General features: G+C 50.4%; 7 protein-coding genes across 7 annotated transcripts; 4 read left to right on the top strand and 3 right to left on the bottom strand.

Annotated features, from left to right (window-relative positions):
- Nucleotides 1–34,483: 34,483 nt before the first annotated feature.
- Nucleotides 34,484–62,921, top strand: UNC5B (unc-5 netrin receptor B; the record flags this gene model as incomplete). Its single annotated transcript, XM_079536541.1, has 17 exons — nucleotides 34,484–34,580; nucleotides 50,969–51,190; nucleotides 54,308–54,451; nucleotides 56,107–56,210; nucleotides 56,765–56,945; nucleotides 57,254–57,421; nucleotides 57,603–57,767; nucleotides 58,343–58,375; nucleotides 59,075–59,269; nucleotides 59,723–60,112; nucleotides 60,208–60,295; nucleotides 60,373–60,541; nucleotides 60,654–60,887; nucleotides 61,501–61,650; nucleotides 61,869–62,033; nucleotides 62,125–62,303; nucleotides 62,756–62,921. 17 exons carry the CDS (start codon nucleotides 34,484–34,486, stop codon nucleotides 62,919–62,921), a joined length of 2,850 nt encoding a protein of 949 aa, XP_079392667.1.
- A 4,406-nt stretch (nucleotides 62,922–67,327) lies between these two features.
- SLC29A3 (solute carrier family 29 member 3) lies at nucleotides 67,328–72,826 on the top strand (the record flags this gene model as incomplete). The annotated part of the gene is made up of 5 exons (XM_079536133.1): nucleotides 67,328–67,567; nucleotides 69,799–69,881; nucleotides 70,167–70,393; nucleotides 71,163–71,325; nucleotides 72,163–72,826. The coding sequence occupies 5 exons, from the start codon at nucleotides 67,328–67,330 to the stop codon at nucleotides 72,824–72,826; spliced, it is 1,377 nt and encodes a 458-aa protein (XP_079392259.1).
- A 5,700-nt stretch (nucleotides 72,827–78,526) lies between these two features.
- CDH23 (cadherin related 23) lies at nucleotides 78,527–206,299 on the top strand (the record flags this gene model as incomplete). Its single annotated transcript, XM_079535602.1, has 68 exons — nucleotides 78,527–78,656; nucleotides 83,992–84,063; nucleotides 85,884–85,961; nucleotides 111,879–112,021; nucleotides 113,946–113,993; nucleotides 114,189–114,281; nucleotides 135,671–135,865; nucleotides 138,212–138,340; nucleotides 143,298–143,376; nucleotides 149,754–149,866; nucleotides 151,936–152,124; nucleotides 158,070–158,219; nucleotides 158,572–158,730; nucleotides 166,339–166,403; nucleotides 166,520–166,757; nucleotides 166,851–166,956; nucleotides 167,061–167,188; nucleotides 168,195–168,267; nucleotides 168,442–168,558; nucleotides 169,581–169,693; nucleotides 170,604–170,711; nucleotides 171,582–171,771; nucleotides 172,479–172,624; nucleotides 172,850–173,069; nucleotides 173,226–173,378; nucleotides 173,874–173,987; nucleotides 174,458–174,606; nucleotides 175,764–175,824; nucleotides 175,904–176,052; nucleotides 177,356–177,491; nucleotides 177,582–177,970; nucleotides 178,058–178,159; nucleotides 179,373–179,522; nucleotides 179,784–179,912; nucleotides 179,992–180,120; nucleotides 180,728–180,955; nucleotides 189,918–190,139; nucleotides 190,234–190,353; nucleotides 192,181–192,361; nucleotides 193,403–193,536; nucleotides 193,671–193,880; nucleotides 194,203–194,310; nucleotides 194,826–194,928; nucleotides 195,740–195,865; nucleotides 195,952–196,155; nucleotides 196,362–196,820; nucleotides 197,630–197,746; nucleotides 198,055–198,279; nucleotides 198,662–198,831; nucleotides 198,980–199,117; nucleotides 199,287–199,406; nucleotides 199,751–199,928; nucleotides 200,297–200,508; nucleotides 201,159–201,353; nucleotides 201,698–201,808; nucleotides 202,014–202,143; nucleotides 202,360–202,623; nucleotides 202,722–202,883; nucleotides 203,140–203,396; nucleotides 203,696–203,793; nucleotides 203,867–203,987; nucleotides 204,174–204,253; nucleotides 204,350–204,390; nucleotides 204,657–204,717; nucleotides 204,919–205,048; nucleotides 205,130–205,252; nucleotides 205,413–205,526; nucleotides 205,979–206,299. The coding sequence occupies 68 exons, from the start codon at nucleotides 78,527–78,529 to the stop codon at nucleotides 206,297–206,299; spliced, it is 10,206 nt and encodes a 3,401-aa protein (XP_079391728.1).
- VSIR (V-set immunoregulatory receptor) lies at nucleotides 182,796–188,589 on the bottom strand (the record flags this gene model as incomplete). Its single annotated transcript, XM_079535339.1, has 7 exons — nucleotides 182,796–182,833; nucleotides 182,942–183,129; nucleotides 183,761–183,788; nucleotides 184,188–184,295; nucleotides 184,534–184,581; nucleotides 185,206–185,661; nucleotides 188,523–188,589. The coding sequence occupies 7 exons, from the start codon at nucleotides 188,587–188,589 to the stop codon at nucleotides 182,796–182,798; spliced, it is 933 nt and encodes a 310-aa protein (XP_079391465.1).
- A 1,939-nt stretch (nucleotides 206,300–208,238) lies between the features above and the next one.
- Nucleotides 208,239–214,365, bottom strand: LOC306946784 (prosaposin-like; the record flags this gene model as incomplete). Its single annotated transcript, XM_079535886.1, has 13 exons — nucleotides 208,239–208,274; nucleotides 208,355–208,450; nucleotides 208,533–208,613; nucleotides 208,691–209,053; nucleotides 209,128–209,205; nucleotides 209,279–209,395; nucleotides 209,613–209,669; nucleotides 210,154–210,297; nucleotides 210,424–210,612; nucleotides 210,817–210,942; nucleotides 211,029–211,106; nucleotides 211,223–211,347; nucleotides 214,305–214,365. The coding sequence occupies 13 exons, from the start codon at nucleotides 214,363–214,365 to the stop codon at nucleotides 208,239–208,241; spliced, it is 1,551 nt and encodes a 516-aa protein (XP_079392012.1).
- A 2,973-nt stretch (nucleotides 214,366–217,338) lies between these two features.
- Nucleotides 217,339–235,973, bottom strand: LOC306947211 (prosaposin; the record flags this gene model as incomplete). The annotated part of the gene is made up of 14 exons (XM_079536468.1): nucleotides 217,339–217,374; nucleotides 218,341–218,448; nucleotides 219,028–219,108; nucleotides 220,806–220,957; nucleotides 221,106–221,292; nucleotides 221,497–221,592; nucleotides 222,291–222,404; nucleotides 224,579–224,644; nucleotides 225,190–225,333; nucleotides 226,222–226,416; nucleotides 226,666–226,791; nucleotides 227,475–227,549; nucleotides 228,717–228,850; nucleotides 235,931–235,973. 14 exons carry the CDS (start codon nucleotides 235,971–235,973, stop codon nucleotides 217,339–217,341), a joined length of 1,557 nt encoding a protein of 518 aa, XP_079392594.1.
- Nucleotides 235,974–248,523: 12,550 nt separating this feature from the next.
- On the top strand, nucleotides 248,524–250,333 carry CHST3 (carbohydrate sulfotransferase 3; the record flags this gene model as incomplete). The annotated part of the gene is made up of 2 exons (XM_079535249.1): nucleotides 248,524–248,660; nucleotides 249,094–250,333. 2 exons carry the CDS (start codon nucleotides 248,524–248,526, stop codon nucleotides 250,331–250,333), a joined length of 1,377 nt encoding a protein of 458 aa, XP_079391375.1.
- Nucleotides 250,334–254,944: the final 4,611 nt, after the last annotated feature.

The raw sequence follows: 254,944 nt of genomic DNA, 5'->3' as shown, positions 1-254,944 counted from the left end.
CTGTGTGCCTGTAGCAGTCTCCCTGGATACTCTCACTCGCCTGGATTGCTTTATTTATTGCCATCATTAATTAATTTTATTTTGGGGCAGGAAGGACAAATCCTCCGAGACCGTCTGCGTGCTAGAGACCATTACTGCATTGGTGTCTGAAAGCTTCGGTGCACAAAAACCCTGGCTCTGTCAGCCCTGCACAATTAATTAACCTGCACCGCTTGGAACTGCAGGGCGGACTGTCTGTATCCCACTTAGGGCTGGCTCTTGTCCCTGTGCCCTGGGGTACAGGGACCAAAAAGCTGTACCAGATGCACTGTGTCTTCCCAAAATGGGCACCATGGGGATGGCGTGAAGACGTGTGCCACTCCTGTGCAAGTCCTTGAGGTAGACCTGAGCTGAGGCTGAACTGGGTCTCTGCTGCCTTTCTTTAGTGCAGTAATGCCGCATTACCACAGCTCTGCAACATCTCCAGGGATGGTGACTCCTCCATCCAACCTGAATGTTGCCCTTGGTGCTGTGAGGCCACTCAGTGGGTTTGCAGCCAATTCAGGTCAACTTCAGGTGTGTGCTTCCTCGCTCCCCACCCATTCCTCGAGGTGTGTGGTGCCCTAGAGCATCACTTATCTCTGTGATTGCTGCCTTTCTCCCTGGGATATGCAGCAAGAGAGGACAGAAGCCCCAACAAATGAGGCAGAGCAGTTTATCTGACCCCAGATGAAAGAACAAACAAAGTTTGGTCTTGTGGTCAGTGTGACACTTTGCCACAAAAGGAGAGCAGGGAGAAGTTAATTAAACTTTAAAGAAGCCATTTATTAGGGGAGGAAAGTAAGGCATGCTTTTTCTCTAATACTGGAGCAAAGCTCATTACAGAGGGAAACCGTTCTTCAGCAGTTAATAAACTTACCTTCCACCACCTAGCTTTGAGGAATGGTTAATGGAGTGTCCATAGCTCATTTTAATGTGCAGTTTTCAAGATACCCACGGCCCATTGGCTGCAAGAGTTTAGAAAACAGCTGTCTGAAAATGAGGGAGATCCCACCTGCACTCCCCACGGAGGATGCTGCCTGAAGAGGAGGCTCACATGCTTGCTGACACCCTGTGCATCCATCTGGCTGCATCCCCCCAGACTGGGAGAGCAGAGTGATGGCCCGATGCCTGAATGGCTCTGCAGCTTGTGTGCTGCCCCAGCCTCATGCTACCCATGTGCTCATCTGTCACTGAAATCCTTTTTCAACCAGTGGAAGCCCAGGGGACTCTGCGCTGGCACCTTGCTGCTTGCCACCTTGGGAAGGGACCTGGATGCTGGCCTGGGATAAAAAATGAAATAACAGCATTTGCTGGCAACGCTGAGTTAATACCAAAAAGATGAAAATACAGCCAGCCTCCAAGAATAGGAAGAGGACCTTATGATACTTAGTGAGCGGATAATAAAACGGCAGATGAAATTCAAGGCTGCTAAATGAAAAACAATGCACAGGGGAAAAATCAGTCTAACTTTGCACATAGAGCGATGGGCTCTGAACTAGATGTTACTGCTTGGAGAGAGAGAGCTGAGAGTCATGCTACAGACATCTATCACAGTGACAGTTCACACTCCACGGTCGTCAAAAGCCCCGCAAATAAGATGATGGGAGTTACAGGGAGCTAAGGGAGGGTGAAATGGGGAACGTTGCTCTGCTGCCTAATGAGTGGCTGGTGTACCCCTCCTTGAGCAATCTGTGAGCAGCTCTGGACCTCCCGTCCTCAGGAATGGAGGGGAGAAGCTGAGAAAATTATCCACTGCAGCCAGAGATTGATGGAGGCAGGGATGGATATGAAATCACATAGAGTACCATGGAGCTGAAGAACTGGCGCTGATTGCTTGGCTGAAGTACTGGGCATAAGGACCATCAGAGAAGCTACCAAGAGCCAAGAGAAGCGGAGACTTTCTCCAGTGCAGTCCAGCTCTGAGCTGGGAGGAGGCACGTCAGAGCCCAGCCACATCCAGCTGCCAGAAATACCTGTGCGATGGCCCCTTTATGGCTGGGCAGACAGGCAGAAATTCACTGCCACCACTTACCCAAGAATAATGAAACATTTCCTGAGACAGCAATAAATCTCCTGCCATGACAACACTTACAGTGCCTCTTCGATCCTGGAGAAAGGTTTTAAAACTCAGCAAAGTGGGAGTTTTTAGTGCCTCCGTGCTTGCTTCCAGCCATAATAGCAAGTTTGGGAGTGAGCAGTGCTGCATGACCCAAAGATGGGACTGAGGTTTGAAGGCAGGGCAGCTCCACGATTATGAGCACAAATCAAAGCCCTAGGCTTGAAAATCTCCTGTGTGGGGGGCTGCAATGGGCACAAGTCATCCCAGTGAAGCCTGAATAATGGGGATCCAAAAAGCCATCGCTTACTGATGCTGAACAGTATTGAGCTGGGAAGATGGCCAGAAGAGAAACCCAGTCAAAGCGAGAGAAATTCTACCACCTCCTTAGCCAGGGACAGCTATCCTGGAAAGAAGTGCTCTTTGCAGTCCTGGCCATAGAGGGAAAAGGAGGGGTTTGGCAGAGGAAGAAAGCTGATGCTGGAAAAAGGCATGGGGAAGCGATAGGTCTTTAAAACCCAACCAGCGAACCAGTCTGGTTGCAGTGGTCAACTTAAAAGACATCAGCAGAAACAAAGTGGGTTTCAATCCCTAGCTGCTTGGGGATGCCTGAATGGGAAGATGAAACTGGAGATGATGGTTTGCTTGTGCAAGGGTCACGGAAGTGCTGGAAGCATGGCAGAGGGCTGCTCAAACAGCTGGCTGATGAATAGCAGAGCATCACAACACATTGATGCCCAGCAAAGCCTAGACCATAACAGTTCCGTCCCTGTTTCTACCTTCCCTCCCTTCTTCCCTTTCTCTTTCCCTCCTTCCCCAGACACCCTAACAGCTATGGGCAGCAAAAGAAGGTGGGTGGGTGCAAGGGTGGAGAAGGAGACATCAGATGGCAGCAATCAACAGAAAAGATCAACTTAATGTGATCAGCCCTCATGTTGTTCTTATTATCAGCATCTTGGGAGTGTGCTTGATCTAATTAAATCCTTTAGTCTCTGAAGGACCCAGCTGAGGTCTGCATCCCATCAGCAGCTGCTGGCAGCATTGCTTTCAGGTCAGGGCAGGCAGAGAAACATGAAGTTCCCCACATCATTGCTCTTATCCAGGTATATTTCTATCAACTTTTTTTTTTTAACTTGCTTGGCTCCTCTTCGGTGGAGAGCAAAGAGTTGGTCAGTAACTCAGGAGTGAGGGCTCCGAGTGTTGTCATGCCATCATTTTGTTTGTTTTGCAACACTGTTCTGTCCAGGTTATAGAGGAGGGAATGGTTATTTCTAGAAGAGGTCTTAATCCCACTTTGGAAAGAGTGTCCTCTTTTGCAAGACACCGTCATCTTTCCAAACCCTCATGTGTTCTGAAGGCATCCGAACACAATGGATTCCTGCTGGCTAGAGATAAGCAGGGTCTCCCTGCTGCTGCACAGCCATGTATTCGCTGGCTTGCAGGGAAAGCATTTCCTTCAGTTTCTACCTTGGCTTGCTAGGTCTTTAAAGCAAAGCAGGAAGAAAGGAAGAGCTCAATTTATGCTTTTGGTATCACTCAGCAGTTTATATGCTTTTGGTAAAGCTGTGATTGTTATCAAGGCTATCGAAATCTCCAGAGTCTGAAAATCAAGGTGAAAGCTCACTTTCATGGATTATTTCCAGTCACTTTTCTTCTGCCTCTGCTAAAAATAACACAGGAATGGCTTTCTTAGAGCTTTCCTATTCCCTTCTGGCTAGAACAGAGAAGGTCAGGAGCCTGAAAGTGAAGAAATAGTGGGGGGAAGGAGTTATAGTGACTGGATGAAATTGCTTGCTGTTTTCCCTCTGATCTGAATGTGGTTAACTTTCCACTGCCTCCCTGCAGCTCATTCCTGTTCCTAAGGCTCTTTGTTTTCCAGGCTCAGTGCACAAAACATCTTGGGTGTTATTTCTAATGCCAACAGAAGGCACTGAGCTGTCCTGCAGCACAAACTTCAGCCAATGTGACAGCAAAAGTTGGATGTTTCAGTCCTTCTGGAGCAGAAAGCTCACATTTTTATCCATTTCCTTATGAAAGATCATTAGAAACACACCTAAAGCTAGAAGTGGTTTTGACAACACTTGACCCTCTATGCTCTAGTTCCCTGGTCCAAGACCTCAGGGCAACATGAAGTCACGGCCTTGGTGTTGGAATACATCAGATTCATGGTGAGACTTCCAAGTATTAGCCATTGCATAGATTCACTGGATCATAGTGTCATATAGGTTGGAAGAGATCTCTCAGATAGCCAAATCCAACCACCAGCCCATACCCACCTGCCTGCTGGGCTATGTCCCTGAGAGTCAGGTTGCTTCTAGCTCTTTTGGCAATGTAAAGCTCTTGATGTTCTCTGGCTTGCTAAGCTTACACAGGTTTTTTGTAAGAAAAATAGAAGCTTTTTTTTGGATGCTGTATTGCATTTCTTGTGTTACAATAGCTTTTCCTTGCTGTAGCCATGGGTTTTGTTAATTACTGGCTTGGTGTCTAAATTTGACTCTGAATTGTTGTATCTTCATTGTCTGAAGTGTTTCCACATGATCTAACATGAGATAACTGTTCCACATGAGATAACCAGCTGTTATCTCAAAGTGCATGTATAGTCAGGAGAGAACTCATTTAGGGCACAGGGAAATGGCAAAATAATAGTTTCTTCCCAGAGAAAAAAAAAAATAGGAAAAAAAAGGGAAAAAAAAGCGTTGTGCTAACCACAAGTGTGAAGGCATTGCAGATGAATAAACACAGATTTTACCCTACTACAGAACCAAGTCAACTTTAAGATTTTCAGTTACGATTTTTTCAAGCAAGGGGGTAATGCTGTTTGTCTCAGCAGTTCATTAGTGGTATTAATAATGATTGATCATCTTGTGTCCTTTCCTATCTATGAACTTGCATGACTTTCAACATCCTTCCTTAAAAAGTGACGTCTCACCCGGTATGACTCAGGGGAGAGGGTGTTTCTGCACCAGGGATGGCTGCTCTTGGCCTCCGGCACCCCAAGGGCTCAGCTCCATGTTGTGCAATCCCCACAGCTTGCAGTGTGAGCCCTAACTCCGCGCAGGGTTGCCAGCCCAAAGATGTTAGAAGTGCCTGTGGGCTTTCCGCCATCTGAACGACCACTTGGAAGCAGTGCCAGGTGCCAGGGATGGTGGCCAGACAGGGCAGCTCCAGGGCTGTATTAGCTGTATTAGCTGTCTCCTCCTGGGTCGCTTAAGGAATTAATAATGCAGTTATTGAAATGCATCGTAGATTCCTTTGCTATGATTTGAGCTGCACCCACGCAGTATTTTCAAAGAAGGGAGCCAGACAGGCACCTGCAGAAGACATGGGCAGTGGTGGAGTGAACGGGTGGACCATGTTCCTCTGTTCCCTGATATTTATAGAAGCTTAGTACAGAGAGAAGTTATGTCTGAGAGCCCTTGAGCAGCATTCAGAGCAGCATTGATCAGACCTTGTCTGGCCCTGATAGTGATGGGGCTCCTCCACTTTGGGTTGGGTTGCAATGAGATATAAGCTTAGGGTGTACAGAGAGGACATAAGGAAGGCACTGAAATAAGCAGTGCTGTCTTAAGATACTGTGATTTGGATCACGCTTAGAGCAAGAAAAATATTGTTGCAATGGGTTTTTGATGTCATCCTGGTGTGAAGGATGGTCCCATCATGGCAAGCCACCTGGGCAGCCTGGATCCTTCTCTTCTCTCTAACAGCATGCTGTAGATGTATTGTGAACCCAGGGCCCAGTTCACATTTATATGCTTAAATCTCAAGCGTGTAAAGCAATCCATAGATGTCAATGGGATCATCATAGGCTGGGAATTAACGATGGCCTTAAGTGGGTTTTCAGCCTGAGATCCATTCATCACTGCTAAGTGGTCACCAAGCAGTTCGTGTGCACTCCGTGAGCCCAGCCCTGCTCAAGTGGTCACTCCAACTGCTTATTATTCCTCCTCTCTCGCCTGTGACTGATCACCCAGATTATCCCCTGTTGTTTCTGGACTCTGATTAGATTCCTGCAATTTTTGAGGAAGTGGGATAATAAATAACAAGCCATGAGGAGTGAATATCAAGTGCCTCTGTTTGTGCAAAAGGACCCCTTTTTTTTTTTTTTTTTTTTTTTTTTTTTTTTTTTTTTTTGGCATGTGGAAATGAGGATTTGTCTACTGTCCCTCTCCCCAGCCCCACATTTTTATGAGTTTAGGTGCATTTTCCCCTGCAGCAGCCCAGCTCTTGCAGAATCAAGTGCAGCCTGCGTTAGCCGGGAGGGCTGGCAGCGTTTGACCCACTCCAAATCCTTTGAGAAAGCTTTAAGAGAAGGGAAAAACAAAGTACAAAAATGACAAACTGATCTTTTTTGTTCCAGAAACTTTCTGCCACCAATTAAACACAGAATTGAATATGGCCAGCCAGGTAGAAAAATGAAATAAGGAGCAGGTCTGCTTGATGTTGCTGCTTTCTTCTGCATTTTTCTTGCGGTGCAGGCGAGCTGCCAGCACTGATGTGTTGCTGGCTGTGTCAGCAAGGGTCAGGAATGCTTTTTTTCAGCTGGAGCTCTCTGCTTCCGTCAGCCACTCGGCCACAGTCACCTCCCTGTGTCACCTCTCTGCAATGTCCTTTGAAGGCCGAGCATCACCTTCTCAAAAGCAAGCACAAAGTGAGGTCTGCTCCGCAGCTCTGCTGGAACTGACAGGAACACAAATCCCCTTCACTTCCCACCACAAATCCTTTCTCTGCATGCACGGGAAAGGCATTTTCCCTTCAATTTTCCTTCTCTAAGCCAGGAGGAGCGTGGCCATGTGGCCATCTGCGGCCATCAGGATTGGGATTCCCATCCCATCCAGGTTTTGGTCTGGCTGTGGGCAGAGGTGCCACATGAAAGCAGTTTTGCAGGGCTAAAGGCTGTGCAATCATTGCAAGGGCAAAACTGGAGGTGGTAGCATTGCTTCCTGAAAGCCAAACCCCATCTCCTGTCTGTGCCCTACCAGCAGTGAGTTACAGTGCTGGTGTGATGCTTCTTGGTGCTCCTTCGCTCAAGACTCTGGGTCTGTGCTTGGTTCTGCCCCTTGAGCCCCATTTTGGTGTTCTACAAAGTTCTGCTCTGCACTGAAGAAGGACACCAGAACTCTGCACCTGGGGAGGGGCTCTTCCTGGGAGCATGGGTGTCTGTGTGCAAGGAGAGGAGACGGTCTGGTTCCAGCAAGGAAATCAATATTGAATGCGTGCTGCCTTCCTTTTTTTGGTCCATGGCCAAGAAACAAGAGACAGATCACTTTTTTTAAGGGCAAAGAAGGCAACGTAGAAGTAATATTGGCTACTGCCGGTGTTAGAGAGAGCTGTCCCTTGGAGATGCTGGCTCAGATGGTGCTTTCTCCCTATCCACAGATGAGAACAACTTCAGAACTTAAGCCCAACACATAATGTCAGAGAGGGAAATGTTTAATTGTCCTGGCTCTGCTGCAGGCTGATAAGCCCACATTGATTTTCTGTAGTGAAGTCTTCAGAGTGTACGTGTTGCTGTGTGTGCATGTGCATGCGCAAATATCTCCTGCTCCCTTGGTATTCCTGATCTCCCCATTGCATGGTGAGAGCTTGATGCTTTCTCCAGAAAGCGGCCTTTTGCTGTGCAATTATGGGTGGTTTTACTTGCTGCTTTGTTTCCTCTTCTTTTCCCCCCTTTCCACCCTTTCCACTTTCTGCACCAATCTGGGGAGGGCTCTCAGGGCAGGTGGCCCTTCAGCAGCACGTGTCCCTCAGCATGAGGTGCACTGTGGAGGTCACACACTCTCCAGTCCAGGCCATCGATCCCTATTTCTGCTCAGAAATACAAACAGATGAAACAATGCCAGAAAACCTCAGGTCCCAGTTGAGTTGTTGTCAATGGCTTGAGCAATTTTGCACTGGAAAAGTATAGAAAAAATGTTTGGTTAACTTTTTATCTATTTATTTTGAGGGTTTATTGGAAAGAAACTCAGCAATAAGAGGTGCTCCAGCAAGCTTTATAGCTCATCTCTGAAACCTATGAGCTCTGGAAATTTAGGATATCTAGCTGGAAGCTGGTTGCTTATCTCACATGAGCCTCCCAACCCAATGAGGTGTTCCCAGTGTTAATTATGAAGCACCAGTCCGTATGCAGTGATGGAGAAATGTCCAGAGGAGCTGAAGAGAGGATGAGCAGTGTTCAGGTGGAAAAAAATAAATAGGGAAACTCTGACCTCCCTGGAGATGTAATAGGCTTAGTGGGCCCGCCTGACACATGTCGGATAAAATAAAATAAACAAGTAACCCCCCCAACGCCGTTTGTAAGGAGATTAGTGCAAACACAGTGAAATTTCTCCAGGGACCATGTGTGGCTGAGGCTGGAGCCTGCAGCTCGCCGGTCCTTATCGGGCCTGTGCATTCCCATCGTCCCCCCAGGGCTGTGCTAGGGACACATCTGTGGGGCTACTCTGTGGTCACTGTGTGGCGGTCCACATCCCCTTGCCAGTAGCTCGCCCACTGGAAGTAATGTGACATGACGGTCTAATTTGCCATCTTCCCCTCTGGGAAGAGGACCTGTCCCTGGGCTGTGGATTATCCTCTGGCTTATTACAACATTGTTCTGAAACAAATCCCATGAGCTTCTGCCTCTGATTGCTTTTCCATATGTATAGGCGATCATCTGGTTGTGCCAAGTGGGTTACGTCCAATGCAGATCCTCAGCCAAGCTTGAAGTGATGGCATCAAGTGGGGAGCAAGGATGGAAGGAGCCCCCTCATACTTTAGTGATTTTGAAAGGCTGTGGATGTGTTTGGTTTGGTTTGTTTTAATGAGAGAAGTCTTAGGTTCAAATATCATATGGAGGAGATAAGTGGATGCACTCTCTTTTGCAACGCTGAAAACAGGGTGAGTCTACAATAAAGGCACTGAGGCACTGCACAGGCTGCCCAGAGAGGTGATGGTGCCCCCGCCCTGATGGCACCCAAGGTCAGGCTGGATGGGGCTGTGAGCTCCTGATGGGGCTGTAGGGGTACCTGTTCACTGCAGGGGAGTTGGACCATGTGGTCTTTAAGGGTCCTTTCCAACTCTAATGATTCTATGATTTTATGGTGATTCTATGATATCCAGTCTGTAACTGGGGACATTTGGTGACATCTCTGGAAGTGCTCCTCAAGGGGCTCATGGGACAGGTGGAGGGACATGGCTGTCAGTTGTCTTGGAGGTCTGTGGTAGTACTTGTGAGGTGCCTGATGAGCAGCCTGGGATATCTGGGGTATTTGTGGTGTGTTTGGAAAGAACACTTGTGGTACTGGGAAAGCTCAGGTGAATTTTGTGATATTTTAGTATTCAAGTCCAGAAGAGAATCTGGAGAAAAGCAGCTGGGCTGCTCGTCCCTGTTACAAAGGGACAAACTGCCATCAATAACTCTTTAACAAGAGCCTTGGGGCTGGGCTCCATTTCTGCAGAGTGGGTTTTTGTTTAATAAAAAATGCCATGCATACAAATGAAAAGATACACTGCGCTCACTTTTCCTACCTGACATTTATGATTGCTTCACCTGCCTTGAAATAGGAGCATTTACTTGGCCAAAAGGGATTACAAGGACCCACCTCAGTCTGATTTCCAAGTAACTACAGGGAGGACAGGACCACCTTGCTGGGATGAACACTTATTGCCACCAGAAACCTATGTTTCCAAAGGGAGTTAGATGAAGAATCATCATAGGATCATCAGAGTTGCAAGGGACCCTTAAAGGCCATCTGGTCCAACTCCCCTGCAATGAACAGGGACACCTACAGCTCCATCAGGAGCTTAGAGCCTTGTCCAGCCTGACCTTGTGTGTCTCCCAGGCTGGGGCACCACCACCTCTCTGGGCAGCCTGTGCCAGTGCCTCACTGCACTTATGGTTGGAGTTTGGAGAAAGTTCCTGTGTCCTGGTAGTCCTTGTCTCCTAGTATGTCCTCCTGTAGTTGGGATGCTTCAGTACATCTACGTCTGCTGGGATTTGGGTTAAGGTCTTGGAGGTGCAGTGGGGTATCCCTCTTTGCTTACTGCTGCCGGTGTTGTTACAGTAAACAGCTTGGTCTGATGATTTGCTCTCAGGGAGTTGCTTTTGTTAATTAATCCCCCCAAAAAGAGAGAGAACATGATATCAGCTGGGACCCGGCTATGTCTGACACCTTCATCCTCCTGCTGCTTGACCAACCTGTCTGGTAAGCATGTTTGATGCCTCTGTCTCAAGGTGTGATGGATAATTAGTGCTCCCCTGCTGCCAGGTGTTGGGTACTGAGCACATCCTTTGCTGCCCAGCACTGCTCCAGCAGCCAACCCTTCCTGGCAAATAGGTTCCCTCTCTGTGCGTGTGATGTGTTTCTCTCTTTGGCGCTGCTTGCTCAGCCCATTTCATTGGCATGTTTGCTCTGGTTCCCTGACCTGCGCTCACAGCTCAGCATCCTCCCACTCTCTCCTTTGCCCCTGCATCTCTGGGAGCCTGCAATATTTGAACAAGAACTCAATTAATTTTCATTGTCAGTGCCTGTAATTAAATGTGAGGAATGTGTTTTCCTGCACTTCTCCCCAGTTTCTCTTCCTCATCTTGTTCTCGTCTCCCTGCCCCTCTCCCTCCCTTCTATCGCATTGGGTCTCGCAGATTTTGGAAATTCAGAACCATCTGCTTCATGCCGATGGGAAGATACCGTATCACAGGCAAAGCAGGCAGGCCCTCAGAGCCGTGGTGTTAATTAATGGTAATCCCTTAATCACAGGGGTTATGCCAGAGACCTTATTGTCCAGTTTGTCTTCTCCTGAGCGACGTCAGACCCATAACTGCAAAATTGACTGCCCAGCACCCAGAAAGGCACTAGAGATGATTTTGCCTCTATTACGTGTATTTGAATAACTAGGTATTATTATGCATTTTTCCCCCTCTCTTTCTATTATGGCTTGCACAATCTGGAGAAATCACCCTTGCTGCAAACACAACAAAATATTCTGAAACTTGGCGGTAGAGTTTGCTGGGTGTGTTTTCTTCCCTCCTGCCCTTCCCCCTGGCATCCACATTTTTATTCAGAGAGGAGGCTGAGCGCTGAAAAGCCCCATTTCACTTGGACAACTTATCATGTTTGATCTGGAATTGTCCTGAACGCTTTCATCCAGTCGATCAAAACTGTTTGGCTCTCAGCTACTCAAAAAGAATTTTTTCTAATTTTTTTTTTTTTTTTTTTTTTTTTTTTTTTTTTTTTTTTACATTTTGTATATGTCTGTTCTTCAACAGCATCAAGTAGTAACTGGGGAAAACATCAAGATCACATAACTCCCACAGAAAATTGCATTTTGGTGAACGAAGCCATTTTTTTTTTCCCCGACTGGTAGTTTGAATTAAAAAAAGACTACTGAGTAGCCATGCCTCTGGTGTCTGTGTTTCCTTTCAGGGAAGCACCTGTGCTCATATAGTACAATTGGGCTGCAAGCATTAAGGTCACCACAACCCAACACCATCCTTTCCCTCCATTATCCCATCAGCACACACTGAGCTTTCAAAGGCAGCAACCCAACAGGAATGGCAATGTTTTGATGGCCTACATTTCATCTGAGTCACTTCTGCTGTGCCTTTCTTCCCATTAATGTGCTCCATTTGTGTTACGTTGCCTGGCTTTGCATTTCCCATTGTGGCTCAGCCTTGGGCTGAGGCCAGCACGAAGAACATCCGAGCTCCAGAAGGAGCCTGTTGGTGTCTTCTGCTGGCTGGTCTCCAGGGGAGGATGTTACTCCTGGATCACATTGACCCAGATATTCAGAAGGCCAGGAGATCTGCCCAGCATGGATCCTCACAGAGGAGATGTTGGCTGGAAGCATCTTGCTATGTGTGTAGCAACAGCTGTAACCCCTCATGTGGAAGAGAAAATAGTGGAGGAGCAGAGGTGCTCTGGTATGTGCTGATGCAGCATGTGTAGTAGCTGTGATGTGGATAAAACCTCAACTGTATTTAGCCTTAGTTTCGCATTACTTTGGATGGGTGAACTGGAAAGGGAAAGAAACGAGAGGGGAGTCACAGATGAATAAAAATTAGAGATGGAAAGGACCTGGGTCACCCACTCAATACTTTCCTGCCGCAGGATGATTGTTCCTGGATGGAAAGCTCTGCTCAGAGTTATGGCTGGGAATACATTAACCTTTAAAACAATAGCATTAGAATGTTACTTATTTTCTTTAACCTAGGTGCTACATTCCTGGTAAATGTGAAGCGTAGGTTGTGTCTGAGCAGTGCTCCCCCAGGAGGAGTTCTGGAGGCTTTTCGGGGGCAGGAGAGCTGAGCCTGCTGTGGCTCAGGTGAAAGCAGCATGAAGCCGGAGCAAAGCTGGCCAGCTGTGCTGCATCCTTCCCTACCAGTCCTGTTCTCTGTTCCACCCATAGCAGCCACAGCTTGAGCTGCAGGAATAGCTCATCATGGTACAAGGAGAGGAGAAGTGTTGCTGTGTAGACACACTTGTCTTTCTAACCTCCTGTGTACAGTGGCTAAGTGATGCTCTGAAGCTGAATTGCAGGGGTCCTGGGTGATTTTATTTCCTGCTTCTCTGGTTGTTTCCTGGAGGGGAATGATAGGATCATCTCTTCTTGTTTCAAAGCAGGACGTAAAACATCAAGGGGATGCATCTCCTTGAGTTTTGTCAGCGCCCAGGAAGGCACCTCAATAGCAGGGATTTGCCTATGGCTTTCAAAGTGGTGCTCTTAAATTTCTATCAGAGTTTCTGCCTGTGCTTCACGTGCAAGGAAATCGGAACACTGAATGAGAGGAGCTCCTTCTGGTGCCTTATCTAAAAACATTGCTGCCCTTCCTGACCCCAGCTGCAGACTTTAGGGGCTGAGATGGAAGTGACCCTACTATTGTCCGTTCTTATGTGTTACTTTGTTGCCACTATTTTTTTGCTTCCCATTTGGACTGTTGTCTGCTGCTTTTCCAAGCTGTTCAGCAAGAGGCAACACAAAGACACAGAGAGATGTATTGTTATTATTGGTGGTTGTTGTTCCCGAGCCTTTATTGATTTTTATGAAGGAAATAATAACAATGTGCAGGAGGTGTCCAGCTAACAAAAGAGGTCCTGCGGTACTCATCTTGAATTAAATATATAGAAGCAGAATCCAACTGGGATATTGACAGGCAAATACAAAGTGTTGCGATTCAGCGCAGTGCTGGAGTGAAAGTGGGACTTTGCCTTGCTGCAGCCTGCCTTGGAGAGGAGAGACAGCATTGTCCTTCCCCACAGCTTGGCAAGAAACGTGTCCAGAATGCCTTCACCCAAGGCCAGAAATAAGCACGTCATCAGCAGGAGGGAGCTGGCACCCAACACCAATTTTGCCATAATGTGTGGGGAACTGAGATGCCTCCATTGAAGAAGGAGTGTGATTTGAGCCCATCCCTTTGTAATGCAAAATGGTAACTCAGTCAATCTATCATATCTGGACTTGATGTGGGTGAGCAGATTATTTCTCCAGACCATTTCTGATGGTTGTTTTTTGCTTGACTGGGTTTTTGGTGTACATCAGCTCAGCACAAAGGAAGGAAAGAAAAGCCTGTTCTTTGTGGTTGGTTTTCTTACCAGCTTCGCTCACCAACTCAATGGGTTGATGTGCCCCAAGTAGGAAAGGATGTGAGGAATGCTCTGATATGGCAACCACCCTGAACTTCATCCCCTTAACTCATTTCTAACAGGGATCTGCAAAGGTTCATTCTCTCTTCTCTACCCTTAATTTTGCATTTTCTCCTGTGTGGATGTAGCCTCCAAGATAGAGCATTTGCTGTGGTTCCTCCTTGGGAGCGGGAGTGTCCTGAAATGACACAAAATGTCACTGTGTTCCTCATGGGTCTGTTGCCTGATTCTGTCTGTAGCAAGACTCACACAAGGTTCAGGTAATCCTGCAATGTCAGAATTTGTCTCTCCCTTGACTTTACAAGGAATTCCTGAGCATAATATTGAATCACAACCATATCGCTGCTCTTAAATCATTTCCTCTAGCAAAACATCACTCCACAGAGGAAGTCCTTTCAGTGGAGACAAAAATGAAAGCATTTATCGGTTTGAAAAGATCCCTCTGTGTGCCAGAATCAGTGAGAGAGAACGGAAGTGTTATGCCTCTGGCGATGCCGTCGCGAGGCTGTTTGTCATCCCAGCACAAGAAGAAGCTGAGCACACACAAATATTAAACTAATATTTTTGGTGCTTGGTGAGTTTTGATCATCAGTTCCTGGTGCCTGAGGCAGCAAACGGGAATGAGGTGCAGTATCCTTAAGCTTTGTATTCATGGCTGAATTGACACTCCTTTTATATTAGTATAAAAGGAGTACGTATAAGTATGTATGACTCTTATTATTGGTATTTATCTCTAGTGTGAGAGAGATGCTAATGATAGCTGGTAGCAGTACCCACCCAAGACTGCGTAGTGAGAAAATAGAAGATCACAATAAACCAGCTTTGGTCCACGAGATGCTGCCTACACTGAAGAGATGATGTGGCAATTTTTTCCTCAAATGTGAATGGAGAGACAGCTGAGGTCACATGGGAATCCTCATCTTCCAGACCTTCCCGTTTCAGTGCCAAAATCCTTCTTACAGAGGTATAGGACAGAAAAACCCACTGGAGAAACTGAAGCTGGTTAATCCTCAGAATGTCGAGGCTAGAGCTGAGACTTCTGCCCAACATGGGATGGAAGCCTGTCCTCCCTCTAGACCTGCTCTCAATTAGTGCCCTCAGACTTGGCTTGGAGGAGGCAGGGCATTTTTCTTGGAAGGAGGAAAAGGAAAATAACGGAGGCTGTCAACCCTGTGACCCTGCTGAACAGCCGAGACCACCCCTTGTGCTCCAAATAGCCACACTGTTGGCTGAGGTGTACTTTGTGGAGAGTGTACCAATTATGTGGGCTTTTTCAGCATCCGGGAGCAGTGTGAGCTGTTATTTTCTTGAGAGAGTGAGGAAGAGGCTGAGTGGTACAGGAGGTTACAGAGAGTATCTCAAGGAAACTGCAGTTAACCCAAAGTTAAATTTAACTCCTTGAGAATATTGGGAGCCAAAGTTGAGTGTTGCGTATGGACGGGAGGACATGAGAATGGGCACCCTCCCAGCTCGGTGCATGTGTCTCCATGGAGGAAGCTTCTGCAAAGTCAAGCAAGTTCTCAAAGTACTTCATATGTGGAGCCTGGGACAGAGATGAGCTGAATGATAAGGAGGAGAAAGGACGAGAAGTTCTGTCTCTCCCTCTCTTCTAGCCATCTTTGAGGGTGACTCATCCTCCCCAAATTCCTGGCAGTTTCTCTCAGTGACCAGCAGCTCTATCTTGCCTTGCTGACTCATAACTGCTGGAAGCTTCTCTGGGTTCAGAGTAGGAAAATGTATTGCCTTGGCTTTGATCTCACATGAAGTTGTTTTATGGGGGCAAGGAGCAGCCCAGTAGAGGGAGGGACAGTAGTAAGAAAAGTTGCAAGGAGGGTGAAATAAAGGTGAAGGAAAAGGAGGTAAAATCCAAGAAATAAAATGCATATTCGGATTTTGAGTGACAGGGGAAAGTATTTAGCTGATCTGAAGCCAAACAAATGAACAGCTTGATGAATGATGCAAACCTATGCACTGTGGTTGTTTTTTTTTTTATTGCAGCAGTGATATTAGTAATAAAATTAATACCAGTAGTTAGCTAGGGCTAATAACAGTACAGATTGGATTGGATTAGATTGATATTACTTCTAATAATCTGCTATTGTTGCTATTGCATGGTAAGAAGAGAGATACAGTGCCTTTTCATTAAAACAAGGTCCCAGCACTTTTGTTCAATCATAGACACAGCCGGAGATGACTAGTGTGTACCCCAGCAATTAAATCTGTCCTGAAGGCTCTTTCTAAATGAAAAAAAAGAGAATCCATTGCTTTCTTGAAGCTGTTTCTGGAGTAATTAAATGGGATAACTCAAAGGTCATAACACAAATGCTTTCTCTGTCATTGGGTGAGTTTGCTGTACTGACCTTGACTCTTGTTGACTTGTGCATGTGTTCCAAACTACTAGCTCAGAGAAACCAGCTACGTGCTCATAGCAGGTAGTGTCCAGGGGGCTGGGTAGGAGCAGTCCCTGCATTGCAACAGTGAGGAGAGGGGACCTGGGGAGGATCTAGTTGAGTTTTCAGGGAAGAGCTGCCCTTCAGGCTCAACTGGGGAGCATACAACGAGAGCTGCTGGTTTGGGGAGGCAGCTGTTGGAGCAGCAGGGCAGTTTCCTGCCCTGAGAGTATCCAGGGACTGTGGAGGGTCCTGCGGAAAGCTTCCCGTTGGAAGATCACTGCAAAAAAAAACACCAAACAACCCAAGCCATGCTGCCACCCTTCATGGTCCTAAATGCCAGCAGCTTCAGCTTTGAACTGTGCAAAAGCTACTGAATGGACTCTGTGGTAATTTTTGAAGTTCTGACATAGGGTTTCCTGCTGGGACATCCCCAGAGTCTTCTGGGCAGTCCTGTTGGGAGCCCCACACAGAAGTGCTGCCTTTCATGAACTGGGCCAGGCTAAGGGTCACCATGTCCCAGCCCAACGTGCCCAGCAGCTCACCTCAGCAACCTTCCCAGTCAGCTTATGGCCCCAACCAGTGAGCATTTGCAAAAACATCAGCTAAGAGAAAACAGCATCTTTAGAAGGAAAAGACTCACCGGATTTTATTGAATTTGTTCCAAGCAGTTCTACATTCAATCACCCAGAAACTGTCTCCCTGCAGGCAACAATATCTCTTACTAACGAGTATTTGCTGTTTGAAATAGCCTGTCTTGTACTTCACAAGTTCTGCTCTGCACCTGCCCTGCACCAGGGCTCCTTCCTGCCTCTCAGAAAGAAGGCTAGAGCTCTGTTTGCATGCGGATGTAGGACTGTTGCAGACAGCCTTGTCTTGCACAACGCCTGCTGGCAGACAGAGTAGGTGATAATGCTGCTGCTGAACCACAGGTACTCCCCTTTCCACCTGTGCCATGCAGCATCTCCAGAATGTGTGTCTTGCATTCATCTGCAAGAGTTCATTAGCAGGCTAATCTGGTGAGCAGAAAGAAAGGGGTGGGGGAAGGAAGTGCAGGGTGTTAATATCCCAAAGCATCACCTGCCTTTGCCCATCCTACCAAAGCTGGGTGCAGGCTGTTCAGAAAGCATCTCAATGGGCATCCAGCCCTGATCCCCCAGGAGGGATATAACCAACCCACAAATAAGGACAGGCATCCCCTCCCTCACACCCACGTCTACTGCTTGGGGGCTGCCAATTTGTAGCGCATCCAGTCTCAAAATAAAAAGGCAGATGGTTGACATCAGCATCCATTACTGTCCAAAAAGGCCACTGGGAGGAAGAAGGGATTGGAGAGGGAAGGAGAAGAAGAGAGAAAGGAAGAAGGAGAAGAACCCTGCTGTAGTCCCCAGAAGTGGTAAGTGCATACTGTGCCAGGCAGGCATCACCTGAGCAAGTTGCTGAAGCTTCCCTATGATGCTGGAACATAAAATTGTCCTTTTCTCCCCCACCTGGTTCCCTGCTGGTCTCCTTGGGTCTTTCCTCTCCCCAAAACTCCCCTCTAGCATGGACAGGGCTCTGTGCGCTCTTCAAAGTCTAACCGTACGTGTTTTCTATGCTTCTGGAGTCTAATTGAGATGAATTATCAGTCCAGAACCTTATCTCACATAAACAACTCCACAAAAGCTGCTGGATTTTAGAACACTGGGAAGTGGGAGCTGTTCCTTGTTGGGCTTCCTGGGGAAAGCATGGCCAGCATCTTCCTCCCAAACCCAGTGGAGCACCAGTTCTGCAGTGAGCTTTGTTGGTGCTGCTCTTACCATCCTGTGTATCAGATTTGCCCGTGCCTTCCTTTCTCTGCAGATCTTAATATCATGCTCCTCACCCAGCTGTGTCCCATCTGTAGAGCACTCCTTAGGATGGGTGGGAGGTGCTGTTCCCATATGGCCTCTTTGGTATGGGTCTGGTGCCACAAGTACATGCTGGATATGGCCACTGCTGGGACAGAGTCCCTCTAGCACCCAGATGCCCTAACAGAGAGTGCTGGGAAGGACTGAGGAGCTCTGCAGACGGAGTGACAGATGGAGAGAGGTGCAGCCTCAGAGCTCTGCATGCTGGCTCTTCTTAAAATGCCAGCAATGTCTTGTCGTTATCAGCTAATGCCCTCTAATGGGTCCATTAAACAGCTCTGGCTTCACTCATGATCAGACAGTACTACCTTTGCTTGCTGCTAAGGTTCTATCCTCTGCCCCTGAGTGTGCCTGCACCCAACCCTCTGCTAACTCGCTGGAGGAATAGGGAGTGGGGTGATCCAAAATCGACTGCTTTTCACCCAGTACGTGGCTGGCTTTTTTGGGAGTTTGGGGAAATTTTTAATAGCGCTGATTATTGATAATATGTCACTGGGAATTTCCTTAGCTCTTCATAGCACAGGTGCTAAAAATACAAGGTCCTGCTCTCCAGGGTGTTGGGGAATGTGGAGGGAAAGCAAAATCTGGGGGGTGATGAAGGCATGGAGAAATGCTGGGCATGGCCAACCAAGAACGGGGTTAGCATGGGGCCAGGTGAGGCCAGCCTTTAAGAAGTTAGGATGGGACTGGCTGAGGCTCCTGGAGGGCCCAAAGAAGAGAAGGGAGAAAAACTGGGGCTTGCTGCAAGCTCAGGGTCTGTGCTAAAGAGGGGATGGAACATCATGATTTTGAGATTTACCACTGGAACTTAGGGATAATTCATCCTCTTTCTCCCCGGAGATGGGCAGAGCAAAGCCCTGTGGGATCAGTGGGAGATGCTGATTTTGGGTGGTCACAGGAAAGCTAAAGGCAGGCGTAGATGAGAGATGGTGATACGCGTGCACCAGTCCATGGGATATTTGTAGTGAGAGACAATGACGGAAAGAGCCCTTGAGGCAATACAGCCCACTCTGCAAACTTAGCAACCGCTTTGCTTTGCCGTGTGATGCGTCAGCTTCATTCCTAATGACCTGCACCGTGGCAGGTGGGCCTTCGTCTTCTCCTTCTCGTGCTGGGCTGTGTGCTTCTGGAGGTTTGTTTCCTTTGTGCTGTGCTGCTGTAATGTCACGCCAAGCTGCTAAGCCCAGCTGCAGTTCTGACAGATGATGTACCAGTTCCCTCTGCTTTAAAGCTGACATTTTCATGAGCACTAAACGTGCACGCTTACACATTCTGAAAGGGAAAAGAAGCCTCTGCTCTCTTCTTTTTCATTTTTTGTTTTTTGTTTTTTTTTTCCTTAGCTTCATTTTGGAGTTGATGAAAGATGCTAGGTTAATAACCCTGGAAACTGGAGCCCTCTATCTGCTGAACGTGTGTGGTGAGGGATGCCCACCAGCAGCATCTCTCTTCATGGTGGGGATAGATGGGGAGCAATGATCTCGTAGAGCAATGTGCTTGGAGTCCAGTAATATGGATGGGGAAAAAAAGAGGAAGAAATCTGAAAGTGTCATCCCCTGCTGATGTTCTACGTGCTTTTAGGCTGTGGTGGAAGAAGCCAAGGTGAATTTTTCCTTCTATGTTAATGGAGTAGGATCAAGATATTTATCTTAGAGGAAATGCCAAGAAAAGGTCGGTTGTGTTTAGAAAAGGCAAAAAGGTACAAGAAATAGTGCTTCCTGCTGCCTTTGCTCCTGCCCTGAGGCGAGTGAGCAGATCTGGTGACCCTCATGCCCAGCATCCCCGTGCATCCTCTCCTCTGCTGGAACTGATGCAATCCCAGGCTCCACACAGGATCTTGTGCTGGAGGAGGCTGTGGGGTCTGTGGATATCAGGTCAGTCTAATATTAGACTGGGAGCATTATGGATCCTTTTTGTTGTATTTTAGTACTTGTAGGAAATACGTTTGTTTGGGAGATCTGAACAGAAGTGGCAACAGATGCACAGGGTAATAAAAACGTGAAAGCCACTGTTGTGCTTTCAGGAGGGGAACAGAGAGGAGAAAAACTGCAGGCAGCAGAGATAAACACAGGCGGAATTACAGAAAGGCAACATTTAATAGTTCACTAATCACGTTCTCATTTCCAAGGTACGATACCCATAGCACTGAGTTAAATATAGCATCTCTTTACTTGGTTCCTCTTTAAAAAACACAACAGCCACCTGCCACCAGCAACAAATTGGGCTGGCTGAGCACGTGGGTTGGGACCAGTCCTGCTGCTCTGGATCCACCCCTAAACCATCACCAGTGAACCTGCTGCTTTTTCTGCCCCGTTGGGGCTCAGTGTGTTCCAATGGTTTGCGTGAGATGCGATGAAGGAGAGGAACAATGCTTTAACGCGAATACATTGGGCAGCATTTGCAACATTTGCCCAGAGGACGTTTGTTCCCAGTACTGCTATTTTGGTGGTGGCTCTTCACGATGATTAATTTAAAGTGCCAGCGTCGGGAATCATGGGAACGTACAAGAAACTCAGTTTTTCTTTTAAAATAGAAGTAAGTTTTTCTTTTAAAATAGAAGTAAGTTTTCTTCCTGATGCTGCAAAGAAACCATGGAAAGGTCATCCTTAAAGGCAGGCAGACCCCCCTTTGCTTCTCATCCAATCTTCAACTTTCCATTTGCTTTCTTAATTTGGAGAAACCCTCTCGTTGGGAGTGCACCATATGGCTGCAGATCCCCGGAATGGAAAAGCCGATGTCATCCAACCTTTTGCAGCAGATGTCCCCATTCCGCACAGCCAGGGTGCTCCGTACCATCACGCACATCACACTGAGGGCTTACTTTCCCCTTGCTCCAGGAGCCATCCTTTGGGTCTCACCTCCCATGGGCTTATCATTGCCAAATCCCTTACAAATGTTCTGTGTCGCCTTGTTTTAACCAGTGGGTGAAATACTCTCCAGTTTATTGTTTTGACACGGGGGTGGCATGCCTCTTGTCAGTCATGCATCATCTTGGGTGCACCCATGTGTGGCAAGCTCTTGTGCAGACACCCAGCCTGCAGTGAGCGGAGGGCTCACCATTATTTACCAGGAAAGGATAAACTACGGCATTTATATAAAACATATTAATAATTTCGTCCTTTCCCTCCACATTTCCCAAATTGATTTTTGAACTGCTAGCAGTTGTATTGCAATAAATATAGTTGAAATCCATTGCACATAATGGTTTATAAATTGTGAGTCATAATTCAGCGGGAGCTCTGGGTTCGGGTTGCTGGCCGCCGCCGGTGCGCTCCCGCGAGCGCTTTCCTTCCTCCAGCCCCTGAGCCTGCACAACTCTCCAGTGGAGTAATAAATTGGGAATAATAGAAGCTCGGCTAACTACATTTCACTTGTCAGTTTGAAGATTCCATGCTGTGTGTTAAGTTCTTGCAAATAGTCTGTGTTAAAAAAAATAAACTAACCCGCAGCTCCCTGCTATAAGCTCCAATTTGCCACTCCCAACAACAGCATCTCACTATCACCACCTGAAAACAGCTCTGCGTGGCACTGGGAATGAGGTGCTGGTCCCACCTCCTCAAAGTTTGATGTTGGAGAAGATGACGTATTTAGGCAGAAGGAGCATCTGCCAGCAGGGCGGAAGATGCAGAAAGTCTCAGGACACATTTGCGCATCCAAGAAGGGTGAGTATCCTGCTGCCCAGGGGTAAGCATCCCTCCTCTATCCCTCCCTCCCCAAAATGCAGCAGTAAAGCCACAGAATAATCCCCCTTGGGCAAAGAGAGAGAGCCAGAGCTCAGGGCTGTGGCCAGGCAGGAAAATCCATATCTGCTACAGATTTATTATCTGTTGCGCAAGATGCAGCACAGATATTTTTAAAACGTGGGCCCATTAAACTCTCCAAGTGGCTGGCTCACCTGCTATTTTAACAATGCGTTGTGACACCAGCTCTTTTATGGGTATTCCTCCTGGACTTGTTAACTCTAAGCTGTCGCATCCCATTTTCAGGGAGGAAAATTCCGTAGAGGTGACCATGCTGGTCACACTGAAGTGGCTTAATGAGTTTTTATGGGTACACAAGTCCAGAAATTTGGAGGGGTAAAATGAATAGTTTGGGAATGGTGGAGGGCAATTGCTATTCATCTCCATGAATGAGTGGCTGGAGGAGTCCTCCAGGATGGAGCACGACACATTTCAGCAAATAGAACCCAAATGAGCCAGGTTTGGAGGTATGACAGCATTTAACCCTCTGCAGTGCTTGTATGGAGGTGGTGCAGAGGTTGGAGTGGATACAGGCTTTGGGACAAGAGCATGCTGCCTAAAAGAAGCATCTCGGAGCCCAGATGGAATCAACTGAGCACTGAGGGATGGGTAAAGCAGCTCCTATAGAATGGCCATGAGGGTGAGTGCACAGTGCAGGTGACTTGTCTACACATTCCTGGAGTTGCATTGAGAACGATGTAAAATGGAGGGCTTGGTGCAAGGGTGAATTCCTCTATTGGATCTGAAAGGCTCACATTGCCACTGATGATGGCAAGGATTCTGTCTTCCTATGTTATTTTTATGCTAAGGTCCTGCCCAGCAGAGCCATGCAAGCACCTTCTGGTTTTCACCTTTAGGAAGGAAAAAGGAAATCTTGGGCCAAATTCCAAGCAGAGCATCCTGCCCTCTCACTACCTCACTCCCTTTATGTTACAACAGCAGCAGAGATTTGCCTGGAAAAACTGCACAAGTAGCCAAGAAGAATAAACACAACTGCCTGGCAGAGATAATCAGTTGTTAAAACACTCCTACTGCTCTAAAAAGTAATTAAATGAAATTGGGTTTAAACCGGAATTAACCAGAGTCATTCCCCCCTCCCTCCCCCCCCCCATCCTGTCCATCTACCAATTGCTCCCAGTCCTTCTGGACAAATGTGATGGGAGAAAAACAGCAAACTCCTCCCATCCCCATCCCCTGGAGCCCCCTGAGCCCGCAGCCTTGCAACCCTCCCAGGCATTACAAGACTGGGAGCCTAGTTTTCCAGAAAGATGCAATGGGGGTCCTTCACCAGCATGTTGGAAGCCTTTGTGAAGGTTCTGTGCCTCCTGATCTGTCCTTGAAACACTTGTCCCTCTGAGTGGCTGGGAAGTCGTTCTGGGTATTCTGCCCACGGCCAGAGATTGCCAGGACACTAACAGCTCTTAAAAGCAGGTTGAATGGGACACTGACAGCGTTTTTATTAAGGATATTATCATGAGTGGTGATGACAGGGACTGCAGGAGCAGTGAGATTTCCAGAAGCACAGGGTCACATATGGGGAATATGAGCCCGAAGTCCCAGCAGGAAGGCCCAATCCAAATAGCAGCTTGCATTGCTGATTTTTGTTCCTGCTGACTATTCTGGGTACATGTACTGAAGTCAATATTTGCAGATACTTGCCCATTTCAGCGCTTCTGGTGAGTTCCACCTCATGCCATTGCTCTCAGGTCTGAACACCAAGGGCAGAACCAGCCATCCAAATTTTCCAAATGGCTCCATCTCTGTTGAGGCACCAGGGGATGAGTGTATTTGAAAATTTGGCTGTCCCTTCCCATGCTCCATCCTCCCAGCATCTCCTCTCCACTGGCCTTGGCATCTTTGCGTCTCCTCATGTGAAAGTGGCACCCACGTTTTCACCACCCATCCGTATGTACCACTGGGCCACATAGTGAGTGTTGACACCTCTCTGGCTTTGCCTTGGGATTGCATTCCTGTGGATGCCAGCCCTCTGCCCAGCTGCTGTGACACGCTCTGCTCAGACTGCTGCTGATAAATGGGCAAATTGCCGGATGGCTGGAAACGGCGAGCACTGCGTCCCCTGTAATTTGTACCGCCACACAGCTGTTTGTGGAAGTGAAATACAATCAGTGGATCAGACCAGAAGGCTCCAATTTAATCTTTGCAAACACTGAAGAGTCAGGATTTTCTCTTGTTACTTTTTTTTCAATGCCACCAAAGCCCAAGCCCATCAGGCTCAGACAAAATCTTTGAGCAATTTCCTACCTTTGCACTTTTTATTTGTTTCCTTCTTTATGATAGAGCTCTCTCCTCATCCAGAGGGTCAGTGAATGTCTCCTGTTATCTGCCTCTGACGGAAATGCTGTTCTGCTGGTTGATGAGCAGCATGACCAAAGGTGGCCCATCCATCACCTCATTCACCCAGCCATCCTGCATCCCTTTGCTGATTTCTGCCTTTTCTTCCTCTCATAACTACGTTATGGTTCTGATCTCCTTAATTCAAGACCAAGAAACCTCCGCTTGTCCCTCTTGCCCTCATCTGCCAAGCTGGGGGATTGACTGGGACTATGCTCTTTGCTCTGAGCACTTCTGAATCTATCTGGTTCAGTCTGAGTCCAAGGCAACCTGCAGTCAACTCTGCATTCCAAGGAGGTGCCACTCACCTGCAGGCTGTGCTCTCCAGTATGTGCAGATGCAGAAAAATCTACCACGGAACAGCTGTGACATCTGCCAGTCTTCACAATTCTGTGTTCTTCTTGTTTCTGAGTGTTTTCACCTGTCACAATGAGTTGGCAGTTCTTTTGTTTTCTTTATGACCACCAGTCATGTTGATCTCTCACCATATGTCTTTGGGCCTGAGCTCAGTACCCGAAGCTAGTCACAGCACTGGCTTCTTTTATAGTGATTTTACTGATTCAGAGACTCAAAGAGGCAAAAGTTTACTTTACAGCTGTCTGTAAAGCTTCCCCCATCATTCTTGGGAACTTGGGGTGCCTACATGGGCCCCAGGAATGCTTGGCTTTGCTGCTGTGTGAGGCACAGCACAAGGTCAGCCTGGCATTGCAGACGCTGCTAAGTTACAGAGATAATAATTCATGTCTCTACCAACAGGTCACGTATGAAATTAATGAATGGCTTCTAAAAACTTTGCAGGCTTCCTTTTATTAATATATTTGGGACTCCTCTTTTGCCCAGCAGGTGTCTGGGCACAATTAGGTCATGCTTATCCAACCCAGAAAACACAAAACTTTCCCCATCCCATCACCCCACAGCCATGGCATTATGCTTTTTTAGAGGGTGCGGGCAAGATTCTGGGGGGCCTGGGGAGGTTTTGGATGCTGCCAGGCTGGACTGGCTGAGAAGGGAAAAAGCAGCCTGTCCTCTTCTAACGCAAAAGCCCTCCTCTCCTCAAAAGAAATAAAAGCCAGAGTGAAATGAAAGTAAATGCCAGAGGTTTAAGTACCATGCTATCGAGTGTGCTTTAAAGGTTACCTTTCAGGGGGTTGAGGAGAGAGCAAGTGACAGAGAGGGAAGGAGCAGGAGCACTTCCCATTGCAAGGGCCACTCCAGTGCTTAATGGATTTTATACCCCTGTCTGCTTCCTCTGACATTATTAAAACTGTTTTTTTCTTAATTTCCCCCCACCCCTTCATCTGGGACAAGGGACAAACTGTCACCATGGCAATACCCAGTGTGAATGTGTATCACCAAATGGGAGCAAGGAGGAAGATTTGGGGTAGTTTTAAAGCAGAAGGGAAGGAGCTGCAGCTGGGGGCACAGGTGTGTGTGCCAGGGGCACAAACTCTTCCAGAGCAGGGCTAGGAATTTCCTCTCTGGGCACCACGGCCAGGTGTCAGATGGCCTGAAAGGATGGGTTGAATGAAGAGGGATGCACAGTACCAGAAAGACAAGCCCCTGTAGGCAGGCGCAGGGCTCTGTGCCATGTGCCATGTATGCATATATTTATGTTTGGGGTTAGCTTTGTTTGCCCTCCCAGCGTGGTACCCCAGAGATGCAAGGCCGTGCATGATGCCTGAAGCAATGGCTTAATGCTGAAGGTGCTTGATTAGGACTCTATTGGGTTGGCTGATAATGCCACAACAATGGGGGGGACAAAATGAAAGCAAGACAGAGATGGAGATTTAATTGGATAATTCTCACTGAAGCATCTCTGGCTTAACCAGCCAGAACCCCACCTGCATCTTTCCATTAGTTCTCATGTTAACAAGGTCTGCATCCTATCAGGCGGATGGCGGGGTGTGAGGGGCAATTAGAACTGGCATCACTACTTCCATTCATCCCCAGGAAGCAAATCACTGCTGTTTAGTGAGTACCTTGAATCGTAGGTACGGATGGCTGTAGAGCTATTGCAAGCAGCCTTATTTTGCCTTTTGCCCTGCATTCGACCTACAAGTAATAGCAAGGAGCAGGGTGTTGGGAGCAGAATGGAGCAAACGAGACAACCTAAAACATCCGGGCTGTTTTACTTTTACCCCATAAATCATCCAAAACAACCTGAATGGATGAATTCCTTTCTCCCAAGGCTGGGCTGAGCATAGGCATTGAGCTGAGTGGTAAAGACCTACAAGAGTCATGGACAAATGCTAAACGTAACACACAGTGATATATACGTGTATCACTAGCAATTTCTGGCATTCTTCCTATCCCAGACAACCTAACCTTCAGTTGGTTGAGCTCTATCCTGCACTGTGAGCAGTGACTGGTACAAAAGCAGCCAGGCTGTCCTTGGAAGCACCAAGACGTCCCCCAAGTTTCACTCCGAGTGTTTTATTTATGTCCAAGGCCCTGTGCTGATCTCTGGGAGGTTTTCAGAGCCCTGCCCTCTGCTCTGACCATCAGCAAACATGTTCTGAAAGATGTCACTCTGCGGGGAAGTGGGGCATAAATGTGTCTGTCTGAAAGGCCGTGGGATCAGGCTGGGGGAAGCAGATGTCGGGGAGGTGGAGGAAGGTCTCAGGTTCTGCCAGCTCCAGCATCAATAACACTCCTAGCAGGGAGCAGAGGCTTGCGGATGAGCTGAGCTGAGCCCACCCCTGCCGCAGAACCCCTACGCCTGGACGTTTTTCATGCTGGGAGAATCTGAATAAGTGTTGGGAGGTGAGGGCTGTCCTGCCCTGGAGCCGTGGGGTGCTCTTGAGGAGGAGGATGGTGCTGTCTCACCAGCTCCATGGCTCAGACTGGAAGGGACCTGTAAAATCCCCTGGGTCTCTCAGCCAGACGGAACTTCCAGCCAGATTTCCTAAGGAAACGAAGTCTGTGCGGTCATGCTGTCTGCATGTGAGTTCCTGTCTGGCTGCCAGCACCCATTCCATCCTGGCCAAACCTGTGGCCCAATTTTGGGCAGCCTGGAGAGAACTTGAAGTTTGGGAGGGGACAGGTCCCACAAGCCCCGTGCAGACTCTGGTGAGCAGAGGGACCAAATCTATGTCCCGGCAGAGGCACAGCATGGCAGCAGGAACACACTGGCATCAGACACCAGAGTCTCACCAACACTGCACTGTCTTCACAGGAACCCCATTTCCAAGCATCATCCCCAGCTTGAGGTGACTTTGGCAGTTTGCTGGCTGCAAACCAATGCACCGGAACACCTGCTGCGAGATCCCAGCCCTCTGACCTGTGCCCTTCCCAGGCCCATCCCCAGCCACTGTTGGCAGGTATATGGCAGGAGGAAGCTCTCTTTGCTTCTGAGCACACCGGAGTCGCTCAGCAGAGGATGTTTGCAGCGCTGGGCAGTGACACACATTGTTAGTGAGGCCAGGCTGAATCAAGAAAAACAAGTGGGATGACACTCAGCAATCAGTAATTCCTCCCCCTCGCTCATAACTCTGTCAGCCCCTTCAGCCGGACTGTCAAAATACGTTTGTCACAGAACAATTCCTACTCTATTTTTTTTTTTTCCTCCCCTTTTTCAGACTCTGGCTGAACTCATCCGTTTGGAACAAAACCCAATATTCATTTCCTCTCTGGGCAGTTTATTTTATTATTGGCTCACCTGCTCCCGAGCTTGAAAAGCTATAAGACTAGCTGGGTCTTCAAAATTAAATTCTGTTGGGGTTTTGGTGTTTTTTTTTTCCTACTCTCACTTATTCCATGGCTGGAGGTTACTGGCAGGGATCTGAAGATGTACTTGGCAAAAGCGCTTTCTGTCTGGGATGGGGATGAGCAAAACAGGAAACCTCTGCAAACCAACACCTTTTGAAGGGCTCAGGCTGTTCCAAAGCAGGATAGATGCTTCGATGCCACCCCTATCCCCATCCTTCCTGCCTCCAGCACCAGTTACACATGCAGAAACTGTCTGTTTTTTGTGGGAACCCTGTTGAGATGTTGCTGTCTGTCACTGCTGCTTGCATCCCAGCGAGCGCTACAGGCAGTACAGGAGCCAGGAGCTGACTTCATCACTTCTCAGCAGGAAATGGGCTGCCAGCAACTGGTATTCTCGCTGACCTCATGCCGTGGGACCTACATCCCATCTCACCTGGAAATGCCAGCTGTGAGACAAAGCTGCATTCACTGGAAGGTTTGCAGCCTGGATGTGTGCCGCACAGGGGAGTCTGTTCCTTTAGGCCGTGATGCCTTGGTCCTGTAGTGGGATCATGTGGGAGGACCCTGAGCATCCCCAGAGCAATGGATGGATCCAGACCTGCCCAGAAGCCATGTGCTGGAACAAGAAAAGTAATCACAGCTGAAAATGAAAGGAAGGGGAAGTGTGAAGCAAACCTGGTGGGTGCCAGACAGACATCCCTCAAGGTGCCTCCCACCCAGCCCTAGGATGGCAGCAATGGCATGGTGGGAGAAGCCAAGGGCATGGTTTAATTCTTTTAGGGGTAGGAGGAAGCAATTTCCTCACTGAGAGCACCTGGAGGTCGCAGCTGATGGATAGGACTCTTCCACCCGCCATGGGCTGAGCACGAAAAGCTCAGGAGGGATTTTTCCTGGGCTGCTCCATTAACACAAACAGACAGCAATGCTAGCTGCTGACACTGGGGTTAATTAAATCCATCTCTCCATCAATTCTTATTCAACTATTATCGATGGTCATTAGATCAGTGACAAAGTGACAAGCAAACCGTAATAGACTCATCTTAACTCTTGTGGTGCTGGAGGAAGGTAGGGGGACCAGGTAAATGTATGGGTTGCTCTCAGAGCATCGCAGCTCTACTGGAAGCAGTCCCTTTGCTGCCACAGGCCTCCCATAGCTCATGTGGGCACCCACGCTGGTTCAAAAGGTGTCCAGGCACAGTGCCTCCTCACAGGGCTCATAAGTTTGGGAGACTTTTGAGCCATCTTTGCCTTCCTATGGACTTATAACTTGATGGGAAAAGTGCTAATAAGAATTTGGGAAGTGTGTGCTGGCAATTCCTTGTGCCCTCCCACATCCTCCATTCCAGGAGACTCCCAGGAAAAGCTGCCTGGTTCTCTCTCCTCTCAGATAACAACAGAAATGCGTACTGAAGTCTGCTAAGGGGCTGCAACATATTTTCATGCCTCCACTGCCACAGCCCTCGAGACAAGGTCCAGCTGCTGCAAGGTGACCCTCAGCTTTCAGGTGGCTTTGCATCTGGCTCGGGAGCAATGCTTGTGCCCTTCTGCTCAGCAAAGCACTTTGGTCTGAAATCCCTTCCCTAGTATATGCTGCCATGGTTCTGCAGGGTTCCAAAATCTTCTTGTGCTCCGCAATTAGCTTGGCTTTGCACTGGCTGCTAACACCCTCAGAAGCTGGAAGGTGCATGAGAGCAGGCGAAGGCATCTTTGCAAATTAGAAAGCTGTTCGTTCCGTGGGAAATGTGAATGAGTGAAGCAAAGGGCCAGAAAAACAACAGGCAGGGCAAGGCAAAGTGCAGGCCTGTGGATGGCAAAGTGGTCCTGCCACTGTAGAAGTACCTGCTGTGTGCTCAGGTCCCGTCCTTGCTTGGCATTGCAAACCACACGCATCCCTCACTTCTTGCAAAATAATTGCCATTTTCATTTGTGGAGGGAAATAATTACTTCATTCATGACATGAAGTCAATTTTTGTCCTGAACCAGGGGGAGCCCTGGGCTGACAAAAGGAATTTCAGAGCGAGTGAAAACAAGACTGGCATTTGTAGACTGCAATTAAAGGCGAAAACGAGCCAGCGCTGGGGGGTTTCTCCCCTTTCTGTTATTGCACATCGAGTCAGATCGCGCGTAAAATGGGCTGGCTGCTCTGCTCAGAGCCAGCAAGAGGAAAGGTCGACCTTAACTTCGTTAGCTCTACTAATAGCTGACATGCTGCCGTCCAAAGGTGTGCCAAAGGAGTGGGGGCCCTTGGGATGCTCCACCACAGGTGAGGGCAAAATGCTGCTGGGAGCTGGGAGCTCATCATGAGGGCATGAAATCCCAAATGGAATCATAGAGAGGCACCTTTTGTAGGGCTCGTCTTGCCTAGGGCAGCCCCAGCCAAGCAGGGGGCAGCCAGCCCCGCAGGGATACCCTCAGAGCAAAGGGGAGGACAGGACCCAGCCAGGCCCATTGATGCTGAATTACGTGGAAAAAAGGAAACCAGAGGTGGGGTGTGTGTGGGGGGGTGCTCTGTAAACATATCTGTTTTTCACCATCTGCACCAAAATGATTGAAGCTGGTGTCAAGGGTGATATCCAATAGAAAATTGATGAAACATTGATGCTGGGGGATGAATATTTCAGGAGGAGCTGTATACCTCACGCTGCACTCTTCTTCAATCTTTAAGCAGCGCTGGATAACCTTGAGAGGGGAGTTCATAAGTTTGTTTGCGGCAAGGAGGGGGTTCAGATGCTGTCCCTGTGCACTGCCTGCAAGAGGTTCCACGTCCCCATTGACATGCAGCTGCAGGGAAAACCCTTGAGGCTTATACCTGCTAAGCCCTCCTGGTTGCAGGAATGAAACATGGTCAGAGTGGGGCCTGGGGACATGGGGAAGCCAGCAGCACCTGCAGAGTGGAAGCATCCCTCTGGCTCGCAGCTATCCAGAGGGGCAACAACAGTGCCATAGCAGAGATAGGAGCTGCCACTGCATTGTTGCTAGGGGGGAAGCCATTCCAGCAGCCAAGCCTGATCTTATCCAGCTGGCTTCAAAGCAAGGGCAAAGGGACCTGGATTTGGGTTTTTTCCTTGGGATGCATCTAATGCAAGGCATCTGCCCAGCAGCGGCTATGCATGGGGACCAGTGCTCCTCAGTGACATTTAAAGACGCCTTAGGCTCTCTGCATTTGCTGCTCGGAAGATTTGCTTGTTTATTTTGGAAATTAGCAGTGCTTGAGGTATTTTGTTTTTAATAAAACCTCCAAGGAAAAGTTGTTTTCCTTTTTTATTTTTTCCTGCATGGAAGCAGCAGCGTTGGGAGGACGCAGTTCAGTGGGCTCTGTTTGTTTTATTTCCAGTGTGGGGAAAGAGAGGAAAGCTTTGTGAGGTGAGAGAGGGATTTTTTCTGTTTGTATTGAGGAGCAGCTTTGATTTGCCATGAACAAACCCACGGCACTGTAGAGGAGGGGAGCGCCCTTCCTGAGCAAGACCTCCTGCCACCTCTGCTCCTCCTGGAGAACAGGTCCCTCTGTGCTTCCCTTGCCTCCCATACCATCCCACAGCTTTTGGGTGGCTGTTTTTTCTTTTTCTATTTTCTCACCTCCTCCATGAGGGAAGCTGCAAACCAGGACCCTGGGGCACTCACGTCGCGACAAGGAGTCTCTTTGCTATCTTTTTTTGAGCTACATTTTTCCTTTTGCAGTGCTCAAACACCATCTGCTGTTTCACACAGTGGCACTTTCACAGGAGGGGGGTCAGTTTTAAGTGTAAATTGCTCCTTAAAGAACATATTGACAGTACCGGGGGCTGAAATCCTGAGGCAGATGCAAAGAGGACCACAGCCTCAGCCCACCAAAGCCATCCCCATCCCGCAGATTTTCATTTCTCAGCCTCCCCACAGGAAGAGCATCTCCCCCTCAGCATCCTGCAGCCCCACAGCCAGCTGCAAGATCTGCAGTAGCACCTCGCTCTGCATCCCATTAAAGGGGCAGCCCTGTCCCCTGGGGGTCCTCACCTGGGAGCCACCAGCCTGCGCTCAGGCCCCCCCTAACATGGAGCATCTTCAGCCTTCAGCAAAGTACAAGGAAAGCAAATGACGATTTTCTATGTGTTCCTTGGCTTTTCTTTCTGTTTTTTTTTTTCTTTCCCTTTTTCTATTTTCTCTCTTATTCTTTTTTTTTTTTTTTTTTTTTTTTGCTGTTCTAGTTTCTCGCTGGCAACAACAGACGTTATGTTTTGACGAGTTAATAAACATCTCCCCCGGGAGTTGGGAGCTCCGGCATGCTCTGCTGCGCTGTGTTTTACCTCTGCCTCGCTCACTTTGCAGAGAAAGAGGCATTTTTTTTCCCTGCTCCAAAAACCAGGTGCCTCACATTTCAGCCTCCTCCACCTCTTGCAGGTCTGAACAGCCTCCCGGGAGCTGCTGATGCTCCTGTGTTACCTGCCAGGCTCTGACCTATTGCAAAAGCCCTTTCTGCTGTCCCCACATCCTTTCCCAACCCGAAATTAAATGGCAGTGGATCCCTTAGGACAGACAGACTTAACCCCTAGACCTGCTGTTCTCAGGGTGCCCATCATGATGCACCAACCCAGGGCTGGCTGCTGCCTGTTGGGAAGGATGAAATGACAGCTTGGACATGAAGACGGTGCACGGTCCAGGGAGCCAAGTTGTTGGTTTGAACGTGTAGAACATTATTGCTCGTGAATTATGGATAGTGATTGCACCTTCTGGATAATAAATTATTGAGCTGGCAAGCTGGATGGAGACCGTGCAGATAGGGACGATGCTGCCTGCACTGCTCCTGAGCGGGATCTCTGCCTGCAGCTGTGGGAGCAGCAGATCAGAATGTCACTGAGTGCCACCCAGAGAGCAGTCCCAGCTGATAGGGGAATTTCCCCAGCTGGAAGTGTTTCCAACCCAAGCCATGCTGCTGCTCTGTATCGGTGATGGGGCATGGCACCTATTTATCTGGGAAGCATGCAGATTGCAGATGGGCATCTCTGGCTGGGGATGGCATTGTGGCCAAGCCTGACACATGCCCCGGTGTAGGTACTCCCTGGTATGATCGCTACACAGTATTGAAAACCCCATGCTCTTCCAGTTTTCCTAAACATTATCTGGGTCCCATTTAGGTTGGAGGTCTCCATAGCATCCCCTGGCAACGAACGTCCATAATCAAATCGTGGGTGGTGTGAAAAAAGCACTGCCTTTTGTTCGTCCCTAAATCTGCTGCCCCATAACTAGATTTGGGCACTCCTTGCTTCTGCACTGGGAGAAATGGGGAATTATCACTGGCCCTGCACCTGCTCCATGGGGCACAGAGCCTCTCCCACCTCACCCCTTGCCCAGTTCAGACCTCCCCTTCTGCCCGTTTGTCACTGGGGTGGCTTTGGAGGAGGGCGGGCAAGAGGGTGACACCGGGCTGTGACCCCACGGGACCATTGGGGGTGCCCTGCGGATGCTGGGCAGGATTTCCATCCATTGCCATGGAGGCTCTGGAGTCAGGGGAAGGCGATGCATGGTCCTTAATCGAATCACACGCCAGCGGCACTCATAAAGCTCTGCAAAGCAGAAAGGGCTCGGGAGCCGCTCAACCACAAATGCCTCCTCCTCCTCCCAGCACCTCTGCACAGAGCCAGCCTCCCTCTGCGTCTCCTACCTGCAAACAGGCTTCAGGAGGGGGCTGCAGCCTGCAGTTATTGGGGTTACTTTGGGGGCCAAGAAACCCCCACCACCCCCATTTTTGGCCACCCCAGCCCACCTATGGTCCAAACTGCTGCTGAAATCTGGGTGGGAAGCGATGCCCAAGTCTGGATCGCAGCCAAAGGGAGCTCTGTCTCACCAGCTGTGCTCTGGGCCTTTCCTCTGCTTGCTGCCCACCTGGTTTCAATGTTGTTCAATGCTTTAACGCCCCTATCTTGGCCACACCAAGGCTGGGAGTGCTGGGACTTGGGCTAACCGCAGGCACCAGGTCACTGGGGGAAAAGTAGGGGCGACGGGCAAACACCCAGGAGGAAAAACAGCCCTTTGCCTTAATGATAGTTTGTCATGTCATATTTTGCTACGGTTGCGGAATAGCGGCCAACTAACCATTCATTTGCATTGCTTTAATCCATATTTTGAATACCAGGCAGTGTCTTAAACACCACCAAGTTTAACCCTCACGCTCTCACTGGGTTCTAAAACACACTCCACACAAAACGCTCACTCTGCTCCTGAGGGGCCCCTCCACGCAGGAACAGCAGTGTCTGATGTTGTGGTGACAGCAGTGGGCACTCTGATCTGTTTTGCTCCTCTTCCAGCACATTGCTCTTCCCCACACACACAAGCTGAAGGCAGCCGGGCTAATGAGCTGCTTGCGCTGTCCCAGCAGCAGGACCCCCCTCTCCATCCCTGCAACCACCACCCTACCTCAGGAACAGAGCAGCCGCCTGCCCTAAATCCACCACTCGGGGTGCCCACGCTGTGCCATCCCCAGCACGCTGCGGGGCTCCCCCTGCTGCCCGCAAACCCCCTCTGCAGACTGGAACGGGGATCGGGGGTTGGTTCCGAAAGGGCTGAGCGGAGGCGGCGCGGGGCTGAGGCCGGTCGCAGCTCATCGCAACTCTCCGTCCGTGGCCACGCCCCCTACCGCGTGGCTCCGCCCCCCGCCCCGCCCCGCCGCCGCGGGCAGCCCGGCAGTGTGGCGAGGCGGGCGGGCAGCAGCGCTGTGCTCCGCTGGGCTCCGCGCTCCGCCATGCCGCCGGCCCGCCGCCTCCTCCTGCTCTTCCTCCTCCTCCTCTTCCTCCTCCTCCTGCTGCCGCTGCACCGTCGCTGGGCGCTGGCCGCCGCAGGTACGGGGCTGGAGGGCTCGGGGTCAGCGGGGAGAAGTTGTTTTTTGGGGAGGGGGGAGGGACGGACCTTTGGCTGTGCTGGCAAAAGTTCGCTGCCGTTTGACTGGCTCAGCGCTGCGGCTTCGTGGCCGCGGGTTTCGGTTCGTGTTTCCTGTTGGAGCGCTTTGGGGTGGGGGGCATCGGACCCACATAGCTGCACCCCGAGAAGGGAGCGGGGCGGCCGCGGGTTCCTGCGCTCCTACCAGACGATTCTGTTTTATTCTGTTCTGTTATTCCGTCGTGTTATTCCATTTCATCCCGTTTTTTCCTCGCCATCCACAAAAACCAAACCGGTCCCGTCCCTGTCCATGACACGGTGGGCTGTCGCGTCCCCCCGGGTCAGACAGGCAGTCCTTCGGGCAGGGTTTGATGTTGCCTTCTTTCCAAGCCGGCTGTTGATGGCCGGGGAGCTCAGCGATCTTTTTTCCTTTTTTTTTTTTTTATTATTATTGTTTTCTATTTTTTCCGCTATGGCTTTTCAAAGTTTCCTGTGCACAACCCAATCTTGTGATTGAGATGCACTTGAAATAAATGCTGCCCTTCCGTCGGCAGTCCCTGCGCAGACAACAAACAGGCATTGCTCCTGCTGCCCTCTCTCGTTAGCACTCCTCTGATCCAGCTCAGCCTTCACTATATTTATATACACGAGTGTGTGTGTGTATATACATATATATATTTCTATATATACATTCCCCCCTCCCTATAACTCACCAACATCTTCTGAGGTTGGTGGCTCCAGGAGGCTGTCACTGTATAGGATCTATGAGGTTGCAGTCTCTATTCAATCTTGGGAGGAGAGGGGCTGAGAGCATGCTGCAAGCCTGGGTCTGTCCCATGTGCAGGGCTTGGAAGAAAGGAGGCTGGGAGGGAAGAACAGGTTGAGCCTGCCCGGGTGAGCAGTCTTAGGGGCATGCTGTGGGGATATAAGTGCACTGTTGGGTTTTGGATGGGATGGATATTGCAGATGGTGATGCTGGGATGGGTGCTGGTGGTCCTCTGGGTATGGCTTTTCTGTGCTGGTACCTGGAGAATGTACTGGGGGGATGCAGCTGGTGGTGTGTGTATCGTCCCTGCTGTCCCTAAGAACTGCGATTCCTGCATTGGCACCGTGGGCAGGTGATGGGGGGCTGCCCGAGGACCTCTGCTCAGGTCCGGGCCTGGAGTGCAGAAGGAGGTTTTGCAGTGTTGTCTCCTTGTCCCTTGGCTTTTCCATTACAGAGGCTCCTTCCCTTCACCCCATCCCTTTGGGTTTGCAGTTTGAGAGCCAAATTCCTGTCCTTGCTCAGTGCCTGCCGCCTCCATGGGGACACTCGAATTGCTCGTGAGGTCCTTTGGATCCCATCGGCCCTGGTCTCTGCTTTGCCTCCCTGTGGTTTGCTGTCATTTGCCTTGTGCAAGGCACTTTGCTTGTGAGCCAGCTGACAGCCCCTGCACTACAGGCACTGGGCAGGGTGCATCCTGAGGTGCCGTGTGGGATCCTCCCCCCAAACCAGAGCTTTTACCCATACAGCACCATGGGAGTGGGGAGCCAGTGGCATCAGGGTGACGCAGCTCCTCACATCAAGCTGGAAAAACAAAGTGTGAGCTGCAGCAGGGATGCATCAGTGCTGCGAAATGCACAGCGTGCAGGGAGAGCCCCCAGAAAGTTGCTCCGGTGTCGCACCCGGCGAGAGAAGCTGAAGGCAGCTCCCTCCCACGTCGAAATGTCTCCTGAAGGGCACTTAGCACGGCTCAAACGGGGCCGTTTGGAACGCGGCTGTATAGCTGCTGTGCAGCGGCATCGCACCGCCGAGGTGCTGCCGTGCCTTGCCGTGCCGGGTGGGAGCGAGCCGAGCAGCAGCCCCGCGCTGTGCCGGGCCCTGACTCACGGCGCAGGAATGCGTCGGGCTGGCGGCCCCGGAGCCGCTCCTCGGCTGCGCTCATCCCAACCCCGGGGCTGAGCTGGGGCCGCGGGGGAGTAAGGCCCCCCGGCTGTTGGTTTATGCTTCTTTTAATCTGGGGGCGCCTTTGGGAAGGGCAGCTCCCCGCCTCCCCCTCTTCCATCAGCTCGAGCTCTTCGGGTGCTGGAAACCCCCTTCCCAGAAAGCAGAGCCCTTCCCCGAGCCCAGAGGTGCGGGATTTGGGGCTGCCCCAAACGCTTCCTTGGGATTTGTGCGGATAAAGGGTTGCTGAGGAGGAGGAGCGCGAGCAAGGCTTGCCTCCGACGGATGGGGCTGGGATAATCCCCCCGGCATTTGGCAAGTGAATGTTTTGAGCCAGTTAGCTTCTGTTGCGCTTTGCCTGTTTTAAGCGAAAACTGTGATGTTATTTATTTCGTTATTTTCCTGCCCTGGAGATGGAGGACAGAGAGTTGAGACACTTATTAAAGAGTAATGTACCGAGTTATGCAAGAAGCAGAAGTGCAGCGAGGTAGTGAAGGGACCCAGAAGCTTTCCCCCATCCTCCTGGCGAAAGCAGAGCACTGGGGCAGCAGCTCTGGGAGGTGCTGTGGCTTCTGCTGTGGTGTAAGGAATGGGGACTGCCCCAGTTTTCAGGCTGAGAGGGGGAGGGAAGGGGGCTTGGCTGCCCTCCTGCCTGCAAGCATCCTCCTGATCCCTACCAAACTCTCCTCCATCCGGACACGAAGTCAGTTCATGGCATCTCCTGTGCTAGCAGGGTTCTGCTGGTATGGTCACCCTTCCTCACCCCATTCCCCTTCTTCCCAAGTCCAAAGCTGAGGGATTGTTTCCCTTTGAGAAAGCGTGGAAAATCCCATTTAGTGACATTGAACATGCACTAAACCTGTGCTGGGCTGCCTTTGTGGGGCAGCGACCACCGCGGGAGGAGAGGCAAAGTCCTTGAGGGTTTCCAGTGGGCTTTGGGTAGTGACCTTGGCCTTTATGGATGAAGAGAGCAAACACACCAGTGTTGGGAGCACCCAGGTGGGTGTCCTGGGCTGGGGTGTGCATGCTCCCAGTAGGTGCTGTGGGCGGTGATGAAAGGACTGCGTGGCGTGGGAGCTTTCCTGGGGCAGCAGGCAGGAGCCGGCAGCTCCTCGGGACAGGTTTAAAGAGGGGAAGGGCCACGCCTGGGCTGCGCTTGGGTGTTGTGTGGCCTCCAGCCGCGATGCTTTTCCAGGTTTGCTGACGTGAGCATATCCAGCCCACAGCCTCCGTCCCATCTGTAACAGCACAGCCCTTCTCTGGGGCCAAGCAGCCCGAGGGTGCTGTGTTCAAAGGGCACAGGGCTTCTCCTTTCCCCATGTGTAACTTGGGAGAAAAATGCATTCAAACATAGTGAAGGAGTAGCAATCCCCTGTGGAGACCTGCTCCTGGATGCTGCCACGTTGCTCCTGTGCTGGAGTATTGCTGGGGAACTTTCTTCTTTTTGAACAAAGCAAGCTGGAAAGCTGTTTGTTTTGCTGCATGCACGAAGGATTTCTGAGCACGGAGGGCTGTGCTCAGTGCTGTGAGATGGCCTCAGGACCCAGCACCAGGCTTAGGGTGTCTCAGCTGTGTCCTCCATCCCTCTCTGGGGACTGGATTGCCGTGTTGCAATGTGCACAGAGTCACTTCAGAAACAGCTTAGGGCAGCGGTCACAGTGGATGTATATACAGCAAGGTACAGAGATGCAGATTTCAGGCCCTAGCATTTATACAACAGCATAAAAAAAACCACGGCTGGCTCAGCCCAAAGCTGGAAAAGCGAGCTCCAAAGCTGGAAGCAGGGCTGGGCTGCTTCTCTCAGAGCGGTGACTAACAGGGGTTTTTCAAACAAACGCTGGGATAAACTGGTTATGCAAAGCGGGGGGAATCGGGCAGGTTTCTCGGAGTCTGCAGCAAAAGCAGTGAGAGCGGGGCGTGCTGGGGCCGGTCCTGCCTGCTGGGGAATCCCACGCGTGGCCACACAGATCCGGGGGCTGGTGGTCGGGCATTGGGAAATGCCAGTGACCCCACAAAATAGACAGAAGATGCATTATTTTTGCAAGCGGGCCACTTGCCCCTGACGCCCACCCTTGGAGCATCTTATGGGTGCTCTGCTTGTCCCTGCTGGCACAGGGCTTGGGAGTGAGATGGATTTTTGGGGAAGGGCTCAGGCTAGGGAGAGCCTACAGGAGAGAATGCAAAACATATGTCTCTGCCAGGGTCAGATTGCATGCCTAAAAGAGCATGGAACAAAAGGAGTCAGCATCGCACAGATCAGGTCCTATAGCCCAGTTTGGTGCAAGAGGACATGGGGAGGGACCCAGAGAACCCCCAGATGGGCTGCGAGACCAGGGCTCCTGGGAACCAGCAGTGCTGGAGCTGGGAGGGAGATCCTCCAGGTTGCACTGCTTTCGTAGCTCTGCACATTACTGGGGGTGGAGGAAGGAAGGGTCCAGCTGTCCCCTCCCCATATCAGTGGGAGGAAAAGGGATCACTACAGCAGCTCCCAACTGAAATCCTATGGAAAAAAAACTCACCTAAGCTCCTGCTGGATCCCTGCCTCACCAAGGGCTGCTTGCTGTGGGAGCAGGGCAGTGAAAGCACCAATCTTAGCAGGGAAATTGCAACCCCAAATCCTCCACTTTGCTGAAAATATCAAGGTTTTGACCAAAAAGCTTTAATTTCCATCATGCTTTGCTGCCAGAATTCAGCCTCCTCTAACGCCAGCTCTGGGAACTCACAGAAAGTGCCCTTAGGAAGGGTCTAAACCCATGGGGCAAGCAGTGAACCCTTTTGACTGGGGGGGGGAGGGGTGCTCTCCCTTTCCACATACTGAAGGCACGGAGACAACTCCTGGCACTCTCCAGAGCTGTGTGCAACCTGTCAGCTTGGGAACCATCTGCTCAGCCCCCGGGGACCACCGTGTGGGATGGGATGACAGCGGGGAGCCAGTGCTTCAACCCCAACAAATGGGTACAGCATCCTCATGGCCAAGCTCCTATGCCCAAGATAGCAAAAACCGAAACCCAAGTATTTATTTTTCTCTCTGTCTGGCTTGTTTTTGTTGGTGGGTTTTTTTTGTTGTTGTTGTTTTTTGTTTTTTTGGGGGGGGGAGAATTCTTTTTTTAGCCTGACTTCCTCAAGGAATCCAGATTTTTTGGTGCTGTTTGTGTCTGCAGCCCTCCCCCACTTCAGCTCCCAAGTAGACATCTCGCAATTAAGTGCTGCCTGATTAGGAAATTAGCACTGAAGTTTTTATCCAGGCGAGCTGGTCGGCCCGTGAAGGGAGAAGGATCTATTAATATCCTACTGAAAGATGAAATATAAACTGGCAGCATCACACTCGCCACCTACACTGGGGACCACAAACAGCGCGTGGGTGTGAGCATTTTGTTCTGGGAATCTATAGGAAAGCAGCTCACATTCTGCTGCCGTGGGACCACGTGGGGTTGGCTTGTTTATGAATACAGGTGCTGCAATAGCTGTGGCCATTATGCACTGTCATGCGGAGCAGAGAGCTGGTAGGTAGTTTGGGAAAGCTGTGAGCAAGGTGAGGAGCTGAAGGATGGCTTGGGGTCATGGCAGAGGATGTGCGTTGGCTGATAGCCTGTAATTATTGCAAAAGGAAATGGTCCTTTGCTAATGAACGCTAAGTGGCTCCGCAGCAGTGAGCCTCTGTGTGGCCAAGGAAGAGATGGGAGGAAAGGGAAAGATGAGCTTCCTATCGCGTGTGTGTGGGGTGGGAGATGCTCTGTGGTGAGGCCATACTGTGTGCTGGGGTGGGCTTGCTTAGTGCAAAGGAAAAATAGTGCAGAACCGTGAGGTTGGAAAAGCCCTCTCAGCTCACCCAGCCCACCCAAACTGCCCACATCCCTCAGTGCCACGTCTCCACTGCTCTGCATCACCTCCAGAGATGGTGACTCCCCCACCTCCGTGGACAGCCTGTGCCACTGCATCACTGCTCCTTCAGAGGGGAAATGTTTCCTAATATCTTATCTGAACCTCCGTGTAACAACAAATGGAATTGAGCAGGCATTTGTGGGAACTGTGTGGTCTTGAGGCTGTGGGATGAAGAGCATCTTCATCCTCTTCTCAGAAAGGTGATCAGAATGAGACCTGGGATTTGGGAAAGCAAAACATGCATTCCTCCAGCTTATTCTGGAGAAAACGCATGCAGAGAGATGGCATTGCTTCTAGCTCAAAATATATGTATAAATCTATTTTGGGGCTGCTGAGAATGCGGCTGCCCCTCGTGATGCTTCGCAGCTGAGATCACTCCTGGCTGCACTGACCCATGCTGGAGGTTTTGGTCGCAGCCTGGTGGTGAGCTCACACTCCTTGTTTGTGCAGGCAGGGAGGAAAAAGCTCAATAATCTAGGATGGAAAAGTTAAACAAAGCAATGGAGAAGCACTGGTGAAGAGAAAACTTTTGTGTTTTGTTTTGGTCTAAGTCTTCACCCATGGCTGCTGTGCTGCCCAGTTTGGGCAGGAGCTGCATTTCCATGCTCGTGAGGTAGAGTGAGAAACCCAGAGTGTTTCTGACAGAATATCAGTGAAAGCTGGGCAGGGTTGTTCTTCTCTTTAGAAGGAGGAATTAGGCCTTGTTTGTGGAATAATTCCTCCAGTGCTGATTTAGAAAGAAATGCAGTCAGTTTGCAGTGGCATTTGGGGAGAGGTGTGAGAGGTGGGGATGCAGAGCTTGGAAAGCCAGTTGTCATCTTTGGGGCACTGGGGTGTCCCCAAATGGGCCACCATCCTGTATGTGGCACTTCTGGAGCAACCATTGTCCCAAATGCTAGCACTGGGGTGCAGACCCTTATGTAGAGGGGGCTTATACCATCCATGTGCCCTCACCAGGAGGGAGATGCAGGGCACCGAGTGGCTCTGGATGCCGAGCATCCCCTGGAGCATTCTGGTGTTCATTAATCAAAGTGCCTCCGGCTCCCCTTTCAAGCTGTAATAACCAGAGCTGAGAGAGTCAATCCATATCTATTTAAAGCACTTCGATAAATAAAGATACTAAATAAAATCACGGCGGCCCTACACTCTCTCCCTGCTCCTAGGGATGTTTTTTTTCCCCTCCCGACGTTCTTCTGGATGCATCTTTAAGAGCAGGGATGGCCGCGGTCGGTCCCTTCCGTGTGCCCAGCACCAACCTATGGCGTGGGGTGTCTGCAGGGGGACAGCTGGGGTGTGCGGAGCCCCGATGGGGAGGGCACTGTGTAGGAGTGTGGGAGCACCCAGAGGAGGAGCAGGGAGGCGAGGAGCCGGCTCTGCCACCTGCATGACGCTCATGGGAGCCGCGGGCTGTTAGCTCTCTCGTTTTCCCTTCCCAAAGACGAGAGCAGAGGAGCGCTGGGGGAAGGATACAACCCGAAAGCCCCCGGCGGTTTGTTTTGAGGACAGCGTGTTTGCTTTCACAGCGTGCCGGAGGGGATTGCGCTGCTACTGTCAGCAAATAAATAAAATAAGAGCTTTGTTTGAAACGAAGCTCTTTCTTCTGCCGGCTAATTAGGCGAGCTGGTACCTGCAGTGGCACTACCCGGCACCAACCGCACTGTTTGGGGCGTCGGCGGTTTCTGAGCTCCGTCAGCCCCTCGCCGTTTGCTTTAAATCCCTCTCTCCTGGCAATATGCGCAACCCTCGGGGCTTGGGGGGAGGCGGCACGGCCCGCTTTGCGTGGATGCGGCTGGGCTTCCCGTGCGGCCGTGCCGTCGGGGCACGGAGCGCAAAGCGGGGGGTCCTTCTTTCCCCCTCTCCCCCCTCCCTCCCGTCCCAGAGCTGTCGCAGGAGCAGCCCCCATCCCGCATTCCTCGAGATAAGGATCCTGTCTGGCGCCGGGGTTTCAAATGCTCTCCTGATTATCAGCAGGCGCCGGGGGAGCCCCGGGCACAGATAAAGAGGGGCGGAAGAGAGAGGAGCTCCTGCAGCCCGGTCCTGCTTCTCCCCTGCCCCACCGCGCCGGGGGAAACCAAGAACGTTGAAAGGGTGTTGGTTTTTCTTCATTCTTCTTCTATTTATTTTTTTTCTTTCGTTTTTATTATGATTTTCTCCTCCTGACCGGCTTTACCAGAACGTCCAGCTCCGGCAGCTCCAGCCGCAGCTGTAATGAAAGGCAGCGGAGGGGCACGGCCCCCAGCCCCGGGGCCCTTGCTCTGCGTTCTGCATCCAAACCCTGGGGAGGGCAGGACCAGAAGGGTTTGAGCTCATCTCTTGGCAGTTGTTCCCCCCCACCTCCTTGCCTGTTTGTCTGGAAGAAGCACAGAGCATGGAGGTTGTCACCTCTGCTCCATGCACAGGAATCTGGAGCTTTGTGAGTCTTGGCATTGCATCTGACCCCTTGTGCTTTGCACATTTGCCACTGCCCTTGTCCATTGCAAATTTGGTATTGCATGTGACCCCTTGTGCACTATGCATCTTGGCATTGCGTGTCCCCTTATGTGTTGCATATCTTGGCATTGCGTGTCACCCCTTTCATCTTGGCACTGTACATCTCCCCATGCATTGCATACCATACCAGAGCGTTGCATGTCATCCTGTGCATTGCACCGACTGATGTGGCATGCTCCCCACCAGCCTTTGCATTGCGCATCTTTAGAACTGAGAGGCAGAGGAAGACACCCTGGTGTGCATGGTGCTGATGGCTGGAATGCTGCTGCAGCCAAGAGGCATTTCCCTGCAGCACTGGTGCTAGCTCTGGGGCAGCTGCTGGCCTCCTGCTCCTCTCCTAGGCACCAAGGGAACAGGGCTGGGTGGGACCTCATCACTGGGTGCCCTACAGCACATCGGTGTGATTGCTCCCAAGTTCCCTGCATCAATTAGTTGATGCTTTTCCTTGGGGTGAGCGCAAAAAAGAAATGACCGCCACCACAAAAATAAATAAGTAAGTAGAGGTGTTTCTTGTTTTTAGAGCAGAGAGAGAAAGCGAGGGGGGGAAGGTGGAGAGACAATCGTTTTTTATGGCTTCCTGGAACTGCCGGGATGTGGGCAGGACAGCAGCAGGAGCAGATAGCTGGGTGATGGGCTGCCAGCTCCCATCTCGCTCTTTCAGGCCGTAAATACAGAGGCACCACTTGGGAAGCAGAGAGCTCGTTAAGCTGTCGGCGCTTCCACAGCCGGGTCGTAAATGGGGCTCTGGACTGGGGTATGGGCACCACGCCTCATGGGGCTGTGGGGTCCCATTCGCCGGAGTCCCATTGACACAGAGAGCAGCACGGCAGCATGAGTTTGGTGCACCTCAGTGATGGCCTTCGTGTTGGTAACCCCCAAAGCGGTTGTGGAGGGAGGGAGAAAAAGGATGAGGAATGGAAGGTGCCAAGGCCCTGTGGGACCATCTGGCCCTTCCGTGGGATTGTGTCTGCGGGTTTTGTCCAGTCCTGCCCCAGAGTCCACAGTACCCTCCCTGCTTCCTTTGGAGAGATGATTCCATTGTGCATGGAGGCACTGACTTGAACCCTTCCTAAATGTAGGAGTTTTGGTACAATGGAGGTAGGGAAGAAACAGATTGAGTCATTGCATTGTTCTTTTTAATCAGCTTTGCCTTCCATTAACTTCCTCCCACCCCTAAAGCCGCACTGAAGCACTTGCTAAGAGAAGTGGGGAAGCTAGTGCCGGGCTCCAAGATGTGGGGCTGTTCAGGCTGCAGCTGGGGAATGAATGGGCTTTTCCCATTAATTGCCCCTGGGTGCCCTGCTGCAGGGCCTGGGTGAAAAGGGTTGGGAACAGAGGGTAGGAAACAGAAATAAGAGAATAGCTCCAGCTCTGTGTGTTCTGCAGTGCTCGGGGCATTCTGCAATGCTTGGGGTGCCCTGCAGTGCTTACAGCTCCACTATGGGGCATCTCTCAATACTCCACGTGTCCTACGGTGCTCAGGGCATCCCGTATTGGGACATCTTCCAATGCTCAGTGTGACCTACAATACTCAAAGCCTCACAGTGGGGCATCTTGTAACACTCAGGGCATCCTGCAATGCTCGATATCCTGCTGTGCTCAGGGCGTCCTGCACCTGGGCATCATGCAGTGCTTGGGACACCTTGCAGTGCAGTTGCCTCCAGGAGTGCCCTTTTGGGGTAGGGAGGCAGGGCTGGGCACGGTGCTGGTTGGAAGCATGTGTGCAGGTACCACGCTGGGCTTGGTGTGCAGGGCAGCCAGGCCAGATGTTTCCCAGATGTTATACTCACTTCCTGTCTGGCTCCTCCACGTTCAGCTTTTTATGTACTTGTTTGTTTTGGACTACAAACAAAATAAAAAGGGTTTTTATAACCCCGCTCCCAGGAGGCTGCGAGTTCAGGATGTAATCTGCAGGCTATTCACTATTGTCTGGCTGCGTCTCCCTGCCCCCTGTGCTGTCCCTGGGCACGCATTGCTTTGTTACGGTGACTTTTTCCCACACGACGTCTTCTCTCAAGGGATGTTTTCCTTCTTGCCCCCCTCTGGTGCTCAGGGTGGGAATATATCCCGGCTGCTTTGGGCTGAAGGTGGGAGGAGGAGGAAATCTCATGGTTTTTTGGCTCGATGTCACTGATCTCCATGGGCTGTGCTGCTGCTGAGGACAGGAAACTCGTTGCACTGATGGTACCTGTCCCAGTGGCTCTGGAGGGGCAGAACCTGTGCACGTGTGAGTATTCCTGGTCTCACTTCATTTTTTCTCTCTGCCTCTGTGGGGTGAAGCCCCTTTTCCTCTTTTCCTCTCTTAATTGCCCGTTAAATAATTTAAGTATTTAGGACGAAAGGGCTGCAATTACCCATTAATTTGCATTAGTAATTTATGTATCAGGCTGGATGGACAAGCTGCTGCCATAATGGGTCCCTTCAGCCAGCAGGAGCTTTCCTGGAACGGGAGCGGTGCTTCCCACCACCTGCACTGTTTATAGGGCACTCTGAGAGTGCCCCAAGAACCAAACCTCAAAGCCTGGCAGGCGTTAAATGGCACAGGAGGTTTGGAGCTCCTCAGGAGAGACGTGTTTGCTGTTTGTCTGCTGTGCAGGACTTTTTGTGCAATTAGCTGCTGAGGTCCAGTGCAATTCCTGAACTGTAGCATTGGGCAGCACTGCATGGTGCATGGGTGGGGTTAGGCAGGCCGAGGTTAGACCCGTGGGGCTTTCTGAGGGTGAGGGTTTCTGAGGCTAAGTCCCTCAGCCGAGGCAGCCTGGGGACGTTGGGTGGCCAGAGCTTATCCCCAAGGCTGCAGTAAAGCTGCTTGGAGTGGGGGGTCGTGGGCATCTACTTGTGCTTTGTGTCTGCAGCGTCCCCCTGCAGTGCATTACAGCAGCAGCACCTAACCTCCATCCCCTCAGTCATTCCATCCATTCCATCCCTGTGTCCCAGCTCTGACTCCATGCTCCCAATTAGCACCAAGCAGGGCCATTTGTGAGCACATTGCTGGGATCCCACCGCTGCTGGCACCCCATGCCCAGTGCCCAGGGCGATGATTTATTGGTGCTGACAGCAAGTTGGAGCCAGGTGCCATGAGGTGCCTGCAGTCACCTGCAGCAGTGCCATACTTAGAGCAATTAGCACAAATCATAGAATCATTAAGGCTGGAAAAGATCACTAAGGTCATCTAGTCCAGCCATCAGCACATCACCACCGTGATGGAAATGCTCCTGCATGGAGACTGAGAGCAGAAGGGGGTAAGGTCAGGGGGTACAGTGCTTCAAGTTTGGTTTTCCTCCTTTTTCCGTGCACAAAGCGTTTCTCTCAGGCCCCTTTGGGGTCACCTCTGTCGGGGGCTACGGGAGCTGGGAGCAGGTTGGGTCACAGTGGAGGGCAGGACAAAGGGAGGAAAGGGGAATGCAGCACTGTGGGAACAGGGAGAAGAAAAGGTGGAAGGGCAGCGAGGGCTGGCTTTGTGCAGAAAGCTTCCACTCGTGAGTCAGGGATGAGAAAACAGTCAAAAGGTGGAAATTGGCAGCGGTGAGAAAGGAAGAAAAGGGCTGCACTGGCTCTGGGTCCCGTGGCTCTGAACACCCCAGTGGTTTTGTCCCAAATGTCAATAGCTTTTTCCTTGCCAACATCAGGGATTATTTCATTTTTTTTTTCTTCAATCTTTTTCTATCCCCGTCTCTCCCTCCCCCTTTTTCCCTTCTGTTTGTCCTGTATTATCACAGCCAAATGAGAAGGGAGGGAAAGGGCAGAGAAAGAACAGCAGCGCAATATTCCCATCCTCCACGTATGCTTTTCTTGATCATAGCAACAAATCTGAAAGATTAAGGGCAACTTTAAAGACCATTTAATAAAGTGCTCTTCGCCAGCCACCGCTGCGATGCTGCTCCTCTGGGTGAATTTCTAGTTAATTTGGGACACTCAACTTAGCCTTTTTTTCCCTTTCTTTTTAGCATCAGGTGTTTTCCCACGAGTAGCCTGGCATAGAGGGAGCAGCCTTCCAGGACACTTCTGTGGCTTCCCAGGGTATTGGGGAAGGCTCATGCCGTCCCCCTTTCCCATCTGGATGTCAGAATTCTCCATACCTATGGGATGGACATTGGTCTTTCCCAGGAGGAACACCCCATCCGGAGTGTTGCCGTTGGCGTTGAGAAACCACTCTCCCAAAAAGGAGACTCACATGTGTGTAGTTCTAAGGAGGGATTTGGAAAATGATCAGACAAGGGGGAATGGTTTTAAACTAAGGGGAGGTTTATGTTAGATATTAGGAGGAATATTTTCACACAGAGGGTGGTGACACATTGGAACAGGTTGCCCAAGGAGGTTGTGGATGTCCCATCCATGGAGGCGTTCAAGGTCAGGCTGATGTGGCTCTGGACAGCCTGGTCTGGTGGATGGCGACCCTGCACATAGCACGGGGCTGAAACCACATGGTCATTGTGGTCCTTTTCAACCCAGGCCATTCTATGATTCTGTGATTTCTTCCTGTGCCGATTTAGCGCAACTTGAATGACGGTTTATGATTCTTTTGGGACAACAGTGGCAGTAAGTCCCTGTTTGCTCCCTGTTTTCTTTCCCCCTCTCTCTTTTCTTGCAGAAGTTATTGTTCTTTTCCCACCAGGAGCGCGGTGCGTGCCATCCGTGTGAACACACGGTGCATTGCCGTATTGTCTGCTGCTGGCGTTCTTCCTTTTAGGAGCCAAAGCAAATAAATGAAGTCCGCGTAGTTATTATATCCATTAAAAATAGCGCCGCGGCTCGGTAAACAGAACAAGCGATACAAGGGGAACGCAACAATGGAATTAAAATAGCACAAAGAGTGGTGCCTGGGCCCGTAATGAGAACCAGAGCTAGATGGAATCTTGCGATAGTTTTCAAACATCATCACTTCCCTGAAGGAAATGCATAAAGCAGCACAAAGGCACCGAGCACAATAGCATATAACGGGGATTTGCTCCATAATTCCTCCTCCTGTTCTCCTTTGCTTGGGTAGAGTGGGGCAGAGCGAGGCACGTGTCTGTCTAGTGAGAAATGAGCCGGTCTGGGCCGTGGGGGACCTCCTTGGCACGCTCCTCCTGCGATTATCACGATCAGAAAGATAAACAGAAAGAAGTGTGGCGGCTCTGCAAATGCTTGGGCTCAGTGTGCTGTGAACACGACTGTGCTGCCTGCTCCCAGCTTGGGGCACTGCTTTTGCCCTCTGGATGCCTGCAGACCCTCAATGGGGGCTGCAGCAGCACAGGATGATGCCCTGCACCAAGATGTGGCCGAGGGATTTTGCAACAAGAAAGAGTGGTTTAGGGTTGGAGAAATGTGGAGTTTTTTTGCATGCAAAACACCCCAGCTCCTCCATCCCACCCATTTCTCAGCACACACTTTGCTTTCAATGTTTTCCCTTCCACTCCCAGTGCCTGTGTAATAAAGGTGCACGGTGCGGGCGTCCGTCTGCAGGCTTTTAATTTTGCTGGGAGAGGAATCTGCTTATTTTCTCGAAGGGTATAATTAGGGTTGGCTGGGAGCACCCCCTCATTACCGCGCGCTCTCTAATTACAACATTTGCCTGCTGTGGGGAGCCGGATGGTCTAGGGAGCCAACAAGATGTCCCTGCCACCCTGTCCTCTGTCCTGGGGCTGTGGCCACAGTGAAGAGCTGGGAGCATGGAGGTGATGGAGTCACTTGGAGGTGTTCAGAGCCAGGGAGATGTGGCACTGGCTCAGTAGGCAGATGGGATTGGGCTGGGTGTGCTGAGAGGGTTTTTCTAACTTTGTGATTCTGTGATTCAATCCCAATGAGGAAAAGGTTAATGTGCTGTACTGATGAGTTAACGAGCTTGGAGCTTTGCATCAGCAGATTGCAAGCTCAGGAAGGCAGCGCGTCCCTCGTGGGACATGGTGGCAGCTTGCTGTGTCCCCTGGCTCTCTTGCCTGCACTCATGCTGGTTTGCATCAGCCCCAGTGGGGATTTGGTGCTCAGCGTGGGCTGAGGCATCTGCAGCCATGGTCCTTGGGTTTTGTCCTTGGGGCATCCTGGGGGATGGAGCAGCTGCTTATGTGCAGTGGGAGGGTGATGCCTGGGGGCCCCCCAATGTTCCTATCAACCAGGCACCTGATTCTCTGGCACTTAATTCCTGCACCACGTCCCTGCCTCCTATGGGCACCCCCCAGGGTGAGGGGCACTGGGCTTTGCTGCCACTAATGCTCCTGTAATCTGACAAATATTTGCAAGGATAACAGTTGCAGGAGGGAGGATTTTAGCACTGTTCTGTGGAGGTGTGCTGGAGTTGGGCAAGTGATTTCTGATCTCCCCATGCCCTGTGCTGTGCACTTGGGGTAATAGGGAGGGGGCTGAAGTAGAGTGCCGCAGCTCACTGAGCAGGATGCTGCTGCTGCCCCGGCCATCGATCTTCTCTCCAGCTGACAGCGCTGGCTGCAAACATCTGCAGGGGACTCCCTGGGGAGCAGATGCTGCAGATAATCCGGCTCAAACCCATGGAATTAAAATGTGCCATGAGGGGATCGGGGAGAGGAGGCTGGAGAGGAGTTGTTGCCCATTCCCCTCCTCCCTTTCCATCTCACTGCTCTTACTGCACTTGGCATCAAGGTTTGGGTCTTTTCTCTCCTGCCCCAAACTGCTCTTGGTTCTTCAGTGTGACTAGAGTAGTGCAGGTGCTCAAATCTGCCAGTGGGTACCAGTTTCTGGAATCCTTTCAAGCCAATATCCCTTTGGGAAATACCACATGACGCCCTCATTCTGCTTTCACCCACTAAGACTGGATCAGCAACAAGTGCCTGCGTCCGCATCCTCAGGTGGGAACCCCTGCAGACGTCTGCCAGAGGGATTGTGATTACAGCCAGTGGAGAGCACTCTAAAATATTTATTAGTTTGTCGCTGCTGGGAGTTTTATGGCTTGTCTGGTTGCAGTGTTGTAAATCCCTGCCATGCGAACTGCCTCTTTGCAGGTCTTTGGGGCCATTGGAGCATAAATGGTGTGCTTCTGAGAGGGAGAAAGCATCAGGACAAGTGGAGAAATCAGCCTCCCTTGTTTGTTCCTGGTGCGAAATAGGGAGCGACCCCATTACGGCCACAGAGAGCCCACTATCATCAGAGAACCATTGGAATGGGCTGTGCCACGTGGTGGTGGGGTCCTCATCCCAGGGGGTGTCTAAGGGATGTGTGAATATGATGCTGAGGGACGTGGTTTGGTGATGGCAGCATCACTGTGGTGGTCTGGGGAGGATGCGCTGTGTGCAACCCCAGCCACCCAGCCCTGCACACATGCTGCAGGATGGCAGAGAGGTTTCACACCAGCCCTTGAGTTAAGTGTTGTTGGCTGCCTCTTTTGCCAGCTTGCTGGATTATCTTCTACCAGTCCCCTTTGCCAGGAAATTTAGGTTTATGGCATCAAGGCAGTTAAAAAAAATGCAACAGTTCAGTGGATGCAAAACTGAGCTTTAAAAAAAAAGAGAGAGGTGATTTTTTTTTATTTTTTATTTTTTTGCTGCTCTAGTGTTGTGCTCACATTGCCCTGTGTCCCATGCAAGATGGGGCACTGAGAAAATCACAGCCCATAAATGGACTCGGGGAAGAAATGGCCAGAGAGGTGGGGGAGAGCCAGAGCGAGAGGAATTAGCCCGGAGTTTAATTCATTGTTTCCAAAAGAGCAGTTAATGGATTATGACAAATGTCCTACTGCTCTCCCCAGTGCTGTGTTAAATGGAAATGGAAAGTCAATTTTCCTAAATGGATTTTAAACGACTAACCTCGTGTGTTGGTTGGGTTGGTTTTTTTTTTGGTTTTTTTTTTTTTCACTCGCTGATTTTTGCTTGTGAGGCAGCTTGGCCATCCCGTTTCCTTGACGTGTTGGGTTTTTCTCCTCCTCCCTCTCTCACACCTCATCCGGCTTCCCAGGTCTTCTGCTCCTCCTCCTCTCTGGCGTTGCTCTGGGCTGGTGCTGGTTGTTAGCACATGGCGGTGCGTGGCATCAAGGATCAAAGCCATGGGATACGGACTAGCGGTGGGACCGGGTAGGTGGGAGCTGATGGCCACTCACTGTCATTGCAGGGCTGGAGTACAGCGAGGTGCTGCCCGACTCCTTCCCATCGGCACCGGCAGAGACACTGCCCCACTTCTTGCGGGAGCCGCAGGATGCCTACATCGTCAAGAACAAGCCCGTGGAGCTGGTCTGTAGGGCCAACCCTGCCACACAGATCTACTTCAAGTGCAACGGGGAGTGGGTAAACCAGAACGATCATGTCACCACTGAGAGCCTAGATGAGGTCACAGGTGAGCACATCCTTTGCCCATCCCCTTTATTTTTTCCAAGCGTTTCTCCACCACATTTATGCTATAGCATAGCAGGCCAACATGGAGATCTTCCCAGTCTCTGCTCCTTTCCAGGTTTCTTTCTCCCATTATGTGTCCACGCTGTAGGTTATTGTCTTCCAACTGGTCTCTTCCTAATTAATTTTGTCATTCCCAGGTGGCTGCAGCCTCCTGAAGCCACTTTGATGTGTTTTCCACCTCCTCACTCCGTGCATAACTTTTCTCCCACTCCATACCACAAGTGAAAGAGGAGCTGTCCCTCCAAGCTAACTGCCCATGAATGAGATGGGCCCCAGCACATACGTTAGCTGTACCCCATAGAGAAGCAATGTATTGACCAGTTGAGTCTTGGAACAGGTCTTCCAACCCCCAGCTACAGGAAGAGCTCTGAGGAGTTGGCCAGCTTGTTGGAGAGGTGATAAATAGCCAGGCCATGGGATGGGAGGGCTCATGTTTGTTGTGGCTGTGTGCTGTCAGTGGGGTCCCATTGACCAAGATGGGAGATGGCCTATGGAGAAAAGTTGATGGAAAACGAGCCCCCATGAAAATTCCATTCTAGAAAGTGTGGTGGAAGCCCAGCAGCATATTCGGAAATGGGAATAATCCCACAACTTGCTATTGCACCGTTTGATAATTCTGTGGGGCTTCCTTATCAGTTTATTAACCCCATCCCTTGCAAGATAAAACCAAACAAGAAGGGTTTCACAAACTGGCAGCAAACGTGACTAGAGGCAGGAGAGGAGGGATCAAAGAGCTTGGAGGGGTTTCTTTTAGTGAAATGGGGTTGTGAGGCCATTCCAAATAAAGCTGGGTCACGTGCACAATTACCCTTTGGCAGGTTGCAGCATCAATGCGTCTAATGCTTCTGGGAAGGAAATGCTTTCCTACAAAATGCCTCATCAACACGTAGGCAATCCTCATTGCCACTGGGTATGGTAAAGGCCGGCAGCTTAGTCAGACTCACAGAAGGATTAGATATGTAATGTTTAGATATTTAATGGGTAATGAAAACTGGTGGGGTGCGAAGAAAGCTGAGCTCTCCTGTGCCTCGGTAGACAAATCTGAAACAGAGGGAAGAAGAAGGTGTTCTAGATGTTTCAGTGAGTCCCTCAGCATCTTCCTCATCTTCCCTGGCTATTCACCATATCTCAGCCAGCTCCATCCCTCGTCACGGAGGCAGATCCCATTCCATCCCAGTGTGGGGCTTGCTCTCACCATGTTGAGTTTCATGAGCCTCTCTGTGCTTCCAGTTCCGGCTCGATAAAGCCGTGCTGCACTGCTCCACCTTTGGAAGGATGATCGAAAGCACACAGGAAGGCTGGTTTATTTAATTAGGAGCAGAGCTGTCAGTGGGGATATTGAGCAAGCATGGGCTGGCAAAAGCCTGGGGCTTGCTGCCTTCTCTCCATCCACCCTCCCATCATGGGGAGGTGCCTCTAAGGGCACTGCAAGCCCCACAGGACCACAAGGATGGTGAGGTTGAGGGTGTGAGGGCAAGCTGCTCCAGGGCAAACTGGTGCCCACCAGTGACTGAGGGGCTGCTTCCTTATAGCATCCAACTGGGTAAAGGCAAAGATGCAGTTGCTAAGGGGAAGAGCATGGGTGAACAAAGCTGGAGCATCCAGCCTTGAGATGGCAGAAGGCTTTCAATGCAGTGTGAGCTTGCCCATTTTTTATAGGGAAATTTTTCTAGGGGCTCATTTGCCATTGGCTTTTCTCCATGGTGTAGCTTTGGGCCAGCATGTGAGCAGTTTTGGGGAGGAAACCAAGCGCATCCTTCATGCAGACTTCAAAAATTATATTGCTGCTCTCACTGCAAACCTGGCAATGACTACAGCGTGGAGGTGATGTCGTGCATGTAAAAAATATTCAGGCTTGGAAATATCTGCTTTGGAGCTGGAACCAAAACAAGTTGTTGAAGATCTGCTTGTGCAGTGCCTGCTGCTGTTGAGGGATGCTGCTGCAAGGGGCACAGAGGGAGGTGGCCACAATGCAATGGATGAGTGCTGCCAGGTGTCCATAACACTCAGGTGCCCTCAGTTAAAAACCTAGAAAAGAGACTTCTAAAGAAAATGAACCTTTAAGATGATGTGTCTAGCTCTGTAGAGCTCTGACTGCATTGGATGCAAAGCATCTCATGTGGAAGAAAGCAAAAATAGGCCAAGTCGGAGAGGATCATTCAGCCAGATGAATAGGGACCGTCCATAAAAGCAGCCATGTCTTGCTGCATGCAAGTCAGTTAAATAGGCACTCTGTGGTTAGTAATCTTATCCTACACTCTTGGACGGAGAGCATCTTTGCTCTCCGTGCTTACAGAGAGGCAGCAGAGCTCCTCACCACATGTTCCACCCCACCTGTCTGGGGCTTGCAGACAAGATGAGAGGTTTCAGGGCATCCCTTTGGAGATCGGTTTCTTCTGAGAGCAGACCTCCAAAGGTCAGTTTTTCAGAAGCACTTGGCACAAGTGCCTTTTGTTCCTTGCTTTTTTTTTTTTTTTTCCCTTGCTGGCAAAACAAGCAATATTTCCTTGTTCGTCAGCAATGCCACAGGAAGACAGCAGGAGACAGTAATTGCTCCTCGCAGTGCTAGGAGCAGGCTCACAGAATTACAGCTGAGGAGTGTGCGGCTCTGTGTGGTGGTGGTGAACTCAGGCCCCTTTTATAAATAGCAGCTCTGAGTTTTATCCGGGGACATAGATGTGGTGGGGGAGCAGCAGAGCAGCCAGGAAGGGACAGAAGGTTTGAAACAAATGGAGCGTGGAGTGTTGTAGTGTGTACTTCTCCTCTTGTCCCATTCCTCTCTCCCATTGGCAGTGGCCCCATCACCATTGGCTGATAAGCATCAAACTCTTGTTGAAACCTCAGCATCCTCAGATGTGGGTTTTCCAGCTCCCTGCAGACCGTGTCCTGGCTGTTTGGTGTCACCTGTGTCATCATTGCATCCATTCTGCAGCCTTGAAGGACGTTGCACTGTGGAAGCCACCACAGCCCATGGGATCCCTACAGCCCCATCCTCCAGCCCAAACCCTGCATCCACATCCTTTCCTCCTGGCTGATGCCGTCTGTCTGTCCCTTACAGGGCTGCTGGTGCGGGAGGTGCAGATCGAGGTGTCCCGACAGCAGGTGGAGGAGCTCTTTGGCTTGGAGGATTATTGGTGCCAGTGCGTGGCCTGGAGCTCCGCGGGCACCACGAAGAGCCGCAGGGCGTACGTCCGCATTGCATGTGAGTGCTCAGTGCACATGGTGCATTGTTCCCTTTTGAGATCACTGGTGGCTTTTTGAGTTTAAGTAAATGCCTCCCACACCTTCTTTTCCTCTTTTGGCACTATAAGGAGTTTCCGAGTGGTTCAAACCATTGATTTACAAATTGCAAAGCCCCTGGGGTTGCGACCCTGCCATGTTACAGTTTGAATGGATTGAAGGTGGCCAACACAGGCCTGGCTGCAAGGCACTGCTCTCAGCTCATGGCACAGCTCCATGTGTGGGCACCATGCTTACCTGCTGTGGCACCAGCTGGGTTAATGCCTCAGCACTCAGCAGCCTGCTCAGCTCTTCCCAGTGCTTTATTATCCTTAATAACCCGATGGTTAGCACCTTGTGCTTTTTCCTGAATCAGCGGCTCCACGTCCCTGGAGTCCCTGCTGTCATATGTCACTTCTCTAAGCTGCTGTTTGTGGGTGTCAGCCTGATTAAGGATGAGTTAATCAGGCTGTTACCCGGCTGAATTTGCTCTCTTTGCAAATGAGATGGCAAAGCTATGGGAGAATGGCCAGGCTTCCCAAGTAGTAAACAGATTTTGCTATTAGAGGGCTAATAATCCCACGTCATCCAAAATGGAGGTGAATCAGCTGCATTGCTGACGTCCCCAAAGGATTTGGACTCAGCAAAGAAAATGTTGCCCACTGAAGGGCTGGCTGCCGAGGAGACCCTTTTGTCCCCAGGAGGGACAAGCTCTCAGCCAGAAGTTTGGTGTTCCTTGCAGAGAAGCAGTCATAGAATCATAGAACTTGGGTTGGAAGGAACCTTAACGCCCACCCAGCTTCAATCCTCCTGCTATGGGCTGGGTGCCACCCACCAGATCAGGCTGCCCAGGGCCCCATCCAACCTGGCCTTGAATGATGAAATGAAGAAGATGATTTTAAGACATCTACTCTCCCATCCCCAGCATCCTGTGACCTGAGATCTCTGGTCTTGACAGTTTGTGCCATCCCATAAATCAGCATCATTCTCTAATATTATCCATGCAGTTCCTGCTAATGAGCTGTTAGGACTTCATTCCCTCCCAGTTTCTCCACACCTGGTTGTTTGGATCAAAGCCTGCGCGACACTGCCCAGCATCTCCATGCCACGTACAGCTGGAAATATGAGTGCCCTTGCAGTGAGGATTGCATCATGGGCCTCATGCACAGCGTGGCCTGTATTTAGAGTATTCTGACAGCCAGTGTTGATAAGGCATGGGTTCACTGTGCTGTGCTTTGCCACAGCATGTGTTCCCTGCAAAGGCACGGGGTGGGCAGCTCCTGGATTCACAGTGCTCCAGCTTTTGAGGGCTGGGTGCTGGAGCAGAGGGTTGCAGCACCACCTAGTGATGCATGGGTGCTTCTGCTCCTTCTGTGGAGCAGCATCCTGCCACGTCCCTGTAGCCCTCAAATGTGGGAAATCACCCTCATTCTCCCAAGACACACAGAAATCATAAAATCATTAAAGTTGGGATAGATCACTAAGGCAGTCTCATCCAACCATATGCCTACTGTATTTTGCTCTGCATTTCCCTGTGTGTGTGTGTGTGTGTGCTGAGGTTATGCTCTCCCTCTCCAAGGTTTTATGGGGTGCCCGGTTTCTGCAGCAAGCTGCTAACCACTGTCTTTCCCCCTCCAGACCTGCGGAAGAATTTTGACCAGGAGCCACTGGGCAAGGAAGTGCCACTGGAACAGGAGGTGCTGCTGCAGTGCCGGCCACCTGAAGGGGTGCCACAGGCAGAGGTAAGTGGGTACAGGGTTCCCAGAACCCAGCCAGTCCTGAGGCAGCCCTAAAAATGCCATGAGATGGAGTACGTCATGACAGATGCGCACCAAGCCTTTAGACCCTGGGAGCATTGGTGATGGTCGCAACATCCCAACCTTGGTGATGTTTGTTCTTGCTGGTGCCCACACCCAATGATGGTATCAGCTCACACCCATCCCAAACGACCTCATTAAGCACGGCCCAGAAACTAATGGGCAGCCCTGCAATTTGGTGCTGCACACCGCTTTGCCACCCAGGGGTGAAGCAACCTGCCTGAGGTCAGCCAGTGCTGGGGTGTCCAGATGTCTTGCTTGGCTCTTGTGCCCCACTGGCATGGAGAGATTTCAGCAAGCATTCAGGTGGTTGTATCTTGGCTTAACTTTGTGTTCTTTAAAGACCGTCCTAGCGGGGAGCATGTGGAATGGGTGTTTCCACTAAAACCTGTGTTATATTCTACCTGCCTGAGTTCCCCTTTGGCTTAACCACCATCTTGCCCCACATCCTTACCCCCTCCCACCCTTTCTCTTGCCAGGTGGAGTGGCTAAGGAATGAGGATGTCATTGATCCCACCCAGGACACCAACTTTCTCATCACCATCGATCACAACCTCATCATCAAGCAGGCCAGGCTCTTGGACACTGCTAATTACACCTGCATGGCCAAGAACATCGTAGCCAAACGCCGGAGCACCACAGCTGCTGTCATTGTCTACGGTACTGGTTCTTGCTTTTGGGAAAGGGCCATGTCTGTGAGCAGAGGGGACTGTGGAACCTTCTTGGAAGTGGTAGGAGGGAACTGCACTGGGCATCGCATTAAGTTAGGCAATGACCAAGGCCTGCAGAACTGGTACGTCTACCAGGTCATTAGAAGATGTTATTAAGATGTTCCTATGTGTGGGTATCTGCAAGCATTCCCAGTTGCAAGTGGGCTCATCTGAGCTTTCACTGCCAAAATGGGCTCTTGTTACTGCATTGCTCTGGCTTTGCGCATCACATGTTCCCCTGGCTGTCTCCTCCTGCAGTGAATGGTGGCTGGTCCACCTGGTCCGAGTGGTCACCTTGCAACAACCGCTGTGGCCGGGGCTGGCAGAAGCGCACCCGGACGTGCACCAACCCCGCCCCACTCAATGGCGGCTCCTTCTGCGATGGGCAGCCCTTCCAGAAAATAACCTGCACCACGCTCTGCCCAGGTATGGGGGTCACAAACCTGCTGTCCTTCCCCAGCTGGATGCTCCATTCGCACTCCTCATGGAGATGCCATCAGGGTTGGGGTTTGCATCTCTGCGGAGGTCACCCTTTAATGGGTGCAGGCACCTTCCTGCTGTCAGGAGTCGTGTCTCCAGCAGTGTGTCTGTGTTTGGTGGCCTGCAGTGGATGGCGCGTGGACGGAGTGGAGCAAGTGGTCGGCATGCAGCACTGAGTGCACCCACTGGCGCAGCCGCGAGTGCTCTGCGCCAGCTCCACGCAACGGTGGCAAGGATTGCAGTGGCGGGCTGCTCGACTCCAAGAACTGCACCGACGGGCTCTGCCTGCACAGTGAGTGTGCTGCACTGAAAGAAATGTTGTCCTAGAGCTAGCTGTCAGCTGGTGCTAAGGTTTGGGGGATTTCTGGTGGCTGACACGGGATCTAGCTGTCCCACAAGGTGCTAGGTTGATGGTCCTATGCTGAAATAATGCTGGTTGTTAGCAGTGGAGGTGATCCACTTGGTTTCCTTAGCCCCAGTGTGAAAATGTCAGTGCTCAGCAAGAGCTCTGGAGCAGTAGCAGCTAGCATCCAGGTTTATAGGGAAAAAGCAGCACTAGTGATGTGTGCTGCACTGCAAGCTGGCTCACTGAAGGCTAATGCTGCCACCTACTGTTGTGTGACACCAATTTGCCCTTTCTCAGCTCCGAAAGCCTCCTGCTCCAGCATTAGATCAGGGGTTTGGGACATGTGTCCCAGGACAGTGGAAATTTGGCTGTGGGAATGATGAAGGCATGGTGGCAGCAGAGCCACCTGCAGAGCTCCCCCGTGTCTCCACATCCTGCCTGGCTGTGCCTGCCTTTTGTGTCATTCCACCCCCATCATGCCATCTTCACCTTTTGTTTTCTAACTTTGTTTTTCCTAACAGATAAAAGAGTTCTAAGCGAACCCAAAAGCCACCGTAAGTGCTCATTTCATGGCCATTTGATTTCTTCTGCACTGCATCGCTTTGGTTTTACCTGTGGCAGGGCTCTGCATTGTCTGCTAGGGAAGGACAGGATGGGAAGACTAAAACCTGCCTCAAAATGCTCCTATGTGCATTAAATCACGCGCTGTGCTTGAGAAGCATGATGACTTTGCTTTCTTGCTCTGCTCCTGTCCCCCTTTTGCTGCTGGCTGCATGCAGTTCTTGAGTAGAATATGATGCACCTGGTGTCACTCCACCAAAGATGCTCCAAGCATCGTCACCCTAACCAAGGACACCCTTCCTCGAGCTGGGAGTCCCAGAGTTATTTTTTTAATATCAGCTCATCCCAAGTTTGACACTGGTGGGTGAATCTTTCCTTCTGGCCCACAGCTTCCCTGTTCATCCCTCTCCTTTCTGGGCAGATTTCTTCCTCTGTCCCCTATCCAAGATATACCAAGTATTTAAAGATCCTGTGGTGGGGTAAGAGGTGGGTGGGGATGCTGAGGGCTGTCTGTATAGGTGTCATGACACTTGCTCTTTCCAGGTGAATTAGCTTGGGTACATATATATGGTGTGCACATAGGTATTATGTTCACTCTTCAGGGCTATCTGTTAGGATAGTAGGGTTGATGACTTTGAGCTTAAACTGAATAAACCTAATGTTTCAACCATGATTTCTCTCCTCCCTCCCAGTGCTGGAGGCCACGGGTGATGTAGCCCTGTATGCTGGACTGGTGGTGGCCATTTTCGTCTTCATTGTCATCCTCATGGCTGTGGGGGTGGTGGTGTACCGGAGGAGGTGCCGGGACTTTGACACTGACATCACAGACTCATCAGCTGCCCTGACTGGAGGCTTCCACCCAGTCAACTTCAAGACTGCCCGGCACGGTGAGAGATTATATCAGAACATCATAGAATGGTTTGGGTTGGAAGGTGCCTCAAAGCCCAACCAGCCCCACCCCTGCCATGGGCTGATTGCCCCCCACCAGATCAGGGCCCCATCCATGGCCTTGGACACCTCCAGGGATGGCGCACCCACGGCTACTCTGGGCAGCAGTGCCAGCTCCTTACCACCTTCTGAGTTAAAAAGTTTAATCCCCAAGCTGAAGCCAAGGTTGAATCTGGCTGCAGCTCATAAAAATGTGAAGAGCAGGATCCTGGGGAACTTCCAGCCTGGTTTTAGGGGAACTTGCTGATATACAAAAGCCAAGGGCTCTGTGTTGGTGCGTGCAGCTGTAGCCCTGCGCTGTGCTCACTGACCATGTGCTGGTTGAGGAGGGATTTTCATGAGCATCCCCCAGCTAAGAAGCAGTTCTCCATTTTCACTGTTTTTTCTCACAGACAACCCCCAGTTACTGCACCCCTCCATGCAGCCGGACCTGACGGCCAACGCAGGAGTGTACCGGGGCCCCATGTACTCCCTGCAGGACTCTTCTGACAAGATCCCCATGACCAACTCCCCCTTGCTCGACCCGCTCCCCAACCTCAAGATCAAGGTCTACAACTCCTCCACCACCTCCTCTTCGCCGGGGCTGCACAATGGGACAGATTTGCTGGGGGGAATCCCTGCTGCCGGCACCTTCCCAGGGGACAGTGGCAGCCAATTTGTGAACGTGCGGAGCAAAGCCCAGCAGGGCTCCCAGCACCTCCTTAGTCTGCCTCAGGAACATGGCACCAGTGCCAGTGGGACTTTCAGCTACCTGGGGGGAAGGCTAACCATCCCCGGCACTGGTAAGCCCCACGGTGGGGAAGAGCGTGCCTTGGGTGTAAGATAAGCAAGGGATTGTTCCCTCATTTGGGGCCTAATGCTGTGTGTGCTGCACTAGGGGTGAGCCTGCTGGTACCACATGGAGCCATCCCGCAGGGAAAGTTCTACGAGATGTACCTGATCATCAACAAGGCAGAGAGCAGCCTGTAAGTCACACTGCCCTCCCTCTGCCCTCGTCACTTGCTGTGGGTCTCCTTGTCCAACCGGTGTCCCCTGTCCCCAGCTTGCCCTCCGAGGGCACGCAGACGGTGCTGAGCCCGGTGGTGACCTGCGGACCCACCGGCCTGCTGCTGTGCCGCCCTGTTGTCCTCACCATTCCTCACTGTGCGGATGTCAGCTCTTCGGACTGGATCTTCCAGCTGAAAACACAGTCTCATCAGGGGAACTGGGAGGTAAGGTGTGAGCCCAGCCCTGCGGCCAGCCAAGACCCCGAGTGCTGTGGAACACAACATCCCCCAAGCAAAAGGCTGACCGTAAGCTTTTGTTTCCATCTCTTCCTTGTAGGAAGTGGTGACCCTGGATGAGGAGACCCTCAATACCCCCTGCTACTGCCAGCTGGAAGCCAAGTCCTGCCACATCCTGCTAGATCAGCTGGGCACCTACGTTTTTGTGGGCGAGTCCTACTCCAGGTCGGCAATCAAGAGGCTCCAGTTGGCCATCTTTGCCCCCGCCATCTGCACCTCCCTGGAGTACAGCCTTAAGGTCTACTGCCTGGAGGACACGCCAGATGCACTGAAGGTACTGCAGGGACCTCATCATAGAATCATAGAAAGGCTTGGGTTGAAAGGGACCTTAGAGATCATTGAGTTCCAACCCTTGCCATGGGTTGGCTGTCCCCGAGCAGCTCAGGCTGCCCAGGACCACATCCATGGTCTCCTGCACCTCCAGGAATGGGGCACCCACAGCTCTATACAAACCATATAAACAATTGCTTCCCTTGCTTATAAGCTCCTTTCAAGTACTGGAAGGGCTTCATTGAGGTCTCCCTGGAGCCTTCTTTCTCCAGATGAACAAGCCCAGCTCCCTCAACCTTTCTTCATAGGGCAGGTGCTCCAACCTTTGATCATCTATATAGCCCTTCTGTGGACCTGCTCCAACAGCTCCACATCCCTCCTGTACTGGAGGCCCCAAGCCAGTGGAGCTATACAGGCCACCACTGGTGCAGCGGTTGTTTAATTCCCTGTGCCTTGTTCTGCCACATCAGGATTGCTCTAGTGCCTCTAGGTGGAGGTGTAGGCAGCACTGTGCTTCTTGGATTTTGTGCAAGTTCACAGATCTAAGCTGAAGGTTTGACTGGGAGTGGGGTGAGTTGGGCTCCTGAGGCTGATGCCACTTGTCCTGCTATGCACAGGAGGTTCTGGAGCTGGAGCAGACGCTGGGTGGGTATCTGCTGGAGGAGCCCAAGCCCCTGCCCTTCAAGGACAGCTACCACAACCTGCGTCTCTCCATCCACGACATCCCCCACTCATTGTGGAGAAGCAAGCTGCTGGCCAAGTACCAGGTGAGGAGCCACCTGGAATCCCCAGGGTGGTGAGCACCAGCTGCTCTTGTATTATTTCTAGGGTTGACTCCTGAAAGGATGGAAGAAGAAAGGGGTCTGTTTTAATTTCTAATGGGGTGCTGTTTGGGGAGGGTCTCTCTTTCCCACTTCATCCCCATGAGATGGCTGGAGGAGATGGGATTTCCCCTTGGCTGAGCCCAGGCTTTGGTGCTCTTCAGGAAATCCCTTTCTACCACATCTGGAGTGGCAGCCAGCGAGCCCTGCACTGCACTTTCACGCTGGAGAGGTACAGCCAGGCCTCCACTGAGCTCACCTGCAAGATTTGCGTCCGGCAGGTGGAAGGGGAAGGACAGATCTTCCAACTCCATGTCACGCTGGGAGAGGTGAGCTGGAGGGGGACAGCCAAGGGATGCACAGGCAGAGACTGGGGTTCTTCCCAACCCTCTGCTCACAAATCTCACTCTCCCCTTGCAGCATGCCAGCTCCTTCGACACCCTCCACTCACACAACAACAGTGCCCCCACCACCCAGCTGGGACCCTACGCCTTCAAAATCCCCCTCTCCATCCGGCAGAAGATCTGCAACAGCCTGGATGCTCCCAATTCCAGGGGGAATGACTGGAGGCTTCTCGCCCAGAAACTTTCCATGGACCGGTGAGTCTCCTTGAGCTTGCTCTATGCTCTGTTCATGCTAGATTTCATCTAGCCGGATTATATGCATCCACAGAAGCCCACATAGAGATACAGAGATATCTGCTCATAGTTATTTCCATCCATATACACTTACTGTGGTCTGGATCTCTCCTCATTTTGGCCTGGCCTTCATCCATGCTTGTGGTGTTCCCAACTGGGCTCTCCTCCGAGGCCCAAAGGAAGGGAGGGGACATGGTCAATGATTTCAGCAAAGCAAAGCTTGCACTGCTTTTGCACGAACGCTGGCTCTGTATAAAAACACAGACAGTGGCTTAAAGGTTTTGGCATTTGCATCATGGCATTCCCATCATGGTTCACAATGCAAAGAGGTCGGCTGCTCTAGCAGCATCCACCCTTCCACCCCCAAAGGATATTGCACCAACCTGCATTTTCTTTCTGCTTCTCCTGTGCAGGTATCTGAACTACTTTGCCACCAAAGCCAGCCCCACTGGGGTGATCCTGGACTTATGGGAAGCCGAGCACCAAGACGATGGCGATCTCAACACCTTGGCCAGTGCCTTAGAAGAGATGGGCAAGAGCGAGATGCTGGTGGTCATGGCCACGGAGGGTGACTGCTGATGGTGCTCCCTTCAGGGGGATGGCGAAGGGAGACCTTCCCCAGCACCTGTCCCTGCATGGGGGCTGAATGAGGAAGGGCCGAGGACCCTGCTTCTCCCTTCCCACATCACTGTCAGCCTTACAGACCGATCCTCAGCGTTTACAAGCAATTCAAGTGTTACACGGCCTTCCTCCTCCTCTCGGGTGGCATTGGTGATGCTGGAGGAACTGGGGCTTCTTGAGCCGAGGCAGTGGGGGCTTTCCTTCTCCTTTGGGTTCCTTCCCATCTGGTTCTCCTCCTCCTTTGATAGCATTTCTGCATTGAAGAGATGAGTACAACCTAGGCAAGTGGCTTATTTCTGTCAAAGGCTTCATACAGCTTCAAAAGGCAAGTAGGAAAGGAAGAAAAAAGGAAAAAAAAAAAAAAAAAAAAAAAACCCGACAGTTTCTTAGGAAACGCAAATAATTTATTATCCAGATCTTTGGATGAGTCCTTTTTAAAAAAAAAAATGGGAAAAAAAAAAAAAGAAAGATTTATAAATCTCTGTGTGTGTGTGTGTGTGTGTGTGTGTGTGTGTGTGTAAGAGAGAGAGAGAGAGGGAAGAGCACTGTTGTGGTCAGAGTGGCAGAGAGAGATTTAAATGAACGCTCTTTTTTTAGGGAAAGCGTGTGGTCGAGCCGAGCAAACTTTGTTTACATGTCCTGGGACCCCAGGAAGTCCATAGGGTTAAGTGCCTCTATTCCCCTGTGCTTCAGGGTGAGCTGAGACCCTCCCCCAGGTTTTCACTGCATGTTCCCCTTCCTGGTGGCAGTCCCATGGAGTGGGGGCTGCAGGTGCACAGGAGGGCTGCTGTCCTGCTTCTCTCCCTGGCATTCTATAAGGAGCAGCACAGCACGGTGCCCCTGTCCCCTTGCTCCTCCTCCATCGCTGGGCTTTGTCTCCATCCGTTGTGGCATCAGCAGGGGGTGCCAGATCCATTCATGAATTCTTCCCCAGCGTAGTTTTGAGGGGGAGCTTTTAGGATGACTGCACCTTCATATAGAGAAATACAAACCAAAGACTTCAGCCCGGCGCTAGGCACAGGCCAAAGTTGTTTTCTTAACAGAAACCCAGATGGTGCAGTTCATTCCCCAAACCTGGGGTTTTGGGAGGCAGGTCGGGGGGCAGAACACATCCTCTGGGCTCCCTGGTTTTGGGTCAGTATTTTGGCAGGGATGCAGGGGGGAAGGTGTGGGTCTGCAGGCTGCTTTGGGGAGATCCGTATGGGGCTGTCCTGCTTCTGCATGAGGTCTGAGGACAATGCCTGGGGGTCACTGTGCCGTTGCACATATCAGGGTTGCTGCATGTTTGCACAAAGCCCGCTGGAATTATGGACATGCCCCATGCCACCCAGCATTTTGAAGTGTTGGCTTCATGTTGGGGTTAGAAAACAATGCCAATGGACTCCTTAGTTTGCTTTCTTTGAGTTTCTTTTGGTCCTGTGCTGAGTTCTACCTCACTACCTTGCTGGTAAGGAAGGATCTCTAGGCTGGGAGCCGGGCTAAGTGTTCCAGCACGTAAGCAGCCACTGGGTTTCCATCCTGTTGCACCTCCTTTATTTTCTCCCTTTTTTCCTGTAGTTGACTTTTTATAACAGTGGAGATGTTGCGTGATGAATGGAAAAGTAATCGTAGGGTAACGAGGTTCATCACAAAGGTATGGTGTCTCAATGAAGGCTAAACATAGAGATTACCTGCAGGTAGAAGTATTTACTCGTTGATTGTTGTATCTTAGAAAATTGTCTATTAAAAAAAAAAAAAGAGATTTTTTCAGGTTGGAAGCTTGGGGTGGGAAGACTTCTGGGTGAATCCCTTTGCCACCAAGGAAGGGTTTCCTCTCTCCTTCAGGTTGCATTTCAGCATCCAATCAGCGACACCCCATCCCTTAGCAAGGGAAAGAAGCAAATCTGGGGAAAAAATGAAGAATTGCTCTAAGGAAGCAGCTGCTGACATTAAATAGGGCATCAGCAACTCCTCTGAGGGAGGCGAGCTGCTCTTTTTGGGTGCAGGACGGGGCACATCTGAATCTCTCTCGCTCTCATTCTCACTGCCTGCTCCGTGGAGCATGCAGCCACCCATCCGTCCATCTGTCCTTACCCTGTCTGTCTGCATCCGTCTCTCCTCCCTTTGGGGCCATTCAATGCCAGCCTCGGGGCCATGGGCCATGTGGTGCTGGCAGCATCTGTCTCCATATTTATACGTCCAGGGGATGGGCCTGGGGGCATCCTCTCCATCTGCGTTCTGTTTATTCTGTAAACTAAAGAACTGTAAATAAAGTTTAGCGTTCCTATTGTAACAAATTAATTTTTATGCAATAAATTATATTTCCTAGTCTAATAATTAAAAGGAAGAAAAAAAAAGTAGACAATCTATTCTCTCCTCCTGTGTGCATCACTCGCCTGTTGGTTCCTACTGGGCTTGACAGCTGCTGCAGCTCTGTCCCTGTGGACCCGGCTCCCACACTGGGGAGGGGTTTGGGGACCCTTGCTCATCATGGCCAATCTTCATCCATCTCTTGTGCTTGGAGTTCAACTCTGGAGGTCATCCTAAACACCCCAGGTGGTTTTCCCCCCACCTTCTTTTAGTTGGATGCTGTAAGTATAGCACTCCTAAGGGACAAGAGCACTCTGTTTTGGCTGCAGTCCTTGGCCATGGTGGCCTGGGGTCTCTGTAGGGAATGGCTGCCCTTCTTGTTCTCCTACAGCATGGGATGTGCTCCTGCTGGAATATTTGGCCCTTTCTTTCCCTTAGCCCAAAACTGCAGTCAGTGGATTGAATTGACTGGAGCTGACCTGTGGGTCTGCAGCATGGGGCATCTCTCGGGTGTGGGTAATGCTGACTCGAGGGACCATTACAGCTTTGTTCAGCACAGCCTGGCTTTATTTACCCTGCTCAGCTGTCACAGTCTCTCGTGTTGTGATCAGAGGCTCTTCTCCAACAGTGGTTCTTTTGACATGATAGACTGCAGCAGGTCAGAAATATCAGACAAATCCCTTGGAGCTGATGGGTTACTGACTCAGAGAGGCTGCACTGGTTCCTCAGGTGCTTTTCCAGCCTGGTGCATCTATGAGAATCAAAATCCCAAGAAGCAACCTCTGCAGAGATCCCCCTGCGCTCCTCCAGAGCCTTTCCAGCTCAATGCACCGCCACCGGTGACACGGGTTGGGCATGAGCTTCTGCACGGCTGCTCGCAAAGAGAAATTGTGTGTGTGTGTGCGTGTGTCCGTCCGTCCCTCAGTGCCACATCTCCACGGCTCTGCAGCACCTCCAGTGGCGGTGACCCCACCATCACCCTGGGCAGCCTGTGTCACTGCATCACCGCTCTTCCAAAGAAGAAATGTGCCTTAATATCCAACACTTGGGAAGGGGTGATGTGCTCAACCTTCGGCGTCTTCCCCCACAACCAAGCTCTGGGGGGTGCCCTCGTTATCCCCATTAAAAGCCGGGGGGAAGGGCAGAAAAAAAGGCTGAAAATACGTTTTGAAAAAAAGTGGAAACACGTCGGGAACCAAAAGGGGGAAAAAGGAAACAGAGGGGAGGAAGTGATGCTAGCTTCGCCGCCGAGCAGGAGGCGGGCTGCCGCGTCCCGCCGCTTCCCTTCCGTCCGCCGCAGTACCGCCCGGGGGCCGTGCTGGGGCCACCCCTCGGGGCGGAGCGCGGCGGTGTTGGCGGCGTATCCCGGCCCGGCACGGCCCGGCACGGAAGGAGCGGACGGGGTGTGCGGCGCCCGAGTAAGTGGGGCTGCGGGATTGCGGGTGGTGGGATGTCACGCAGCGCTTTCCTCCATCTTGCTGGGAGGATTTCTGCAAAATCCCCCCTTTCCGGCAGTTTCTCCCCTCGCATCCTTAACGGGGCCTTCCTCGCAGCTTTTGTCGGGGGGGGGTCCGTCGGGCAGAGCCAGGCGAAGCTGTGTGGCTGTGCAGTTGCCCTGCAAAGCCCGCTGCTGTTGCACCAGTTTTACAAGTGGCTTAGCAAAGCCCTTACCGGCCTGAGTTAGTTTACAAGCCTGGGGGCACGAGGTCAGCTTCCAGGATGCTTTGAGAAGCCTGATTGATGGGTCACTGCACAGCCTGATGTGCTGAGGTCATGTGCTGTTATGATGTTCCTCCAAGCCTTGCAGGAGCTGGATTTCCTGCTTACAAGAGGGAAAAGTGAATGCGGGTACAGGTTAATTATTAGCTGCGATGAACACGGCCAGGAGCCCAGCTGCCTGCTGGATGGGCACATGGTGCTGCTGTGGCGGACTTGTCTCAATCTCACCTTCAGAGTTTTCAGCTCACAGCCCTCCCAAGCCCCGTACCGGTTCTGCTGGGCTCCCACGGGGCAGTTCCTGCTGCCTCCCACCTGCTAACCCCCTTCACGTGGCTGTTTTGCAGCGTGCCAGCGCCATGCACCCAGTGGGCAGCAGCTTTCCCCCGGATGAAGAGCCGCTGATCGAGGAGCCCTCAGTGAACAGAGCCAGCCGGCCTAAGCCAAGCGACCACCTCAATGGGGCTTATGTGATCTTCTTCCTCCTGGGCATCGGGTCGTTGCTGCCATGGAACTTTTTCATCACAGCCAAGCACTACTGGGCATATAAGCTGCAGAACTGCTCAGAGCAGGCAGAACCGGCCCCCTCTGACCTGCGGGTGAGTGCACATGGGTTGGCACCACCAAGGGAGCACACAGCCAAGCAGTGTGTCATTCCAGTGATGGTGGAGTCACCTTGGAGGTTCTTAAAAGGTCTGGCAGGTGTGACCAGAGTAGCTATTGAGGCCACAAACATCTGGCTCTTGGCATATAGGATGTGGAACTTGTCACACCGTGATTGATGTGCACTGGGGGCAGCAGGCTTGCTAGCAGGTGGGCACACAAGGCACTTCTTCTCTCCCCAGAAAGCCGTCTTCTCCCCCAAAAGCCTTCTCTTGCTCCTCCTCATCCTCGCATGTCAGTGTTCCCAGCAGGCGTGGCCTCCCTTCGTTTCCTTTCTTCCTCTCCAAAACAAAGCTTCTGGTTGGAAAAAGCGTGGTTGCGATGAGTCTGCATCGGCTCCTCCTGCTGCTCAGCTTGCTCAGGTGGTTTGGGCACATTTTTTCACAAGCACAGAGCCCAGTGCAACACCCACGTTTTCTCTGCTTTCTGACGCCAGTATGGTACCCACGGCTGTGCTGGTTGCTCTCAAGTCTGCTGTGTGGGCTTCTTTTGATGGGGAGAAAGCACAGTGCAACTGATGGTGCTTGGACCACAATGCTGGAGCACCAGAGTGCTGGTGTAGATGGGGATCCTCAGTGAATTAAGCTGATGGACACCATAACAATGCAGCCTGGCTGGTGCTGAGTGGCCCTTCCTCTGTACTGGAGAGGATGCTCAGGGCAGGGTACGAAGCATGCTGTCCTCCTGCATCCCACCTGCTCCTATTGCTTCTGCAGGAAGCTTGTCCCAGGGAATTTTTTAATAAGCTGCTTTGGATGAAATGGGTATCCTTGGAAGATGTTTCTAAGCATCATGAAAGCCCATTATGCTTGAGCAGTATTGCCCTGGAAGGTTGGCCCATCCAGAGAACATTATTTTCCTCCAGCACCGACATATCCATTCTAAAAACTCCTATTTTAAGGATTGCTGTATTCCTGCTCAGATCATTTCTCTGTTAAAAAAAGATGTTTTTCCTTTTTCTATGTAGAGCCTCTATCCTTGGTTTTGTAACCAGTGTAAGGGCATGGTTGGGTTTGTTCCCTTGCTTGGTGTTGTGCCAACATATCAATGCACACTGCTCTCCTGAGCATGAGGGTTGTTACTTCTGTCAGTACAGAGCAACCTGGGTCTTCTCTGGTGGTTGATCTGAATCAAAAAGAAAGCTATCAGCCCCTTTCAGCCCTTCTGGAAAGCACTCTGGCCATGGCAAAGACTCTCCCAAAGGCTTAAAACTTATAAATGGTTTGTGATTCAAACCCAACACATCCCAGTGTGCTGCACGCCCATCCTCTGGCTATGGCGATGCTTGCTGCTGGTCAGTGGTACAGTGTGATCCTGTTGCTTTGTAGCTTTATTTCAAACCACGTCCACAGAAGTGATGCAGGCCATAGCAGAGTCAGCAGAAATAGAGCCAACTCATAGTCTTCCTTCTCGTTTTCCTTTTAGCCAGAAACAATAGCAGTTGAAACACGTCTGCTTGTTCCTTCTCTTCTAGCAGCATTTGGCTATGGGTAAGGTGGAGTAAAACTTCCCTGGGTGACTGAGTGCAGCTCAGACTCCCAAGTTTCTTAAATACTTTCTCAAATTCCCTTCCTGCTGCTCATGCAAGCAAACGAGTGTTTCCCTGTGGTGCTTGAAGCGCAGCATCACTGCAAGTGCAGATGTACTTCTGCTTGGTGCAAAGCTTTCTAAAGCTTTGTTTCCTCACCACCGCCTCAAAAAGAAAATTAACTTGGAAGTGTATTAAATATCCCTGGGGGCTTTTTTTGGGTAGGTTGGTAAATAAGGCTTAGTTTTAGCCTGTTGTTTTGTCTATTCCCTAATTCATTGTATGTCTGCAGAGCTTTCAGCCTGCTGCTTCCCAAGCTGATGCAGTAAGTGCAGGCATTTACATCTCTGTGTCTACAGCCCCTCTAGGAGCGATTATTAGATTTCCCGTCGCTTGCAGTAAAGCTCTTGATGGTGAGGAATAAATTAACATGCTTGTAAACTGATTAAAAGAAGACGGTGCAAAGCTGCAGAGAAACCTGGAGCAGGGAGAGCAAAGGTGCCAAATGCCTCCTGCTTCCTGGCTGCATGCTGGGGTAGGGCAGTAGTACCTTTTGTGCTGTGTCATGCCAGATTTAGGAGCTAGAGCTCTCTGTGTTGCTCTACCTGACCTTTTTTTTCCCACCCTTTTTCCTGGCAGGATTACTTTGAGAGTTACATCTCCATCGCTTCAACCGTGCCCTCGGTGCTGTGCCTGGTTGGAAACTTCCTGCTGGTCAACAGGTGCGTGCGGGGTGGGCTGCCTTCCCCTCTGCCCCTCTCTCCTTTCTGCCCCATGGGTGAGCTGAGAGCCAGTGTAACAAGTAACCTCCTTGCTCAAGCAGTGATCTCCTCCACCTTTGGCTTTCTTTATTTTAGATTGGATTTTATTTGATCCTCGCAGCAGAGGAGATGCTGCTCCCTGTGTCACACCTATTAAGTTACAGTTTTAAAATGAGGGTAGAACATTGGTTCGGGACAGGGAGTTTAGAGGAAGGTCACGGAGTTGTTCCTCCCTGCTGTCCCCAGGGTACCTGCCAGCATCCGCATCCTGTCCTCCCTCTTCATCATGCTGTCCATCTTCCTGGTGATCACAGTGCTGGTGAAGGTGGATACGTCCTCCTGGACCACCTGTTTCTTCGCCCTCACTATTGGCTGCGTGGTGGTGATCAGCGGTGCCTCCACCATCTTCACCAGCAGCATCCTGGGCCTGAGCAGCCGCTTCCCCATGAGGAACTCACAGGCACTGCTGGCAGGTGCGTGGCCTGAGTGTGAAGGGTCCCCTCCTGCTGCATCCCCCACTCCTGGTGCAGTTGTGTAACGTGGATTGCTGTAGGTTGGGTTTATTCCCTTTGTGGCTGGCATTTTGTCACATGGTGTTTATTTTGGAATCTTCACTTTGCCCTACAAAGAAAAAAAAAAAACAAAAACTTGCAGACTGAGACAAAGGGAAGTTGCTGAACGAGAAGCATAGTGGGTCACATGAGTCAGAGCTCTCGTTTCTGCAAATGCCCTGCAATCTCCAGTGCTGATGTCTCAGCAGGGATGGACCTTCACCATCCCTACCCAAAGGAGAACATCCCTCACAGTGCCCACAGCCAAAGCCACAGCATGATCTGTGCTTTCCCCACATGAGGAGATGCTGTCCTTTCACTCCTCACTTTGCATCTGGAGGAATCTTAAATGTTGCCTTGTTTCCTCTCTCAGCATTTACATGCATTTCCATAAGTGATGAGGGGCACGCGGGGAGCTGTGAGTGATGAGCTCCCTGGAGGCTTGCTGGTGTTGATAACGTTATGAATGTGCTGTAGGAATGTGTTGAGAAACCATGAGGAAAGGAAAAAAAAAAAATAATAATCAAATGGAGATGGAAACGTTTTTCCTGGGGCTGAAACAAGGGTGTTTTAATGAGTATGGCCCTTTGGGTTGGGTCACATGCTGGCTGTGGTGTGACGTGATGGAGGGGGCTCAAGGGGCCTCTGGTATGGCCAATTTGGCCACTCCCCACAAACAGCCACCTTGCAGGACAGGCCATGGGAGGCACAATCAGTGCAGTCGCCTCCGTCATCGACCTGGCAGCAGCGGCCGACGTGACTGACAGTGCTCTGGCCTACTTCCTCACGGCGGACATCTTCCTCGTAGTCTGCATCATGGTGTACCTCCTGCTGCCCCGCCTGGAGTACTCCAGGTATGGCACAGGGGCTCTGGCACAGGGCAGCACTGCTGGCTTCCATTTGGCCAAAACCTCGGGATGAAACTTGTCATGAGCTGAGCCTCTGGAGAGCTTTCTCAGGGAAAAAGAAGAATAGAATCATAGAGTTATAGAATCATTCAAGTTGGAAAAAGATAAATATTAGTAATGTCTTTTTTAAGATCTTTATTGATGATTTTGAGATTGAACCTCAAGTGCTGTGTTTCAGTGTTCGGCATCTCATTACAAGAAAGACATGGCCCTAGAGTGTGTCCAGTCTGAACACAAGAGAAGGGCAGTGAAGCTATGAAGGGTCTGGAGCACGTCTTTTGGGGAGCAGCAGAAGGAGCTGGGATGGGACAGTCTGGAGAAGAGGAGGTGCATGGGAGATCTTATCACTCTCTATAAGTGCCTGAGTGAAGGCAGTGGTGAGTTGGGGGGTCAGCTTCTGCTTCCAGGTATAGCCACAGGACTGAAGAGAATGGCCTCAAGTTATGCCAGGGCAGGTTCAGTTTGGGCATTAGAACACACTTCTCCTCCAAAAGAGCAGTGATGCAGTGGCACAGGCTGCCCAAGGAGGTAGGGCTGTCACCATCCTTGGAGGTATTGCAGAGCTGTGGAGATGTGGAACTGAGAGACATGGGCAGTAGAAGTGGGCTGGGTGGGCTGAGAGGACTTTTCCAGCCTTATGTTTCTGTGATCCTATGACCACTAAGATCATCTAGCCCATCATCACCATGCCCACTGAGCTGTGTTTCTCAGGAGCTGCTGGTGAGGATACTGCTCCACCCCATATTTCCAACTTCTCTATGATCTCCCTTCTCCATTTTTCAGGTATTACATGGGGAGCCACTGGGAGCACCCATCGCTGGTCACCACGTCGCCCAGCAGCCCCATGGAGGATGAAGCAGAGCCAGGAGGCCCGGAACACAGCCTGCCCCACAGCACCACCATCCCTCCACTGCGCCCCATCCTGCACAAGACTGCCACCCTTGGCTTCTGCCTCTTCTATGTCTTTTTTGTCTCCATCATCATTTTCCCTTCGCTCTCCTCCAGCATCCAGTCCATCCACCAGACCTCAGGCAACCTGTGGGCCACCAAGTACTTTGTGCCTCTGACAAGCTTCCTGCTGTATAACTTTGCTGACTGGTGCGGGCGGCAGATCACCACCTGGATCCAGGTGCCTGGCCCCAACAGCAGGCTGCTGCCTGTCCTCGTTCTCCTCAGGACCATCTTCCTCCCACTCTTCATCCTCTCCAATTACCAGCCCCGGGCCCACATAAGGACGGTGCTCTTCAACCGCGACATCTACCCGGTGGCATTCACCACACTGCTGGGTCTCAGCAATGGCTACTTGGGGACACTGGCCCTTGTCTATGGCCCCAAGATCGTGTCCAAGGAGCTGGCCGAGGCAGCGGGGGTGGTGATGAGCTTTTATCTGGTCCTGGGGCTGGCCATGGGCTCTGCATGCTCAGTGCTGGTGGTGCACCTCATCTAGGGAAGAGCCAGAGGGATGCTCTTAGTTTGCCCAGCCGGGAGTTTGGGAGCAAAGCAAATGGACCAAAAGACTTGACTGCAGGGTAACAATGGGAATGTCTGAGCAGTCAAAGAAACCTTTCCCTCCTTGAAATGCCGCATCTCACTGCATGAAACCCCAACGGTGGCGTGGATCCAAAGGTACTGCAGCCCTTGGAGCCTTCAGTGAGCCTAGAGGGTAAATAACAGCAGGGCAGAGGGATTTCTCCAAGGAAGGGGAAACCTTGGTGTGTGCAAAGGAGATTCCACTTGCACTTCCTCATGCACTGATTTTTCCAGATGATTTTTCCAGCCTGTGGCTGTTTGCTTTTCTGTGCTGCCGGGTGCAGTTGTGAAGGCAGTAATTGTGTACACTACCCTACTGATCTACAGGTGAATCCTAAGGAAACTGAGACGTGAAGAGGTCTTCTGTGTTTTTAATGTGTCTTTAGCTTGAGCTGAGAGGTAAAATCTGTAAAATCAGGGAGAATTGCTGAAGGGGCTCTGATGTTACAATTACTGAGTTCACAACAGAAAATTGATTAATTACAGAAAATGGGTGGCATGACAGTCCCCAGGTGCTTTCAGGGGGGTGAGTTACTGTAACACCCAGTAATAGGGTGTATGATTAAGAGGAGAAGCTTTACAGTTCTCGACTTTGCACACATGGGCTCTGCAATCAACAGCACAAGCACTAGTGGTGGTATTAACCACCATTATGTCTTTAGCTTCAGGTGGCCTTGGTGGGCTTTTAAAGGCAGGTTAGAGGTCCTCTGCTCTGTGTTGTTTGGTTTTCCCCACATACCAGGTGTTATGAGGTCTGATTCATTCACTGGCTGCTTTCCACATCTGCTCATCCTCTCCGTGATGTTACGGAGTGAAATTACCGAATATCTCTCAAGACAGGACTTGATTGTCTGATACCATTGGTAATAAAGTTAATTCTGTGTAAATGCTGGTGCCTGAAGTGATTTCTCTTGGAGATGCACAGGCTGGGACACAACTCAGATTCCTTTCTGCCATGACTGACCACGTCCTGTGGTGCCACTCCCCATGTGCATGATGGGATGGAGCCAGGTTGCATGGAGCCAGAGTCCAAAAAGGCTCTGCCAGATGGACTCCAGCTCGTACCACCTCCTCAGCTGCTTCACGGAGATGTGCAGAGCTGTAAATGTTTTCACTGTGTTTTGCTATTGACATGTGTTGGAGAGGTGCAACTCTGTTGTAGTTCTGAAAGTGAATCTGGTTGTCAAACACTCTGACTTCCTAAACGTTCTTTGCAGCAGCCTGGAGCCAAATGATACCAGCTTGGCTTCTTCTCACCCTCGCTATTGTGGGTTCAGACACTCAGCTAAGGTTCAGGCTGGTGCTTGCTGAGGGCTTCGTGTGGTGCAGAGGAAACCTGACTATGATCTGGCTGCTGGGGAAAGGACTGCCATGATCTCCGCAGGGCTTGGCATGGAGCGAGCCGAGCAGAGTCTTGCAGAATTCATGAGCATGGACTCATGAGGTGAAACTCAATCAAAACTCTCCTGGATGCCTGCTTGCTGCCAAGGGGAAGAGCTGCTGATTGTGCAGTGCCCAGGGTTGGCATTGCTGCCAAAACAGCCCGCGGTGCCACTGTGCCCTGTGCTGCCTTCTGCACCCACCTGGGCGCCATAGCCAAACAGCTACGGGAGGGCAGAGGCTGTGAAATGGAAGAACAAAAATGGAAAGATGGTACAGAGGGGGGTTGGATGGAAGGGCAGGAAGTGGAGGAGATGCATCTGTTGCAGCTTGTGCTTAAAAGAGAATGGCTGAGCCTGTTCCTGACCCTTTTTGTGTGCTTTCTGTCCTTAGTGGTGCCAGCTATTTTGCTGCCAGTTCTGGAGTCTGTGTGTGCAGGCTCTGAGGGCTTTAAAGCCAACCAGCGTGCTCTGGGAGGAAAGGAAATATGTGTTATGGCATGATGCTTGCCTCACATGGGTTGCAAGTGACTTTCTGATGTCCAAAGCCTTACGTGGGCTGTCCCCTCTGCTGAGTGATGGAAACCATACCTCCTGCCACCTCTCCATCTGCAACGCATGGTCCAGAGCCCTTGGCACAACACTGTGAACGTTTGGCAGGTGGAAGCATCTTTGAAACCACTTCTCTGTCCTCCAGCATCGCCTTGGTGGTGATGCACGCTGACAGGACAGACGAGAAGCTGCCTCCTGCCCTGCTGTGCATGCTTTTTGGGGTAGGAACCATCCTTTTAGTGTTTGGTCAGGATGCTGGGTCAACAGCAGCTGTGGCAGCTTTGTATTTGTTGGCTTGATGCCTGGAGCTAGGACTGCAAGGATGGAGGTGTGTGGTACCCATCACTGTGGGGACAACAGCTCCATGCAGGGCATCCTCACAGCATCACAGAGCATCCTGATGTCTGCAGCCAGAACTGCCCCCAGCAGCCCTTAAAAAGAAAGATGTATCCCATCCCACTCCATCCCTTAACCGTTTTCCCCTCTGCAGATGCAGGCTGAGTGGAAGCTTTCTTTGGTTTGGCAAACCTCCACGACTTTGCAGCCTGAGCCAGAGCACAACTGGAAACCCCAAACCCCAGCTCGGGGGCCCCGTTCCCGGCAGCTGAGCCAAGCAGAGCTGGGACCCTGCAGCTCTTCCTCCCACTCTGCCCTGCACAACGGCTCTGCTTTGAAACAGCATCAGCCAGCTGCAGGCTTACCCGGCTGCCGTGCTCCTTCTGAGTGCTTTATGGGGTAATTTGTACTATATTTACACGGTGGCGATAAACAGTTTTTAAAATGGGAGCGAAGAAAACGCTGCTGAATGAATTGTTACAAAAAAGCCCCGTTTGCTATTCCAGCAGGGGGGAAGAAGAAGGGATAAAAATCATCGTCCTAGGGACATTCTGTTCGTCAGAGTTGGGTATTTTTTCCTTGATTTGTGTGCCTAGCGCGAGGAGAAGAAGCCACAGATGCATGCTGAATTCTGCAGGGAACATATGCATGCATTTAAATCATTTACAGCATTTACTGGTGCAATTGTAAAGCACATTATTTTCCTGCATTTGTAATTAGGCTCTAACCAGATGGTGAAGGACTGTAGCTTGTGATTAGAGCGGCTTGTGCTCTGCTGGGCTGCGCCGCGAGAACAACGCGCGCTCGGAAAGTTTCTCTCCTTGTTCATCACCCCGATGGCAACGTGTGGTCGGGCCCATTGGACCTGCATCTCCAGAAGTCGAGTCCTGCTCTCAGCTGGGATGTAAGGGAAGCGTCCTGGAGCCGGGGTGGTGAGGCGCTGGCACAAGGTGCCGCGCGGTGCTGCGCCTGCAGATGGCACCTCCTACTCTGCCTGTGGAGAGCGAGAACGAAAAAGGAAAGCGGTTGCTCTGCTCTTCTGCAGGGGGCTTCGTTTTGCTCCACCCGTAACTCCTGAGTAAACAGTGTGTTCCTATGTTCCTAACATTAGCCTGAATGAGGGCTTAGAAGTGAATTTGATGCCAGACAACCGCTCGCTGTCACCCACAAAAAAAAAAAAAAAAAAAAAAAAAAAAAAAAAAAAAAACACAACAACAAAAGAAAGCTACAACTTTGGGATGAGCTCCTGAGAGCAGACCCAGAGAAAAGGCACGAGGTGAAATTACTGCCCAGCATCTCAGACTGTGGGAGTTGCCTGCACTCAGCTGCAGGGACTCTGCTTAACCCCAAACAGCTGTACAACTCTCATGGGCTGGCTCTGATGTGCATTTCAACATGGAGTTGACCTGTGCCTGTGCCTGTGCCTGTGCCGCCGCCCTGCCCTCCCCTCCCCCCGCGGGCTCCTCATGGCTGTAGGGCACAGGGTGCAACCCCCTGCCCAGCCCAGATCAATCAGTGGAGGAGCCGAAGTAATTGCATAATTAGCAGAAGCTGTGCAAGAGGCAAGGGCTTAATTATCCCCTCCTGGGCCTGCAGAGGCATTTGCCAGCTGCTGCAGGAGAAAGAGGGATGTGAAGGTGAGTGTGTAAGGGTCTTTGAGGGGCTTTAGCAATACCAAGTGCTCTTGTCTGTGCTTTTAATTAAGAGCTACTTGTGTGAAGCAGTGAGGGCGTATCTCCTAATTTTGTCACTGAATAATAAGCCATTCTATGGAAAGATGAGGTGACCAATGCTGCCTTAATTCTCTCAGGGACCTGTCTTCCTTCCTGTCCCCATCCCAAATGCCTGTTGCTTGTAAGGCCACAGCGACCCATGAGATCAGTAGGGATTTCTGCAGAGGGTTGGGTGGAAGCATGTGTCGGTAGCACTGTCCTGGTAACGCCGGGTACCCAAGGGAGAGGTGTGCAAGAATAATAAGTGCATGCAGGCACTGGCGTGCTTCTGAGCGTGATACTGATGCCAGCATGCTGCCTGTATCTTGTTCCACTCATGTATGATTTACACTGGGCTTGTGGACCTGCTTGGCCCACCTGCACAAGCTAATTATGTGAAAAGAAACCAGAAATAGAGGCTGAGTTAAAACTTCGTGTGCCCAATGCATGCCTTGAGCTGAAATTTCTTTGCAACTGCCAGTGTGCTGCCAGATCCCTTTCCTGGGAGGGGGTTGAAGCTAGATCTTGTAATAATGGGGAGATGTGGGAGGGGCATCATGTGGGGGATGCTCTGAAGGGGTCGTGAGCTTGGACCTGCAATCTTGGAGAGGACTGAATGAACTCTGTGATGTGGTGAGTGTTGGGCCCCATAATGCGTGTTTGGGGAGGGAGGGGGGAAGAAGGGGGAGGAGGAAGATGGTGAGCCTGTACTCCATCACTTTGGGAGGTACTTGGTCCTAAATCCCATAGAGCACAGGAGGGATGCGCACTAGGCTCCAGGGGTTTGCTGAGCCTAGACCTCATACTGTGGGAGATGCTCTGGGAGAGATGCTGAGCCTGAATCCTCTTATCATAGTGGTATGGAGCCTGGATTCCATCCCCTAGAGTGTGCTGAGCTTGGTCCCCTTCCCCGGGGGATACAGAGGGGAGCCCACTTTGCTGGGCAGGCGGTGAAATACTCCTTACCTGGGCAAAAGGCACTGTGCCAGCCTCCTCCGCGCCGCTCGGGCTCCTTCCCACCCTTTTCTCCTCCTCCTCCTCCTCCTCCCTCCGCTGCCGCCTGGGCTCGCTCGTCGCGGCTGGGGGGAGCGGCCCCGCCGCAGGTGATGTCCCTGCGGGCAGCGCCCCGCCGCAGGTAACGGGGTGCGGGGGTTCCGCCGCGGTCCGTGGCGGGGGGGGGGAGGGAAGCAGGAGGGGGATGGGGATGGGGACGGGGATGGTACGGGGCTGCCGAACTTCTCCAACTGCGGCGGGTGCGGGAAGCGGGGTGAGAGCTGCAGCACCGGGGTGCGCGGGGCTGCTGGTGGTCGAGCAGCGCCCAACGCGATGGAAGGGATTGCTTTAATCCCTTCGTACCCATAGGGAACGGGAAAAAGGCTTTTCGAAGCGACCAACTCGCCTCGGGTGGATTCTTGTTTTCTCAAGAAACAGCACTTTAGATTGTTTTGTGGTTCTTTTGCTTGTGTTTTTGTTTTTGTTTTTTTTAACATCCCTCCGCTCCTTTGCTCGCTCGTCTCTTCCTTTAAATCATCTTCCCCTGAGCGCCTGAAGCGCTGCCCTGCACGCATCCCGCTTTATTTAAAGAAAACGCTCAAACTTCGTGAGGGAGGGCTGGTCCCCATGAAAGCAGCCGGATGCATGGCATCAGGCTGCCTTCCACGGAGCCCGGGTTGTGGCAGGGACAGCGTCTCCCCGCTGTTGTTTGATCTGGACAGCACCGGTCCTTCTGTTCCGATCCACGGAGAGAGGTTCAGGATGCCACGGGGAGGTAAATCGCAGTCTGTGCCCAGTTGCAATTGGGGGTTACAGGTGCGGGGCTTTGTTGTCGGCATTTAATTGGACAAATTCATATTAGCATAGTGAGGATCTGAGAATGAGAAGGGGGACTAATGAAGATGCTGTAGGAGAAGGCAACAATTATTTGTTTTTGCATTTTTGTTGCTGGCTGCCGGTTTTCTTTTTATGGAACGGGGAAGGTGAGGGAGTCACTGTCCCTGAAGGTGTTGCAAAGCCTTGGAGATGTGGCACTGAGGGGGGTGGGCTGCATGAGCTGACAGGGCTTTTCTAACCTTTATAATTTCTCCAGTGGCTTGACGGTGTCATTCTGGGGGTGCTCTGCTGGAATGGGAAGTTTTTATGCTGTGCTTGCAGTGGTTTATTGCCTGTGTTTGTGAAGCCACCAAAGCCCTCCTGGTGGCAGGTCCCCTGGGCACAGCAGATGTCCCAGCACGGTGCACTGGGAAGGGCCAGGAGCACTGTGGGGACATCTCTGCATGTATGCAGCTCCGGAGCATGAGAGCAGCACGGGATGGGGCTGGAGCATGTCATGCACCCGGTGGCATTCCCATGGGAAGCATGTGTTTGTTGAAATCCAGGCGGCTGTTCTGGGGGAGGGAGATGTAACGTTGCCATTCCTCCTTCCCCTGGGAGGGAAGGGAGGAAATCCCTTCACAGTCATGTTTTTCTCTTTCCACCCCTTCCCTCCCCAGTGTTGTGAAGCCAAACTGTTTCGTAGCACAAAGTCGAGATTGTCTCGGGAAAGAGCAGCAAGTTGTTTTAATGCTAAATTGTAACACTCCCTTTATGAGAAACTGTAAAAATTGATTGTCTCCACTTTTTTTAATTGTTCGTTGTTTTTTTTCTTTTCTTTTGTGATAATTGTGAGGAATGTTTGCAAGATAAGTGGGAGCTGGGAGCCCAACGGTATGTTGCAGCAGGGCTGGGAAGGGCACCCAGCTCTGCCTGGGGGATGCCTGTCTCCCCCACTCCAGGGCTCCACCTGGAAGCATCAGGGAGATGGCATGAGGAGGGGCTCCCACTGCTATGGGGCAGTGCCCAGTCTGGCAAGGTGGGCAGGGAAAGGCAAAACTTCCTCAGGAGGAAGCAGCCATGGCACTGGGGACTTCCAAAAAAGGGCTCCATTCATCAAGTTTCTTAAATGCGCTGCACAGATGGTCTGGAGCGCTAATGCTTTGTGAATGGGGTTGTTGCCTCTTGTTAGGGTAGAAGCGACCCAGCTGCTTGCAGTCCTGCTCTGCAGCAGTGTGCCTGGGTGTAGGCTGTGCTTTAATGCTTGTGATCTGTGAGCAGAAATGTTACAAAGTGCACCCCAGCGCTCCTCCCTTTTCCCCTTACAGCATCCCACAAAAAGAATTCCAGCGATGCTACAGGACAAGGGTTAGTTTGGGGCTTCTATGACCTACAAATAATAAAAAAAATATTTATAATTTGTGTCTTCCTGCTTGCATTGCTGCAGGGTCCTATTTTACCTTGTGGGTTGTGTGGCTGAGATGGGGAATCTCGGTGGTTTCCACAAGGCTAATTCAAGCCTTGCAGATCTCCATGGTCTGGCAACCCCAGCGCGTTGTAACATGGGGCTGGAATAGCATTTTTGCTTAAGTAGCTGCCACATAGCATGTGCAAACTGGGAGTATTTGTTATTCTGCACGTGTGTGGAACACTTAGATGGGAGTGTTATTTTCATTTGCACTTCACAGTTGTCCTCCCTTCTGAGCAGGGCATGAGCAGGACACATTTAGCCCCCATTGCCCAGCAGATTTGGGTCAGACCCTCAGAACCTTTCCTCTTGCTGCTTTGTCCTCTGCTCTTTGGGACTGAGTCTGGAGAGAAACTCCCATTGTGTGGAAACCATGTTGTATGTGCTCTGTGAGCTGGGCTCTGGTTATAGAATCATAAAGGTTGGAAAAGACCTCTAAGCTCAGTTAGTCCGACCATCAGCCTATCACCACCGAGCCACATCCCTGCTGGTGCAGCCCCTGTGCCTCATCCCAGTGTGCCACTGTTGCTCCAGTTTGCCAAGGCTTTATGATGGGAAACCGGTCACCATAGGCAGCGTAGCAACCACTGCTGGGGACTCAGTGCTGCCCTGTCTGTTTCTTTTGCCTGCCCGCAAGAGAAGCTGCCTTTAAGTATGGCAGGACAGGTGGCTATGCCTCAGTGGGGTGATGTGCCATGTTCCAAAGACCCAGAGGTGTTATTAACATTGCATGAACGAGGCAGTGAATGTGATACTCAGACTTGTAATGCTGTGCTACCAGATGATGCTCTGCAGTCGTGCAGCTGGAGTGTTCTGCTTGCACAAACCCGTGTGGCTATTGGGGCTGTGTTATGGCACTTGTGATTTCACTTGCAGCTGGTGTAAAACATGATCTCAAGTTCAGCACTTCCAACTATGACAAAGTTTTCTTCTGTGGAGCAAGGTACAGAAGCTTCTGCTCAAACACAGTGTTTTCTTTTTAATCTAGATCTTTCAGTTAAACAATATGTTTTGTAGCTAATGCTTGTTTCCTACTGGAAAAGCAAATAAAAATATTCCACTTCCTTGCTTGGAGAAAGGAATGAGCTGCTGCAGACACTGGGAGCTTCTCTGCAGACTCTGGTAGAGGAAAGTAGTGGCAGCTGTGCGTCCCTTCCCAACGGACAGCCCTGTTTATTTAACAAGGGAATTTTTCCCCTCACCACAGGGAAGAGAATAATAATAAAAAAAGGGGCAATGTTTTTTTTTTTTTTTTTTTTTTACTGGGATCAAATCTCATTTTCAAGAGTCCTGACAAAATGAGCCATAAAATTACAATATTTCCAAGCACTCCGTAATTCTGGTGAGGACGGCTCTTCATCATGGAATCTGAAAGCTCAGAAAATATAAAACTCATTAGATTAAAATAAACCACCTACTGCGCAGCAGAAAAGCTTATTTATCAATATCAATTTACTTCTGATTACCCTATTCTGCCATTTGTTATTTTTAGGAATTATGATTTGTGTATTGCTCAAGTCAACACATGGAATTACACTTATTGTGAAGACCTGGCTAAGAAGTCAGTTAAAAAAAAAAAATAATAAAAAATAAAAAACTTAGGGATCAACTTTTTTTTTTTTTTTTTTTTTTTTTTTTTTTTAAACAATGCTGCTTGTGGGGGAGCAGCACAGTGAAGAAGGTGGGACGTGTTGCAGGCAGTACTGGGGTTGAGGCTTGATATTGATGCAAGGGTTGGGTCTGGTCAGTGGTGATGCATAAAGGAAGGGCAGTGGGTGCTCACCCTGGGGCTCGCTTTCCTCCTGCAGTGGTTTTTAGGAGGGTTTCACCCATGTGTGTTCCCTCTTGCCATGTCTCCTTACCAGGACAGGGAAAAAGGGGCTCTGGGTTTGGAGCCCACTTACCTACACCAGCACCTTGAATGCAAGAGCAACTCTGGCAGCAGGACACAGTGGAGTCAATTAAGGATGCTCAGTGTGTTTTGTGTGCATGCACAGCGTTCTCCTATGCAAGCACCCTAACAGTACACTTCAAAACAACCAGTGCAGGTGCACAGCATGGAAGCCAGCATTCAAGCACCCTGAGAGCAATGTGCTGAGTCCAGTCAGTGTTTACAGAGGCTGCCAATATTGCTTGGTTTAAATCCTGCTGGATTTAAACTGCTGGGCTCTGCTGCAGCTCCTCCTGGGTTAACAGTTGGGACAATTCCAAAAGCTGTGCTATGTATATGAGGGACTCTGTGTGGTTCTCTCTGGGCTGCAAAAGTGGTGCCAGGCTGAAGCTGAACTTGCAAGTGCTCAAGTCCTCTGCAGACAGTGTTCTAGCAGGAGAACCTCCTCCAGCTTGCATCTGCATTCTATTAATACAGTTTTGTCTGCTGCTTCCCGTGCCGTGGGGAGCGCTTGCCATCAGGCTGGGAGCTCTCTGCTTTAACATCAGTGCTTTTGCAGCTGGGAGACCACAGTAAATTCCTGGAGATTACTTGCCCAGAGACATTATGTCGGGTGTTGCTCCGAATGCTTCCTACACAGAGCCTCTTCCAGGCAGAAGGTGTGATTTAATATGCTCCTAGTCACAAGTTTTGAAGTTCTCCCCCGAGATCCCTCAAGCCTGTTCCGAAATCTGCAGTATCGGAGTGAACTGCCTCTGAGAGCTGGTGAAGAGCTGCAGCATTAATGAAGACAGACAAAAATCAAAATGACATTTCAGGCAATTACTTACATAATGAAGTGACTGACTTGGAATGTACAATATTTAGATTTATCGTGGCACTCAAAAGGGATGCTGTCAGCTGCCTTTAGTTTTCCATCACACAAATTGTTTTTCCACCGCCCTGTTGCTTTTTAAATGTGGTCTGTGAAGCCAGGGAATAATGTTTTTGCTCACCTGAGCTTATAGCAGTGCTATTTTAGCAGAAAGTTAGTGTTTTTCTCAATAGTGTTTTTGTACTGCTGAATGCAGAGGGGCTCAAACACTCCATTTGGACAGTGATTGGGGTGGCAGCTCTGTCTGTGTAAGGACCCCAGGTCTCTTCTTGGGCTTGTGCTGAGGGTCCCAAATGTGCTGTCTTTCCTGACTGTGCATCCTTTCTCCTGGAACCTCTCTTGTGGGGAAATAGCTGAAGAAATGGGAATTTAAGGCCCTTTCTGCTGAGATGGTGACAGAGTTATGAACTGAACTGTCTTGTCTGACATTTCTATCAGTAAAAATGAAATACATGTAGCAATTACTCTGAAGCTTCTGAGGAGCACCCAGCCCTTCATGCCAGGCTGGGACTGAGCACCCTGCTGCTCTGAGGGTGGTGATGGGATGAAAAGAGGAGGAAATCCTAGAGCAAAGCAGGATGTGGGCAGGTCTGCCCCTGCAGTGCCTGTTTCTGGTTCTGCAGCTGTCCTACTGGTATGAGAGGTGCATGTGGCTCTGGGCACCTCCAGGGATGGGGCACCTACAGCTCTGGGCAGCAGTGCCAGTGCCTCACCACCTTCTGAGTGAAGATTTCTCCCTAACATCTAATATAAACCTCCTTTCTTTCAATTTTAAGCCAGTGTGGCCCTTTGCTGGCATTGTTGAGCCCATCCTGGAACTGTGTCCTATGTGAGCAGACAGCTGAGCTTGAAGGACCCCAATGTAGTACAGAAGTGTTGCTGATTCCTTAGCTCCCCTGATGTGCTGGGGGGGTTCTGGGTGGCGTGTTCTGCATGGAAGCTGAGCATTTACAAAATAGTGATCTGTGTGTGTTGTGCCAGCTGTGTCCCTGAGCCTGCTTTGGGGGCATGAGACAATATCTGTGATATGCTGGGCTTGACGTGAGCTGCTTTTTTGGCAGGAACAATGAAGTGTTGCATTGCTGCCAGCAACCTTCTGCTGTCCCTCCTGGTCTTGGAGCTGATCCCTCTGGGTAAGTGAAGCTTGTGGTTGCTGAGTGCTGTGGTTGGAATCCAACCCATGTGCTGGCTGCTAGCTGTTTGCCAAGTAGCTGTCTGTTCTGCCACCACGTGGGTTTGTAGGCATGGTGGAATCCCCCAAAAAGCTTGGGGTGCTCCTTTCACTTCCCCTGCCCCCACTTGGCAATGTGACAAATTATTCTCTAGAAGACCTCACCTTGCCTGGTCTTACATCAATGTCCCCTTCTGAAGAGGGCAGGTGGGATGAGAGGAGGAAGAGGGTGATGTGCAGGTGACCCCGATAGTGGTACCTGCTCCTGGTGCATTGGAGTGGGAAGATCTTGGCAATTTCCAGCTGTGTGTCCAAGAGGTCACAGCTAGTGACAGATCATCTTATGCAAGGATGCATAAGGAAGCAGACAAAAGGCAAGGACGTGAACCAGAAGCCTGCAAGCTGCTTAACAGCAGAGGTATTTCTGTAACACGTGGCAGGACTCTCCCTGTGCTTTCAGCAGCAAAATTATTACCTGAGCAGTGCTGTAGTGTATGCTGTGTGGGAAATAACTCCTCCATGAACTGCACAACCTCTCCTGTATTTCCATCTGGAGCAAATGCCAGCTTGCAGGAGGGGGAAGAGCTCAGGGCATGCGGACATGGGGTGTGATGGATGCTCCCGATCTCCTCGGGAGCTCTGGCAGGCTGTGCGAGTACAAAACACAGAGCAGAGCTCCGTGAAAATTGGGATTGTTGCAGGAATGGGCTAACCCCCAGCTGCCTTTGAGGGGGCTGCAGGGGTGTTTGCTCGTGTGGCGCTCACTGATAAACAATAGCGAGCATGTGTCCACTTGATAGCACAGTGCCCTTTGCAGTGAGTGCTTTTCTCCCCTCCTGGAGCCTCAAGATGGCTCAGCCAGATTGGCAGCCTGATTGCACGCCTGGTGTAGGACGTTCACAGCGACTGACAGGCGCAGTCAATCTCTGCGGCGCTGTATGGGATGCATGTAGCCTCGGTGGCTTACTGCCCTGTCACTGCTCTGCAAGGGGCAAAGAAAGGCAATTTGGAGGCAATTTGGAGAGCATTGGCTGCGCTCTTCTAAACTCATCTTCACTGCTGTCCCTTGGAACTGGCCGGTGCCACCTGGAGAAGCTCTTGCATTACAGGAGCATGGAGGAAGGTGACAGCTTTCCTGGAATTTGCAGTCCAAAGCCAGGTCCCATCTCCAGCTTTTCCCAGCTCTCGGCTATGGTCAGCCCTGTGTTATAAGGGCAGCCCAAGAGGAGCCCAAGCTGCGTCCCTCTCCCATGCCCACAGTGTTTTTCCCTTGAGAGGGATTTGGGGCACATGAGAGCAGATCACACTTGCTTTGAGACTGTTCCTGTGTTAATCTGGGCTTTGAAGGGACACTTTCCTGTTGTTTCTTTAACCTGCCAAAGCATCATCCATCTCCTCGCCTCCCTTCATCACCTCGAGGGTGTTGAGTTTTCTTGCTCTCCACTTGTTCTCAGCAATACATCACTTTCTTCACGCTCACCATCCCAACACCTTCTCATTAAACCTGCCCTGCTGCCCTCTGTCACCGTCCCCTTTTGCCTCTTCCCAAGAAAACTACTTAAAAAAAAAAAAAAAAAAAAAAAAAAAAAGCTCATGACTACTGTAGAAGCCATCTCTGCTCCTCTTCTATCTACCAGCTGTGGTCTAGGGGTGTCCCTCACCATCCCAAGCGCAGCCACATCTGATTCCCCACCAGCCTGTCCCTGAGCCCCAAGATTCTCCTGCCTGCAAAATAATTCTCCTGACAGCTGAAATAACTCCTTGCTCTTTTTCCTTTCCCAGGTCAGGGCAACCGGCTACCCTACTTCATAAACTACTTCTTTGACACCTACCTGCTGATCAATGAGGACACACCTGTGGGTAAGTGCTGTGTGTTGCTGGCTGGTTTTGCTAACCCAACGTTGGACAAGATTTTAAGTAGTAGTAATAATTAAAAAGTGATTAGATTTGATCATTACTGGTTGGTTGAGGGTTTGGATTTTTTTTTGCCCATGGGTTCATACTGCCAGCTTGGGGCTGAAGTTTTGCCTTGTTCTTTCTGGCTGCCTTTGGAGACTAGAATGCTTTTGGTTAGGTCTTCTCCATGCTTGGGAGCGTGTCCCAAATGCTCTGTGCATGGGAAGCTTAGGCCCATTTCTTGCTTCTGTGGTGGTTGTTTCTTGCTTCTGTGGTTGTTACTTAGCTAATTACTCAATGTGGTGCGGGATGGGGTCTTTTCCCATCCACGTGGGGAAGGATTGTGTTGTTCTGTGGGACCTACTGCTATAAGCAGATGGGCGAGTCTGGCAGCAGTGAGCTCTGGATGCATTCAATGCATATGGATGGAAATAGGATCTCCAGATGTAGGTCATGATTAAAAGCACTGAGAGGAGCCTCAGTGCCTTTGCCTCTTTGGGACAGTTCACAGTGGCACTGCAGCACCTGATGACCATCAGGGCAGGTTCAGTGTCCTTGGCTCTGGCTGTGGTCCATGTGGTCAGGTGACATGGTGATGTCCTGGACCCAGCACCATGGCTGGAACCATCCATGCTGCTGGACCTTGCCACAGAAGGACAAAGACTTCAGGAATGGAGGCTTGCGGGGAATAACTTTCTGGAAGAGGGCAGAAGGAAGGAGTTGTACAAGTTTTGAAGGCATGGATGGCCCAAAGTGAGGCAAGGCAGTGAGGGATTGAGTCTCCCCAAGCAGGGATGGATGAGTTTAAATAGGGAAGAGCATCTCTTACTGTGCCAGCGCTTCATTCTCTGTTCCTCATTTCCTCCTGCAAATACCTGAGCATGCAGCATCTCAAATGCACTGCTGGATGCCTGGGAATTTGGGCTAGGTTGTGGTGCACATCCACACGTGTATGTGTTGGTGCCCTTGAAAGAAAAAAAAAAACAAAAAACATCTTGGTCATCATTTGATTGGCACGTGTACCTTATTTTTTATTTCTTTATTTAGGTAGTGATTGGTCTGAAATAAATGCAGAAATCGACCTGATCGTTCTCAGCCTTTTTCCAGACTCTCAGTCCATTAAGCTTGTGCTCTTCAATCAGTGCTCGTGACGGGCCTTTAATGCTGGAGGAATTGATTGGAAGCCCTCATGAGCAACTACAGAAGGGTGGCCAGAAGTAGATGGAGGCCCCTTCTCATGTGCTCCTACCTCCATCTACCACCTTGAGCAGCATCCTCAACAACTGTTCTTGCTGTGCTCAGATCCTCACCAGAGTTCTCAGATTGGAGGGCTCTGCAAAATCATAGCATGGCTTGAGGGAGCTGCAGGAAAGAAAGCAGCTGTGTGGATGTAGGAGTGGGAGCTGGTTGGGAGCAGGTTAATGGGAACGCTTCCTGACCAAGCGTGTGGCTCTTGGAGTAGTTGAGCTTGAAATACCTTGCGGGAATTTGACGGAACTTCTATTCTGGTGAAAAATGACTGGAGATTTCTGAAAGTCTATTTTCCAGCGAGATATTGTGCGTATAAAGTTGTTCCTGGCATTACATTTGGGGCCTGATTTTTATTTTTTATTTTTCCTAAACTCTGTATTACACTGAACAGAAATGAAATTCACTCTTAAGGATATTGGTGCTCTGGGATTTTGGTTCCAGATGCACCAGAGGGAAACATCAACCTTGAAACTGTTGACAAAGTGCTTGTTTTGTTTTATTTTGCTGTTGGTAGATATTTTCAGAGTGAGGGTTCTTAACTGACAGGAAAAAAAGCATCACCTGGCAGTACCTTTCTTGTACCCAGCTGGGGGCACGTAGCGGAGCTGGCAAGAGCCCATGGCTTCTTGAGGTTTTTGAGAAGCACTCATCACCATGGCATTGAGTGAATGCTTGCTGCAGACGACACTGGAATAAAAAAGGTCACTGCCACATGCTGAGCCAGGTCTGAAGCTCCCACCTGGTCTTGGTACCCTCCTGCAGCATCCTCAGCATCCCAGTTCCTGTTCTCAGTGCTAGGGATGTGGATGCAGCATTCAGCTGTCCCTGTACAGAGCAAATCCTTCCCTTGCTAGGGCAGCCCTGCCTGTGTGCCTCCTTGCAGCCCTCTTCACATCTTTTGATGTGCCCAGGCACAGGACACCTCATACAAAGTGAGCATCCCCACTCACTGCATGTGACGCCTAGAGGAATCTTAAGCAACAATTAAGAGATCGTTCCCCCCTCTAATCACTTACAGGAGTAAATTAGTCTTGTCAGGAGCTATTAAGACAGAGAACTCGGAATTCATTAGGTGAGATTGGGACTATGGAGCTGCCGGCGCTGCCGCCAGTCCAGGCTGATTAATTCCTCTGAAAACATCATCAATGCCCATCTGTTTCATTTAGGTCCGGGGAGAGCAATTTTCAGGTGGAGTGACCCTCTAGTCAGCTATTTCACCCAGAAGTAATGAAACACACACACAGGCAGAGGGGGAGCGCCGGACGGGAGCATTGGGAATAGGAAACGTGAGCTGAAGGAGAGAGAGTGCCATTGAGTCGGGAGTGGAGAGCCAGGGGAAGCCTGGATAGGGGGAGGGATAATGATGGGCTGGGTGGCTGGGGCACGGATGGGGAGATGTGGTGCTGGGGATGTCACAGATGCATGGGCAACTGTGTGCAGGGGGAGAGCTTTGCTGCTTTTTAAACCCTCCCCCTACTGATTTGATCTGGTGCATTGGAAGAAATGGAGCAACAGGCATCAGAGTAGCCAAAGCGTAGTGTTTTGCTCCAAAAGTAGAAGTAATAGCTGGTTAACAGCCCTTGGAGGGAGAGCTTGTGGGAGAGGAGCTGTCTGTCTTTATTGCACTACTCACTGCCTTGAGCAAAATCATTCCAAGGGCCATTTCATTTAATGCCACACATTAGAGAGGGCCATAGGTAATGGAGAGCAGCATAGATATCGATGCTGGGCAAAATGCTGGAGGACTCTGGCTCATTGGCACATAGAAGGGGTGGCATTGCTGTAGACCTGGGTTCATCAGAAGGTGGGTCTGCAAGCAGAAGAAGGGCAAATCTGCTGTTGCTTCTGTAGCTTTGGGTATGTGTACTTGCTACTATCCCTGTAAGAAATGGAGGTCCATGGTGGGGTCTCCTCTTTGCAGACTGGAGGTGAGGATTGGAATGGAGAACATCAGGCTTGCTTCAAATGATACTTTTGCTTCTGAAGAGGCACAAAGTAATGCCAGCATTCTGTAGGATGAGTTCTGATGCTCCCTCAGATGGGGTTTTGGGTCAGGATGACAGGGCACCCCTGTCACTCCCAGAGCTGCTCTTAGTGCTCCCGCTGGGGCAGGAGGTGTGGACTTTCTGGATGCTGCAGGGCTTAGCTGCTTGGGTCCCGCTAAAGGAATGTCGTCATAGTGTCATACAGTGACTAGGGTCTAATTGGCCAGCAAATGGGTTCACTTTATGCAGGATGGGCTTCGGAAATGAAGATATCAGTCACGTCGGGTCCCTAAGCAGCCTTGTGTCCACCTCTCTCAATTCAGCTGCAGTTCTATGAAAGCTTTCATGCCTCACTGCCTCCCAAACTGCATGACAAAAGGGACCGCTCAAACCAGAGCAATCCTGCTTCCCGTTCATCAAAGGGATGACGTTTCAGCATCATTGGAATAACGTTGTCTTAAAGTGGAAGAGGAGGGTGAATTTGAAGGACTGACTTCTGCAAAGCTGCTGGGGTTGGGTGGTGCAGGATGAAAGGGGGGGAATCCACAGCAATTTTGTTACAAGGCTCAGCAATCCCCTTTCCTGTGTTATCAAGAAGGTTTTCAAGAACAGTGGAAATGTGGCACTGAGGAGTATGGCTCAGTAAGCAGGTGGGGATGGGCTGGGGTTGGACTTGGTGATCTGAGGTCTTTTCCATCATTAGTGGTTCTGTGATTCTATGTGGAACTTTGCTGAGCTGGTAAAAGTGCTGCAAATAGCTCATGCTTTGGGAACAGGGTGGGAGTGCTTGTAAAAATAAATAAAAATCTGGCTAGTTTGGGAACTTGCAGTCCTTTTGGGAGTGAGTTGTTCTACAAGAAGGGAATTCACTGCTAAGCAGGCAGGGTGCTTGTTGGTCTCTCCAGGTCTGGGACGGCATGTCCTGCTGATGGCTGCGGATGACCTGACCCCGTTGTTCACCCTTGTGAGGACCAAAGGATTCCTTGGACAGGGAGGCAGCACATCCTCACGCACTGTGTAGTTTCCAAGGCAATCACCTCCTCCATGCCAGACTTTCGGAATCGATCCTGAGCAGCCAGATGCTTTGGCACCCGGGTGAGTCCCTGGGGGTGCCGGGCTGCTCAAGCTGCTGCCGTAGATACGGGTTATCTGAGCACGGGCTGCTTGTGCTAAGCCCTGCCTGATCCCACAGCTGCAGGCATCTGCTGGGGACTGTGGCTGGGCTCTTGTGTGACCAGTGGTGGCACCTGCCTGGTGCAGAGCTGGAGGGAAACATGTCGAGAGCAGAGTGCCAGTGTTTGCTTCCCGACTGATTAAACCATTTCGCAGCTCTCTGGGCACAGTTGTGCAGAGGATAGCTGCAGAGCCCAGGGTTGACTCACCAAAAGGAGCAGGGTGAACAAACTGCGGTAGGTCTGCTCTCCAAAAACCCAGCTCTCAGGAAATGTTGGCATCATGAAAGATGCCTTTGCAAAATGCGATGGCATTATAGTAGTGTTGCTAGGAACCTCCTTCCTGGGACTGCGCACTTGGCTGGTGTGGTCTCGCTAAGGACACCATCTGCCTTCCCCATAGACATGATCCATCCACTCTGAGTGAAGGGTTGAACCTCCAGCCTGCTCGCTGGCTTTGTCCACACCTTATCAACCTCCTCTGCCACCTTGGCTGTGCTGAGTGGCTTTGCCATGCTGGGAAGCAGGAAAAGTATCCCTCTACTTTTTCTTTTTTTTTTTTTTTGGGCAGTAGTTTGTTGTTGACTTAGGCAGTGAAACGGCTCCACAAATCTGGAGTCAGAAACCTTTCAGATGGGAGCATGCAAGTGAGTTGCTGCCTTGGACCGATTCCCTGTCCCAGCTCCATCAACACACAGCATTTGGGGAGCAGCTGCAATCCACTTGTTCAAGGATTTGTCCCTTTCTTTTGGCTTTTTTTAAGTTTTTAGCTAGACCAGTGTTTAGGAATACCTGCAAGATTGTGTAGGTTTATAAGACATAGGAGCCCAGAACAGTACAAGAGGGCTCGAGGTTTCCTTTTTCCTCAAATCCTTTTGCCTCCCCACCCTCTGGTAGGTGGCTGCTATGGGATGGCGATGCCACCTGGGGCCGGCAGTGGGAGTGCCTGCCTGCCCATCAGCCCGGTGGGGAGCGCGTGCCTGCCCGCGTGCAGCCAGCAGAATTGATTTGGCCTTTTACAAAGGATAATTCAAGATGAATGTGCTGGGCTCTGGCTGTGAGAAAGATTGAGATATTTTTGAATATGAAGTCTGTTCTGCAAGCTTCATTACGGGCATGGCTGCGAGCGAATGTTCTCCTGCAGAAGCCCAAGCCATAAGAACATCGCCTTCACTTTTGGGATTAATTGAAAGCAGTATTACCTTCTGATGACTATTTACTGTCTAAAATTGGATTTGCAGGCTCCTTGGGTCAGGGCTGATAAGTGCTCTGCAAAGAGCTGAGTTTGTTTCTAAGTGCTGTAACAACTCTAATGAACAACAAATATTTGAAGAATGCATCCCACAGCCCGATGAAAAGGAATTTCAGGCTTCCTAGCAAACCTGTTTCCTGCTGCTGGTCCTTAGAAGGTCTATTGACAAAGCTGTTTGCTGAGCTTTAGGTAGTACAGCATTATTAGCATGAACTGAAGGCTGTGTAATTAGTTATTCCCAACATCAGGAAACTTAAGGAAAAAAAAGTCCCCCCCAAACCCTCAGTCCTGAGTCATTAAATTAATCACTTCATCAATCACTTAAATCTTCTTATTTGCTTTGCTAATAAGCAGTAACATCGATACTTACACCTAAGAATGGAGAGAGAAGGCAAAAAGTGTATTTGCAATGTGGACGAATTAACCTTGGTTTGGGCAACTTCATTAAACGGTTTGCGGGCTTAGATTTGCCATGTTGGGTTGCACAGGATCCTGCATTCTGGCCAAACCCTTTTAACAACAGCAGACGAAGATGTATATTTATGGCAATGAGGTCTGATTTGGTTTGTATGTTTGGGAGGGCTTTGGTAACATTAATCCATGCTATCTCATAGAGTGGTGAAGCACTGGCACTGCTGCCCAGAGCTGTAAGTACCCCATTCCTGGAGGTGCACAGTGCCATGGATGGGGCCCTGGGCAGCCTGAGCTGCTGGGGTGCAGCCAGCCCACGGCAGGGGTTGAATGGACTTTGTGGTCTTATTCACCCCAAAAGCCATTTTTTGATCTGGGCTCTTCCACCTTGATCCTCATCCACTGAGGCTTCAGGATGTGCTGTGGCATGAGAGAGCTTGAAGTCATACAGTGATCTGTGTATTCAGTTTGTGTGCGTATTCGAATCAGGAAGTTATTCATATCTCTTGGAGGTAGGAATGTTTGAAGGGCAACCAGGATCCCATACTGTAGGGAGATGCACACCTGCATGTATGATTGTTGTTTGGTGGAGAGGGTTGGGGAAGGTGACCTGTTTCCTCTCTGAGTCAGTGGGATTTTTAGACAGATTAAAAAAAAAAAAAAGCCCAGACTGTAGAGTTTAATAACCATGCCTATGCCTTCTGCCAGAGTGAGAGCTTCGTACATTTGGGTTGTGTGAGTTTAAAAAATAAAATGCCACAGTGAAGAGGCAGCTGCTGGGAGTGAATGGCCTCAAGGTGGGCTGGCATCCAGCAGTTTGAATGCTGGTGGCTTGGCAGTGACTTAGTGCAGGGACATGTGTCCAGCTCCTAGGCAAGGTGGGGAACCGCTCAAGGCACTGTCCAGCAATACAACGCTGCTGGGAAAGGCATCCTGTGAGAGATGCTTTTGGAATCTTTATACCTGTTTGACTTCCAGCCTTGTGAAATATTAACCTTTTAATTAAACATTTTGTGACTGGTTGCTGTAGAAATGTTACTCTCTCTATATATATATTTCAATGAAAGTATTTAAACTATTCCCTGTTGCCACTACTTTCTGATTGTTGCTTGCTGGTAATGGGAAAAAATAGCCCTAAGCCCCCCCTCCCCAAAAGAAAAAAAAGAAGTCTTGATTCTCTTCACCTGCTCCAGTCATTTTAAGCAATGAAAATGTGAAAATTCAGCTAGCCCATTACAGAAACCCCCCACGTTCCTGTACAAAAGTAAGCAGGTAGAAGAGAGCCATTCTGGAAACACGCATACGTGCCATGTGCTGAGACAGCCGAATAAAAACCTTGCTGTTGGGAAGTATCAGTGCATAAAGCTGCCCCCATCTCAGTGAGCTGTGTTGAGAATATTTAACCCTTTTCTTTGCAGAAACATCCTTATTTCTATAAAGAAGCTCATGCCAATGTGCGCATTGCTTCAGCTACCCAACCGTGCTAACTGGGCTGTGTTGATTGTATCAGTGGCTTGTTCCTGACTTTTGTTGTCTTTTCCTTGACTTTTGGGACCAGGGGACATGCAGTGTGATCACCTTGGCGTTGTGGTTTGTATCCGTGTTATCACAGCTGTGTGCCAATGCCCCTTCCTGCAACGGCTGCATTAATGTGCTTGATTGGCAGCGGGAGTTAATAAATTGGTTCCTCCTGTCAAAGCGCTCCCGTGCGTTGATGGCTTTGGAATTAACTGTAACCACTCGGGGGAAGAAAAATCGAGACAGCATTGTTGGACAACTCAATGAAAACATCTGCTCCATTTGCAGCGGTGGTCAAAAGAGTGAATACGCTCCACGTTCCTTCTCGTAAAGATTTATTAACGTTGCTCTTTACGCAAGGGGGAAAGATTTCAAACACTTGACATTTAATGCTTAGTAACTCAATTTTATTCCATTCATCTGCACTGCTTTGTCAAGCGGCTGCTCTGGTGAGTCTCGTGTGCTGCATTGTGCGGGCGGTCTGCCATCGCGCTCCCAGGTAGGAGGGTGATTTGGTCCTGGGTTTCTTGCTGACTACCTGAAAATGGAGGAATTTGGCTTTTTAAGTGACTGTTATACCTGAGGTGGGAGATCACCCCTCCTTTCACTAACAAAAGTGCGCTGTGCCCTAATTTCAGCCTGGTTGCTGGTTTGCATTTACACTGAGCATGCATTTTGGTAAGGGACATTCATTCAAATAATGCATTTCCCAAGCACAGACTGGGTGCTTGAGAGCTTTGGGGGGGGGGGGGGGGGGGGGGCAGTAATGCTCCTATAGGGTCTTGCTGCTGTCTTCTGGCTTCTGTTGAGCTCTATGGAAGGATTGCAGCCAGAGCAAGAATTCCCAATGCAGAAAGCACTGAAAACTTAATGCTGCCTGCAGACCTCTCAGGTATGGAGCTGGGAGGGAAAGGCTGCAGAGAGCACATCAGCCAGCAGCAATTACTCGTGTGCTTCACCAGAGTTGTGGAAATGTCATAAATTAAGGCTCCATGTGGATGTGGGGGGAGAAAAATAAAATTCCCAGGCAGACAGCGTCATACTGCGAAGGGATGCTCTTGCAGAAACTGTAAAGATGTGCAGCATCCCCCAAGTCTGACAGCAAGGGGGAGGGGAGAAGGGGAATCCTGCATGCAGTCTCTTTGGTGTAAGAAAATACATACGTGGTGCCCTGGCTGGCGCACAGACCTGTTAGGGCTACCCGTAATGGTGCCAATAGTCTGGTGTGGAGATCTGTCCTGCTCTCATGCCTGTTATCTACTAAACCCACTGCGCTGGAAAAGCAGAAGTGGCCCCAGGTGGTTGGCTAATGGCACCCTTAATTGTGCTCTGAATGCGATTAACTTCTTATCTGACAGTCTGACATCTTTATTATTATTAATGTGTGAATAAGACAGTGGCTTTTCATATGTGACTTTGGTAGCAAATGTTTCCCTTCTGTTTAGCAGTTGCTTTTCCTCTGTTGCTTTTGTTAGCCACCATCAGAGTCCCCGTGAGCTGTGAGAAGGGATGGTAGAGTCCTGCAGTAAGCCTGGGCAATGGGTCATGAGGCACAAAGGATGCGGGCTGGCTGGGAGGAGCTGCAGCTGCAGGCAAGCAGGGGTAACTGGTGCTGCTCCAGAGAGATTATTATGGTCCTAAAAATGTGATGTGGAACAACCCCATTTAGCATGGTCCAGCTAAAAGGCAGGAAGGTGTGCAAGTTCCTCTTGTCCTAGTGTGAAAAATTGAAGACCTTTCCCAGAATTGCTCCTCCCAGTGACATAGATTTTTTTTCCCCTGCTTTCCCCTTAAACCCTCTTCATTGGGTAGTCACTAATTAGCCATTAGCTGTCTGAAGCATTGCCAAGATGCATGGCATCATTGGCTATCCTCATGAGAGCAGTGCCAGCAGGACTCTGGCCTTGGAAAGAGTGGGCTGGGGATGGTGTCAGGTGCTCTGGGAGGGCTGGGAAGGTGGTGCCTGCAACCTATAGGCTCCCCAAGAAGAATGTTCTGCAATGGAATTTGCTCCAAAACAGGATAATTAGGTCGATAATGCCTTTGCCTGGGAGAGCCAATACTTCTATCAAAACCAATATTAATTTTCCCTAATTAGGAGCTGAAGCTAATGCGTGTCACAGCTAATTTACCTCATCCATAACGAGGGAGAGGAGGGGGTCAGGTCAAGTGGGATCAGAGATTATGAATCTGGCTCATCTCTGCTCCAAGGAGTCTCTTTTTGGTAGTGTTGTGGTGGGTCTTCAGATTTGTGACAAGATGGATGAGTGTTGCAGGGACAGGTATGTTTGTAGGGCTTTGCTGAGTCTGCTGGTATGTGGTATCCAGCAAAGGCTGCAGGCAGCAGTGTTCCACAAATGGTGCCAAACAGGACTAGTAGAAAGGAAATTTCTGATTTGGACTGATTCCTGTTGGTCCTTTAAACAGGCTCAGGCAAGGAAAGAAATGACACAGTGTCAACTGTGTCCTTCCAAAATGTCTCAAGTTTTATAATCTGCTGCTTTCTAAACAAATTTGAGTCTAAGAATTATCCACAGAGATTATTGTTTTAAACAAGAATACACTAGAGAAACTTTGAGACGGTGAAGTGTTAGAGACAGCCAAAATTGACTGAATAAATGATTCATTGGATTTATTCATGTTGCCTTGACTAAGCCTCTAAAGTCTCCTTTGTCCAGATTGATCCATTCTGCCAGCTAAGAGATGGGAACGGCTTGCCATCATCCAGTCCTGATATGTGATAAAGGAAGGATAGAAGGACTGTGCATTTCCAAGCAGATTTTCTCCTGGTGGAGTATTCTGAAATCTGTGAAATTGCCACCTAGCCCAGGGTAGGTCCTAGTGGGTGTTTTGCTTCTACTTATCCCAAATTTCTTGACTTGCTCTTTCTGTATTGGTCATGAGCCTTGGCAGGGAGAAGAGAGAAGCAGCAGAATGACTGATTTCATGTCCCCAAGCCAGACATCCTTGGCATGCTCAGAAATCAAAGGTTTGGTTCTCCTCTGTTACAAGTACTTTGGTCCCCATCAGGGACAAGGATAACTTGTGGGTAAACAAGTCCCAAACGCCTTTATGGAAACATAGAATCATTAAGGTTGGACAAGATCACTAAGCTAATCTAGTCCAACTGTCCATCTACTACTGTCCCTCAGTGCCACATCTCCACAACTCTGCAGCTCCTCCAGGGATGGTAACACCCCCACCTCCTCGGGCAACCTGTGCCACTGCTCTTCCACAAAAGATATGCATCCTAATGCCCAAACATGAACCTCCCCTGGCACTGCTTGAGGCCATCATCTCTCATCCTACTGCCATTACCTGGGAGCAGAGACTGGCCCCTACCTCACCACCTGTAGAGAGCAATGAGGTCTCCCTTGAGCCTCCTCTTCTCCAAACTGAACCACCCAGCTGCTCCCCATAAGGCATGTGCCCCAGACACTTCATTGCCCTTCCTTGGACATGCTCCAGGACCATTTTTCCCTCTCTTGTCACCTCCCACCGTTACAAGCCACCTGCAGCCTTGGTAGCAACAGAAACAATGGAGTTTGTTCAGTGGATAACAAATGTGAGCTAATTGCTCCACTGATGTACCCTGTTTTGAGCAGTTGGACACAGCTCACAAGTACGTTGCCTGTGCCAGTGGAACACTTCAGAAATCTTAGGGGGAAATCCCATGGTAGAGAGATTATGCAGTGTGACTTCACTGTCCTTGGATGAAAAACGTGTGGGGTTTTTCTAATGTGCTTGATGAAGCTGTATTTTCAAGGTTTACCCTGATTTCCACGGCACCTGTTGCCTGTTGGAGTTGCAGTAAGCAGTCACTCTGCAAAAATAATAGCGTAGCATTGACAGTGAAATATAAGCAAGCAGCAGCATCCATGAACTCCTTGATGGTATATTTGTGCACGGGAAGATGTAGCCTCATGCATCAAATGTCCTGCAGCAATGGCTTCCTAATTCTTGTGTAGAGAAGGCTTGGAGGGAGTAGAAGTGCTTTGCAAACCTCTCATCCCAGCTGAACATGGATGGATGAAACTGGGTCTGTTGTGGATGAACATATACGTACTCAGAAGCACAGCCCAACCTGCTGAGAATATGGGGTTTGGGCTGGGGGTCCCAAAGCCAGGGTGGAGCCTGCAGTTGGTGCTCTGTAGGTATCTCTCCATTCCCTCTATGCCCTCTCCTGGGGCTTGAAGTGGCTGAGAGAGTTTCTTTGCACTTACTGCCCAGGGAAAGCGACCTTCAGGCAGAGTTCTTGGGGAAAAAGCTTCCCCATCCGTGACAGATTTGACTATAAATCTCCAGTATTAATGCCCAGGTTCCCAAGGTCTGTCATCTTGTGTGCTGGCGAGCCACGTGAGTTGCTCAAAAACAACATGAGACTCATCAGTCATTTGGGAGGCATGTCACAGAGCCCTGTTGCAAACCAGGGAGAGGTTGCAGGGAAATGCAGACTCACTTTCTGGGGTGCATGGGGCAGATAGGAGAGATGGAAGCACACATGGGCATCCCCTAATCTGCAAAGACCGGAACTACATCATCTGCAAGAGTGAGCTGAAAGATGAGTGGCTTGGCACAAGGTCTTTACCTTTTTTTGTTCGCTTCTGAGTTCTGGGAGTGAAGGTCTGGAGACCCCCTGGAACAAATGGGATTCTGCCCGTGCCCTGAGCTGCCTGCAGTGGTGGGGGTTCATCCCATGCATCATCCTTAGCCTCTTCTTCTTGATACCCCAAATTGCCTGTGCCCTCCTGGACCTTACAATGCTGTTTCAACTGGGGATGTTATTTTGTTTGTTTGCGTGGTCTTTTTGAGGTGTTTTTCATGAGTGATACTAGAAGAGGATTAGAATATATATATATACATACACTATATGTGTAAGTATTTCTTATGGAACGAGTCAGCTTGATTTTAAAATATACTCAGCATGAGTATCAGTTATCAGTACAGGTATTAGGGAAGTTATGAATTCCTTGCACATTGGGTCTAAGGAAAATCCTTCTCTTATTCTGTTCTCCATCACTCTCAGTTAATAAGGCTTATTAACACTCCTCAATAATGGCAGATATAATCTCAGCCCAAATTTGAGGAAAGTTAAGAGCTGCCTGGGCCAGTGTGTCCTTTGCATCCCACTGGGGACAATGGTTGGAACAAAGCACAATCCAAAGAGGGAGAAGGAGAAAAATAGGTGGTAGGAAAATGCTTGCTGCTCATTGTGGTTTGTCTTTGAGGTTTTTATCTGAGTCTCCTTGCTGTGTGCTTTGTGCTGCAGGATCCCTGGTCCTCCCAGAGCTGGTGGGGCTGGAGGACTACTTGACATCTGTGGTGCAACTGTCAGGCAGAGGTAGCTGGGGCTGTCCTTGTTCTCTCTGATGTGTACAAGTAGATGCTGGCAAGTAGATGCTCAATTCAGTGGTCAGTACTCATTTCTCCCCCATTTAGTGCTTGAGGGGGAAGAGAAGCTTTGAAAGCCCTTCCTTGGAACAACTGAAAGAAACAGCCTAAAACTACGACTTATGGGATCATTCTTCTCTTCATAGCGTTCTACTTTTAGAACAGCCTCTGAAACCTCCGTGATTGCTTTCTTCTTGCCTTCAAACAACCCAGCAGCTGGGATTTAGCATAGGGCTTTGTTTTGAGTTTGGACGTTAAAATTTTGGATTCTACATCTGACTAAGGGTGTGGGGTTTTTTGAGCATGTGCTGTCTGCCTGAGGTGAGGGCAGCAGGAAGGCAAGCCTGGGCTTGCTGCATACCCCAGGGACTGCATTTATCTTGGAAATAGCCCTTCCCTACCCCTTTTCTCACCCATTTTCTCCTGCTGCTGTGATGTAGTAAGCATTCCCTAGAGTTCTGAAACAAAACACACAGGAGCCTCAATAAGGAGCATCAGGAATGCTTGCAAAATGTCGTGCAAGCTACTAAGAGATGTTTCCACCTGTGGCTTTGCATTAAGTCAATTAATTTGGATATTCTCATCCCGTTTGTGACAACTTCTGTGCTAGTTGTTTTGTGGTTTTGAAGACACTCGAGGTGGGCGCGTGCTCTGTGCTTGCAAGAGGAAATATTTTTTTGCAGGTGTTTCCACAGGCCCTTGGAAAGCTCTTTCTGGAGAGGCATAGCATTCCATCACAATGCAGAGATGCTCCCGCGTGAGCACGGTGACCGGCTGCGTGCTGCGAGCAGCCGGCTGCCAGCCCTTGGAGCAGCAGTCGTAGGAGCACTTAGCAAGAGATCCTTTGTCTGAAATATGTTTTTAATAAGCAGTGCACTGAACGTATTCAAATAACAAATAAATTCCTGCAAACCTCGCTCCCTTTGCAGACGGTTCGCAAACGAGAAAGACTAAATTAATTGAACGCTTTAGTCACTGGGGATAATTGTCCAGCTGTAGCAGAGATCTCCAGATGTTTGTTTGCAGAAGGGAATGCTTTCATAGGAAAGGAAAAACACTCGTGGGTATATTAAGTTGGAAACAAATTTACAGCTGTGTGCTTGTGTGCTCTGCCTTGCACTCCCACCAGCGACCGCAGAGCTCGACTCCAAGGTTTCCTATGGCAATAACTGGCCTCTTTATTTCTTGCTCATTGCTCTCCTGGCCACGTTTACACATCTGTGATGTGCGAAGTGAGGAGCTGGCCCCGTGCAAGCCTTCAGGCTTCAACAAATGTCACCCTCATTGTGCTCTGCAGCGTAGCATGTGCTGCAAGAACAGCTGGACCGGTGCTGCTTTCTGTTGGGACTGTTGGGGTCTTGCTTTTGGCTTTTTCTTGGGGTATGTTTGCTATGCAGGGTGGTAGATTGGGAGAGCGGGATGCTGCAGGTTGTGTTATGGCCACTAGGAGCTTGCAGTGTGAATGGAAGAGTTTTGGTAGTTGGAAAGGGGGGGGGCACTCTTAGCTTAACATCAACTCTGGAGCTCTGCCCAACTTCAACCCAAGAAGTTTGGCTTTCTCAGTGCATGAGAGTCATCAGTCCAGCATGCTCCATTCATTTCCTTCAGTTTTATTTTTCTTGTTGCTCAGCAGCCCAAGTGGGTTCTGAAGCCCTGTGGCTGAAGTGCCCCATTACTCACAAGCGAGAGGACAATGGAACGTGGGGCCGCTCTGAAATGTCTCCACGTCGGCCTCATTAATAACTGCAACGCTGGCATCACTTGCTCCTAAATAGCCTCATTTATCAACAAACAATTTGCCGCAGTGTGGTGGCAGGGAGGCAGATAAGCTTGTGCCACGCTTACCCAGGCACCACCTGCCTGGCTTCTCCTCAGCTTCCCTTTGGCATTTGAGAGAGAGCAAGAGGCAGGGAGGTGTCCTGGATGGGGCACATCCCCAGGGAGCTGCACCAGGTCGGAGAGCAGCTGCAAGGGCAGGAATGATGGTGGAAGAACTAACATACTGTATGTCGTCTTTGTTCTATTTTCCACCTCTTCAGGCTTCCTAGAGCTGTCTGAAGCTGAGCCCCACCTCTGGTGGTGCCCAGTGCCATGGATGGGCCCCTGGGCAGTGTGAGCTACTGGGAGGCAGCCAGCTCACTGCAGGGGTTGGAGCTGGGTGGGCTTTGAGATCCCTTCCAACCCAAGCCATCCTATAATGTATGTAACCAGTCTTCCAAGCGCCCATTGGTTTCTCTTGGTTCTCTTAAGGGGTCTGTTTACTTCCCAGGGAATGCAACCTGCTCAAACTGACCTTTCTGGGCATCATGTTTCTGACCCAACTAGTGAGACTTGCTTTTACTGCAAGATTGAGAGGTGCTAACTCAACTTGAGTGATAAATCAGCAGGGATTTTGCTGCATCTTCATTATAATGAGGCAGAATCCATCACTCAGCACATATTTTGAAATCTCTGAGAGTTATGGTGACAGTCCAAGGCCAATTTGCTTATGGATCCAAGGTCTGCAGACAAAAATCTGACCACTGGTACCATCTCCTGTCTTCAGACACTCAGTGGAACTCCCAGTTTTCTACAGGTTCTTCTTGCAGGAGCTGAGCAGTGCATGGGCCAGGTCACTTTGTGCTGGAGCAAAATATCCAGCAATGTTTTGCATCAGGATGGCTGCATGCATTTATTCCTTGAACTGCTCAGGGAGAGCAGAGCAGCTGGGCCGAGGCAAGCTGTAGCACAGAGGGTTGAATATTCCCCGTGAGGCTGAGCACTCCAGGGAAGCTTCATCTTTTGTAAGGCATAGATGAGATTTCAAATAAGATGTGAAAGAATCCTGCTCCCACTTCCCCTGTGCAAGTAAAATGTGCTGACGGGCATTTCTTGTCCCCATCCATAGTGATCAGCTTGGCAGAAAGGCTGGGGACACGTGGCTCTCAGCAGCACCGTCTCAAAGGTGGCATTTGGTGCCTGGAGCATGGCAATGAGGTACCCACATGCCACTGAGGGAGTGGTGTGGTGGAGCTCTGCTCAGCGCCAAAACAGTCCTGGGACCTCACCTGGGCACTGCAACTGAACAGGCTATCTCTGACCTCATATTATTCGGAGAGTAGCCTCTCTTTTCTAATGAATAAAGAGCTGCTTTACCTTGCTTGGGTAAGATGCAAAGCACTCGGTGTGTCATCTTACTCATAAATCATTTATTTACACCAAGTAGCAAAGCACCTCATTAAACGACTTCTGCTTTTCTTCCCTGTGCCCAAGCATGCTTCCAGAAAGCTCAATGTGGCTGAGGAGAAGCAATGTCCATTTGGTGCTGTGTGTTAGCTCGCTCCTCTCATGAGCAAGTCTCAGCTTGCTTAGTGCCAGTGCAAGTGTTGCACTGCTGGCTCAGCATCCTTGAGTTAGCAAAGGAGGTTGCAACAGGTCACCTGCTGCTCCTGACCTGTGAAGCTCTTTGCATGGTGCCGTGGTTTCATCTCTTCTAGGGTCAGGAGCCCCTTGTTATCTCTGTTCTCACCAGCCGGCAGGCAGAGCACAGCTTGCCTGGCTTTGTTCAGAAAACAGCTCTCTGCTCCCGGCTGACCCCAGCTCTGCAGTGCAGCACTTTGGTCCCAGTGCTCGTTGGTTGCTCCATGTGATGCATTCCACAGATGTCTCATGTTTCTGGAAGCAGTGATGCTGCGCTGACATAGGTCTCCGCAGGCTGAGGGAGGGCAGCTCACACTGCTTGTTAGAGGGGCTGGCAACAGTGGGAACTGGACCAGCATGTGGGGCAGATCCTGCTGAGGGCATCCACCCTGCAGGACACCAAACCCATTCATCCCAAAGCTTGTGTGTATTCATAAGGTGGGTATTCACCTCAACCTGGGAGTTTCACCTTTTTTTCCTTTTCTCTGCCCATCTCAAAGTGGGGAGAGGGTGGCTGTAGGGTGCCAAGCTGTCTGCAGGGTCTGAGCACAGCACCCTAAAGCTGCTCTGGTGTGTTGGATCGATTGGCATTAGTGGGAAGCCAGAGTGAAGCTCTTGCAGTCACCTACGAACTTGTTTCTCTGCTTGATCCCCTTGTGCTGTGATATCTATACTGGAGAACTGGGTGGCATTCCCCCCCCAAATGTTGGCACCTGTGACAGAGTATCCTGTGCTCTGTGATGGTTTAATTAGTTGGAAACTAAACTCCTTTCTTTTGGAGGGAGGTGGGGAGGCTGGGAGAAGGCAGGAAGGAACAATGGAAACATTCCTTAGACTTTCTGGGTGGCTTCTTATTTCAAAAATTAATTAGAAAGGGATATCCTATGGATTTGGAGTTTAAACTTTGTGTCAGAAACATTAATCAAGCCCGCATTAGCTAGATTCTCCTGGAGGAGCGACTGCAAACTCATATAGGTGTTTCAGAGAGGGGCATGGGGCTGAATGGAGCTGTGCCCAGGGTGGCAGCATGGCATGGGGATGTATTTGCCTTTATAGACAGGGGATTGCCATTCCCAGGAGGGTTTTCCCACAGCTTCCCATTGGTCTGTACTCCAGAAGCACTGGGGCTTTCCCATGGGTGCTGTTGTTGGGTTGGCATTCCCTCCTTCCGGCTCTGCTGTGTGGCTGCCGATGCTGGGGTTCTTTTCCATCACTTCTCAGTGGATTTCATTGCTGGGAAGTTTTTGCTAACCTCAGATTTACATTTTCCTTTGCTGTGTTGGCCCAGTACAGGCTGGGAACGTCAGTTCTCTGTTGCAGGGCTGAAGAGGAAGGACACGTATCAGTGGAGGTTTTGGACAGAGCAGCTTCCTGAACAGAACTTTTTTTTTTTTTTTTTTTTTTTTTTTTTTACAGTGCGAACAATGGATGGAGCAGAATTTGCATAAATCTCATTAGAAAAAGTGCAAGTTTCATAAATCTTGTGATAAATTAATGTGATATCATTCTGAACGTGATATATTAATTTTGGGATGAAATGAATGGCTCTGTGATCATTGTTAGTAATTATGAGGCTCTCAGGCAGCGTGGAGAGGAAATTATTTTTAAGAGGGTTTTTTAATGTGGGAACCACTTTTATAGTGGGAATACCTCAGCAGACCTGGACTCCTCCTTTTACAAGTGCTTCTTTTGTTGCTTCACTCTCCTGTTTTATTGATGCATTTGTATATATTTCCCTCTTTCATGCTCATGCTGCTGCAAACACCTCGCTGGGTTTGCACACTGCTGGTGCTCTCCCTGCTGGAGGTTTTCAGGGCATCAAGGGGTCTGAAGGAGGAAGGAGAGCCAGGAGAGCAGGGGAGATGATCTGGGCCTATATGCAGCTTCTTCTGAGGAGCTGAGGTGTCAGCAAGCAAGCAAAGGCTGTAGCCTTCATTGGCATGAAGACACAAGCTTTTGGCTAGCTTGCTGTTCACGCTGCTGTAAGAGCCATGTGAAGGCTGATGAGAGGATGTTGCTCTTTTAGCCCTCTGGCTGTAGCTGTAGTTTTTTGCTGCAGGGATGGATGTTGCCTCTCTGCCCAGTTTGCGCTCAGCATCTGCTGGGACAGCCTCAGGGATTCTCTTTACTTTCATGATAAATGTCAAGAATGTTCACTATCTCCCAGGGGGTGGTGTTGTTTTTTTTTCCTCCCATTTTCCTTGCAAACCTAACCAAAGTGTTCAGTAAATAGCGAAGAAAACTAAGAAAGCCCTTGGTTATCACTCACTCTTCTCACTCTTCCTTTCAAACAGTGTTAGCCATCCCTTCAGCCACCTCCGAGTAGTGAGGGCTCTTCCCAAGGCTCGCTGCTGCCTGTCAGCTTTGCTTATGGATGCCATCTCGATACCAACTACTCCACTTAAAAGTACTAAATGCAGCAGAGAAATTACAAACTCTGCCTCCTGCTCTGGCTTTGAGCAGCTAGGGAAGGCTCTCCTCTGTGCTTTTCAACTCCCAGAGTGATAAAACCACTCGGAGGAGATTGTGACTGCACAGATTTGCTTTCCCTCTCTTCCTTTTGTCCCCTCCATGCTGAGATCCTTTCCCTCCCATAGGTAAGAGGTGATGTGCATGGTGCACACGGGCAGCAATGGAAGTGGAGGCAGCTCTGCTGCTGGGTAACCCGATGCTGCCCATTGCTGCCCAGAAAGAGGAGCCTGTAATGGTGAGCTCAAGTCGAACTGCAGGAGTGGAAACTTTCCTTGCAGAGTCCCTCTGGAAAGTTTGGGCTCAAATGCTGGAGCCCTTCCTGAGAAGGAGTGTTGAGTTTTTGTTTAGGAAATGAGCTGGCAGCCAGGCAGAAGAAAGGTGTGAAAATGCTGAGAGGGACTGTCATTGTACCCATGGTATGAGGTGAGGCATCCCTGAGCATACCTGAATGATGGTCAGGGTGTAACCTGAACATACCTGCATGGCATGAGTGCTGCTGATATTGCTTACCCAGCTGCAAGAAGTAAAGGCTTCCCTGCAGAAGGGTCTGGAGCACGTGGTAGGCAGGCACTGGGTGCCCACATCTTCATTAACCACAGATTCACATGGCGATTGGGTTGGAAGGGACCTTAAAGATCACTGAGCTCCAAACCCCGCCATGGGTTGCTTGATCCCCCCCCAGCTCAAGCTGCCCATTATCCCATCCATGGCACTGGGCACCTCCAGGGATGCAGCACCCACTGCTCTGGGCAGCAATGCTAGCACCTCACTGCCCTCTGAGTGAAGAATTTCATCCTAACACCTAATCTAAATCAGACAGGGAAACCACTCTGAGAGGCTGGGATAAAGGAAGGCAAAAGTGAGAACTTAGAGCCCCTGGTGCCCATAGCAGATGTCCTTTCCCCTGTTGGCTCCCCTCCATCATGGTGCGAAGGTGGCATGCTGTATGGTTGCTCAGCAGCACAGAAATATTGGCATTTCCTCTTTCTTTGTAAGAGGAAAAGTATTTGGGAGAACACCATGGAAAAAAACTTTCTTTTTCTCATTTATTTATTTTCTGAAAGATGAGAGAGAAAATGAATTGCAGGCAAAGAAAAGGGAGGAGGTGACAAATGTGAAGAATAGGGCTTGGATTTCGAGATCAGATCCATCAAATGCCTCCATGGAATGTGTGAAGGATGGGGCTGATTGGGGCACCTGCACTGGGGTTAATTGTTCCCATCCCTTCTGAGGAATGAGGGGAGCAGTGGTGCTGCTGGGAGGCTGTGGCAGTGGATTCCCCCCCCCCCCCCCCAAGATCAAGAGGGGTGAGCATGTTGCAACAGCCAAGGAGAAACAGCACTGGCTTTCAAACAGGGATTAAAATGTTTTTAATATTAAAGTGCTGCTGATGCCTGAAGCCTTGTGCCCCCAAAGCCAGCTCAATCAACGAAGAGATTCCCATTAACTCCACTTGGGTATGGATCAGACCTTTTAAGAGAGCATCTTATTAAGAAACTAATTAGAAACCTGTTGCATCTCAGTGCTCTTCGTTGTGCCCCATACAGGCTGTCGGCATCTTGCTCTGGCAACTGCACTCCCTCGTAGTTCTCCTTTGTTCTCCATTCCCCTGCCTGGCCCTGGGTCTCAGAGCTTCCAAAAACTCTTCTTCCTCATCCTCTTCTTGAAAGCAAAGCCAGTGAAGAAGAAATACATAGGGGTTGGTAGCTGAAAGCAAGATGTTGAGACAGGAATCCCTTCCTATATGGGGGCAAAAGTTGGATGAGAGGTGATGGCCTCAGGTTGTGCCAGGGGAAGGTCAGGCTGGGCACTGGGGCACATTTCTTGTCTGAAAGAGAGCTGATGCAGTGGCACCCAAGGAAGTGGGGGAGAGTCACTGTCCCTGGAGGTGTTGCAGAGCCGTGGAGACATGGCACTGAGGGACGTGGGGATGTGCAGTATTGGGCTGGGTGACCTGAGAAGGCTTTGCCAATCTAAGTGGTTCCATGGTTCTATGATTCTATGAAAAGTATGCCCCTGTAAAGCAGCCAAACCTCACAAAACAAACTCCTACGGGAATAAAACAACAGTGACAACAAGCTCCCGAGGTCAATCAGAGTTCAAGACTTGGAAAAAGAAGGAAATCTGTGTACGTGTGAGAAAGGGAGAGAAGTAGCTGTGATTGAGAGAAAGGAAGCAAAAGGAGACAAGATAAATTGTGATTATCTGCTGGAATCAAGACACTTAACTGCCCTGTCTGATTCCTGAGGGGAAACAAATGGAGCCCATAACTTTGAACTGCAAAAGGATAATTTGTCCCTGTTTCCTCAGCCTAGGCCCTTGTCAGGTTGGTTCTCAGGTCTGTGGCATCAGCTGCTCCCTCAGCACAGCCCAGACACTACTTTTCATTTGCAAATACCACAAAAGGGGTTTCTGATGAATGTATTACTCCCTGTCTAAGGGGAGCCCACTTCTTTTTGCAGTTATTTCCTGCACCTTTCTCGTGCTGCTCTTGCAGTGCTTTCCCAGTCTTCACACTGCCTCACTACAGGAGCAGCCTGCACACCTGCCTTGCATCATGTGCCTAAACTTAGCTTTCTCCCAAGGAGAAATTGAAAAAATATGCAAAAATCAGAGTAATGAATGTAATGGAGATTATGAAGTCTCTTATCTTGTTTTGGGGGCCCACTTCTTGTTATCTCCTCTTTAATTTGTTATTTTTGTCTGTATGCCAGCATGGTTCTTGTTTCCCACAATGCGCGGTGTGCTTGGCAGGGATCTGGCTGCACATGGCAAGCTGGCAGCAGCCAGGGGTGCAGGTGGTGGGATGCTCTCAGCCCACAGCCACTTCATGCTGGCCCCCAGCTTCCCCCAGTTAGGAACTGAATTCCCTGCCAGCGGGAGGTAACTGGAATGCAGGGTGACAGAGAAGAGTTAAATATTCGTTTGCTGCCTGATTTTTTTGTACAAGTGGGTTTGCAGCACACGAGCCATGAATGCAGCTATGATTAGAACAGGGTGGGACACGGTTTTGCTGTTCAGCAGGATTTTTAAGATCTTTTCCCTTGCACTGTGAAATGGAGCCGAGACCTTTTGGGGTCTGAAGCAGAGAAGGAGCACATAGGCATCTCCCCCAGGTCGCTAATACCCTGTTGGTCTACATTTCTGTACAAGGTACAAAGGGGGAAAATCAGTTTCTCCTATAAAATTTTATAAAATGGAGAGTAATGACGCTGGGTTTGCCTTGTCCTTGTTATTGGCTGTCACTGTCACAGGCATGGTCACAGGCTTACCCATCTCCTGGGGCAAAGAAACCTTTGCTAAGAACGGCTTCAGATGTCCTCTGAGATAAACACAAGCCAGTAGCTTGTTTCGTATAAGGACTGTGAGGTTTGAGAAGGTGTAGGTCACCTTTCATCTCCTTATGCTTGCAGTCATCAAATAGATGGGCAAGTTGCTGATGGATTGCCTGATCACAGTGGGTTGGGACTTCACCCATTGTGTCTTTGATCAAGACCCATCACTGCACTGAACCTGTGTTGGTGAAAAGGATAGATACGTATATAGAGAGATCTATAGATATATTTTTTCATTTTCCAGCAGTTAGCCGTAGTTCCTCTCAACTAGAAGTGCTTCTATTAGAAGTACTTTCTTCTAATAGAGATTTGTCTTTTTTGGGCACTGGGCTTGCTGTGCTCTCCTGTGCTGGAATAGTCATCTTTAAGTGTTACGTTTGTCCTCATTGCGGATGTGCTCGAGACAGCCTGAGTCATCTCTCTCTCTTTTCTCATAAATGTATCCTACTAGGACAATTGACTTTAAGTCTCCCTTCTCTGCCACTGTGCCCCACCAGCTTTCCTTCGAGGACGTTTGGAGTGGGGTTGTGAAAACCTCCTTTTTTATTTTTTATTATTATTCCTTTTTCTATCCAAACAGATCCAAATTACCAAGCGTTTCACCTGACTGCTCTCTCTCCCCTGCTGTTTGCCATGCTGTCAATCTTCGTGTCACCTGAATTTGTGCTGACAGCAATTCAGCATCGCGCTGGGATGTCCCCTACCCGTGGCCAGTAGCCCTGGCACCTGCTGGTTGTCCTCAGCTGAGCACACTTGCTGGTTATCATACAGTGCTAAATTTTTAATCAGAAAGTCACACGGCGCTAAGTCAAATGTCTTACAAAAGTCTATTACTTCTCCACAGTTACCTTTATCTGCCAAAAAATGTAATCTCATCAAAGAATAAAATCAGGTTTGTTTGACAAGACCTATTTTCCATAAAATTATGTTGACTGGCATTAATTACGTTCCTATCAATTCTATTAATTCTTTATTAATGGAATCTCGTATCAGCTTTGCCATTATTTTTGCTGTGATTGATGCTGGACCAAGCGATATGTAATTGCCTGGTGCCAAGCATCTCTCCTGCTCCAAGACAGGTCACCTTCATTCTCATCCCTGTATTTTAGGGTTGTGGGGTGCCCTCGTGCTGCCAAAGGGGGGGTTGTGGATATTTGGGCGTCCGTTGCTGCGTTTCGGCGCCTCTGTGAAAGTGTATTGAAGAAAGTGTAAAAATGCCCCAGAGGGGAGGAGACCAGGGGCAAAAATGTATGAAATACAGCTCTGCAAAACATGGCTCCAGAGGTCCAAAGCTGCTGCCTTTGTACACGGCAGACACAATCCTGCTGTTATTGCTGTCCTAGTCATTTTTCCAAGCATTGCATTTCCAACTTCAAAGAGAAACTGTGGGACAAAGAAAGTCATCACCTTGCAAATGAGTAAACAAGTTTGGTAGCTACTTGCGCCAGATGTAAGCACGCACGAGGCGCCCGGTTGGTACGTGTTACCAAAGCGCTGTTGCGGGTATAAAAGGTTGTAAGCGCGGACAATAAAGGTCTCCGTTCTGCACCAACAGCAGAGTCTGTGCCTCTCCTGCCACAAATGGCGCTCGAAAAGGGACGCTGTATCAGGGTCAGCCTCGGGGGATAATCAGCCATCAAGCTGACCTGTGGCAAAGAATTATGGTGCTGAAAGGAAGCACGACATAAGGATCGCTGAAAGGAAGTTGGACCCGAAATCTGCTGAGGGGAAGCAGGACCAAGCTGCGCAGTGAGAAACACTTCTGCAGGACGGAGGTGAGCAACGGGGACCAATGCGAAAGAGTGTAACAAAGGGGCTGGAGGCAGTCTGCAAAATACTGGAAACGGTTTTGCAGAAGCACCACGCTGAAGTGGAAAGCTTCGATTTAAGGCGGCTTTTGTCTCTCGTAATGTAGAAGGAATAGATGGGGCTACGATCTGTGCCATAGAAACCTGGGACAAAGCCGGAGTGAGGCGCAGCTACGCGCTCTGACCCTGTGGTTAAAGACCTTCTGGGGCCTTGGAGACCGGTATTTGAATCGCTACAAGAACGTGCGGAATCCATCGTCCCAATAGAACCCACGGCTCCTGCTGTGGTGGGAGCCGCTGTAAAGGACCGCGATGATGAGGACAGCGATCCTTTAGACCCCAGGCTGATGAGCTCGAGAAAGGAACCAGACTTGAAACCCCCCGATCGGCGTGAAGTTTGGCGAGCGATCCGCAAAGAAGCTGAGCTGGAGGGGGATTTTAACATCGTTCAGAGATTGCATTCGGCTCTCGCCTGTCCAGTGATTTCGGTTTTCGGATTCGGGCTCGGCTCTCCCCATACCAGTAATCTATTGAGCTCTGTTATGAAAAGTTACGCGCTTTGTCTTCGTGATTGCAAGACCTTGGCACAATTGACAAGTACTCAGCACGTGATGTGGATGGGCTTTTGGGGAGAATCTGCACAACAAAAGGCGCTGGAGCGCAGAGCCACCACCGCAAGCACCCGGGGCTCATCGTCGGCGTATGGGAGCAGGAGCTGCAGACGTATGTTTGGCGTTTAAGAATGTAATGTGTATATTTACAACTGTATATCTTACCTGCACCTGCCTGGCTTTCATAATTCTGGTTTTGAATAGGTAATTTCAGTGATTTAATAATAGATTTCCCTATCCTTGAAAAAAAAAAAAAAAAAAAGAAAGAAAGAAAGAAAAAAGAAAAGAAAAGAAAAGAGGGGAAGAGGTTATGCTTGTGTTTCCACAGATGCTGGACCATGGTGGGTTCCAGCCAGAGTCATAAAGCCCTGCTTGACTCTACCATCAGCATCTGCTGCTGCTTTGGATACATGACAACCTTCTGGGTATCCTCACAACTGAAGCCTATGTTGGCAACTGGACTGTGAATACTGCAGCATTGTGACAACAACCTCAAAAACTTTTGATTCGTGGGGCAAAAGCTACATATTGAAAACTCATGGGTTTAGCGTGATGGGTGATATCAAGGTTTGGGACCATGCGTCTGAAAGATCACACAGATTAATGTGTTTTTTGGTTTTTGCATGTTTGTTGGCATATACTCTTTATATTAATACCAGATGCTTGTTGTTCAAATTAACAAACAAGGGGGAGTTGTGGGACAAATAAAGTCATTACCTTGCAAATGAGTAAACAAGTTTGGTAGCTACTTGCGCCAGCACGCATGAGGCGCCCGGTTGGTACATGTGACCAAGGGGTTGTTTTGTGAGAATAAAAGGTTGTAAGCACGGACAATAAAGGTCTCCATTCTGCACCAGCAACGGAGTCCGTGTCACTGCTGCCACAAGAAACACCCAGCACTTGTGGCAGCCTGATTTGTGGGCCCTTGCCTTAGATGAGTCGAAGATTCTTCCACTTTCCGTGGTGCCCAGGATGGCTGGCAAGCCGAGTATTTTCAGCATTTTGTAGAGCTGTACGATGTTCTCAGTTGAAAAAGCCCTTCAAGATCACCAAGTCCAACCACCAACTTGACCTACCAAGTCCCATCAGCAAATCACGTCCCTTAGTGCCACATCCACATATCTGTTGGACTGCTCCAGAGATGGGGACTCCACTGCTGCCCTGGGCAGCCCATCCCAGTGCCTCTCCATGAACAAATCCTCCCTACTGAACAAATACTCCCTACAACCCCCCCCCGAGAGCGTTCCACTGATGATTTCTTTTCTCTGTCTCACAGGCTCCTCAGTGACCCAGCTGCTGGCCCGGGACCTGGACAATGACCCGCTGGTGTTTGGTGTGGTTGGCGAGGAGGCCAGCAGGTTCTTCGCTGTGGAAAGTGTCACTGGAGTTGTCTGGCTCCGGCAGCCCCTGGACAGAGAGGTAACAGCTCTGCCTGGGGTTCTCCCCATCCGGCTGCATGCTATCCAGAAATCCAGGCATAGAAAGCCATTTGAGAGAAGTGGTAGGGAAGGGGGAGCAAGTTTTTGTACATATAGGGGAAAGTAACAGTTCAGGGGAGAGAGGAAGGAAAGGCAGAGGGAGTTACATCAAGATAAATGATGCAGGGAGAGGGAAAATAGAGCAAAAGAAGAGGAGCCAGATGTGAGGCAAAATGATTATTATTTTTAAGGTCTTTTCACTCCCACAAAGATTCGAAGGAAAACAGTTTTTTACCAAAAAAGAAAAGCCCTGAGCCAAAAAATGTACACGCTACAATGAGGGGTGTATGGGAATTGTTGAATCACGGCCTGAACCTCTGATTGATCACCTGAGGCAAGCACCGAGTCAGTTGCAGGAGCACAGGTGAAGGCAATTCAGCTGTGTGACCAGAAGGGGTGGAGCCAGGCTGCACCCCTCCTAGACCCTGTTTAAGGGCTGACTGCCACTGCAGAAGGATCTCTTTTTGGAGGTTGCTCCTCTTGGAGTTTGTCCTGTGAGCCTATGACATGGGTGAGCATTTTCCATTTGTTTCCAATTATCCCTTTCCAATGTGAAGATCTTTCCAGCTATGTGGTCTCTGGGTACTGATCTAACCACACCGCTCTATGTATTTGTTGATTATAGAAAGGGTGTGGGCAAGCATGAGTGTGACAGATTTCTCTGGTTATTCTGTTTACCCAGTTCTTAAGATCAGATGCTTAACTGGGTGTTTTTTGTCTTCTATTTTTCTTGCCTTCCCCACTGCCTGTCCCTCCTTGAGCAGAGGCAGCAGGGTGGATATCCCAGGAGTGGAACTTTCCTGTCCCTTGTGCTCCAACCACTCTGTCTGCCTGCAGGCATCACCCCAGACAGGAGATGAGTTGTATTAACCAACTCAGAGGCCTGGAGGTGGTGGATTGGGCAAATGTAGTGTCAGCTGCTTCCCAAACCCTTCTGTAGGATGAGCTGTTCTGCTGCAAGTAATGCTCCCGGTCTGGGCACTGACAGCTGCTGCTTGTCCCTACACCACTCTTGTTTGGAATAAATCACCCAGGTCTGCAACACAGGGAGATGCTCCCCCGCTTTCCAGCTGAGCATTGAGCAGGAGCATTGCTTGTTGCTGTACTCAGTGCTCCTGCTGCAGTCAGGGACTGGGATATAGAGGGAAGCTGAGGACTGCAGGGTACGTGTCTGGGGCTGGGAATCAAACCACCAGGTAGATATGGTGGTCAAGGCTGGTCTTCCCATTCAGCATCATTCTTTAGTAAAATGTGAGCAGCATGATTGCTGATGGGGGGGGGAAGGTGGGGGGAGAAAAGTTGAGAAGAACAGCTCTACCTTTGCTAGCAATATCCTGCTCCAGACACCCAACGTTCCCCTCTCACCAGCCTGTCTCTCACCCTAGCACCTGTGACTGTAATACATCACAGTTTCAGGACAGCCTGTTAAATCAGTTAAAGCAATAAGGGGCACGGAGGACTGCATGGGGGTTATTGAATGCACTTAGGGGATTTCAACCCATTAATTCCCTGTGCTCATCCCAGTGCTCCCAGCAACGTGGTATCCTGGGGCAGGAATTTTTGGGAAGGTGGCAGCAGTGCTCCGAGAGCTCAGTTGTGGGCTGGAGCTGAGGTTCCCTGCATCTTCCCAACCCGAGCAGGGTATTTCTCAGTGTTGTGAATCTGCTGGAGCCCTGCTAGCCAGCCGTGCTTCTCAGCACTTGTCCTCAGCAGAGGTAATTGCACTCAAGCGCCCCTTCTCTTCTTTTGAAGGTCCTGAAAGCATTTTGCATGTAATAATATTGGCTAAAAGTCCCAAGCCTGCCATCTGCAGATAAACACTCCAGTATCTTTAATTATATGTTTTTCTTCTCCTTCCCTTTCAGACCAAGTCAGAATTCACGGTTGAATTTTCTGTCAGCGACAGCCAGGGGGTAAGTGTGACTTCTCATTTCATGGTCTGCGGCATGTGCAGAGGGGAGTGTAGGGGATGGGTCACCCTGGCCCTGGGGAGTGGGCTGGGGGCAGCGCCAAGGCAAGTCAATGCAGGGGAAAGCAGCCACCAGCTCAAGTTAGCTTCTTAGTATAAGGCTGATGCCCACTCACTATCCTCATCCCCATGGCCACAGGTGATCAAGGGGACGGTCAACATCCAAGTGGGAGATGTGAATGACAATGCACCACAGTTCCACAACCAGCCCTACAGTGTCCGCATACCTGAGGTAGGTGCCTCACCACATGGTTACTGCTGAGCATTCCATCCTGGAGGCTCTTGATGGTGGAGAGAAGTAAAATGATGGGGTCTGGGGAAAGCAGGACTTGTCTCGTGAGGGCCTGGAACGATGGAGGTGGGAAGGGACCAGCAGAAGTCACCTAGCCCAGCCTCCTACTAAAACAGAGATGATATAATGTCAGATCAGGTTGCTTGGGGCTTTATCCATCCCAGGTGTTGAATATCTCCAAGGATAGGTTTCCGTACTATTCTGTCATGATCTCTCAGTGCTGGCACCTTCTTAAGGAGACCTTCTGCACCTAGAGCTAGGTTTAGCAGAAATGCTCCTCAACCTGCTGGTGTTAGGAGGAGGATAACAAGCTCAGAGTGTTGTGTTTGAAATAGAGCATTCCATGTTCTCCTGTGGATGAAGCTTTTCCTGTTGTTCCCTGTTCATCCCTGAGCACACCTCAAGGCATGTGTGAGGTCAAGTATGTGTGTGTGTGAAATCAAGCAGCCTCCAATGATGGAGAGGTACAAACAATTACATTACCATGGTTTATCTCACTGTGCTGGGCTGGGTTCTTCTCACCCTGCTGTGAGGGTGAGCTCTGTGTTAGGCAGCCTATGACGTGGGAGCCAGGAGCTCATCTCCTGGTCGTGCTGCCTGCCTCGCACCGAGTCACCCAAAACCCCTCTCCACGGTGGCACAGAGCCAGAGCCATTTCTTCTCCTCCTTGCAGCATGGATGGTGCAGAAATGACTTGGCAGGGAATGCACGAGCTGCTCCATGCTCTCACATTTTTGCTTAGACTTCTGGATGCCGATAGGTGCATGTCTTTCGTTACTCTCCTTAAGAACCAGTATTGGAAAGCTTCAGGTTGGGTATTAGGAAAAAATTTATTCTCCGAAAGAGTAGTGATGCAGTGGCACAGGCTGTGTAGGGAGGTGGGGGAGTCACCATCCCCAGACGCATTGCAAAGCTGTAGAGCTGTGACACTGAGGGACATGGGCAGATATGGGTGGGCTGGAGTTGGGCTGGGTGACCTGAGCACATGAATGAAGCCTTCCATGTGTCAGCCCTCAACCTCTGTGTGAAGCTTAGGGAGCAGGGAGAGCAAAGGCACTGGGGAGGAAATGAGGGCTGTGAGCGCTTGGGGCACAGCCTGGTTTGTCCCCCCACATACCCGCTCAGCCATTAGAGCCATGCTGCTTTGGAAGTTGGCCTAATCTAATTATAAGGCACTGTGTGCCAGTTCTCAGTTTCCATCCGTGATCTTTAAGCAAGGGCACCAACCAGAGGTAATGAGCCACAAACCCTTTGCTCAGCCAGCGTCCTACAGGCACTTCTGTTCCTCTGCTGGGCAGACTGCATTTCTTTGGCAGACTGCGTGCAGGCAGGGCATGGATGGGGTGTCTCTGAAGGCTGCAGCCCACGAGGGAATGGGCAGGGACATTTCCCACTCAGCTCTCAAGGCAGAGGTGCTCTCTTGCTTTGGCTGCAAGCAGCTGAAGTTTGGTGTGGGCGCAGGAAGCAGATAGAAGATGGCACTGTCCCCAAGCTCTAACAGCCCAGGGCCAGTGGCAAGGCTGCAAGTACCCAAATGTGTCAGTGACCACCACTGGATAATGAATGAATGGTGATGGGAGTTTGGGAATGGAGTGCACACCAGCAGAAGCACTAGTGGTTTTGCATAGACTGGACCTGTGTAGAATTGGCAGCTAATGAGGGTTTTTCTCTTTTTAATTTTGAGATAAATGGATGTATCGATTTGCAGTTGTCCTAGCTAATGGAGCAGCAACAGAAAGGCCATTTAAACCTCGCCACTATTGTGCGGCGCTGGGAAAGTCAAAAGAAGAGTGTGCATAAATAAATGGAACATGAAGTAAACTGACCTTTAAAAACAATACTGCCTCTAAACACCCGTCCCAGCATTTTCCGCATGTTCTGCTTGATTTGTGAACACGAATTATTTGGATGCAGGCTGCCGTTCTCCAGCACAAGATGGGGATGAGGGCAGTGGGCATCTGGCTTTACCATGGCTCTGAGGGCATAGAGCAGCTGCTGCGCATCTCCTATGCTCAGCAGGTCCTCGCCATCCCTGCCCAAAAAAGCCGGACATGGGCTGGTGCGGGACACAGGGGTGTCTGCAGCATAATGGTACATCCCATCTGGGCAAGGGCATGCCGCCGGCCGCTCGTTAGGAGGCAACGAGGCAGCGCGGGCGCGCTCCAGTCTGTAAAGAAAGGGGAATCCTGCTAGAATTGGCAACTTAATTCACCAAGCTGGCCTCGACAGAGCTCATTAAGTTCTCGTGTATTCATTTCAGGCTAATGGCTGTCATGCTGACTGCTGTTTGATTTGCTGTAATAGACTTTTATGGCTTTCCAGTTTGCGAGGACGTGTGCACCGTGCCCCATGGTGCTGCTGGCGTCCATCAGTGAGCCACTCTCCTGCTTGCTGCACTGACCTTCAGGGCTTGTGCTCCTCCTGAGTGCAGCCCTCCTGCTTCACTTTTCCCATGTCTTCCTCATCTTCCTCCAACCCTGGGGTACTGTGACTTTTTTTTTGGGGGGGGGAGTCTCTGAGCTTGGCTTTCGAGTCAGGGAAGATGTGCTGCTGACCCTGTGGCTGGCTGGTGGGGTGATGCCTCAGTCCCTGACAACTCCAGCCTGCTCTGTCTGATCTGTTTTCACATTTCACTGGGTCTGGAGGAAACCCGGTCTCCCTGTGTTGCTGTGGTTCAGCAGTTTTACATGGAGTAGATCCAAGCCTGTGCACTGGTTCTGTGATTCCTGGCATCGAGATGGGGCTAGATCCTTGGCCCTGGGTTCCTACTGTTTTTCCACATCCCAGACCCTAAGCACCAGGCCCTTGGAGCATGTAGCCCAATTATGACTTTGTGGTGAGCTCTGCTGTTTCCAGGAGCTGGGGTGTCTCTAGTTCAACATCTTGGGTTCCTCAAGACACCAATGCCCTTGGGTTCCAAGGCTGTTGTGTGGGGTGGTTCTGAGCCTGTTAGCCAAATTCAAGCCACGTCCTTCTCTCCAGAGCATCAGCAGACTTCACACACAGGCAGAAAGTTTGCTTAATCGTGCACTTCCTTGCTCAGGAACTTATCCACAGGGGGTTCTCCCTTCTTCTGAAAACCCTCTCTTTTCTGCTTTTACCTTTAAGGATTTATGAAGGAAGGTGTACCACTAGGCTACATCTTCCTGCAAAAAGCTGTCCCTCGCCAAGCTCGGGCCTGCTCAGTGCTCTCACCAGAGGACACTCGCCTCTCAAAGAAATGTCTATGACTGGCCAAGTGATATTATTTACAGCAGGACTCTGTTTCCCAAAGGCACGCAGCTCATCTCTAAGCGCCACCTATTGATCTGTGCAAGGCCCATATATCATCGCTGAGCTTTTCCTCTGCTGAAGAAGGTCTCTGTCCTCCCCTCCCTCTGCCAAAGGTCTGTAAAAGAAGGTGCTCCTCTTGGGTTCATGCCAACAACAGCAAAAGGCAAGGTGGGAGAGGCTGCACACAGCATCAGTTTGGAAAGAGACAGCTTACAGGTGTCACATCTGCACTCAGCTCTATTTCCCCCTTTGTTTTAAATGGGGATGCGTGTGGACACTTGCCATCAGCAGTCACTGCTGCCTGGGGTGGCTTTCCTGAGCTTTCATGAGTCATCACTGGTTACCATTTGCATCTTTAATATGTTGGTGTGATGAAAACAGCACTTTTTTTTTTTCTTTTTTTTTTTTTCCAATTGTGCAGAAAGGGGAGTGAAAGGAGGGGGCCATCCTGCTCTGTCCCATTACACAGCCTGAAAGCAGGCTGTGCTGGCTGGTGAGCAGAGATGAGGAGGACCGGAGACAGACCCCAAAGCCCTAGCTGTAATTAAAATTATTATTTTTCTTTAATGGTAATAATGTTGGTAATTACATCAGGTTCCCTGCCATCTTGCCTGGGAACCTTCAGGGGCTCGTATAACTCTGTAGCAATGGCACTGAGGGCTGATGCTGCGCATACGAAGCAGCTGCAATGAGCGTGAGCTCTGTCTGCAGCCCATGCAATTGCCTTGCATTCATCAAGACACCTTTTGGGTTATTTTCCCCTTTCTTTAAACAAAGAGGCTTCGAATTGGAGGCAACGATAACAGAGATGATAAGAACAGTGTTCCCACTGCACGCTAAAGCAGTCTATAATCATTGCTGGATGCTTTCCTTCCTAGTTTCTTTTTCTTTTTTCCCCTCTGCTCTCTGTTTTTTTTTTCCCTCCTGCCTGTATGCTTCTGTGTGGAGTTGAGAGTGGCACAAATAATTTACAATGAATAATTTACCCCCCCAAATCCAACTTGCCCTTCCTGTTGCCTACCCTGCACACAGAATCCGCAGCATATCAAACTCCTCTATGGCACCTCCCATGCAAATTCATTTATTTATGATGGTTTTCAGTTGGGTTTGTTTGTAACTTGTTGGAGAGACAAGAAACAAATTTGTGAATTATTCAGGCTCTGCTCATTAAACATCATTGGCCAGAAGCAAGTTGGTTCCCTGTTCTGGGTAGGCGAGCATCCGCGTGGTGCTGTGTAGGAGCACAAAACGTGGCTCATCCAATTGCTAGCACAAGAAATTCCATCCTAGCCTCTCCTTTGGTGTGTCCGTACTTGTGTGGATGAAATACACAGGTGGAATGAACTCAGTGCTTTCTCTTTGGCGTCAGAGATCTGGTCACCTTGTGTTTGCTGTGATGTTTTTCCTCTTTGCAGATTTTTTGTATTATTATTTTTGAGAACCTTTAATTACTTTTCAACTTTGTCCAGCAAACTAGTGGAATCAGAGCCATGTTTGAAGGGTCTTCCTTCTTTTCAGCAGCTTTAAAGGCGGGTATACTGTCTATCCATTAAAAAGCCATCTCTTAGCTGGATGAGATAATCTCTTCTGAGAGGGTTTCATCTGCTCTGTAATCACTAGGTAGGAAGTAATATCCCTCAAAGAAACCCCGGCTTCTCCCTCCCTTCTCTACATCAGCCCTTGTGATCTGCCGAGATGAGGCCATTTCTATAGATTGGATGTTAAAACATATCTTTATATGCAGAAAATTGCTGAGTCATGATTTTGGTGGCTGTGCCATGGGATGACCTTTCTCATTTGTGATGGAGTGGCTGTGCTGTGACTGTCTCCTGGAATTTGCAGGCAGGAACCACAGGAGCCCAGAAATGTACCAGATACAAGAGCTTGCTTTGGTGGGCTTCTGGGGATGGCTGTGGTTGGAATGTGATAATTCTTGGGATCTCTTCCAACCCAAGCTATTCTATGATGGGATGCCCTTTGACATATTGGCTCTGAGGTGAGTTTGCGAGTATTGATAGATACTCACTTCTGCAAGTTGGATATTAGGAAATATTTCTTCTCTGAAAGAGTGGTGCTGTATTGGCATAGGCTGCTCCCAGTGGAGTCACCGTCCCTGGAGGTGTTGCAGAGCCATAGAGATGTGGCACTGAGGGATGTGGGCAGTGGACAAATAGGACTGGGCTGGGTGACCTGAGAAAGCTTTTCCAATTTTAAGATTGTTACTTTATGATCCCTTCCAAAGTTTGCTGACATGTGAGTTTTGGTTGTTATCAGCAATGTGTGCACTGTGATGCCAGATGGAGAGTGTCTCAGGGTCTTGGTGATGTCCTGAAGTCCTGCAGGGAGGGGGCAAGTTGCTGTCTGGCAGCCCATTCCCTGGTCTAGCAGAACAGGAGATCCTGGGCCTTTAAAACACGTGCCAGAAGAGTGAAATGAGAGACGCAACAGAAACTACTGGGGCGGAAAACTCCAAATGGCGTGGAAGTAATGCGTAAAGTGTCCTGGAGATAACAGTCATTTCCACGAGGCAAAACTTGGGCTGGCTCTGGCTGGATGCTGCAGCAAGGGGGGGCAGCCTGGAAATTAGAAATAGTCATGCTGCTCTGACCAGTGCAGTGCTGGGGTGGGCAAAGGGAAATTGGAAGGCAGAAAAAGGGGGAAAAAATCCCATTTGGAGCTTGGAAGAAAAGCCACTGTGGGGCAGCAAGCAATTCAGTGCCTCTGCAGAGCAGTGGTCATGCTGGGAAAATGAGGCTCACAGAGCTGGAGAAATCATCTTAGGGCAGAGGGAGGAAAAGCAGTGTGCAGAAGCAATGAGCAGCTCGGACAGAGGTGGGAAGGATGGCTTGGGTACAGCTCACAATCCTGTAGGGCAGTGACTGCAGCCAGATGGAAAGCATGGCATGGGGAGACCAAGGATGGCATCGTGGTGGATCTGGACAGTACTCTACAAAGCTCTGACTTTGCTGCTATTCCGAATGGTCCCATCTGGCCCTGTGGGAGGAGAAAAGAGGCAGCAAACGTGTGTGAGCAACGCCACTGTGCTGTAGGGGTCCCAAACCCATTCCCAAGCTCAGGGTGCCACTCAGGATGGGTGGTACAAAGCTCTTGCCAAAGGTGGTTGGTTTTTTTTTTGTTTTTTTTTTTTGCTTGTTTGTTTTTTTAAGAAAAAATGCTGTTTTTAATTAAGATGGGACTATTTAGGGGAACGCTGCCGCCTTGACAGGAAAGCCATGCAGAAATGGTGCTTCAAAAGGACAATAAAAACCACTCACGCAATAAGTTCAGTCCAATTTCTTTTTCAGAATTGCATTTTATGTTTTATTATTTTGTAATGTCGGGGATGGTCATGTATAATAAGTTCTCTACCGCCGGTCGTATTTTGTGGTAAAATAATAGAATAAATCAGTCTCTGTATTTTTTTTTGAAATATTTATATATAAGCAGAACTGCTCACATCGGTTCCATTACAAATGGGAGGAATTTGATCGAGGAAATGGTTTCAATCAGTGTTAGGCAGCCATCGCCTAATTTCCACTGTTAATTGCTGTTGAAACTTATAATGTCTTTGATTTATTTTGTCAGTAGGTGAATAATGAAGGCAGCATGAAAACAGAATATATGGGGTTTGAGGCAGTTTTGCTCCAAAAGAAAAAGTCTGAAAACTTTTTAGTTTTGGGGATTTGTTGTGTAGGTGACTTGGAGAGCACGTTTTTCCCCCAGATTCAGATGCATCTTGGGAAGCATCCCTTAGCTCTCAGTGCTTTGATTTGTACCTCTCTTTTGGGTGTTCTTGGCAAAACTGGGCGAGCAGCCGGTGCTGCACTTGGCTTCAGGTGGAGCTGCAGTCCTTTGCTCTGCACGTACTTCCTGTAGATGTTGCTCTGCTCTGGGCATCCACTACTGCCATCCTCAATGCCGCAATATTGACATCAGCCCCACTCTCTTCCGAGCGGCAGAATCAGGCAAATGTGCAGCAAATGAGCTTTGCAAATAGGCTTTTGCTGTGTCCTTGCCTCCTCCCAGCCCTTCCCAGCTCCTGCTGCATCTCTGCCACTCTGCCTTGCTCTCCAAATGTCAGCCTGTGCTCCTTACTTTCAGAAGCAGCTCGTGGGGTGGTCTGTGCACACACGTGTGCACGTGCATGCAGGGTGTGGGAGAGAGCAGCTTGGTATCTCAATGCGGTGCATCCAATAGGGATTGGATCTCAACATGCTCTTTGTCCCTCTCTTTGCTGGGGCTATTCAATTGTGCATCTCCTACGCTGGTCCTTAACCTCATCTGTAAGGTGGGTAGGGCTGGTGAGGTCCTCAGAGCTGCAGCAGCAAATAACTCTTGCTACCAGCCCTTCTGGAAATGCTGCCGGCTGGGTATGGGCAGGTTTTCCTTCCCTTGACGGCACCTCGATGTGTCTGCCTTGCAGACCTCATTTCTGAGCGCCCTGAACATGCAACTGACCCAAGCTGCTGGGTGAACTGTTTTTCTACAGTGTGATTCATCATCAGTCTATCATCATCCTCCTCTTAATCCTTGCTTCCAGCAGGAGTGTGTCTGGACAGGAGAGGAGCAGGAGAGATGGGCAGTGTGGGGCAGGAGGCAAGTCGCGTCCCTTCTGCACGTTTGAGCTTGAGGTCAGGCTGCGGCATGCGTGCTTTTTTTTTTGGGTTTTGGTTAAAAAGCCTCATTGGAGCGTTATGGAATCAGAATGTGAAGGGTAATTGAGCTGAAAGCCATTCTCTTCCCTCAGCCTGCGCTGCGGGAGCCACCAAGCGCCCTCAGAGGCCGCTCCGGGAATCCTGCTGACAGAGCACAGGTGGGGAGAGCATCCCCAGGCCACATCCCCTTGTCCCTAAGGCATGTGCCTTGTGCCACAGCTTGTGGATGGGCACTGGGTGTATTCCCATAGGGGCAACGTGCAGGTTAAAAAAAAAAAAAACAAAATACCTGCCCCAAACCTCAAAAATTAAAAACAAAAGAAGAAAGAAAAAGGGAACATAGCTGTTCTAGGTGAGCATCATCATAATTACACACAATCATGAGAAGTGTTTGTCACTACTCTGGTCCCTTTTCTCTCTAAAGTGTGATGGGTACAGAGGGTGGTTGGCATGACCTCCAGGAGGGGTTAACAGAAGACCCCTCCAATTTGGATCCTGAGCTCCAACATGCAGCCTGCAGCCTGACTGTGCTTCTTGTCGCGCGTTATTGATTGCCGAACAGGCACAGCTAAGTGCCTCTCATTAATATTTGTTTTGGTCTTTTCCCTGCATTCCGATGAGCAGAGGAGATGCTGCTTATCTCTCTCCTGCAGGTTCTCTTTCTAGAGGATTCCTCTGGCTGGTGACAAACCTGGGCTATGTGGCCACCCATCCCACTGCTGGGAGGAGGGATGGGGTGACAGTTGACATGAGGTCTTGGGAGCTCTGCAGGAGGAATGTGAGGAACCAAAATTAGCACGACATTATGAAGGAAAAGCATGCTTGATTTGCACTGTGTAGCTAAAATGTGTATTTCTAGGCTTGGCTTGGTTTGTATACTTCTAAAAAGGAAGGCTTCCATGGTGCAAAGCTCTGTTTCCTTCCATCTCTTATCCTAATGCCCTTTTTGATAGCCTTGACTTCAGCTGATCCATCCCATGCCATTGAAATGGTTTGGAGTGATTTCCAGTTTTTCAAGGTGTGCTGTCAAGAACTTAGGTGCGGCTCCTGAAATGAGAGAGTGCTGGTGTTCCCAGAAGTAGGGAAAAAAGGTTCTTTAATATGGTTGCTCCTCTGGCTTTTCACTGGCAAGTTGGGTGCATGTCTGCAATGAAGCAATATCGGAGTCCGTGGAGCATGAAAGGCTGCATTTGTTTGTGGGTTACAAATGGAGACCTGTCAAAAACCTTTTTAAGGCAGTGACAGAAGTTTTCTTTTTCATGATACATTTAACTGAAAGGCTTTGCCTCCCAGGGAGGCTTGGCTCGTCTCTTTCTCCCTTAAATCTGGAAAAATATGGTGGGCTAAAGGTACTCTTCTCCTATTCTAATATGGTTTCATCTATTAGAGCCTTTTGGTAGGGTTGTTGGAGCCTACTTCTGGGAAACTGCATGCCCAGAAGTGAAGAGGTGAAAGGCTCTGCGAGAGATGGGGGACAGGACACAGCCCTCTCCTTGTGCTTGAAGCACAGGCTTTGCCAGCTCATTTTGGGAAAAGTGTGCAGATTATTTCCATTGATTTGGTGTCGAGAGCTGTTTTTTGAAGGGTAAACATGTTTATAGGATTTCTGTCCTTTTGTTGTAAGAAGAAGGACGTCGTTTCTGGACACAGGAGTTTGCTAGAAGAGTGTCACATCAGCTCTTCATCAAGGTGTTTCACCTTGCAGCCCCTCTGCCAGGTCTGTGCAGCAGGGGTGTGCTAACAGCCCACTGTGGCTGAACCTCCTTGTTCTGGGCTCTGGGCAGGTGTTGGGAAGCTGCTTTCAGGTCCCACAAGCCAACTTTCCTATTCCTAGCCATGCCTATGGCTTCTCTATATGTTCCTGAGACGTCTGCCCAGCTGTAGGTTTTGCAAGGTGATAGGAATGTGCGTGCATGGCACAAGAAGGGGTTGTCAAAACCGATGGGATCGCTTTTTGCTCCTGGTCTCAAATTGAGAGTTGTCTTAAAGCATTTCTGAGGAAGTTAAGAAATTGTCACAGCCAATGTTTTCATAAGAGCTTGGCAATTTGAATGCTTCCCTCTCTGCAAATCAAATACTGTGAGAGGATATGTGACGCAAGCTTCATGTGAACATGGGCTGATGGGTTGCATCCTCAGTGCAGAGAGGTATCCTCTAATTTGGGACCTTCTGCACCATGGCTGTGGGGACATTCACATTTATTCACATTTACAGCACTTCTAGAGGTAGAGGTGATGCAGGAATGCGGTGGTGGCCTGCTGCAGGCAGGAGGTGTTTTGTTGATCTCTTAGTGGGTGGCAACTTGTAAATGGGATCTTTTGTGCATCCTTCCATGAGAGCACACACAGGGAGGTACAGGTCCTGCTATGAGTTCTGTCATGTAGGCAACAACTCCATCCCAAAATATTGTTTGCTTCCTTGCTTCTTCCAGCAGGGATTTTTTACCAAGCCTGGTGCTTTCCAGCTCTACCTTTTGCTTTGGGATGAAGAAAGTGCTTCCATTCAGTAGACCTTTTATCAGGTTTTTCCACTGCCTATTCCCTTTGGGTATGATTGGGGGATTTATTTTTTTAAACACATTATTCCAATGTCAGATATGGGTTCAAAAAATTTGGGAGGTTTTGATTTGATACCTAGCAAAATATTCTGGTTTTGGTCCCCTCTCAGAGTGGGGTGGATGGGATGAGTGGATGGATGGAAAGGAGGAGAAAACTACAAACCCATTGTCCATTGGGAAACTGTATGTCTTAAGTTCGCATCAGCCTGTGTTGTTTTCACAAATTTATGAAACTGGGAGCTTTGTTACCTCTGAACTGTCTAGCAGCAGCTCTCTCATGCTGTCTTTGCTTCACACATGCTTCTGTTCTGCTATCAGCACCAGCCAAGCCCTGCTGGTGGTCCTGCAGGAGCTCCGGTGCTGAGAAAGGTGCCAGACAGCTCTGGGTATTTTAAGCAGCGTCACTTTAATTCTAGCACATAACCTGTACCACTTCAGCCATTTGCGCTTCTGCTGGCTGTTGTTTCTATTTCAGCTGGAGCTGGGGCCACAGAACAGGATTATTTTCTTTCTCAGTGCTATTCTGCCTTTATTTCTCCGTGATATTCGTCAAGTCTCACATTTCTCATCAGCAGCACTGGGGTTTGGGTTTGGTGATGTGGTGGGGGGGATCCAATTGAGACAGCCCCCCATACATCTCCCTTGCAGCTGAGGGCAAATTGAGCTGCTGATTCCAGAGCTTCCTAAAACGGCTCATCTGAAAATGAATTTTGGCCTCTCAAAGTTCAAGCATTTATCCTGAGCCAGAAATACACACAGATTTGCTCTCTAATTTAATAAAGTCATCCAAATAATATGATTTCTCCCATAACCATCGTTTATGTTTCACAGCAAAATGATAATGAGAAAGTCATTAGAAGTAATAAACAAAACAAAACCCACACAGCAAATCCTTCACTGAGCCTGAGTGATGGGAAGAAGAGCTGCATCTGAGGCTTAGACCTCATAATATTTGCCGGGTGCAGCTGTTTTTGAGTAGATGCGCTCTCGAAACATTATTTAACTTGTTGGGTCTAAAAGGGATTTTGGTGCCAGAGAAGGTGAGCAGCAGCCAGCAGGGCTGCTGTTGGGTTAAGCATTGCAGTGCTGCCAAGCCCAGGCTGCTTCTCTTACCTCCCTGTGCTTTGCTTACGGCTGGTCATAGTGGGCATCATTCCTTCCCCCAAAGCCTTGTCATGACTTGGACAGCGTTCTGATTTCCTGGTTAAGTCTTGGGTTGGGTGTATGTTAGATGTGTAGCGACCAAAAACTGTGTTGAGGTAACAGAGGTTCTCTCGTCTTATTTATAATTGCATTTATGCTTTGGGCTACTAGCTCAGTATTTTTGCATTATGCTCAGAGGGATGTTATAGGCATTGCTGAATACAGCCCCAGTGAGGTCACCCATTAAACAAACCATTTCTCCCAGTCACATGTGGAACAGGGACCAGCTCTATACTTCTCTCAACCAAAGCCCCACCAGTGTGCCCAGTGCAGCTCCATCCCAGAGCCAACCCCACTGCAGTTATTTGGCTGCTGCTGTGAGGCCCTTCCCACTTTGGCATTTGTTCTTTTTGGCCCCGTGAAGCCTGCATCTGTTGCTGCTGAGCATTCATTCATTGCCTCTTGCCCAGGTTTTGGGGGAGGGATGCAGCATATGAACGGCTGCTGCTGCTGCTTTTTTGGGACTGCTGGGCATCTTTGCAGATCTCTTTGGCTTTCCGATTCAGGGCCACTTCACTTTGTATTTTATCTGCATAGATAGAAAACGATCTTTCCTTAAAGCTCGTCTTTACTGCTCCCACTTGAACTTGCTGGGGCTGCATCCCAAACGTGCCGCTCCAAAGGCAATTCTCATGCAGTGGCCGGTCGTTTGGAAATAGTCCCCTCATCAGGTACTGATGGATCTCTCGAGCCCCTTTCTCTCCCTAATAATCCCACCTCTGGGGAGGTATCGATTCACCGCTGCCGGCTGCCTCTTGATATTCCGCCGTCCGTTTTGCTCTGTGCAAATCGCTGCGCTGTCATTTTCACACAGCAATTACCTGCTCTGATTTCTTTCATCCCCTGTCCTTTGCCAGAGATCTGAACTCCGTATCGACAAACCACCCTGGAAGAAAGAGAGGGTTGGGGCTCAGGAAGAAGTTTTGCAACATTAAAACTTTGGGGAGTGCTTTTCCCTGGGGTGTGATCATCTCAGGGTTGGTGTCTCAGAGCCAGTCAGTCTTGATGTATCATGGGAGGGATGCTATATGAGTAAGGATATTTCCCAGCCTGACACTGAGACTCTGTGCCTTGCTTCTTCCATGTGTTGAAGGCACAGGGAATTGTTAGCCAGGCTGCCTGGGGAGCTGGGGTCAGTGACTCCTGGGTGTGTTGGCAACTGTGGCTCCCAGATGTCACACCTCCAACAGGAGCATTGGCCAGTGTGGAATTCAGGATTCTTGTGCTTGCTAAGATGCAGACAGTGCTATAGACAGAAAGTCAAAAATATGGAGCTTGACAGGTTGAACATCAGGCTGTTGGGCTGGATTTTGTGCCCTGCCTGATTTTGGTGGTGAAGGTATCAAGGCAGCAGCTCATTCATCACTTCTGTTTGCACAGAATGGTTCTGTGATACAGGGCTATGGTTCAGCCACTGGGGAGGGGCAGATCCAAAACTGAAAAAGGGAAATGGGAAAGGGGTTTGGCAGCTCCCTGGTGTTTTTTTCCTGTTGGGAGGCTGGAAGGAGAAGGCAGCAGTGACTGACAGCAGTTGGGTGTGCTCTGGTCCCCACCAAGCAGCCAGCTCCACACTTGGCCCAGCACAACACTGCACCTCCAAACTGAGGACGTTTTGTTATTAAAAGGGCATGGCTGGCCGGCCAGGGTGCTCGCTTGTGCGTGGTCCTCATCCGAGCAGAGAATAAATTAAAAAGCCAACTGGCCGCGGCTGCATCGGGAGCACGGGGACCAGAGATAGGGCCAGAAGTCAGATAGCAAACGGTGTCCAAAAAGTGCGGCGCCTGGTGTGAGGCGTGAAATTAAAACCTTGCCTGCCTCCTCCCGCATGCTGTAACAAAGCGGCTCCCTCCACAGTCTGCCGGCACTGGGAGTGCAGAGGAGAATAATTAAATACACGGAGATGTGGTGGCTAGGGGAAGGATGCTGTTGCTCCTCTTCTCTGGACGCATGCTCCTTATCGCTTTGCAAAGCCTGCTGCTGCAGCTCTGGGATGGGGTGCTGCATCAGGAGGGAGGAATTGGTCATTTTTTGCTGTCCTCACCCATTGCAGATCTGCTCTCTCCCCGCTCACATTGGCCCTTGGGAAGGACAAGCGGCTGTTGCCTCTCCTGCTACCACCAAGGAATGATGGAGAGGGCAGGACTTTTTAATCAAAGTTACATTAGGTGAAGCTTATATTATTCACCCCTGGTTTATTGCAGCTATTTTTACATGGGGGTTAGAAGTTAATACCTCCTGGTGAGCCTGGTTTTGCTGGGTTCTGGCAAGCACTGAAATCCATCAGCACATCCAGACAGGGCAGAGAGAGCCCAAGCACAGCATAAACCCCCTAAGCTGAACTGGAGGGAGAAAAAGGCACTCATAAACAAACCTTTTAAAATCCAGACCTGCAGTAATGGAGGGTCTGATCTGGAGGGGCAAGAACCAGCCAGAAGCATCAGCTGCAATCAGCAGAAGGGCGAGCTGCAGCAATCAGCGCCAAAACGGCAGCGGGAGCCACGGTGGGGCTGCAGGGCCAATGTGCTGTGCGTGTGTTAGGTCCCTTTGTTCTGGTCCCTGCCTTTTTTCTTTTCTGGTGCTCTTGGATTTTAGGGAATGCTGAAGATTCAAGCAGTGTTTGCTCCCTGCCGCTGGCCAGGGGGACTGGCAGAGCAGAGCTGTGGTCTCTTCCACGGTCTGAAAAGAATGCAACGAGCTGAGAGAGAGGGGAAAGGAGGGAATTATGTCCTATTTCTAGAAAAAGCCTCAAAAGCACCATTTCTAGGAGACCATTTTCTCCTTCCTCTCTTTTTTCCACTTTTTTCCTATTCTTTCCTGTAGATTTTTCTTGCAGACACGCACTTCCCAGACTGCTCACCTACAGCTCTCCAGTGCATTATCCCTGTCTCTGAAGGAGCTGCACAGCAGATTTAGGAGAGGGCTTGCAGTGCCTATGCCATTCCCCACCCTAAGCCTTCCAGGATGCCCTCTGGAGCTCTCACCGAAGCGCATTAACAATTTCAGACAATGCTTAATGTAGCATCACCGTGCTACAGTATTATAATTACATGCTTGTATTAACGTTTATCCACAAAGGTTTTCCTCCAGCAAGGAGGCACTAGCATGTCACTGGCAGACCTCAAACCCTGCCTGCAGGAGGAGGAGTGATGTGGTGCCGCTTGGTGTGTGCGCTTCCTCCAAGATATCCATGTGGCATCTTTGGGGCCACCTCTGATATAGCAGCTGGAGGTGATGATGCTCTTAAAGCCAGCAGAGTGGGTGTGAGGCTCTGTTCACATTGCAGAGATGGTCATGTCTCAGCCTGGCAAGCAAAGAAGCAGGGATTGGTTTAGCTCATGCTCAGTGCTTAAGAGCAGAAATGGGATGGCGTAGGTCTGGTACCCCCAGGGTACCGTTACTGGGGGCTCTTCCTTGCGACTAGATCTGAAACTTTTAATCTGGTGCCAAAATATGACAGTGTCAGGAATGTTGCTGCTCCTGTGACATTTTCTGGCTTCTCCACCTGCGGCCAGAAGCAATGATGACTTGCCTGTGTCCTCCAGAGGCTGATGGCTTTATCAGGTACTCCTTTCCTCCTTCACAAATAATCGCGGGCCAGTATGGTTAGCACAACCATAGTCAATCCACTACTCCTCACTCTCTTTTTGGCTTCAGCAGTTGTTCTGCTGTTTTTTTCCCGGACCTCACCACCACTATTGCCTCTTTCCAAAGCTAAGGGTCAGTCGGACATAACGGGAACCTACAAATCCCTGGCTTCAACCAGATTGCTCATTTCCCTCTTTTCCTGAGGATAAATGGCTTGCTCCACCTATGGTCAGCAGCGAGCAGGTGGTGCTGTTTGCTGGAGCGAAAGGCACACTACTAGCTCATCAACCAGAACAGGGGACAAATATATAAGCACTATGGCAAAGCAGGCAGGTTTCCATCCATCTGGCCAAACTGGCTGTGGGAGGAATGGTGGTTTTTCTTGCACAGAGGTGAGAGAGGAACTTGGGGTGGGGGTGGGAGCCTGGAGGGGCAGAGACAGGCTGGCATGGGGAGGAGGCTGTAAGCAGGAGAGCACCCACAGCTCGCATGTATGTATTAGCAGTCTGCTGTATAAATGAATGCCATAGCTAATGATTCGTGGCTATTATTTGAAGGGCCCCACAGTTACAGATTTATTTGTCGTTCCTTGTAATAACACCGATGATAATGAATTCATTTGTATTAATGCGGGTGTCTTGGACTTCCATTGATATCCCGCATTAATTAATGTACCATTAAAATAAAGTGTCACCCAATTAATATCAAGTGGAAGCAACACTGCCAGTGTCCTGTCATTAGGGTTTTGTTTGTAATTCATTGTACCAGTGTTCTGCTAATGGCAGCTGTTTGCCTGAAGCTGAAGGAGTACACAGGGCTGCTGTGGAGCACATCTGGAGCACCCCACTGGGCCAGTAGCTCCCCACTGGGCTAACAGAGGGCAGCAAGAACTGGGGGGAGAAGTGCTGTGGTGCTCCCTGACTGGCAGGTTTTCCTGTTGTTGTAGTTTTCCTCTGACTTTCAAATATCTCAGTGGGCCATCTTGTCCTCCCAGTCTTGCTCCATCTCTGCCCATCTCCTTGATAATGGATGGAAAAGCAAAGAGAGGCATGGGTTTTCCCCCTCAGTGGCACATACCCTTCTTGCCTACCCACCTCCCAGCCTATGTCCCGCTACATATCTCCTAGCCATCTTCTAGCTAACTGAGAAAAATCTCAAACAGTGGACAAAGTCTTGCACTTTCTCAGCAGGAACCCACTAAAAAATACATTCTCCTTTTGCTATTCTTTGTTTATAATTGTGTTTTGAGGGCAACACTGCATTGATTTTGAATTATTCTATGCATCGGTTAGTGTCACAGGGTGCAGTTGTATGGCTTAGAGGAGACTCTGCCACCCTTTCCAACCAAAATCTTTCTCTAGTAGAAAGGTGAGAGGGTGGATCTACTCTAACCCTTGCCTTCAGAGCACCCAGATTGCAGGTATACAGCTGTGGAGAAGATGTTGATGGTCATGGGCTTGTTGGTGATTCAGGGGGAGAGCATATGGGGTTTGAGGTTTGCCAATGCCACTGCTGTTTCTTCGGTTAGAGGTGTGCTGGTAGCTGAGGAAATGGAGGATAAGGCACAAGGATGTGATTTATGGCCTGATTATGAGTGTACCTGTGGCTTGCCTTTGTGCACGGTGCTATCTTGGGGCTTTGCAGTGAGGTTCTGGGGCAAAGCACCTCACTTTCCTCACCCTGAATTCCTCTGCTGAGAACAAGCCTCCGACCCGCACGCGGTGAGCCAGCCGGTAATTCAGTGCTGGCTCCTCCACCGCGTCTCCTCCAGCTGTGTTTACGGTGTTCTCAAAAGCCCCTCAATTGAATTATAGCTCTGTGGTGGCCGCTTGCCAGTGTCAGGCGATAATGAGGGAGGTCACTTAATAGAGATAGCGGCAGGGGATACATATTAACGAGAGCTGATTGAGAGGTGGGGTGAATTTCAATCCAAAAAAAGAGGGGAAAAAAGGGAAATTATCAGGTTTAAAATCAATTTTTGAAATTGGAAATTGCTTGGCTCGGGCTAGCAGTAATGCAATTAATAAATGTAATTAAAAGCGTAATAAAGAACAAGGGAATTGGAAGCCCGTGTGCATCCGCGTGAGTGTTTAGAGCTGGCAAGCCCCAGGCTGGTGGCTGGGGGAAGGCAAACCCACAGAGCATGGCTGGTCTTTCTCAAGGCAGAGCCCGTAGGAAGCGTGTGTGGAAGAGGGAGCTGGGGTTTCATCGTGTGGATTCAGCTCCCAGCTCTACCACTGGGATGGTTGGCCTTGATGCCGTGCCTTGGGATGGGAAGGCATCAGCATGAGGGACTCAGGTTGCAGCAGTGGGATTTGGGAGCAAATGTAATGGAGAGAGGAAAAGGAGCTGCTAGAAACAGCATCAGGGGAATATTTGAGAGTAATAGGTTGACCTGAGATGTAGCATGATCAGCCAAGCATCTCCTAATGGGAGCGGTCAGTGGGAAAAAGAAACCCAGGACCCAACATACAGCCTGCGAGGTGGTTTGGGGGCTGGTGCCGAGATGGCAGCATTGAGAACCCCACAGCCCCAGCCCCTTCGCATTGCCTGCTCACATCTCATCGACCTTCAGACAGCTGCTCGGCCAGATTGCCTGCCGTTTTTACACGTTATTTGCATTGGTCCAGCGTGTGCACATCTGCATCCTAATCGCTTCCACCAGCTTCTGCTGGGTGACTTTGCCCTGGGAGGTCGTGTGGAGGTCCTGTGCACGGCCAGATGCTTGAGCAGGAGCTCACTGGGACCTGAGCCTCTTCCTTTGGGATTTTTAGCATAGTTCCTCATGTATTCATAGCAAATGGAGGGAGGCACAAGCGGCCTCGCAGCCTCAAACCCCCTTTAGATGCTGCAAGTGCAGGAGGGGATGCGGGGCGGTCAGAAGCCGTCCCCTTTGCCCTCCTCCTCCTGCACAGGAGGCATCTGTCTGGTTATTTTTGTCTCACATCTGCTGGCATCGTAACAAAGATTTAATGATATGACACAATTTTGTCATTAGCTTTTTCGTTGGCTTTTTTGTTGTTGTTGTTCCTGTGGGTAGCTTCATTGCTGGCTGCTGGAGAGAGGGAAGAGCTTTAAAAATGACAGATCTGGGGGGCCAACCTGGAAAGCTCACCTGTTTGCCACAAGCTGCTCTAGGCTATGGTCTCCCCACATTTCCTTTTGGCTGGACAGAATGGATAGAATTTGATATTTTTGCCTTTCTGTGAATTAAGCTTAATCAGGGTTGATCTCTGTGGTGGAGGAACAGCCATGAGGGATGTGCAGAAGAGCCCCGTAAATGGCCCAAATGCTCAGAATGCAGAAACACAGCCCGTCCTGAGCAGCCCTGAGCTGAGCGTGCCAATCGCATCTCCCTGGGCCATGCCCTCCACTTGTTATTTCTGATCAAACCCAAAAAGCAAGCCAGTGATGTCTATACAGATGTTTTGCTCCATTGTTCAGATGATGGGCCACGTCTTTTGAGAAATAAGACGTCAGCCTCCTGCTGAGCAATAGCTTGAGCCTGCTTGACCCAAAAACAGCAAGAGGATTTTAAAGATGTATTTGTGCTGCTTTGAAGGCAGACAGTCTGAAATGTATGTAATGTCGTGCACAGGCACTGACAGCACCAGGGAGACCCTGCTGCCTTGAAGACCTTCTGCTCATCTCCTGATTCCCCCAGCACCGGGTGTTCTTTGCCTATGCTTCGCCTATCCGTAAGCACACTGGTGTCCCCACTTGAGGCCCCCTCCGTGTTTAGCCCCACGGACACCAGTGACTGTTTCCCTGGGGCAGCAGGTCTTCATGCAGAGCAGATGCTCCGCTTGTATGGATTTTGCTGTCCTGGCCAATGAAGAGATCTGGTCAGAAAAGCTATGAGAGAGGGATAAAAATAAAGTGATGGCCAAGTCAGAGCTCAGGCAGGGTCACTGGGATTTGCCACCTCTGTATCCCGTCCCTGTCCCCCCCCCCCCCCCCTTCCCCAAGAAAGCTTCTCCTTTGGGCAAGGGGATGAGGAACTCTTCTAAGCTTGCTCTGGAGCTATTGAATAAAACACAATGCTGGGGAAATCAGGCTCTCCTGTAATCAGAGTGACCAGAGCGGATTCGCATGTTGAAAGGAGTGGCTAGGGGCACTTAAAAAGGGGAAATATTCATCGAGCCTGGCTTTATCCTTATGAATATTATTAGTGCTGGGGATGATATGTCCCAAATCTCATTGGTACAAATTGGTGTCTGCTATGGCCATTCATGTTTAATCCCCAGTACTCTTCTTCCTGGCTTTGGTAGGAACCTGAGCAGAGGAATGGATGGAGGGAGGGGTGATGGATGGATGGATGGATAGACAGAGGCAGTGCTTGGCAGGGTTGTGGAATGCCTCAGATCAGTTACACCTGGTAACTTGAGTTAGCCTGAAAGGGGAATGGGGGGATGCATAGTTCTCCCTGAGGAGCTGTGCTGTGGGGGAAGGCAGAGGGGGGTGGTCAGTGAGCAGACACCCAGACACCCACTAGTGCCTCCCCACAGAGAGCCTCACAAGCCCTCTAAGCTCCCTGCCTGCACACCCCAGCCTTAATGCACAGGAGATGCAGTTCAGATTCAGGGCTCACAGGGATCTGGGTTAAGTGTGACAAAAAACGAGCAATTGTAAGGCAGAGAGCAGCAAACTGCTGGGATAAATCGGCCTGGGAGGTTGTGATGTCTCCATTGCTGGAAGGCTCTAAGGATGGAAATGATTTAGGTGCAGCAAGGGAGCGGGTTTTTCTTGTGAGGTGCCTTCTAGCTACATCTTTTATGCTTCTATGATTGCTGATCACAAAAAAACTTGAAGGTGCTTTAAAAAATAATCCCCAGGCCGTGCCCTGTAAGGTTCTTTTAGCAGCTTGATTTAAAGGGTGGAGGGGAAAAAAAAAAATAAAAAAATTTTAAAAGGCAGAAATCAAATGAAAACTCGAGGTGGGAACTGCAACCTCTCACTGCTTGGAAGAAGTGACACCAGGCTGTGTGCGAAGGGCAGGGGTGTTGGGGACAGCATGGCAAGACCCAAGGGCTGGGCTCGCTTCTCTCCCTGCTTCCCTCCCACCTCCTCAGCAGCTCACGATGCTCCTCCTTGGGCTGAGCAGGAAAAATTGAATAGGAACAAACTCACAATAAGGCACAGAGGCCGGTGAAGAGGTTGGCAGAAATAATCCGTATTATCCCAACTGGTCCTAACCAGCCCCGAGGCTCCTCGCTGCTGACCTTTGCTGGCTGGCTGGTAGGTCGGAGCTCTGCATCACCTCCTCATGGGGCTGTACGCATCTTGCAAATGTACCTCAGTGCCCCCCTTGTTCTCCCCAGCAAAACCCTTTTGCTCGCCATCCCTGCCTCTGCCCTCCCAGAGACGAGAATATGCATTTAAGATTTGCATAGGAACATGCAGCTGTTCCGCCAAAAATGGATAATTGTTCTCCCCGCTGCGAAGTTAAACAATAAGAAGTGCCAAACTGCACTTGCCGTTGCTGATTTTGTGCACTCAGCTGCATATTTTATGCATGTAGATTAGTTACAGATTTATAACAATTTAACTGCTAATGTCTGAATTAATCGGGCCAGGTTGTAGTTGCTGTGGAAACTCTAACATTAGGTTTTATGTAAAGTTCTGTGTTGCATTGAATGCATTTTGGAGGCGGGGGGTGGGGGGGCTGTTTTATATTTAATGTCTTATGGTGAAAGCGGAGAGTGAATCGGCACTGAAAACAAAAGTGGTTTTGGGCAGAAAACAAGCTTCAGCAAAGAGCCAGTAATTTTTCTGGAAAGTTGTGATGCCTGGAAAAATAAGGGTTTGTGATAGAAGTGCCGTCTTGACCGCAGCTGTATAACTATGATTAGAAGTGTGCAACAACTATTATAGCGCTGCGATCCTGTAATAAAGAGAACAGCTGTATAACTTAGAAACCTCCTCAAAATACTGGACTGAAGTTCTTGGCTCTCTGGATATTGGTTTTGGTGGGCGACAGAAATTGCTGATGTGCGTCTGATGGGAAAACAGGCCAGTGCACAGTTTTATCAGTGTGTTTTTAATTCTAATTCCAGAACACTCCGGTGGGCACTCCAATTTTTATTGTGAATGCCACAGATCCGGACCAGGGGGCGGGTGGCAGCGTGCTGTACTCCTTCCAGCCTCCATCCAGCTTCTTTGCCATCGACAGTGGACGCGGCATCGTGACTGTCATCCGGGAGCTGGACTACGAGGTGACGCAGGCATACCAGCTCCAGGTCAACGCAACGGTGAGCCTTGTCCTGGGCACACAGCTTCCCTGCAAACTGCCAAATCACAATTTAGATGCTGGGTGGATTTGGTGGGAGCATTGGAATAGAGGGGATGGTTAGGGAGCTCTTTGGGTAGCCGTAGGGCAAGGTGTGGAACACTGACAGCCAGTGGCTACCGGTGGCCACCAGTGGTCAAGCTGCCTCCAGCACTAAGCAATTTTCAACCAGGAAGGCTCTAGGGCAATGCATTCCCTGGGTCGTTTCAGATCAGCTCCTGGACATAGCAGTCTTCGAGGTCTTTTCCTACCTACATCATTCTGTGATTTTTCACACATCAGAGGCTTTTGCATGAAAGAGAGTAGTTCCCCTGTTTGAGAAAACCAGGCTTCTTTGCTCAGAGCCACGGTCACTAATCAGCTGATGACATTGAAAAGCAAGCATATGTCACAGCATCTAAGACCAGGTGAGCCCATTAAATCCTCTGCTATCGTTCCTCATGCATCCTGACTTATTACAGCTGGATTCACCTGCATTGAACCTGCCGAGTCTCGCTCAGCTATAGCTGAGTTCAAACCTCAGAAGTTAAAATTTTGATGGGTAGAGTCAGTTCCAGGAGGGGACTCATGGGAGAGACTTTCCCAGGGAACCACAATGTCACACTCATGCCCCGCCATGGAAGGAAGTCTTCTTTGCTGGGGTCAGCTCTGGCAGCAGCTCAACAGGGAGGCAACTGCTGAGAAGCACTGTGCAGGCAGCTCTCTGTGGTGGCTCTGTTGCAAGTGAGGAAGGTGAGACACAGCCCTGCAATCTATCTGACCAACTGTGTGCTTAGGAAAAAGGGGGGGGGGGGAGGAATCCCTCCTGCCCCCTCCAGGCAGCTGGCTGGAGCTCTTGGAGCATGTGATTTAATCAAGATCATTGTCTTGCTGCACAGCCACGTGTCAGAGGGACAGGGAGAGCTGTGCACTGCCTTTGCTCTTCACGGTATCCGCAGACTGCAGGGCCTGAAGCAAACACCTCAGCCTTTCAGCCCCATCCCTGCGAGTTCTGGCCTTCTTCTCCAAAAGGTTGTGCTTTTTTCATGAAATATATCTCACTATTTTAAATACTCCAGCAGTGAGTTCTCCATCTCCCCCCAGTAAGCACTGCAATGTTTCACTGCTTTCACAGCTGAGAAACATTAAATTCTTTGAAGTTAACTGTCTCACCACTGTCTCCAGTCTTAGAATCTGATGGTGTCTGCCTGAAAAATTGGTAAATGGCTCACATTGGGCAGTGCTTTGCCAGTATCAGCACAGAGGTGTATTGGTCACATCCGTTTTTGCTTTACTCCCCATCCCCAAATTCATTTCTGTGTCCTGCACCCCTGGGTTGGAGGCAGCAAGGATACAAAACTGGAAAGGGAATGTGAGACACACTTGGCTTTTTATGCTCTCTGTAATGCTTAACCAAAATTTAAGAGACAAAGGGGAGGGAAAAAAGCTTTATCTGAAGAAACGAAAAACTTCAACTTGATAATGATAACAGCAGAGTGTGAGTCAGAAATAAGCATCAATCCAGGCCACAAACGCTGAGGCCTGCAGGTTAAGAGGATAATGTACAAGCTGTGTTGTTGAATACGGTTTAAATTAACATTAATCTTCTGGCAATCAGTCCTTGGCGCTGTTCAGAGCCATTTTGCAGAAGTGTGTGGTAACCTCTAATGGTTGCCTTTCACCACAGTGCTTGATTAGGGGCTAAGGAGAGATTTATTTCCCTCCTTTGTGCGCTGCCTGTTCTGTTCTTGTCCTTCTAGCAAAGCGCTGTGGATATTGGGGTGGCTTTTAGACACCCATGGGATGAGACTCAAACATGAGGACACTGCCAGGAGTAGCTGCAGTGAGGCTGTTGGGCTGTGCCGTGTCCTGCACATAGAGCTCCAAGTGTGCAGAGACATTGGCCTTGGTGGGTCCTGAAGTGTCCTGATGGGATGTGCTGACTGCCCCTCCTCTCCAGAGCAGGTGCAGGCATCAGGACCCTCCAGCTCTTGCTAGGCAGAAGTGCCTCAGTTTGGACCTGCACTGCAAGGGAATTTATGTTTTGAAGTATTTTTTAAACAAGATGTTGCTTCTTTTCCATCCAAAGCATGATGGAAAATTAAATTGGTGCTTGCTGTATATTAAAGGGGCAAATTCCAGAAAGAAATGCATATTGTATTTCAGCTCAGAGGGAGTTGCAGTGGTTGATAATTCCAGGCGATTGCTTGAAAAAGAAGTGATTGCCTACACTACCCAGATTTTGACCAGCCGCAACTGTGAGAGACTTTACGCTATGGAAGAGTTCTGTTGTTCTAATAGAAACCCTTTCTCGCCCTTGTTTTTCAAGGACCAAGACAAGAACAAGCCGCTATCCACTCTGGCTAACCTGGCCATCACCATCACAGATGTGCAGGACATGGACCCCATTTTCATCAACCTGCCCTACAGCACAAACATCTATGAGAACTCGCCTCCGGTAAGGGCTGCTTCCCTCCAGTATCAAGGGGTGATGGGACAGGGTGTAGGATGGAAAGCACAAGGTATCCCTAAGCTGCTGGAAGAAAACCTCCCTTTTGCAGGAGTGTCGGTCTGTCCTTCCACCACTGGTTTACGTTGTTAGGGAAACAAGTCACAAGAAAATGTCCAAATGGCATCTCAATAAGGGCAAAATTTTGAGGTTTTAGGAAGCATGAAACCAAAGTAAAACATTTTCTTGAATGTTTTTTTCTTAAATGTTAAGAAGGTTTTATGTTGTTCTTAGCACACACTCACCTCCTTTCCCCCTGGCATCCACACATGCCATTTCTAATAGAAAACTTGAAGAAAAATGGAAATGTTCCTGAAACGAAGCAGTTTTGAAAATGCCAGAAAGATCAGCCATTTCAGCACTTTGAGTCTTTTCCCCCAGGTTTTACCAAATTGATCCAATCATTTCAGTTCTTCTGAAATTCAGTTTGTCAGCAAACTCACTGGTTGTGGAAACATCTCTCCATCTCAAAGTGCAGCAGTGCCTTTCTCCTATGGGGAGCGTGCTGGGCAACTTCTACTCCTGTCAACCAAAACATCAGCCCTAGTCAGCAACACCCACCTTCCCACATCCCATATCTTCACCAAAGGCTAATGTTTTTGTATGTGGATGGTGAAACCTTCTGTCCTAGAATGAGACAGCATTAGGCTTCCATAACCACACATCCATCCCACATGGGATCTGTTGTGCTGGATCTGAAACACCTGATGGCTCATTTCATTTTGTGGCAGGGTGGACTCCATCTCAGTTGAATTTCTGCCTTTTTATGCACTTTGGAGCAAAACTCTAGCTCTGACTGCTCTGAGAGTGCTGGATCAATAGGGCTGAGTCTTACTGTCAAAAATCTCACCATCAGACAGCACATTACCCATCTGCCAACCCAAAGATGGCCAAAAAATGGCTTTATGAATTACCTTCATGAGGTTCAGTGCTGTTTGGTATTTCTGTTTGTGGTCAACATGAGCCACAGGGAAAAGAAAACACTGCTTAGATCACTCTTAACTGCTGGGAGACGACATAGCCTTAGATGAAATTATAGAAATGGAAGTGCTGTGAGTATCAAAAAGTATGGACTGCATCGCCTTCATGGAATGACCTGGTGTTCAGGAAAGGAGATCTCACTCAATTTAATGGCATTTGCTGAGCTGGAGCTAAACAATCCATTTAAACAAATGTACACCAGAGTTATTCCCGGGGTGTACAATATTTATGGTGGGCAAAGCAGCAAATACTCTTTGCTGAATCCAAAATGGGAAATGAATGAAACTTTACTACCCCACCCAATTTCTCTTGGCCATATATAGCATTTCTATACGCATCATCATTGAGAAAAGCAAGGAACAAAAGCAGCGTTTGGGTCCATCTCACAGCCTTGGTTCCCAAAGGGACAGTGTGATGAATACAGCTCGTGCTGGCTGACCTTCTCCCATCACTTTCTCCACCACTGCTTGGGGGTGAGGGAAGTTGGAATTGAGGCCCATTGCTGAGTGTGGCCACTGCTTTGGAGGGTCCGGACCAGGACCAAAGACCCATCCTTCATAGGAGACATCTCAGCATTTGAAACAAGCACATAGTCTGCTTGGGGTTTCCATTTGGATTTTCTGGTGGCAAGTTTCTCCACGGGAGCCCTCCTCATCATCTCACCTTATCACATGAGGGAGTGTATGCCAAATGGCTCCATTCTGGAAAGGATAACAGCAGATTTGGGTGAGGCAGCTGGGCTCAGCCAGCTTCTGCCCCAGAATGGGCTGCCATGCAGCTGATTTAAGCTGACAGCCATAGTGCTTTTGTAAAGCTGTAGTGCATTTGTGGGGATGTTTGCCACACTGAGGACATCTTCCAGCCCCAGATCTGGGGACGGAAGAGGCTTCTTTCCACACCCTCTCCCTTGCTTCCTTTTTATCTGCAGTGCACAGCATGTCTGTGCTCCTCTATCAATGTATCGGGTGAGAATACCTAATCTAAAGTGTATACATTACCTAATAAAATCCTTCTTATTTGGGATTATTGCATCAAATTTTAATTTCCTCACTCGAGCAACAGCATGTCAGCCAGCCCGTCAGTGAAGAGCCGATAGAAGGTGAAAAGAGTGGATAAACTGCAGCAAATTACTGCAAACAGATCTCTATCAACCCTTTGACTGGAATTGACTGGAATTAAGAAGTGAGAAATAGGATTTTTGCCTCCAAATCTGCCGTGGCAGCTTTCCGAGGTGCTCCCCCCTCCACCAGCTCCTCCTGGTGCTGTGCTTTGCCTTTCAAGTTCCTAATGCTGCAACAGAGGAAGAAGAAAAGGGGGAAAGGGGAGAGGAGTGCTGCAATTTCTTTGCCAGACTGGGATCTGGTGGCATAACTGGAAGCACTCAGGGTTCATACTTCTTCAGGCATGAGAAGGGAGGAAAATGTCTTTCAGGGCCGAGAAAGAGGATGCAGCAAGGAGAAGCTTTGCCATCTCTGGAGGTGTTGTGCTTCCTTCTGTGCAACTGGTTATCATCCTGAACTGCCTAAGGTGTCTCTCCCAGAGCACTCAAGGCTGGTTTTTCATCCTTGGGCTCTTTTAATGCATCCATCATCACACCATCTGCGTAAGCTGGATAGCATTGCTGATGCTCTAGAGAAGTTAGTACAGGCTGGAGAAGAGATGCTGAAGTGAGAGCTGCTCTTGGACATCAGCTGATACCTGGCCCAGGCGCCCTCGCAGCTTCACTTTGGGGTGAAAGAGGAGGAATCCATTCTCTAAGAGATGAGCTGATGCCCCTGAAAATTTGCTCCCACATGGAGCCTTGCAAAGGCAAGGGAAGGGCAAGACCACTGGTGCTTAGTCTAGAGATCAGCAAGTGTGTTCCCTTGCAACAGCATGGTATGCATCCATGTAAAATATCATTAAAACAGTTTTAATTCTTCAGCACCACCCCCTCCTCTCCAAAAACTCCTTGGGTTAAAGAAATAACATGGAATCAGTGCTATTTTTGCCCTAGAGTCTCAATAGCTCCGAGTTAATTCTTTCTTACAATATTTCCAGCCCATCAGTGTGAACACTTTATTAAAAGCTCAGGGTTTTATTAAAAAAGGATTGATTTACCCCTGCCCCTCTTCAAAAAACTCTCAAACTTTGTTTGGATAATGTGCCATTCTTTATTTTCTTTACCTTTTTTCAAGTGTAGTCTCTTCCAGGTTATTACTTTTCTAAATCTTCTGCCTCCTTCCCTAGAGGGAGAGAGTTATTCTGCTCCAGTGTTCCAATTTATACCCACCACTTGCTTTAAGAAGTTCCAGAAATATTTGGGAGACTCCAAGAGCCAGAGGTTCATGCCATGAATTGCTGGGGCAAGCCCTGGGCAGAGCTCCCGGCCCTGGAGAGTATCCTGGGATTTCTGTGAGGAAATGGAAGCCTTGCTGGATGTCTTGTTTATTGCTGGGAAGTCAATCTTTACCATTACGTGATGGCATTGACTGAGGGTTTAGCTCCATTTTGTGTGTTTGGTGAGCAAGACACTTCCTGACTGTTGTGGCTTCTAAGAGATATGTAGGGTCAAATTTTGCATCTTCCCTTCTCCACATCTCATTTAATCTCTTACTGAACCAGAATACCCTTTCCCAATGACCATGCTGAGTGATCACGCTCCAAGGCCGCATTGTTACTGTTCACCTTAAAACAAATCACAACCACCAGCTAGATGAACAGCCATTCCACCTGCTGTGTGGCACTGCTCCATTCTCTTCTACAGAAGGTCCAGACTGACCCTAAACATGGTGTGAATGCTCAGGGATCATCCTTGTGTTTCTGGGAGCTGGGATCTGCCGGCTGGAAGCCCTTGTGAAGGAGTTGGCAGGAAAGACAGAAGCCAGCTGGACTGTGAACAGACACCAGAGTCAATCAGGTCCCTGCCTTTGTCCCAAAAGATGGCATCTAGGAGCAAAAAGAACCTCAGATCCACTCCGGCACGTGTTCCTCAGTCACTGGTGAAGCACACCTCATCCAGAGGAGGGGCTTTTGGGTCTTCGCTAATGCTTAGCCATTGCTGGAGCCCTGTCTCCTTCTGCCTTTTTTTCTGCCCCTCTTCTCCACATGGCCTTGCCCTCCATTCCACATCCCTTGCTCTGTTTCCCACTGGTTTGCTTCCCCCTTTCCTCAGGCTCCTTTGGGAAGGACAATTACTGTCCATGATTTAGAGGCTCTCAGCAGCTGCTGAGGTTTGCCAGCCGAGTGCTGCTCACAAGCCAGTGCCCTGGGATTTACAGCTCGTGTTCAGGGTTAACAGCAGGGATGTACTTAAGGAGTCTATTGAAATGCCCTCAGAGGTTTCGAGGGGCAGATCTGCCTGATGCTGAGAGCTGAGGACACAACAGGTCCCTACTCTGCTATGGTGGCCTTCAGCTGATGGATGGTGGGGAAACACTGCTGCCTGCTGCTGTGCTCCCTTGTTAGATATGCAAACATCTCTGTTGACATTTTCTTTGAGGGCAAAAAAAAAAAAAAAAAAAATTCTCTTTCCACTGTTTAATAAACCAATGAAAACAAGAGCAGCTGAGTTGTAAATTTTTTCACACTACATTAATTATGTGCATGTGGCCGTGTTTGTATTCACATGGGCTCACTGCAGTGCGGCAGGGGAAACACAGCTTCTGGAGCTGACAGGGTGTGTGATAGTTTTATTTCAGGAGCTAAACAAGGTTTGTGGGTCAGATTTGGGGGCTCTTGGCCTCAAGGATTTTGCTGCTGGGCTAAGAAGCAGGCTGGTGGACTTGCAGGAACCTGTGGGCAACTCTCTGTTGCCAGTGCCCATCCAACCTCCTCCATCAAAGGTTAAAATCTTTGCAGTTCCCTTAGGCTCAGTGCTACTGGTCCTTTCCAAGGGTGGGTGAGCAGAGCTTTGCTGCCCTAACATTGTTTCTGTTTCCTGCAGGGTACCACAGTGCGGATGATAACGGCCATCGACCAGGACAAGGGCCGGCCCCGTGGCATTGGCTACACCATCGTCTCAGGTAAGTCATGGCTGGGATTAGGAGAGGGGTGCCTTTTGGGGTGGGCCTGGTTGTTCTCAGGAGCAGAACACAAGTTGGACACCTTGCAAGGGCTGCTCTGAAGCTCAGAAGTTCTCCCCAGTGTGTGTGGGCATTGATTTGGAGGGATTGCTCACATGCAGTGGGGCTGGCTGGCAGCTCTGTGCATAGAAATAGTTTCCTGTTTCACTCCCATAAAGCTGGGCTGCTTCACATGCTCCCTTAATTGAACCCAGGTTCAAGGTGATCTCACCTTGGCTTTCAAGTCCACTGATCCCAGCTACAAGCGCCCAGGTCTGCCTGCCTTTGAAGAAGCAAGGATTATTTATTCCTCTAATTCCCTCTACAATTTATTCTAATACACCCCAGCACAAATTAAAGGAGCGATTCCCTCAGATCACATGGATCAATCTGAGCAGAGAGCAGCGGGGTACTCTTTTTTTTTTTTTTTTAACTTATCCAGGCCCTTTCCCACTGGGGAAATATTTATGTGTATGCTCCTCTTTGGCTTTCCCATGGAATAGCCCCATTGCTACTTTGCTGGGAGTGGGAGACAGACAGACAGACAGCAGTACCCAGAGCCAGCCCCCATCTTTTCATACACACTAGCAGCTTAATCCTGCCTCAGTGCCGCCCAGCGGGGAGCCGCTCCCTATCAGAACATCGTGCAGAACACATCAAAGCCAGCGGTGCTCAGGCTGCTTTGAATTTATTTATTTTGCTTTCCCCAAGCTGACAGCACGAACTAGTTGGGAGATATCTCCCATCATTGCCAGCATCACTCCCCCCTCACCCTGCCTCTTGGTCGCAAACCAAATCTGATTTTTCTAAAGTCAGTAAGGCCATGAGTGCCATCTCACCCCTATTTAAGATGTTCTCTTAAAATCTCTACCATTTGCCCATCTTGCTCAAGAAAGACGATGCTGTGCTGGTCCAGCAGTGGGAGCGGACTGCTAGCGCACCTCCAAAATCCCACTCACCCCAGGCACATGGCTTTTTGGCCTGCAGGTAAAGCCTAATTAATTTATCATTATCCTCAGTCATGATGGTAAAGGTCAGTGAGCAGATTTTGTGCCTGAGCTGGTAGATTTTTATGGCAATTTTGCAAAAAAAAATAGCAGTCTAACATATGGGAAGCAGGACGCAAATTAAATTAGAAACCAACCGTAAGCAAAAGTGAAAATGGGCAATGGAGGCTGCAATTAGAGAGGGCTGCGATGGGGGGAAGTAACAATGCTCCCACATGACAGTGGCACAAGGTGCCACGCCTGAGGGCACAGGGCTTTCACACAACCTGATATTGGCATCTCCTTTGAATATACAGTAGAGGGAGAGTTACAAAGCAACCACCGACCCTTCAGAATGGGTGTGGAAGGTATTGGCTTGCTTCAGAGATGGGTCATGGGTATTAATTTGGAATTGCTGCTGTCCTGCTCAGCCACAGCCATGCTTGGGATATAGTGTGGGAGCCCTTATTTACGCAGCCATCTCCAGGCACAAGGTCCTCCTGTGACAGCACAACAATAAAACTAGAAGATTAACCATAACCACATAAAACAAGACTGAAAATCTAACTGTGCCACAGCCTTAAAAGGCTGTTAACCTGAGATCAGATAGGAGAACTGGTCTGGGTAGTGGTCCGTGGGGGTGCCTCAGGGAGCCATGTCACCTGTGGGTTGATGATGCTCAGCCTCTGAGGTCAGGGCTCCATTTGAAGGACAGAGAATTAATCCCGGGCAGTAATCCACAGCTCCTTTTTGGCAGATTTATGGAGATAGCTTCTGTGCTGGGGACTCTGCCTCATCATCTTTCATGTCCCAGGTGAGCAGGTGACTTGTGTGCCATGACCTGCTCCAGATAAGGCTGTTCATTGTGGGAAGCTCATGACTGGGAGGCAGATTGATTTCCTGGTGGCACCAACAGGTGATGGGAGAGCGACAGAGCTCTCCTAGGAGCAGGATTTTTATCACATATTAAATGGGCTGTGCCACTAATGGGCATCACCATAGTGGTTAAAGCCAAGGGAAGAGCAGTGTCTGCCAGTGATGTCAGATTTCTGGTGTTGCAATGGATGGGCACGAGGGCAATCCACACCTCGTTAGTGGGACTTAGGAAGCCCCACAGGAGAGAAGGGGAGTTCTGAGAAGCTGTTCCCAGGGCTCCCCAGAAGCATCATTTTTCCAGAATTGATTCTTTAAGGAGGCTGGTTCCATTGCCAATGAAGTGCTCACATCCTAAAGCTGGAGCATCCTGAGGGAAGCAGGAATTAAAAGTCATTATTTGCTCGATGTAACAGAAGTGTGAGTTACAAAAGCAAGAGGGAGGCATGTCTGAAGATAGCCATTCTCTGGCTTTCTTCTGTTCTTGCTGCTAAGGAATAAGAATCTTTTTACCAAATTAGCATGGGCTAAGGATTTGTTTCACACAGACCTGGCTTGTCCACATGCCTCCCTTCACAAAGGCATAACAAAGCTCCACATGGAGGTCAAGTCCCACCCCTCCTACTTTTGACCTCGATTAATAAAGAAAGACAAGGCAAAGTAAACCATTTTCCTTAAACCAGGCAGCAGGGAGAATCCTTGGAAATATAACCTGCTGATTTTAACATTCCCAACGCTTGGCTGTGCTGGCTTTTTCCCACATCAGGATTGCTGGGTGAACTGCTGGGGTGTTGATGTCCCCATAAATCACAGCTGCTGGGAGGGCCTTGCAGCATGATTTAAAGGCAGCCATCACCACAGAGCACCTCTGGAGGAGGGCATGCTGATGGGTGGGAAAGTACCTGACGCCAAGCTATTTATCACCGGCTGTTTTCCCACCCTGACAGTGCTCAGAGAAGCGGTGTTGGCTGCAGTCGTACCCTTGGGTTTCCTTGAGTTAGTGTTGTGCTTTGGCTCTGTCGCAACCCAAGGATAACTGAGGTGCAGAGGGGATGGTGGATATTTGGAAATTGAAGCACTCCCACTTATGTGTAAATATAAAACATGGTCTGTGTTTGATTGCAGGGATCTTCTTTTTACCTGCCTGTGATTTAATATATCTTTGAAGCGCTGGTAACCACTAGATGAACCTGTGCTCTTTCTCTTCACGTCAGGGCTAGAGATAATAAGATGTTCTGAGATGTTCTGTAGGATGAGAGGTTTTCTGGAAGGTGTTGATCCCAAAGGTGCGGGTTTTAGCTTAAAATCTGGTTGAGTTGTCCTGGACACATCAATGTGCTGTTTCATGTTCTCCTTGTATGACTGCTTGCTGCCTTTAGCGGACTTGGAAATCCAGACCAATAGCTGCTAAGAAGGTGCAAAACTGAGCAGAACCAACATTTACAAGCATTGCCTTGTGCTCAGTGCGCAGTGAATGCAGGGTGGGCCCAGGCAGATATAGAGGTCAGAAAGGGATGGGAATGTCCTTCCTTCCTTTTCTTTTTCCTTTAGAGCATTGGTTGTGGTGGTCCAAGCTTAAGTATCTTATAAATGACAAGTCTGGGGTAAGACACTGGCCTTGTCGTGCTCTCCTGCCTATTTCATGGGACAAAACCTCAAGGTGAAGAGTGGTCGCGGCAGCTGATGGACTCTTCAGACGATGATAACTGTGTCTGTTGCTGACTCTGTGAACCACATCCAACAGCATCTATTCCAGCGCTGAGGAGCCCTGACAGAGCACATTTGGACTAATAAATTACCGGGCGTGATGTGTAAGATGGGTTCCCCTTTTGCAGCTTGTGAAAGTCATTGGCTGCGAGCAGGATGCTCTCTGGCATGAGTCGACGCGCATGGCCAGGTTGGCAGCATGGCTGCACCCCTCCTGTGGGTGTGAGCGATGCTCAAAGGCCAAAGGGACAGGGAGGAAGGAGGAGATGCCAGTATCTTCTTTTCTTCCCTTTTTTTTTTTTCCTCCTCAATCCTGGACTCGTGCCACCATTTCTAATGGCCTTTTTAAACAGAGAGAGTTGGCTGAGGGCAATTAAACATTACGGCCCTCATCTATAAAACCCCTCGTTGTAGCAGTGTTTCTTTGCGGTGATGCCTGGGCCACTGTCCGCTCCTCAATGAGCCTGGAAGAGCACTGGGGGTGGGCTGCTGCCATCCATCTCTTTGCTCCTAACCCTGCACCAGCTGCTCCTTGCCTTCCTGGCCACGTGGGATACAGGAGCTTCTGCTGCCTCTGTACCCACACCAACATTTCCAGTGCTGGTTGATATCTCTTAAACAACATTCATATTTCTGTCCCAAAGCATATTCCTTTTTATTGTTGTTTTTTCCTTTACTTTGTCTTTTGGGATATTTTCAAGCATCAGGTGCTTTGCTTTTCCTCTTGCTCTGTGCTCTAGCCATCCACCCTGTCCCCATCCCTCCCACAGCTCCTGAGCCACACACAGGATCACTGGTGCTGAAGAGCCACTCTGGGCATGGGCTTGGGGTGGAGCCATGGAGGAAGACAGTTAGTAGGAGCATTGCTCAGTGGGTCACTTTTCTTCAGTGCTAAGGCAGCCACAATTGTCTCTGCCCATGTCATTAAACAAGTGTGCAGAGCTCATGGTGGGGACAGGAAAGTCTGTGCCATCCGTGTCATCTGAGAAACAGGATTATCCAGGGTCTGGGCTCAGCTGAAAAGCCCTGCAAAGATTCACCCTCCCCTCTATGCCCTCCGTCTCGTGTCTCAACACTGATACAAAAGCAGCAGGACATTAGCCATAGCATCAGGTCACCACCACATAGGACAGGCTCTGCTGGCTTGCTGTCCCCATGGCCACCACAGGTATGCTGGGACTTGTGGCATGCAGCAGTATGGTGGGCAAATGGGTGAAAGCTGATAGAGAAAGGGAGGGGAGCTGGAACAGGGAGAAATTATCCATAGAGGGCTGAGGAGAAAGACAGGGGGGAGTGAAAGGCAAAATTGGCTATTTTTATCTTTCTTTCTCTCACTGCTGTGAGAAAAGGGAGGAAATGTGAAGATGATTAGAGATTTTTGCAAATGCCTCTGGGGATGGCGCATTGTTCGGCAGCACGAGCTCTTTGGCAGGGCTCGTGGCTGGAAGCGGAACGAATGGCTGCTTAGAGAGGCACTGCTAGCAAAATTTCGGATGTCCGCAGAGGAACGGGGATGGGGCCACCTTGCTCCCTTCCCCGGCTCCTTTGCAAAGGCAGCAATTCTCTGTGAGAAGACAGAAGGAAACCCTGGAGGGCAGCAGATGTGTATCTTCTCCGTGAGCAGTGGTTGGGAAGTTGAGCCAAAGCAGAATCTCTGATGTGCAGCCTGGGAGAATGTCAGATCACTCCTTTATTCCTCTAGCTGTCAAAAGTGCCTGTGGATACCATATTTTTATTACAGTCTATATCAGGGGGAGCATATCAAGATCACCCTGATAAATAAAACCTACCACATCCACATGGCATCAGGGAGCATTTAAATTCTTAGCAGGGCAACTTGGTGCATGTTGTGGAGCATCCTTCAAGGCAGGCAACGGGAACAACAGGGTTTAGTGGTAGGGATGGGCTGAATGGCTGGATTAGGTGATCTGAAAGGGCTTGTCCAACCTTAAAGAATCTGTGATTCCATACCCCTCTGAGCTGCTGCTGGTACTGTAAGAAGCCATGCATGGGTTCATTAAGCTGGATGGCACTCAGTAGGCCACTTCAGATGGAGGGAAAAGAGCGTCAAGGGCAGAAATGGGGGAGAAAGTTGTTACAGCTCTCAGGAGGCAGCCCGGGAAGGAGAGTGGAGAGCAGCAGTGCTGGTGCCCGCGTGCCAGCATGTAATCTCCATGCTCATCACTAATTTAGCAACCACCATGGTATTGTGGTGGGCCAGCATCGGGTATCCTGAGCTCCAAGCACCAACTGCTTGCTTTTGTTTGGAGGGCAGAGAGAGAACCTGTGACTGTCACAGGGGTATCCCCAGTGCAGGAAATTCATCCTTACAGCATCTGCTGGCCGAGAGACTCAAGTGTCACCTCAGTGCTCCCTTGGTGTCTGTTTCCAGGGGAGGAGCCAAATAGGCTGCTCGCTGGAAGCACCTGGTGTGAGTGCAAGGAGAAGTGCAGAGGCCAAATTTGGCTCAGATAGGAGAGTATGTGGCAGCTGCCTGAGGGCATCACATCTGCTAACAGTAGATGTAAGGGCATAAATACAGGACTAGAGCCTGTAGTGTGTACTCCCGCACTCTCCCAGGCACTAGAGATGTCCACCTACAAGGAAAGCACCATTCCCAGCTGGGCAGGTTTGTGGAGGAGGCCACTTACAACCATTTAAAGCACACTGAGGCACTGCACAGAACCCAAGCACTGTGTCCAGTCATGCAGACGCCAGCAGGAAAGAATCTCGTGTCCTCCCTGTGCTTACACTTCCTCTTGGTTTTACCAGGCAACACCAACAGCATCTTTGCTCTGGACTACATCAGTGGAGCACTGACCCTGAATGGGCCACTGGACCGAGAGAACCCCTTCTACAGCTCTGGGTTCATCCTGACAGTGAAGGTGAGGTGCTGGAAACCCCCATGGAGCAGAATGGGAAAGCAACCAGATGGAGGTACAAATCCTGGCACTGGGGCTTCTGGGGGCATCCACAGCTGTAAGCCATCATTAGCTGGCCAAAGAGATTTGGTACAGCCCCTGTAGGATGGTCTGAAACGTGTCTGCCTCCATGGAGCCATTTTTCGTGCTTTGCCTGGCCTCCAGCTAGATCATCCTGCTGTTCTATTCAGCCAAAGGAGCGATGCCAGAAGTTGCCTCATCAAGAAAACTCACTGGAGCATGGCTTGCAGCCCCACCTGAGCAAGGCCCTCAGCACCGCTCACAGCCCTTTAATTAAAATCAATACCAAGCAGGGCAGCTGGTTGGAAACACATTTAAGAGTATAGATTCTGCTGGGCCGGGCTGGGGAAAAATCAGCATAGCAGGAAGGGTCATTGATTGAGAGGGCAGCAGCCTGCTTGCTTCAGAAAGTGCAGTGGGCACAGCTAGGGGCAAACAAGAAATTCCTCCTCCCAATCTCAGACGCAGGTCACACCATGAGGCTTTCTGCATGAGGGAGAGAACTGCACCAATCTCTAGTATCTCTTGGTTTGGAGATTTATAGTTTAAACTCAGTAGAAATTGAGAGAAGGGGGAAAAAATTATACATGTGTTGTCTGTATTTAATAGGGACAGAAATGTTAGTTTAGTCTCGGAAAGGTCTGTGAACATGAAAGCTTGCTCACTTTCCTGACTGTATGATGCCAGGCTTCCAGCCATGTGATATTGCGCTGTTGGACCTCATTTCTCCTCCCCACAAACTTCCCACTGTCCTCCGATTGCTACCAGGCTGGCCCTGTGATGTCCCTGCCTCTCCCACTCCCAGCTGGGTGCTCCTGGCTGAGATCAGCCCATTCTGCTGGGAATGCAAAAGCAGTGAATAGCAAAGAGAGGGGATAAGAGGAGGGACTGCTGGGAAAGGCAGTTTGCAAGCTCTGCAATAAAATCTGTGCTCTTTCCTTTGCGGAAAGCAAAATTAAAGTCATTCTTGAGACAGAGGTGCGATACAGAGTTATGACCTAGCTCTGTGTTTAGATGTTGCCAAAGCTATTTTAAGGTCTTAATCTTGCTTTCCCGACTTGCCCTAGTTTCCTGTGCCTTCAGCAGTACTTCTGTGGTTAGCTTGCACCTCAGGAGAAGGCAGAGGAGGAAACAAGAGTGCTGTGTCTCCCATTGCCTCTTCCCTTAGTTTGAGGACTACGGGAAGGGAGTAGGTCTGCAAGGACTGTATCTGAAGCAGAGGTGGCAGAAGAGCTGGGTCAGCATCTGTGTGTGTTCATGTCAGCTGCATGGGAAGGTGCTCAGGCAGGACCAAGTGGATCAGGCTGCCCAGAGAAGTTGGGGATGCCCCGTCCCTGGAAATGCCCAAGGCCAGGTTGGGTATGGCTATCTGGGCAGCCTGAGCTTGCAGGAGGTGTCACTGCCCATGGCAGGGGGTTGGAAATGGATGGCATTTCAGGTCCTTTCCAACCCAAACATTTCTAAAAGTCTGCTTTGTTGGCAAAGCAGAGGGAGAAAAAACCTGGGAGACTTATCAGGGTATGCACACCTTCCAAAACTTTGGTCAGGTTCTGCAGCACAGAGAAGATGAAGGGTGAGGAAGAGTTCTTCCTTCCACTAAGTGTCTCAGGAACAGCCATTTACTTTGTTTTTCACTGTGGTGTCTGCCCAGTGGCTACTTCTGCCCTTTACAAACCATTTATTCTTTAGAAAGCACAGATAGGATTGTAGGATGATTTACGCTGGAAAACCTTGAGATCACAAAGTCCAACCATCAGCTTCACCTACCAAGTCCCATCACTAACCCACGTCTCTTAGTGTCATGTCCACATGTCCCTTAAATACCTCCAAAGATGGGGACTCCACCACCATCCCAAGCTTCCCGTCCCAAAGCCTGCCCGCCCTCTCCGTGAAGAAATTCCTCCAAATCCAATCTAAACCTCCCCTGGCACAACTCGAGGCTGTTTCCTTGTGTCCTACCACTTGTCACTGAGAAAGGAGATGGGCTGCCCCACTGTTGTCTCCTCTCACAGGGCACCGAGCTAAATGATGACCGCACACCCTCCAATGCCACCGTCACCACCACCTTCAATATCCTGGTCATTGACGTCAATGACAACGCGCCCGAGTTCAACAGCTCCGAGTACAGCGTGGCCATCCCTGAGCTGGCCCAGGTGGGCTTTGCACTGCCCCTCTTCATCCAGGTGCAGGACAAGGATGAGGTGAGCCAGCTCCTACCACACATGGGTGATGGTGATTCATAGCATTCTTGGTAAAGCAGTATCCAGGTTGTTTGGGGGGGATGCGGGGAAGGATGAAGGTCAGTGATGAGGTACATGGTTGTACTCTGGTACCTGTTTTTTGCAGCTCTTATTGCAGCTCACTCCCTGGAGCACAGACGTGGAGTCTGCTTTAATGCATTGAGGCCACTGAGAGCCAGAAAATAGGATTGTGCAGGATGCTGATCCTTGCCTGCTACTGAGGGCTCCCCTCAGGCACTGCAAGGCTTCCTTTTGCCAGCCCTTTTTAGGAAAACAGAATTTCTGTTGGGCTCCCGGGGGACCTAAGAGTCCCAATGGGACTTGTCCTGGCACTTCAGGTGAATCGAGTGGTATCAAAGAGGGATACAGCATCTAGATCTTCCCTCACTCCCTAAAATAAAATGTGAAATCCCAGTAGGTTGATTGAAACGTGCATCTGCTAAGAAGCGGTGAATTAGCATTTGTGTCTGGAAGGCAGCGGTGGCCTTTGCTGGTTGAAGTGATGGACATGCTCTGCTCCAGCCCCCAGTGGGATTCGGCAAACCCTGTAAACCACACAAAATCCTGTTTTTTCACAAAAAGTGATTATGACACACAGTTAACAATCCACTCGTGACATGATGTCACCCCTTGGGAGTCCTGAGCTCAGCCCAAAGGGGGCAGAGGAGCTATTAGGCAGATAAAAAGATATTTTTTTCTTGAAAATGTCAATTATTAAGATATGAATATGACAGATGCTGAGTATAGTTTGGGAACAGAGCCACTGTTGTGCTTTCTGAGAGATGTCAGCAGATCCATGCTTGAGAGGCATTGTAATGCTCCTGTTTATGTCACAAGAATGAAGGATCTGTCATTATTTCTTGTTAAAAGCTCATTTTACTGGAGTCACTCCCATTCGAGGACTCTCTCCAGCCTCTCAGCCTGGCTAATTTTAAAATGGGAGAATAAAAAATAGCCTTGAATTCCTGATAGGGTGAGCAAAAAATAGCTTCATTCTTTTGGCTCCTGGTGCATGCCTTAGACTTACTGTGATTTTCCTGAATGAATTTGGTGAGATTTTTGAAACTGCTGAGAGAGGATCTCTTGTACAGATGAGCTTTTACTCCACACGCTCATGGAGACCATCATGTTAGCATAGCTTGCTTCTGACTATTATTTCCACTGGTAAGAGGCGCAGGAAAGCTCACCATGTCTCAAAGGGTTGGTAAAGAGGTGTCGTACAGGTCTTGTCCTTAAAATGCTGTGTGTGGGCTGCAGGCCCTTAAACACAAAGATGTTTTGTAACCAGGGCCACGTGGCATTCTTGAACTGTGGGGTTTGGGTCTGTCTTTCTTCTTGTGTACTGTACACCAGCTTAAATGATTGCTGTTTGCAAAGGTTAGATTAACCAATTCAGCAAAGCACTTCAGCAGGTATTTACATTGCACACAAGCCAGTACTTGAAAGCGTGTGCTTGATTTTCTCTTCGCATTGGAGTGCTCTTCTGCAGTGAGGCTGAGCTTCGCATCTCAGTGTACGCACATAGGGTGCCCCAAGGCAAAGCCTATTCCTCCCAGTCCATTCTTGGAAAGCTCCCAGCTTGCTGGAGGAATGGAGAAGGACAGCATCAAAAAAAAGGGGACAGACTCTGTAGAAGAATCTGTTGTGACAGGACAAGAGGAAATGGTTTCAAACTAAAAGAGTCAAGATCTAGATTGGATATAAGAAAGAAGTTTTTTACAATAAGTGCAGTGAGGCACTGGCCCAAGTTGCCCTGAGAGGTGGTGGTGCCTGAGACCTGCAGACACCCCAGGTCAGACTGTGAGGAGCTCTGACCTCCTGACGGAGCTGTAGGTGTCCCTGTTCATTGCAGGGGAGTTGAATCAGATAGGCTTTAAAGATCCCTACAGCTCTTATGATTCTATGGTATCCAGACATGAGTGCTTAATGCAACCATGTGACGCTCAACCCAGTGTGATCATCTGTAGTGGAAATGCTAAGTCATGGCTTGAGCCAGTGATTGAGCACCTGGTGGGAAAGCAGGGCCAACCCAGGGGATCTCAGGTGCGTGCAGTGCAGCTGAATAACCAGGAAGAATGGAGCCAGGATCCACCCCTTCCCAGATCTCATTTAAGGGTTGGTGTTGAAGGGGAGGGTAACTCATCTTGTAGAGATCCCTGCCTCTGTTGGGGGGGGGGGGGGGGGGGGGTATTACAGGCTTTCTGAAAGTAAGCAGTTTCTTTCTCTTATTTTGTAGCCACTGCTACTACTTGCTTTCAGTAACCTCAGAACTTGCTGCTCTACTCTGTTACATTTTCCTTCTGAAGGAGCAATTAGGAGAAGTCATAGGGATGGTGACATCCCTCTCCCAGGCTTGGTTGCTCTCTACTTCAAGGTCATGCCTGGCTCAGCATTGGCTTGAGCAGGGCAGCGGAAGGAGGGCTGGGCTTTTTTTTTTTTTCTTTTCTTTTCTTTTTTCTTTTTTTTTTTTCCCAACCACTTCTGCTTCTTGTATTCTTTGTGGCTCATCAAAAACACTTGAATGAAGGAGAAAGTAGTGCACAGGGTTTGTGTGGTTCTGGAGCTAGCCTTCTGTGAACCAAAAAAAAAAGCATTAACCTCTCTGCAACTGAGTTTCTCTCTCTGCCAGACAGGGAGAAAACCACTTGAATCCTTTCCCAAAGCCATTTGAGAGCTCTTTATAAAAATCTGTGCAAGTCTCCCAGGGTTTATGCTGAGCCTGTGTTGAAATGGACGCTACAGAAGATGTGTGTCTATTCATATGAATGTATTGGATTCTCCTCTCGCCTGTGTTGTGATAGATCAGCAGGAATGAATAAGTTGTTCTGAGACAGAAGGCTAACACCCTGGATTGCCCCTTTTTTTGTTGGAAAACGTGGGCTGAATACTTGGGGTGGGGTTTTTGAAGCTATCCAGCTGCAGTCAGGGCTTCTGTAAGCATGCACTGCCCAGGGCATGCCCTGTTGTAGCTTCCTTCACCTGTGCAAGGGATCTGACCAGGCTCAACAGTGCCAGCATCACTGCAAGGTCCATAGAAGTGTATTAAGAGAAGCAGCACACCAGAGAAACCAGCTCCTCTACCATGGCTTTCACTTGATTTTCCTTGCCACGGTTGAATGAAGAGGAAGAAAAGGGCAGAGACCGTATAGAGCACGAGTATGATGGGCTGACATTTAAAAATAATTTTTAAAGTTCCTCAAAAATAAGCATATTAAGGAAAATAGATGGGAAATGCATGAAAAGGAAAATACATATATATATATATATATGTATTTTTTTTTAGTATATACATATATATCTATCTCCAGGCAATGGGAATATGTGGTATTTGGTGCATAAAGCTGCATCAGAGAGTTGCATGCGGGTACGGTATGTGCCCATGCGTGTGCAGGTGCAATATATGAATCATCCCAAGCATATATATGCATATGACAGACACACACGCTATAAATATGATCTACGCAGCCAGGAATTGTAGGGGGGAATTGACGGCGCTTGAGTATTCTCTCCCAAAAGTGCCAGCTGCCAGTCGGGCTGAATTAGATTTCACAGGGGTTTCTGCAATACGTGGAATTCACCAGCAAATTACCCTTAAAGAGGGAAAATCAATCATTTGGAGCAGAGATAAGCTGGAGGCAAGGCAGCCTCAGATTGATCCCGTCTGTGCAGGCGTGTGTGGAATTTGGGAGATAATCTGGGGATGGAGCAGTTCCTGGGCAGCGGGCAGGAAACACTGCTTGGGACAGGCAGATGGATGCAGGGAAGGGGATGGGAAGGTATTGGGATGATGTGAGGTGGGGAAAGTTTTGCTCTGGGCATCCTAAGAGATGCAGGGAACATGATGTCCCAATGTTTGTGGCTAGAAAGCCTTTGGATGAGCTTTTGGTTCTGGGAGAGCAGTGGGTGCTAGGAGCGAGCAGAGGGAGGCTATCCAGAGCGCTCAAGTGAAATGCCTCAGAGTGGGTGGAGAGAAACACCCTCTTTATATTTTCAAAGGCAAGATTAAGCATTACTTGTCCCTGCCTAGCTAGAACTGAGGCACAAGGTAGCCAAGCCACACAAAGAGGCACTAATTGCATTTTATTTGAAGAATTTCATTTTTTTTCCTTCTTATTTTCCACCTCATCCACCCCTGCTGAACTCTTAGCGTTTTTCTTTCTTTGCAAACTTGTCGGAATGAATGATATTAAGCACTCCTCGGCTTTCTGCCCCTGCCTGGAAGGTAGCTGCGAGGCAAACTGAAGTGATGCTGCTGCAGAAACAGAAGATTTCTGTTCTGGGAACACCACCTGAGCTAGGGCAGTGTTTCTGCATTCTCCTGATTCTAGAAGAGGGGGAATGCATGCACAGGGCTGTATTTGGGGCTGATCAACCTCCCAAAAACCAGGTATTGACACCAGGTTGATGCCAGCACCACGGCAGCAGGAATGCGACTATTACACGCTCTGAGGAGCAAGTACACGGGGAACAAAGTGATAATTATGCACAACAGCGGCTACAATTGTCTTTAGCTGAATTGGCGTTAAATTTCCATCAGTGCGGCGCTGAGTACGGCCACAAAGAGGTCAAGTGGGGGAAAGGAAGATCAGTGCTGTGTGTCTGAGCATCCTGTGCCACATCTGAGCATCCTGTGCCGCTGTAGCCATCAGCCCTGGAGGACCTTTGCCTGCTTGGGATAGCAGTGCTTATTTTGCTCTTTGCAGTCATCTTGGCCCTGTTATTCTCTCTGGGTGGCAGGGAGGAAGGGGGTGAGGGATTTGAGAAACGTGTGGAAAAATCTCTGGAGCGGGGCACCAGTGGCGGCATGGGCTGAGCCAGCCCCTTCTGCTGGGCAGCTGATAACAATTTGAATATTCAGATTTGCTTTCAGCCATCCGCAGGGGGCTCGCAGACTCCAGGAACCAGGAGCAAGAAAAGCAGCATGGGGGCCGAAACCAAAAAAAGTAAATAGTGGAATAAATGTATAAGCAGACCTGGCAGCAGCCTTCCCAACAGGCAGGCGTTCTCCCCTTCCCCAGAGCTCACATGGGGAGACTGAGGCACTCGAGTGGCTGGTAATTAGGGACGGCAGTATCTGGAGCCTGATCTCCCTCCCCAGCCGGAATTAATCCACCTAGCTCCCTCCCTGCAAGTGTTTGGATTTCTTTTGATGTTTCAACTTTTATCTCGTGCCTCCAACAAACTTGCTCCTTGCCAGATTCCAAGAAAATCCCTTGCATCTCCCTGTCACCAGAACGTGCTTTTGCGTAGGGACCCTGAGAGAGGCAGGGGACACGTGGAGGAGATGCAGTGCACCTTGCACAGGGTGCTGGGGAATGCTGCCCTGTTGAGGGGAGAAGGGCCAGCGGGGATGTTGCATGTGCCAGCAGCTTTTGGTGGTCACAGTCAGCTAGTTTTTGCTATTAGTGCCCCTTCGTGCATTTAATTGCTGCTTTTTTTTTGCTAGAAGGGAGGTCACTCGAGGAAAATTAGCAATTCGGCTACAGTAACTCCTAGACTCGCTCTGTAGGGCTGACCAGTGGGAAGGGGAAGGGGATCCCATAAGGGGTCCTGCAGTGTTGCAGGTATGCTCTACCAGTGGGACTATGGAAGAGGGGTGTACAGTCCCATCTGGGGCTAAAGGGACAGGCAGCTGTGCTGTGACACCCCAGAGCGGGATGCAGTGTGGTACCTAAGTCTCAAAAGGCTAAAAGGGATTTCCCTTCCGGCTTCGCCCTGGACAGTTTTATACCAGGGATGCGTTTCATTCACATGCACAGAGGTCTTCTATGAAAGCACATAAAAAGAAGACTTGCAGTATTTGCATGCGCTGCATGTCCAGCAAACATCTTAAAACCCAAATGAATTCTTAAGGCCAGTGCTGAGCTATGCAAGCAACTAACCAGCCATCCTCTTTCTACTGCCAGGGCCCCAACAGTGTGTTTGAGGTCTACCTGGTGGGCAACAACTCCAACCACTTCATCATCTCACCCACGTCCATCCAGGGGAAGGCAGACATCCGTGTCCGTGTGGCTGTTCCACTTGACTTCGAAACCATCCCCCGCTACGAGTTCTCGGTAAGGGAGCAGGAAGGGCAGGGAGATGGGGCATAGAATGTTGAGGTCGGGAGGAGGGAGTAGTTTTCTGCATGAAAAAAATTTAAAAAGAAAAGAATGGAATTCACAGAAGCTCCAATTAAGAGGAGAGGTGATGGTCTCAAGTTGTTCCAGAGAAGGTTCGGGTTGGAAACAGCAGTGATGCACTGGCACAGGGCTACCTGGGGGGTGTTCCAGGGATGCAGATATCACACTGAGGGATGTGGGCAATGGACACGTGAGGGTGGGCTGGGGTTGGGCTGGGTGAGCTGAGAGGACTTTTCCAACATGAATTGTGATTCTACAGTTCTAAGGTTCCGTTCTCTCCATGCAGCTCTTTGCAAATGAGAGCATCCCAGAGCATGTTGGCTTCGCACGTGTGAAGATCAACCTCATCAACGAGAACGACAATCGTCCGGTCTTCAGCAAGGCCCTCTACAATGTCAGCCTTCCAGAGAACGCCACCGTGGGCACGACTGTGCTCCAGGTCCATGTGAGTAGAAGCATCCCTGCTGCAAATCCCATGTGTGGCAAGGGAAATAGGGGTCTGCTGTGCTAAGGGTGGAAAGAGAGGGGAAGAGCTGCATGAGATGTGTTGGTTAAAGATGGAGATGTGGAGGAGGAGATAGTGGTCTTTTCCAACTTTAATGATTCTACGATTCTAAGATCATCTAGTCCAACCATCAAACCCATAGAGATGCTGGTGTTCTTCTGGAATGGGAAATATCCTCAGTGTGATGCACTGGGTGCATTGCTGCTGCTGTTCTATAGTCACAGCTCCTGCATGCCACCCAGAGAAGAAAAGCCCTGACAAAAGGGCTCGGTGTGTAAGTGTGTTTACTCTACAAACAGATGGTGTGAAACTGCATAGAGCCCCCGAGCTGTTCCCATCTGACAGTTATTAATATTTCAAGCAGATGTTTAGCTAGTTGGGCCGTCAGGCACTGAACAATGAGGCTGTTACTGCCGCTCCTCTTTCCCCAACTTCCAGCTCTGCCAGCATTTCAGAGCACACGCAGAACTGCCCGGAGTCGAATCCTCTGTGATAAATCAGAATGGATGCAATTAGTGCTGAAACCCAGCTTGCCCTCCCAGCTGATCCCAAACTTTTCACAGCCCTCCTGCTGCAGGATGCTTGGCTTTCCTGCAGGCTTCCCAAAATGTCCCATGCACTGCAGGCATGCTGGACGGGAGGATGCTGCCACTGAAAGCCTGTTTGCTAACTATGAAATTCCTTCTTTCATTTTTTTCTTTCCATTTTTGCTTGCTCAGTGTGGTATTTACCCACAGGGTTAGGCACTGGGAAGTGCCCCTTTGCGCAGTGCAGGTCTGGTACCCAGCTGCAAACAGAAAGGGAGGAAAAAAAGGCAGAAGCAGACTTCATTTGCAGTGACAAATGGCCATTTGTCTCTGCAGCATTTCACCTCGTAATGCTGCTGACAGCAGAGAAACATTGCCTGCTACACGTGTAAATCAGCTGTAAAACAACGCGACATGCAGGTACAGGGTCAGCTCTGTGTCCCTGCAGGTCCTTGGGCACAACCCAGCCCCTTTCCCATGTTATGCAGTCCTGTCCACCCTCTAAGACTCTGGCCCGCTCTCCATTCTCCGTTCCGCATCCTCTCCTCTCCCTGCCCATCCATCCATCTGTCCATCTGTTCAGTCCCATCCAGGAGATGCATTTATCATACAGATGCAGGGAGCTTCTTGCTTGTAGGAGAACATCTGGAATGGCCCCACATCCCTGAGGGGTAGGGGCAGGGTGCTGGGAGAGCTCCCCGAGCTTCTTCGCCTTAAAGCTCTGCCCCAGATACCAGCAGATATTGAAATATTATTTTTTTTTCTGAAACAACTGGCCATGAAACCTTTTAATAACGTAACTGAAAAGGTCAGAGAGAGAATTTCACACTTCTTGAGCAAGCAGGCAGCCGGTATATAACTTCATGCCCTCCAGGAACAAGAGGCACTGAGAGCATATGCTGCACCCTGAACTAACCGGGGTGCACAGCCCCCCTCGCCAAGCACTGCCAGCAGCTGGTGGTGGCTCCTGATACAAAGGAGTGGGCTGGTGGTCCTGAGACAGGCAGGGTGTCCATCTGATGCTGCACTAGGGCTGGAGATGACCCATGTGGGGCTCTTCTGGGTCATGGGGAGGGGCTGGCACCAGGTGGAGCATTCAGCTAGAAGTGTTTTGGGGTGAGGCGGCTATGGAAATGGGGTCTGCCTTGGGATCCTAAAGGCTCCAGTGAGAGGAGTGGGAGCTCAGCTTCACCTCCAGTCCTGTGAGTGTGCAGGCGTGTGCTGTATGATCAACTGCTGTTCTGTTTGCTGGAACTGCAGGGCTGGAGAATGTGACAGAGACCCTGTGGGGGGCAGGAGTTAGTTAAGGGGCAGGAGGTCTCCTTAAGCCTCTCGTATCCTACAGATCTACAGCATACGGTCCTTCTGGAAAGCATTGATAACCGAAATCATTAAAGCCCAAACAAACATTAGCCAAGGCAATGCCACTGATTTGTCTCAAATGGCATGGAGAAAAGCAGTTCTCCAGGGAAGTGTGAGAAGCAGTCCCACCCCCAGACCCCACTTTGCTCCTTTACCCCAGGGATGTGCTGCAGCCCCTCCAGAGCATCCCCACACCCTGCAGAGCTCGCCCCTCTTTGCCACCATGTTTCCCTAGGAGAAACCTTGTTAGTAAGAGCCTAATGAAGTAAATGTACTAATTAACCTTCCATTACTCTCCTCATTAAAGCAACCTTTAATTTGCTTGGCAAAGTTTCTCTCCTTCACCACCCAGCTGTCAGTTTGCCGCTGCCGCTTCGATCTCTCTTTGGCCTCGCATCAGGGATGGGAAAATCGATCCCACCCTGCTTTTCCTCCCCTTCTTTCCACCCAGCTGTGAACACCAGTCGACACGAAAGTAATAGCATGGTTTTCCCACCCTGGGCATCAGTATGCACCTATTTAACATGCAAATCGCCTTCTCAATCAGCAGCGAGACTGCCCTGTGCCCCTTCCATCCTCTGGGCTCTGGAGCTGGGCTGGCATGGTCCCATTTTGGGGCACCACCTGCACTGTGAAGCCTTTGAGGCAGGCCTGGTGATAGGTGGGATCTGCTGGCTTAGGGTGAAATCCTTGGGCAGTGCTTGCGTGGCTTCGGTGGTGAGGATGCTAGGTGATAAAGAGAGGCAATGTCAGCCCCATCCCTCCCCGTTAGCATCCCAATCAATTCCGTTATTCTTCAGCCCCGTGTTCTCCTGCTCCAGCTGTGCTTAAACAGAGCAAAATCATGTCCAATTTCCCTGTCGCTTGGAGGAAAATTGAATCCTTTATCTGTGAGAAGAGAGGAAAGCTGCAAATGCACCAAACAATAAATAGTTAAATAATCAAAGCAGGCAATTCCAAATTGCCTGGAAAGTTAAACATGAGCAGCTTTTCTTCTTCCTGCCTGCCCTTTTTTTTTTTTTTTTTTTTTTTTTTTGTAAACCTGCTCACACTCCTTGTTCCTTTCAAATATTCTCCTCGATTTGGCTCTGTAAATACAGGGCAGGGAGGAGGGGGTTTCCAGGTAGCAGTGTGATTGACGGATCTGAAGCCCTCGTCTTTCTGTCAGGGACCAGTGCTCTCTGGCTGTGTTTATCTCTTTAATCTAAATATCAATCCGTGAGACTGAAATGGGGTGGAATAGGAATCATGACAGCTGAGGAGAGAGACACTTATTGCAGCTCTTGCAGCCGCGCCGTGGCCTGATGGAGCTGTCAGGATAAATGCACAGCTTCAAAGTGCAGAGGTGGCAAAAACCAAAGCTCAGCCCCAAATGGGGACAGTCAAAGCAGCAAAATAGCATCCCCTGGTGATGCATGGGCACAGGCTGCCCAGGGAGATGGGGGTGTTTATGTCCATAGAAGTGTTCCAGAGCCTTGGAGATGTGGCACTGAGAGATGTAGGCAATGGACAGGTGGGTTTAGACTGGGTGACTTGAGAAAGCTTTTCCAAGCTTATGATCCTATGGTTTTATGATTCTAAGGGATGCTTGAGAAGCATCTGTAAGCTGCTCAATAGAAGCTGGACTAGTGTCCTGGGGTTCAGCCCATGGCCCCTGGACAACATTCTTCATGCTGACTGAGGGTCATCTCCCTTGCAATCCCTCTGCCTCTTGTTCATGTATTCTTGGCTTGCTGCCCCTGGCTAAACAGCAGAATTCCCTCTGTATGTGGCTTCGCTTCGCTCTTGGAGCAATCATGCATCCAGTGTGGGGGTGACTTCCACCCATCCCTTGTGCTCATCAGCCCTGGGTGAGATGGGGCTGTAGGCACTGGGAGAGCTCCTGGGAACATTTTAGAGAGGAATGGGTATTTATATTTTTTGCGTTGGACTTTGACCTTAATTCCTTCCATTTTGCTGGGCTGTAAAATTCATTAGGGACCTAACAGCAAAGCAATTGAGATGTCAGCCAGGCAATTGCGCAGTTATTTAATCTATCAGATGTGCGGCTTGCCATTTAGGTGGACAACAAGTGAATATGAAATCGATATGCTTCATTAGTGGAGGACTTGCTCCTGGCTCTGCCGTACATGACCTAGTGCTGCGCTGGGCTTGGTGCCACTTTGTAGTGGGACAGGGGCACAAAACATGGCACTAAGCCCCTTGCCCAAGGTCTGTCTCCACCCTGAGATGCTGTAGGATGTCACCTCGACCCGTGCTCCCCGGACACTAAATGACGGCCACCCAGGCAAGTGTTAACCTGGCCGACGAGGCACTGCTGCTGTTAGAAAACACAATCAGTGAGACAGGAGGAGAGGTGGGAAGGCTCTGCTGTTCGCAGGGGGGTTGATTGGCTATTTTTCTCCCCCTGGAGCCCTTTGGGGTCGTTAGTGTCAATTGAAGCCCTGCTCGGGGCAGCTGGGCATCTCCCTCTCCTCACCCCCAGCCCTAATCACGGCTGCGGCACAGCAATGCTGCCTGATTGCTGCCTCCCACCGGGCCGGGGAAACAGCAGCTGCCAGAGCAGTCTCCACTTGGGGAAGTTGTGCATTAAGCAGGTTTTCCACCAGTTCTCTTTATCCTGCTTTGCAGCCCGGTGGTTACTTCTCATGGAAACTCTGTGTGTTATCTGTCTCTCCTCCCCATCCCAAATCACATCACAGTGCAGGATATGCCAGAGCATGGTTTCTCTTCCCTTTTTCTCTGGAAAATCAGGATCTGACGATTGCTTTGAAGAAGAGTTGCTTGTTCTTTAGCAAGTGGTTTCAGAATTGGGCAGGAGGACGTGCCATGCCAGTCCCTGTCCCTGTGCCAGGAGGCAAGAAGCACGGCCGGTCACTTGCTGCCCTGACAGCTTTCTGATGTCAGGTAATTGCTTTCCTGCTACGACTCTTTTAAGCAGCGAGCTCCTGGCCAAAGCAATTTGTTCCCCATCAATTTTTATTTCCTGGATCCTCAGTAAGGGCAGGGGGGAAACAAAGGTAACAGAGGAGCAGTGACCCACCGTAGCAGCCCAACAATACCTGTCTCATCCCGCTGCCATCCCAGTGCAAATCGTCCAGAGCTGGGAGGGGCGTGCCACTCCCAACTGCTCGACCCTTAGGCAGGTTTTAGTTGATCGGGATGATTTTGGGGTAGAGACCCAAATAGATATGTACAGCTATTTCTCTGAGCGTGTGCCCCACTCATCCCGCAGAGCTGCTGCAAGCAGAGTTCATCTCAAGCAGTTTAAGGAGTCATTCAGTGGGGCTCAGCGGATGATGAATGTCGAAACCATTACAAGCAAAGCACTGGGGCTCCATGGAGCTGTTTAAAAATGAATTCTCCCATGTAAATTTCTGCTCCATCAATCCTTATGACATGTCAAACATTGCTATTGTTTCCCGAACAAATTGCACGACATGCCCTTTCCTGCAGATCCGCGCAGGAGAGCAGAACTGCCTGCTTGGGAGGTGGGAAGGATGCTCATGGGATAAAAGGGAGATGAGGGAATACTTGCATGCAGGATGGAGAGCGGTGCTTGGGGCTGACGAGCTGTGCAGCAACACAGAGCAGCATCCCTGCAGCTCAAGGAATGAATGGATTCTCAGGTTAGCCCAGCTGCCTCTTCCCAAGATTCTCCCTGAGTTTTGCCACCTAAATGCATTTTGGAGAAGAGCACCACACTGGTGACAGCTCACAAAAGCACAGCTACAGACCTGTGCTTCCATCCTGCCCTTTGCAGGCTCCAGTGGGCAAATCCCCTCTTAATATTCTGGGCAGGAGGCGAGCAGCTGCAAAAGCCGTTTGATGGCTGCTTGAGGTGGAGCCCCAGGAAACTTCCAGCCAGATACTTCTCCTCCTCCCTCTCTTTCTCCTTCTCCCTGCCTGCAGTTGGGGACTGACGCACTGGAAACACTGGGCATCGGCACTGTGGCACTGGGATCAGCCCGCAAAGGCATCAGGGCTTTGGATCTTCTCGCACCGCACAGCTCCGTGCTGACCTTCTCTTCACCTTCCTCCTTCCCTATATTTTTTTAGCCCGGCAGCAGAAAATTACACTTTCCCGGCGTTGTCTGTCACTGCAATAAGCACTTACAAGTGCAATCGCAAGGGGCCAAATGAAGGGAATTAGTTTTGCCCATGCTTTGTGGCACTGGCAGGTTCCCTGTAAATCATTATCTCATCACCACCAACCCAGGTGCATGGAAAATGCCTTTCTCGTCCCAAGCGTTTAGGGATTAATGGGTCCTAGGTTACAGGAGCAAAAATGATGTCTGGAAAAAAGACACACCCTGGTCCTGGGTAGGGTGGCTTTGGGCTGATTTGCTCAGTTTTGCTGAGTGCATAAAGCATAAAGTGCATAAAAATTAAAGCACACCTTAGCTATGGAGAAGCAAATCAGCAGAATGGGTAGGTCTGAAAGGATGGCTCCAGCAGGACATGCTTTGGCTGAGGCAAAGCACCAGGGATTTACCAGCTGAGAAGCTTCTGGGGAGAAAATGAAAGAATTCAGGCAAATTTTCACACCATGGCATGAAAGGTATGGGGAGGTGAGGCAGTTGGGTGTACTCAAACTCCTGCTCTGCTGGTGATGGTACCCAAGGCCATCAGTAAATCAGGAGGATTTCAGGAGCAGGTTGTGCTCCGTGCCAGTCCTAAAATACAGCCTTCTGATGGTATCTGGACGTAAAATGTGTCTCTGACCCTGCTTCTCAGAGTCTGGTTGGAGTCTAAGTAGTCCGGACAGGACTTGATTTAGAAAATACTGGGGGGGGGGGGGGGGGGGGGAGGAGAGAAAAAAAATATATAGTTTTGGACTCTTATTCCACTTCCTTCATCTAAATACAAAGTTTTCTGGTCATTTTTTCTTGCCTCCGTTCATGCATATTTTATATATTCATTAGAGAAAAGACTTTAAAACATACATAAATCTCGTCTCACTCCTCTGGAGCTGACAAACTGTGCCTTGCATACCTCGCCTGGAGGCAAAGCCTTCCAGTGGCAAAGCCTTGCAGGATTTGGGCTTCCCAGGTCATCCTTCTTCTCCTGTGCCTATTTTGTGGCTTTCTGATTAGGATTTCTCTCCCCTGTGGAAATGGAGCTGCTCGCAGCAGACAGCTCTTTTCTTCTCTGTTTTCTTTAAAATCTCATCTGCCTTCATGCACTCTTTCCACGTCAGCTCAGCATGGCAGTGAAAGGCAGCAGGCATAATGTTTTGGGGAATAGCACTGAGCACTCTTGCTGGACGGATGCTATCTGCAGCAGGTGGCTGGTCAGAAATTCCCCCAGAAATTGGGCAAGCCCCAACAGTCCAAGTCTGGATCCATTGGGTATTCAACAGCAGTGAACAACGTAGGTGGGAAGGAGCAGGTAAAAGGGGGGAGAAGAAGAGGCTGAGGCTTGCCTGTCTGCTCTGGAGGGCTGCTGGAGGCAGTGCCTTCTGTGGGTGCTCCTGGAAGGGGCAGGGGCTGGGCTGAGCAGCCACCAGCCTACCCTGAAGCCGCGTCATCTGGGAAGGCATGAAACTTCCCGAGGTGTGAATATAAATTAAGCTTTCTGTGAGTTGTGATGGGTTCACTGGTGTGTGCAATTCCCAGAAGTAGCATTATTTGTTAACTAACTTTTGATTTTTTTTCAGGCAACTGACAATGATGTGGGCAGCTATGGGAAAGTCAGTTATTTCTTCAGCGATGACCCCGATCGGTAGGTGTGGTTGTACCACTGGGGTAAGGGTGCTTATCCAAAATTTGGAGACTAACATCTCACCATCTCCAGCACATGGTCACCGAGGTTTTCACCCCTTTCCTGTCCCTCTCCAGTTTTTCACTGGACAAGGACACAGGTGTGATCCTGCTGATAGCCCGACTGGACTTTGAGACCATGCAGCGCTACACGCTGACTGTCATTGCACGGGATGGTGGCGGCGAGGAGACAGCAGGGCGCATCAGGATCAACGTCCTGGATGTCAATGACAATGTGCCCACCTTCCAGAAGGAGGCATACCTGGGGGCACTGCGAGAGAACGAGCCCTCTGTCACCCAGGTGGTCCGGCTCCGGGTGAGGGACAGCCGGGGCCAAGTCCCCATTCAGCACCACTCCCTGCCTGGCCAGTGCAGCATCTGTGCTCACCTTTCTCTTCTGTCTATGTAGGCATCTGATGAGGACTCCCCTCCAAACAACCAGATCACCTACAGCATCGTGCAGGCATCTGCCTTCCGCGAGTACTTTGACATCACGGTGTCAGAAGGATATGGAGGTAAGCGCTGCTGTTGAGAGAGATGACAAGAGGACAGCAAGTTGGGTGGTGACAACAGGGTGTCCCCCACTTTGTGCTGAGCCTCCCACCTTACATCCTTTCAGTGATAAGTGTGAATCACCCCCTCGACTATGAGCAGATAGCCAATGGGGTCATCTACTTGACCGTGATGGCCAAGGACGCTGGTAACCCACCACTCAACAGCACTGTCCCCGTCACCATCGAGGTGTTTGTAAGTACAATGCGAACCTGATGATGGGGACAGATGGCAGGTGGAGCTGGGGCATCACCTCAGCCCCCACTGAGCAGTGTGAACACACCTGCCTTTTCCAATAGAAAGAAAACGAGAAGGAGGTGTTTGACAACAGCACTTCGGGGAAAAAAGAGACATGAAAAGGCAGAACAAGAGCTAGTGGGGAGGGAGGCAATTTTTTTTCCTCCTTTGCTTGTTGGTTTTTAATAAAGAAGTCAAACTCGCCTTGTAGATCTCCCATTAGGGGACAATACGCTTTGTAGACGGAGCTGCCGAGTCAGAACTAATAGTGCGCGGCGCCGAGATCCAGGGAAATATCACTGCTAATAAGCTGCCGCTGCGCTCACTGCCACTGCTGTCCTCACTGGGGCGATGAGCCAGCAACAGGAAGCGTGCAAAGGATGGGGGTCTGCAGAAATCTGTAAAGCTGATGATGGAGTGCATGGGGTCTGGTTGGGCATTTCTCCCCCACCACTGGCTTTGCCCTGTGACAGTCACCCCATGCTCCACGAGGATGAATGCAGTTTCCACATTGCCCTCGGAGAAGGCACAGGGAATGCTGAGTGATGCTCCAGCTGATTACAGACCACTTGCTTCCCGAAATGGGAGCAGAGGATGGCAATTCAATTACAGTGCAATAGGCGTCACTGGCACGTGAAATTGCCTTGAATATCCAGTTTGGTGGCAGCAGGAGCAGCTGAGCCTACTGGCCCATCAGCAGCCTCCATGAAGAAAATGTCTCTGGAACAGCCCCAGGAAAGTGACAAAATCCACACAGTGCTTTAATGTCCTGGTTGCTCCACCATTCCCTTTATGGGCTATTAGATTTGGTGTTTAGACCCCCTCTACCCTTAGCCCTAATCCCACCTTCCTTACACTGTTGCCTTGAGTTGGCCGTGTGATACAAGCGCCTGTATCTGCACTGTACCTCTTCACCCACAGTGCCTTTGTCTCAGCCAGCCTTTTGCCTTTCTTTTTGCTGTAGGATGAGAATGACAACCCACCCACCTTCAGCAAGCCTTCCTACGTGATAGCCATCATGGAGGACATCATGGCAGGTACAGCTTCTTCTCTAGCCATTCTGGAGGGCCCTGGGGTCGCATAGTCACCTGGGGATCCCACAGCTATCCTGGGGTACACGAATGTTTGTTGGGGAGGCGAGGAGCCAAGTCCTTGAGCCAATGAGCAGTGGGGCAGGTGCCTCCTCCAACCCTCATTTCTGCCCCTGCAAGGTGCTACCGTGCTGTTCCTCAATGCCACAGACTTGGACCGGTCCAGGGAGTATGGGCAGGAGTCAATCATCTACTCCCTGGAGGGCTCCTCTCATTTTCGGATCAACGCTCGCTCAGGTGAGCCTTCATCCACACACTAACTCTTTTCCATTCAGTCTAGTCCCTTTTTTCCCCAGTTTTCTTCCCTATTGTTTTTCCCCTTTCACTCTTCCTTCCTCCTTCCCCTTAGCCTGCTTATGGAAAACACGATGTAAGGGAGTCACCAAATTTCAGTCCCCAAGGTTGGTCACTGTGAAACTTTTGGGAGAGGCCCCAGCAGAAGGTTGTGATGCTTGAGGAAAGGCTGGCAGTTTGACTGCAAGGGCTTATTTTAGCTCAGGAGATGCTGTCTGCCCTTCCTCGCTGACATCTTTTTGGTTCATTAAGGGCAGGAATGCTGACAAAGCAGCAAATACTGCAGAGAGAACCTCCTCTTTTCCATATGGCACCTGCAAGAAAAGAGGCACATGGGTGCTTGGAAGGGAGGAAAGGGATGATAGTGTAACCTGGGGTGGTGGAGAAGCTAGTCCTATCTGTGAGACATCCAAACTCCCTGTACCTGTTCTGTGAGGATGTGCTGTCCTTTGGGTGCAAGTCTGTGGACAGGAGACATCCATCATTACAACATCTGTGCACTTAAACCACTTTTCCTGTGATTAATTTTTTCAGTACAGGGATTAGTTGGTGCCGTGAGAGTTTGGAGTCAGACATATTTTAAGAAGACCTTTAGCCTTACAAATTTTCCTTGCTTAGATTAGTTTTTCCTCTCCAGTTCTTGCTCTTCCCATGAAAGAGCTCTTCCCATGGCACAACAGCACCTCCATACACAGCAAGGCACACCTTATAGCTCAGGCCCTGAGTGAGAAACAGACAGTTTGCAGGTTCAGGGGAACAAAGCAGCTTACAGCCTCCTGAAGGGTAGGAGAGCATGGTTATTTCTTACATTTCTGGCTGTAGACCCATTCCAGGAAACCCCCGCCATCTATGTGAAGCTGAATCAGTCTCCATTTGAAGTAACTCTGTTTTCACCAGTTCCCCAAGCTACAGGTGGTAAGTCACCGTATGTCCTCCCTCATCTCTCTCATCCTTTTTGTCTGCAGGAGAGATCACGACGACATCCTTGCTGGACCGGGAGGCCAAATCTGAATATATCCTCATTGTTAGAGCAGTGGATGGGGGTGTGGGTCACCATCAGAAGACAGGCATTGCCATGGTGAGCATGGCCCCAGGGCCCCTTGCTTGGAGGGCACATGGAGCACACTGTAGTGTCTGCCCATCACTCCGGGCTGCTTCCCGCTGCAGAATGACTCTTCAGAGTGGGAGGACCTGGAAATCAGGCTCCCTTTCCTAGCAAGCCATTTGTCACAGAGCCACTTGACCTTCCTGTGCTTTGTGTGTCCATCCCTTGGCACGGGCACAGCTGCAGGTACCCGTTCCTCCCACAGCATGGCTCCCTTTATTAGTGCTTCTCAAGAAAACACTTGGTCAGAGAGCTTGCTGGAGCACTTAGCTGTTCCTGATGACTGCTATTCACACACTGCCTGCATCAAGGATTTCCAACTGCTTTTTGATTCTTGGGCTCCTTGGAAGGTACTAGCAGAGGTGCAGGCAAATTGAATCCTCCTGGCAATGGCTTTGCCTCGCCCCTCACTGGCATACCATCGTTTGAAACCTTTTCATGGAAGTCTTTGGAAATATGAGGCCAGAAGCCAAGGATCCATCTCCTGTGGCCTAATGTTGGTTGGAAGGTTTAATGCCTTTGGGTCCTCTCTCTCCTGGGATGCTTTGTTGGGCTGCAGAAGAGATGTCCCATGCAACAGCAAAGTACTGTGGTAGTGCCAAAGAGCTCCCCAGAATAACTGTCATTGGTACTGAGGTTCATTGGAAGGTGTGGGATCCAGGAAGGCTGTAACTAGAGGTTGCAGCCCTGGCTAGGCAAATGCACAGCTTGCGGGGTGGTGGGCTCCTGTTTGGAGCTGCAGATGAGAGGATGTTCTGTCAGTAGCTTCACTGAAAGGCCAAAAAAAAAAAAGGATTTCTGCAACCCATTGCAGTTAGAACAAAAAAATCCACCCAGGTCCTCACATGGACCTGCCAGCAGCTGAGCCTGTTTTCTCCTGCAGGTGAACATCACACTGCTGGACATCAATGACAACTACCCCACCTGGAAGGATGCGCCCTACTTTATCAACCTGGTGGAAATGACCCCCCCGAATTCAGACGTCACCACAGTACGTGTGCAGAGAGGCAGCTTCAGGCAGCCTCCTCCCACCTGCCCAGCCTTCCCCCCTTATGCCTGCAGTAAGCCTTACAGAAGTTGGTTCAAAAGGTTCCTCTTTGCTGCCCATCCCATGCGTTCCTCCTCTCCACTGGGATTCTTTATTGTTTTAGCAATTGTGTGGGTTTTGGCCAAGTTCTCCTTTTCTTAGCCTCGCTTGCGACCTCCTTCAAGGACCTCTCTGAAAGACATTGATTTACAGCCTTTCAAATCCCGCTGGTGAAATAAAAGAGAAGGAGAGCAAGAGGCTTGCACTCCATCACACTGGGAGAAAAATGACGGGCACGAAACAGAAAATAAATGAGAGGAAAGTGAGGAGAATCCACAAAACTGTTTAACAGGGAAGGCTGCAAGAGAAAGCTGGCGCAAAAAGGAAGAAAGGTTCAGAGGAGAGCAGGAGGTGGCAAGGTTTGCAGCAGTGACTCACAGCCCCCAGCCCCACTTTGGAGGACCTGTGTGGGTCCCACCATGCTTCTCCCACACTTCTCCTCCAGAGAGTGGCAGGTAGCTTCTGTAGAAGCTGAGAAGTCCTCTTGCATCACCATCCAAATTAGTTGCTGGGAAAGTAATTGCTGTGCAACCCATAGGATGGAAATTCAGCTGGAACAGAAAGAGCCAGGGAAGATACAAGTGAAGTTGTTCTGGGCTTTGAGTATATGTAAATGCCCCCTGTAATTAAAAACATTACAGGAAGCACTAAATATCCAGGGGAGGAGAACACCACCAGTGGAGGCTCAGCCACTATAACAGACAGCAGTGAATCTCCACCTGGGATATTCTTGTTTTTACTCCCGTCTCTCAGCTCCATTTGTTGCCATTTCAGGTGGTGGCTGTAGATCCGGACCTGGGGGAGAACGGCACGGTGGTGTACAGCATCCGCCCCCCCAACAAGTTCTACAGCCTCAACAGCACCTCTGGCAAGATCCGCACCTCCGGCGTCCAGCTGGACCGTGAGAACCCCAACCCACAGGAGGCTGAGCTGATGCGGAGGATTGTGGTGTCGGTCACCGACTGTAAGCTGGAGTCATGGGAGGACATCAGTGTTTGATGCGGGGAGTGGAGCCAGCTGGTCTTTGAGACCTGGCACTTGAGCCTGAGGCATGCTGCAGAGCTGGGGCCACCACCTTACTGGGCACACACAGAAAAGGGTGGGCATGAGCTTCCTCTTACAGAGGCTGGAAGAGGACAGCAGTACTGCTGCCTGTATGCAATGTATGCTTAGGCTTCATAGGTCTATTGTAGTTTAGGGATGCTTTTAGAGCTGAGGCTGTGGAGCTTGTAGGGCTGGCAAAATGTCATGGCTGTAGGCCGCCATCAGTAGCTAGGGAAGCCAGCTGAGCAGGTAAGGGAGATAACAGAGCTGGTCACGTGATTATGTTTTGGGGTGTTGTTTTTTTTTTTTAATTTTCTGAGAACAGTATTTTACAGAGTCATTTTCAGGAAAAGAAAAAAGGTTAATTAGGATAAATTCCCCACTGTCCAGCTGGTGTCCTGGAAGCACATTTAGTCTTAATTCTGCCCCTTCCTGAGTTTGTGCTGTAACATCCCATCCAAGCTGGCATAAGGAAAGGTATAAGGACAGATGTATGCTGCTACTGTCTTCAGCCACATGCACGGCCAGACCCTGCATGCTTCCAGGGAGAGTTTTCTCTGCTTGGGGACAATGCATTCTCCCAAGGGGCTGTAGGCATTAACCTTGGCCCCCATCCTATTCCTGCAGGTGGGCGGCCACCCCTGCGAGCCACGAGCAGTGCCACAGTGTTTGTCAACCTGCTGGATCTGAATGACAATGATCCCACTTTCCAAAACCTGCCCTTCGTCGCTGAGATATCTGAGGGTCTTCCTGCTGGCACCTCTGTTTTCCAGGTGAGCTCATCCCACCAGTGCTGGAGAATGTCATCATTTCCACCATGAATGGAGATGTCCATGGGAACCTGTGTTGTCTTCACACAGCATGGTACCCGCAAGGAGAATAACTTGAAGCTCTGTTGTTTCAACCTGAGGTTTCTGGGAACAGAGCTTGGGGTTTTGTCACTCAGGAGATGATTGGAGTCACTGTGCTTACCCCTCCCTCCATCCTATCCACATCAGGTGCTGGCCATCGACCTGGATGAGGGCGCCAACGGGTGGGTGACGTATCGCATGCAGGTGGGGATGCCCCGTATGGACTTCCTCATCAACAGCACCAGCGGGCTCATCATCTCCACTACCGTGCTGGACCGGGAGAGGATCGCTGAGTACTACCTGCGTGTGGTGGCCAGCGATGCTGGCACACCCTCCAAGAGCTCCACCAGCACCCTCACTGTTAAAGGTGGGCACATCAGGTCCTCTCCAGTCCCCAGACGTCTAAATTTCCATAGGCAGCAAGGGATTCTACAGGGTCCTCAGAACAGCCAGGGGTATTCTGGGGAGATGGGCAGCAGAAGGAGGCAGCCCTGGGGGCACTCATCTCCATTCCCTCTTGCAGTGCTGGATGTGAACGATGAGAGCCCCACCTTCTTCCCAGCCATCTACAACGTGTCATTGCCTGAAAATGTGGCCCGGGACTTCAAAGTGGTCCGACTCAACTGCACAGATGCCGACGTGGGACTGAATGCTGAGCTCAGCTACTTCATCACAGGTACAGCTGCTGACCCCATCTCACTCAGCTGGGGAGCTTTCCATCCTGACAGTGTTTTTCCAGACTGCCTTGCAGGGGGATCTGGGTGTCTTTTCCAAGGATGCTTTCCATTCTGGCCATCAGCATAGGGAGCAGGTACACCTTCTGGGAAAGGTACAGCTTTTGGGACACAATGCCAACATGATGAGAGAAAGATTGTTTGAGTCTCGCCAGTGCTCATCGTCAGTGCTGCCGATCCCAAAACTTGTGTGGTATCGCCCTCTGCTGCACGGCCCTGCTCTAACTCCCCTCTTGGCTCCCACTGGGCTGGGATTCAGGAACCCTTAGCCCTAAATACACCCTGTCATTAAACCCACGAGATGCAGCATCTGCATAATTTATCTCAGGGTCTCCCGTAGCACCACATATCCAGGGGCTGCATCTGGTCTCTGTTGATTTTCATCCGTGGAACTGCACTGGTGACAACAACATTCTGGTCCCTGTCCTTTGCTGCAGGTGGGAACCAGGATGGCAAATTCAGCGTCGGCTTCAGGGATGGGGTGGTCAGGACAGTCGTGAGCCTGGACAGGGAGACGGTGGCATCATATGCACTGATCCTGGAGGCCATCGGTGAGAGCTCCTCCCTGTTTCTGTGAAAGCTTTGAGCTGCCTGTGTTTGATTTGGGCATCCCACAGCTGCTTTTGTGGACAGCCACTTCACCCCTTGGCTGGTCCCATCCCAGGGCTTTCCTTTCCCAATCCGTCCCAGCACTGCAGCATTGCTTCCATGCTGCTGGGCTTCTGCTCAGTGGTTGCCAATTCATCCCAAACCACCTGGCATAGGCAGAGGGCACCAAATGCATCTTGTCCATCATCCCTAGAGCTTTAAAGTGATGTGCCTGCCTGCAGAAGGCTTCGACGTCCCTCCTGAGCAGAAAAAAAAAGTAGCCTGCTCAGAAATTTTGGGATCACAGCCCTACAGGTTCTGTGTTGATGCAGAAGGGATGCTGCCCCATGCTTACCCCCCACCTCTAGCCCCTCACCCCCCTGTGTGAAGAGCCAGGGATGACCAAACCCCAGCCCTGCTTTCTCCCCCACAGACAACGGCCCCACCGGGAACCGCCGCACTGGGACCGCCACCGTTTATGTCACTGTCCTGGATGTCAATGATAACCGGCCCATCTTCCTTCAGAGCAGCTATGAAGCTAGTGTACCTGAGGACATCCCAGCCGCCAGCAGCATCGTGCAGGCACGTGACTTCTCAACACCAGTCTGTTCCCTGTGAATGCATGGTGAGAGTGTCAGGGAGAAAAAAGCAAGGACAGGGAGCCTCATGGGACTTAAGTAAGAAATTCACTCCGCTTATTCATAAGATGAGAAAAGCACTTGTGCTTGTGAGGCCCCTTGGGTGGCTGTCTCCCAGAAGGAACTGAGGGCAGGGGTTTCCAGGATCGAATTGGAAGGGACCTCAAATCCCATCTGGCCCCAATTCCTGCCATGGATTGGTTGCCCCCACCAGATCAGGGCTCCATCCATCATCTTGGGCACCTCCAGGGATGGAGCACCCACAGCCAGTAGGTGCCAGTGCGCTTACCGCCCTCTGAGTTGGTTCTGAGAGAGCTGTGGGTCTGCTTGTGTCGTCCCCATCCCAGGGTAGGAAGGCTTGGGTAGGCAGCAGCCAGGTCAAATGTGCAAAAAAAAAGGTTTCCAAAGGCACTAGCTAAATGTTTTTAATTGCTGATCGGAAACTATGAGGTGGAGGTGAGCAGCGTGGAAAGCAAGATACTGCGTCAGAGCAGAGAAGCATCGCTCACTGGCTGTGTGACGCAGGACGAAACCACGGCCAGCAAATGGCACGAGAGCTGTGTGGCCCAGAAGTTGAGAGCTGCACCCTAGGCTCACGCATCTGGGGCCATGGTGGTACCCATGACCCCGGGTACCCTGATGGACCCAACTGTCCCTAGGAGGAGGCCCTTGCTGTAGCAGGGTGACCAAAGCTGCCCTCATTCTGGCATTTGCTAAGCACACACTGTTTGACTTAGTGACTTGAGGTTCATTAGGGTAATTTCTTCAGGGATTTTTTCACTCATCTGGGGGTGGCTCGGATCCCTATGGGGAAGCATATCCTTGGGCAGAGAGCTGCACTGTCGCATGGGGACACCAGAGGGGACCGTTGTGCTAGGTTTCCCAGGAGCTCCATGTCACTTGCACAGTGCATAGTAGCCCAGAGCTGCTCAGCTGGATAGGCCACCCAGTGCACTCAGGAAGAAGCAAACTCCTATTTGGACTCTCAGCTTGTAATGCAGAGATGATGAGGGCAGGGTAACCTGCTTCGCCTCGCAGATGACAGCTGGGCAGGGTGGAAGGATCTGCAAGCTTCACCTCTGCTTTTCTTTCCTCATGAAGGTGAAAGCTACAGATGCAGACGAGGGCGTGAATGGGAGAGTGTGGTACAGGATCGTTAAGGGTAAGGCCAGGTTCACATGGGCACTCCACTCCGGAGGCTGGCACCACCTTCATGACCACTCTGCCTTCCTCACCCCCAGGGAATGAGCACAACAACTTTCGGATCAACCCCAGCAGCGGGCTGCTGATGCGTGGTGTGCGGCCCCTGGACCGTGAACAGAACTCCTCTCACGTCCTGGAGGTGGAAGCCTACAACACAGAGCATGGCCCCATGAGGAGCTCCGTGCGGGTACGTGCCCGGAATAAGGCAGCTTGTAGGGATGCTGCATCAGACAGCTGTAATTTCCAGCCCTCGCTGAGCAGAGGCAGGCGTGCAGGAAGCCCAAGAGACCTGGAAACGCTGACGGAAAGTCTCTGTGGGTGGAGAAGAAGAGGGTTTGGGTTTTTTGTTTTTTCTTTTTTTCCTGTGACATTTGGGTGCGCTCAGGCTGCATGCTGAAAACCACACAGTCAAGCATCTATTTAATTAAGAGAGGACTAATGTAATCATCTTCAGCAGTGATACAGCAACTTCCTTCCTTCAGGAGGGTTTCCCATGAACCCTGATCTGCCACCCCATCCCTCCAGTCCCATCGCCTTTATTTTTAGAACTACCAATCTGTTGGGGGGCTCCAGCAGAGTGTTATGTGCCCACAGCCCCTATAGGAAAGCAGGAAAAGAAAGGCTGTCCCTGGGGGAAGGTGGGAAAATACAGCCTGACCCGCGGGCTGTGAGGTTTGCACAGTTCACATGGAGCCATCGGTACTCCCACACTGCAGGGTTTCCAGCAGTGAGATTTGGGGCTGAGGATCCCAAAGAGGGAGTAAGACTGAGCTGTACCTGCCTGTCACCAGGGAAGGATGGATCCCTCATAACACTGCTCCAGTGCAGCAGATGAATGCCAGAAAATGCATTTAGAATCATTCAGATTGGAAAAGCCCTCTCAGGTATCAGTGCTCTTTTGGAGGATAAATGTGTCCTAATATCCAACCTGAACCTCCCCTGGCACAACCTGAGGCTGTCACCTCTCATCCTATCACTGTTACCTGGGAGCAGAAGCCAACCCCCACCTCATCACCACCTCCTTTCAGGAGCTTTAGAGTGGGATGAGGTCTCCCCTGCACCTCCTCTTCTCCAGGCTGACCCATTCCAGCTCTCTCAGCTGCTCCCCATAAGACACATGCTCCGGATCTCTCACAGCTTCACTGCCCTTCTCTGGATGTGCTCCAGGTCCTCCATGCATGCAAGGCCATCCTTGTACATGCAAACAGATGACAAGCGTTAGCAGCAATGAGACATCTTGGGAACATATTTGTGATCTGAGACGAGTTTTCAGTGCTGTTAGCTGCTGCCATGCTGCTGCTGTCCTCTTGGGACTGCAGAGGATGGGTTCCACCACAGGAGGAAAGGAATACAGGGATTTAGTGCTCCTCCCAATTCATGACCCACGTTTGCATTCCTCTGCGAAAGCTCGGGGGGTTCAGGCCATCAAAACAGCAGCCAGCAGCCATTCCCATTGGCTGAGTTCTCTCTCATGTTCTCGGGGCCTGCAGGTGATCGTGTACGTGGAGGATGTGAATGACGAGGTGCCAGTGTTCACCCAGCGGCAGTACAACCGCCTGGGGCTGCGCGAGACGGCTGGCATTGGCACCTCAGTGGCCGTGGTGCGGGCCACGGACAGGGACACAGGTAGGGTCTGGCTGGGCTGCAGCCCTGTGGGCTGGGCTCGGTGTCCTGCCTCATTGGGATGCTGAGTGCCATGGTTGTGCTCTTCCCCAGGGAACGGCGGCTTGGTCAGCTACCAAATCCTGTCGGGCGCCGAAGGGAAGTTTGAGATTGATGAGAGCACAGGTCTCATCACCACCATCGACTACCTGGACTATGAGACCAAGACGAGCTACCTGATGAATGTCTCAGCCACAGACCAGGCTCCACCCAACAACCAGGGCTTCTGCAGCGTGTACGTCAGCCTGCTGAATGAGCTGGATGAGGCCGTGCAATTCTCCAACAGCAGCTATGAGGCTGTCATCATGGAGAACATCCCGCTGGGATCCGAGGTGCTCCGTGTCCAGGCCCGCTCCATCGACAACCTCAACCAGATCACCTACAAGTTTGATCCCAACACCAACGCCCAGGCGCTCTCTCTCTTCAAAATCAACGGCATCACTGTAAGCAGGCGCGGTGCTGTCCTTTGGGCTGGGCTGTCCCCAGTGCCTTGGGGCTGCTGGGGGGACATGACGCTTGGCCATTGGCAGGGGGTGATCACGGTGAAAGGCCAAGTGGATCGGGAGAAGGGAGATTTCTACACCTTGACGGTGGTGGCCGATGACGGAGGGCCAAAGGTCGACTCCACGGTGGTGAGTGGCTCCTCTCCCCTCCCTTGGCCAGGTTATCACACAGGTTTTTCATAATTCTGTAATCATGTTGGCTCTTTTTGTGCAAGATCTGCTGGGTCTGGCAGACCCATTTCCAGCCCAAAAAACAGGTTCTGAAAACCCAGATATGGGGGAAATCCTGCATTTGCATAAGCACAGACAGCTGAGTTTTAGCTTCTGTGTGTCACAGGATCAGACTTCTCATAACACATAAAACAAAACAAAAGAAAACAAAACAAAAGACATTAAAACACAGCCCTGTAGACTTTACAGATCACTTACCAAAATACACTGGTTCTCAGGTAGGTAAAACTTGGTTGGGGGAGCTTGAAATACTTTGCAGTGCTGAAGGGCAGTGTTATATTTGGCAGTTTCAGGGGCAGCTGAGTGGGGCGATTTGCATCTCCCTGCCGCAGAGGGTGGCTCTGTGGGCAGGGATAAAAGTGTGCTGGTTTGGGCCAGGTGGGCCCCACAGGAGTTTCAGAGCTGGAGGCATGCTCTGCATTCCAAGACCCCATATCTTGGGGCACCTGCTGCCTCTGAAGGCAGTGCTGGAGGAAAGAGGTGGTGAGGGGAGACCCTGCCCTGGTGGGCTGGGATGCTCCATATCCTACTAACTTGTTTTTTTGTTGTTTTCTCTGCTTCTCCTCCCACAGAAGGTAAGCACATGTGCCACACCACCATCACTGTCAGTGGCAGGACCTGTCCCAAGTACCAAGCTGCAGGTGGCATCTGCAGAGGAGCAGCTGCAGAATTCACCAGGCTCTCCCTGAATCTGATTCACCAACAACCACAGCAGCTCCATTCAGCCCCGCCACACCTGTGGCCGAAGGAAGCCATAAATAGAGTCCCGGGAACAGAACTGCTCTTCCTCTCCCACTCATGCAGATCTTCAATTGCAAAAGGCGATGAGAGCATTTCCTCCAATTAATGGTGGCTAAAGTAGCCCACTCCCTTGTCGCCTCCAGGATGGAAAATCCAGCAAGCTCGAAAGCATGATCTCTCTGGGTTTCCTCTGCTCTACTGCCAAGGGTGAACCCACACCTCTAGCCTGCAGTATCTGTGTGCATTCCCCCATGTCCCCCATGGGGACAAGACCCCACATGTTTTGCTGGCACTTTTGGGGGATGGAGGTGCAAGGACTGAGGGCTTTCTGGGGGTCTTACCGGAGGTCTCACTTCTGCCATGCCCACAGGTGACCATCACGGTCCTGGATGAGAATGACAACAGCCCACAGTTCGACATCACCTCCGATTCATCCGTCAGCGTTCCAGAGGACAGCACGGTGGGCAGGAGGGTGGCTGTGGTCCTGGCTCGTGACCCTGACGCAGGCAGCAATGGGCAGGTGAGACAGTGCATCCTCCCCCAGCACCACTCCAGCCCCTTCCCCTGCCCTGTGTCCCCTTCATGCCAAGCATTGCATGAAGGCTGTGGGTGAGGCCGGGGGAGTTTGCTTTGGGGTGGCTGAATACCCCTGACACACACCACACTACGCCTTTGAAGATGCTCTGAGACATCCCAAGGTGCTGCTGGGTTTATTCCCGTAGGGGATCTCCGAGTCACATCACCTGCTGATGATTTTCCTCTGTCTGCTGGCCGCTTCCAGGTGACATTCTCACTGACAGCAGGGAATGTGGGGCAGGCATTTGAGATCCGCACCACTAACAACACCTATGGAGAGGTGCTTGTGGCTCGGCCGCTGGACCGGGAGCTGCTGGATCACTACACCCTGCAGGTGAGCTGAGCCCTGCCATGCTCCCCTGCCCTTTGTGCTTAGAAATGGCATTTTGGAGAAAAATTGCCTACCACCACAGATCCAAGCTTCGGATGGTGGCGTGCCCCCCCGGAGGAAAGAGCACACCCTGCGGGTCACCATCCTTGACGTCAACGACAACCCGCCCGTCATCGATAGCCCCTTTGGCTACAATGTGAGCGTGAGTGAGGTAAGCACCCGAGGTGAGGCGGCTCTGAGGGAGCTGGATAATTAAGCAATAAAACACAATCAGGCATGAAAAAAAAGACAACTTATTTCCTGCAGGTTTAATTCCTGGGCCATGGGTTCTCCATTTGAGGGTGAAAAATGAAATATAAGTGATAGTCAGTGACACTCGGATGCGTGGGAGTGCTGCTCGTGATGAATAGTTTCGCATTAACATTATTGCCCTGTTAGGATTTCCTTATCTCTGTAATGCATGGTTGAAGCTGGTCGAAGAACAGAATTTCTCTTTTGATTTCTCCTGTAATGGGTCCATCTAGAAATAATTAGCTGAGCTCTGAGTGCATTACACAGCCTCCACCTTCAGGTTTTACACTTAAAGAGCCCAGATAGTGCCAAATGCATGGCTGTCTGCAGCAGGAAACTCAAGGGCTTCATCCCAACACGCTGGCCGAGGTGTACAGCCTCTGCTTTGCTGGGTGCCGGGATGGAGTTTGGAGCCTAGAGCAGCACACTGCCTGGGAAATCCCACTTTATATTAGAATGATGTTACCAATATCATGAATGATGTCTTTTCTATGTCATATCGTGCCTCTTTGTGTGTACTCCTGCAGAACGTCGGTGGAGGCACGGCAGTGGTCCAGGTGCGCGCCACCGACCGGGATGCCGGCCTCAACAGCGTCCTGTCCTACTACATCACCCGCGGGAACGAGGATCTCACCTTCCGCATGGACCGAGTCACCGGCGAGATCGCTACACGGCCCTCCCCACCAGACCGTGAGCGGCAGAGCTCCTACTGCCTGCTGGTCACTGTGGAGGACGAGGGCAACCCCTCACTGTCGGTGAGCCGCTGGGGTGCGGGTTTGGGGGCTGAGCACCGGGATGCTGCATGGGGATGGATACAGGACGGGTGGATGCGAAGTTCTGTGGTGATGCTTTGACGGTTTGGCCATACGTTAGCGTGTTGCTTCAGGTTGTGCTTTGGAGTCCATCCTTGGCACATGTGATGCCTTGGACCCTTTCTGGTTGCTTTGAGGTGTTTTCAAAGGTGCCGCCTCATCACTGCTTTCAGCACATGCCCTCGATTGTGTCTCATGCGCTGTGTTTCATACCCCCAACTCTGCTCTGAAGTGGTTTAAGCAGAAGTTCTGAGCTCTTTCATATCTCAGCTGAAAACTCCAAGCATCCCCATGGGCAAGCAGGGGTTGTCCTGCCCACCGGCTCACACCAAAACAGAGAATTGTCTCAGGATGCTGAACCAGCAAGATGCATGAGCGAACACCCATATGCAAGTATACATTGCTCCCAGCACAGCATGACCTCGCTGCCATCTCTCCTCGCCTCCACCTCGCCCTTATCTCTCCCCATCTCACGCATCTTCTGGCAGCATGCCGGCTGCAAAGCCCTGCTCTACATTTGGAGGAAGCTTGCTGCAAGCAGCAGCACAGGTTACAGCTTGCAAATCCTCACACTTCTACCCGCCCAGTGGCTTGCATGCCTCTTTGTGTCTTTTTCTTAAGCCGGACTGTGGGTTAAACCTTCCTCCTCATAAAGGCACAGTCTTTCCTTGATGGCTTTGTGCCACTGAGGCTGGACAGCCTTCTGCATTACGAATGCTGTGCATAGACAGGTTTTTCTTGCATGGCTCCAGCTGTTTTAGTGCCCTAGGACTGCTCAGTTTTGCAGTGAAGGTGATACCAGTGCAGCTGCATGCAGAGCTGGAAAATCCACCAGCACTCTGCAGACAACCTATCTAACTCACTAGCTTAAAAAAAAAAAAAAATCCTTTTTTTTTACATTTTAATCAGCACTGATAATGGCACAAACAGAAAGATGAATCCTACTGCTCTGAAGCTGAGTACAGAATCACAGCACAAGCAGCCCTCTGGCTGCAGGCTGTGCCAGCAAGCAGTGGGGCAGGAGGGCTGCGGCAGGAGTGAGCCTCTCCCCTTCCTGTTTTGCAAAGAAACCCTTCGTGTAAAGTTGGCCAGTGCCTCTGTTTTGTCTTGCGGTGCTTCGACTACTTTACCATATGCTCCTGGAAAGGATATGCTGTCCAAGCGAGCAGGATGGGTGAGCACCACGCATGTGGAGCCCCTGACAATAAGTTAAGTACTGGGGGAAGCAGGCAGGAGGAGCTGGAGATGCAGCTCCTGGGGCCCAGAGCTGCTCTTCCTTCCATCCTCTGGGATTTAGGCACAAGGTGAGATCCACAATGAAATGTCAGTAGCATACATCCTCCATACAGGCTGCGCACAATCGTCCCTCTCTGTGCTCTTTGCCACGAAAATAGGCAGTAAAACCCAAAGCCCAAGCAAGAGAGGTCACTGGGACAGGAGAAACGGGCAAGACTCCTGGGCTTGACTTGATTTTTTTAAGGCACTTTGCTGTTGTTTGGTTGTATTGGCATCCTCCCCTTTTCTATTGTCTGGTGCATAATGACAACCGAGATCAGGCTCTTTCCATTGTCCTCTCCGCAGTGTTCCTCCTTGTAATGTGAGGGAAAACCAGCAGCTGCTGTCCAGGCACTGGGGAGAGGAAGGTGTGGAGGTCTTTATTCTATTTATTTTCAATTTTCCTGCTGGGGGTGGTTGGGTGGGAGTTGCTGCCCGCTCTGGCCGCATCCCCTCCTGCACAACCACAACACAGTGCCCTCCTCCGTTGCATTGGCCATGGGGCTCTTCAGGCTTTTAAGGAATTTGGTGAATCAGGAACAGGGTCTGGAAAAGGGGGCAGGCAGCAGGTATTAGTGCACCAAGCATTCAGCAGGGCAGTCATCCATGCGTTCCCACAGCAGCCGCAAACAGAGTAGATGTGAGGATACTCACCCAGAGTGGGAAAGAAGCACTCCCCAGGGCCTGGTGGGGACAGCGGGGTGCTGGGCTCGGACAGCAGGTGCCGGCCGGACTCAGAGAGCTGCCGTCCACCCAGGTAGGAGAGCTGGGGTCGGGGCCGCTGCTCAGCACTGCTCACAGGGAGCGCCTCGAAGACAGGGTTCTCAATGCCCTGGGCACTGCTGCAGGAGAAGAGAGGGAGTGAGGGATGCTACAGGGTCTCCTTATTGCAAAGCCTTCCAGCACGTTGCTTTCTGCACTGACAGCGTGCATCTCTTTGAACTGAGGATGCTCTGTGCGGGGAGGGCGCGGAGCACAGAGGCACAGTTGTGTGGAGAGGGGCCAGAGGATACAGACACTCATTTTATTGCCCTCCTGCAAGGCCTGGCAGGGTGCAGCTGATGGATCCCTGTGCGAGCATTGCATGACTAAAATCCCCCCAGCCCTGCCTTAGAGCTGACAGCCAGCTCTGATGCTCTGGCTAGGGGGCTGTGGTTCTTTGTGGAAGCACCTGGCTGTGTGGGATGATGGAGCCACTAAGATCCTACTTTCGCTGAAAAGTTTCATTCTCATCTATTCCCTTCTCTGAAAGATGTCCTTTTTGTAAATCTGGGAGGGAGCTGAGGTTACACTGCTTTGGCAGCATTCTGCCACAGGTGATCTGCATTTGTATTTCAGGGTCCTGTTTCACACTGGTGGCTCAGGGCACAGGAAGTGACAGAGGGGGTTTGACCTCAGCTGCACCCCAATAGGAGGCTGAGCAGGACAGGGTGGTTTTTGGGGTGCTGGGGATATGGGAAAGCACATGCTTACCTCTCCATTCGGACCAGCTCGTGAGCACCTGCCAAAGGCAAAACAGCATCAGCATCACCTGCCTGCACCCAGCATCATACCCATCCTGTGCCAGCCCCCTGCCCAAGTGTTCCAGCAACCCCCCCCCACTCCTAGCATCAAGCTCTGGGACTTTGCCTCCCCCCTGCACACCCTTCTGTGGGTGTGTATTTTGCAATATTGTGGGTTGGCTGTGCTCGTTTCATCATGGCTGAGGATGGATGTTGAAAGCATGGTTCCTGTTCTCATGCTGGCATTGCTCCACTGCTGCTGCAAAAGCCACTTCTCCAAGGGCTTCCATTGGAGCCCTTTCACTGCCCAGTGGCTTAATGAGCAAAACTACATGCCCCATGGTGTCCCAGAATGGGTCCCCCTGGTCCCTGGATGGGGAGCACCCAGATGTACGTACGTCTGTGGCTGACTGCTTGCCGCTGCTTGTAAATCAGGAGCAAGATGAGGGGCAGGCAGAGGATGCCCACGATGCAGGCACCCGTTGCCAGCGCAGCGGCTGTGATATCTGCAATAGCAGAGCACCAGAGTAAGGGTTGGATCTCACACCAGTTTTAGCAAAATGGATTTATCAACCAGCAAGAGGGGCAGACAGAGTGACTGCACAGCTGCACCAGCTCTGAGGGCTGCAGGATGGGTGTACCTGGGTTGCTGCATGCCTGGAGCGAGCACCCAGCCCTCAGACAGCATGTGAGCTGGGAGAGCATGCACTGCATAGGGAAGAGGTGTTCTCTTTCTTCATTTACCTTTGCTGGTAGCAGTGTGAAAGGTGCAGTTCTGAAGTGCTCCTCTGCCTACGAAGGAGAAGACCAAACTACATAAGACCTCAGGAGCTACTTCAGGTAGCATCTACCAGCTTCCCTTTGCCCAATGAGCTTGAGAAAATCAGATAAATGGAATCACAGAATCATTCAGGTTGGAAAAGCCTTCTCAGCTCATTCAGCCCACCCCCACCTGTCCATCACCCACATCCCTCAGTGCCATATCTCCATGGCTCTGCAACACCTCCAGGACAGTCACTCCCCCACCTCCCTGGGCAGCCTGTGCCACTGCATCACCACTCCTTCAAAGCAGTGGCATCACGAGATCCATCCCCACGCCAGGAGCCAGCCCTTCCCGAAAGCCAGACCAGAGCCAGAACAGCGCCAGCGGCTCCTTTGCCTGGCCCCACAGCCTCTTATACTAGGATTTGTTTTCCTTTTCTCCTGCAAAAGGTCAAAGAAGATCACTGAAACTATGTAACACACTTCTAATTGTGTCTTCCTGCTTCCACTGGTATATTTTTCCTTCTTTTTTCCAATTGGGTTGTTTCTATGCTCCCCATCCCTCCTTCAACCCTTTGACATCTGCTGCTCTCCAGCTCCCATACCCCAGTGCACGCCACCTGGGGCATCCCATGCCTCTGCATCCCTGCTCACCCCTCTGGATCTGGAGCTCTACGAAGCCGTGAGCTACATGCAGGGTATGGACCTTCCCGTGCTCCCGCCGTGTCTCCATGGCATAGCAGCAGTAATTCCCGCTGTCCTGCATTGTCAGGTTCATCACCACAATGTGGAAAGCCCCATGATGGTCAGGGACGAACTCCACGCCACGGTGACCACCTGGTGATCCATGGGGGAATCTTGCAGTGCTGTTGGCAGAGGTGCCGTGGTGCCGGCCAGAATCGTGGCGCAGCTCCTTCTCAGTCAGGTTGCGAATGTGTCGCTTCTCAGAGCAGCTCTGGTCACCGTTGTTGCTGAAGTACCAGGTTTTGAAGATCAGGTCGTGGTGGTCGGTGAGTGGTCCACTCAGTTGGCAGCTCAGGGTGACATTCTGGCCCTCAGGGCAGACGCAGAGCGTGTATGGGGCTGTCACCAGGAACGCCGCTGTCCCTCCTGCCAGCAGGAGAACAGGGTCACCGTGAGGATGCAAGGGGCATCACCCACAGGGACCCGAGTGTGGGCATCTGCTATGGCACAGTGATGGCCAGGAGTCCTTCTCTCCTGTGATACGAGATTTGAGGCTTGGGAAGATGCTGAATATCCTAAAAAGGGGGGAGATGGGAAACAGAACCTGCCCTTCTTCTCTAGCTCCAAGCATACTTGAAAGTAAGCACTGAGCATCCTCTAACAGCAGCAGGTGGCCTGAAGGTTGTGGGGCACAGCTCAGGTGGGGAGCACACTGTGGGGCAGCAGGTGGAGGTCTGGGCTAAGGGGCAGAGGAGCCCTGCAAAGGGTGCAAAGGGAGGCGGAGGGGAAGCGGGGGAGGGGATATGGCTGGCAAATGAGGAAATACGAGTATCTTGGTCTGGTTGCATCGCACTCTGCTGCTCCTGTTTCCCCATAGCTTGTGTCGACAGCTGGTTAATAGGGGGAAAAGAAAAAAGAAAATAGTAGGAGAAAAAAAAGAAAAAGGAGAAGAAAACAAACAAAACAAAAAAAAAAAAAAAAGAGAGAGAGAAAAGATATAGGAGGAGGCCATGCCCCTGAGAAGAGGCGGGAAGAGGGTCCCACCCTGCTTGTTTTTCAGTGCTGCAGAGCAGAAGGGGAACTGGCTGCTGCAAGGAGCCTGAAACCAAAACTGCTCACAGAAATTCCTCCCTTGCTCAGCCAGGGGCACGTGAGGGGCTGGAGAGTGGGTTTTGGTTTTTTTTTTTTGAGGTTCTCAGGGATGTTTAGAGAAGAGGGCATTAGGACAGCATGCTCTTGCATCTCAATAACATCCTGTTGTTCCATCACTGCGCCGTTTTGCTTCGAGGTTTTTTCACTTGCTATATTGAGCAGGCTGCAAGAAGCCGCGGGTGTGCCGAGTGTCCCACAGGTCACCCTCCAGCTGAGACAGAGCTTCCATCACCTCCATCCCAACTGAGCATCTTCCGCAATACAGGGCTTCTACCATCACCGTGCTGAGAGATCGAAAGTGAAAATGCTCCATGTGCTGCTCCTACCCCACTTAAGCCATGTGCCCCACAGCGAGCCCCACAGCCTGCCATCGGCACAAAGGCACCTCCAAGGAGGCCATGCTACCTGCACCACGGGAAGTGCCCCATTCACAACACGGCCCCAGGAGCCCGGAGAAGGGAAGTTGGGGCTCTATTGGAGGAAGTGTCTGCCACAGCCTTTGTTTTCCCAAAAAAAAGAGCGGCCGTCCCTCTCATCCCCACTGGCTTGGTTTGGGAGCCTGTGCCCTAGTTGTGTTTTGCCCTGGTGGCAAAGGGATTATCTAGGCACTGGGTTGCTTTGGAGGTCCATGCCCAGCAAAAGTGGTCCAGGGATGCTGGGAGCAATTGGGATGGAAACTCAGTGCTTCCCCATGGCAAAATGTTAAGTGAGAGCATTTGTACCAAGTAGTCTCATGCAGCCATGCCACGAGGCTGTTGTCATCATGCTGTCATTTTGCTTTGAAGCTCTCAGCTGGCTGAGCACAGGGCTGCACCTACCTTGGAACAGGTCTTTGCAGCAAGGAGGAATAAGGAAAGAAAGAAAGAGGATGCAGGAAAAAAAGCAGTGTTCTTGGCCCTTATGTCCCATGGAGCCATACATGGGACATGGCAGACATGTACATGGGAGCTGGGGGGCAGTCCCTGATATGTGGTGTCCATCCCAGGGACAGCATCAGGGAGCTGCTTTGACCTGCTGCCAATGCAAACCTGTGTGGCTTTGCCCTTTTGTTTTCTTTCCCAGAAAAACTCAAAGCAAAACTTCAGTGGTGGCACGTGGCAAACCACCAGCTTCCTTGCCTGCCCCCAGCTGCTGCAGGTCACAGCTCAGCCCCAGACCAGGGACGGGGCCACAGCACCAGGTTTCTGCTTGGGTTATGAGTTTGGAAATTGGGATTCTGCCTTCCCCATGGAGGAGAGGGGCTGATCCGAGGCATCATCCATGGTGCTACCATCCTAAAACTGTGTAGGAGCTGAATGTCTCCAAGAGCTCCACTTCTCAATCCAGCCCAGCTAGCATTAGCTGGGCTGTGGAAAGTTTTGGCGGGCATGCTGTTGCAAGAAGCTCCATTCTTTTGGTGCTGCGCTAACACTGAGCATCCAAGGTTGTATAAAGAGGGCAGAAAGAAGCACCAAGAGCAGACAAACCTCTGCGTCCACAGCCCTGCCGGAGCTGCGTCCACAGCCCTGCCGGAGCTCCTTCCCCAGCCCCAGATGTGTCCTTTCAGTATTGCCCATAGCACACCCCAGATGTAGGAAAGCTGTGGCTGGGTGCAAAAAACAAATGTGCCTTCTCCCTTGTTTTTAAGCACACCTCTGCAGCCAGCAGCCAGCCTTTGCAGCTGGGCACCATTTCTTTCTGGGGATGTGCCAGCAGAAACGTGTGTTGTTCTGAGATAGAAGGAGAAGGCGAGCCCAGTACGGAGCCACTTGGCACATCCCTTGCGTGCATGCACAAATGCTGCACGGCGATTACAGCAGAGCGGAGCATCTGTGCAGAGAGCAGCTCCAACACACTGCCTGCGTGCATTGCTTCCCGGCCCGGCTGAGCTCGGGGTGCCGGCGGGGGGCTGCCTTCATGCTGCACGCGTCCCGTCACAGTGAAGGAAGAAGGATGAAAAACAAACAGCTGGCGAGCAAAGGTTTACAACAGCCACTGCCCCATGGCCCCGTTTTCCCATCGCCTGAAACTCCGCGTCTGGAGGCAGCGCTTATCCCCTCTGCCCCAAAACCCCGAGGAAGTTAAGAACCCCCCAGTCCCTCACCCCGGTAGGGCAGCCCGCGGTGCTGGAGAAGAGGAGAAGGAGCGTGGCTTACCGTGGGAGGCGAGGAAGGAGAGCAGCCCCAGCAGCAGCTTCAGCGGCGCTCCTCGGGGGTCCTCCATCGCCGCACAGCCCCGGAGCAGCGCAGCGCAGCCCCGCCGCGCCCGCCTGAGCCGTGCACGCAGGAAATTTCGTTCTAGCCGGGGAGAGAAGAAGTGCGAGCACCCCCAGGAGGCCAGATGGGGCACAGAGCGGTGCCCAGTCCTGCCCTATTCACTTCAGCAGAACGCACACCTCGCTTGGAGTTTGTTTCTCTGCCGTGAGAGGGGTGGGCAGGTAGCCAACGGCTTGACCAGGCTGGTGCTGTAGAAGGGATGAGCAGGAGGGGGGAAAAAAGGGCAACTCAGGGAGATGCCATACCCCATAGCACATCCTCTCCAGAGCATCACTTGTGAACATCCTGAGCACCACACTGCTGCAAGCATCTTGGTGAGGAGGGTGCGATGTGGTTGTGGCTTTACAGTAGATGCTTCCACAAAGCTTTTATCAGAAATGTAACCCTTGTCTGATAGAGAAGAAATTGTCATTGGGTGAAGGTGTTTGGAGGGTTTTTTTGTGACAGTCGTGACCTCAGAGGGAGTTGCAGCCAGGCTGGCTGCAGTATGGGCAGATCTTGTGTGCAAACCTCTGTCCTGGAATCAGTGTCCCAAGTCCCACCCCAACAGGACAAGTGGAGCAGTTGGCATTGGTAGGGCAGACCCCAGCCATCCTGCTGCCCAGAAACATCTCATTTGCTCCTCATCCCCTTCCAAAAAAATTTCTCATCCATCCCAAGACTCTGCTGGAGGGGTCCTACCACCATCTGAGCCATTAGGCATGGTGGCATACTCTTATGTATACTCTACTCACCTCCCTACTCCCAGCTGTGTGTCCATGGGTGACATGACCAGAGGACATGGGTTGTCTGAGATGCTCATTTTTGTTCTTCCTCTAAGCCATAGCAGAAGCAGTTCTGCGTATTTTCCACCTTAGTAATCGTGACCAAGGTGTCCCCAGTGTCACAGTGGGAACCTGCTAAGACCTACTCACAGACAGCAAGGCACAGTGGGGTTCAGTGTCTGGCTTTTCCTCTGCCACGGGCTTCTGCCTGGAGTTAGCAGCAATGGGAAAAAGCAGGAGAAACTGAGATGTTACTGAGATGTGTTGTGCTTGAAACAAGGTTGGGATTTAATATATGCATGCTTTAACTCTGTACCTAACTCCTAACCACTACTAAATGTTGCCTTGTGCTGGAGGTGTTCCTGCAGCCCCACATCACTTTGGTTTAGGGCAATGCTTCATGCATCCTGCTTGCAGCTCTCGGCAGGGCTAACCGCACATTGCTCAATGACCCAGGCAGGTCAAGCTTTGCTCACCACGGGCCTTAACATGCTGTCCCCATGTACCACAGGCCACCACCACGGTGTTCGTCACCATCCTGGACGAGAATGACAATGCTCCAGTGTTCCAGCAGCAGCAGTATGAGGTGACGTTGGATGAGGGCCCTGCCACTCTCAACGCCACACTCGTCACCGTGCAGGCCCTGGACCGGGACGAAGGGCCCAATGGCACGGTGACATACGCTATCACTGAAGGCAATATCTTGGGCACTTTCCACATCAACAGCACCATGGTCAGTCAGGATGCTATCTAGGATGCTGTCCGCAGCTCAGCCATACCCTCCTCCTGTGATCTTCACTCCCAGCTGCTGTCCCCTTGCCTTGCAGGGACAGATCCGCACCCTGAAGGAGCTGGACTACGAGATCAGCCACGGGCGCTACACCTTGGTGGTCACTGCCACTGACCAGTGCCCCATCGCCTCACGCCGGCTGACATCAACCACCACGGTAGGATTGCGACACTGTAGTGTCTTTGGGGTCCAGGAGTTCTCCTCCATAGCATAAATGCTAAATCATGGCCTGAAACAGTGATTGAGCACCTGGGGAAGGCAGGGCCAATCCAGCAGTGCACCTGAGTGACCAAAAGGGGTGGAGTCACGATCCACCCCTTCCCAGACCTCATTTAAGGGGTGGCAGTGGAAGTGAGGGCATCTCTTGCTGGAGATCCCTGCCTACCTGAGGCCTTCCAAAGGTAAGCAGCTCTTTTCCTTCATTTCTGTGTCTGCCGCATTTGGGCTTGTTCTCCTTTGCTGTAGCCAAAGACTTTGCCATCCGGCTATTATCGTGGTACTTTCCACCCCGCTGTAGCATTATATCCTCTCACGAGTGGTTTCACATCTCCTTCCTAGTGCTCATCAGGCACTCTTCCCAGTTGGCCCAGTTGCTGTTTCGTCTTGGGGTTGCAAAACAGAGTGCTCAAGGTTGGGCTCAGCCACCATTATTCATCTGCTTTCCAAATTCCTGTTTCATTCCGTGTAGGGAGGTTACTGAGAGCATTTCATTCCTTTTTCTTGCAATGTCCTAAACTTTGTGTTCTGCTCCAAGATCATCAGGTTCTGCTCGGGGAAGGGAGGATAGGCTAGCAGTTCCAAAGCACATGTTTTGCACAAATTGAACACACTGATTACTTCTGTGGATGAAATCAAAATGTGATTTTGATTTTTCTATGGTGTTGTCCATGTCCAAAGTGATTTTGGAACCTGCAGGACAGGACAGGAGAGGTAGCAGCTCTTGGAGTGCTGCAGGCAAAGGCAGAGCTTTCCCTTGACCACAGTGAGACATGAATTTGGAAGCTCTATCAGCAACAAGGACCAGGGCTAGACAGGAGAGGAAACATCCTCCGCATGCCGCCCACATAGCTCTGCCAGTACATTTTTGAAAGCAGAGTTTTTAGAAGAAGATTTAGTGATTATTTTGGATCACAAGTGATGGGAAATCCATCTCCCTGATAAGGCATGCCAGTATTTGTTTTCTCTGCTGCTAGGAAACGGAGCAGGCACTCAGATATAGTCCTCAAGGATTAGATTTAGCCAGTACCAAATGTCCATCTGACAAACCTTATGACCCTCAATCCAGGAGATCAAAAAGCATCTCCTGTTTAGCATCTTCTTCATAGCCATCCATAAAACCCATATGGCCAGCTAGAAGGAGGAGCCTCTTCTAGTGCTCCATAAGCTCAGCCTTTCACCAGCCACCAGAGACTCTCTCCTCAGACAGGCATTCTCTGCCATGCAAGTGCCCAGAAGGGCTTAACTCTCTCTGCGATATAATGAAATACAGATATATAAACAAGTTTTGTGGATGGTGACTCAGTTAAAAGGCCAAATGCCTGAAAGACCCAAGCTCAGCCATGCTCTACTATGTCCCGAAACTGCTGATGCTTTTTTGAGACTGTAGGCTCACTGATGTCCAGCCAGCTAAATGTGTCATGGAAAGGGATGGTAAGCCAACTGCGTTGGTGTTGTTTTGTGTTTGAATAAGCATGCAATCTGCAAATTTTTTCTTATTTGCTCATCATGAGAGGTGAAGCCCTTGATTGTCCAGGAGGAAAAGGAGTGAGAAAGCCTTTCAGCGCACCAGAGAGCAGCTGCCTGCAGAGAACAGCTCTCTGTGAACTCATTTCTTTTGTGGACAAGCATGTTTCTCTCATGTTTTCAATCCAACTTGGAGTTGTCAGGGTGTGAATGTGGAGTTTTCCACCGGTAGCCCCATCCACCAGTGGGCACAGGGTCAGTCCCCTCTCCCAACCCTCTCACCCTCTTCCCTCTCCTGCAGGTGCTGGTGAATCTCAATGACATAAATGACAACTGTCCCACCTTCCCATGGCCCTACGAAGGCCCCTTCGATGTGACAGAGGGACAGCCTGGCCCCCGCATCTGGACCTTCCTGGCCCACGATGGGGACTCGGGGCCCGGTGGGCAGGTGGAGTACAGCATCATCGCTGGGGACCCTCTGGGTGAGCAGGGATGTGGGGTGCTAGCTCCTAAATTTTGTGCTAGAGGCAGTGGTACGGCCCCATCCCTCTTGCCCTGCTCTACAGGGGAACATGGGATGCAGCCCACGCTTATGGAAAGGATGGGCTCGCCTTCCTTTTTTGCTTTATTTTGTGGTTTTTTGAAGCAGAGCCTTGCCACCAGGCAGGGAGGGGGGGTGGGTGGAGGAGTTGCAGAGTGCAGGCGGAAGCCTTTCAGAAAAGCCATCCTCCCAGCTGGCTGCTTCTGCAAATTCTGCCTTTCGACACCAGGAAATCCTGTTTTGAGCAACAGGAAATTTAACCTGTTAATGGCCAAGGATGGGGGCCTGGTCTTGTGCAAGCCCAACTTGGGGGAGAGGGGATGAAGGGAGGAATCTGCTGAACGACAAATGCTACAAAATAAATAGCACAGAAAGAGAAACAGAGAAATGTAAGCATAGAGCAGCATTGCAGGATGCGTTGCGGTCTGAATGTCCCTGTAACTCATGGCAAAGCTGCAGCCCCAGAGCAGATGGCAGAGCAGCTGCGAGTGTCTCCGGCTGTGTGGCAGCTGAGGGGATGTAGCTACAGCTGTCACCACCCCCCTCACTACCCCCAAAGTGGCTGGTGATGGCAGCCAAGGCTTTCTGGAAGGCAGAGCCCAGTCCCATCTACCAGCTGACCCTGGCTGCAAAACATCTCCAGAACAACTGAGAAGCGGCTCCTTGGCTTTGGGCCCATCCATGCCATGCAGGCCCCCTGCCCAGTCACAAACAGGTGCTTGGAGGGCTTTTGGCATCTTCAGAAAGGACTGTGAGCACCTTTCTTCTGCCATTCAGTCCTCTTACCCAGCTCCTCCTCTCCTGGCGTGGACGTTGGGTCCTGGGATAGACCCTGCTACCCTGTTCCCCTGGCAATGGGACTGTCCCCAAGCCCACAAAGCACACCCCTCCCTGTGCCCAGAGCCAACCTCAGAACCAGGATGCATGTCCCCTGTTCCCTTGGGTGGCACAGTGCAAGCCATGGCCCTGCCATCTCTGGCAGGGGAGTTTGTGATCTCCCCAGTGGAGGGGGAGCTGCGGGTGCGGAAGGATGCTGAGCTGGACCGTGAGAACATCCCCTTCTACAACCTCACTATCTCCGCCCGGGACCGGGGTGTGCCCCCACTCAGCTCCACGGTGAGTCCACAGGGACCCGCAGTGACCAGCAAGCCACCATCTTGTGTCCCCAACTCCTTCCTGCTGGAAGGAGATGGGAGGAATAGACATAAGTGCTCCCTATCAGAGCCTGTACCTCTTCTCTGCCCCTGCAGATGCTTGTGGGTGTGCGTGTGCTGGACGTCAATGACAACGACCCCGTGCTCCTCAACCTGCCAATGAACATCACCCTCAGTGAGCACGCCCCGGTCTCCAGCTTCGTCACACGCATCCTCGCCCAGGACGCAGACCAGGGCCCGAATGCCCTCCTTACCTTCGACATAACTGCTGGCAACAAAGAGAGTGCCTTCTACATCAACAGCACCGTACGCCCCACTGAGGGGTTGGGCACCAGGGGTTGTAGGGTGGGCACAGCTCCCTCCTTTGCCCCCATGGGCTGTCTTGCACCCTGGGAAGGGTGTAGGGCTCTCCAGAGCTAAGGAAGGTGAAGATCTATGGGTCACGGGTGCACTGGACACCAAAGTGGGGCTGTGTAGAGACATGGGGCTCTACTGGCTGGTGGGTCCCCAAGAACTTCATGGCACCAGGCAGGACTGCTCTGGTCTATGCATTCCATAGGATGCTTTGTCCAGCAGGTGAAGCCCACCTCATACCCTTTGTACCTATTTCCTCCTTTTTTCTTGGTAGACCGGCATCATCTACGTAAACCGCCCCTTGGACAGGGAGCGGGTAGCAGAGTACAGGCTGACCATCACGGTGAAGGACAACCCTGAGAACATCCGCAATGCCAGGCGGGTAATTACAGACACTGCCAGACCTCCAGCTGTGTAGGAGGCAGGGCATGGGAGAAGGGGCTCCTGCCATGACCAGAAAACGGGGAGCATTTCCAACAGTGTTCTTATCCTTTGAAAGCATCCAGGGGGCACAAGGAGGGGGGGGCTGCATTACCCCACCAACTGAGAATGAGGCCAGTAGGTTTTTTGGAGCAAATCTGATATTTTGTGTTGACTCCATGCAATAGCAGTAGACATCATGAATGGAGGGCCAGATTTGGGCTGGGGAGCTGAACAACCACAGTGACATCTGTCTGGATATCCCAAACACCATGCTTTGAGAGTGTGGGCTAAGAAGGGATTCCCGGCTCTGGGATGGGTATCCCTGTAGAGTCTCCTGGGTAATCTGGGGAGCATGGTTGCACAGGGCTCCAATTCTGGGGAACACAATTCTGTAGGAGAAGTGGGTGGTGATCTTGTTGAAAGGACCGTGCGGTCATCACCCTTTTGTCCCCATTTTCCTTTCAAAACCTTTAGGATTTTGACCTGCTGGTCATTTCCATAGCGGATGAAAATGACAACCATCCTCTCTTCACCCAGAGCTCCTACCAGGCCGAGGTGATGGAGAACTCACCCCCGGGTAGGTCTGTCCTCACTCCTTGGGGGGCCGGGCAAGGGGAAGTTCCTCCTGGCCACCATGGAGGAGGCACCACGGGCTGTGCTCCAATGGTGCCACCACGCAGGGTGAGGCCAAAGGTCAGTGGGAAGGGGATGCTGAGTGTGAGGGGAGGTCAGCCTGCAGGAGACCACAGCTTTTGTCTATGCAGCAAGTGGAAACCCTTTCTGGCACAGGCAAGATGCAAGTTTGCAGTGAATCAGCCCTGTTTAGGAACTGATCAACAGCAGAGAGCAACACTGTCCAAATTCAGCCCTGTGGGCAGCCAGTGGGTGTTATAGGGGACAGGGTGCCATCTCTCCATCACCAGCACCTAGAGCTGTCTTGCTTCATGGGATGAAGATGAAACAGTCCAGCCTGTCCAGATGGACAGTTTTCAGCCCAAGTGCTAAGAATGTCCCTCTTATTTTTATGTTTTTCTTCTTTTCTGCCTTTTAAATCACTCCCTGCTCCAAGACGCATCTCCCACCTAGCTCCTAGCTGCTCCCAGGCAAAGGGTTTGGACACCCCCCAGGAGCCCCCATCCCACAGCACATAGAAGCTGATCTGATGGATGTCTGTCTGTTTGCTTTCAGCAGGATATCCCGCTGCCATGTCTGGGCCCCACATGCCGGTCTGCAGGGCTGCAGCAGCCACCCCCTTACGCCCCACAAGGCCTCGCTCTGTCACCTCCTCCATTCATTCATTGCTGTCTCTCATGCATCACCAGGGTGGGAAGGGGGTGGGGGACTCTGTGGGGCCTGCCACCCTTTCTAACCTTTGTTGTCCCATCCAGGAACTCCAGTCACCATTCTCAATGGACCCATCCTAGCTTTGGATGGTGACCAGGGCAGTAATGCTATGGTGACCTACCAGCTCTTGGCAACATCCCTGGACCTCTTCATTATCAACAATAGGACAGGTGAGGTGATGTGGCAGACCACTGTCCCCAGCCCAGGGCCACCAGCCAGAAGTGGGGTCTGTCACCAGACTTTTCTGCTCCTCCAGGTGTTGTTTCAGTGAAGCCTGGTAGTGTGATAGACCGTGAAGCTTTGCTGGACCCACTGCTGGACTTCACGCTGGTGGCCGTTGACACTGGGGGGCTGAACAGCACCGCTAGCCTCACAGTGACCATCCTGGATGACAATGACAACCGCCCTGTCTTCCAGCCAGTGTCCATCACAGCTCGGCTGAGGGAAAACAGCCCCCCAGGTGAGGGTGGAGAGCAGGGACATAAGGGTGATCCAAAAGACTGTGTGAAGCCAGCAACTGACTATAGAGTTGACTGAGTTGGGATTGAAGAAGCAGTTTGGGAGCTAGGGCTGCCAACATTGCTTGGTAGCATTTTCCTTGGGAATGGGACTGATTGCTGCTGCCCTCCATCCCTTAGCTTAGTGGGCTGCATTCCCCCTTTCCAGGCTTTTCCATCCTCCAGGTGACAGCCACAGATGCAGACAGTGGCCTCAACAAGCAACTGGATTACAGGATCGAGGGCGGAGGCCAGGACAGGTTCCTGATTGATGCCACCACGGGGGTGATCCGTGTGGCCAACCTCAGCATTGACCGGGAGGAGCGGGATGCCTATCGGCTGACAGTAGTGGCCGTGGACCAGGGCACACCGGCTCTCTCAGGCACTGCCACCATCAGCATCCTCATTGATGATGTCAATGACTGCCGGCCTGAATTCATCAATCCCATCCAGACAGTCAGCGTGCCTGAATCGGCCATCCCTGGAACCGTGGTGGCCGAGGTGACCGCCATTGACCGGGACCTCCATCCACGCCTGGAGTACTACCTGCTGGAGATTGTGGCCCGTGATGACACAGATGCACTGGTGCCCGACCAGCAGGAAGCATTCACGGTGGATTTTAGGACAGGTAGGAGAGCGGGAAGGGTGGTGCGGGCAGCATGGATCCCTCTTCTCTCTTCTGCTTCTTCTTCTGTGCCTGGAGGTAGGTGTTCAAGGCATGGGGCGATGATGCTCAACTCCTGCCTCCCTGCTCTGCTATTCCAGCTTATCTAACCCTTTTCTTTCCTTTTTCCAGCTCTTGGCTCACCAGGTTTGTCTCTGTGTCCACACCTGTTTCTCCCTCCATGCCATCCTTCCATCTCACCCATTATCATTGCAGGTGGCCAGGCAGGCAGGCGGTGGCTGCTCAGCCTTTGCAGACCGGATGCGGGCACCCTCACAGAAGGGGGCTGGGATGGGGGGAATGGAGTAAGTGGTACCAGCCTCAAGGGCAGGAGGGCCAGGAGCCTTCCCCCAGGAGTGTTTTGGAAGCATGGAGCTGATATGGGAAAGAAAAAATCACTTGGAGGAAAGGAGGTGGGGAAAGACTATTAAAAGTGCCTTGATGTTGCATGAAGGTGAATGACAGTCATGCAGTGATGCAGCAGAAGTTGCTCCCAAATCCCTTTTGTCTGCACAAGCTAAATCTTTGGTAGAGAAGAGGGAGACCCAGCTATCTGGGCCGAGTGGAGCAGGCAGGATGGCACGTGATGAACAGTACAGAGAGTGAAGTCATCTCCTCACATAGTTATCAAGTGCTTTCCCTGCTCAGCCATGGAGAGGTAAACGTGTGAACACACAGGAGGGAGTAACAGTTGGCTGGTGCCCATCAGTCTGCCTAGGGTCCTCAACAAAGTGCAGGTACAGCCTCTAACCCAAACCTCTTGGGGTTTCCAGGAGCTGTGAAGATCAAAACCCCCCTCAACCGGGAACTTGTGGCCACCTACGAGGTCACCATCTCTGTCCATGACAATGCCAGTGAAGTCATTGACCGCTCAGTCAGCGTGCCCAATGGTAAGCATGATCCCTTGCCATGGGGGTAACTAGGCAGCACAGGGCCACATGTTGCCTTTCCTAGGCACCAGTATGACCTCATGGCCCTTGGCCACCATCCCACAGCCAGCCACACAGACCAGCTTAGGGCTGAAGTATGTCCCACAGCCAGCTAGGGTCGCAGCTGAAGATAGCCATTTCTCTTGATGATCCAGTTCAGTTTAGTTGGCTTTCCTGGAGTTTCATGTTCTTTAGGACCATTCCATCCTTCTTTCCCTTCTCTTTCTCACTTCTCCTTTTCTCTCTTCTCTCCCCCATTTTGTCCCCAGCCAAACTGACAGTTAACGTCTTGGATGTCAATGACAACACGCCACGCTTCCGTCCGTTCGGGGTCACCTATTTCACCGAGCGGATCCTGGAGGGAGCCACACAAGGCACCACACTCATCTCCATCTCAGCAGTGGATCCAGACAAAGGGGCCAATGGGCAGATCACCTATGAGCTGCTGGACCTGTCCCCAGAAGGCTATGCCTGCCTCGAAGATCAGTCGGCAGGTTGGTAGTCTGGGAAGGTGTGCATCCCACAACCCCTGCGAGAAAAGCAGGGAAGAGGTGGAGTATCTGAAGCCTCTTGACACAGCCCAATCCTAAAAGGAACAAGCTGTAGTAATTCTATGAGAAATTTGGCCAGGATTTGGCAACTGAGGACCAAATCTAACCAAGTAGATAGGGAGCTCCATAGAAGCGCTGTCTGATTTCTGGCTTACTATGGTAGCTAGACTATAGAAAGGTTTCTTTAATTAATTCTCTTCTGACTTATAGCAGAAGAGATTCCTTTATTCCATCATCACTACTGAGCCATGTTCTATGTGCAGAAAAGGCTGTCAGGAGGGGACCTGGGGGCAGGTTTCTCATTTCAGGGTCTGCTATCCATTAGGGAAGGTCGTGGCCAACAGGACAGTGGACTACGAGGAGGTGCAGTGGCTGAACTTCACTGTCCGAGCTTCCGACAACGGCTCTCCCCGCAGATCTGCCGAGATCCCTGTGTACCTCCAGATAGTGGACGTCAATGACAACAACCCCATCTTCAGCCAGCCGTCCTACCAGGTGAGCTGGGTCCAAATCTGTGCAGAGCTGGGAAGCGGTGCATTCACCTGAGTATTGCCTTGGTGGATTAGCTAGTCATTAACAGTCTTTTCTTACAAAAATGGCAGACAGTGCAGCAACCAGCCCTCCCTGCTCCCTTTACTTGCAGAAAGCTGTCTTTGAGGACGTGCCGTTGGGTACGGTCATCCTGAGGGTCAAGGCCACAGATGCGGATTCTGGGCGCTTTGCTCTCATCCAGTACAGCCTAAGGGATGGAGAGGGCAAGTTTGGGATAAATCCCGAAACGGTAAGGAGCCAGTTAAAGCTAGAACAGAGGGAGAAAAAGAGCAGGCAGGCTGAGAAGATGCCACCCTGTGGCCCCAAGGGCAGCCTTGCTCCTGCACCTCACTGTCTGTCCCTTGTCAAGTACCAGCTCTGCCAGATAAGGCACTCCTGAAGGTCTCTGTGTGCTGCAGGGTGACATCTACATCCTGTCAGCCCTGGACCGGGAGAAGAAGGACCACTACACGCTGACAGCTGTGGCTAGGGACAACCCTGGGGACATCTCCAGTAACCGTCGGGAGAACTCTGTGCAGGTAGGTCACCACCAGCTCTAGGGAGGAATGAGCCTGAAAGAAGAGCAGAGGATCCCAGGACATGGGGCTGTGGGATTAACAGTGCGGGGGACTTTACACTATGGGCACCAAGCATCCATGGGAGTGCGTGGGGCAGGAGGGGCAGGGGAGGTGGATGCTACTGTCTGGAAGTGCTCCATACGGTCATGGAGTGAATGGGCGCCCTGGCTGTGTTTGTCTCCATTGCTGGGGACAGGTTTGGGCCAGTAGAGTGAGACAAATAGCAGGAAGGGCACCGTGCTCCGGTGGCAGTCATGGCAGGGTCTCCATCCTCATGTGACCCAGTGGGCTGGGCTTTGTCGAAGGTACTGATCACCGTCCTGGACATCAATGACTTCAGACCACAGTTTAGCAAGAGCCAGTTCAGCACCAGCGTCTACGAGAATGAGCCAGCAGGTACATCAGTGATCACCATGACCGCAACGGACCTGGATGAGGGGGACAACGGTGTGGTGACCTATAGCATTGAGGGTCCTGGAGCAGGTAGGTGCCACAGGAGGCTGGCTTCTCGCTGTGGATGGGGGACATATAGGGTTATGGTGAGGAGCTGTAGGGGCCAATAAGGGTTAAGGTTTTGCAGGTGGATAGAGATGATGCCTGAAATCCAGTAATCCCTGAGCAGCACTGAAACACAGCAGGGTGGCCTCCTTGATGCTGCCCAGGTATGAGAATTCAGCAGCCAGGTGGCACCCTAGGCTCAGACAGACAGCTCTGCTCCATCACCCCATCATAGGGATTTTCCACTGGCAAGGGATGTGCTTCATATGGGGGACAGATTTCTGAAGTATACCACTCCTTGTTTATTTAGTGTCAAGTTTCCTGAACCTGAGGTGTGTTTTCCTTGTCCCCAGACGCCTTCAAAATCAATAAGGACTCTGGCCTTATCACATCCTGGCGGCGCTTGCAGTCCTATGAGAGATTCAACCTGACTGTGGTGGCCACAGACAAAGGTCGTCCCCCACTCTGGGGGACCACCATGCTTCACATCGAGGTCATTGACATCAACGACAACCGCCCTGTCTTTGTCCGCCCACCCAATGGCACCATTCTGCACATCAAGGAGGTACATCTGGGGCTTGAGGGGTGGGAGATAGGCAGAGAGAGGTGGCACACCATGGCACACAGCCTTTCTGGTGAACAAAAACACTCTCCATGCCCACCAGGGGTGATAGAAGACCTTGATTTAACACATGGCAAGAAGTTGGGTTGGCACTTGCTTTTGGTTAAAACTGGAAGGGTTTCCTGGGATGAGGAGGTCATCTCTGGATGTTAGACCTGCCTCTGAGCAGAGCTGGTTCCCAGAGGGACATCCTGGGAAACAGAAACCCTGGCAGTGTACAAAATAGGGAAATAGCCAGTCACTGCATGCTGAACATGCTATAAACATGGGCCAGGCTTGGCTCCAACCAGTACCCAGAGTTGCAGCTATTCCGTAAAAAATCAGAATTCCACATTTCCCCTTTGAAGCTGTCAGTGTGGGCTGCACAGCTCCAGCATTGGACACAGGAACAGCTGGGATGGTGACCCCCAGGATACATGAGCAGTGCATTGCAAGGTGCAGGAGGTGCCATGGGTGTTGCAAGCCCCAGGCTGTTTTGGGCAAAATGAGCCAGTACAATGGGATTTGGAAGGGCTGATGGAGCAGGGGGCTGGCTTGCAGTTTGGGGGCTGGCTTGCAATTTGGGGGCTGAGGTGCTGCCCATGTGCCAACAGGAGATCCCTCTGCGCTCCAACGTCTACGAGGTCTATGCCACTGACAAGGATGAGGGTCTCAATGGGGCAGTACTGTATAGCCTCCTGAAAACTGGGGCAGGGAACAAGGACTGGGAGTATTTCAGCATCGACGCTGTCAGTGGGCTGATCCAGACGGCCATGCGGTTGGACCGGGAGAAGCAAGCAGTGTACAATGTGAGTGAGGTGGTAACACACTGGACTGGTCCATAGGATGGGCTGTAGGGTGCAGGCCATGACCAGGGATGGTCACATCTGCCCCTGTAGTGGAAATTTCCCACTACCACCTTAGCAGGAATCACATGGTTATCAAATGATATCAGAGGATGCAAGAGGGATGTGGTACGGTCAAGAGGTGGCCACCAGAAGGTTGCGTCCTGGAGGACATGGTGGTGGTGGGCCATCACCCAGTTCCCTGTTAAATTCCCTCTGCCACCCAGCCACCCCTCTACCACTGCCTTGGCAATGTCCCTTCACTCTGCTTGCCTTTGCCCAGAACAGCACTTTATTTCTCTCCCTAGCTGATCATTGTGGCCTCTGACCAGGGCCAGCCAACCTATGAGACGATGCAGCCCCTCCAGGTCGCGCTCGATGACATTGATGACAATGAGCCTATCTTCATCAGGCCACCTGTAAGGCATCAAGGAGGGCAAAGAGGGTGCTGGGATGGGGCTGCATGTGCACTGCTGGGCATCACTGCACTGGGAAGCACAATGGAGTTTGGACACTTCTAGCCTTTAAAAGGGAAAGAAAAAAAAAAAAGGGGGGTGAGGCGGGGAGCACTCAAGGCTCATACACCACAATAAGCCTTCCCTACCTTCTCCTGGGCTTCGGCAGAGAGACAGTCCCCAGTACCAGGCACTCTCCGTTCCTGAGCACTCGCAGCCTGGCACCGTGGTGGGCAATGTCACTGGTGCAGTGGATGCAGATGAGGGCTCCAATGCCATCGTCTACTACTTCATAGCAGGTGAGATGGGGGCACAGCATGGCCAAACAAGGATGATGTCCTAAGCTATCATCCCTAGAGTCACTCTGCATCTGTTCTGGTCTGAGCACCCCACGCCCACCTGCATGCTCTACAAGGGTTTGCATAGCTCCCCTGGGCTGCTCACGGTATTTCTAACATGGTAAAGTACATGGTGAGCCAAAAGGCAAGTGACTCAGCTCCTCTTTCTGCATGCAGCTGGGAACCAAGAGAGCAACTTCCAGTTGAGCCGGGAGGGGAAGCTCCAAGTCCTGCGCGACCTGGACCGCGAGAAGGAGCCCTACTACTCCATCATCGTTAAAGCATCCAGCCAGAGGAACTGGTCCCCACCCCGGGGCCAGCATGCAGGCAGAGCACAGCCCTGGGACCTCAGCACAGATCTGACTCTTCAGGAGGTGCGGATCTTCTTGGATGACATCAATGACCAGTCCCCCCAGTTCACCAAGTCGGAGTACACAGCAGGTAAGGACTGCTGGTGTCTGGGAGGGGATCCCAGCAATGAGGGGATGGAAAAGCAATGCAGCACAGATCCAGATCTCTGTTCTATCTCCCTCTCAAAGGCGTGGCCACAGATGCCAAGGTGGGATCAGAGCTGATCAAGGTCTTGGCCGTGGACGCTGATGTGGGCAACAACAGCCTAGTCCTGTACAGCATCCTGGGGATCCGCTACATCAAGCAGCACTCCAATGATTCTGAGGAGGTGGCCAACATCTTCAGCATTGGTGCGTAGCCTGGATACTGCAGGAGTGCAGGGCCAGATGATTCCATGGTCAAAGATGTCCTCCATAGCCATAGTCACTAGGCAGCATGGCTGTTCCTCCATCCTCTTTCTTCCACTCACAATGTAGGCTCTAGCTTGCAAGAGCTTCTCTATGTCACCTGCCAAGCCCTGGTTTGCAATGTTCCTTGATGGAGACCTCAGGTGAGCATTTTGAAGTGGCTGCACTAACCTTGGACTTGTGGATGTCCTTTTCCCAGGTACTCTTGATGGCATCCTAAGAACCTTTGATCTCTTCACGGCCTATAATCCTGGCTACTTTGTGGTGGACATCATGGCCTCTGACCTGGTGGGCCACAATGACACAGCCATTGTGGGGATCTACATCCTGCGGGATGACCAGAGAGTCAAAATTATCATCAATGAGATCCCCGATAAGGTCAGGCAGTTTGAGGAGGAGTTCATCAGTCTGCTTTCCAACATCACGGGTGCCATCGTTAACACTGATGACGTGCAGGTAACCATCAGTTCTCCAGGTTATTTTGAGGGGCAGGTCACCTCCCACATGTAGATACAGAGGTTCTCAGGGTCTGGAAGTGGAGGACCAACCCTGGCCTTGGTTGCTGTGGAGCAATGTGGCTACTCCACCACCAGTCAAGTGCCCAGCAATCTGGCTGTGGACACATCTCGAGCACTGCTAGCTGAGGACAGGGCTGTCCCTGCATGAATGTGGGCAATGACACATAAGCATGCCTCAGGAGATGCTCCCTGAGGAGACACCCTTACAGCATTGCAGACCTTGCTGTCTCTCCTCAGTTCCATGTGGACAAGAAAGGCCGGGTGAACTTTGCACAGACAGAGCTGCTGATCCATGTGGTGAACAGAGAGACCAACCGCATCCTGGATGTGGAGCGGTACGTTAGCCATTGGTCAGAGCTCATGCTGAGCCTTACAGATCAAGAGGCCCAAGCACTCTTCTGTCCCCAGGGTGATTCAGATGATTGATGAGAACAAGGAGCAGCTGAGGAACCTCTTCAGGAACTATAATGTGCTGGATGTACAGCCTGCCATCACTGCCCGTGCCCCGGACGACCTCTCAGCTCTGCAGGTGAAGCTCCTTCCTCCCATGTAGCGACACTTTTTATTTTTTACTGTAATACTAATATTATTGTTCTAATATTATATATATCGTACATAATACTCTTATTTTATATATTAATTATATTTTTATATTATTTATATATTATTTTAATAAATTACTTTCATTTTGCCCCTACCCCTCTGTCTCTCCCAGATGGCGATCATTGTGCTGGCTGTCCTGCTCTTCCTGGCTGCCATGCTCTTCATCCTCATGAACTGGTATTACCGCACCGTGTGAGTAGTGCCTGACTTCCAATAACCTGCACGTTCTGCTCCTTCCAGACATCTTTCTGATTTTCTGCTAATTTGCTGTATTCTTTTCTCTCGCAGGCACAAAAGGAAGCTGAAAGCCATTGTGGCGGGCTCCACAGGTGAGCAGTGCTGGGGGTTTCCATCTGCAAGGCTCAGTAGGGTGCCTGGCTGGCATGCATGGTGCTAGATATGGAGGTGTGGTGGTAGGAAGCTTTCTCCTCATCCAGGCTCCCTCCCATCAGCCCCATCACAAAGTGGTCTTCCTGCCACCAGTGCCTTTTTTGTCACTGAATTCCCCTTGTAAAGAAATTGTCCCATGCCCATAGCTTTTTGCTGCTCGTAAGCAGCTGAGCTGCTGGGTAGCCTCTACCCCTGCCTTTTGCAGGCAATAGAGGCTTCATGGACATCATGGACATGCCAAACACCAACAAGTACTCCTTTGACGGGTGAGTTCTCCTATCTCTGCTTCCTCATACATCATAGGATGCTCTCAATGGAGTACCCATATGTTACAGCCAGGGATGAACTGGCGGTAGAGAATCCTCTGCTTTATGGAGGGATTCAGCTGGGCACAGTATTTGGGGCATTTTCTGCCTGCCCTCTTTTTGCTCTCCCTTGGGCTGAGCACTCTTCCCCTCCCGAGGCAGGGCCAACCCCGTGTGGCTCGACCCCTTCTGCCGGACCATGGAACTGGCGGCACAAGCGGAGCATGAAGATGACCTTCCAGAGAACCTGAGTGAGATCACTGACCTCTGGAACAGCCCAGCCAGGACCCATGTGAGACGCAGCCCTGGCCCTGCCCACCCATTTCTATGCCCATTCCCATGCTGACACCAAAGCCGTGCTCTCCTCCTGCAGGGCACCTTCGGCAGAGAGCCCTCAGCTGTGAAGCCTGAGGATGACCGCTACCTGCGAGCCGCCATCCAGGAGTACGACAACATTGCCAAGCTGGGGCAGATCATGCGCGAGGGACCCATCAAGGTGAGCATCCCCACCGTGGATCCAACATTGCTTCCTCCTGCCAGGTGCTACAGCAGAAGGGGATTTTTTTTTCTGCGAGAAACACCAGCGTGGGGCCAGCTTTCCTCCAACAAACAGTTCTCTCCCTTGCATAACTCATCCTCTCTCCTCCTCCACCCAGGGATCTCTCCTGAAGGTGGTCCTGGATGATTACATGCGCTTGAAAAGGCTCTTTGCCCAGCGGATGGTGCATAAGGCCACCTCCAGTCAGGGGGACCGCTCCTCGGTCACAGAGGTAGAGGGGGTGTGTGTGGGCATGGGGAGATGCTTGCTGTGCCCTTTGGGATGCAGTGTGTCCTCCTGACCCCACAACCCAGTGCCAGGGCCTTCTGAAGCCCAAGGCTAGCTTTGCAATATTCAGATGCACAGAAAACTTCTCCCCAAAATGAGCAAGGGGAGATCAATTGTGGAGCTCCTTGTGAAGAAAGAGGAGGTTTGGGTCTCTTCTTCCCAGAGCAGTGATGCACTGATACAGGCTGCACAGGGAGGCAGTGGAGTCACTGTCCCTGGTCATGATCAAGAAAAGGGGAGATGTTATATTGAGCATCATGATTTAGTGCTATAGTGGTGATGGGCTGACAGCTAAACTAGATGATCTAAGTGGTGCTTCCAGTGTTTATGATTCTGAGTTGTAACTCCCCAGAAGGGAGTTAGGACACCTGGTGACATCTTGGTGGGGTTTTGCAGCTCATCCAGAAGGATCTGGAGGAGGACGAGGAGCGCTGCCCCAGCCAGGGCAGCCTGCGCTTTCGGCACAAGCAGCCAGTAGAACTGAAAGGCCCTGATGGCATCCACGTGGTGCATGGCAGTACAGGTACGCTGCTGGCCTCTGACCTCAACAGCCTCCCTGAAGATGACCAGAAGGTGCTGGGGCGCTCGCTGGAGACTCTGACTGCCGACTGTGGGGCTTACGACCACAATGCCCGCACCGAGTCAGCCAAATCCACCCCCCTGCACAAGATGCGGGAGGTGATCATGGAGAGCCCACTGGAGATCACTGAGCTATGACCAGCAGCATCCACCCAGGCCAGCCCGGGATGGCAGGGGACAAGCACAGAGCTGGGGGCAGTGGGTACTGAGACCGGCACTCAGTCCCCTTTCCATCTGTCCCTACAATTCAACCCAGCAGCCTTGTAGAGCTGGGTCCTGGGAGAGGGCTCTCAGGACTGATCTGCCCTTCCTTGCGTGTCATTGAATCATTAAATAATTCATTTTTTTATTAAAAAACTAACTTTTTTTTTTTTTTTTAATAATGCTGAGTGAATGCAAAGAACTCAAGCGTTATAAGGCTGGGGGTGAAGGCAACCCGAAAACAGCACAGCCACAGCAAGGCATCCCCCCACACAAACTGGGGGACCAAAGCCCGTTGCACCTCAACTGTGGTCATGGGGCTGGGCGAGCACAGATGGCCTGAAGCCACCCAGCATTACTGCTTGTTGTCACCTTTCCAGCAGGGAAAGACCCAACCGAAGACATTTCTCCATTTTGCTGGCTTTACCAAAATGTGTTACGATGTGATCAAAAGAGAGAGACTGACAATAGCGGGCTTCTGGCTGTTGAGTGTTTGTGTGTATCCTCTTCCCCTTGTCCTCCCCCTCTCTTTGGCTCTCGGGTTTGTTCATCTGGGGGTTGTTTCCAACCATTACCTTGTGGAGAGTTTTGGGAATGGTCTGTTACAGGAATCAGAAATACACTCCTTATGGCTTTGGTTAAGCTGTCGTTCTTCCTTCTGGCCCTGCAAACACGGTCACTATCCTACAGCCACCTCTTGTAAATAAAGCCCTTTAATTCCCTTAATTTATCCCTCCACCCACGCTTACAGCCTGGTTTTTAGGGAGAAACATGACACTGCACAAGCATCACCATGGTGCATAGAAGAGAAGGGAGACAAGAGCCAGGTTGATGGAGGTGTTTATTGGTGGTGTAGTGGGGACAAGCCAGCACACCACTGCCTCATCACCACACTTTGGCATCAGGATCCCCTGCAAGAGATGGTTGCTGGGAAGGAAATCCCAAACTCACTCATTTGTGTGTTCATGGGATGCCCACACTATATATATATATATATTCCAGGAGGCTCCTGTGCCAGTGGATTGAAGGTGACCCCATGTTGCATCCCATGCCCGGGGCTGGCGATACCAGCCCATGCCTCCCTGCAGCAAGGGAACCCCACATCCTGGCCCTGCAGTGCTGGGTTTGCATCCTTCTGCAGGCTATGCCCATCCTCACACAGCAGCAGGGTGAAGGCAGTGTCTTTCTATCTACATATACATAAATATATGTATTTATATGTGTATATACATGCACACAAAAACATGTATGTATACACACACATAACAGATATGTGTATATATAAACATATGTAATATATTTATATATATATATAAAAACACATGCATGTTTCTAACCCAGCCTATGTCTTCTCCTTTCCCCTGCAACATTCATCTACTGCAGAAGTCATGCAAAGCCAGGCACATGGAATCTGCTTTGTTTCTTTAACTGGTGACCATGGGAAAAAAATAAAATTAAAAAGCTGCCCCAGTTGGGACTGAGTCTAGCGAAGGTCTTGCCAAAAATCACGTGGGACCCATGGTGAGAGAGCACCAGCAAACTGGGACCAGCACTGCAGCAGCAGAGCCCATCCCAGTCCATGGAGTTGCTCTGATCATGTCTTTGGTGTCGGTTCTGGGTGGGATGTGAAAGGTTTTCACTCAGCGGATAGCATAAGGGGGGGGGGATGTTGAAACAAGCCTACTGCTGAGTTCACAGTCCCAACAACAAGACAAAATCCCTTAACCTGATCCAAAAATCCAAGCCCCGGGGGTGGAAAAGAAGAAGGCAGAGTGGACTGGAGTGTCTCAGAGCCAAGCAGGGAAACTCTGGGACACCCCATCCCTGGTACTGTGGCTGCATCCCAAGGGAGGGAGGGTCCAGGATGGAGATGCTCCTAGTTCCACACATGCTGCCTGCAATGTTCCACAGCCTGCAGGGAGAGATGGGACAGATGGGGGCTGCACCGCTGCAGGGTGTGCAGTGGGCAGGAGGATTGCTGCTGTCACTTACGTCACACTCGGTGGCCGTGGCCATGCTGATGCACCAGTAGTCAGGTCCCTGGGCACAGGGGGCTGAGGTCAGCTCTGAGTCACAAGCTCGGATTTTCTGCCAAGGAGGAAATAGGGGAGGAGTGAGGTTGTGCCCTGAAAGCTATCAGTCCCACCACAACCTGTGGGATTGCACTCACAGTGCAGACAAAGTCAGGGTCCATCATCTGCACGAGGAGCCGCACAGCTGCTGGCTCATACTGCATCACCAGCGCCTCGCACTGCAGGAGAGAGGGGTTGGGGTGAGCCTGGTGTTGGGGTGGGAATCAGGGACCACCCCAGGCACAGCCCCACTGACCGTGCTGGTGAGCGGGCCGGGCAGCAGCTCACAGCCCTTTTCCAGCACAGCGCCCAGTTCCGTCAGCGTCTCGTTCTTCAGCAGCTCATTATCCAGGTAAGTGATGAAGATCTGGCAGACGTTGCAAAATGCTCCAGCAGCTGGCTCCAGTGCTGCCCCCATGCCTGCCCCCAGCTCTGCCCCCCGGGCCGCCTCCTGGCGCGGACAGACATGCAGCATGGTGCACACAGCCTGCGGGTCAGTGGCCTCCAGCAGCATGATGACCACCGCCTTGCCATACGAATCCACAAAGTCCTTGCACTGCCCGATGACGCTGTGCGGCAGCATGTAGCACACCTTCTCAATGTCGTTCACCAGCTGCTCCTGTTGGGTGGGGAGGGTGTGATGCCACGGGGAAATCGCCTTGCTGCCCGCAGCCCCCCACAGCCCCCGCTCACCTCTGTCATGTTGTTCTCCAGGAGGCTCTCAGCTGCCCGCACAGCAAACTCGCACATCTCACACAGCGGCGTGGCCTCCTGGGAGGGAGAGAAAAGGGCTAAGTTGCATTCGCCCCATCCACCCTTCCTGGCAGAGGGGCCGGGGCCATACCGTATTGGAGAGCAGCGTGCCCAGGAGCTGGGCCATTTTCTCGGAGAGCGGCGTGTGCAGGGGTCCTGGGTCTGCTGTGGGGCAGAGCTCCAGCATGCTGCAGAGCTCCCGCGGGTCCTGCGGAGACACGGCTCACATTCAGCCCATGGACCTGTGCGGGCCCTACTGGGCGGCCAGTGGGCATCTTGCTTACCTCAGCCAGCTGGAGGTGGGAAGGTGGAGGGCGGAGAGAAAAATACAAGAACGATCATTAAAAAATGAATTGCACCAGTGAGAGCTATCTAGAAAGTTGTAGAAGCAAAAGGAAGCACTGGAGAGCAGCTCTCCCGCTTACCAAGTGCCGGAGCATCCAGGCAGCTGTGTCCGCATACTTGGCCAGGTAGTAATTGCACTGTGCAGGAAGAACATAGGATTATAGAATCATCCAGGTTAAAAAAGCCTTCTCAGGTCACTTAGCCCAACCCCAGCCCACCCCCTCCTGCCCACATCCCTCAGTGCCACATCTCCCCAACTCTGGAACACCTCCTTTTCTTCCATGCAGCTTTCCAGCCACTCTGCCCCAAGCCTTTAGCAGTGCCTGGGGTTACAACGATCAAAGTGTAGGACACAGACTTTAGCCTTACTGAACCTCATCCCATTGGCCTCAGCCCAGCAATCCAGCCTCCCCAGACCACTCTGTAGGGCCTTCCTGTCCCCAGGCAGGTTGACACTTCCTCTCGACTTAGTGTGATCTGCAGACTTACTGAGGGTGCACTCAATCCCCTCATCCAGGTCAATAAAGATATCAAACAAGATGGGGCATGGTGACCACCACTGCCTTCTGCCACCTCCCAACCCCAGCAGCCACTAGGATGTCCCTGGTGCAGTGACATTACCCGCTGTGCCAGGACGGGTCCCAGGCCCTCACACTCCTCCTTGGCACGGGCCATCAGTGAGCGAGCAGTGGTGGCCCCGTTGCTCAGCTCCAACTGCACAGCTGCCACCAGCCGGGCGCAGTCCTCGCACAGGTCCCCAGTGTCCTGCAGGATGATAGCAGCACAACTCAGTTTCAAACGTAAACAGTTTTGCTCCAGGACCCTCATTAACCCAAAGCACCAGAACTGCACTGGTATATGGGCTATAAAGGGAGGGGCAGTTATCAGTACCTGGCCATGAGGCAGGTCCTGGGGCTGGAGCAGGAGCGGAACACCATTGATGAAGGGCACAGCCAGCTGGGCCAAGTCCTGTGCGGGGTCAGCGGGGGCTGGTGGCTGTTCCTGGAACTTCAGGGCCCCTTCAAGGCCCCCCCGGGGTTGACACAACTTGATAGTGCCACACACCACCTTTGGGTCTGACTGTGGGAGTGAGGTAGCAGGCTGGGGCCATCACCATATCAACATTTATCCCCACACCAAAGCATCATTCCTATTTCCATCCTCTCCCTGCAGACGTATTGTCTACAGCCTTCCACATCATTACAGGGTTGTATTCCCCCATCATACTCCCCACATTGTGTATCTCAAGGGGTTTCCCTGCTGCAGAGGTCCCCAGGCTGTTACCAGCACTTGCTTGCCCAGTTGGGCCAGGACGAGGACACCAGTGTCCACCATCTTCTTGCACTTGACTGACCAGTCCTGGAAGGGCAGATACTGACATCTCTTATCCAAGAAGAGCCGCAGCTTTTCCTAGAGGAGAAGGGGAGCACTCAGCTCAGGGCTGGCCCTGCAGACACATGGGGAGACAGCAGCCCTTGCCCCCAGTGAGAACTCACCTCAGTGCAGTTATCCTGCAGGATCTTGCCCATCATGGACACCACCACCTGGCACAGGTGGCATGGGATCCCTTTCTGCTGAGATAGAGAACAGATCAGGATGCTGTCTTAGCACCAGACCCTCTGTATCTTCCCACTTCCCACCCCTGGATTATGGGCAGGTCAATACCACGCATTCCCCCAGTTGCAGTTACCCCTACTGGTTGGTCCCAAACAGTGAGCCGGCACAGCTCCAGCACCCCGCACTTGGCTGCTGTCCCCACATCACGGCACCACTCCTCTGGCTGCTCATCACACTCAGGGAGGGGGCTGGCCCCAGCTAGGGAAGGAGAGGGAAACATCAGCACCCAGGCACATACATGGATCCCTAGGGTGGCATAACCCCCAATCCATGGACTGCCAGCCTGCTTCATGCAAGCTTCCCATCCCATCTCCTTGCATCCCATCGCATTTCATTGCATCTCTTCTCATCCCAACTCATTCTAGCCCGTTCCATCACATCAAATCCCATCATATTTCATCTCTTGTCATCCCCCTCTTTCCCCTTTCATCCCATTCCATCTCACTGCATCCCACCTCATCCAATTCCATTCCACTCCATCCTATCCATCACATCTCAATCATCCTATCACATTTAATCTCACCTCTTCTTATCCTGTCTCATCTCATTACATCCCACTTCATACCATCCCCTTCCATCTCATCCCATTGCATCCTAACTTATCTCTTTCCATTCCATCACACCCTCTTTCATACCATCACATTCTGTCTCATTCCCATCCTATCCGTCTCCTTGCTTCCCATTTCACCCAATCCCATCCCATCCCCAGCTACAAAGGCAGCAAGGAGCGATGCTATGCTGCTCATTCCTCCTGCCCTGACTTGCCTCAGCTTTCATAATACCATCATCTACTATTATTTTATCTCTGCCATGTGCTGCTGACACCCAAAGCTCACACAACCCCAACTCTGCCTCCTTCTCCTTTTGCAACATCATTTATTGCCCTCAATAAGGACAGGCGCACATCACAGCATCTTAAAATCACAGAGAATGTGAGGCACCTACAGCCTGGAAGGCTGAATACACCTGGTAAGGCGTCGCCATAAAAAAACACTCATAAATCTTGCAAAATGAATAATCCAGAGGTGACAGCATCGCTCTCACTCAGGCCAGGCATGGTGCAATGCCACCTGATAAGCACCTCCCACCATCAGTGTTTAATTGCCACCTCCACATGTCAGGATGCATTTTGTGCAGGCACGACAGGGCAAGCAGCATCCCTCCACAAGCTGCATCTGCAGCAAAAGTGCTAGCACAGCTCTCTGCAGTGCTGCTGGGCTGCTCCAGGGCAGGGTGGGTCCGACAGGGACTGTTCCCATGGAATAGTCCCACACAGGCTCACACTCACTGCACCAGCTGATGTAGGTACAGCAACAGTCTTTGAACAGGAACAGCAAGGCAGACAAGAGCTAAGGGGCAACCCCATTTAAAAGAAAAGAGACAAAGCATTGCAACCTGAGGCTGTTTCTGAGCTTACTATATATAAAAATACCTATTTACAATATACACATCTACATAGCTAAAAAAGGAGCGCTGATGCTTTCCCCTAGCAAAATCCACCCTTTATTTTTTTAAGCCAGTTCTCCCTCTTGATGCTACTTTGATTAAGGAAAACAGGATTGCACGCAGAAATACGATGCCAGGGTTAGGAAAGGGAGGTGCACAGCCTCAGCATGAAGTGGCCCAAGATTGCATTTCTACCTGCCACATCCTCCCAGATCGGACAGCTGTCCATTTTAATCACTGTTTTCATGGATGTTGGGTCACCAGCTCATCCTGTGAGATGCTGAGTAAGCACGGAAGGGGTTGCACGCACACCACACAACCCAAAAACACTGAGCGTGCACATTGGGATGGCCCAGCTTGACCCACAGACACAGCCCCACCTAATCCAACAGACGCGAACTGACTGACGCACAGACATGGGCACCTCTACCAGCATCAGGCTGGAGAACAACCACACAAATGGTCCCCAGGTGGGAATGGCCCTCTGAAGGACATGTAGGGATGGGATCACCGCTGTGCCTTGAGCACGTTGCAGGGCGCGGAGGAGCGTTCGTTCCACAGCTGAGCCTGCTGAGCCCGGAGAACCGGTTGTGGTGCAAGCCTGGGGGTGGCACGTGGGCCCTGCGCCCCAGTTGCTAGCCAGGAAACACACTCCCCAAATGCAGCTTTTTCCCCCAAACCATCCAAGGATCTGGCCAAGAAGAGGTGATGTTAACATTCCTGGAGGGTTTTCCCACCAGCAACGAGGAAATGAGGAGTTGGCGAGCATGTGGAAGGGAGAGCTGCACTCCCTCCCACCGCAGGCTACCTCCAACATGCTGAGCACACAGGTGAATTTTCCTGCTGGGCCTGTTGCTGGTAGGGAAGCTCCCAGCAGCCCATGCCCCCCCAGCACGTCCCATGCGGTGGGCACAACTCCACCACAGTGCCAGCACAGCACAGGTTGTGGAGCCCAATGGGAGGGTGGCCAAAATAAGTGCACAAAAGGTCTTAAGTTCACCTTCCTGCATCTACAGAGCTCTGTGGCTTCCCCAAGGAATTTTCTCCTAAGTGCTTACAACCCTCTTCCCTCCCCCATCAGCAAGTACCACTGGGTACAGACCCCTCTGCCTTCTGCTGCCTGGGGGAATCTGCTCCCAAAGCTCTACTGATGAGGGCTTCAGCAGCTCTCCAACATTGCACCTGGTAACCCAGAGCTCACCAAGACCCAGCTAGGAAGCTCAGCAGAAAGGGCTTCCTGCTTCTCTACCCCCAACCCAACAGACAGCTGCGTGTGCTATTCTGGCTCCTCACAGTAAAAGGAATGGCTCCCACAGCACACATCCACATCCAGGCCCAGCACAGAGGGCAGCAGCCAAGCTGCTGAGATTCCACATTGACTCATCCTCTTCAATCTCATCTCCTCCACACCCTTGAGCCCCTACAAAAACACCAGCTCTGCTGGCTCCTACGGGAATCATTGTCTGCCCTTAAAATTACCATTCAGAGCAAAAACCAGAACGTTCAATTCCAAATGAACAGGAGTCAGAGCTCAACCCATTGAAGAGTGCCCAAAACCAGAGGACAAGGAAGCATGCTATTGAATTTCAACCTTTCTGATCCTTTCCAAGGAGGAACACGCTCAAGATAGCTTGGAATAGTTCTGGGGTTCAGAGGCATTTTCTGAGCTCTCCTGAGGAAAGCACCCTACGTGCAAGGCCTGACCTTACCTTGGTACGACCCCAAGCACACGGAGAGGATCAGCACCCAGCCTCTCCACTTGCTCGCCATGCTGTTCCCAAGACAGTCCTCAGTGCTGGTTATTCCCGTGCTTCTCCCAGACTGAGGAATCTTGGAACAGCTGGGAGAAGTAGTGAGAACCGACACCTACGCACAGCAATTACCACACCCCTCTTTATGCCCTGATTATAAAATCAGAGCAGCAGTATGCAAGCAGAGGGAGGGACCAGAGTCAGGCAGGTATTCCCAGGAGGTCAGAACCAACCAGGCTTCATTTCACAGCCCAGAACCCACTGCCCAAAGCTAGCACAGGTATTAGAGACCAGTAAGTTTATTCAAAAGAATCAATGGTGTCATTAAGCATTTATAAGAAATATATTGCAATCAAATAAAAAACAAGGAATGAAGACACAGGAAAGCCACGCTAAATGATAGCAGGCTTCAGTGCTGACTCGGAAACAGCTCCAGCAAGAACTCCCTCCTGGCCTTGCGTGGGAATTGCGACACCCCAGTGTTACCTCACAGCAGGCATTGCGCTCATCCAGGGAAGAGATGAGCAGCAGCAATCCCTGGCAAGCCCACAGCTGCCCTCCTTATAAAAAGGCTTGATGGGACATGCATGCTGCAATGCAAACCTGAATCCTGTCATTCAGCCTCAGGATTCCTGGCATCGCCCTGCCTTGCTGCAAAAGCTTCAGGTGACGTTTTGGGACATGCCCTCTTCTGCCTTTGAGGCAAAGGGACGCTGACAAGATCCTTCAGGAATGAGCACACACCAAGGGAACAACGGAGTTACCAGTTTACAGAGGTTTTTATTGTTCATTAAAGAAGCTTTTGTGCAAAAAAAAAAAAAAAAAAAAAAATAAATCAAGACAATGTTCTTTAGAAAGCAACTGCATGTCCCCCCACACACGTAACTCAAGCAGGTCAGGTGCCACATTCCACAGGAAGTGAGAAAAAACTGAAGAGATTCCCAGCAAGAGCACAGCACTTCACCCAGCTCACCTTGCCCTACAGGCTGCCAGCATGAGTCCTCCACTACTAAAAAACCCACAGGAATAAAACCCACAGGAATTACAACCGTGCCAGCTGATAAGAGCAATTGTCAATCCACCCCCCTAAAAGAAAAAAAAAAAAAAATCATTTTAAAAGATCCAATCCCATACTGCATGCTGCAGTGTGACGACCTGCACCTCTCCAGGGGCAGCCATGCTGAGGAGAGCCCATCATCTACCTGGGACACTTACCCCTGCTGGGATACACCACTAGAAGCACTGCACAAGCCTGCCAAGATAGAAAGCTGCTGATATTGTACACCTTTAGAGGACTTTTTTTAAAGCAGGGAGTGCTTCAGAGTTCTGTACACAAACAGGAAAGATAAATCTGTCTCAGTATCTGTCAAGACTGCCCAGACATTCAGTGTGTACAAGTAGTAAGTAAAAGATGCAGTTGAGTGGTTTTCAATTCAACTCCATGAAAATGAGTTTGCTTGCTCCTGAAGCCCTGTTAGCAGAGCTCCCGTCTCACCTGAGGCGCTGCACAAAGAGGAGCAGTTGCCAGCACTTTCTGAACAGGACTGGAGTTTTCGAAGCTCCACACAGCCCAGCTTCTCCTTCCCAGAGGACTCTCCAGTGCTACTCTTGTGCCTTCTGAGGAGTTACCTTGCTCAGAATTTAGCACATAAAGCCGGTAAAAGGTCTGTCTTGAACAACATAAGCATGATTCTCATCCTGAAAGCCCCTACCTCGAGGGCCTGACTTGTTTTCAGGGTAGCAGTCTGCCTTAAAAGTCTTCTGTTCAAAGGCTCAGATAATTTCAGTGTGATGTTTTCCTGCTGCGCCACTGTGAAAGGCTGCCAGGCATGCCAGCAAAGCTGCAAAATACCTGCAACAGCATTCTCACTCTCTGCCATCTCCACTTGCAACTCAGGTGCATTTCCCAATAGAAATGTCACTGAGAATTAATGGCAGCAGTGAGAACTACCTGCAAGCCTAACAGTACCTCTGAAGCTTTAAGATTACTGGAATACGCCACGAGAGAAAACCGAAAGCAAGGAACGAAACAGCATTTTACAGTAAAACCATCTCCCACACGTTCTGCCCACTAAACTGTACAGGCTTTCACATACATGGAGCCCCTGCTGACTTTTTCACTTCATCTCCTATCGAGTCAGTTTGCTCTACCTCCTTAGCACCAGGCTGGCTGCATGTAGCAAGCTGTAAGATGAAGCAGAATCAGTGAGCAAGTAGGGGGGAAAAAAAAAAGGGGGGGGGAGGCATTCCTTAAGTGTGTCAGCATGCTTGAAAAGACTGAACTGTTCAGAGCTTGACAAGAGAACACCCATGTTGAAGCTGAGTGGTCCAAGGAAATAAAAAGAACATAATCTAATATTGAGGGTTTTCCCTGGCTATGACAACACTACAAGTCTTAAGTGAGACCACTCAAGTGCAAATGTAACCTTTTTATATACTGGTTGCTTTGAAAGTTCGCTGGGCACATCAAGTCCCCTTTCCTGTATCTGTAAAGCTTTGAAAACTCCAGCTGAAGGAATTCCAGGATTCAACATCATCCCTTAGGGTTCCCCTACAGTAAGCAGAAAACTAGTACTCCAGACAGATGTTAAACACAACATATGTCATCTTCCCAAAGCTGGCTACAGAAAGATATTTAAAAGTTTAGTCACTATCTTTTCTTTTTTAAATTAAAAGATAAGAGGCTCATTTCATCTTTCATCATTCTTCCCTGCACCTAAAAAAAACTTCAGCCTACCAATTAAAATCTACAACACACCGACTATTTTCAGGAGCATAATGAGTTAAACTGTACAGCCAGAAATATCTTTGTTAAGTCAACAATGAAGATCTGATCCTTCAACAGCAGCACTGCTACAGAAGAGTTACAATAAAGGAACTTGAAGGTCAAATTGTTAACGAGGCAGAGAGGAGGGACATTTGAGATACAGCTCTCCAGCCTCAGTCCACGTTTTTATGAGCCATGGCAAACTTTCAGTACTGGAAAATACTTCTAGTTCCACACGTGACGTCTGCAGTGATCAACAGCCTGCAGGGAAAAAAAATGGTATATGTGAGTGGAAAAAAGCCTGTTAGAGGACAAGTGGGTACGTACTTACACAATTAACACCTTACTCTGAACTAAGATTTTGGAACAAAAAACATTTCTTAAAATAAGTGGTTCCATAGAGGACTACAATAAACTGTATTTTTAACCCCCAGTCAGAAACAACGATCCTCAGTCTTTAAGGCCTGGCAGGGAAAGCATCAATCCACAACAGAAAGCCAACTTTTAGAGCCTGAACACAGGTTGTGACAAGGCTTTATGGCTCTTGGAACACAGAAAATACAAAGCTCATACTGCAGCTTACTATGCATTCCTATTCATTCTCCTATGAAAAAACGTAGAGGGAATTGGGCTTGTTTAGCCTGGAGTAGAAAAGGCTCCAGGGACACTTCACTGTGGCCTTCCAATATTCGAAGAGAGCTTATAAACAGGAGGAGGTATGTCTGTTTGTGAGGGTGTATAGTGATAGGACAAGGGAGAATGGTTTTAAACTGAGACAGGAGAGGTTTAGGTTAGGTATTAGGAGGAAGTTTTTCCCCCACTCAGAGGGTGGTGACACATTGGAACAGGTTGCCCAAGGAGGTTGTGGATGCCCCATCCCTGGAGGCATTCAAGGCCAGGCTGGATATGCCTCTGGACAGCCTGGTCTGGTGGTTGGTGACCCTGCACGTGACAGGGGGGTTGAAACTGGATGATCATTGCAGTCCTTCTCAACCCAGGCCATGGGTTGAAAATCCATGACTCTGATTCCAAAATGCTTGCACAGTAATAAATAGGAAGGAATAAGGGAGGAACAGCGTGCTTTGAGAAAACTAAGGGCTATGGAAGAACCTCTAATGAAACTCAGCACCTACCTAAGAATTCACCCACTTAGTGTGCTACAGAAGCTGGCAAATTCGTCTTTGAAAACCTCCTTAAAAACAATTGGAAATTCAAGGTTTTACGTACGTTGCACTGAGCAGCAGTCTCCATGTTTTTACACCAGTAACCTGGACCCCAAACACAAGCATCATCCCCTAGGAGAGGCTTTTTAGCTGCTCCACAGACTCCTAATTTCTGTGAAAAGAACAGCAGTAGTCAGTATGAATCAGCACCAAAACATTTAGACTCCAGCCTTATGTCTGAGCTTTTACCTAACCAAGTGCAGGAGCCCAAAGGCAATGCTGAGGCAGCTTCAGGAGCAAACACAGCACTGTCCTCAGCTGACAATTGCAGTCATGGTTGCAGCTGAATCAGTAGACTCAAAGCAGCAATGTAACACTAGGAAAAATTAAGTTACTACAACTTTTTCATATTAAGTATTGTGAAACAGCTTCTAGAAAGGGATCATTCTCAACAAATGTCATTTAACTTCCTCTCATCCCATTCAGGACACACCATGCTTGTTACTGAACCTGAACAGTGGATAACCACTGGCAGTTCTTTTCTTCTGTCCTTCTTTACACAAGGCTGGCAGTCAAACAGCTGTCCATTCATTAAGCCCAAGGCCTTGCACAAGTGAATTTGCTCAAAGCATTCAGCACACTAATTTTTATTCCAACAGAGTTTCTGCTTGCTACACGCTGAAAAGCATAGAGAAGAGTAGGCAGGACTGTATCAGAGCCCATCCTGAATAGAACTAAACACGATACTCACAGTGCAAACAAAAGTGGGATCCATCATCTCTGCCAAGAGTTGCACAACCACAGGTTCATACTGTTCCACAAACTGAACACACTGTAACAAAGCACAGGTTGAGAGATTTTCCCGTTAAGGCCTTAAAAAGATCACAGTAATATAGAGTCTTTAGCAAGCCGACCCATAATCTATTTCTCCAACCACTCCAATAACACACTCTAAACCAATAAGCTAGAGACTCAAGCTCCGCAGATCAGAAGATTCAGCATGGCATTCACCCCAAAACAAAATAATTTTTGGTTAGTTCATACCTGCCTGTAGACACAATTGAGTATGGAAAAGGGCTGCGATGAGAAAGTAGTCAAAAAAGCAACACACGCTTTGATGTGCAATGCTCAGTCTCTGATCATGGAGCTTACCAACGTCTCGGGGAAAGCACGCTCAAGCTGAAGACAAACATCCTGAACAGGATCACAGCAATGCACTAATGATGGCTCTTAAGCTTCTTTAACCCAAGCAGTAACCATCCACTCTGGCAACTGCAGAAGTGCTTCCCATCACTAGCAGTCAGCCCTCTAGTGGAGAGGCCAACTCTGAAGCACAGACACACTGGCAGTCTCAGCAGAGACTAACGGCACCAATTAATAAGCCAACCACAGCTATTAAACAGCCTCACAGCAGTTAGCAGGAACAGCTATTTCATGGCTACTTCAATCCTGCATATAATATGCCTGCTAAACTTATAAGCAGTTGACACTCAGCAGCCACCTAGTAACATTTCCAGGTAAACCTTGACAGCAACAGTGTAACAGCCACTGCCTTTTACTATCTCACTGGAATTACACCAGCTAACATCCAGTTACTTTGTTAATCCCCCTAACAGGATCCTTGTTGAGATAGGAAGGGAAAAAACCCTTCAGCTGCCTCCACCCACTGTTCTCAGAGGATTTCCAGGCAGACCTTTATTGACTACAAATTAGTACAGCAGCCAGCCAGTCAAGACCTTGGAAGTCTCCATCCATTCAGACTGCCAACCCCTCTAAGGATATGGAATGTGAAAAACTAGTCTGCCCACACCAAGTCCTTCCAGTCTCTGCAGAAAGAGATTACTCCAACTCTGACACAAGTCACACTGATCATATTCTTATAAGAAACACCCTGAGGTACTACTACACTCCAGCTTTCCCACGTTCTCTGCTTCATTCTTCTGTTCATCTTTACCTTGCACTGATCGGAAGGCAGGCTGTCCACACAGCCAGGACTGCCCAAATCAGGCCTGCTGCCTTCATACCCCCCCCCCCCCACGGATTGGCTCTGCGACTTCTTCCCGCTACCTGCTTGCTGCCCAAGGCCGGCCACACTGCTGCTGCTCTCCTCCCCTGCTGCTTTTGCCTCACACCTTTGAAACGCTGTGCAGTGGGACCGCTGCTGGATCCTGGTGGTGACCATCCCCACTTTACGCGATTCTCACATCTTTCCTATCTTTTCTATCGCCTTCTTTCCCTTCCCCATCTCCCTGATTAGGATTTATAATCTGGTCAGACCAACATTTGATTTGTTGTTTCTTAATCTCACACCGGGTATACAGATATTAAAAGAACCTCATCTCCCTCCTACAAATTGGAGTGAGACAATGTCAGAGCTTGCTCTGCCTTTGTGCTGGGTAGAGAAGGAAAAATCCTAAGGATTGGGTGGCTGAACCAAATCAGTTCCAGCTGCATGTGCTGACATTTCATTTTCAGCCTTGGACTGTGCACAGAATTGCTTTTTAGCCTGCCCCTATGCAGATGCTTTACCTGATCACTGACAGACTCTGGCAGGAAGTGACAGACTTTTTCCAGTAAAGCCTCAATCTCAGTTGTTGTGGCATTCTTCTCGAGTTCTTTGTCTGCATAAGCTACTACCATCTTGCAGATATCACAGAAGCCACCTGCGGGTTTCACCACAACTGAGAAAGAAAAAAAACCACTTAGGTAGTTCCCCCAACAGAAGAAAGGAGGCAGCACTAAGCAAAGGATGATAGCACGAATCCACAGAGGATATAATCACAGGTTAACTAGCTCATACTGCAACAATACTAAGTCCTCTTTACCAACCTGGCTGCTGCGGAAGCTTGTTGGCTGCACAGCATTTCAGCATAACACACACAGCCTCAGGATTTGTCGCTTCCAGGAGCATGTCAATCAAAGCCTGGCCATAGACCTCTATGAAGTCCTTACACTGATCTTTGACACTTGCTGGGAGCAGGTAGCAGACGACCTCCATTTCATGCACAATCTCCTCCTGGAGGACAAGGAAGCACGAGTAGCAAATAACAGACACAAACGTCCATCTGTTCAAACGTATTTGCTTCCTCTGTCCTAGCAAAGGAGGAGAAAACTCTTGCTCTCATGAAGCTGAGCTTTCTTTCCCCCTCTAAACCAGTAACAATACAGGCCCATTTTAGCCAAAGCCTTGGCAGGGGTACCATTTTCATCACTTACACACCTCTGTCTTGTTGCTCTCCAACAGGCCAGTCACTTCTTTCACCATCGTCTCACAGATTTCACACACAGAAAAAGTCTTCTCTTGAACTGCAGCTTTCTGAGAATATAAACATTCATACAAAACAATAAATCAACACCAGACCACATTTGACAGTACAATTCATAAAAGATCAGTCCAACAGCACTTACATTCAGGACTGGCATACTGAGTCCTTTACCTAGCTAGCCAGTTTGAGCTAGATTCAAGAGGTCTTGCACAGCCCCAAAACCTCAAAGGTCTTTATAAAATGCTTTTTTGTATGAAAACTTATTTTGTATGATTATTTAAGACCACAGTTCTCAGGTTGCATGAGGCAGAGCATTAAATCTAACAAAAATAAGCACTGCCATGGTGACTGGAGTCAAGGGAAACAAAAAGTATTTCTTAAAACACATTAACAGAACAAAATTTACTAGAATTGAAAGCATCCTCCTGTTTGGGACTTAAAAAAAAAAAAAACACAGAGGGACTTGAGGGAAATTATTTGGAGACTGTTTATCAGAAGTTAGCTGTATGCAAAAGAGACTGTAAAAAAAACTTATCTCATTGCTTAACTTAAAGGCTGTGGAAAGATAATAAATGCATCGGCTCCCTTCTACTTTACAGACCATCCTCAAAAACACAGCCCAGGATTTTATATGCAGGGAGACTTGGATTACAGAGCACATACAAGCATTTACTTTGTTTCACCTTGTTCATTACAGTAAAGCAAAAAAGGGTAGCAAAGCTTTTGAGTACAAAGTCATCCATCTTACCTCCACAGTTTCCATTTTCACTTCATGAACCACTTGAGCTGGCACCAGAGTCTGAAGGGGAACAGATTTCACAGAAGGACAGAATCCAACCATGGCACAAATGTCCTTTGGTTGCTGGAAAGAGAGTTGTAGTAACTTTTAAAAGTCTAGAAGATGCACCCCTTTCTATGGAGCCTGTGGGAGCGCCAAGAGAACACAAGACACACCTTTATTAAAAGGCTCCAACACAACTACTGGTTTCAGGACTACTTAAGTATTGCCAAAGCATCTGGTATGGTTACAGGCAGAACAGCTACCAAACCAAATTTAGCAGCTCCCTTAAAAGAAGAGGAGGTTAGGCCACATCCACTTAAAAACCCATTTACCAAGAGCTAATATGCTATATGCAAGCCCTTCAAAGGAGTTGACTTAAGATGTACCAACACCAAAACAGGTCACCACCACCACCCCCTTAGATCTGCATCCATAAGCTGCTCCCCTGAAAGCCGCAAGTTGTTACAGAAAAGGTTCATTTTGCTGACAAGTTCACCCAAGAACTGGAAGAAATGCTCTGAAGAAAGGATTCCTCCTCTTTCACAAACTACCTTCTTTAAAGCATCCAGTACCATCACATTTTGAAAACAGAAACACATTCCTGTATTATTGAACATTATAAGCCTATAATGAACAGAAGTTAACCATGTTAAAAACTAAGCCTAACCCTACCCCTTTTTTTTTTTTTTAAGTATATGCAAATCTACATTCAAAGCGTTCTTCTCACAGCCATAAGAGCACAAGACAAAGCCATTAAAAAGGCTTTCTAGTGTCTCAGATGTCAAAGACATTACTAAATCCAGAAACAGATCCCGAACATGAGGCAAATACACTGCTGTAAGGAGGTCATACTGTACCTACACAAGGTGAGAAAGGCTTTTCAGAGAATCATGCAAAACTTGAGTTTCCCCTCCCCCTGATTCTATTTAAGATTTTTTAAAAGTTACCTTTAGTCCTACAGATAACTAGAAGGTCATACCCACCCAATTAGCCAAGTCATCAAGCTTATTACAGCAGAGGCTTACTCAACATCACGCCATAACCTCATGCACAGGCAAAAGCAGTATCTCAGACTTACAGTGATGCTTCAGGCTACTCCAGACAGTACCTTTAAGTCAAGCCCTTTGATTCATGCGTCGTTATAAGCATTTCCTTAACATTAATGTTAAAACAACATCCACACGCACAGTGTTCTCTCTCAAAGAGATGACAGACACAAGGTCTCCCAGGAGCAGTTAAATTGAAAGCCCAAACAGCTCTAAGAAGCAGAAGCCTAAAGGCCTCCTGCACCTTTCCCTTCGATTTGTGTATTCGGAGCATCTAATATGATAGGTCACAAAGAGAACACAAAGGTGACCCAAAGATAGCCAAACTCAAGCCCTTTTGAGCCCAAACATTACACCAGAAGCTAACAAGAGCCGCTGGCTCGCTCTTCCCACTTCTATCTCATATGAAAGCGAGCACATCATCTGCTCTACCAGCCAAAGCATAACCAAGTTGATATCTTGGTACTACAGACTGGTATGCAGAGCTGGAAGACAGACCAATCAATTGGCGAAAGACTGAAGTCTTTCCCTGCTGTCATCACATAAGCATCCCTTGTATCTGTCAAAACTGAGTGCACTCACACCACGTACACAGCTAATAGAGCAAGAAGTGAACTACCAGCCCTTTAAGAGTAGCAAGTGAACTACAAGCAGGCTACCACCACAGGCAAGTTATTCACCTACCTGATCTTTCTGTTGACAAAGAAAATGGGAGACAGAAGAAGATAGGAGAAATTAAAGATAACAGTTAAGAAAAAAAATTGTCAAGCATTTAAACTGCATACTCTTTCCACAAAGAAAATGGAGGGTGACAGTGCACAACCCCCAAGATACACTTATCTCCAGCACTTACTTGAATCAATTTTGCAACGCTAACTGTGACAGAGACCATTATTTGTATACAGTATTTGAGGGGAAAAGTGGTGTAAGTACAGGACTGAGATAGTCATGCATAATGTACATAAAGCATCTTCCTCTGTATCTCTGGTGTGCCTTTTGCACTACTGAAGCAGTTGCGGAAGAAGAGGAAAGGGCTGAAGCAAACTGGGAGTGAGGTTATTATCCAATCAAATGCCAAATTCCAAGTGTTACTACCAACACTTACAGAGCAGACTCTACCCATCTCTACTACAAAAAGCATTTCCTGTTTCCAAATAAGCTAGCTACACATAGCAGAAAAGTGAACTGAGATCAAATATCACATTTTACCCATCTTACCATGTGCATCATCATCTGGATGGCCAAGTCAGAATATTCAGAGATATAGCTCTTGCACTGCAGGAAGTGAGAAAAGAAAGCCTTGCTGTCATTCTCAGGGCACTTAAGCTGCAGGGCTAACTTAAAATTTTCTAATACTTCCTAAAGCATTAATTTACCTGCTCTACTTAATACCTTCACTGTTATCTTTCACAGCTTGTCCCAAGCATAAGATGGCATTTCAGGTTACGCAATCATTGCCCACATACCTGCTTATCTAATGAGTCCTTCCATGCCTCCCAGGGAAAAAGCACCTCTCTGTATTTCTCTGACCCCATTACGCTTACAGATGATTTTTATGAAACGCATCTTTAAAGCCTCTCAGTCATCTTGAGCCTCTTTCTGTCCCCTCCACTCCCATTAACCCCCCCCCCCCCCACCACTACTTACTGGACCAAAAAGCTGATATTTCAATGTTAAGCCACTGTTATACAGCATAACATGCACCAAATGTCACACATGCTCCTTGGTTATATTACAGAATAACCGAGGAGGCTAAGGCACCGGTCGAATGTTTTATGTTTACATTCAGAAACAATTTTTTAAACAGAAGGATAACTTACCATATCAGACATTCCAGGTCCAAGGCGGTCACATTCCTCCTTGGCATGAGCAACTAAGGACTTCACAAAAGTTGCATTTGTCCTCACAGCCTCCTGAACATCAGTAACCAGCCGAATGCAGTCCTGGCATACATCCTCAGTTCCCTGGACCAAGAGTGAAAAGAAGTTGACACATCCTCACATAGCCATTGAATCTTCTCAAGTGTGGTACTAAGCTTTAATAGTTATTTTAAGCTATATATAAACCTTAATTAATACCATACAGAATACTTAAAAGCCCAACCTCACATGAAAAGACACATTCCTGTCGGTATGTACACCAGCCACTAGATGGAGATTAGGTACACACAGCTCTGAAACTCGATATAACAGCTAAGATATCCAATCACCAGAACCTCTTGGTTTTGTTACTAGATGACAGGGGGAAGTTTTCTAAATTTGGCATAGATCTCCCTCCTCCACCCACAAGAGCAGGTTTTACATCCACCCAGCTGTTCAGTGCCCCTATCTAAGTTCATTATCAGACAGCCTCTACTCCCAAGTTCATAATCTCATCTACAACCCTCTGTCAGCTATTCATTCTCTTCTGATCCAGTCTGTCACCTCCAGATTCAGAGACAAACACTTTCTCTGAAGGGCACAGCCAGGAGACTAATCAGAACGTGGGGGAATCTCTCTTCTTCCTTTGAACACTTTCTTGGAAGAAACGATTTCAAGTAAGACCTGTCTGACTACTATGGTCCTGGATAGGAAAAGTCCAGCACAAGACTTAATTGCTTAGACTGCAGTTATTAATCCAAGCCAATACAGATGGTCCATAGTGGCTGCAGCTATTAGCTTACTCAGCTTTAAATCCACAAGGAAGAAAAGATAGCTGTACAGGTATATGCAGAAGCACAAAATTCACTAGGAGACTTCACTCAGGTGAAGAACATCTATGCCCAGGATGAAAATCCCTTACCAAGAATCACCAATGAATTCTTACACAAACAGACACTTTTCCTTCACAGTGTAGTAGCACTGAACCCTTACCTTAGACTTCTGCTTGGGTTTGTCTTGAGGGTAAAGGAGAAGAGGCACATTAGCCATGAATGGAGATGTCAGTTCAGAGAAGTCCAGCTCTGGTATCTTATTGGACTGAAGCTGCTTCTGAAGTTTCATTGCTGCAAGATGCTTCTGAAGGGACTGGCACAGTGAGAGGGCACTACACACAACTTCAGGTTTATCCTGGGGGAGATAAGATAGATACATAAAGCACTGGAATGACTGCACTGTTACATGATGTTCAGAGTAGACAGCTGTTCTGCTGAAGCAGGAAAACAGTTCCCAGTAAGGAAGTTGTCTTCAATGTAAAGAAGTGCAACACAAGTAACCCATACAGAACCAAAGGACCATATGCATCATCCTGTATGGAAAACTCAAACATGAACAACAGCAGTTTTCAATTCAAACAGTTACAGACTGTTGTTTACTTACAAATTCTTCTTTGATCATGTCCATGATAACTGGTAGGTAGGAGTCCACAATTTCTTTGCACTCAGAGGCCAGGCCTTGGTCAGGAAGAAACTCGCATGTCTTTTCCAAGTAAGAGCGAATCTCATCCTAATAAAAGATAAGGCAAGCCATAGATTAGCTAAACCTACATATCAAAAGCTCTTTCCACTCCCAAAATGCATTTTATGAGGCCTAAAGACGGCCCTTGGACTCAGGTAGATCTAGGCAGCCAGCAAGCCAAATTAGAATAAGATTTTACATTACAGCTTTTTGCCCAGTCTTGGACCTTCAATGAAACTCTACCAAAGAGAAAACATGAAATACATCCTACAAGGCCCATACAACATGCCCTTATTACCACAAGCCATTTACACTAAATAGGAAGTGAAATTACAAGCTAGCACGACAGTGATCTTTTCCTCACTAAGTTCTCTGAGTTCATGAAAGCTAAAGGGAAGCAGTCACATAGCCAAAATAAAGCCCACTTTACTTGCTTTCCTCATCCACTTCTACATTATCACACCCTTCAAGATTAATGGCCCACTAACACGAGAACAATTCTATCTATAGACAATCAGGGATGTGTTAGGGAAGGCTCTAGGATTTGCTAATCTCTAAACCAGAAAAAATGGTTTAAAAGCCATATTCTGTGTAATCCATCCCCTTTCAACACTTGCTATTCATATTGGGAAAAATTCTTGCAGAATATTCTTATACCTCTTCACCTTGAGACTTTATTATGACAAAGAAATGAACAAGTGCCTTGGAGCAAGGAGAAGAGCTCAGCTTACCTCTGTGCCATTGTCCTTCAAAACCTTGCCAACCACCGTTACAAGTTCCTTGCATAAATCACAGGGGATGCTGTTCTAGGGAGAGAAAAATAAGAGTTAACTGGAGACAGAATTAAGTGCCTGTAAATGCAGTTTGCAAATAAGAATGCAAAGAATGAGCACCACATCCATATTTTAAATTAAAGAAGAGGTATTGGCTGGAACTAAGGTGGAAGCAGAGACACTTCAAAACAGAGCAAGGCCATTCTGAGCATGTCCAACACCAGTTTCTTCAGTTCTGAAGAAGCAGGTTTGTCATCACTATTACCTCACCCAGCCCCAGCACATTTGAAAGGTAAAGTATGTTGACCTGAGGTGTCATCTCCTGAACCTGTTTTACCTTTCTATTTGAAAAGTCTGAATTTCCAAAGATCAGGGACAAATATAGTAATTTTTAATCAGATTCACATTAATTATTTTGTGTCAAGTAAACTTGGAACAGAGTAGAGAATACAAACTTGCAGTCAAAGGATAGAGCAAAACACAAAAGCATAAGAAATTACTTAAGTTCACACATACTAGAAGCATAGGAACTTTTAAGGCAGGTTCATTCATTTTAATTACACTTAACCATTCTAACATTCCTCCTTTCCTTACTTTTTCACAAGCTGAAACACATTTAGGCACACATGTAGGCAAAGTGGGTTGGATGTACCTATGTACAAATGGCCTTTGCCTTAGAAAGCTGTGAAACAACACCACAAGCTACAGCTGTATCCATTAAAGCAGCACTCACATTTAGCACCACTTTAAGAGCCATACCACATATAACAACTGTACACTTATTCACTGCCAGGGCTTTCCTAATTTAGCACAAGCTGTATCTTTTGTGGAACATCATACTGTGAGAAAGACCCAAGCAATCACACAGCTGTTATTTTTTAAACTAAACCTACCAGCTTGGTGTGGCTCAGAATACAAAGGGCCCTATGAATTATGAATCGCCTAAATGAAGAGGATCAAGTCTGAAACCCACTAGCTCCGTTCCACGTGCTGCACTGTGCAACAGGTCACATGAGAAGTCAGCAGACAAGTTGCGCAAGGCCACAAAATGGAAAGCAACCCTTATCTGGCACCCAAATTAACTCACAGCAACCACGGTCTGATGTAGCACTTAACCGCAATCAGACCTGAAAATCTTCAGCATATGGAAACCAGCTACCCAAACTACCCTGGGCAGGCACCTCAGCAGTTGATACTTACTACAGTAGGCTTGCTCCAGACATTCTGCTGGCAGTGCTTCACCGCTCCACACTGCGATGCTGTGCGAAGACTTTGACACCAGACTTCTGGACCCTTCACACAGTCCTTCTGCCACAAAACAGGGCTGGCCACAGCTGCCAAGAGAGAATCGTGCTTTCACAGTTGCACATTAGAATGATTTCCACTTCAGCGTAAACAGTTCAGTGCTGCACTGTGTAATTATGCCCTTTCCATTACGCCACTTCAGTTTACTAATACTTTTAAGCAGATTTCAGTCCAGTAATTTCTATTCTGAGATGTCAGGATGAGTCCCAAACACCAACAGCACAGCCAACTCTAGGAAAGCAGCTGATCTTCAGGCAGCTCCCCTAAAGACACGTAAGAAACCTGGACTAGTAGTAATAAGGCAAGATCATCAAGCTCACTTCCTAGCTAATTTTAAGTATTTTAATTGTTTACTATGCTGGTTTGCAAATGCCACTGGAGCAGACACTCAGCTTCACCCAGTTTTCTCAACCCATCTTGCCTGTAGGTCAGCTCAATCTTCCAGGCTGCAGTAACCAATGAAGAAACAGCTCCTGAAATCCCACAGCAGGCACACTCCTATGGAACCAGCCATGGTTACCCTAAAGAGCACTGCTGTCATTTTTTGTAGGGCTGTTAGAAGCCTGTTCAAACCTATCAGCTGGATAGGTGCTATTCAGGAGCCATTATTTCTACATCAGTGCTGTTTACACATCACAAAATGCTGTAAAACTACACTGACCACTAAGAAGCACAAATTAAGCTACAAAGCTTCTAGTGAGGTTATGACAAGCAAATAATCACATTTCTGCTTCTCACATCTCCGTTCTGAGCAATTAGAGGATCAGCTTCACAGCTGAGTTACCAACACATCTGCTAGGTACATAGCCAGCACACATCAAGTAGAGCCAAATACACAGTGCTTTATGGGTGACAGTCCACAGCCTTTTCAGCTGTTCCTCTCCAAAGCCTGTTTACGCTGGATTTCACAGAGGAGTGACCCATTTACTTTAAGAAGAATGTGCCTGGCGTACTTAAAACCTCTACACAAGAGCAAGAAGTTTGCCACGTTCTCCCCCCAGGAAAAGGCTAAGATTGCACATCATTTTTCAGCAAAACTGCACCCTAGGACTGCTTGTAAGACTTCTAAACTTGTAAATGTGGGTGGTCAGCCAAATGCTCACAGAGGGCCTGTTGTAACACACAGCACACTCTCCACGCACCATCCATCTGGAATCACCAGCAAGACTTTAGTTTCAAAGTCAGACTGGAAAGTCAAATAGCTGTCAGCTCTTGGCTGGAGGACAAGCAGCAAGGCCAAGGAAAGCAATTCATCCCTTTCAGATACAGGTTAGTGAACAGTGGGAAGAAGCTCTGCAAGGAAGAGTAAAGCCTGGCTAAAATCAAGCGACCTTGACTTTAAACAGAGGAACTAAGGACTTTCAACTATTTACTTGTAAAGAATTAACCTATGCCTTTTGTTCTGTACTTCAAAAGAAAATTACCCCCTTACCCCTGTTTGAAACATACTGCAAAGCTAAAAAACTAAACTGAAATACTAAACTACAAGAGTTATAAAAAGCAGTTTCTCAAACTCTCAATCTAATAGCCCGTTCAAAGCCCAAACCCAGGCAATCCCACAGCAACTCGTTCTGGTTCAATCCAGCTCTTAACCAACTTCCAATTTTTGTTTGGCTTTCTACTTTAACATGCCTATCACACTGCAGGATCCATACCAGCTCCAGGACAGAAGAAATACCACACCACCAGTATTTAAAGCCTTCCCTCCTGCAGCAAGACAGTATGCCAGCAGACCTACATGGCTCTTCCAGATTCAGAAAACAGATGGAAGTCTTTTAACACTCCCACAACTTTTGCTTTTAGCCTGTTCTCATATCTCTGAGCTAGCATTTTTCTTCCCCTCATATATTCACAACCAAAGCAAATGTTCCAGTCTGTGTGCTAGCTCCCAACAGAACAGTTCCCTTGCCTTCTCCCCCAACAGCCTCTGCACTGACACGTGATGCCTGCAGCAACCCAGGAGAAAACAAAGCACAGTCAGTTACCTCACACAACTCCTAATGCTTGCTGGATAAACTCAATGGGATTACCTTCTTAGTTATCTCTGGCATCCCTTTATTTTACACATTGTTCTTCATCTACTTGAGGTCATCCATTTTTAAATAGATGTCTCCTTTCTCCGTAGATTAGCTGCCATGCCCATCCAACCCTGCCCCCCACTTCCATGAAGTTGTTACAGGCCACTGTTTTTAGAGCACCACACAAGCTTATCTGTGAAGGCCAGAGTGTTTCAGAAATCATCCCCTTCACTGGTTCCTCCCTTTTCCAGCTGGCTTCTTCCAATTTAGAAGGCAAACGGCCACTGCGCAACTAAATTAAACAATAAGAGAAAATTGAAGGGGAAGGAGAAGGGGAGGTGAAAATGCAGCCCCCGTACCAAATTAAGGGGCTTTCACTTGTAAAAGACTTGAGCTTTCAGACCTGCAGCCAAGCTGACAGTCTGCAGGCACCCCAGGACCGTTGCAGCTTCTCCATCCCAAAGATGAGAGCTTCATACGCATGCTGCCCTCTCTGATGCTCATTCCTGACAAACAACAGAAGCTGTCTCCCAGAAACAGCGTTGCCTCAGAAACACAGCCTTAAGCCCAACAATGTACCAAGACTCTCCAAAAGCTGAAAAGCAGCAGCAATCCTTTCTTGAAGGCTCAGGTCAGTAACCTAACTCTGCTAGAATATCACTAACACAGTCCAAAAAGCAGCAGTTACTGTACCTCACATGGGGCCTGCCAAGGAGCTCACACAAAAGCCAGTTTAAGGACTGGGAAGCTACAGGGAAACTTGTACCCTGCTCCCACAAAGGTACTGCCCTACTTACTTCAGTGAGACACTTTTTCAGAGCGGCATGTGCCAACTATCGCCGCTCTCCTCAGTGCTAGTATCTGTGATGGGACAAACTAACAAAGAGGTGAGTCAAGTACAGGCAATAACCCTCTCAGACATCACTGCCTTTTCCTTTTGACAAGTTTACAGAATACTGAAGTACAGTTGAGTTCTTCACTCCTGTTAAACAAACAGGAATCCAGAAGGAAGCTTACGATGGCTGCATTACCATTCTGCAAGGGCAGCTACTGGAAAAATGGTGAGATAAATACATACTGACAATAACCTTCCCTTCCTTCAAGTATGTGTTATATTTCTTTCACTGAGAACCAGCCTGAATTACTCTGAGATGCACAGAAAAAGGTCCTAAGCAATCTTCTCCAAAGCTGCACTGAATCTACTAATGAGACTTTCGTGACTGCTCTTACAAGTTAACACGTTATATAAGCTTCTGTGCAGAGATTCTCTATGGGCCAGGCTAGAGTTCCTAGAGAGCCAGGGGATAAGCTAGGAAACTATCAGTAACTCAGCTTGAAGATTCAAGCTGCCTCCAAACCAGACTGCTAGGAGAAGTACAGCGTAAGCAGCATTTCCATGGACAAATTAACCTGCAACTGGTAAGAAAAGAGTTGAGTCATCATTTACCTTGACGCCCCAAAGTCATATGTGGAAAATAGTTCTGGGGTTCTACCAACTCTTACACCTTGCTGCCAATCTGATTTGCTCGAGTATGTTAACATGGAGATGTGCCAGGCTACCCCCCTTGGCAATGCTTAAATAAAAGAGACTTCTATAATCCAGAAATGCCTGAAGACCAAGGGAACGCACCCATCTCTCCACTGTGTGTGTGGTTGTTAACTACATTTACTCCATTTCTCTTGGGAACTGCAAGAACAAAGTGCGTTCAAGCTCAAGTCAAGTGGGATCAACCTCTCTTAGTCAAATCTTACAAAGTGTCAACAAGTCAAGGAATGACCCCAACAGGGAGTCATTGGAAGGGTTAGGTGCTCCACAGCTCTTTGGACAGTCAGTGAGTTTAAGGAACGTTTCACAAGTTGTAACCACATCCCACATTTATAACTCATGCCAAAGGTGTGCTTTGCTTCTGGATTAATGAGGCAGTCAAGTGACCACAGTACTTGAGAGAGCGTGGACAAATTTGCAGGTTGAACACGAAACATGGTTAGGTGTTATCAGTTCTATCAGTACTAAGGAACTAAGATGTTCCTTAGTATCACAGTCTTCCAGGCCAGCATCTACTGAACCAATAGCAAGCCTGAAATACCAGGAACTCCAGCAATCCACCAGAAACAAGTCTTGAGTTCAAGGCAGGATTGGGTTTTTCCTCAGGGTAGGGAGTGCCCTCCCACTTCGGTAGCTGTAAAACACCATTGTAGCTCAGGCACTCCCTTGCTTCTAGCACCAAAAAAAGCAAACATGGTAGGAGGAGCAGTTTCTGTCCATACAGGCAATCACGACAAAGTTAAAGATAACAGAGAACGCCATCAGCCAAGACAGTACAATTAGCTTTACCATTCCAATAAATTGTCAGTGTTCCTTTAAGGCTGTAGGAGATAACAGGTTGCAGAGTAAACATGCAACTTCTGCCTGAAATTTTCTTAAGACAGAAGCTAGGAAAGATACTTGGATGTTCAAGAGCATCTGGCAGTCATCAAGGGAAAGCTGTCCCAGACAGGACACCAGGATATTCTCATGAGATTATGGGAAGCAGTTTTCCCTGCAGCAGTATTTTTTTTTTTTTTTACCATATAAATACACCTGAAGTTTTTAACATACATACTTTATCTCCCTTCCTTCTGTTTTGCTCCGGGGTTCCTTGGGTTGGGAAAAAGGGGATTTCAGGCAAGTTTCCGCAGAAATTCTGTACTGAGGACTTCCCTTTCACTAGGTAAGCATAGTCACACCACCTCCTAACTACAGCTAGAACCACACCTAGCAGAGAGAAGCCAAAGTTCTTGGTCACAGGTTACCCTACAGTCCTGGCATAGGGCAGCTGAAGCCCAGAAACATCCAAGACTTCAGAAAACAGAAGGGCATCTGTAAGAAAATCTCTCTATATACAAACTTTTACAGGAGTACAAAGTCTAGAAAACAGGGAAAACAAGTGTAAACCTCTTCAGTAACATTACTGCTATCTGAAACTAAACATTGCTCTGTGACCAATACACAAGCATCCCCTCAAAAACACATGCACGCACTTCAAGGACCAGAGAAGTATCCCTTTCAGCCTGCAGCCTTAGCAGCAGATTCACTACAGACAAAGACTGCTACATGAGCAGAGCCCAACCTCCCACAGCCCCAGGTGACATCACCATCACCTGACAGAAATGCTTCCAGCTTTGCTGACAAGCTTCCATTCTGCCTTATTTTCCACTCCCTATGACGTCTCAGCTTTTAGAGACTCCCAGAACCGCTGCGTTTATAGCACTTATAGCTATAGGACATTTATAGGACTCATAGCACAAATTGAGGTCATCAGATGGACAAATTTCTGCAGAAGCACGCATTTATTTCACTTGGAGTAGCTGTGAATATGCAGAACAGCTTGTTCAGCTCCTCCAGAGGCAACCAAGAGTGCCTACTTCTATTTCTGCCTCTTCTGCAAACAGCAGGGACACTGATCATCCAAGGCCAGGTTCACACGCAAGTCACATGATTACAGCAGCACAGCCTGGTTACATGACAGCCCTCTGATACCTCGCACCCACAGCACTCCCCACCAGTCATCCCACAAAACAGGGAGAACATGTGTTTTACAACAAGGCACCTTCATCATTTGGCCGATTTCACCCACAGCACAGAGCAAAGTGCTGCTTCAATTGCCTGCTCAAACTTTTAACTTCCTACTCCCAATTTAGATTGTACCAGGTTTTACATAAACGTGAACTTAAAAGGATTTATGTACGTATTTTAAGAGAAACTAATCTCTCTCTGACAGCAATAACCAAAGAGTGTAGGAAAACATCAACCTTTACACCTAGCTTTAATTCCTGAGAGCCTCCCCAGGGAAGATGCACAGGAGCAGTCGTAAATAGGTCAACCAAAAACCCCGATGGCCTACCAGCCATGCTGTAAGCCTGCCAAGTAACTCCATTAGGATACAGCAAGGGTAGGGAGATTTTTATATGGCTAATTACCTAACTCGTTGCATAAAACTGGCCTTCTAGGTTGTCACAGCCAAGATGTCAGAAAAAAATCTTTACTGTGCTCTTGTAGGTGAGTCAATTAGCAATCATAGCAGCACTTCAATGAAAAGAGATGTGTTTATTTCTGTTAAAACAGTGACTTCCTACAGAAAAACAGGCCTAACAAGTCCTCTGCTGTGCCTACCTGCATTCACATGCCCTTAAGAAGCAGACTAGGTTAACTCTCATTGCTAAACTGGTTTCTCATTACAATTTCCCTAAATACGCTAACAGCAACCTTGGCTGAACACTTTCAAGGCTTTCCACTTTTAAAGCATGGGGAAAAACGATTGTGGTGATTCAGGAACAGCCCCACTAAAATGGGACTGGGTGGCAGGTAACCCAGCACAGAGCCAACCGGGTTAAACCATCCAGAAGATAAACAAGCAGAGTGAGACAGCAACATTGGCTTTCTTGCCCGTTTTCCACCAAATCACGCACACAAGGAAGGGCAATACTTGCTTACTGTTAGGTATAACAGCAGCACACAGTTGTGCAATCTCTCTTCGGCACGGTTTACTGCAGCCTGTCAGCACGGTACTGCTATAGCTTTTAATGAGCTGGTCAAATGCGACAAGTTAAACTCAGAAGCAAGCAGGCAGGCAGTATGTTTCAACCTACCTTAAAGGAAAACCTGCCAAAAAAAAACCAAACAAACAAAACGAGCGAATCGGGGCAGTGCTGTAACAGACCTTCACCCCGTGGATTCCCTGCAGAACCACGGATCACGCCCCTCCGCTCACGAGTGCATCACCGCCTGCCTCCAGCCAGGCACCGAACACACGCACTGACCTCCAGCCCAGCGCCGGACAGGCCGCTCCGTTCTCAGCCCCGCAACACGCTCGGCACCGGGCCCTTCCCTTTCTCGCAGGAGACCCCAGAGGGCTATTTGAAAGAGCATTAACGCTGACCTACCCCCGAAGGGATGAAGATAAGACCCCGCCGAAGGCCGCTCCCCCGGGACCCCCTCCGTGCCCGCGTCCTCCTACCCCCCACACGGCGCGGCCTGCAACCGCCCGAGTCAGCGCAAGGAGGGCCCCGGGAGGTGCTAGCCCATACACACGCCGAAGAAGAGCTGCTTACCGGCCGCCAGGAGGCTGAGGAGGGTCAGCAGTCGCCGCGCCATGGTCCTGCGCCCGCCTGCAATGCGGCGCTCGCGCCCCCGCCCCTATATCAAGGCTGCGTCTGCACACAGCGCGCATGCGCGGCACCTCCCCCTCCCCCCCGACACCTCTCCCGTGCCTCGCCCCCCGGCCCCGGCCTCCGCCGCCGCGCATGCTCTGTGCGCAGCGCCGCCTGACGGGGCGCGAAATGGCGGCGGGCCGGTGGGAGTTGGGTGCGCGTACCCAGGGCCGGGAGGGAGGTGCGGGCACTCACTGTTCTCACAGGGCCCGTTAGCCGCCTTCTCCCTCTCCGCTCAACACACAGCCCAAATAACATTAAGTCACGACCAGCAGAACCTATGTTGACTTGATCACAAAATCATAGGAACGACCTACAAGATAGCTAGTCCAACCGTCCTCCCATCACCACTGCTACCCACTGCTACCACAAGCACTAACCCGTATCTCGCAGCTCCTCATCCAGGCGCCTCTTGAACACTGCCAGGGACGGCAACTCCACCACCTCCCTGGGCAGCCATTCCAGTGCCTGACCTCTGAGAGAAAAACTTCTTCCTTATGTCTAACCTAAACCTCCTCTGGTACAACTTGTGGCCATTTCCTCACGTCCTATTTGTTTCCTGGGAGAAGAAGCCAAAACCCTCTTCATCACAATCTCCCATGCTTTGGAGCCTTATTTCTTGCACTTACCGGGCAACTGGAGGAGCAGGCACTGCAGTGAAACTGCCTTCCACAAAGCCTGACCACCAGCCAGGACTGTGCGGGTCCTTCACACAGTTCTGGCCCTTTTTCTGCCTCCCTTCCTGAAGATGAGAACATTGCACTGCGTGACCTGTCCCCACCAGAGCAGAATGGTCTCCTTTCACCCCACAGTGCAATTCTCACCTATGCTTTGGAGAACAGAAAGCTCACTCTGCAGTTAGGATTCGTGCAAGCTCTCCCTGATCTCAGCAGACATGCTGCATCTTTTAATCAACTCTTACAGATGTGGATCTACACACACACAGTGGTCCTGTGTTTGGTACTGACACATTCATTTCTCAAGGAACAGACTCACTGACAACACTTCAGGTTTATTTGCATTTAAAGGTTAGGAGGAAGTGGATCTTTTGTACCGATTCACTATGAAAGCCTATATCTAAATAAGAGTAAGGCACACTTCTCTTACACAGACCTTTCTCAAGTCAAAAGGCAAGTTGGGGCAGCCAAGTTGCAAGAAGACACAGAGACACAGAGCATTCCACAATCGCACCCAGAGGCCCCAAGGGCTATGCTTGCCCACTGCCGTGTGCAGTAGGACTGAGATCATTCTCAAACTCAAGTCAGATGGACAGGCCCAGCCAGCCAGCAGTGTTGGCCAGACTAAGCAAACAACCTTTACTCTGGTCCCAAAGCCATTCTGCTTAGACAGAGCTCAACATGCCTCTCTTATCTCTCATGTGCACACAAACTGTTGACAAGGCACCTTGTCTTTCTAAGCCAAGTCAGCTACTAGCTCAGGAGCACAAAAAAACAGCTTGGTGAGGACTATTTAGAAGTGTGGGGAGGGGGGGCTCAAATAGGACTATTTGGAAAATGAGCACTGTTTCAGCAGGTACAGTGGTTTCCCATTGGGAACTGAAGGCCAGGGATGGAGGACAAAGATGGAGCTTCCTGGTGCCACTTCCAGTTTATTTGCATTATAGGCACCAGGACAGGCACTGTCAGCTTAAGTTCCCTGGGGCTTTGCCAATTCTATATATTTGGGGACTTTTTTTTTTTTACATGCATGACTGCCACCTTCCTAACTGACACTATGATATATATAGCTTTCCCCATTTTAACAAATCACCTAGTAGTTTTCTCACTTAAAATGGGATTAAAGAAAATTAAATGGCACCAAGAGATCAAGCGCTGGCTATCTGCCACGGCTGATGAGGCTATTTACAAGAGGAAACCCCAAAGATCAGGTAGTCCTATTGAGACCAGGTGTAGCTCACAGCTGTGAGGAACCAAGGCATGCAGGGAGACCTCATCCTGACAGCAGGAGCCACAGTTGTGCACCATCTACCTAGCACTCTCTGAAACAGAGAGGGACCTTCTGTTGGACAGACAGCTTGTTGGGACAATGCCTACAAGATGCAAGCGTTCCTTCTCACAGCTCTACAGTTTCCTTGTTCAAAAGCCTGTGCAATTCAGTGATCCAGAACTACAGCTAATAATAAATAAATAAATAAAGTCGTGGACTGGTTACCCAAGAACTTGTTTTCAGCCCCACTTTGAGAAGCACAGAGAAAGTGAGTAGGAAGAGCCTTGGGCTGGGAAGCTGCCAGAGCAGGGACTCTCCTGCAGCAAACCCATGACTCATGCTCAGAGGCTGGCAGCCAGCAATGCTGCTCCACCAGCAACCAGTCCAACTGGGCTGGCACCAGGGCCCAGCCAGCTCCGGGAAGCCTGATGCTTGGTTATGTCAAGCCTACGGCACACAAATTCCTCCCAGGGCCACCTCCACCTCCTCGCTGTATTCCCCACTTTGCGCAAGTGGCACACACACGAGCCGTCTGTGTTTGGCAATGTCAGGAGGCCTGCCAGAGGCCCTGCAGGCTCTGCTTTTGCAGTTGCAGAGACAGCTCTGCAGGAGAAGTGCTCTCATTGCCAAAATTAAAAGAAAAAAAGAAAAAAAAGAGGCACTTTTTGCAGCAGCGCAGCTTTTAGATCTCTTTGCATTTCCATTCCGACTGCACCAAGCTGTCAATGAGGAAGCAAAAGCAAGCCACAAATTACAGCCTTGCAGGCTTGGGAAGAGCCTTGAGCACATCTGAAGCTTGTGCCAGCTCAAGCAGCAGCAGCCTCCGCATGACTCATTGATATCTCGCTGGGTCCCGGCTCAGGATGGGCTCCCTGCAGCATGCCAGATGCTCTGCCCCTGTCCTTGCCACCAGCACAGTGCAGAGGAACAACTCCGGCACCAGCATGGTTCATTCTGCTGCTCCAAGTAGTTCACATCCCCAGCACAGCAAAAACAGCCCTGCCCCACAGAAGCAGACAGTGTTGTGCTGGATTAGTGGCCTGAATCAGCCCAAGGCAGCACGCAAAGAGCCAGCAGGGCAGTGGGGAGGGAGGCCTTCCAGCGTCCCTTGCACCAACACTAACAGCCCAACCTGGACCCAGGGGGCTGCCTGAGCCCCGATGGCAGCATGGGATGAAAGCAGTAAGGACCAGCCCCTTTTGGCAGTGCTCAGCACTGCTGGCATGGCAGCCTTGCTCCTTCCCACGTTCTACAACTTAATTATCTAAAGGGGTCAGATCAAGTGCACCGGATTTTCCAAGCAAAGCAAAACAAAACCTCAAATCTCTCTGCAGAGAGTTCTCACTTTTCTGTATTTCTTTTGTCCTGCCACAATTTTTTTATTATAGATAGAAGCTGATTTTTTCTTCAGTTGTTTCTTCAGCATTTTATGTACTACTTGGTGGGATTACTCCACCCCACTAGGGAGGGACATATCCCAATTCACTGCACTGCTCTTTCAAACCAGATTAGCTACAAAGAGTCAGAGGACAGCAGCCGTAAATGCTTTGCCCTCCCAAGCCAGGATTTCTGACTGGTGCTCCCAGGGCCTGAGAGCACAGAGTCAGTAGAAAAGCAGAAGAATCGATAATTTAGCATCGCCTTGCAAAGCCCGTGCTTCAAAGGAGATGCATACTGTGCAGATTCCCATTTCTGCTCTCATTGTGTCATCTTCCCAAGGCTGTACGCAGTAAGAATGCAGCCAGGCAAACCTCCGCTACCAGCATGCAACTGCCTTTGAAGGGGAAACAGCTTGCTTTTTGTAAATCGAAAGGAGAATTAAGCCCTAGGTTTGTTCTAAGTAGGACTTTCTCCCCATCCCCCAAGAAATCATTAGGAATATACACATATACACCTAGGTCACCCAGGAAGAAAATAAAGGAAAAATGAAAAATGAAATTTAAAATATATATCAGAAATCCCAAGCAAATTAAAACAAAACAAAACAAAACAAAAACAAAGGAAAAGAGGAGGGAGATTTCAGGACACCTTTATTCCCATTTGTGCTACAACAGAAGAAGCCCCAAGGGACCCCCAGGAAATACTGTCCCCTTCTCTTCCCCACCTTATCTATCAGGATTTCTAACAGATGACTCCAGCTGCTTATCAGGAACTAAAACCCTCTGCAATAAAAGGAGTGGGTTTGATGCTTTTTTAGGTTTTCAGCAATAAAAGTGAGGGATGAACAAAGGAGTGTGCTTACCTAATCCCATCGTCACTGCTCCCCTTCCCTCAGTCGTGCTGTGCTGTTGCATTGAAGCTCACCAGTTTCTGAAAGCAGCTAGCTCTTGGCAAGTGCATTTTTCCCATTAAAGAGCTGCTTTTTGAAGGTGCTTTTAATGCATCAGTTCTATTAAATAAAAAAAAATCAAACCCTTTAAAAACCTTTGCTCCCCATTTCTAAGAGCTTCTCAGAAAAGATGGCATTAAAAAAAAAAAAGCTTTAACCTGAGTTTTCAAAGTCTAGGGGGTGAAATAAAAGAGAAAAGCCTTGATCATGGCTTCCACCTGCCCACAGCAGCCTTTGGGAACCAACACCTGGCTGCAGCCCCCAGCATAGCCCTATGGGGCTTCCCAAAGCAGGCACCGTGGGGCCAAGCTGTGATGTGGGGGGGGGCACCCAGCATGGTAGGGTTTCTCTTCCACCACATTTATCAGTGTGAAGTGGAGGGAGAGGGCAGTGTCTTCCTGTCAAAGAGCTCTCTTGCAGAGTGAGCATTGCTTCCACGTGCCTTTGTCCACAGTGATCAAACCTGAGTGTTGCTGGGTGCTACAGAGCACAGCCCCACGGTAATGGGCAGCACACTGCTCATCCTCCACCACCTCTTCTACCTTCTTGTTGCCTCTGGGCTGGCTCCTTCTTGGTGCAGTGCCATTGCCTTGCTTCTGTGCTGTTGCTACCAGTCAGAAATGGGCAAAACACAGCTGCCAAAAATCAAAAAGCTTTTTATAAAGCAGAGGCCTGAGGTTTTTTTTATTATTATTATTTGCTTTCTGCTTTGCAGGTTTTCAAGGATTACTCTTAGAAGCTCCAGGGGCTTTTTTTCTGCAGTGCAGGCTGATTTGCAGCACACTGAAAATCTGCTTTGCCTTGACTCAGCTCACACAGCAGTGATTACACAGTCACGGGACTCTAGGAGCCACAGCACAAAGTGCTATCAGCTTTGGGAGAAGAGCTGGCAGGGGACAAAAAGCCTCAGGGCCTTGTGCAAGGACTGAGCAAACATGCCCCCACCCCCAGCATTATTCATGCAGCTTCCTCTGCTGTTGGAACACTTGTTTTTCCCTTCCTTCTGTACCCGCAGCAAAGTGGAAGGCACAGAAGGGAGTACGGTTTCATTTGGAGAAGAGGGCACAAACCACAAGAGTTTGGAACAGATATAATCACCCACATCTGCTGAGGCTCAGATGAGCAAATGGGGTGAGCTGGCATGTGGGACAAGGAGCAGGGATGGATGGGGAGCTCTTGGAGGTTGGGACCTCAGCAAGAGGCCCAGCAATGCCACACATAGGGATATCTGTATGCCTGGGGCCAAAGGCCTTCCAGCCAGGCAGTAGCATTGAGTGACTTATACAGCAGCAGCTGACTGCTGGCACTGGGGTGGGCCTCTCAGAGGCACAAGGGGGAAGTGGGAGCCCTATGGCTGCAGCAGCCCACACTCAGAGCCAAAGGCTGCAGAGCAAGTCCATCATCCTCTACCTGTAACACAAGCAAGGTGGAGGGCTGTAATCCAACCTCTCTGGGTGTCACAGGAGAGCTCTACAGCAGCCTGCCCACCAGCAGCCTCCCTTCCCACTGCTCACCCCACAGCAACTGGGGCAGTGTCCGAGCATCTCTGCATAGCAGCAAGCACAGAGTAATGGAGATGTGAAAGAGGGAACACAGCCCTCTTCCCTTTCCCCAGGGAAGGCAGAGGCGTAGGAATTCCCAACCCCAGGCATCGTGACACAACCACAGAACAAAAGCATGGCTGAGCCCAGACAAAAGAGAAACATGCAAATATCACTTTGGAAAGAGCAGCAAACTCCGTTCCTAGCTTAGTGCATACAGCCACCTCTCACGAAGAGACCCAGGGTACATAGCACCAAAGCATTGAAAAGGAGCCCCTCAGCTCTTTGAAGCCACCCCTTAAAACCTGTCCCACAGCTGCTTGCCCTCCGGTTGTGATTGCCTGTGACAGATCTCTGTGTGCTCTGATGGGGGAGGAGAGGGGTTGGATGAGGTCCAGAGCCACCTCCAGTCCTCCCCAACAGATCTGCAAATGTGAGTTAATTAACCCTGAGAGATTTGGAAAGTTTTTTCATTAAAAATAAAAGATCATCGAGTTTGAACTGCTCCTATTTCACAGGGGAGCTCAAAGAGCACACCACTTTTGTCCTCTTTGGTTTTCCTGATGCTGCCTGGGGTGATCAGCAGACAGCTGGCATTTGAGTAAGTTCTAACACAGATATCTCAATTTCCCCATAGCTTTCCACAGTAAGCTACATGCAGAAGGAGAGCCACATCTCCTCCTTGCATGTCCCTGTTCATAGCAGGGAAATTGGACCAGATGACCTTTAAATGTCCCTTCCAGCTTGAATGATTCTATGATTTCAGCAGCGCTTGTTGGGGTGGAACTTCTCCCCGTCCTGCCACAAAACTGGGCTGAGCTGACCTCTGGGTCCCAAACCTTTGGACAACTCTGGTGCTCTCTGTTCTATTTGCCCTGGTGCCCTTATTGTGTTCTAAATAGCGAGGATTTGGCTATCTTAAGCCAGAAGATATCCAGGTGGAGATATTATCTCCCTGAGTGCAGAGGCTGACAGGGCCGCAGCATGACAGGGGATGTCAGAAACTGCCTTCTGCCTTCTGTAAACAGTGGCTGAGCTCGGAGAGGGATCAGCCCCCAAATCTGGCAGAAGAGCAAACTTCTGGCAGTCACGCGCCCATGAGCTCAGAGCCTTCTAAGAAATCTCAGACCTGGAGGGTTTTTCAGAAGAGGAGCAATGCGCATCAGTTAGATCAGGTTGCTGTGGGCCAGCAGCAATGCTCAGAATTAAAACACCTGAAGGGATGCTGGAGGGGCTGCCCTGCTGCCTCTGGCACTGCAGCCATGTGCATCAGGTCTGGGGACAGACTGGCCCTATGTGGACCCAATCAGGTCCCGAAGCAGCTGGAAGCTCACCCAGCACAGGAAAAGCAATGCAAAATGAGGCTTCAGGCTCACATGGCTGCAAGTGACACAAAGGAGGGGAAAGGGGACATATGCTGGGGTCCAATCGGTCTGGGGGTCATGCGGTGAAATGAAAAAGAGGAGAGCTGCCATGGAGGGGCCCACACAGCTGAGCTGCAGAGTCACCCTTGGGGTTTTCCTGGTGCTGAGTACTTCTATTTGCTCAATGCTCTGTGGTTCTCACTTCCTTCTTTTGGAGGGGAGAGAGTTGGGCAAACCATGTTTTGGCATGCTTTCCCCTCCCTTGTCTTTGTAGGCAGCAGGGAACCTGCATTTCGCCCAGCTGAAGATGCTGGCAGATGCTGTGCTTTTGGGGTTCTGATTTTGAGCTACAGCTGCCCACTTCCTCACAATAAAGGAATGGAAAATGCGTTATTTGGTGGTAAAAGCACATGCCTGGCTTGGCCACCATGTTGGTGACGAGCACCTGCTGTAGAAAGGCCATGGGAAGGAGGACAGGTGCAGGGCCACAGCCTCCAGGGCACTGCTCACTGGGGTCACTGCTTCAGGATCACTCTTTCTACCAGACATCCTCCCATTGTGCTGTTCTCATGGCATCAGTAGGAGCCTCTGCATGGCAGGTGATGAAAGTGTTTACAATTATTACAAATGCAAATAAAATAAAGAGGGCTACAATGTAGCAACTTCTTAGTTGCACCCCGGCAGTTTTAGAAAAGCAGAACCGAAAAAGGAACAGAAAATCCAGAGCCCTAGGGCCTCCTCGTTGCTTGGGGGGGGGAGGGGAGGGATGGTGAGTGGGGCTCAGAGCCGGCCCCAGCCTCCCATCCAAATTACGTCCACTAGGATCGAGCACGTCCGCTGGGGGGAGCCAAAAACAGGGAGATCGGCTGCAAATCGCCCTGGGGAGCTCCGACTGTGGCGTTTGCTGGGCTTGCAGGAAGCGGATACGGGGCAGGAGGCGGCCCAAGCGGCCAGCAGCAGTGTTCTCTGGGGTCGCCTGCTGGTGGCCCTTCGGCACCTCGTCATTACCCTCCGTTGCGTGAGGCTCTGGGTGCCGCTGTTCCACCGTGACTGCTACATCAGTCACAGCATGCTTCAGGCAGCAAGCTGGTAAAGATGGCATGCCAGCACCTGAGGTGCGCATGTGGTTGGAAAACCGGGCTCCTGCTTGGCTCTAGCACTGGCTGCTTGTCACTCAGAGGGTGCTGACGTACTGGAACAGGTTGCCCAAGAGGTTGTGGATTCCCCATCCCTGGATGCATTCGAGGCCAGGCTGGATGTGGCTCTGGGCAGCCTGGTCTGCTGGTTGGTGACCCGGCACATAGCAGGGGGTTGAAACTAGATGATCTTTGAGGTCCTTTTCAACCAAGGGGTTGAAATTGATTCTGTGAAACAAATTGAGAATGAACCCTTGGAGCTAAGACAGGAGGAAGCCTTCCCAGTCCTACGGCCATGTCCTCCTGGAAAACGAACCCCTAAAGCACCCTGAGGGATGCATGGAAGGGAATGGAGTCCCCACTCCGCAGCACTGCGGCTGCCAGATGGCACTGGGCAGCACATGGGGATGTGAGGACAGAGTTTGGCAGCTCCCGGTTCATGGGTGAATATCAAGATGAACTCTGCGCTGCTTTCACAGAGAGAAGGCCGGGCCGGGCTTCCTTACAGCTTCCTTACAGCTGGGCGCGGTCCCCAGCACAGATATGGGGTAGAAAACGGGCAGGGAGTGCAGTATGAAGCATTTTCACCACTTGCCCAAACGCAACACTGGAACAGTAAGCGAGGAGCTGAAAATGCCCAAAAAGTTCCCGGGAAGGGGAAAGTGGTGGCTGGGGTCAGCGTGTAGAGGCTGAGCCGGGCTGCTCACAAGCTGCTCCACCCGCCGGGCGCTGCCATCAGTGCACACAGCGGTGCGTGTACCTCGCACAGGTTGGTGCATGCACCCTCCTGCTGGGAGCGCAGTGCTGGCACTCCGGGCGCAGGGCAGGGCGCTCCACGGTAACTTCGTTAATGGGGACCTGCTAACGAGCAGCACGCCGACGCCAGCAAGTGTGTTTCTGCCTGATGCCTGGAAGAGCTGTGTCAGGAATGCGAACGGGGCTGAGACGCTGTATGGGGACTATTTTTTTCTTCTCTTTCTGCCTGCAGAGCCAGACGTCCTTCGTTGCTCGTAGTGGGACGCACAGATTTCTGCATACGAATTCTGCCCCGGGTGCTGCGGGGCTCGGAGCAGCCGGCGACGGAGGAGCGGGCCGGGCACCGAGAGAAACTTTTCCCGACGAGGTGCGGGATGCAGCCGGCAGGATGCCCCGAGCCGGCCCCGCCCCGGCCCAGCTCCCCCCGCCGGCACCCCGGGAGGAAGGAAGGAAGGAAGGAGGGAGGGAAAGAGGCAGGGAAAAGGGAGGGAGGGAGATGACAGCGCCGTGAAGAAAAGCAGGGCCCCCGCCGCCCGCCCCGCCGCACCGCACGACCGGGCCCTCGCGGGTAGGTACGGGCGGGGGGCGCGGGGCCGGCGGGGGGCGGCGGGACCGGGGCTCTCTGCGCCGGCGGGAGGGGCCGGGGGGCTCCGCGTTCCGCTCCCCCCTCGCCCCCTTCCCCCGGCCCCTCGGCGAGCGGCTGCCGGGCTCCTTTGTGCCGCCTCCGACCGCGCCTTTGTCTGCGAAGGGGGAGCTCTCGCTTCTCTCCCCGCCGGGACCGGCAACCCCCGGAGCCCCCGAGTCTCCTGGGGAGCAGACGGCGGGGTCGGGACGAGCCGCGCCGCAGCCTCGGTTCGGTGCGGAGAGCAAAGGGGACGAGGGGGTACGGAGAGTTTCTCCCAGAGTTGCATCAGCCGTCCTCCCGAAGGAAGGCGAAGTTGTCCTCGGCCTCTCCTCTCCGACCGCGGGAGCACCGGGATGGGGCCGGGAAAGGCCGCAGCGCCCGCGAGAGTTCTGCGGAGGCTCCGGGCAGCATCGCGCCCCGACACCGCCCCGAGCTGCCGGGGTGCGGCGGGGTCCCACTGCCGGGAGTCGCGGCCCGGAGCCCGCCGCGAGAACGCAGGGATGGAACTCCGCGTTTTTCCCGTGCGCTGCACCGCGTCAGTACGGAGCTCTTCCCAGCGCTGCGCCTCAGGGACGCGGGCATGCTGCGTCTCACCCCGGAGAAAGGGCTCATTGAGGCTGAGGCACAGGGACGGGCTTTGTGCAGCTGGAACGCACAGAGCCGCCGCTCTCCTCCCTCCCGTGCCATCCCCAGAGCCCACCTGGGCGCCTCCCGACTCGACCTCGGAGCCAGCCCGCAACATGCCCGGCGGGCTCCGCAAGCGGTGTCGGCAGCGATTAGCGCTGAGTTTGTTCCCAGTTTGGGTCCCAGCACGTGGCCGCCCGCCGCTGCCCCAGCCACAACCCCTCGGGCAGCCTCCGGCTCCGAAAGCCCCATTGCGGGGCTGGGGCAGCCCCTGCCAGTGCCTCCTGCCAGCCCAGCAGCAGTCACCTGGAAGCCGGACTGCTGGCCCCGACACCGCCCAGCCCGTATCCCCTGCTCAGGGCTGGGCACCGGCCCCCATTTGGCCGCGGTTTGGGGCTATTCTGGGCAACTTTATAAACAGCGTAGGAGGTGACTGTTTTTTCATTTCTTCCCGCCCCCCCCCCCTTCCCCCCCCCCCCCCCCCCCCCCCCCCCTTTCTTTTTTAACTTGAATACGTTGATTTTGTGCAAAAAATAGCGGAGGAAACAGCCAGTGGCCGAAGCGAGCTGTGCCGTCTCCAGCGTCCCCATCCCACCGCCCGGCTCCGGGGCGCTGCCAGGCGGAGGCAGTCGGGGTAACGACGTGTTTCCCGGCGCGGGGAAGAAAAGCGTTCGGTAATACGGAGGGAGCTGACGTGTGATTCTTCCCCCAGGTTGTAGACAAAGAGCAGCGGCGATCGGCGCCCGCGCCCTCCCTTTGTTCTGCCCGTGGGTTCAGCCGGGCTGTCCCCCATTAACCCGGTGGGGAGGGGGAGGCGAGGGCTGCGAGCAGACGGTTTGCTCGAGGAGCTCGCCCGCCGCCCGTTGAGTCACTTGGAGGAAAATGTGACTTCACCGCGCACACCTCCGGCAGCGACGGGCAACAGCGGGAGCGGGACTCGGAAACGGGACCCGGCAGCTCCCTGTAGCCGCCTGCTCCCATTCCAGCCCCAGCGGTGCTGAGAAGCGCGGGGGCACAGAGCCCCTCTGTTCCCTTCACAAAGAGCCGCCTGTGCCTCTCCCCGGCCGTGCTGTGCGCTCCCAGAGAGGAAGATGCCGAGCGGGGCACCACGCTGCTCCCAGCCCTGTCCCCGCTGGTTTCAAGCCCTCAGACCCCGAGATGTGCAGGGAGTGGGGTGCTCTGTGCACTCCAAGGCTGAGCTCTGCAGGGTTCAGGGACCCAGCACTCAGATGCCCGTGTATTTAATGAATCACATCCGCCCAAGAGCTTGGAATCAGGGTTTTGCTGGAATCCGTTCCCCGTACAGCCCCTGGTCTGGGCATCATTTGTGGTTTGTCTGCTGCAGGCACTGAAAGGGGGAAATACCGACTTGGCTGCACCCAGGATGCTGGCAGCGGCAGCGCTGACCCTTGGAACCACTTTTCCTGCACTGGTGATGGCAGAGCCCAAATCCCTTCCCCTGGCAGCCGTCACCGCCAGCAAGTGCAAAGTCACAACGGCCCCACATGAGAAAATGGTGGCACTGAGCGTGTGGGGCAGAGAGCACAATGCGCGTAGGGCATCACGTGGGCCTTCAGACAGTTCCTGGAACCCCATCAGGTTTCCTTTTTGTACCTAGAGGAAGGCGGAAGCCGCGCACCCCATCACACTGACAGGAAGCTCCTGAAGCCCCATTGAGCAGCCCTGCTGCCGAAGGCCCTGCCCAGGGGGGCTGATAGGGGTTTCTGGCCGGGTGCAGCAGGCAGCTGGCGGGGATTGGGTTTCGATGCTGGAGGAGGAGGTGTGGGAAGGGGTCTCCCGTGGTGGATTTATTTTGGGAGCCGGGAAAGTGGTGCTGTCAGCAGCTGCTGGGCGCCAGGTGGGAACTGTACAGAGACACTCTGCCCCCATGTTCTTATGGTGCTGGGAGTTCTCAAGCTCATGGTTGTCCAGCAGAAGGGAATCACTCCAGACCCTTTGCATGAGCTCTCTGGATGTTGGGAGCTGTGCTGGAAGGCACCCACATGTCTCTCCTTGTCCCCACAGGCCAGAGCCACCTGGGAAGAAATGCTGCAGGACAGCAGGTGCCCAGCAGATAGCCCAGGGCATCAGGTGCCTGCCTGAGGGATCCTCTAAAGAAAGCGTGGACATGCAGAGGATACAAAAGCTGTAGCTCCCTCACTCACCATCCAAATGGAGAGGAGATCGGCTTTGCCCCAGGATTTTCGGGAGGTGCTGCACTGCCTGAAGATGAGGAGCAAGTATGCTGTGCTGCTGGTGTTCGTGGTAGGGCTGGTCATCATCGAGAAGGAAAACAACTTCATCTCCAGGTAGGGAACAGGAGAATACTGCATGTCCTCTGCTTTGAGCCACCTGCCTGCTCCATGTGGTGATAATCCCAGGTCCTGCAGGGAAAGGATGCAAGGGGGTCCCCGAAACTTATACAGGGGGATACAGAGGGATGGAGGAATCTGGGGACACAGAGATCATGGAATCACAGAATTGTCAGAGTTGCAAGGGACCCTTAGAGGCCAACTGGTCCAACTCCCCTGCAATGAACAGGGACACCTGCTCCATTAGGAGCTCAGAGCACTGTCCAGCCTGACCTTGGGTGTATGCAGAGCTGGGGCACCACAACCTCTCTGGGCAGCCTGTGCCAGTACCTCACTGCCCTTATTGTGAAGGAGGGACATGGGGATACAGAGGGATGGAGGGACACAGAGGGACGTGGGCCCAGCCCTGTTTTTCCTTGCTGTCCTGCAGAGTGTCAGACAAGCTGAAGCAGTCCCCACAAGTGCTGCCAGAGGCCAACGAGACGGAGACCAGCCCGGTGCCAGCTGAGAATGGGTCTCTGGCCTCACTGCGGCAGCTGGACACAGCCTTCTCACAGCTGAGGACGCGGCTGCGCAACGTCACCTTGCAGCTGGCCGGGGAGCTGGGCATGGCAGCCCCAGGGCTGCGGCGGCACGTCCTGCTGATGGCCACCACGCGCACCGGCTCCTCCTTCGTTGGGGAGTTTTTCAACCAGCAGGGCAACATCTTCTACCTCTTTGAGCCCCTGTGGCACATTGAGAGGACGGTCACTTTTGAGCCAGGGGGGGCCAACGCAGTGGGCTCGGCCCTGGTGTACCGGGACGTGCTGCAGCAGCTCCTCCTCTGCGACCTCTACATCCTGGAGAGCTTCATCTCGCCGGCGCCCGAGGAGCACCTTACGGCCGCCCTGTTCCGGAGGGGCTCCAGCCGCTCGCTCTGTGAGGAGCCCGTCTGCACGCCCGGCCTCAAGAAGGTCTTTGAGAAGTACCACTGCAAGAACCGCCGCTGCGGGCCCCTCAACATCACGCTGGCAGCCGAGGCGTGCCGGCGCAAGCAGCACGTGGCCCTGAAGACGGTGCGTATCCGGCAGCTGGAGTTCCTGCAGCCGTTGGCCGAGGACCCGCGGCTGGACCTGCGCGTCATCCAGCTGGTGCGGGATCCGCGTGCTGTGCTGGCGTCGCGCATGGTGGCCTTCTCGGGCAAGTATGAGAGCTGGAAGAAGTGGGCGGCCGAGGGGGAGGCCCCGCTGCAGGAGGACGAGGTGCAGCGGTTGCGGGGCAACTGCGAGAGCATCCGGCTGTCGGCCGAGCTGGGGCTGCGGCAGCCGCGCTGGCTGCGAGGCCGTTACATGCTGGTGCGCTACGAGGACGTGGCGCGGGCGCCGCTGCGCAAGGCGCTGGAGATGTACCGCTTCACCGGCATCCACCCCACGCCGCAGGTGGAGGAGTGGATCCGTGCCAACACGCAGGCGCCACAGGACGGCAACGGCATTTACTCCACGCAGAAGAATTCCTCGGAGCAGTTTGAGAAGTGGCGGTTCAGTATCCCCTTCAAGCTGGCGCAGGTGGTGCAGGACGCCTGCGAGCCAGCCATGCGGCTCTTTGGCTACAAGCTGGCCAGCAGCGCCCAGGAGCTGACCAACCGCTCGCTCAGCCTGCTGGAGGAGGGGCCCCCCACACGGGTCACGTAGTGCGGCTCTGCTGCCCCCGTACGCCCGGCCGGCCCGGGGTCACCCTGTGCCGTGGACTAGGAACCGGGGCGTCCTCACAATAGCGATGGGTTCTTGGGAAGGGCGATCAGGAGATGGCACAGGGATGCTGCGGCGGAGGGTTGAAGCTGTTTAGTTCCTCTCCCGATGGAAGGATGAGACCCTGAGATTGAAAACCCAAGCACCATGGGTGCCCAGAGCTCTTAGCACAACCTGATTTGTGCTCCAGCTCCAATGGTGCCTTCTGTTTTCTGCAGAGGGCCATTGAGCAAAGGACAGGAGAACCGGAGTTTGCAGGCAGGAATCCATAGCCCCAGCCAGGGGACAGTTCTCTGGGAGTGTTCTGCAACCTGGAGGTTTTCCAGTGCCACGAAACACAATGAGCACTCCTGGGTGGACTTCAGCACGAGAAGCAATGTCGCTGCCCCATGGGCATGTGGCTCTCTGCCTTTTCCAAGGGTGTGCACCGAGTGCCAGCAGCATGGTGTGCCAGCACCAGCAGGGACTTGGACCTCAAAGGCCTTACTGGTTTAGTGCCTTGGTGCCAGCACAGACTGAGAGCTGCCTGCAGCAGGACGAGGCGGCCCCTCAGTTTGTGCTCTGCAGTGCTGATTGTTAGGTGGGGAGAGTACTTTTGATTTATTTTCTACATTTTTCTCTGTGTACCAGGGTTGCAAGGCAAATTTATTTATTTATTATGTTTAAAAATTGAAGGGGGGGTAGGGTGGGGAAGGTACATCAGGGGTCAGAGCTAAGCCCAAAAATCAGAGCAGCACAAAGTGCTGCAGAGACCTACAGAGGAGGTGATGGGAGTACAGCCCACAGGAGGCCTCTGGGGACGGGATGAGTTACGGATGCAGCTCCTGGGACACCTGGCTGCAGTGAGGCAGCAATGGGGACACTGTGGTAAACTCACACAGGGCAAGGGTGCTCTCCAGATCCCATGACTTGCCCCAGAGCGACCAAACCTCGTCACCTGGTGGGAGCTTGTTCACTTGACTTCATTAGAAATGGGCAAAAAAGCAATACAAAGGAGCAGAGTCCAAAACATCTGTCTTGTTGGTGTTCGTCTCCCCCAGTCCCAGAGCCCACAGAAGGACTGAGGCATTTGCCATTGAGCACGGATACAAGCTGCTCGGGTTTTTGGAGCAAAGAGCAATTTGATGGAAGTTGGTGTTTCAGACATTCTGCAGAGCACGTGGCTTAGTGTGGCCATGGTGTCTCCGAAGTGCTCAGCAAAGGGACCAGCCCTCGTTCCAAGCAGCACTCGGCCACTGTCAAGTCCTCCTAATTCCATCAGTGCCAGCATCACTCTTTTCCACAGGGCTAATTGCCCTTATAATGCCCCAGAGGAAGTCAACCCAAGGCTGGTTAGGGAGCAAACCGCACATGGGCAAGAGGGGGGGAGCCAGCAGCAGGGAGCCACTGGTGGCCAAGGGCAGGATGGGGACCTGGGTAGCAGCAACCCTGATGTCAACAATACTGGCACACTGTGAACACAACCCCTACGCCATAAAGCTGATTCTGAGCCATCCCTCCCTGCTCAGCAAGGGCTGCACACCCCACGGGGAAAGCAAGGGGCTCCGCTGTCCCCACACCGCTTGGCACAGCCACCCATAGCTCAGCCCCACCACCAGCACCATTAGACAAAAGCAAAAATAAATAAGTGAAAATCAGCAGCTGGGACCGCCCAGCCTCCAGCAGCAAGCTGCAGCTCAGCTAGCTCACAAAGCCACATTTTCGACCCAGAGCAGAGAACAGAGGTGGCATTGAGCTGCGCAGAGCAGCCGATAGGGAGCAGCCATGCCATTGCCTCAGCAGCCATCCTCCTGCAGCAGCAGGGTTTGCCTTTCTCCCATTGCTTTGCTTGCATCTGGCCTCAATATGCAACAGGGCCAGGGCACAGGATACTGCCTGGCTTGGGAAAGGGTGCAGAAGCAGGGATTTTTACATGCAGTGCATGCATTTAGCTGGGTTGGTCTCCTCTCTCACCCCACATACACAAAGCTCCCAGCACGAGGAGCATCCTGGCTTCCCCAGTGAATGGTGTTTTGTTTGGGAGCTTCCTGCTGGGAAGGCGGAGTGGTGCTGGGATGGGAGGCACATCCCACAGCTGCACGCTGGAATGGGAGCGGTGCGTGGTGCCACTGAGCTGTTGGCACAGCAAGGACACTGCCACGGCACAAAGCAAGGGGAATGCAAACAAGCAGCCCCTTTTGTGGGTGGTTGGAAGCACACAGAGGAGTAGGGGCTGGAGGAGCAGAGCTCTAAGCTCCCAGGAGCAAACAGCAGAGGAAGGCTGTTTAGGCTCCAACAAGGTCCTTTCTGTGCTCGCCTCCACATAAGGGTACCCGTTGCTTTCGTGAAGCAAATAAACAGTTTAAATGAAACGCAATGCAAGGCAAAGGCATCTCTGACTGACAGACCCAGAAACAGGGTTTCAGAAGAGCCCAGTGTCCTCAGCCCCTTCCTACTGTACACAGAGAAAGCAGACAGGTGGGAAAACTGAGGGATACACAGGGCAGGACCGGGCGAGCCGTGCTGATGTAGGGCAGGGAGCAGATCCAGCCCCTCTCACCTGCAGCATGGCACTGCCTGGCTCCAGACTGCCCCTTCCAGCTGAGCAGCAGCATTTCTTCCTGGACGCTCTCCAGCTTCCACTCAAAAATGTCATAGGACATAAAAAAAACGTGCCCCCAACCCATGCGGATTTTCATGACGACTAATTGCTCTCATTAAACACATGTAACCATGACACCCGCATGGAATTTGCACTGTGTGGTGCCAGGCACACTGGGACAGACACGCGGCTCCCCCGAGGCTAAAGCAGTAAGCAGGACCTCGCTCTGGGCCTTCCCCACATCAGGAAGGGTAGAGGTTTGGGAGAAAAGGTGTGCATTTTCAGCAAGAAGCACCTAATGGTAGGGGGGCTGGGGGCTGCAGACGTGGACATTCAGCATTAAATGACAGCCTTGTGTTCTGTTGTGTTTTTTTTTAAGAGGCTGCATGCCTGACCAGACCGCACTTCTTGGTCTGCATCCCATATTTATTCTGTAATTACACCTTCAGACAAAGGCTGTCTGTCTGCGAGACTGATTTTTTTTAAGGACTTGGTTTTATTTTATGTTGTGCTTTCACTGCAGTGAAATCCTGGGATGGGGGGAAGGGGTGAAACTCATAACCTGCAGGAGCAGGGCCTTGCCAGGGATGTCCCAGATGGACAAAGCTGACCGATCTGCTGTTTGCACCTGCCTTCATCAGATCACAATCAGTGCTGAGTTCCCACCAAATGGCATTGCTGTGAAAAGGGGTGGTGAAGAAGGAAGTACAGCACATGAAAACCAAAGGCAGTCACCGGGGCTTTTGGAGCAGCGTTTCCCCCAAGGGACAGGAGAGCCTGTGCCCCACACCCCCAAAGTGCTCACACCTCAGGTGAGCCCAGGTACTCACATCTGGAGTGGGCTTTGCTCTCTGTAAGTACAAGTGGCTGTGCTGTCCCACCTGACCAGCACAAGGTGCCCATGGTGCTGAGGGCAGTGGTTGATGGGAAGTGGTGGAACTCTTCAGCTGAGGTCACTGAGGTTGGTTGGAGACAGAATAAACAAAACAGGGCCTTGTTGATTCTTGTTAAAAGCAAATTTTACTTACAAGGTAAAAAAACAGCCGCTGTTGATATTTAAAAGCAGACAGAAACAGGTCTGAATTGGTTTTTCCAGGCAATTCTTTGCCCTGGATTAACCCGATCCCACCCCAAGCTGCAGCAGAGACCCTCACAGTTTGATAACATTTATCATTAAGTCCAGAATTAGCTGTTTGCTCTCTGTATTTGCAAGGGATGTCTTTCCCCACACACTGAGTCAAAGAATCACAGTCACTGAGGTTGGAAAAGCCCTTTCAGCTCACCCAGCCCACCCCCACTGCCAACATCCCTCAGAGCCACATCCCCATGGCTCTGCAGTACCTCCAGGGTTGGTGACTCCCCCACCTCTCTGGACAACCTGTGCCACTGTGTCATACTGTAAAACACCTCTTCCTTATATCCACTGTAAATCTCCTCTGTTTTGGTTTGAAATCATTTCCCCTTGTCCTATCACAGCAAACCCCACAAAGAGTCTGTCCTCTTCTTTCTTACAGCCCCTTTCGATACTGACAGGCTGCTGTGAGCCTTCTCTTCTCCAGGCTGCACAGGCCCAGCCTGTCCTTGCAGGGAGGTCTTTTATCCCTTGGATCAGGTTTGTGGCCCTCCTCTGGATGCACTCCAACAGTTCTGTGTCTCTCCTGTACTGAGGACTCCCCATCTGGACACAGTGCTTCAGGTGACGTCTCCCAGCACAGAGCAGAGGCAGATCCTTGCATGTCTCATCCCCTGTGCCATGACAGAGAACCTGAAGCTAACTCACTGGTCCCATTGCATCTTCAAGGTAGACAAGGGCATCAGACAGACAGATGTGATGAGCTCCAGAGCCTGAAGGAGCAGGGCAGGCCAAGACCTGCCATCAGCCTCCACGGGTGCCTTCGTCATATTGGCCTGCTGGCAGAAGACAAAGCCCTCTCTGACACTGGTTGACTCTTCCTGCAGTTGCCTGCTTGCAG

Source organism: Tetrao urogallus (assembly GCF_951394365.1).
Source record: "Tetrao urogallus genome assembly, chromosome: 5".
NCBI lineage: Eukaryota > Metazoa > Chordata > Aves > Galliformes > Phasianidae > Tetrao > Tetrao urogallus.
Note: the sequence above shows the minus strand (reverse complement) of the source record. Positions and strands in the feature narration are given on the sequence as shown.